This window comes from Ixodes scapularis, unplaced genomic scaffold (genome assembly GCF_016920785.2).
Source record: "Ixodes scapularis isolate PalLabHiFi unplaced genomic scaffold, ASM1692078v2 PGA_scaffold4__175_contigs__length_147842914, whole genome shotgun sequence".
Classification (NCBI taxonomy): Eukaryota; Metazoa; Arthropoda; class Arachnida; order Ixodida; family Ixodidae; genus Ixodes; species Ixodes scapularis.
This window is the reverse complement of record NW_024609879.1, coordinates 128,203,097-128,491,454: the sequence shown is the minus strand read 5'-3', so window position 1 is coordinate 128,491,454 and position 288,358 is coordinate 128,203,097. Positions and strand designations below refer to the sequence as shown.

The 288,358-nt window shown below is 46.6% G+C and overlaps 5 protein-coding genes and 2 long non-coding RNA genes across 9 annotated transcripts; 3 read left to right on the top strand and 4 right to left on the bottom strand.

Annotated features, from left to right (window-relative positions):
• Positions 1-89,890: 89,890 nt before the first annotated feature.
• Positions 89,891-95,398, bottom strand: LOC121832868 (tectonic-1-like). Its single transcript, XM_042293442.1, has 2 exons — positions 94,708-95,398; positions 89,891-91,358 (listed from the first exon to the last, which is right to left on the bottom strand). Exons 1-2 carry the CDS (start codon positions 95,381-95,383, stop codon positions 90,127-90,129), a joined length of 1,908 nt encoding a protein of 635 aa, XP_042149376.1. The 5' UTR covers positions 95,384-95,398; the 3' UTR covers positions 89,891-90,126.
• Positions 95,399-95,995: 597 nt separating this feature from the next.
• On the bottom strand, positions 95,996-188,057 carry LOC8033806 (B9 domain-containing protein 2). 2 transcript variants are annotated; one of them, XM_042293443.1, is made up of 5 exons: positions 188,016-188,057; positions 140,853-140,980; positions 110,166-110,280; positions 107,287-107,415; positions 95,996-96,312 (listed from the first exon to the last, which is right to left on the bottom strand). In XM_042293443.1, the coding sequence occupies exons 3-5, from the start codon at positions 110,251-110,253 to the stop codon at positions 95,996-95,998; spliced, it is 534 nt and encodes a 177-aa protein (XP_042149377.1). In that variant the 5' UTR covers positions 110,254-110,280; positions 140,853-140,980; positions 188,016-188,057. The 2 variants fall into 2 exon arrangements, with proteins under 2 accessions (XP_042149377.1, XP_029831398.4); XM_029975538.4 differs by lacking the exons at positions 140,853-140,980; positions 188,016-188,057 and adding an exon at positions 110,330-110,539.
• Positions 140,332-208,519, top strand: LOC8023406 (amino acid transporter AVT1A). The gene is made up of 8 exons (XM_029990371.3): positions 140,332-140,537; positions 180,063-180,203; positions 192,156-192,324; positions 194,616-194,813; positions 201,867-202,114; positions 202,653-202,859; positions 203,782-203,974; positions 208,122-208,519. Exons 2-8 carry the CDS (start codon positions 180,080-180,082, stop codon positions 208,273-208,275), a joined length of 1,293 nt encoding a protein of 430 aa, XP_029846231.2. The 5' UTR covers positions 140,332-140,537; positions 180,063-180,079; the 3' UTR covers positions 208,276-208,519.
• Positions 208,520-214,801: 6,282 nt separating this feature from the next.
• On the bottom strand, positions 214,802-217,173 carry LOC115323464. The gene has a single exon (XM_040205427.2). It carries the CDS (start codon positions 217,171-217,173, stop codon positions 215,041-215,043), a length of 2,133 nt encoding a protein of 710 aa, XP_040061361.2. The 3' UTR covers positions 214,802-215,040.
• Positions 217,174-229,431: 12,258 nt separating this feature from the next.
• On the bottom strand, positions 229,432-288,074 carry LOC8023407 (tubby-related protein 3). Its single transcript, XM_040205421.3, has 11 exons — positions 288,064-288,074; positions 287,311-287,404; positions 242,345-242,519; positions 240,503-240,649; positions 238,743-238,879; positions 237,984-238,229; positions 234,585-234,797; positions 233,100-233,198; positions 232,891-232,978; positions 232,336-232,419; positions 229,432-230,056 (listed from the first exon to the last, which is right to left on the bottom strand). Exons 1-11 carry the CDS (start codon positions 288,072-288,074, stop codon positions 229,923-229,925), a joined length of 1,428 nt encoding a protein of 475 aa, XP_040061355.1. The 3' UTR covers positions 229,432-229,922.
• Positions 261,919-264,846, top strand: LOC120836490. 2 transcript variants are annotated; one of them, XR_006078296.1, is made up of 4 exons: positions 261,919-262,022; positions 263,138-263,238; positions 263,798-263,994; positions 264,804-264,846. It is a non-coding gene; the product is annotated as an uncharacterized LOC120836490 (long non-coding RNA). The 2 variants fall into 2 exon arrangements; XR_006078295.1 differs by lacking the exon at positions 264,804-264,846 and having other exon boundaries at positions 263,798-264,131.
• LOC121837691 lies at positions 264,956-265,307 on the top strand. The gene is made up of 3 exons (XR_006078294.1): positions 264,956-265,012; positions 265,069-265,146; positions 265,203-265,307. It is a non-coding gene; the product is annotated as an uncharacterized LOC121837691 (long non-coding RNA).
• Positions 288,075-288,358: the final 284 nt, after the last annotated feature.

Genomic DNA, 288,358 nt, shown 5'->3' with positions numbered 1-288,358 from the left:
TTTGTAAGCAAATTGGCTTGGAAGAGCGAAGAGAGGAATCGTACCTTTGGTTTTTATTTTCTAGGCTAGGTGGCGCACGCTACCACCCGGTCTAAAGGGTACAGCCGTTAGCATCCACCATCCAGCCCAGGATCTCGGCGCATTCACCGTGCGTGATTGGTTTAAGCCGGCGATAGCAAATGCTGCAGAGAGGACGAAGGCCGTTACGATGCACTTTTTGGCGCATTTTGATTGGCGGTGTCGGATCGTAGCACCATTCAATATGCGAGTTTAGATACTCGTGGAAACTAAAAGCTTCGAATATAGGTAGCGCAAGCCGCCGCCCAATTAAGAGGCTCCATCCGAGTTCATATCTTCTTCCCTCCTTCACATTGTGGCCGCCAGGCCGCGTCAGTCTTCACCCTGCGCAATTGGATAAGCTGTGGCTTTCCCACTTCTGCCCATCGGGTCTTTTCTGCTTGGTGACGTCGCCTCCGCTGGAGCTGCGAACGCGCCCGACCCCAGACCTTTTGGGACCGCGTCTTCCTGGCGGACGGACTTTCCCCCCCGGGCCGACCTTCACCTTACGTCGCCGCAGGGGCGCGAAGAGTGTTTCCAGGACGACGATGCCGCGGCGACGCAACAGTCCCGAATCCATGCGAGGCACGTAGCGCACCGGCCCTACATACTCCATTCCCCACCGAGCCGACCGTGCGGCGGAAGCTATACCGGCCCGTTTGGACCAATCGCAAATCTACCTTTTCTCCACGTGACCACGCTCTCGTTCAGACACGTACACGCGGAGATCGGAAGGTCGGGTGACGAAAAGGAGGCGCTTCATTGGTCCGGCGATCGCGTGGCTTCCTCCGCGCTGTCAGCTTACGGGTGAACCCGCGTGCCCTTCTCCCCAGCATTCCGTAGGCATCCAATCGCCGGAATGAACGCCGGCTCCGGCCGGACACGACCGCTGCGGCGGCGGATCCGCTTCGCTGCACGGCCGCGGAGGTCGCCGAATGCGCAGTCCCGGGCAGTGTGCCTAGATTCGAGAGTGTTCCCAACTGCTCCATCGGAGTCAGACGAGAAGACGAAAGCGTCGACCATCAACTGCAAGTGTCTTCAGGACTTTACTCGGTTCTTCCCTCTATTCTCCTTACACGTTGCGACGTTTACGCACGCGCACGAGCAGTCTTGTAGAAGTTACTCTAGAAAAAAATAATAATAATCGATTACAAGTAATTCGATTGCCTGTAATGAGTTCCGTTCAAGTCTGCACGTCACGAGGGACCAACCTGCGGAGCAGACGCCGCTCTCCGTGATTTTAGTTGCACCCTCTCTTTAATCTAGGCTCTCTGTACTCCCTTGTATATTGCGATGGACCCCAGGAGGACGCCACGAGCCATCGAAGCAAATCCAACGCCGTTTGAATGTCACGCGACCTTCCGAACGGGCACGGCGAAGGGCGCGGGATGCGTGGTCACGTGACTTATCACAGCGCTGGAAAAGGCTGGGACGGAATCGTTTAGCGTCCACTGCGCAGGTTCGTCGTAAGATGCTGGTGGTGACACGCATCGTAATGCAGCGCCCCTTGCGGTTCATCCGAGCAGCTCTTCCGAGCGTGGGTTCGCGAGGCTACGGCTACGCATCGTCGGGCGGATGAGAAAGTGGTCGGGTGGGGCGCTCGGCCAAAAAACGTGCCTTTCCCCCATCATGAAAATGTGCACTCGTCGATGAGATACATGCAAGTATTCAACGGCACTTCCGGGTGTTCCGGGGATATCCGCCGCCGTGGGACACACGATCGAAAATTTAAAACAACGATAAAAAAATGTTAGTTACTGGATTGGGAAAATAGAGTCTTTTTTTCAAAAGTGCTTCGAGCGCAACGATGGCGGTCGCCATTGTTTGGCCACGTAGCCTGTGATTGGATCCCGAGTCGTCGTCGAACACTGACGGGGCTCTCCAGTCCAATACAAGCTCAGAGTACGTGATCCAAGCAATGGCGGACAAGCGATGGCACGGATTTTTGAAAAGGGTCGGTTAGGAAACCCGCAAGGTCGTCTCATCGCGGTTTGAGAGTCGAGATGAGTCGGAATTCCTCGGTTCCGGTCTCAAAACCAGTCTCAGTTTCGTTTCGAACGGGTGACTTGGTCTCGGCGAGACCGCGCCGCTATCGGCTGAGACTGTCTACCAAGAGGCCCCAAAAGCTTGAACCTTTACTGAAAGCACAGTCGCGCACTCCCCGTAAATCATAATAAAAACAATAATAGAGTGTTGGGAAGTACTTTAAGTACGTTGTACTCGAGGTACTACCTGAAGGTTTAGAACACTTAAACTTTATTTAAACATATTCTCTGAGATAGCACTCGTACTTCACTTGAAGTGCATTTTCAGAGTGTGTACTTGTACTTTGCTTAAAGTATTTTGTTTCTGGTACTTTCCGAGGAACGTACAACTCCCGACTTCAAAGCACGTTTCCCAAAGTTGATCTCGTTAAATTTGTACCACAAAAGAATGCTCTGCTGTCAACTGTGAAGCCACCCGACTTTGTCCAGTATTTGCCGTCATTTCCCCAAAATAACTGACACACTCCCCATTTACTCCCGGAGCAATGCGTACAAGTTAAAAAAAGAAAAGAACAAACACACTGCATAGGGCAATGAGAGCACCATAAAAGATTGGCTTCAGAAAACAAACCAAAAAAAACTTGTACTTTACTTTGACAGCACATAGTATTTATAGTACTTCGCTTCAAGTACATTGCACCCGGTGTACACTTACTACTTTACTTGAAGTATGTAACCTCTCGCTTACTTAGTACTTTACTTCAAGTACTGCTAAAATGTGCTTTACCCAATACAAAAAAAGACACTAAAACAAAAAACACGGTGTTTCCACACACAACAAGCATATATAAAGCAATCAGGCTACGAACATGATTGAGGCGTGTGCTCAGATATTTCTGTTATCATCTGTGTGCGAACACCGTGTTTTTGTTTCTGAGTTTTTTTTTTTTTTTGTTTAGAGACAGTAGGAAGTTTTAGGGAACCGTTCTGCACACCCCATACGGTATCGATAAAGCCTCCGGTACGCACTGCGCATGCGCAGTTCGTAACGTATCGGACGTGCAAGAAAGGTTCCCCAAAACTCTCTGCTGCATGAAGACTGTCTTTTGTGCAATGTATTCGCTGTGTGATCGAGCGTTTCGATCAATGTGCACGGTTCATCCTCCCGCATTTTTTTCGATTGTGATCTTTACCGATAGAGTCAGAAAAAAAAAAAAAAAAAAATAAATAAGCAGCTCGTTTTTTTTTTTTTTTTTTTTTTTTTTTTTTTTTTTTTTTTTTTAGTTTTATAGGTGCGCTGGGTGTTTTATCTTTGTGAGGATTTCCGAGCTCGGGAGTCGCGCTACGTTCGGCTACATATAGCGGAATTTTTTTTAGGTTTCAAGCTAAATTCAGCGGGGAAGCTCTTCTATGCAAGTTCATTTCGCACTCCCACTTGTTACTTGCAACAAAAAAGATCCCGTTACCGCCTCACGTTACTTAAATATAGGAGAGAGTGGTTGGCGTTACCGTTAGAGAGGAAAAAAGTAATGCACGTAAGCCTGTCGTAACTTTATTATTCGAGAGAAAGAAAGAAAAAAAGATAAGGTACGATTTTGACATTATATGGATTGTTCCTATTGCATTATGTGTCATTTTTATCGCTCGTTTCTTGTTTACAGGGATTTAAAAGTGCATGAAACGACTTGTAATGGCCAGCAGATCGGTCTATAGAAAACTACAACTTTTACGTCCCGAAATACCAAAAAAAAAAAAAAAAAAGAGAGGGGAAAAAATAACTGCAATATCATTTTTATTTTTATTCTTTGCGTAGGTTCCAGCAAGGAAACGTAACTGTGGCAGCCGTCACAAACGAGAAGAGAGCGGCAGGGAGGAGAGAGTCAGCGGTCGCGCCATCTAGCGCGAGCATATATATCCCACCTTCGACCATGCTTCGGTGCCTCGTAAGCATCGAGCTTACGTGAGAAGCACGACCGAGGGCAAAAAAAAAAAAAAATCAATAACCGGACACAAAAATAAAAAAAAAGACCGTCATTTTTTTTTTTCGGTGACCGCGGCAACGTAATCGCATTACGTCATGTAAACATACGTTACTACGTTATCGGCGGAAGGAGTGTTTTACGGGTAACAACCTAGTACAACGCGTTACCTTCCAGAACATACTAGAAGACCGTCACTCGACGGAACGAAGAGCGGACCTCGCCGTAACGCGTTCCACCGTTACTCGCACCTCGTTACCGCAGACGTGGATAGAAGAAAGCTACAGCCGGCGAACCGAAGAAAAGTCCTCGTCGGAGCCAGAAATGTCCCAAGAGATCCACGGCAGAAACTGCGCGTTTCCTCCACGGTATATATGCCAGGGTAACAAACCAACCACGCTGCTTTTTCCGTCTTCGAAATGAAATACTCCCGAATATATACATCTATTAATGTTTTTCTTCCTCTCTCTCTCTACACTCGTCGGGCGGAGGGTAGGAGTAGTGGTGCGAACGTACAGTATACCGCCTGACAGGTGCCCAAAGGAGGAAAAAAAAAATCGCAGAAACAAAAGAAAAAAAAAACGTATACGTCGGCGGCAGCAGCAGCAGAGAAGAAAACTGGGGCGCGACCAATAAAAGCTCGAACAATCGACATAGGCACGTCGAGCACGCCGGTCGGCCCGCATAACAACAGAGGCAAAACAGGGCGGCCAACCGGTTACAGTTGCGCCAGACGGTTTTCTCCGCTATTTTCTTTCATCTCCGTTAGACATCTCGGTTTTTTTTTTTTTATTCCTTCTTTCAGGAGGAGGAGAAGGCCAATAGCACCTAGACGACAGGCTTGACGCCTTTCCCCTTTTAAACGTCATCGATGGTGGCCATCAAGCAGCGCTGTGTCTATCAACTTGCGCCAGCATCGCCGCTCTGCCGCCATTGTGACGGCTCTCGTCGCAATTTGGCGTGTTGGCCGCTTGGGGAAGGGTCGGGGGGTCCACCGACGATGACGTCACGCGCAGGCCTTTGTCTCCTAGGTGGTACTGAGGAGGCGCGGGAAGGAAGCTGGCCTTGAGCAGGCGGCGGCGGCGACTTGGAGACCGGACCGGAGGAGGGGGGGAGGGGGTGTCCGCTGCTCCAAATACCGGCCGATGGGGGTCTCGCTTCATCCACCAGAATCCCCCGGTGGTAATAATGACCCCTTTCTCGCGGCGGGAAGGGGGGGGGGGGCGAAGATCAAAGTCCCCGTTTCGCACGCGAACCGGCGGAGTGCACGCGCGCGGCCTGTAGTACGGGTCGCGCGTGCAGGCAGGACTCGCGGCGCGTGCATTCCCCACTCTCGCTCATTGTAAGGGAGTGTCCTGGTACCCTAACATATGAGCCGCGGGTACAAGTAAACGTTTTGCTTGGAGGCTAGCCTGGCAATCGCGTGGGCAGACCAGCAAGACCATGGGTCGTGGTCTACGTACGCCAGCAGTCAGATGACGGCAACCAGAGACCGCACATGTAAACGTCTATGCGTACATGGCTTGCACGTGACGCCATCTCACCATGCTAGTCGCCACACCTACTCGTTTTGGCCGCGGAAAACAACTTTACCATTCTGGAACGTTCGCTGCATGAGGTGGATGCTCAACAACGAGTCCAACACAATGGCAGCTGACATGACGTTAATGCAAGCCATGTACAGGGAGTGTTCACTGGCGGCCATTGCTGAGTGCTCGACTGCTGAGCACATGCTGATGGCGTGCTTCCACCGTTACTTTGCGAAGTGCATTCCACATCGTCAAGACTGCCAGTCATAGCAGCCTATTAACGTGAGCTCATTCTGAGCATACGCTCCAAACAGCGCCTCAAAAATATGGCGTCCAGTGCATACCCCCTGGTGTCTTCACCTGTCGTCAATCCGCCATTTTGTTGCTAGAATGAGGGAATGAGCTAAACAATGTTTTATTTACCAGACGAAAGAAAAAAAAAAAAAGGCGCGTTCAGCTCTCGTGCATTCCTCATTTGAGTGTAGTGCCACGTGAATCTTCGGAATCCTCGCTTCCAGCACGCACCAGCTAGAGCTCGTAACAACAAAATGGCGGACGGAATCACGTCGGCAAAAACAACCTATAGTAGTGGAAGCGTCGGAGCACGCGCAATATCGACAGCAGCGCCGTCGCAGTGGTGTGACTTCATCACAGAGTAAAATGGAGCATCAAACACCGCCCGTAAAGTATAAGAGCGGGAGACGGCGAGAAAATAGTACAACGCGACAGTGACAGACAGACAGGCAACGCACACTCGTCAGCAATCGCGCTTCGACGTACAAAAAGAGACTCTTGGAAAGCCGCCGGCGCTCGCGTCAGGCCAGCAGCAGCACGCACAGCTCCGGCGAAGTCCGTCGCATGAGAAGCGTCGATTCAGCTGGCAGGTGCGCAGCCGCCTCCGTCCGAGCGCCATATACACGACGTTGTATATATCTCTCGCGCGCATGCAGCCAAGCGCGGTCCAACGTTACCTATAGATACGCGGAAGTCCATCTCGCCTCTTTGTCCCGGTCGGGTGTTGTGACGTCACGGTACACCTCCGATGGAGCGTCGACCGCATGTAATATGCCAGGCGGCTGATTTCTCCAAACAACCTTCTCAGATGCAGCCGTATTAAATTAGCTCAAACCGCCCTATTATGCCCCGTATGAGAAGGTTACGTAATAAAGAAGGTGATGTAATATTACTTCGTGGACTCCCTGTCTTCACACACGTAGGCACGAGAGTGCTTTCGTGACACAGAATGCGCCGTATACGGTTAGTTGGGGAAAAGCCCGCAATAAACTTATTATTTGTATCGTTCATGGATAGACGAAGTGCACGCTGTTGGCACTGGTTGACTCTACAGAGCCCCCTGGTGCAGTGACTCTAGAGTCAACCAGTGCCAAACGCGTGATGAGTGCGAATAATCTATTCTATACACTTCTGATTGTCTCGTGAGCGCCGCCATTACGTTGACCAATGAAAAGGGGGCGCCATGGACACCTTTCAAGTCTGATCACCATCTAGTAGAGCATGTATTGGACACGAAAGTTGCAACATCGTTTCGCTAGTCGAATTTCAGTGGAACCCTCGATCGAATTTTGCGAAAGAAGTTCGCACAAGCCGCAAACATGGTAGAAGCGACCGCTTCTTTCAAAGTGTTTTGCGGGAAAGTAGACCAGTGTTGTACTCCTACTCCACCAGGCGACGTCGGGTCGCTTTCAATTGCCGCGCATGCGCCGTTCAGTCCAACTTTTTTTTTTTTTTTTCGAACTTTGCGATGCAAGTTGGCGAAAGTCGAACCGCGGTTCGGCAACGACTGGCTCCCCCAAAGCGCTTTGCGGGTCGGTAGAGAGTGGACGATCAAGATTTCTCAGGGAGCGGTCGAACCCGAACCTTCGCAGGTTCGCGACATCCCTCCCTCCTATGGTCACGACGCTTCACGCGGCGGCGTCGTCCCGCTCGCTCTCCGAAGCCGAAACGCGCGGCGGCGGCAAAAGAGCCGCGTTCTCTTGTGCGTCGTCGCGGGCCGCGTCCATTGTCTCCCGGCGCGAGGGGCCGGCGAGAGTCGTTCAACCCGGCCGCGAGCAGAGCAGCGTGGAAGGATCATCATGACAAAGGCGGGTACATCACAGGCAGCGTCTGAACGCGCATGCGTGGCGCCGAAGGCGGCAAAATAAAAGAGATGCGCCCCGAGGAACGGTTAATGGCCGAACGGGGCACGGACACCGAATTGTGTCACCGCGGTGGTGGTGGTCGGCCCCGCGCTCTGCTCATCTCCGACCCGGCTCCCACAGGCGACGCGCGATACGACGCGTATATACCGTTCGACGTTTTTTCTTTCCCGTGTGTATGCGGAGAGCAGGTCGTCTGCTTCTTGGCGGTGACGTCAGAAACACGACGATCTCTGATTGGCTCCGATGAAAGGATAGTGGGTCGACCTATAAGCGAGCTGCTTCGAGGTCTATATGCTTCATTCGGAACCAATCAGAGCTCAGCGTTCTGACGTCACCACAACCCCTGCAAAGGAAGCAGACGACCTGCTCTCCGCGTATACCGTCTGGCGGGCACGAGCGCTCAATCCAACCGCGAGAGCTGCCCGAAATACCTCGTTTGTTGCACGAGTGCTAGCAATCATGCACCGCAGATTTTCACGTAACACGTTTCTGAAGCGTTACCTGCCTGCTTACTTTGATAGCGAAGTAAAGAACAGGTACAAGTAACGCACCTGCTTAGTTTCTTTGATCGGGGTGACAGGTTAAGGGTGAAGTGGATGATCCTCCCAACTGTCTCCACTTTAGACGACCTCCTCTCCAGCGATCAGCTGAAGTGGAAAGAGCTGGGAGAAGCTTCCCCTGAGCTTTTATCCTGCCACATGCTACAGTTACTTTTTAAGAAAATGAACCAGTATTGTGTCCTCGTTACATTGGGATGAAGTAACGAGCAAGGTGTGCTGTCCTTGTTCTGTCCTTTATGTGCAATTATTCCGTAAAACAGCATTTCGTATACTTGCGAAGGACAACGAGAACAAAACAAGTTCACAATCCAGAACGAGCGAAGGTATACAGACAAGCTGGTCAGGAAACATCATAATCTACACCCTGAGACAAGGGGAGATCTTCTCGTCCGTTATTTAATTTCACCTCTTCGGGTTTAGATTGTGATGTTGCCCAACCCACAATTCGCACTCCACCCTCCACCAGTAATTTGCACGATCAGAAAACTCTATAGATAAGCTATATATATATATATATATATAAAAAAAAAAGAAGCGCACGAGATACGCCAGTATAGCCACGTTGATCCCTCGATGAACACGTTCAAAGCGAGGCATTACTTACGACGATAAACATTGCGGCTCACTGCTTCACGAAAACGACAAACACTCTCAGAGTAGCCCCTCCCCCCCCCCCCCCCCCCCCAAAAAAAAAAAAAAAAAAAAGAATACCGTGTTACTTTTAAGCTGATGTAACGCGTTCGAATCTCAGTAACGAGAACGTTCCTAGTTACTTTTGGAGTGAGGTACGAGTAAGGGTATTTAGGGGTCAACAGGAAAATATCGGCACTGTTATGGGTGCGTTTACGTGGACGTTACATCGCCTGACCGTGCTTAGGTAAACACGGCTCAGTGATTCATGCTTTAGATTTGCTTTCTCGATAAGCGCAAGCAAATCTAGGAGTTGGCTAAAGACGCTAGTGTGTGAACCCCCCCCCCCCCCCCCCCCATCCCCTCCCCTCTCTGTTTCCCCGTAAACCATGGGGGTTTATAAAAACGCGCCAAAACCAAAGAGAGAAAAAAAAGTCATGATTTTTTTATTACATTGAACATTTATTTTATTTCAGTGAGATTTATTTCATTGAAAAAAGACTTATTCGATTTAAACCAGTATTATTGCAAAATAGTGGCTCTTAATCGCTATAGATCAGGGGTGGCCAGGCTGACCCGGCCTAAGAGCCGCAAACAAAGTCACAAACTTTTCAAGAGCCGCCCGGGGGGGGGGGGGGGGGGGGGGGGGGGGGCATTAATTTCAAGAGCAATCAACGAAACTCGAACTAATTTTGGTCTATCTGAGTCAAAAGCAGTCCAATTGTGCTCAAGGTAGCAGTAGCACAACACTACCAAACCGCAACCTGTCTTTCGATTTAAAATGCGTTTCATTTCTCTTTTAGGGGAAGTGCTTCGGGGGCGGGGAGAGAGAGAGAGAGAGAGAGAGGAGGGATAAGGGAGGGAGCGGCGAGCCCCACTTTAACACGCAGAGAGCCGCAGCTTGGCCACCCCTGCTATAGATGAATCCTTAAACACGACAGATTAATTGATTGATTCATCCGTCCGATCATTGAACACAATGCGGAAGAAAGACTCATTGTAAATTTAAAGCAGTTCAATTAACTTTTTATTGAATTAACCTCGCCATAATAGAACAAAAACATTGCAATATTCTTTTTTTCTTGCTGGTGAAAAAGCTTAACTTACGCGTTCTGATTTTCCTGCAAGAAGACGCTACTTTTCTAATGATATACGTAGTTTCTTTATTTCGCGTTCTCATTTACTTGCAAAGTACGTTAGGTGACCGGCAAACTAAGTGGAGGGTAGAAAACAATCTACAGCGTTCCGATTTTCCCAGAAGAACAGCGCTTTGTGCTCGAGTTCAGCCCGATAGAAATATTTCTTGATCGATGATCCCTCGATGTAAATACCAAACTAATTCACGTATAAAGCATCACATGGCAGACAAACAGCAAATAGAACATTTATCTGGATCATTTTGCGCGGAAAAGGTTCGAATCTAATCCTGTCTGATCTACACCAAAACTTTTAAATCACGATTTAAATCCCAATTTACGTACATCTTTATTTTTTTTTTTCAATCTAGCCGAAATGGTCCTGTTAAATTACTCCATAAGCTTTATTTTTTCTTTTTTTCTTTTTCCTTTTTTTAATGAGTACGCGTTTTGACTTTCTGAAGGCCTAAGAAGCGGCCATGTTGAAAGGCGATAACCTAAGCGAGCTCGATACCGAAGAAGAACCTTTCCTTTCTTTGCTTGTCATCAACACAAGAGACAAAGAGAGCAGCAGAGCTCCCGCGCATTTCGGGAATTGTAAAAACAACGCAAAACTCGTTACTGCTAAAAAAAAAAAAAAAAAAAAGCTTTGTTACGTGGTGTTTTACGCGGTGTAATGTTTTTTTTTCTTGCGAAGCCTATAGACCCCCCACTTACTGTTTCCTTCGTTCTCAATCACGTGGGTTGCGGGACGAAAAACTAATAAAACATTTTGACCTGGAATATACGAGAAACTATAGGTGAGGCAAAACAGGAATGCACGACAACAATCACACATTTTTCGTACACACTTTCCAGCGGCGCGGAGAGATCAAAACGATGTTTTACCGCACACCGGAAGTGACGACATTCGAGATGGCTGCGCCCTCGTGAAAAAAGATGTATACTCATCTCTGTAGATGTATACAAAGGCGCGCGGGCACGACCCCGTGTTTCTATAAAGTGCCCCGAGCAAGTTCTCATGCAAACAGTCGTCTGCTGCGGTCTAGGCTCGCACATTGACCTTTGTCTGCACATAAGACCTTCGTGAGATGGAGTGTAGGTGTGTTTGACAGAAAAAAATACTTCTTTTTCGAAAACAGATTTTGTTATACACATGTGCATGCATGCACGTACGCACGCACCCCCCCCCCCCCCCCCCACACACACACACTCATACACAGACACGAACAAATAAATGCTGCTGGGGCCCCTAGTGTGAATGATCTAGTCTGCGAGTTTACTTCCCCCGTAGAACACAAAGACAGCCAATCACAGCGAAGAATAGAACGATTCCAGCCAACGATGAAGCTCGGAATGGTATTAGACCAAAAACAAAAAGCGATGCGAGTAGAATAAGTTTTTTTCCCCTCTTTGATATCGTATTTCGAGTTGCATTATTTGATGAAATCCTTCTATTCTACTCTGCCCTGTTTTTGTCAAAAGTCCGTCAAGCAACATTGACGGTCGCCATTTCTAGACTTAAGCTAGGTGGCGCAAGCTACCGCCCGTTACAAAGGGTATAGCGATTAACAACCATCCATCCGTCCATCGGGCACGTACGAAGCGTGTGATTGGATGTCCGAGTCCTCGCCGAACGCCGGCGCAGCAGTCGTCTTCGACGCGAGCCGAACCGAGTTCGCGCCGAACGCTGGCAGAGCTCCCTGAGTACAGTGTTTTGCTCAAAGCACTGTACTCAGAGCACTGTACTCAGGGAACTCCTGCCCACACAATGGCGGATCCAGATAATTTGCGCAGCAGCTAACTAGATATGGCGCCGACCTTTGAAAAGAGTGTCTAGTGGAGCTGTCTTCGTGTACTGTAAAAAAGTGAACTAAACCTGTTTTTTTTTTACTTTTTATTTTCGTTTATACATTGTGCATGCGCAGGGTCGACAGTAGCGCCACCGCAGATGCATGACGTCAGAGGGCCCCTTGGCGGGTGCCGAGCTCCTCTTTATCGCTCCGCACTAGACTGCGGCGTTTGCTGATTCAAAACCACCAAAAAAACAAAATCCTGAATTTATTGAAAAATAAAATTTAGCCTCATATGTACCTATATACCACCCATTTCTCACAATACCATAAGTAAAAAAAAAAATCCATATTATATGGGCATTTTTCACGACGAAGAACGCGCCGGTAAATTTTATGTTTGGCCATAAAGGCCCGTTCACACTCTTGCAACCGAGTACGACCGAGAGAGACCAGACCGGTTTTTAAGCCTCTTGCGATCTCTTAGGACCAGCTCCGCTGCATCGCATCCGGTCCTAAGGAGTCGCAAAAGGCTTAAAAACCGGTCTGGTCTCTCTCGGTCGAAGTCGGTCGCAAGAGTGTGAACGGGCCTTTACTGTCTATAGACTCTATACCATATACTTTCCCCGTCAGGTTGGCACACAAAAAGCATTCTAGAGTTAGGCCTCGTCAAGCTGCACTTGTTGCAGCTTTTTGCCCCAGCTGCTAACATTCTTGTGAAAAAAAAAGTATTGATTGATTGATTGGTTATCGAAAGTACAGCCAGTGTGCAGGCGAGCTGGTGGGAAGTTTGCCATAATTAATTTAATCTGAAATTGAAGCCAAGGGGAAGAAAAAAAAAAGTTTGACAGCGGTATAGAAAATCGATAGAAACGTTGTCTGTCCTTGTTTAAATTTGTCAAACACTGTAAAAAAATCCTTCTTTTACATTAGTTTTAAGTTACATGTCATCACGGCAAATGACACGATTTCATTCCACTTATAATTTGTACTAGTTTTCGATTACAGATATTTTAATTAAATAGACACACCACCGAAAACATTTCGTGTATCATGTGTAAACAGAACGTGCGTAAGGTATACGGGTTCGTAAATCCTCTGATGAAGTATACCTAAGTTTCCAATTATTTTCATATGGGTCTCACATGCTTTATAATAAGCTAATTGTATACAAATGCATATAATTTTCTTTTTTTACTTTACGATTGTCTTGATGTCAGGGCCCGTATCGCCAGCATGGCGATGCGGGCCAGCATGGCGATGCGGGCCAGCATGGCGATGCGGGCCATATGTTGGCGATACCGTATCTCCAACGTGGCCGCCCCGGAGTCCGAGCAGCCGGCGCGAGCACGCCGGTCAACGCGGTCGTTTCCGCGCCGGTGTCGTCTGCGTACTCAAAACAGGTGCGAAGGCAGACAATGCGGTCCCACAGCAGCTGCCAGCGTCTCCGAACGGCCTCGCCAAACGCAGACGCGCGCGTTCTCAGCGCGACGACGACGAAAAACAATTCCTGAAAACAGCGATGCAGCCGTTTTTGGATACTTCCAGTAAATACCGGTCAGAGTCATTAGAGAGTTTTAGTAGATCGTTCCCATGACTCCGATAACGATACCCGATACTCCGCCACCGCCTCCCTTGCGCTTGCATAGTATCGTTATCGGGGCTATCGGAGGTATCGGAACGATCTACTAAAACTCTCTATTCTTTCGAATTCGTAACGTATTAAAGCATGCTTAATTTTTTTTCTTCTATTTTTAGGCAATGGGTGTTAAAGAAGAAGAAGAAAAAAAAATCGTGGGAAAAACGAGCAGCGTTTATCTCCGTCAACTCGCAGCCAGAAAGAGCGTTGACCAGAACAGGCGATCACGTGAACCGCAGCCAATGATATGCCGTCAATGGCTACGTTCACACGAATGCGATCGTATACAGTGCATCGAATCGAGCAGGGACCAATCGCACGCGCAGCCTGTCATATCGTACTCGTTCCTCTTCTACCCAACTGCTACCAATCATAATAAGTCACGTCTCGATTCGATGGATGTCACCGCGTATACGGTCACATCCATGGAAATGCAGTCCATGTTTATCAGAGTCACGCGCTGCAGTCATGCATGGCAAGGCACATGGCACACGCGCCGAGCCCGACATGATCGCATCGACTGAGCCACTACTGGCAGCGAGATGTCTCGGTGGCACCCTCCCACGGCTTCCCCTCCCAGCGTCATTATACCCTACGAAGAACAACTTCGATGGGATATCTAATTAGCGCGGTAGAAGATCGAAATTACTGCGCACCGAGAGCAACGCCACCAACAACGTCAAAATGTAGGTTCTTCCATTGCTCTTATTTCAGTCGCATTCTCGACAACGCCAACACATGCGATCCTAACAAACTTCGGTGATAGGAGACGGTGTATAGTTCCGCTCTATCTGGCAGCCAGGTTGTCTCGTGGTCAGCGCTGCTTTACACGTGTCCACAGTCGGTTGCGAGAATCGTGAGGCTGTTGACAGCGACTTGGAAGACGACGCGCGTGTGCTTTCTGTCGGTAACTATATCCGTGTTTCCTCGCCAGCGGCACGACAATGAGTCTTCTACAGCGGAGCTGTAAGGGGCCAGGTTCCCCAGGATCGTGTCCACCAGCAGAGAAATGATGACACCGAATTCTACACAGCTACCGCCATCTATGAGGGACGGCGGCAACTAGACAACTGGTTGCCGCCATCGCTCATAGATGGCGGCAACCTTTCTTCGGAGGAAGAAGAGCGGGAGCGGAACGAGAGGCGACGTGCGCAGCAGAGCGAATGGTTCCGCAACCACCGCGAGGCCGCTATCGCCTAAAGTTCGCATTGCGTCGAACGCTTCAGAGTCCCTTGCGAAAGAGCAGATCGCTCGCCTGGAAAGCCACCCCTGAGAACAGATGTTACAGCTCTGTTGCTCTTCCTTCTTCAGCAAAATAAAAAGGCTGAACGTTTTTGTTTTTTTTAATATCAAATAAGATAATCGACCCACTCTGCTTTGATTGCAGTACGTTGCAAATAAATTTAAAAACCGAACACTCGACGTGTTCCAATTAATTTCTATAAAAACGAGTTCGCTGTACGCATCGCAACTCAACAGGGGCGAGAAGCAACAGTTTCTCGCCGTTGCCTTCGAAGAACGTCGCGCTGGAATCCACGTGTAAAGTCACAACGCCCATCTGGCACGTACGCTACTAATTAGAAGAAATCAAATTACCTGAAATCGATTACTTTTTAGAGAAATTTTGTAATGATTGGATTACCCTTATTAAGTAGGAATACCAAGTGTAAATCTGATTACTCTTGAAAGTAATAAGATTCCACGTAATCGTTGCTATGCTTCCCTCCCCTTCCTAAATAGTGGCGTTCTTGGTTTCCACAACGTTCTATATACCAAGAAATCCTCGAACCAAGGCCCTTAGACGGGGACGGTCCATCGAAAAGTGGTGGATTGAGAAGACGGGTATAGTTTGTAATTGGGCGATTCGAATCCAATACCCGACAGCAAAAAGGGCCCGCTTTTAAAAACGGCAGATTACTTCGGATGTTGTAAAATCTGAAGTTCCGTAATTTCCGGGCTATTGTCCGCCCCCGCTGCAAAGTCCGCAAAAGCAAATTTGGGGTTAAAATAAAGGTTTTTGGGTTAGATAGTCCACACCTATAGTGGACACAAAAATCTTCTCATGCACGGCACACTTTGACAAATGTACGCTTTCTCAGCTTACAGAGAAGCTTTTATTACACATATAAATCATCACTAACATACTCTTTGATTCACGAAAACCGTCACGTCTCGTCATAGTGAACCATCTTGAAAAACGAAATTCCCTGTATCAGTCCGCACATCCCACAATTTCAACTTTTAAACATGCACAGTCCGCGGACTATATCCCGGAAAATACGGTAATCTGAAAAGTAACGATCACTTTTTTTCAATTAGCGGGCCTTTACTTTTGTTTTTCTCGAGTAAGCAAGTAATCTAATCGAATACCTTTTAACTGAGGGTAACATTAATTCTTAATTAGTTTAATTAATTAACAGACTGCAACATGGGCGTACCAACCGTGGGGGCAGGAGGCGCTTGCCCCCCCCCCCCCCCCCCCCCCAGTTCTCAGAGTGGGGTGCAAGGCATGTGTTTTGACCCCCCCCCCCCCCCCCCCCCCCCCTTCCTGAAACAGCCACCACTGGGCAGGGCAAACACTGGCCGGCGGCGCCCAAGGGATACCAAGGGCACCGCCCCCGGCCCTGAAGGGGGTTAAGGGGGGAGGGGGGGGGGGTCTGGTTTGCCCCCCTTACTCAGAAACAAGTTGGTACACTACTGGACTGCAACTCTGAAACTTCGGACGCTCGCCTGCGCATCAAACGCGGCGGCGTCATATGCACTCAATGCGCGGCCCACTGCGTTGCCGACTGACAAGAGAGGAAAGCGCGCGCACTTCCGGTGCAAACAAACCTGCAGTTCTGTTGTTAGTCCAGCTATGTCCAGCCTTCTTCCGTCCACGCAGACGAAGAGCATCGCGTGCCGGCGGCACACTCGCAGACAGCCCTGCCAGTCGCGGTTTTCGTACTGTACCGCCGTCCTTCATCGGATGCGAAGACGGATGGATATACATACATATATACGGCTGAACCCTTTAAATCGGGCGGCAGCTTGCGCCACCTGGCCAGTGCTGCCTGACGTGAGAACGATGCCGAGGTGATATTATACACTTCGTTTCACATCATACGTCCTAGCGTAGCGGCGAAGGCACCGACACACACACTAAAGGCGCGAGTCATTGGGCCTTCTCTGCACATGATTGGTCTAGAACACGTACAGAAACATGATGGAAACCATGACGTCCCGCTTTGACTGTTTTTTGTATTTTTTTGCCCCCTCACTTTATTGCGTCGGCTCCGAAAGCGAAACAAATATAGAATTACGTTATCACACATCTTAGGGGATGAATGCCAATCCTGTGTCTCGAAAAATCAAATCATCAATGCATTTGTTGTTTTTGCGGAAGCATTTAACTGAGACACAGCCGCCACTTTGTCCAAAGTAAATGGTCTAACCTCCAGTTTTGAGAGTGTCGCCTCAAGGGCTATATTTCTCAGTGGTGTAAAGAGTATACATACGTTGAGGAGTTGTTTTATGGTTTACGAAGCATTGCTTGTGAAACGGGGGGTTGTGTGTGTGTGTGTGGGGGGGGGGGGGGGGGGTAGCGAGAGATCTCGGTCAGAAGGACCACCCTCGCCAGGAGATAAGCTCGCGATTCTCTGGTAGCTGGAGTGCAAACTACACTCTAAGAAAAAAGGGAGCGTGACTTTCTCCCTCAAGGGAGAAAATACGCGTACACAACCATTTCTCCCATAGAGGAGCAACGGTAACGGAAGTAACATTTTCTCCCATACCGTTGGTCCCTCAAAGTTGAACCCCCAGGACTAACTTTTGTGTCCTTGGATTTAGGCCACTGGGACTAACTGTTGCGCCCTTACCTCATTTATTACTAAATTGCGCCCTAACACACCTAGGTGTGTTAGGGCGCACGTCAAACGAAAAATTCAAAATTGGTAAAAAAATATGTTATCGCTGGTTGAGATCTTTTCCACACTCATTAATTCACATACGCACAACGCTTATTTCACATTTGCCCACGTATATATTTATATATTTCAGCATAGACAAGGAATGAGAACGGATTAGAACACAGATGACACATGCACCACACACACCCGATGACACACTAATTCAATTATTTATCCTTAATGTCACACGTAAATTCAGTCGCCAACTACAAAAGCTACCCATCCGTCTTTTATAGTGATCACTTGAAAGGAGTCGTTTGGTCAGTGACCAGCTCAACCGTGAGCGATGTTACAAATATGGTGCTGCTTTCGCACCAATATTGTTTTCCAATATTGTCGCTAAACCTTCCCAGGAGTGTATCTCTTACAAAGAAGTAACGGTACACGCAACAATTATTCGTGACAGCCTGTAAAACAGCGTCCCAATAGGCTCCCAGCAGGCATGTTCTCGCTTCCCCCCATAGACTGCCCCACTTTGCTCATGCGCGTCTCCACTTTGCGCATGCGCGTCTCCATGGCAATCGCATCGTCTCTTGCAAAAAAAACAACAAAAAAAAACAGTTTTTATAGAATACAAGAAAAGAAAACAGAGTGAACTTTTTTTTTTGTCTTTGGAAACGTTTTTAAAACGTTCTACGCTGCTATTTTCATCCCACTTAAACCAAAAAGAAAATATAAACGCTTTCAAAGCACGTTTCGAAGCATGCAAGGGAGAAGGACGCCAGGACAACAGTCAAAAGCCGCATGGCCATGGCCAGTGCATCAACAATGGCGGCGCTGGAGTCAGCGCTGGCTTCCACGACGTGCTGGAAAAGAGGCTGCGATCGTTATAAAGTAAGCACCCCTTAAACATGGCCCCTCCTGCAATTTTTCAAGCTACGATTGTCTGTGGATACCTCCCCCTGCGTTCCGAAACAGTAAGCGCGTCGCTAACGCTGGCCATCGGCGATGCAGCAGACGACGCCATCTTGTCCGCGCGTCTTTTGCTCCCGCGGTCTTGCACCCGCGCGCCTTTCGCTGCTTTTGCACCCGCGCTTTTGCACCCGCGCTTTTGCTCCCGCGCTTTTGCTCCCGCGGCTGCTTTTGCTCCCCCGCGCCCCTCTGTTAGTCCCGGTCGAGTGCAGTTAGTCCTCAGCATTTGCGCGCAGTACCTAGCTCGAACCAGATGGACTCTTCGGGGAGCAAATGGGAGTTCAGAGGAGCAAATGCTGCTGTTGGTCCTTTGAGACCATCTTTTTTCTTAGAGTGCAAGTTCTACAGCTACTACCTATCTACGAAAACACAACAAACAAACAAAAATATGACGCGAGACTGAACAAATGCACGAGACAGAAGTTTTACACTAACTCGCCTGGTAGGCTGGAAAACGCACGCTGCAAACCACGTGGTTTTTATTTGTATCTATTTTCCCGCTACTACGGTCACAACTGGAACGCCGCCTCTTCAATCGTCAGGAGTATATGGCAACCTTCAACCCCAGCGATTTCCACCGCACAAGATATGCGTTGGCGGAGACCGCCTCCTTCCCGCGCACGCTTGACCCCGTCAAGTCTTCTCATTGGTCATTCATCTCACGAACGAACGACGGAGCTTTCAAAAGTATACGGCGACATGCGGACGACACGTGACGGAGACCGATCCGGCTCCAAGCGACATACCACCTATATTCAAGGCCTGCGAGTACACTCCTCTTCCTCCTTGATGGAACGTCGTCACAGTTCGACGGCGCCGACTCAGCCATTGGACCCGATCCCGATGACAAGAGTCCTTCGACGCATTGATTGGACACCGAGGCCCAGCCGAACCGTGACGTAGCACTCGGTGTCCAATCAGCGTCTTCGCTCGATCCCACTGTGGTGACGTTAGAGTTACGCCGAATAAAGCTGCGCACGCGCGCCCCTTCTCTCGTCGACGGCTGTGGAACTCCTGCACAATGGCGGACTAAAATCGCAACTTCACGACAGATTTCGCATTAAAAAAAAACACCCACAAAAAAGGAAGGGGATGAGCGCAGTGACGTTTCACTTACGACGCTGTTCGATGGGGTAGTCGGCCCACACTCCGACCACTCCGACGTTCGATATATGTTATGGAATGACTTTCACAGTGGTTCCGATCTTCTAGTAATCGGCACGCGACTTTAGAAAGGGGCATATAAGTGGCGCTAAAGTCACCGTATCCTAGGAGGGTACACTCTAAAAAAAGTCAGTGTGTCTGCTTTCACGCACAACACTCGGAGAACCAATCAGCGCAACTTACGGAGGCAGCTCAGCGAATGACGATGCCGAAACATCTGTTTAGACCAAAAAACGCAGACTGAGTTGTGACATTAAGCAATGCAAGCGTGACGTTTTGCATTGCTTAATGTCACAACTCAGACTGCGTTTTTTGGTCTAAACAGATGTTTCGGCATCGTCATTCGCTGAGCTGCCTCCGTAAGTTGCGCTGATGGGCTCTCCGAGCGTTGTGCGGGAAAGCAGATTCAAGCTTTTTTTAGAGTGATAGCGCCAAGCTCCCTGTATGGTCGCCATGTCGATTCGTGCAACGAGCGGTTTCCCCCTTGAAACTTTCCATTCTCGGTAAACCGATCCCAATTCCCGGTTGCATTTTGAAGACATTTCTCGAACACCGAGATTGGGTTATCCACACATCGGCGAAATGAGTGCACATCTTCGCACCGTCAACAGACGCAGCTTTCCCGACTTTACGCAATAACAATAATACCTCTGTAAGAGATCTCTGGAGATGATGCATGATTGATGAGTGGATTGCATTGCACGGTGCCACATACGTTTATATGGGCGAGGAACGCTTTCAGCCCGACGATGAATTCTAGCGGTCTTGGTGCCACTCGTTCAGGACGACCCTCTAGAAGCTTCGGAGATTTTAATGGACCGAAATGGCGACTGCCATGGCAACTCGCACCGATCAGCCAGTTACTTTGGGAGGTTTGGTTGTCTGTATGTTAATATATCCGTGTGTTCGGCAAGAAGGCAATGGCGCTACTTTTCCATGACCCAGGGACTTTCTATGGTGCCTGGCAGAGAGAGAGAGCACGTGAGCAAGGCGCAAAACAGAGATGGCTTCCCTCGGCAAAAAGCACCAGAGAGAAAAAGAAAAGAAGAAAGTTAAATCGCAAGTAGTGAAAAATAAAACGATGCGGAAAACAAAATCACGCGGCAGCAATCCGGCAATGCAGAGCGCACCTCGAGCTGGTCTAGATCCTCCTGGACCTTGAAGACCAATGTCAAGGTGAGACGAACCGGAATAACTCGCCCTTACTCTCCGGCGACACCATCTCGCGGCTAGCTCGCCCGCTTATGCCGACGAGATTTTGATTCTCTGCAGGTCCCGCGATTTCGGCTTGGCTACATACTGGGGAAAGCTGTCGCTCCACGATGTCCCTCTCTCTCTTTCGAACGAGGAACCGGTGAGAGCAGGTCCGCGACGCTCAGCCTTCCGCGCTCAAGGTCTTCGCTGCGTCTTCCCTGGGGAGAGTGGACGCCTCGACGTCATCGCCTCAATCGTAGATTCATAACGAGTTCCTCGACTCAGCACTACTCTCCAAGGTGACTCACGCGCGTACAACATCGGTCAGTGTTAGTTCTTATCGCATTCTGTCAAGCGCGGTGGTCGTATACAGTCAGTGCATCACAACGAGTTTCCACAGTTCAACGTGCACTTGCTATAAGTTGGCTCATGGGCTTAAGTACATCAGTTACAGATACTCCGTTTCACATTTTTAGTCCGACCGTGGCCAACGTTACGATCCCAATAAAGCCAACAAAGTAGCGCCAAAAGCCCATCGTCATGGCGATCGTCGCGTATACACTGTGTTTGCTATCGCCGACAATCACGCGTACTCAACGCGCCGTGATTCTGCGCATTTGTTTTTATGCGGGATTGGTTCAGCCGGTAATATCAAACGCATGACCATGCGTGATTGGTTTAGCCGGTACATCCGATGGATCTTGAGTGGCTCCACCGGATTGTATCCGGAGCGCAAGTTCTTCTGCTTCTTTTGCAGGGGGTTGTGGTGACGTCAGAAAAACGCCGAGCTCTGATTGGCTCTGACTGGAGCATAGTGAAGCTAGACCTCAAGGCCAGCTGCCTCGAAGTCTACCCTGATTGGCTCTGACTGGTGCATAGTGAAGGTAGACCTCAAGGCCAGCTGCCTCGAAGTCTACCCTGATTGGCTCTGACTGGAGCATAGTGAAGGTAGACCTCAAGGCCAGCCGCCTCGAAGTCTACCCTGATTGGCTCTGACTGGAGCATAGTGAAGGTACACCTCAAGGCCAGCTGCCTCGAAGTCTACCCTGATTGGCTCTGACTGGAGCATAGTGAAGGTAGACCTCAAGGCCAGCTGCCTCGAAGTCTACCCTGATTGGCTCTGACTGGAGCATAGTGAAGGTAGACCTCAAGGCCAGCTGCCTCGAAGTCTACCCTGATTGGCTCTGACTGAAGGATAGTGAAGGTATAGACCTCAAGGCCAGCTGCCTCGAAGTCTACCCTGATTGGCTCTGACTGGAGCATAGTGAAGGTAGACCTCAAGGCCAGCTGCCTCGAAGTCTACCCTGATTGGCTCTGACTGGAGCATAGTGAAGGTAGACCTCAAGGCCAGCTGCCTCGAAGTCTACCCACTATCCTACCAATCAGAGCCAATCAGAGCTTAGCGTCTCTCTAACGTCACCGCAACCCCTGCAAAAAAAAAAAAAAAAGAAGCAGACGAAGTTGCGTTTTGCATACCTTCGGCAGTCTTGCAGTCTCTCCGTGCTCGTGAAGTATTGGCGACGGACGAGCTTGATCAAAAGCGTCGCCGTGGTCGGCCTTCCACAATTCGGCGAATGCTGACTTTGACGTCAGCAAAGGATTTTTATTCGTCAGAAGTAAGAGTAATCCATGAACTTCAATTTCGACGGTGTTTGCAGTGTAGGTTTTAGAGCGCAACAATTTCGAGCTTCCACCATGCTCATTACAAGCACCATCGAACTTGTTCGCGAGGTAATGACGTCACGAGATGGAACCATAGGAGAGCACCACTAAACCATCTCGCAGTTAATATAGGCACAAGGTGGTTTCGAGCCTGCCAAAAAAATACCTTCGCCTGCTGTAGGGGCTTGTCGGTGCCGGTTGTTTCTGTCTGGACTCGGGCACAGAATACACATCATATCTCTCTGCAGAAATGTTCGAAGCACACGTATGTACGAAGGAAACGTGCCCGAGGCGCGTTCGCAGATAATTCTGTCATAATGTCCGCAGCCATGTCGGTGTCCTTGGTATGATGTACACGAGCAGAGTGACTGCGCGGCTTAAAAGATGAAAATCGAGTCTCATCCTCTGTCCGGATGCCCGCGTTTCAGACCATTGCCGTCTAAAACGCGAGCGCGAAACTTACAAAAAAATAAAAAATAAAATAAAGATGGGCCCGAAGCGTGAAATGTTCGCACGCTTTCATTCGAAGGCGATCGTGCCGAGCACGTTGGCGCTTCTGTTCGGCTATTTCCTCTTTCATCCGCCCCTTCTCGAGATTCGTCGTGAAGCAGACTGCGCCACACCCAGAGAGCGCCAATCGTCTCGCGCATGCGCGCGATAGAAGAAGAGGACGCCACATTATAATCATCGCTTCACAAGTCTCCTCCTTGATATAATAAGGTGGCTGAGCGTAGGTCTGAAAATCTCGGAGTACCTGGGATCGATTCTTTCTAGGGGACCGTGTGGAATGTTGCCCTTTTTTTTCTCAAAGTATTCCCTTATCATTCTCCCGCCCACGCGCATGCGTTCGTGTTGCAGATAACGAATTTCCTTGATCACGTGGACAGAGACTGGTAAGCACAGCATGTGTTATAGACCTTCCAGGGAAGAAGACACGGACGTCTATTCGCTCTCATTTCTCACACACGCCGTGAGATGACGCAGAACTACAGGAGATGCCTCGAAGCGCGACGATAATGAGTTCGCTTTGGCGTGCATCAATCACCCACCCTAAACAACTTTGGTTAAAAAAAAAAAAATAATAACATGGAGAGTTTAGTTGGTAAAGCAATTTGCACACAATCTTAAGGTGGTGGGTTCAAATCCTTCCAGGGGACTGAAGTATTTTTTACATGGTTCCTTATTGACGCCGTAACGCTTTTCGTTGTCAATTTTTCGTTACCGACTGTTGCGTATGTACGTACAGCTAAACGTTACAGAACTCCGTGAAAATCGGCCAATAAAGCACATTCTGTGCTAAAATTAGTTCTTATCGCATCCTGAGTCGTGCCAAAAGAGCCGACGCCGTCTCGTCGTTTCTGGAAGCTGAAATGCGCACGGCTCTCGCCGATGAGCTAACCGCGCTTTTTTGTTATCGCCGGAAAGCCAGCGAAAAAGAGGCCCACTCCGCATCTGGAGCTGCGACGCTTGCCTTTTCCGTTTTGGGAACGTCAGGTGCTTGGACAACTTGATATCTAAAACACACCAATCTTCTTTTTTTTTTTTTTTCCTTTGCGAGATATAAGATGGCAGGGGCTTTCTAAGACGAGAGACAACGCCACATGTAATCAACTAATCATCGTCCATATTCCTTTTCTCATCTCTTCTAAAGTTGGAACTCTCTTCGAACCATACACTACGTTTGACTTCTCTGCCTTTCAATCATATACTCTCACTTTCTCTTGTTTACACTGTAGCCACACGACCCTGCAGGGTGTTTCTCGAAACGCGAGCCAAATCTTTTTACAAAAAATACGCAACGCCTCAAAAAAAAGAAAAAAAGAAAAAAAGAAAGAGTTGATGCCGTAGTGGTTTCTGGCGAAATGCCCATCAAGAAAACTTCGTAGCGTTTAGCATAGTTAGGTAAGCACTTACATTTCAGTAATTACATCTTTAATTAATCCTTTTAGGGGTATGGGTTTTATTAGAAACTTGATGGGAATCATCAAAAACTGTTAAATGCAGCCACATTACAAGGATACGCGCAGCAATTTACGACGTAAAGAGAGAAACTTAATTTCGGAGCGTTTCTATATAGGTTTCGGTTTCTTATCGGAGCGCCATCTCCGTGCCAGCAATCCCACCTGCTGCCCATGGCCAAGACACGCGACGTGTCGCCAACCACGCATAGCCACGTGGAGGTTCGTCTTCACACATGACACCGACATCAGAAAGGAAAACACGTCTTCTAAGTGCGATGCGTGGTGGCGCACGCATTGACGTTTGCGCGTTTCGGCCACGCGGAGAACGGAACTGCTGGCGCGGAGATTCGCTTCGATATGAAGAACGAAACTCTCAAAAAGATAGCCCGTCGCTCGAAATTCGAACAAAAGTTTGCGCTTTCCTCCGTCTCCTGCCCGTGGCTTCCGCAGTACTGCGCGCAACTCATGATATAGTAGGCCGTAAGACTGTTCGCACAGAGAGCGTTTCGTCAAAGGGGAAATCGTCGCGGTGACAGTTCGTCAGACAATTGAAGGAACTTTGTTACTCCGTGCCATTTTTTTTCTAATGTCAAGCACAATCCCCCCCCCCCCCTTTTCCTTAAAAAAAAAAAAGAAAAAAAAAACTTGGGTGAGGTTTTATTGACACAAATGTTAGGCGAAGTATTGTCTGCTTTCCCGGGACTCCAACGCAATCCGTGTATACGAGTCGTCCCGGATTCCCAGGACGGTAAGAATGGGCTTGACGGTTAAGAACATCAGTCGAACACGCGTTCTATAGGCGTTGTAGCTGCACGCTCATGTCGAGTACTACTAACCCCTGGGGAACGAAGTTTGGTTCGACGGGTGGCGCCACCTTACGCGGGATTTTCGCAACTCTGAGACGTCCCGCGGCCGCAATCGTTGGACCCGATCTCGAGCTATAACGAACGTCCGAGTGCCGTGCCGGGCCAAACTCCGACGCAGAGCTCGCGTCTAATCGTTTGGTGGTTAGGCCTCCCCAAAGTTGCCCTTTTCAGCCACCAACAACCAACTAACAGCTTAAAAAAAAAAGAAAAACGCAGAGACGTTGGCGCGTCTCTCAATTACGTGACCCATATAGTGGAGGGAAGGCGAGCGTCTTCAGGGGCGACCCCGATCCAACTCAGAAGGCGAGACGAACCGAGTCCACTCCTCTCTCTTGTCCCGTTATCACCCCCCGCTCGACCCTTCGCGCGGGTTTGGCCTCAAAATGGCCACCGCGTTCCGACCGGTATATAGCAGACAGGCGACGTCCCCTCCGTCCAGCGACGCATAAAGCCACGGTTACACTCTTACTACGCCACACAAAATGCAGTCTGCATACACCGTCTGAAGCGTGTTTCTTTCTCTCGTACAACAATCCCGTCCCATTGGTCATAAAAGAAAACTGTTTGCAGACGTGGATGGATGGATGTTAATGGCTATAAAATTTGGAACGGGCGGTAGCTCGCGCCACCTAGCCAAGCATACTTAAATAAGTACGAAGCGGTTCGAACATATACTTTGGGAGGTGTGTACGCAGGTATATTATCTCCTTCATCGCGTCTGCGCCAGCGAATACCGCCTGTCTGTTTTGTGTATGATGTATGGGAAGTGGGGGTGCGGCTTTTTTAGACGCGGGGGTACAACCCCCGATTCCGGCTGTGTCCTCTACGACCCCGAAACGAGGCTCTTCGCGTGGGATAGGAACACCGACGCGACGGATGAGTCACGCCTCCCAAGCGCGCACTCACCGCGAGTGCCGGTGCGCAACTCCCCTATCGGCGTCGGTGGAAGAAAGCACTCATTCAGACAAGAATCGGCCGCTCTTTCGCCTCCGAGAGTAATAGAAACCTACGTAATACGGTGAACATTACAAGCGTTGCTTTTTCTAAAAAGGGAAAGAGTACTTTGTACAAGCATATACGTATGTGCGCGTAATAAATTTCGAGTTCGAAGCGAATAGCTCTATTCGACTCGAATGCTTTTCTAATAAAATATCAAATTCGTCGTTGCGCTTTTTCTTTTTCTCTTTTCTTTTTTTTTTTTTTTTTTTAAGTCTTGCTTTATTGTTTTACCAAGCTTACACGAACACTGAGATTCCATTTGTTCCCGTCTAAGCTCCGTTAATCGAAAAATTCAATTAAAATACTTTTTAACCAACAGTAATTGTAATCGTAATCAATTACCTTTTTCGAGTAACATATACAAGACTCGTCTAAACTAGATAACAGCATCCACCAAGTTCCCCTTTCTTTTTTTTCTTCGTTTTCCCTTAAAACCCCCCCGCGCGGGTTGCAGCATTCTCCCTCGGAAGGTAGGCTTTCCCTCTCAACCGCGGCTGCACTGCGGCGAAGCGAGACTCGCAGGATCGCAGCGTCCGCTCTGCGGGTATCGCTTCTCCGCGGTGCACCGCTGCCCACCAAGAAGCGCACTCAATGGGGCCGAGTGTTGCGTCTGCCCGTACTACGAAGCGATAGGCGACTTTTAGTAGATCGTTTTTACTTTCGGCTCCGTTCCGAACACTTTCCCAACCGCGCGGCATGCGCAGCCGAATATACGCTCAAACTCAAGATCGGCCGTGCGGCTGCGATTGTACCGCTTCGTAGAAGGGAGTGGACGCGCGAAGGCGGTCTACAAAAACTCGCTATTATAACGATTCCACTCGAAGCGAACATCCAAAAGCGCATACTATTTGAAAAGGAAGAATATTAGAGCAACCCTATTCATTACTTTTTATGATACAACTTTTTGTAAAACAGTTTAATCGCCCTCTTGAAACACGGTGCATGTATATACAAGGGCACTCTTCGGTAACGTAAAGAGAGAAATTCCAGCACAAACACCCATAGGTGTGCTGTGAGTATGGTTAGACAGCGGGAACTCAAGTCAGCCTCCATGGCCGTCTCGTGTCTCAGCTGTAGGTGAGAAATGTAGCCAATGTAGCACCAACGCTAGCCCGTGATCTTTAACGTGTTATCACGCAGAAGTGTTGCCACTAACACACACCGCGGCAAGATATTTGTGTCCGGATCAAAACGGGCACGGGTGCGGATTGAGCCCAGAATTGCCGGGTCCTGCTGCGCACGAGCTTTCGCTCCACGTTCTCCGAGCTGTGGTAGATTAACACGCTCGGCCACCAACCCCCCCCCCCCCCCCGCATTCTCCCCTCCCTCAACTTATATGCGCGAAAGATGACGAAAAAATCGACTAAATTCTAATCTCGTTCCACTGAGGGATCCTCAATCTCAGCCGCCAGTCGGCGTTGTAATTCGTCGGCTGAGGAATCCAAACCGGCCGGACTACAATAGCATCCCCCCCCCCCCCCCCAACCCTCTCCTAAAAAAAACCTTTTTGCGTTTGTTTTATTGCCGCCAATGTTCGCCGTCAGAATAAGTGTAATGGGGTGTAACCGAGAAAAAATAGCAAAAACTAGACGGTGTGACATACAAAAAAAAGCCCCATAAAGACTTTAACTTCGACACGACGGTAGACAAGACAAGAACAAGCACACAACTCCACTAAAGAAGAGCGTCAAAAAGAAAGGAGGACGTGTAAAAACAGTTACGGTTAACGAAAGACTTGAGTTTTTTTGGGGTTTGTTTTTAGCGCGTGCCAGAGAAGAGAACAAAAAGCGCGAGACGAATAAAAAACAAAACCGGCACGACGATTCGCGGAGGAACCAAGAAAACGCAGCCAGGACTAAATCGCGCGGAACCAACCGCGTCGGCGATAATTGACGGAGAAAAGAGGAGAGACGAACGATGCAAAAACCGGGCAGACAGGAATAAGGCCGCGAGCGAAGGAGCGAGACTTCGCGCATAAAAAATAATAAAAAGAAGAGGAAAAAAGAGGGTTACACGAAACATTTTATACTCCGTTCACCCCCAAGCTGGCAGCGAGGGGGACGCTAGAGGAGCTCATCTAACCAGTCACATGCCCTTCTTTGACCACGTGATCGCGCTTTTCAAGTCCAGGTGGGATCAGGTGATGGAAGAGAGGCGGTGAATTGGTCCCGGCGATTGCCTAGCTTTCACGCAGCTATCAGATTAGAAATAAACTTAATAAAGAAAAAAAAAAACGTTGATAGCGCAGACACAGAAAAATAACAAAATAAAAATAAACACAAAGATATTTATATCTATTGCCGACTCGGTCGGACGAACAAAAACGAAAACAAATAAAAAATGGAGACGAAGAGAGAAGACAGACTCGGAGAATGTAGACCGTACTCGGCGACGCGGGGCTATATAGCTCTTGCAGCGCGTGCCACCGTGGAACGGATGATGCGAAGAGCTGCAGTCTCTCTTGGGCACATACATACGTTCGCCGCTGAGCCGCCGCTTCCAGGTTAATGGTCACCGAGAAAAAAAAAAAAAAAAAAGAAAAAAAAAAAAACGTGGGGGAGCCAACCACGACGCAAGTTCACGGACGACTTGCCGCCACTTTTTGTTGTTCTCGCCGCGTTTTTTAGTGTTTTTTTTTGTGTGTTTTTTTACGAACACCTTGGTTTTTCGCCGCAACAGCACGTTCACAGAGAAGTAACACGTGATTACGCGAGGTCCATATTCTCTATCCGAGACTGAAACGGGGCCAAAGCCAGAACGTAGCCAACTTCGATCTGGGGGAGGGGGAGAAAAAAAGGAGTCGAGTGCAGGTAAAGCGTAGTTTTTTTTAATCGCCTCTCAAGCGTGTACCTGCTTCGTACAAATGTATAGCTTCGAACATGACCATCTTTTTTGTATAACCAATGGACAGGATTGTCATACGAGGAAGAAAAATACGGGCCTCAGACGGTGTCTCCAGGCTTCCCTTTTTGTATATACGATGTATTAAAAACATCCGGCGCCGCCTCAACTCGAGTCAGCGTCGCCACCAAGCGCGTCTTACAGCGTTCCACAGCCGAACGCTTACTAGAGATATACTCGTTGCGCCCATGTCTCGTATCTCGGGGATCTCGAACGATCGCGACCCGCGCAGTCCACGATACGGATCTATTTCCCCTTGTGGTGGCTTATAATATTGATCAATGTTCTCGTCATATTCGTTTTGATATCTCAAAAGCCGCAATAATCCTCAGCGATTGCGCCATGAGGCTCTGTATTGTCACAAATGAGGAGGTAACGAAACAAAGAATAACCGAGGAAACTGAAACGTTTCATGGAGCGAACTTTTGCCCAAAACGAAAAGGAAACAGAAGATAACAACAGTGTCGCGGGCGACGAAGTCGGCGTATAACAGCAGGATCGAACGCTGAGGCGAGACTGCCTCCGGGCTTTGCCACGCGGAGCACTTTTTGTAGACGCACGTGGGTTTCTGGAACATTCGGCCCAGAACGTTCGGCGCGTAGAACACCAACTCGATGAGGCGAGAAGGTTCTCGAACTTCCGAGAACGCCTAGCTGACAGAATCAACAAAAGAACATTCCGCACACTGGAATCGAACTTGGATCCTCCGCGCGACAGCCAACCACGGTAACCATTAGGCCACGCATGGCAATATGCATATGGATGGTCGTGCGGTGAGTTGTCGCGTCCAGTGTCTCGATCGAGTGGACGCGACATATAACCCCCGCTGTCCGAGCGTGACGAAATCGCGGGCAGGAAACCACCAATGATCCTGCCGTCGGCAAAAGCGCGGCTCGCCATTCACTCGAGGGACCCCAAGCGCGCTTGTCGAGGACCCCATCACGGTATTGGACTAGTTTTCCCATATCCAGCTATATAACACCACCCAGAAAACTATACTCGAAGCCCGCGTGTATACTATAGTTAACAGAGATTGGACGCGATTGCGGCGTTAAGCCGGGGTCATACGGCTTATATACATTATGTACAAAAGACAGTCTGTGTACAGATTCGAACGCGAGTCATCCGATGAGATCCGTGCTTCGAATGCCACATAGCTACGAGTTCAAGGAGGAAACCTTGACAGGTGGCATTCGAACCATAGATATCGCGATTACTCGCGTTTACGGACTGCCTTTTATAGGACGTGTGAGCAATTTAATGTGTCTAAAAACAACAACCAGCGGTCTTCACTTTTATACACAAAATAAAAAAAGGAAAAACCGAGTGAACAAACATAGCCGATCAACAATGCGTATCAGCGACTGCGTCCGAGATAACGAATTCCAAATAACTGAACCGAATTCGAGCCTACATCGTACTAACAAACAAAATAAACGAATGAAACATGCAGGGTTTCTGAACTGCTTAGTCATCCGGGAAATCATGTCTAACATTTTCGTTGCGTTTCCGACATTCAAAGGAAAATGAGCATCGAATGAAAGTACGCTATCAACATGTACACCGAGATCCTTAACAGCAGTCGAGCGTTTGATGTGCGTTCCCCTGAACGCTGACCACCAGCGCAGTATGTTAGTCACCTCGCTTTCAAGTAGTACATTGCAATCAACAAGAGAATTGACACTCATATAAATCTTAATGTAATCTGCGTACAGTAGTATTTCAGACTTTTTTGACATATCATGTTACATCGCTAAGAAACATCAAGAACAGAAGCGGCCCAAGTATAGACCCCTGGGGGACACCTGGAGTTGAACGAAACATTTTCGAGTGGGTGCCAGAACGGCGAACACTATTCGTACGATATGAGAAATAACTCTTAAACCAGAAACATAATACCGAACCACAACCATATTAAAGAAAAGCTTGTTGAATAGTAGCCCATGCTCAACGTCATCGAATGACTAGGACATGTCGAAGTAAATAGCATCAACCTGCCCCTTGTTCACAACAACAGCTAGGGACAGAGTAATTTAAAAAGGAACACAAGTTGGTCTCAACCGACTGACCTTCCATGAACCCATGCAGCACGGCCGTTAATTTCTGAAGAAAATAAAACAGTACGTTTATGCATCAGCTTTTAAAACACCTTCGAAAACCTGCACAATAACGAAACTGGGCGATAATTACAGACAACTCACAACGGACAACAATATAGAAGAGGTGATTCATATGCTTTCATTATACTGAGTTTGAAACAACAATTAACCCTACTTCTTTACTTTTTTTTTTTTTTTTTGCCGTACGTTATTTGAACGCGCACACCACCAATAATAAAAAAAAAAAAAAAATCGAAGGGAAGGCTGAGGATGCGGTACTTTATTGGAGATGGCATTACCTCTCAGTCCTAATGCATTAAATGACCTCGACATATAACAATGGGCGAGTCGGACGATATGAACAATCAAGGCGACTCAAGGTGGCAAACATTAAAAGCTGTTCTTTCTTCACTTGGAGGGTCTTGCTTCCCGTGTGTTCAGCTATGATCGAATTAGTTCTAGATTGTATTTAAATCACATTAATAATTACTTACCTTCAACTTCTCAATATTATTTAAATTAGAGTACAAATTTACACCGATAAAACGAAAGGCATTTATATAACTTTGATAAGTTCGACATTGGTTTAAATTTTGAAAGTATTACTAATGTCAGGAGGGCATATGTGGGGGAAGGTAAATTCCTTAATAAAATTTAAAAAAAAAATTGCACAACGTTTTCTTTTCTTTTTTTTTTTTTTTTTTGGGGGGGGGGTAATTTTTTTTATCAATTGCGTACATAAATCCACCTTTCCATGTAATTATCTTTGACATAAATGCATTTTCTGCAAGGTGGTACAGCGGTTGGGTTCTTCCTTCTTAGAAACCTGCCGCCTGAGCGTCGAGCCAGCTTCTTTTGCATCCATGCGTGGAGATAATTTGAGCTACTAAAATCTTCTGTAACGAATATGTGAAGTAACTTCAGGGACATATGTGTTGCAAGATCAGGAGTTGTAAAGCGTTCGTTCTCCAGAATGTTTAATTTACTTCCTCCACCAAATCTTCCGTGACCGATCGAACGCTTCTGTATAGTATTCCGCGATGCATCACAAACGCTGCGTCGTACTTCGGGAAATATTAAAGCTGGATTTCGAAACATTCCTTCGCGCGTTGCGTTTAGTCTAGAAATTTTGCAAACAGGTGGATGAATATTTCATGGTCTGCAGAGTCTGACAATTTTCGTGTAAAAAAAAGTTTTACAAAAAGACCAGAATTTATAGTCGGCGGGTATTTTTCTATTGACTTACATAAGCGTAGTGCAAGGCACAAACCGGAAAAAGATTGAGCTTCACAAAATGGCGTCAGGGTGCGACTAACAGATGAAGGAAGACAAGTGCGCATGCGCAACGCAGAGGTTAATGCCCCCACAGCACTCGTTTGCTGACAATGTTTGTTGCCTGGTCCCGCACTAATCGTAAAAAAACAAGAAAAATTTATAAATATAAAATAAAGCATTTAACGGAACATTACTCTTTAACAATGAGGGCCATCAAGCAAACAGTATCTCATACCAAACTTTTTTTTTTCTTTAAGGTAATAGGACAGCGGTAAATTTTGAACTTATAGCTAAAAGGGTGGAGATAAGCTCAAAAAGCATACGAGTGAAGACAAACAAAAACATTTAGCAAATGTTAAAAAAAGGAGAAAAAATCATATTTTAAACCTACGAAAAAAAAAAAAAAAAGATTTATTTACATTCCGAGCAGCCCGGAGGTAAAACTAAAATGGAAACACTACAGCGCGTACCACCTGAACTTCAGCTAAGCCAGTCCTTGACAGTTTAGTGTTATGTACATTGTTATGAAAAAAACAACGGCTCGGCCGTGTTAACCTGCGATATGATGTCAAAGTATAATTTCAAGGTAACGTCACAAATTTCGAAAGAGAAACGCAATTGCAATTGCAGCATTTTTAGATCGTGAGATTTTGTAATGTAACCAGGGTGTTTTAGCAAGTCGTTTTGGAGCACACGGTTTCGAAATCATGAATGGTGCGACTGCTCCGTTCCGTGAAACCGTATGTAAAATTTAGCGCGTTTTAGCGAATCATAAAACTCGCGCAACCGTTTAAACGATGACGATGAAGATGATTATGTTGGAAACGTTGTTCATTTACATGAAAAAAATGGATACACTCCGGTTCTTTTAACCAGGGTTGGACAAAATACTGGACAAAAGTGTTTAAGTTACTAAATACCTGCTTCATAAAGTATTTAAAATACTACTCAAGTTACTTTCACTGTAAAGTATCTTGAGTAGAGTACAAATACTTAGAAATGTAATTCAATTACTTTCCAAGATATACTTCATCATTGCTTAATTTGTATCGATGTCATTGACAACGACAATTATACAGCTGCGCAAATCTGGTTTACCAGAATGGTTTATTAGCACGCAACAACACAAAATGGCAAAAAAAAAAAAAGCATCGTACGGTTATTTTATGCAGTCATATTATAAGGAACAAGATATTGTCACGAATGAAAAATGATGAGGCGGCGAATAACTGAAGAAACTAAACGTTTAGTGGGGCGAACTTGTGCCGAAAACAAGATAGAGAAAGACTAGCGTCGCAGGCTTCGATGTCGGCGAAACAGCAGGATTGAGCGCTGGGGCGAGACTGACTCCGGACCGCTACACGGAGCACCTTTTGTACCCGCGTGGATTTCTGGAACATTCGGCGTAGAACGTTCGGCGCTTAGAACATTCGTAACTCGATCAAACGGCAATGTTTTCAACTTGCAAGAATGTCAAGTTGAAAGAATAAATAAAAAGGGGGAGCCCGCTCCCTGAAATCAAACCCGGAGTCTCCGCGCGATGGCCAAGCGCGGCAACCATTCGGACACACATTCGCTCGGCAACGTGCATGGCAATATCACTGATAGTGTCACAAAACATCTCTGGGACAAAAAGAAAGGTCGCTTTGGGGAGGAGATCAGACCGTGGCGCCCCAAGCGGTTAACTTTAGAACTACACGGATGGGGACAACAAAAACAATGACTCGGCGCTCGGCTAACATGACCGAATGCGGCGTCACCGTTCGGCTGGAGTTCGTGTTCTCCGCTGAGGGGGAGGAGGGGCTCTTTTGTTATTACTCCGGCTTGCATGAACAATGCAGCATGCATGGTCCTCAGCTCAACACAAAAGCCGAAGTGGGTAAAGCTCGCATCCTCTGACGACTGTTTTCGGGAGAGATCCGGCACTTAACGTCACTTCGTTTGTTGTTTGTATTTTTCCATTACACTGTGTCCCGCGCTCTTTTGAAGAAAATGCCATGGGCATTCTTACAAGACCTGTGAGCGTGTGCACAGGCCTTTTGTTGGGTAAACAAAGAGGTGTGGGGGTGGCAAACGGGACAAAGCGCCTCGCCAATAGTGACATCGCTGAATATCACGCCCTGCGGCTCACCTTAGACGCATCGTTTAACTCCAATCCATATTCCCTATGTGGGAAGTTCACTATAAACGAACTTGGGATACGGATACGAGTGAATGGATAACATAAAGAACCTACATAATAGCCACGGCAGCGGTCGCACCTTCAAGTAAATTGCGTTCGGAAAGGCACTCAATGTTGGGGGACGCCCTGTTGGCATTTCGAGTGGTCATCCAGCTCGTAGTTCATTTCCTGTCTTCTTCTCTGCTTAACAATGATCGTTTACAGACAGTGTTCGCGAGAGCAATAGGTGCCGGGTTGACGACAGAAAAAAAAAAGAAAATAAAAAAAGTTCGACATCTTTGATGTAGCGTTATCGAATGAATTTACAAGCAAAAAAAAAAAAAAACAGGTTTTCATTTTTGTGTCCACTACTCATTTTCTTCTATTCGTTATTTTTTAGAAGCTCAAGTCTTCATTGTTGTAGGTTGCTTCCTGGTCCGCGTTGAGCCTCAGTGTGTCAATCTTTACTTCCGTCAAACCACCCTTTTTGTTTGAGGATTTTTTGGGGGAAACTCTAGGAAACAAAAGGCGCCTTTGAGAAGGTGATGCATGGAACAATCTTCATTGTACGAACTTTGGGCTGAAATATGATATATGAATCAAAATCGGCAAAAAAACGATGTTTTCACAGGCTCAATCAAAGTCACCGTAAGTAATCGGAGCTAGCACCATAATTTGGTTGCTGGAAAGAATGTTCACCTTTGCTCCTGCCACGCCCACGCCACTTCATTCCGAAAAACTCGAAAGATGGCGGGAGGCCAAAATGTATTGGAGATAATGAGTACAAGATACTGAGAAATGTAATTGAGATACAGTATCAAATACTCAAGTATTTAAAGTACAGCATCTTGAGTGGAGTATTTGAGACAGGCACAAGTCTGCTTTTAACCAAGGTCATCCGAGGCGGAGGGTAAATTAGGGTGGCGATGTGGGGTAGTCGGTTCATGCTTATAATGCCCCGGGATGTGTTCGGTATTACCGATTTTGTTTTTCATTAAAGTTCAGTTGAGAGTCAGCGCTTGTCCTGTTTGCCCCTGTTTTTTGCGCGCTGTTTTCCCTTTTGCAGGAGGGTAGATAATGATGATGATTGCGTTTGACCGGCAGCGCCATCTCGTAATAAACATCTGACACGTTCTGCAGCGTGCCAATCTGTACCTCGCGTTCCACGTAGCACACTGTTGTAAACAAGACGGCCGAGGTAACATGTACCGGTCGGAATTTCAAGAGAAAGGTAGGTGATGTGTCTCTGTCCTCTTGAAGTTGAACGATCGTTCACGCCGTGTGCCGATCCAACTAATTTGGCCTGCTAGCGATTGCCGCGGTGGCTCGTCAGCCCGAACCACGAAAATGTTTTTTGGGGTCCGGGCTTACGATTTCTTAGACGAAGCAGAAAGTATCAGGATGGCAAATCTCCTTCCGCTGTGGTAAGCCTAACGCTCGGCTGCGCCGGCGGAGGCGACCGCCATCTTGCGTTGTCCCCGAGTCGTCAACGGTGTTTTGGCTGCGTTGCGGTGACGACTCCAGCGGCCGGAGTGGGAAAAACAACGAGAAGTGCATTGAAAAGCTCACAACGACTCGCCCGCATGCGCAGTGGCGTCGGCGGCGCGTTCGAGGACGAACCGTTCGTGTGGAAACGACTCGCAAAAACTCCCTATTAGAACGAATTTCAACGAGGTATCAAATGTAGGCATCGCAGAGGTTCCATCTGCATGGTTCGGAGTGACTTTACCTTTCTTTTTTTGATTTAACAAAAAAAAAATAAAGTGGAATTTCTTTTTTTTTTTTTTGTTTTGTAAAATTTAGCATTTAGTCACGCTTCAAAAGGTCAGTTTGGACGCCGTGGACGGTAAAGGCTTTGTTTCGAAGCCAGTCGGACAATCACAGACACGAGCGTTTATCGGATTCTTGTGATGAATTAAAAACCTTGGTATAACTTGGAATAACTGATACCAAACCCGCTAAGACAAACCTTTTTTTTTTCAAAATAAATATTTGGACATGTTTGCCATGCGCCGGAAAGGTCGTGAGCGGAAATTTAGCGAGCGGAGAAGTGAAGGCTTTGATTGGTTTAATTTTCGTTCGCAACGCAACAAACGAGAATGTAAAACTAAATATGAAAATAGACAGTGGCTTATTTAATCTAAACTATTAACTAATATTGCAGATACTACCGTCGCGTCGATTGCCCGTGACTGCAGAGCTTAGCCAATGTCTGATCGGCGATTTAATAACGGCAAAGTTACACACGCGAAACTCTCTTTAATAAAAAGAAAGTCAGGTCTCTATTACAGCTCTTATTGTGATGAATTCCTGCGCTCGAATAGTTAAGTTCATTTCCTTTTTGCCTCTGTTCATTCCTGAGGAATGAATTACATTGCTCATCACTACAACAGAATAAAAAAAAATCTAAATTACAGTGTTTTCATTACAGCGATGTCATTACTGCCACCTCTGGTGGCTCCGGAAATTTCGGAGTGAAGGTAAACAGAGGTCCCACTCTCTTTCTCTTGGATTCTGACGTGCAAGTTGTAAGTTGTAACAGACACAGTTTAATTAAAGGGGCACTAGACCACTTTCTCCGATGATCTGTTTATTGTCATAACTCAATCCACGCGCTCTAAGCATCGTAAAATACCAAACAATACATTCATGCGTGGCTAATTTCTCTATTAAAATTGGTATCAGAGATCGATTACGATGGATGAATGGACGGATGTAGGCTGAACCCTTTGAATCGGGCGGCGCCTTGCGTCACCTAGCCCTCTGGCCGATTGTTCCGAGGTAATCAATCCTTACTACCATCCTTTCTTTTTTAGCACGTTGAGTACCCGTAGAATAAGTTATAACAATAAATAGACTATCGCAGAAAGTGGCTTAACGCGCCTTCAAAAACTCTACTCGAGTTACTCTATCTTAAATTCTTTGGGGAGTAATTTGGTACCTCACAGATACTTTCAGAAGTCGGTATCTAGTACTCTAAACTTAAATGCATTTTTCTGTTACTCTTGCTAAGTTACTTTCTTTTTATTTTTTTTTATGGGGGGAATTATACGGTCTGAAAAACAAGGAACTCCAATCGTTTCGGCTAGGTGCTTTGTGCTTGCATGCATTTCTTCTGTGATATTCCGCAGGGTGTATGTATCCCCTGCTTGTGTGGAAAGGTCCAAGCCGTCAAACACAAATGTTGGGGAACAGCTGTTATGCGAGCGAATATGGCTTTCGGAAGACGACCGTTTCATATATGCTTCTTTTGTAGTTATAGTTCGACTGAATTATAGAAAAAGAAATGTTTAACTTTTAAAGTATCTTAAACGTAACGAGTTACTTTTTTGTATTTAGTACACTACTCAGATACTTTTCAGAGTCGAGCCTTTAGTAGTCTACTCAGTTACTATGTTATGTGCGCTCCAGATAACTTAAGTAGTTACTTGATACACGGCTGCAAGTGCTTAAGAGCATGAACGCGCCGAACAAACGTAAAAAAAATAGCAGTGTTAACGGTTAAACGTTGCGAATAAAGTGCAAAAAAATATATAAAAGGCAATATATATAAAAGGCGGCATACGATGTCGCCATTTTTTGCGCACAACCCCGATTCCAAGCAGACGACAAACAGCAGCGGCCAGTCAATGGCCACGTCAACAGTGGCTCGTGTCGCAACGGCTAACGAGAGTATATTGAGCCCCAAGACAGAGCCCGGACGGCCAATCCCCTAGACAAATCCGAATCCAGACGATGCAATGATAAAGAAGCCACGAAACTGGTGGGAGGGCTCCGCGTCTCCCTTCGCCATTCACTTCCGCAGCGCTGTCACTTACAGCTAAGAGCTTGGTCGCTTGGCGCGATGCTTTCTCAGGGCCGGGTAAAAAAAAAAAACGCGAACAACAACGAGTGGGCTCGCTAAGATTGAAAGGGCGTCTGCAAAGCCGTGGTATAGTTAGTTCTGTCACCAGGCAAGGACAACCAAAATTAAAAGAAAAATGTTTTTTCATTGAGGCGCGTCGGGAGAAGAAAAAGTTGATTCGTCCATTTTTAACCTTTCCTGGCTTTTCTTACCCTAAAAACATGCTACTTCCGAAGTGTTTTAACAAAGTACCGCATCATCATTTTGCGATTTACGTTTAAGAACGTGTTGCAGGAGCATGTAAACTCGGGAACGTGTTGGTTTTTTGGACAAAGACGGCAGAAAGAATAACACACTTGAGACCAAGGGACGACGGATACTTCTTTCAGGAGCAGCGCGATGATGAAAACCAAGATGTTACAGAGCAACTGCGAGCAGAAAAAAAAAAAAAAAAAAGCCATCCTGATAATAAAGATTTCTCGAAATAAACTAATAAAAACAAATAGCCACTGCGTCCGACCAGACTTTGTAGGACGACGGTGTGTGGCCGCTCGCACGATTTCCATCCACTTCACGTTCGACGACGCCTGTGGTCTCGGACGTGACGTTTCAAACGGGTAGCAGGTATGACACCCTTTCCGACCCGTTAAAATAAAAACAAAAACTGGAATCTGATCCTTTCCTCGAACGCACGAAAAGACACCTTACCGAGTTGCAGCGTCTGAATCTTCTAGCTGTAAGTCACTCGCAGCATAATGTAAAAAAAAAGCATCGCCTCGGGGTTTCTTAAATTTTGAAATCGTGCTTCCAAAAAAACTTTCGATCGTCGTGGTCATGTTTACACGCTGCAATGGAACGCGTGCGCTTCGCCAGCTTCGCGCCATATTGTTCCCTCGTACGTCGCAAACTTAATGACAACACTTTTTTTTTCTAGATTCATGCTCATGGTATACTTTTCGCCTGGGAAGGACAACCGTTTACGCTCGGTGGTTGCTGCGAATCCGTGCAAGGGTATAGTATTGGCATCGATCGGCATTGCCGGCGACACGCATGCCGCGAGCGTTATATAAAGGTTGGATTGATCGTGTTTGTGTGTACACGCATCTGGTTTGTACACATCGCTGTCGAAGAGACGGAGCTCGAAACGTATGTGCACGACGATCTATGCGTGGGAGAAAGCGGTATAATAATACGCGCACAGCTGTTGCTGTTGCAGCTACCGGGTTGTCTCGGCGTCACCGACGACGACGAAGCTGCCAATGACGTCCGCGTCTTCATATATGGCAAGAGCGCAGCGGAGTAGCGATGCTTTGCTCCGGGTAGGAAGAAATACGACTTGGCAATAACGGCGTCTTTTAATAGCGGGGCTCACGCGGTCGGTAAGCTACGAAGAGCTCAAGTGCGTCTGCTTCTTGCTCAGGAGTGGCGGTGACGTCAGAGTGACGCCGTGCTCTGATTGGCTGTGATTGAAAGGATAGTGGGTACAGACCTCAATGCTAGATGCCTGCACGTCTACCCACTATTTCTTTTTTTTTTTTTTTTCAATCAGCCAATAAGTACGTCTGCTTCATACATAGTATGTACGCTTCGATCCCATGTCTGCAGACAGCTTTTGTACGATGTACATTGGTCAGTGTGAGCGCGACTTTACAATGGACCTTCTTTCCAGTAAGGAGCGCCTCATGACGGTTTCGCCGCCTACTACAAATGGAGGGCAACCGGACTCGCCTTCTCCCATAGGAACAGATTAGTGTCGGAAGAAAACAGTGCCCCCCAAGAATGGCGAAAGGGCGGTCAAGGTCAAGGGAAAAGGGTGTGCGCGTGCGCAGACGCTTACTGGAAAAAGGTCTATTGAATATAGGAAACTTGCGCGATATAAGAGGCGAGAAACACGGAGTCAAGAAGGCACGATATATAGGTTGCCGATAGAGAGCATATACTCGGTATAAGCTATACGCCTAGACAAACATCGTCAGTACCATTCTTCGAGTTTATTGTGGACGCCGCCATTTTGAGAACTTGGGGCGATCGTTAAGAGCAACACGCGGCGCTGACGTCGCGCCGCTGCGGGTGGCGCGGTGCTATCGGCAGGGCGCAAGCGCAGACGGTCCACTTGGTGCGAATCTGGTTTCTGCGCAGGTACAGTGCCCACACCTCGTGCAGGACTTGTAGGAAACAGCGCGTTGGCCTACATTGATTCGAAAATGCAACTCTCTCGGGAAGCTATCAGATACGATGACCTTATAAGGACCAGGCTGGGCTTGAAAAGCGAAGGAAGGGAACATACGTTTGGTTCTTTTTCGTTTCTGGGTATAGGTGGCGCAAGCTACCGCCCGTTCTAAAGGGCAAAGCCGTTAGCATCCATCTATCCGTGGCTGAGGTGTCGTTACAGTCGCCGCCTACATTGAATGATCTCGTATACCTTCGCCATGAACTGTGCCATAATGCTTATAAGAAAGGAAACTAAAGTGAATGTACAAATCTACTCTAGATGATCGGTTAGACATCAACTACTGATACAGTTTTGTGTCCGAGATGAAGTACACGGCATTAGAAGACAACGAAACAGGCTCAATCGGTGGCGACATGTCCACTGCAATCACTGGCGACTTAAAGGGGCACTAAACCACTTTCTTCGATGGTCTATTTATGGTCATTCCTCAATCTGTAATGTTTGCAATCTGTAATAAATGTAATGTTTTTCCTTATTCTTTTTTTTTAGGATGCTGAGAGTTTTCAGATTGAGTTACGATCGTAAACAGACTATCGCAAAAAGTGGTTTAGTGCCACTTTTTACTATTCTTTAGTAGTGCCCCTTATTATCAGTCCTAAGCCAAAGGGATTCTGGCGTTAGACGACGTCCAAGAACGAATCGCGAAACAGAAAGCGTGCGCAATAAAGGGCACGCCCGCGCATCTGGGCGGCCAATGACTATAACAGTGGAAAGGGGATGATGGAAACTTCCGTGGCGACCGTCGACTACGACAGCATACGCACGAAGCTGCAGTTTTTAGATGCCTTTGACCTTCTACAAACAATCACTCGACTACGTCGTCACAGGCTAGCTATTGTTGTGGAACAAGTGAAGGCACGTTGTAAACAGGTAAAAGAAAAAGAGGTTTGTCTCTATTGAGCAGTTTGGTTTTCCGGAGCACATTGTTGACAGGATACGTCTAAAAGTATATATATATATTTAAAAAGAAAACTTGATTTTTTAATTTTATTTTTTAGCTTTCTCGCAATCACGAAACAAGTGAATCGGAGCGTTTGAACACGTCTTCGGTGTACGTTTGAGAAAGTAAACAAAAGTAAAGGGGGATTGAAACTCGTTCGCTAAAACAAACATCAGAAGAAGAAGGAATAGGCGGAGAGGGCAATTTTCAGGAGTCGAACTCGCGGCTGCTAATAAAAACGCCGGGAGGCGTCTTCGGAAATTCTCGCGAAGAAAGAGAGCAGGATATCCGTTTGACCCGCCGGTGGCACGGTTCGCCGAAGGCGCTCTTGGTATACAGAACAGTTTTGAAACCGAACGGCAGCATGGCGTCTGCTAATGCCGCGGAAGAGCTGGTTGCCTGCTTAAAAAGAGGCCAATCAGAGACCGGCCAGAATTTCCACATAACTTATACTTCACAATTTTTTTTTTTGCAAGGTACATTTTACGAGGTTAGGTACGTCTACTTTCTTACAAAGCACTTGGGACAACCAATCGCTGCAATCTACGGAAGAAACTCGGCGAATGGCGAGGCTGAAGATATATCTTTAAGACTTAGATAACATTACGCTCTGTGATAGCGAGCATGACGTTTCATGCAATGCGTACAGCCTTCAGATTTTTTTTTTTAACGATATAGAGCTTTAGGGAATTGTTTTTGCACATCGCATACGGTGCGATGGACACTCCGGGACGCACTGCGTATACGGCGGACTTTTGTGCATGGTGGCGCGTGCGCAGTTGGTACCGGAGGGACCACCGTACGGTATCGAATGGGCAGAAACCAGGTTCCCTAAAACTCTCTGATATCCCGCGAACGCCGACCGGCCGGGAGATCAGCACCACTGATCTTTATATTGTAGTAGGCTGGGGCTGGAGTCTCGCCACCGGTGGCCGTTGATTGACACCAGGCAATGCAAGGGAGTCTATGGGAGAAACGAAAAAAAGTGCCGTTTTCGCCGTTTCTAAGCTGATGTGGCACTGAAACTTTTTAGATGCTTTTCGATAAGCCCGTCAAACAGCTCGCGTACAAACGTTAAAACTGACAGACCTCGCAGTTCTTATGAATAAATATTTTGTGGTCGAGAGTGACTCCGCTGCAGTGCAGCTCAATGAGGTGAGTTACCTAGAGTTAACGCGGAGTCGGTGGCGGTTTCGTCGAGTTGGGTTTAGCAGACGACAAGATCGAAGGCTTTGTCACGCGGAATTCGCTCACTCCCGGAGAGCCGCTGTCGAGATGGAACTTCTTTGTCTTTCATCAACTTCACGGCTTCCTCGAGAACGGTCTCATCGACGGCAAGTTTTTTTGTTTACTCCACTACGAGAGCAAGCTTGCCAGCTCAGCCGTGGGTGCTCCGGTACGTTCGATTTTTTTTAATCTGCGTTTGAACGTTTGACAAATACCGATTCGATCTCCAAACACCTGACATAAGGATCGTAGTACATCATAAAATACTCGCCTCTAAGCACATGCTTCAGTATTCTTACTTTTGTGCCTTTCTTCCATAGACTTCCGTGTATTGCCTGGTGTAAAGCAATGGCCGCCGGTGGCGACACCGACGGGCTCCCGATCCGCGATCCAGCCTACTACAATAGAGATCAGTGACCAGCACCTTATCACGGCGTGAAAAGGCAGGTCAGCGATACTGTATACCCGCGTGTGTCGCAGAAGGCACACGGCTAGCCTCGCTGATTTGCCTTTTCACGCCGCAATAAGGCCCTGATCTAGCGGGCGGCCAATTTTCCCGGGATATTGTTAAAACAAAAATCTAAAGGCTGTACGTGAAACATTTAAAGGGATGCGACAGCAGCGCATAAAATTAAAAGAGAACCCCGCTTCTCCGAACCCCCCCCCCCCCCCCCCCCCCCCGATCTCTCCACTCTTTTCCACTCAACCATCGTCGTCATCAAATCTTGAGTCGACACACTACAGTGGCATCCACGTAAACCTCTAATCACAAATTAGTGCCATTTGATCCGCCTACCCGGTTCACTCCACCCACAAAAACAAACGTGCACCTGAATTCGGATTAAGAACCCGCGCATCGACGTCGAGTCTCCGAGGGAGAGCTCGCTCCGGCCGGCGCTTTTTGTACCACAGTGCATTCCAACAGGCCTTGCGTGGAACGCTCAAACAAATGGCTCCAAACGAGCGGCAAGGTCGACCTGTCTCGAATCCGGTCCAGTCGCTCGCCCCGTGACCGCACGGGGAAACCCGTCCAAGAAAGAGAATGCAAGTGAAGGCGGCAGGACATGCTTTACCAAAGGCCAAATCTGTTTGCCCGCAGCCACCGCAATAGCGAGAAGCAAAGAAAGCGGCGCGCATCTATCGGCGGGTCAATCGGGGTGCACGCGCACGATGCACGTCTTAAGCCTGGTTCAGACAGTTGCGTTTGACTGCGTCTGACAGCGTTGCGTCGAGAACCGAAAGCGAGTCACCGGCACATATGTGCTTCGTATGAAGCGTGGAACCCAATTCAAGGAATCGTCTTGGCACGCGATATAAGCAGCAGGGATGTCCTGGTTTCTCGCTGCCGCAACGCAGTCAGACGCAGTCAAACGCAACTGTCTGAACCAGGCTTTACTCTCTAACGTCACGCGGTCCACTGCGTAGTTCAAGTTAAACCATACATCTATGAGCGACTCCAGCGTTCTGAGACTCGAAAACCTTTAAATTTAGGTAACAAATCGAACCTTTTTTTTATTATTATTATTTTGTATATGGGGGCCGTGCGCATTTATTTTCTTTCCAGTTTGCATACTGTTTGGCATGCGAATGTAGTATGTTTGGGTTGGAATAGCTCGTTTGTAGATACTGTGTCCATAGTAGTGCATGTACACATGTCATCCGCAAATTAACCTTCGGCAGCAGTATAGCTCTAAAGCATACCTCGTTCACTGATCAGAGAAAGCACCCTCTCTGCTGACGCATCCTTTCGTTTAACTGCGTCTTCTCATCTATTCGGGAAACCCGAAGCGGGACAAAACACAGTCCCACAAGCCACGCTGGCGGGACAGCGGGACCACGGCCTGCCCCGCCTAAATCAGAACACCAGGTAGGTCGTATTTCAAGGCGCTGTTTTAGAGCGCATGCTCAGAACGAGCTCACATTAACAGGTCGATAAACCCGGCAATCTGAAATGGTGTGGAATACACGTTCCAAAATAAACGTGGAAGCTCGACATCAGCATGCGCTCACCATTCACGCACACAGCTATGCCCGCCCAGTGAATGCTCCCTCTACTTTACCTCACAAACATCTAAAGTCCTAACAAAGACACACGCGCGAGCGCCAATCGAAGCGGACTACGGGCAGTTACAGCGGAACCCGCCCACGAGTCCACTTCCTCAACGTGTCACGGGAGCCTCTTTCAACGACCCCGCCTGTCCGGCGTTGGCTCAAGGCCATCGAAGCAAGCACTTGAGGCTAGACAAGCTTAGTAGGCGGTACACTGCGACGCCATCGATTCAACCTAAAAGACGATAAACAACTCTCCAGACATGGGACTTCCTCAAAGTGCCACTCGCACGTGGCCCGGTTTTCGCATGGTGTCGGTAGCCCTCTTCTTGAGATGCTATAATAATCCGTCCTCAGATTGGGTTCATCTCGCGGCGCAATAAAATGCCTTCAGATCGTCAAGTCCCCGATGACAAGAGGGGCCTATAATCTCGTCTCATCGAACCGGGAGATGGCCCGTAATCTAGGAGACAGCTCAGGGCGCCTCCAAGGAAGTCTTCGTCCACTCCACTATCTATAGGCCCGCCGGCAACGGGTGCCGAAAAATGCTGAAAACGGTTTTCTTCAGGCACCTTTCGTGCCATTGTCGTAAGCGGCGACTGAGTTTAACGGAAACTGTTCCTTCTTCCGGGAAGCACGTCCTTAAAGGGGCCCTGCAATCATATTTAAGCGTCTACCTTTTTTGCGCTTTCCACGTACCTTGAAGTTCGGGCAAGCCAGCCGGCACGGAGAGAGTAACTAAATATTAGTGCGTCATATTTTAATCGCATGACGCGGAAACCTCCTCCACCGACAAGGGCGACCTGCGGTACCGAAAGTGCGCAAAATGTGACGTCTTTGGTCCTGGGCTTACTACTGGTCAGAGCCGCTAAAAGCTTCTTTTTAGTCGAAATACCGAATATAAGTGGCGCGAGCCGTTTCAGTTATTTATAAAAGTAGTTTTTGTTCAGCATTTTAGACCAGAAAAGAAACGAATGCAGTTTATAAAGTATGGTAACAAGAAATGATCCGTCGACATACCCGCCACCAAGCGGTGGAAAAGGCGGCGCATACTAGAAAGGAGTAGTGGGATCAGGCGCCGACACGGAAAGGTCCCAGATGTACGCGGCGGCGCTGCGGTCGTATAGACAGGAGGATCCGACCGGCTCCGAGCGTTCCGAAGGCCTTCGGCGAGAAGCTTTGTCTTGCGGTTTGGCCGTTTCGCGATATGGCAGCGCGAAGTGGCTCCTGATCTGAACTGATCTTTACCCCGTGTTTGCTGTCGTTTGTGGCCAATGAAGTGTCATGCCGAATTAGTGCTTAATCGCGCAGCAAATGCAGTGAGAGCCGCTCTGGCTGCCCGCTGCATACAGCTACATGCTTTAGTGGCGCCCTCTCGCGCCGTCGGCACGGAGTGCGGCAGCCGTGAGCGCTCGCGATGAGCCCACTACCCCTCCTTTACTTCACGGCCACGAAAGCAACCAAGGACGTCACGAGGGAGGTTGTTTTTTGCTTGTTTGTGTAATTTTAATTTGCCTATGACTTCTAAAATAAAGCGAATTTCGAGAAAAGAAAAGTTTCACGAAGTTACTATGTTCAGTGCGCTCAGGTTCGGTGCAAATTAAAAATTAGTAAAAAAGTCATTGCAGGGCCCCTTTAAGATAAGTTTATTATATTACAGAAAACACTCTCATACACTCCTGCCCGCTTAAGCGCGGTTGTATGCGGGGCATGGCAGTACAGACATTTTTATCATATAGGAACAAATAATGGTTAAATGTAATGTAAGTAAAACATGAAAGAAACATAAAAACACAGTCAACAACGAAATTCACACCCAAGTAGAAAATTCACTTGTTAAGTAACACCCCATTCGACAAAAACAATCATTCAATGGTTACAAAAGAAACAATGCGAATTTAAACACATAATGGCAAGAATCTACACGTATATAACGAGAAAAACTCGATCGAAAACACTAAGCTCTTACGCAATACCTCATTGTTCAAATCAAATCAAATTGGACGTTTAGTGTTTATACAGTGTAAGGTTGGTCTGCCAGGATGAGGCGACACTGGTTTACACTGTAGATGAGCAATTTTGCCAGTGCAGTACGACTGCTAACCTGGGGTCTTTAACGTGCACCACGCAGTAGTGATACACGACCGCACGCCGGTACGATGCTCATCCAGATCGAAACGGGCAGGGGTGGGGCTCGAACCCAGGATCCCTGGGTTCTGCAGCGCGAGCTTTCGCTCCACGCGCGTCGAGCTGGGTGTGCGCTTCAGCCCACTCGGCCACCGATCCCCCACCTCATTGTTCAGCATCTCAATTCGACAAAAACAAACACTCATTTATATTTTTATACATCGGCCTCTTAGATGACAGGTTTAGGATGTCTTTAAGCAAGCTATTAAAAATTGCAGGAATATAATAGTTTCTCTGTTGTTGTTGTTGTTGTTGTTTTTTTTTTTCGTAGTTTGTATATATTTTTGGAATTGCATAGGTTTCTGTGAGTCGGAGTGTTTTTATCCTGCTGGGTATTTCTTTGAATTGCTTCGAAAAAAAAAAAGTGGCTTGTTAAAACGAGAGATAAAAAAAAAAAAAAAACATTGTCATACGATAATAATCCGACTGCATTCTTCTTTTCCTTGGTTTTATTCAGTTCATGTTTTGATCCATATACTACATTGTTAACACATATATTAAAGATACTATAAATTTTTGTTGTTAATATTTAAGACACGTTTCATATTAGTAATTCCATAACGTATTACAGATTCCCCCAATGATAGGTACACTTCACACCCCAGATTGACGTCACACCCACTTTTAAGTCTATATAAATATGCAGAAACAACGCGAAGCTCTTGTGTGACATGATCAACGTGATTACTCCATAAAACATTTCCGTCGAAATGTAGTGTGTTGTTTTAACGGTATCCATTTTTAGGCAGTCGCATTGATCACAATGGTGATCATGAAGGAATCTGGGAGCATCAAACGGAACTTGTTTGTGAAGGTTTCGGAAACACACGAGTTTAGTTTTGTTGCGATTGACAAAAATGCAATTGTCCGTGAATCAGCTCATTTATTGTACTATATCGTTTTGAAATATAGGAGCGGCTAGACTGTGTTGTTCGCTGTGGTAATATTAATGCAGTCTGCGTATTGAAATAAATTTGATTCGAGCTTCAGGTGACCTATGTCAATAATATATATGTCAAAGAGTAAAGGAACCAGTGTAGATACTTGTGGAACACCAAACTTCATTTTAATTTGATCACTCGTTCGACCGTTAAGTTTCACCCATTTGAAATCTGTTCGTAAAGTAACTCTTGAAAACGGTATGAAATGGCCCTCGAAAACCCATTCTGTACAGCTTTGCTATCATGACTGAATGATCTATGGTATCAAAGGCTCGAAATAGGTCAAGAAGCAGTGCGATAGCGATGCGAGATTTGTCTAAAGCTTAATAAATGATATCCGAAAAATTTTTCATAAGCAAAGTCGTGTGTTTTTTTTTTGTTTTTTTTTTTCCTTTTGAAGGATTTAGACTGCTTCGAGAATGCTTCGTGTCTCGAAACCACCATTTTGTGACGAAACTTTTAACAAGACATATTTGAGGACAGTGTGCTTGAATGTTCAAGTACCGTTCTGTGGTTACACGCGAGCCGTCTGGACCGGACGCCTCATGTGTCTCTGTGTGCCCAGATTTGAGAGTGTTTCCAAGATCACAATCGAAGTTCACGTGGTTTCTGAACAGAGTTTGCAATACAAGCTCCAAGAAGAAGGCGAACGCGTCGATCGCCTGCAAGCGTCTATGACCATTTTCCTCCTCGCCACTTGACAACGTGCGCATGCGCGCGGGCAATTAACCTATCTATACGCAAGAGGTGTCAGTCCTAAAAAGACCCTTTTCGAAATCCAGTCTGGCAACTTTGATCACTATCATCATCTCAGCGTGTGGCCTATCTAATGGCGGCCTTCTTGAGGCTGATGAAGGAAGAAGGTGTTACAAAGAGAAGGATATATGGGGCCTGTACGTTCGTGTACGCCAACTCGACAAGACGAACGAATTCGATAGCACGGCTTCCTAAGAGCTCTTGGCGCAGGCTTGGCTCTAAAGACTTTTGACGGCGCTTTAATGGGCCGCCGCTTTGTACTGGTCAGATTTTACGTTCACACCATCGAAACTGAAAGGAATCCAGAAAGAATTTCCGACACTTTGGAATCCAGAAAATTTCTGACACTTTCGTCATGCACTTTCATGCGCAAAGGCGCCGTTAGAGTACCCAGTATCGTTATCAGAGTTGTCGGAACGATATGCTAGTCTCAAACTAGACGTGTGAAAGTGACGGTGCCCGATGCAATAGTTTCACGAACGCCATGAGTTTGTCGAAAGTGAAACTGCTTTTTGAGCCACCAGACGGCACCGTATTCGGAAAAAAGGTCTATTGCAAAAGCTCTTCTTCATAGCTGCGTGTCCAAGGAGCGCGCAGCGCGTGCGCTTCGGCTGCCCGCGCCGGCGCCGAGGCCTGCCCGGCGCGAGGCTCCGACGCGAAGGGCTCGGAGAAGGTCGCCGGTCCGGCCGTCTCCGACATGTCTGCCCTTGAGCGCGGCAAGAAGACAGATGATGACTCTCGCCCGGACCGGTTCAGAGGTCGCCCTGTCGGTGAAGCCGGTGAAGCGCCGTCGCCCGACTGCCTGACCTCACGCGCGCACCCGGATCGGGTCACGTGACCCAACGGGAGAGACAATCACCGTAACTTGGCAGACGAGCCAATCGGTGCGTCGGATGGACACACGTGGGGGATCGTTGGCCGGGCCTGTTGGTGCACCGCAGCTCGTAGCACCTGGAGCGGGAACCTCGCTCTCGCAGCACCTAGGGATCCTGCGGGTTCGATCCTGCCCCTGCCCGTTTCGATGTGAACGAGCATCGTGCCGGCGTGCATGAAACACGTTAAAGCCCCCGGGCTAGCAGTCGTACTGCACTGGCTAAAATGCTTTTCTACAGCATAAACCAGCGTCGCCACTTTGTTTTGTTTTGGTTTTTGAGGAACGCACGTGGCTATACACGTTTGCAAGTACGGTCTCTGGGGCGCCGCCATCTTGCTGGTGGGGCACCAAGCTAGTCCGATTACGACGAATTAGAATGGTGTCGTAATCGGATTATGACCGCGTCCAAGCGCACCCCAAGCGATCAAGATGGCGGCGCAATGAGGCCGCGCTTGCGAACTTGTATACACGTTTGCGAGTACGGGGCGCCGCCATCTTGTTCACTGGGGTGCGCTTGGCCGCGTCATAATCCGCTTACGTTGTAATCGGATTATGGCCGCGCCTAAGCGCACCCCAAGCGAACAAGATGGCGGCGCAATGAGGCCAAGTGTTGTCGAAGCCATGGCGGGAGAAAGCGGAAAGCCGCGTTTGTACGAATTTTGAGTGACGGGCTAATCATCCGACAGGGACAAAAGTGACATCTGGGGCACACAAAAGAAGATAAGAGGGTGGGTTCCTCCTTCCCATCCTCTCCAATTGCCTGGCTCACGCAGTCGCCCCTGCACCTTTGGTAAGGGCTGTCACGTGCTTCGCCCCCGTTGCTCTGATTGGCTCGAGAGTGGCCGTAGCCTTCGCTCTTTGCCATGTTACGGTGGAACGAAGTACAGCACAGGACGCCGCTGCTCTATCCAAGGGGTGTATCGAAGCTCGTCGTCCCACTAGTCGCTGCTGTGCGCGAGTCGACTGCGAGCTCCGACCACGTCCATCCGACACCGTCAAAGCAGACAGGAGACGATAAGCATTGTGACACGTGTCCCCCTCCCCCCCCCCCCCTCTCTCTCCTGTACCCTAGTCACGCTGTCACATTTCCTCCACGTTGCGACAGGGGGGTTCGCGTCAACGTTTACGGACATTCCGCTCCTTTCTGTGCGAGATGCAAATAGGCAAGGCTTCATTTCCGCGAAGCGAAGGCAACCGCATGTCGAAACATCGCCCAGATGCGATGTTACTTCGTTAGTTCATTTCAAATAGCGACTTCATAGACTAGATCACACTCTTATTCCGCTTTGCAAAACTTCAGTGGCACTTTATTGATGTCATGACTTTTTACAGGGTCATCTGGTTGCCAATAACGGAAGAGTATGTGGCAACATAGAGTACGTGTAACCTTGTCCACGAATCCCAGGTGCTTAACACAAGCAGCACGTTACAAACAAACCGCAAAAAAAAAAAGGATGAAAACACGCCACACGGTTGTTTAATTTGGCTGGCGAGATATCGCCCGCTTAATGTAGCGAACTCCAAAGCCCAGAAAAGCGAGAAAACAAGACACACAAACACACGCGCGCACGCACGCACACACGAACGCACACAGAGTCGCTAAAAACACGCTGCTGCCCATTCTGTGCCTCCCTAAGATTAAGGTACACATTTAAATTATTTTCACAGTCCGTATACCCCAAATGTTCCCCCGTTCCGAGTGTTGTGCCCAATTGCCAGGATCCACGTGGTGCAGCAAGCACAGCCACGAGTGCGGCGCTGCGAAGAACGTAAACACTCTCGACTGGAAAGAAGAGCGTGACACGAGCATCGCTGAGAGCTTGGTTATTTAAAACGAATCGAAGCTTCCACGAAAACCTCCGTAGAAGGAAGGCATAATACAGCCAGAGGTTTCGCGATGGGTTTTCCCCCCACCGCGACCGACGCGTCGCTGCCAAAAAGCTTGCCCTCGGGAGTGAAAGCGCGACTTGTTTGTCGCCACGGCATGTATGCGTATCTTTCTCGGAGCACTTGCATAGCTGTCCGACGCAATTCAATTGCACGTATATCCCAGACCGCGGATTACCCGCGGAATCGTCCGGAGAGGTGTGCGCGGGAGTCTCAGAGACACTGCCGGGGCACCAAGTTGTGTCTTAGTTTCGAGTCTCCATCGCGAGTAAAGTGTATGTATTAATAATATTTCGCCAATGTATATATATATATATATATATAAAAGTCACGGTGTTTACTGGAGACGTTCTGACAGAGTTATCTGCGACAGGCTATATTTTGTATGATGTATAAGCAGTTTGACTGATATGCTCGCGTATGCTCTTTAGATTTGCTTGGGGGGCTTTTCATCGTGAGTAAAGATCAATATTTCCTTGAAGCAGTCCGCGAGCATTTCGTGCTTAAAATAAAAATGAAAAAAAAAAAAAAAACGAAGAAACGCCGGGTAGGTTAATGTTGATTGTCACATTCCATGACGCCGTTGTGCCTCAAATGAAAAAAAAAAAAAAGAACGGTGGAATTTCCTCGCCTGTCGTAATTTCTTATCGCTGACGTATTCGTCGAAGCCGAGTCTGTCCCTGTCACCCCCTGGAAGTTCCCGAAGCAGGGTCGGAGTTCATAAGACATCCGCAAAGCTAAAACAGTTTTTTTTTGTTTGTTTGTCCGGCACCGATGCGACATGCCCCTTTGATCGTAGAAGAATTTAAATTGCAGCTCCAACACGAAGATTTTGAGAATGCTTCAGTCGCGAAATTTTAGGAAAACAGAAGGGGCGAAAGGCCGATTTAACAACGCCTAAGCCAATCATTCACGTCAACTACGCACCTGGTACAGCGATACTTCGTTAATATTGACGCCGTTAATATATGTATCGTAGATACACTATTTTATAGGAAACCGTTTTGGGGACCAACACATAAGTAAATATGTAATTTTTTTTTTTGGTTATTAAGGACGACTCTTTTTATGTGCTGTTCTTTCGGAGAACGGATCTGTTCACATAAGCAAAACTTTTTTTTTTTTTAAGTATGATTTTAATTTTAATTTTATAACACAGATGAGCCCGCACTCGAGACAGCAGAGTGGCTTGGCTTCAACCGTTCATTGCTCGTTCTCGAGTTCAATTCTGCTCTTCCATCAGACTGCGCCGGGAACAGCGCTACTGTGTCGGAGGCTTGCCCGACTCGGAGCTATCTCGGCGGGAAATTATCACCGTGTCGGGTGAGCTCGGCGCTGCCTCCCCCTTCTCCACCCTGCAGGGCAGCAACACCTCCCACCTCGACCCCAAGGCCGCAACATTGAATTGGTGACGTCACCTACAAAAGGCCAGGTCGGTCGGGACACAGTGGAGTGCTGATTCGGGTTCTCAACGTCACCGAATACAAGAGCTTGACCCAAACGCTCACGCGGACCACTCAGTGTGCCACACGTTGGCCTCTTGAAGTCGACGTAGCAAGTCTAGCGATTAGGCCTCGCTGTCAATATCCCGTTTCATCTTTACGTCCAACCGCCAGCCAATCAAGAAGCTTCAAAAGGGCATCGTCAAGGCGCTCGTGTGTCGAACGGGTAACGTGATACATGGGTCTCGCTCCGGCCCCCGTTTCATGACGTAGGAAACCCCAGTACTAAGGCCTTGTTCTCTAGGACGTGTCGATAAATCCCTCCAACTTCCTGCTTGTTATCACGCGAATCGCGTGGCGAGGTGTTTCCATAGGGCAGCTTGTCCGTCGAGGCTGCAGGGGCCTTTCTCTACGCATCTCGCTTGCATTGCATGGCTCGTAGGCAAACGTATATAGAGAAGTCGCGCGGTAAGTCAACACCACCGTAGATGGAAAAAAAGCCGTACTGCTACATTTCATACGTCATCCAATGAAGGCCGGCGTGACCATTCAGCGTTCGGCTGAAACTCGGGTAAAATCGGTCGGAACACGAGCACCCCTGCCGAACGATCGCGTACATCAGTCACGTCGATCGAGGTTTTCAGATTGGGCCGACAAATGGAAGTCGAAAAACCAAAATATCGGTCTCGGAGAGGAACACAAAAGAGAAAACCATATGAGAGCCATTTCACGCGCCCTCGACCTTTTCTCGGTGCCTTATATACGACGTTCCGATTTGAAGTATATTAACCCGGGAATGCTACATAGGACGAAGTCGATGTTGGTTTCAGAACGCAAAGAAGGCCGGACGATAGGAACACCGAGCATACGTATACACTGAATTTGTTTTGCGATCGTTCTATTTTCTTTGTGAGTCCCGAGCTCGCAAGAATAAGAGGGAAAATAAGATCGTGCTGCTTCCAGGCTGGCTTATACGAAGCGCCCGAATCGGTCTCAGCGTATATACCGGGTGTCTACAATAGCGGCCAGGCTCTTTAAATCGACAGCAAAAATCGGTTTCTTAACCTATGGCGCTACGATTTTGTGCAGCGCTGTCCACAGGTAGTGCATTTTTTAAAAATAAAATTTGCAAAGATAAAATTCACTTGAGCAAAAAGTAAAAAAAAAAAAAAAAGGCTAAACTCCTATGAACACGCAGCGAAGCCACCGGTGCATACAAACAATAGGGCGCCCTATGGTTTGAAGACTGGTGGCTTCGTTGCGCTTTCATAGGAGTTAAATCCTTTTTCTTACTTTTTCCTCGGGTAAATACAATCATTGCAAAATTTATAACCGATTTTTGCTCTCGATTTAAAGGGCCCATGGCTGCTACAACATTCCCGCGTCTGGCGTTCCAATCCGGGACTGCCGAGAGGCCTTGTGGGATTTTACGGGAAAAGGTCCGTCGCTTCTCTCGCACTATATAAAGCGAAACGGAGGATGGGAGGTACATATATATTGCGCGAGCCCCTGCAGCTATAGGCGTTGCAGAAGCGAAGGCATCGGCGCCGCGTTTGGTGGCTCCAACGCTTTTAAGCGACCCGCCTGCTGGCGTTCATTGAAATGCGCGCATCCGACACGCGTTCTCGTAAATACGCCTCGTCTTTTAAACACGAGCCGCGGCTAAAAGGACGCGCTTCGCGAGAGCCAACGCATCATAATCGGAGTTGTGCGCGCCACGAAATGTTCCAGAGCTGAAGAAGCACCCATTCCGACACCCGTTACGTATATGTATGTCCTTCCACTCGACCGGGGGGGTCTCCCAACTTTATGACTCAGGGGCTGAATTTGGGATCTGTCGCAGTCTAGAAGGACAGGAAAATAAATAGGGTAAACCAAAATATCTAAGTGGTTTAATAAATACTACTTTGAAATTCAATATTTAGTTAAATATGACATTATACAATAATTGTGAACTAGAAAACTCGCCGGGCATGAATAAAAGTGTAGAGAATGTTAACATATTCACGCAGAAGGCTTAACTAACGGGACTGGTAGAACTTGCGATGACACTATGCAATAAAACACGAGAGCTCAAAGGAATTTCAACATAGGTATACAGACATGAGACCACTGGCTAATAATGGAAATGCTGGTGATGACAACCGTGTACTATATGTGCTAGTTTATATGGCACATTAACTATTAGCTATATAGGAATCAGAATGAATGCGATGAGTTTGCTGAGCGTCGAGGAGCCCTTACTTTCTAGGCGCGCTTATTTGTGCCGGTATAGACATTTTCCACAGGAGTGCCGCCATCTTGAATTGTCGTCACTTCCAGTATGGGCGACGACAAAATAGTAACACGTTTCAAAATGTAACTAGCAAAAAAATAGAGGGGAGCCAAAACGAGAATGTGTGACGGTTAGGCTTGTATCCTAAATGTCTTCTATTGGCGTGGTGACGGCAAAGTAATGTTTTCGCCCATACTGGAAGTGACGACAATTCAAGATGGCGGCGCCCCTGTGGAAAAGGTCTATACCAGCGATGGAAACAAGCAACGGGCCGGGCGTCATTGAGAGGACCACGGGCGGTCGCGGGACGGTCGAAAGGCCCCCACGGGCCGGGGTTTGGACACCCCTCCACTCGACTGTAGTGTAGATTGCCCGTGGATAAAGCTCACGGGGCTATCCCGCGGTTTCGTACATATACATATGAAAATTTAAAAAAAAGAAAAGATTGCCTACTTCTGGCATTTTGTCAAATGCAGCGAAAGTGCCTAATGGCGAATCCGCGTGGTTCTTTCTGCGCGCGATCCTCCCGAGCACTCTTTCCAGAGCGCGTGAGATCGAGTGGTGGAAAGAGAGTGCCGTGGCCCGATCGCTGGTTCTTTCTGATGGCGCCTCTCCCTCTCGGAGCACCACTCCCAGGCAGTGAAATTAGGGGGGGGGGGGGGGGGGGTACACCGTGCCCCACCCTTTTTCTGAAGGTACTCCCTTAATTCGTAACGACTCCTCTATTCTCAATGCCCCCCCCCCCCCTCTCATAATTTAGACCGCCCCCCCCCCCCCCCCTAATTTCAATGGACCTTTTCCGAGAAGCGTTCTGCGCACGCGCGAGCGCCCGATGCCAAGCGGTGGAAGTCGGCACGAAAAAATCGAGGAAATTCGGAATGAGGCTGTAAATCGACGAGTAGAACACGTAATTGCAGCATATATATAATTGTGTTACACAAAAAAAGAAAGTGGACGGAAAGAAAAACACGACGTTTGGGTGGACGCTACGGATTTCCCTCTTTAAAGTCGCGCTAGGCCTACCTCGTTGCGTTGGGCACGCGACGCTGCTCAGAGAGCGAAGCAACTGGTAACGTAGCTCCCATTATCGATGGTAGCGCAGGTAGGTCACTTCCTTGATTTTTAGTACGTGCAGCCACCGCCTGGTGCCGTCGGTATTTGGAAAAGGTCCATTCCTGGGAAAATTCCTGCTCCCAGGCGTCGCGTGAACGGGTACCACGTGGTTTTGTTGGCTATGGCCGGCAGTGCTCTGCGGTATCTTGTTCTACAAAGTGCTTGTGCGATCGACGGTGCGAGGATTACACAGCGGACGGGACGACGATCGCTTGTGATCATGAGGGGAAAACTCGACGTGGGAAGTGTTCCCCGTGCTTTTGAGAGATCGTTATTTATCCGCTGGTTCGTCGTACGACGGTGAACTCGCTAAGCCTAACCGATAAAAAAAAAAACGGCTCACAGGGTTCGCCACTATACGTTTTGCCCGCGGTTTCGTAAACGTTTCGAGCAATTTTCAGGTTTGGTAAAAGTGCGTTCGAAGGTTTGTGTCGTAAAATACAGGGAGAGCCAACTATGATGCGCTGTAATTTGCGTCACATGGCGATACGTACTACATGTCCTGTGGGAGATGCTTGCGCGCTATTCCGCCGCGAGAAAAATGCGGTAGTATTTGCTGTTCTGTCGTATACGCATGACTGCTATCGCAACGAGTTCACTATTCGAAAATCAATTCGCATGCTACTGACTTTCTCTTTATTTTTCTTTTTTAAGACATTCCGATGCGTCGTTATTGCATGAGCGTAAATTTTGCTTAATCGTCCATCCTACGCTGTAAAATCTTTTTTTTATACATCACCAATGTCAAGAAGTTTTACTTCCGCGACTGGTCTGAGAATGTCAGAGCGCTCTGAACCCAGCAGTTGTGATCGGCTGATAAAGGATCTCGAGTAGCTCTGCGGCGAGGAGGGTCGGGCGCTCTGCTCAATCAAGGTCAGAAGAGAGAAGCAAGCGTCCACCAGAATTCACCATTAGTTTGATTAAGTTTTTAACGAGCGCAACTTTCTATCAGAATATAGCGGAGATATTGCCCACTAAATTTATGCGGGAAGCTTCTGAAGTCACCGTGACGTCAAGTAACATTGCGACGTCATACAGACAGATCGACGCAAGCACGAAAGTTCCGCGGAGGGTTATTCCCACATAAATTTGCCGTATCGCTTCAAAAGGATTCGCGTCGGGCATTTTCTGTAACGGAAAACGCGCGTCCAATTCTACGGAGTATATATATATACATGAAATGGAATTGTCGGCAAAAGGCCGCTCGCTTCCCTTTAAAAAAAACAGATAACGACGTGCAAATGCAATCGGCGCCAGCGTTGCACCAGCTGCCCGCGTTTCCACGAATCCCACACGTTCAACAGCACGCCTTCAAGGCGGACTGCGTGGTCTCGAGATGAAAGTGAGCAACATCTGCACGGACTAGCGAACGCGAGTTATCCGCCCGAGAAATTCTATAGCGCCGTCCAGGTCACGGAGAAAGGGGAAGCGCTGAATAGACGCTTTTCAAGTAACATCGAGTAACATTGGCGGTCGGCATTTCTTGCTTGTCTTTTTCCTATAGTGCGGTTGTCTTTCCAGACTTAGGCTAGGTGGCGCAAGCTCCCGCCCCATTACCATTCATCCATCCATCGGGCACAAAAAGCGTGCGACTGATCCTCGTCGAACGCTGCATGCGCAACGGTCGTTCTCGTTGCACGAGCTTAGCCGAATTCACGCCGAACCCTGACGCAGCAAAAGACTATATATTGCGTTGAATTGAATGGAAAGCGCCGAATAAACAAGGACCAAGAAGGGGACAGAGACGAAGCGCACTCACAACTGAAGGTTTATTGTTTATTCGGCGCTTTCCATTCAATGATGTACCAACTAGCCCATTTATCTATTTTACTATTGCGTTGAATGCGCGACAGCATCCGATAGCGCGTCGTCCGGAATCAGAGATACTAGGGAGTTTTAGGGAACCGTTTCGCACGTCCGATACGGAACGATGGGCCCTACGGTTCAAACTGCGCATGCGCAGAAGACTCGCATATGCGCACTTCGTACCGAAGGGCCCATCGTATACCGTATCGGATGTGCAAACACGGTTCCCTAAAACTCCCTACTGTCGAGACCGGGTACAACGAAGTCAACGGGAATCGGAAATCACTTCGATATACCCGCTATTTCGTTATAAGCGAGTTCAGTTATAACAAAGTGCAAAAGGGAATGGGAAGTCGTGATCGCTTCGATGCAGCCGCTATTTCGCTATAACCGACTTCGTTATAACCGGTCTCCATATATACGTGTCGTCAGGTTCCCGTGTGTCGCGGCGGGCCGTATATATACTATTACGAACCAAAGCAGCCAGACCAGCGCGTTGAGAGATCACGTGACTTCACTCATTTAAAAGGTCAACTGACGTTCACGAGGCACTGGACATGCTCCAAAGCGTCCAAAATCCGAGACCCCAGCGATAAAAAGAAAATTGGAAAATAATGATCTCAAACGCCGGCTTTTGTGAAGAAATGGGCTGCGCATAAAACACGAATTTTTTTTTTTTTTTTTGCTCTTTCCAACACTCTCGGCATCGATTTTGTTCTTGAAGTTTCGTGAATATGCATTTCTGACGTTTTCGCATTAAAATATGTGTAAACTTCCTAAAAAAATGAATAAAAAACAGAGTTTTGAAAAAAGCGCAGCTTTCTCTACTATGTCAAGGCGTCGGCATAAGCAAACATGGCGGCGCACATGGAACAGAGCAGACTGCACTGAAACGGTGTTATGGCTGGGGCTAGTGCCACTAAATAAGCTACGCTTCAGAGTAACGACACTTGGCCATGTTGTGTCTTAAAATCATGGTTGCCAGTTATCTGAAGCTTTATCTGAAATCACAGGAAACGCCTTTCCGCCCTCCACAAATGTTTAAACAGTTCGTAACAGAGCAAAGCAATATTGTGTGACCTTCTTAACAACGAGTCTAAATCTGAGGAAGTCGCACTTTTGAATCATGACGATCGACAGTTGCGTCTGCTCTGCATACGAGCCAAAATGGCGGCGCCCACAACAATGCCGGGGAACGGAGTGCCGATACTCTAAGCGCAGCTCATTTAGTGACTCTAGCTGGGGCAAGGCTCCACGGCAGAGCGCCCGGTCTTCCTTCGTACCGTGGTCCGAGCGTCCAGTAGAGGCTCGGCGGAATTCGGGGGAATTATCATCGCGTTCCTCTTTCGTCGCACACCTCACGTTCGATCTTGTCTGCGTAGCGGGGAGATAGAGAGAGATAGAGAGAGAAAAACGGGGCGTCGTTGCGGGCATGTCACCAGAGATTAGATAGATACGACGTACTGCACTCTGCGCGACATTTCATTCTTTATCGACTCGCGCGTGACGATTTCTGAACTTTAACGACGCTTTCAAAAAAACGTTTTAACGTGACGAAAAAAAAATTGGTGGAGAGGAGGAGACGTGAGAACGCCGTGCTCCGATTGGAAGGATTAGGGGGTAGACCTGAAGCTAGCTGCCTCTGCCTCCACTGCACTCGTCCAAGGCGTTCGAATGCCAGAGCCAAACGTCGGACGCTGCAGCGGCGTTCCGCGTTCGCGTTCGACGAGGGCACAGAGGAGACAAAGGCAGCAGGTATGTATACCATCGCTGCTATCCTGGGTAATTAACGCCGTTGCCTTCCCTGCAACTTGCTAGCCGAACAAACAGACGACCTAACTTCGCAAGGTCGTCGACTGATCGGTCACAGTTGACATGGCGATCGCCATTTCGGTCCATTCGCAACTCCGAAGCTTCGAGAGGGTCGTTCTGAGCCAGTCGCGCCAAGATCACTATAAAGCGCATCATCGTATGCGGAAAGCGTTCCCGACAATTTAAGTGCCATTAGGTGCTGTGCCTGCAATCCACTTTATTAATCGTGGAATCCATTATAATGATATTGTTGTTCTTGCGTATCTAAAGACATAAAAGAAAATATTTTTCAATGCCGCCAAGCATTGGCGCCGCACGTGGTGGCTTGGCGAAGAAGTCCGCTTGTTTGGCTGCCGTGTGGGTAGCAAAATCTCGGTATACAAGAAATGCCTTTAGGAACCTTTCACTGTGAATTTTAATCGACTCACCCATAGAATGGAGAGGTAAAGGAGAAACTGATCATTCCGCGAACCAAAATGGCGACCGTACGAGAAGCTTGGCACTGGGCCTCGCAGGACCCAGTGACTTTGCTGGGACATTAGGTTAGTACTGGAACTGAGCGCTTTCCACCACTATAGTAGTTTTGATGACAGTCCTTCAATACTGAGAGCAAAAAAAAAAAAAAACAGAGAAAACTGGCGATGGCTCGTTCGAGCCCACCGTGTCTTGGCGCGTACCGGCGTTGCGTCTGGCACAGCACTCCCGAAGCAGACGAGACACATTCCTCGTTAGTCACGTGCGCACACCTTCTGCGCGCCGCTCGGCAACTCTAGATATCCTTGGTCTCACCTGCTCTTGGAAGCGTCAAGAAGAAAAATAAACCCACGCTTTTATATACGCGTAACTTTTCCTTTAACTCGGGAGGCTCTCGTATTCCTGATCTATTTACACGCCACGGATACGATTTGTCACCCGAGCCTATACGTAACACTCGCGACGTAAATGCGCTACAGCCACGCTCAGTGTTAACAAATGTACGCACCTCGGAGGTTTTTCACGAGTCACAAGAGCGGCGGCACATTTACTAGAGCACTAGACACCGTGAAACGTCAAGAAACCAAGAACCCCCCCTTCGCCTCCGGCAACGCCTGACACGAGAACGGCGGCCGAACGCGTGCTTTCGTGAAGCGGCCACCAATGGCTATCTAGGAGCCGTTTTGATCAGCCAATGGGAAAATGCGCATTTCTTTCGCGTTTTTTTTTTTTTTTTTTGGCGGTTACAAACGCCACCGGCTCCGCTTTATGGGATAGTTAATGTTTTCGCATTAAAATGTGCAGAGCGGAACTGGGCCAGGGCTGTCTAGTCTAGTGTACTATTGGCGACGTGAGCGACCGAAAGCGTCGCATTGGTCGGCCTGCCACAATTGGCCGAATGCTGACTATGACGTCAGCAAAAGACTTCTCATCGACGGAAATAAGAGTAATGGAAGGACAAACTTTTGAACGATGTTGGCAGTGTTGGTTTCAGGGCGCAATGATTTCAAACTTCCAATATGCTCATTACAAACACCATCCAACTTGTTGTTGTTCGCAAGGTAATGACGTCACGAGAGGGAACCATAGTAGGGCGTCACCGAAACATCTCACCGCCAATAGCTAACGCCAGTGTGTGATATCTTCGTGAGCCGTTATAGACCTTTTCCGCAAGGGCGCCACCATCTTGAATGGTCGTCACTTCCAGTATGGGCAAAAACATTGTTTTGATGCCGTCGCCACGCCAATAGAAGGCATTTAGGACATAAGCGTAACCATTCTCGTTTTGTCTCCCCTCTATTTTTTTTTTTACTATTTACAGGTTGAAACGTGTTATTATTTTTTCGTCGCCCGTGCCGGATACGCCTACTAGGTGGCTGGGGACGAGAGTACACAGAAAAGGTCTATAGACATTTTCCACAGGAGTGCCGCCATCTTGAATTGTCGTCACTTCCAGTATGGGCGACGACAAAATAGTAAAACGTTTCAACCTGTAACTAGTAAAAAATAGAGGGGAGCCAAAACGAGAATGTGTGACGGTTATGCTTATATCCTAAATGTCTTCTCTTTGCGTGGTGACGGCAAAGTAATGTTTTCGCCCATACTGGAAGTGACGACAATTCAAGATGGCGGCGCCCTTGTGGAAAAGGTCTATAGACATTTTCCACAGGGGCGCCGCCATCTTGAATTGTCGTCACTTCCAGTACGGGCGACGACAAAATAATTAAACGTTTCAACCTGTAAATAGTAAAAAAAATAGAGGGGAGCCAAAACGAGAATGTTTGACGGTTAGGCTTATATCCTAAATGTCTTCTATTGGCGTGGCGACGGCAAAACAATGTTTTCGCCCATACTGGAAGTGACGAAAATTCAAGATGGCGGCGCACTTCCAGAAAAGGTCTATAAGCGGTCGCGAAGCAGTCGGTGGATGTGGGAACGCCTTGAGCATCGTCCTCGGACGGAGTGTGCGCTCGACGAAACGGAGAGTGGCGACCGACAGAGCCGCGACGAGGGGACAGCCAGAGGCGGCCGGGGGTCATCGGATCAGTGCGCCCCCTCCTCTCCCGCCTTCCAATTAGCCGCTAATTGGCTGCCCCGCAGAGGAGCCGCCGCGCTCTTATCGAGGGTCGACCGATTTCCGCCGGAAGGAATGCCCGTCCTCGTCGCCAGGCCGCTGGATCCCCGCCGCCAAGGACGCAACCGTCGTAGCCGCAGTAGACAGCCCTCCGGAACCATAAAGGTTTTCTTCTTTTTCCCTTGTTTTTTTTTTTTTTTTGTTGTTAATGTCACATCAAGAAGAAAAATTAAGTTTTGCGCACCATTCATACGCGATGCCAAGTTCTTACAATATTTAATTAACCAGAAAAGACAGAATGCCTTTTTTTTTTTGCGTTTGAAACGTTTTCGTTTTGATAAAATAACATAAAGCTAATCTAAGATGCACCTACGGGTATATTAATTCGACGCATGAAAGGAAAAATTGGTAAAATTTCGCAAAGAAAAAAAAAACGGTCATTCTTTTTTGTTAAGGTTTTTTTGGGTGCGTTACGGAATATGTAGCGGTGTATTATTATTAATATTACTATAATTATTATTAACTCAAGATTTATTTTGCAATTTTCCCGCGTTTTGTAGGTTGTTCAGGTGCACTTTATGCAGGGAATCCGGGGTGTAAAATCAATATCAGAAGGTATGCGGAAGGTGCGCGAAAACTCCCTTCGGGAGAGACACCCCAACCGCTCATTCACACAGGAAGCGGATCCGCGTTCGCAAAGCGGTTGCGAACGCGGTTGTATAAAGATCCAGTACAATTACACGCGCACTTGATGTCATCGAGTGCGCGTGCAATTGTACTGGGTCTTTATACAACCGCGTTCGCAACCGCTTTGCGAACGCGGATCCAGTAGGAATATGAGCGGTAAGGAAGATATCAACAACACCTTTAACTTTTTTGTTTGTTTTTGTTTTGAGATTACGTTGGGAAGCGGCAGCGGCTTCCGTTGCGGTAGGCTTTCCACGCGTGCGTGACCTTAGAGTCCACAAGAGGCAGGCGCCAGTCCATGCACGGGTTACCTCGTGCAATCTCGTGCTCAGCTCGCGCAAACCCGGCGCAGCGGGGGCTGTAGTGCCGCGTGCAGAAAGACTACAGTTCCCACGATGCACAGCGGCAGGGATGTCGCTAACGAAACAGTGAGATTTGCCTATTGTCTTACTATCCATACGCACGACGCGTATACAGACACTGGAGAGATTATCAACAAAGAGCCGACATATACGTGTAGACATAACCAGGTTTCGTCCCCCATGCTTTGGCATGAGCGGTGAAAGAAGAGATGTTTGCCGCCTGTCAGATAAGCGATGCCAGTCTCGCGTTCTCCCTTTGGGTTCGCCTCTTTTCTGAATGAGTAGTCGACGGTGCGGAACAAAGCGCTCTCGCAATGTCGCCCCCGCCAGCTGTGTCCCCCACCCTTTGGCCGGGAAAAGGTCAGAGCTCCAACACACGGCAGCGAATCCCGTAAAAAGCGTGAAACGAAAACAGATACGAGTCGTGTCGGGGCCAAAAATATGCCTCCGAAATGATGCCGCTGAACCAAGTCGCGACCAGGCTGCTAATACTGTAATACATCAAACAAAAGACCGTCTGTATACACTTGAGGCAAATCTGTCGTGCTTATAAAAAAAAAAAAGAAAAAAGAACGCTTGTACGGGAGTTTGTTGTGTTCTAGCAATTTGCCATACCTTCTACCGTCACGTGACATCAGGCCAAGTGACGTCAATTTTCCGCTAAAATTTAGCGGGGAAATTGAATTGGTATGGGTAGGTCGTCCCGTGGAAGTTAATTTTCCCGCGAAATTTAGCGGGGAAACTGAATTGATGTGTAGGCCGGGGGACGTTAATTTTCGCGCTGAATTTAGGACGAAATTGACGTCACGTGACCCAATATGTCACGTGACCTATGCAACAATTGAACTCCCCCGCTGAATTTATCGGAAAACAACTGAATCGGCGTGCCGGTCTGTGACGTCCCATGATGCAACACAGCGCGCGTTGCATCATGGGACGTCACAAACCTATACACCGATTGAACTCCCCCGCTAAATTTAGCGGAAAACAACTGAATAGGCATGTGTAGGTATGATGCAACACTGCGCGCGTTGCATTATGGAACGTCACAGACCATGGCTTCATAATATCCCGAGCAACTAGCCAAAGAAAACGTTTCACGTTAAAGACTGTCTGCTGCCAAGTAAAAATGCAAGCATACGTACGAAGCAGACTATATTCTTCGAACAAAAAGTTTGATGCGTGGCCGCAGGCAATTCTGTCATCGCGTCTAAAGGGAACAACGTGTGATTTGTATCAGTTACGCAACGGCGGCTTTACGTTTTAGAGTGTGACTAACTGCGCAGCAATCGCTTTGTGATTGCTCACGACGAAAGAGAACAAACTATAGCGCCACCTATCGGGCTGCCACCCCGCGGGTTCATTTCGATCCACGTACGTAACTATACTGAAGGTTTCGCAACACTTGCGAGATAAAGTCTACGCATAATATACGAGAAACGGACGCGCTTATAACATCGTCGTCGCCATTACTTTAAGCCCATTGTGAGAAAATGACGCGCAAAAAAAAAAACAAGAACCGAGAAAACGTATGCGCAGTTCGGAAGTGATCCGGGCTCTACACGATACAATAAAACTTTGGTTGGGGCTAGTTGGTTCATATCGATTAAAAGGTTAAAAGGCGCGAACAAAACAGGACGACGAAAGACACACGCACGACAAAAAAGAAGAGCCCTGCGCGCCAGATCATGGACATTTCCAATGCCGACCAGTCAAACAAAATGTACCCGTTTACTGGGCTCTGAATATTTCACAGTAAAGAGCTACTTCTCATGCCCACGCCAGCCCGCCCCCCCCCCCCCCCCCCCCCCCTTCCTATTCCCAGCAGCCAAACGCGCAGGAGGCCATTAATGTAAAGCGTTAGACGAATTCTCTCGATATTTGAACAGGTCCACCCTCGTGCAGCGTTCGTGGTACCGCCGGGGAGACTCGTGGAAGCAACTCAAGATGTCTTCGTGTGATCTCTGCGGACTACGTGGATAGGTGGCGCAAGCTGCCGCCAGATTAGAACTGTGCATCCCTATCCATTCGTCTATCCAATGGAGAGCTCTACTTTTTTAAACGAACCGTCGTTCCAAAGAGGGACGGAGGCCCGGACAAATTACGACGCCGAGTTTCCACCTTTGCGCTCGTTTTTCTTCGTGCGGCTTCGGGGTGTCAGCGTGTCAATGCCACGATCCGCAAGCGCGAACACAGCAGGTACCACCGATGATCGGGGTCACAGGTGCAGGTTCTAGGGAAGTCACGTGTCGGGTACACGGTACCTCGTTTGCGCGAGGCGGACAATGCAGCCGCGAATGTACGAGCCGAGTTAACGGACAAAGGGCGCGCGCCATGAGCACTGGCAGAGTCGTCCGCGCGAGTGGAAGGTCGACGCGGGACGTAGCGCCTGTTGTGCACTTGCGGCGCTTGCAGAAAAAAAACAACAACCAATAAACAGAAAAAAGACCAAAGCCATTGTTCCGGAAAGTTGGCTTAGCACGGTTCCGATCACCAACACAGAGACCCGTCTCGGCCTGCCGACACCAGCTGTGTTGCAGCCGCGCGGGGCGCGGGCTCCGAGGTCGAGGCACGGAACTTGGATGAATGCATGGATGCATACGACTGAACATAATAAATTGGGCGGTGGCGTGCGCCACCTGGCCAGCGTTTTTACTAACAGCAGTTAGGCCACAGTCACGCTGCTGACAGGATGCGGTAGCGGCTCAAGCGCGTTCAAAGCACGTTTGCTTTGAATATATGTCTACAGACAGTTTTACAACGGGCGTCTCGACGGGTAATTAAGGTACATTCCAGTATCTCTGAGGTCACTGGGGTCCCTCCGTGTACACCTGAATAGAGCTGTCGCAAAACGTGCGGCGTCCTGCGCGGCGCCGCCAAGGATTCTGGGAACTGGCTGTACAATGCAGAACCGGCAGAGGCAGACGACGGAGGCAACGTGTGCGAGTGCAGGCAAGCATCTGCGGTACCCTCTCCCTCTCTTCACTGGCGGTACGTGAGCACGACGTGCTCTTCGGTCGCTTCTCCCAACGCTGCGAAAAAGCTCGTCCGGATTTCGGAGGTTTCTCCGTCTCTTCAGGGCGCATTCGTTTTCTGAACAAAACAAAAAAAGCAAAACTGGTACTACGGCGGAGGCAAAGTGAGCGGTCCGAGTAACGTCGTGACTCGGGTCCTCCGGAGAGCAGCCAATGCTCGGCTGATCGCCCGTTAAGGCGACGGTGGAGCCCGAGGGGTGAACAACCCCAAGGCGCACGACCAGCGGCATGCACGTGCACGAGGAATGCCGGCTCTAGCGACGGCAGCGACCGCCTAGGGCACCCTCCCGTCCAGCAAACTCTAAGAGACGCCGACAACGCGGGAGGGCCAGTCGGTTGCGGCTAGAGTTCGGTTTGATCCGGGTCGTACCATCGGATCCATATGCCTTCGACGATGTGAAGACCCACGCAGTCAAACTTCCCGGACTATATCACCTCCTCGCGGAGTAATGAATTGTGTTGTGTGTTTGTGTAGACAGCGGCAACTTAGCACCCAGTGAGCGTCTGGTGTATCTTTAACGGTAAATGAGCAATTTAGCCAGTGCGATACAACCGCTATAGACTGGGGTCTTTAACGTGCATCACACAGTAGTGATACACGACCGCACGCCGGTACGATGCTCATCCAGATCGAAACGGGCAGGGGTGGGGATTGAGCCCAGGATCCCTGGGTTATTCTGCAGCGCGAGCTTCCGCTCCACGTGCTTGAGGCTGCGCTGCGTTAACACCGATTCGTACCGAGCAAACCGGAGTAACAAATAATAACGATTTCTTTTCGTAGGAATTCGTAAAAATCTTATTTTATTTAAACTAGCAAGTCGATTTAAATCAGTGAAGATAGAAAATTGTGATTCTCTGTAACTATATAGATGTATTTTCGAATGTAGCAGATTGATTGATCGATCCGTCCGATCACAAATATAAGAATGCGGAAGAAAGAATTACCGCCAAAGAAAATTTTATTTATGTAATCCCCGTCATGTGACAGAACAAGAAAAACTTGATGTTTTTATGTTGTTTTTTCTTTTGCGTTCCGATTTGATTGCAATATGACGTAACTGACAAACAAAGTCGAAGGTAGAAATGAAGTTCGACGCTCTGATTGGCTCAGAAAATCATCGTATTATTAATACACTTCATTTTTTCACACAGGAAATAAAATGTTGGCAAAACCAACGAAAAAACACACTGTTAAAAAAAACAAAAAACAGCAGTCACGTTTATACTTTTTTCAAAGCATCGAATACCTTGTCTCTTGTATGATCTACGATGCCCGAGTCTCACTAGAGCGACAAACAAAAACAAACGGCAGCGCAAGCCTCCAACCTACGCAGCGTGTTCGCCATAATCCCGGTTCAGACAGTTGCGTTTGACTGCGTTTGACTGCGTTGCGGCAGCGAGACACCAGGACATCCCTGCTGCTTATATCGCGTGCCAAGATGATTCCTTGAATAAGATTCCACGCTTCATACGAAGCACAGATGTGCCGGTGACTCGCTTTCGGTTCTCGACGCAACGCTGTCAAACGCACTGAAACGCAAGTGTCCGAACCGGCCTATAGTAATACCTTTGGCAGTCGTTTACTAGTCGTTCCGCGCTCGTGAAGTAAGCACGAGTGATTGCGAGCCTGTCGTTTGTTTCCGATTGCCCCTCTAGTGGGACTCGGGCGTGCAGGGCGACAGCGGCTTGAATGGAAACTGCCCAGGGCGAGGCGAACGTGTCCACTTGCTGGTCGACGCTCGTCAACCCACCGCTCTCCCTCGACAGTGTTATCAGGACAGCCAGCCCTCGGGCGGGAGAGAGTGTTGCGTGCACTTGACCGCTCGGGGGGGCACCTTCGGGATTACTTCAGATCGGTCACTGATCGAAGCGCCGCATTGCAACGCAGGAGAGAGGACCGAGTGTTCGTGATAACGGGGCTGCGCACTGCACGCTTTCCTTACGGGCTCACGGAGGGAACAATAGCGTTCTCCCCAGAAGTAAATGCACGGGTTTGAGTACATAAATGACTGTACAAGGATTTACCTGGCTAAAGACGTATCCTACGGGTGCCGATTTTGTCAGGTAGGTATGACCAAAATACTGCTGCAATTTTTTTTTTTTTTTTTTAATTTACGCTGAGGAGTCGTCGTCGAGCTCCATGCACTCATTCCTCAGGGTGAAAGTATAGCCTCGGGGTAGTAAAGCGGGGGCGCTTCGGTCGGCTGGTAGCCAGCGCGACTGGTGAGCAAAGAGGGCAGCTTTGGCCAGTACATGCTGCCAAACGGATTGGAGATGAGCGCTGTCAACGGAGACAGGGAGATTACAGTTTTTCCTCGGCCAATCGAAAAGAAAAACAAAAACAAACAAAAAAACTTTTAAAGCGATTTATCGGCAAATCAGACGGTATTTCTCAGCCCCAGAGCACCCCCCCCCCCCCCCCCCCCCCCCAGAGGCACACTGCTCACGCATTATTCAAAAAGGCACGACGCTCGCAGCAGATATGGTGAATTATATATAATTTGATCAGTCCTGCACTGATCAAATTATGTATAATGCCCAATGTTGGTCAATGGATCAAGGCTGATTCAGGGCAGCAGGTTATTGTACCATTCGTGTCACGACAAAAGTCACTCTTTTGGTTTCCAGTTTGGGCGATGCGATTTGTAATTTAGAGAAAGGAGAGGGTACGTTTTTGTAACTGAAAGCCATGGACCATAAAGATTGGATAAAATAGGGAAGAGGGGCAGTTGGAACTTCTCTATTACATCCTTTGCCACCTCACTTCGCGCGGCCGCGAGCTAGATTCATGGAATTAGATGGGAAGACTACGAGCTTCCTAGCGACTACCTTTGCGAGTTTATTGATTTTAAGGTATCGACGTTTATCGAAGCAACACTTGCCTGCGACTTTTGTCGTGGGACAAACTAGTATTGCCAGGAACACCAACGCCAAATTCAACCGAAGAAATTTTAATTGATACAAGCTCGTTTTAGTTTTTATCTGGCATACGTTTACATCCGGTTATTATTTATATATTTATGTTAATAAGAAACACTGAGAAATTAAACTTCGAATTTCGGAAAATTGAGAATCAAACAAATATAAACTCAGATACACTCCGAATCTTCGGCAAAAGAAAACAAAAACCAAAAAACACCCTTCGAATTTGACAAAAAATAAACTCCGAAAACACGGAACCCTAGGTATAGCCATTAACATCCAGCCATCCACCAATATGGCAGGACCGTCGTTTTATTTCTTTATGGCAGCATGTTGTTGGTGTTGTTGGAGCGTTGCTGACGTACCGCGTATTTTAACTAGCATTGATGATCGTTGTTTTTATCGAAATACGATAGTGGTCAACCACTATAGTGGGGCAATAAGTGGAGCAGGGTGTATTTATGATCACGCATTTATGACGTTAAAGAAGAAGGCAACTATGGTCAACGCGAGGAGTACTCACTATGCGCGTTTCTTATAAAAACATCGCGCTCTGCCTTCATAACAAATCCAAAACAGTGGCTTTTGATTATATGGGGAATCATATTTGCGGTATAAACATTCGCTTAATCTGTTCATTTATGAAATAAAAAAAAAAAAAAAAAACTATACATTTTTTTCGGTCTCATGTCTGCAGTCATAAATGTTTTTTTTTTTTTTTTTTTTTTAACGATATCCAATTAAATTAGTGTATTTGGACACAAAGCGTTGATTCCCCGGGTGAAAAACGTGTCAAAGACAGCTTGGGAGTGTCTGACAAAAGCACATCTGTCAAAAGCACATCTGAGGCACACAATTTGTGACGCAAAAAACAGCAACAAAGAAATAAAAATCCGTATGCATGGAAATCAATCACACGAGTGCACCGCTGTCGATGCCGGATTTACTTTCGACGCCGCCGGAAGTAAAAAGCGCATCTGTTCAAAACAAATAAAGATCTGTCTACAAAAATCTATAAAGGCGTGCCTGGCATTTGACTTGAGCCAAGTTGGCTAAAGGTCAATTCTCTCGCGCCATTTAATTTTATTTCGCAAATTAGACGTCAGACTTTAGTTGACGGGTTGGTCCCTTTTCTCATATTCGAAACACGTTGTAAGGAAATTTTCGTATCACAAATGGTTTCATAAGGTCAACATTGCGAAATACTACCGATGTATAATTTAGCAGGGCTGATAGGATGAAAACATTTCCTACTCGGCCTAGGATGGACCATAAAAACATCTCTCGAGTACTTAATTGCTTCAAAGAAACAGATGGAGACAATATCGCTTCTCTTTTGCATTTCATGCGCCGTTACAGGGGAGTAATTTAGGATTGTAACTACGTCCTAGTTCTCAAGGTGGTCCGTTACCACCGTAATATTGGTCCTGTACCACGAAACTGAGTGAAAACGACATGACACACCAACACAGCCGCAAGCCCGCCGAAACCGAAACCAACCAAATTGAAGCCACCTCATAGCGATGCGTATGTCAGCGACCTCTGTCTAGCGGTCACATAACTACTGAAATGAAAAGGTCTATATAGTATTGCTGAAACGGCTGAAACCTAATGGGCCGCGATCGGCCGAGCCGCGCAATTGGTACGAGGAAGTTTGTCGACATTCCGGAATCGCGGAGAAGCGCATCGTCCATTTTTTTTTCTCTCTTAAAGAGCCGGCGGCGGATTAGACGTTTTCCGGTTCTCTTTTATTTTTTTTATCGCTTTGCATTTTTTTTACCCCTCACTCTCAGTCTCGGCGGCGCTGAACGAAGCAGCGAGACCACACGGTAGCTCGAAACCGAGATTACCGCAACCGTTATTTATTATTTTTTGTTTTTCTCTCTAAAACTCTTCACTGAGCGTGCGACCGCACAAACGCCCGAGAGAAACCACAGCCTCAGCCGGATCCGTATAAGCGCGGAGTTTGCGTCGAGCAACAAAAATAAAAAAGCGGACGACAAGCGCAAAACCGTACTCGACAACGAAGTGAAAACTCAACTGCCCCCACGGACGAGTCCCAGCCAGTAGTCAGTCAGCAGCCATGATGCCTACAAGGTTAAATAAAAAAATAAAAAAATAAAAATAAAAAAAAGAGGCTGGAGAAGATGGCCTTCTCCTCGCTGAAGGGGAAACGATAAGGGGACGAGCATTCGTCATGCAACCCGATGACACGACAGCCTTTTTTTTTTTTTTCTTTTATCGTTTTGGTATCTTTTTTTCCTTTAGCGAGGCCAACTTGGGCTACCCGTAATCAGCAGCTATTTCTATCTTGCCCCAGAAGCGCCGAGTCGCAACGCTCCGATACGCCAGATGGTACGAATCCGGGAAGGCCCCCACAGGAGCCGCTCGGCAAGAAGACATCCGTAGGCAAGATTCTGTCGGTCACTCCGTGAAGTCCAGAACAGGGCGAGGAGGCCTCACAGTCACAGCGGACCATAAGGACCTTGCTAGATCTCGAACCGCTTCTGTAGCACTTAAAGGGACACTGACACCCCCCCAAAACCGGACCTTGACTTTAAAACCGGCGTGGCTATGAGGTGCGTTGCTTGCGAGCAGTCCGTGTACCGGTTGTCTCTGTCATGCAACCTCTGCCTCTAACCAACAAGGCTGTTTTGGAACGCTTGTTATAAAAGCCCCTTTTACTGCCATTTCGCACTCACTTTTCTCGCAAGATGCCAACGGCCACCGAAACTCCGTTACCATGGCCCGGTCTAAGTGCTATGTTTGAACTGACGGAAAGAAGTCGGACAATTTGCTGTTTAAATGTCTACTCTGTATGCCGAAACTCAAGCTGCTGAACACACCCGGGACGTCCAACTCTAATTTGAGAAAGAACATTAAGATTTAGTTATTTTTCCATGTCACTTACTTTTTTCCCGTTAAAATGTCGTGGTTAAGTTTTGTTACCCAAAAAAACGCCCCCTTTTTTTAGATCGTTTTGCTAGTCGCCTAGTTTTTCAGCTACATACATAGCTCATTAATGTAAGCTAGCGAAAACACTTCGAAAACGGCTTAATTCAGTTTACTTGTATATTCAAGAAGGAGATTAAATCAATCGTTGCAGTTATATATAAACACGCCTATTTGATATTTGTTGAAGTTTGGGCTTTATTTAGACCGTTTTTTCTCTGCTAATTCGTGATGCAGTTTATATTGTTCATATTTCGTTGTGCCACACCACTGATAACTAGAAATTAAGAGCGGTGCCGCCAGTTTTTTCATTCGCAGAAGCTATTAGAGTTTGAGGTGCTTTCAAAGCAACGAAAAGCAGAAACTCCAACACACTGTCCCGATGCGTTTTCTTGCTGAAGCAGATGAAGATCGACAATATGCATCAAGTCCCCATTTCTCAAGAACAACTCGAGGATCTTGTGGAGGCGTTTCTGGTTGAGGAGTTATAACTAACAGTCATACACTAACAGTGAAACACAAAGTAACGACAAACTAACGTCAAAGTAACATCCGTTAGACATATGACATGTAACGACACCGGTATTTCGTTACATTTGCAAAACGGTAACGGAGCTCCGTAACGCGTTAGCTCTCTTTCAAAGCGAACGAGTAACACTATTTCGTTACTTATTTTCGGTAACGGGTACAACACTGCTTCCGGTACAGCGAATGGTGTGAACTGCAGAACACGTGCCCTCGTTTGGACAGCCCTTTTAGGCGTCCTAGAATTCCTTCTGTCATGTTTGCAAACATGAAAAAAGATCTACAGGGTCACCAACAGTCGGAAATACAGTTAGCCCCATTGTAATTTCTGCGAGCTCGTAGGGCTTTGAAAGTGCCAAGTCTGCGCCAGGGCGCCGATGTGGACGCACAGCTGAGCAGCTGTCTCAAAGTTACAACATCTGCCCAGAAGATGACCCACATAAAGCGAGACTGCCTTACATTGTCTGGATAAAAAGAAAGAATGTAAAAAATAAAAAAAAAATGAAGTGATCTTGATGTGTTTTACCGTGGTGTGCATTGTATCTTATCACCGACCCATGCCGTCCATTTCCCCGGCAATGAAAGGTTTCGAGCCTCCGTCAGATTATTTCTGTGCCTACACGAACACTGATAGACGACTTTTACTTTGAGGTATACTGTAATAAATAGGACGCTACGAGCTTAATAGTGTCGGATATTTAAAAAAAAAAAAGCTGATTTATGATTGCGAAAACAATTCCGTTTCCGTATAACGCCATTAAAAAGGAGGTAAAATTAATTGTGTTGCATGTATAGACCGCCTCAGCGGTCGTGTGGCGTCTTGGCTGTAGATGAGCTGCTATACTTCCTTATGACCGACCGGAGCGGGTTTGAAAGAATACTGAACCGAAATTTCGAGCTCACAAAACAAGGCTGGATCGACGGATAGGTGGGACGCTGCAAAACTTTTAAAAACACCAATTATATACAGCGATATCTCTAACGGATCGCCGTGTTTTTGGAAACGACATGCGCGATTGAACACGGCCGATTCTCCATTCCCTCTTCTCCTCGCTTGGCCCCATCGAGCTGGTGAACCGAAGCGAGGAGGAAAGAAGCGAGGCAGCTTCCCCTCATTCTCAAATGTTCCAGGAGGACAATGACGTCATAGATTTCACTTGATCACGCCCTTCTTTTCCGAATGTACGGCTATCCGTTTGAGGTACCGGTGTACGAATGACCTTTTGGAGTTCGTAGCGTCCCGTTCAACGCTTCTGCGGCCTTATTTTGCGGGATCCAAATTTCAGTTCAGTATCCCTTTAACGAGCCATCGGAGCCCAATCCAAGGCCATACGAGGGTTACGTGACCTGGAACAGGAGGCACAGTGACGGGCGGAGAGCGTATCACGTGCTACGCTCACACAGAGCTGGGTTGGCTGAGATTAAATGAAATATAGCGTGGGGTCTTTAGCGTGCAGTGTGCAGTTGTAGAGATAACAAATCGATCATTCAGATCGAAACGGGCAGGCGTGGGAATAGATTTCCTCAGTAACGAGGTGAAACACTAACCATATTCCTGTGAATGGTCCTTCTAAAGCATACATGTGGCACTATCGAATTTGTTTTTTCTCGGCAAGCCGTGCCGGGAAAAACAAATTCGATTAGACCACATGTACATGCTACAGAAGGTACGGGCACAGAAGCATGGTGCGGAGCAATGGCGGCTGATGTGACATCAACGGAAGCCGTGTATAGATGCTTTTTTTTTCGTGTTTTCTCGTCCTCAGCCACCTGGTAGGCATATCCGGTATAAGCAACGACAAAGTAATAAAACATAATAAAACATTTCAGCCCATTAGCTAAAAAAAAAACAAAAAAAACATAAAGGGGAGACAAGACGGGAATGGGTGACGGTTACGCTTGTATCCTAGTTGTATTCAATTGGGGTGGCGACGGAAAAACAATGTTTTCGCCCGTACTGGAAGTGACGCTACTTCGACATGGCGGCGCCCTCGCGAAATTGGTCTATATACGAGCTGTGAGGAGTGGCCAAAAGCGTTGATCGTCCGCAAGCGTCTCTATACCTCCGCCGGCTTTCAACCTCGCACCACCAAAAACGCAACGCATGCGCACTAGCGACCCATCTGTGTAGTAGTAGCTCGGTCGCCATTCCATTGCAAACGCTCTCCACGGTTCTTCGAGTTGCTCTCACTCTTCAATCGAGGCTCTCTAATCGGCAGCCGCAAGGAGCAGAGCGCCTCCCACGTGTCCGCCTTATCGAAAGGTCAAAGGAGGGAGTTCCAAAGGAGTAAATTGTACGCGCGCCGACGCTGGATTCCCGCCGATAAATCTTTCGCCGGCTAAGAATAGCCGCGGCAGACGGATTTGTTGCATTTCGCTCCTTTTTTCTTCCTCGGGGCTATTCATAGGCGTCGCGGCTGCGCGAGACCTCGGAGGGGGGGCGGACGTTTGCGAAGCTGTTTTGACCGACCGGACTGACCCCAGAAGTTGGCCAAAGCTGTAAATTACCATACTGCGCGCTTACGCTGCTAAAGAAAAAAAAAAAAAAAAAATGTTGGTTTTAATGTGGCAGTTGGATGGTGCAGCACGGGTAGCGTTGTTCCGCTATTCGCTTCTGCAGACTGCAGATTTTCAATTGGAACCGAGTAAGTTAGCAACAAAATACGCTACTCGGTACTCGCGTCGAGTAACGTTTTACTCGATGAAATGAAACAAGTACACGGCCAACTTTCTGGGACATTCTGTGGAATAAAGAAGGTTTACGAGGAAATATCGAATTTCTTTTTGATTGGCGTTCTATGATACTACATAGGACATTACAGTCTCCGGGAACATTACGATCTTTTGTCAAGAAAAGCAGCAATTGATAACTTTAGAAATACCCAATAAAATTAAACGCAAAGAAAAAAGTAGAGCCGTGGCATAAAAGCTATACGTGCCCAAACGTTCCATTACTGCTGATCGCTATTTCATGCTTAATAATCCCGGCAAACATTGCGATGTTTGTTGTTGTTGTTGCGTTGAACCTCTAATTTTAGTGCTTGCGCCGAGGCGTTGATGTCCCATAAAGATCGGGACGACGCGTCACAGGCAACCTGTTTACTCAGATACCCGTTACGGTCAACGATGTACGTCCTATCATCTGCCGCCTCCCTGCCACCGATTCGGGGCAACCCTCGGCTTCTGCCAACTTGACTTTTCCCCGGGGTGCGTGTGAAAGGCTGCGCAGCTGTGTAGGCCGACCGTGCGCGGGGCGTAGCACAGTCGGTGCGCACTTCCCTTCATGCGCAGTTGGCGCGTTAGTGTTTCAAGATGAACGAGGTTCATCTGTTCGGAACGCCAGGGGAGGCAGGCGCCACCCTCTTTGATCCGCGAGTGTGCGCGGCGAAAACTGACGCGGCCTGGCGACCGAAATGCGAAACGAAGATAAAGGGATTACATGGTACGGCCGTTGGAGAGACGAACGGGGCTATATGGCTCTTATGTGACATCGTTCGGCAATTTTTTTTTCCTTTCTATATTTTTGAGTAAAGGCAATGTCTGATATCCAGCAAAACGAACTTAGGCAATCAATAGTTCGTATTGTTGACTCATGTCCGAGTCCCACTAGAGAGACAAACAAAGACAATCGACACTGAACGACCTCAAGCACGTACAGCAGGGACGCGACGATATATTTGGCAGTGGTCGTGAAGCAAGCGCGAGTGAAGCAAGCGCGAGTGCAGGCTGCACGTGCTTGGGGCTTGTCGGTGTTGGTCGTTTCTGTTCGTCGCTCTAGTGGGACTAGGACATCAAGGTTCCAGAAATTAAGACGGCGTTCCTAACTGGCATAACGAACCGCCTGATACAAATAGACACAACAATGCCATCTATCTATATCCATCCGTCCAGGCTTGACTATCAGACGACCCAAACCAAGGAGCACCAAGATGGCGGCGCCCAACGGCTCCGAAGTCACGCCGTGGCCCTACCGCGGCAAGGCGAACCCTCGCAACCAGCGCGTTGGCGTTAGTGAACAGGGGGAAGGCGAGGCGACTTGTCGCATTTGACGGTCAAAACATCTAACAAAACAAAACATAAAAAAGTCCACCGAGTCAAAATGTTCAACGGGTCACGTGAGATGCATGCCAAAACGGTCACCGAGACAACGGGTCCAGAGAGGTCAAAATGGCCAAAGAGGTCAAAACGTCCACAGATCCAAAACGTCCAACGAGAGAAGATGTCCATCGAGTCAAAATGTCCAACAATGTACATTTTGGCCCGTTGGAGATTTTAGAGACGTGTTTCCCCCTCCGCTACGAAGAAACCGCCACTGCGCCTGCGTACCGATGGCCTTGGCTGTAGAGTTCCGGGTAGCGGAGGGGCATAGCGGAGCGGGAAACACGGTCTACTAAAACTCGATAGTATCTCGTTAAACATTTTCAGGCGCAATCCTCACGAGCGGAATGCATGCCGCGTTCCGCTGTGTGAAAGCATCAAGGACCGCCCGGACTGACACTATGGCTTCGACCCCAATCAACTGCACCAAACATCTATCTACGAACAAAAAAGAAAGTAGAAAGAAGACAAAAATAAGTAAAAGGATGGCGGTGCCCAATTAGGCTGTCAGAGATATCGGCCGTCAACCCGCTCGGGCGTCGTGGCACACATCCACTCAACTATCGGAGCCTTTGCAAGCGGCCCCAAGAAAGATCGAGGCGCCTTAATTTGCCCTACTTATCAAAACTGGACCCGCCACTCGCGCGCCACTTCTAATATTAGCCGCCGGTCGACAACGCCGCTTCGGGCCCGTTCCGATTGGCGCTTCTCCGCGTAACGTTTCGTAATTGTGTCGTGTGTTTGTTCAGACAGCAGGAAGTCAGTCAGCCCGAGCGGTGAGCGTCTCTCGTCTCCGCCGAAGACGAGAACGTTAGCTGCAGCGCAGTATACGGCTGCTAGCCCGTGGACGTGCATCACGCGGTAGTGATACACGACCGCACGCCGGCTAACGATGCTCGTCCAGATTAAAACGGGCAGGGGTGGGGACTGAGCCCAGGATTTCTGGGTTCTGCAGAGCGAGGTTTCGCTCCACGGGCTCTGAGCTACTGTGCCCAAGCAGCACACTCGGCCACCCATCCGTCTATAGCTTTCTTAAGAACTCTGCTAAGAAGGAGAAAGAATATATGACGAAAAGGAGGTGGGGTTGTGAACAACTAGACAGATGGGTGAGAACCGAGAGGACGCAGCTTGCTTGTCTCACTCAACATAAATAAATAAAAAAAAATCTGGCACCTGAAAAACCGAACAACTTTTAATGCTTAGCATTAAAACGCTCGTTTTGACGAAAACCCGGCGGTGTGTTTCGTTTGTCAGCGCCGGAGAGAGGGGGAGAAGGAGGGAGAGAGGGTGACGCGCGAGACGCTCCCATTGGTCCGAAGCGCTCACGTCGGCACGCGTTGCCTTCTCCTTCTCCCCGGCGCTGACAAACTGACAGACACCAACGGGGTTTCGCGCCGAGGTGAGGCGGACCTACTCGTCAGTCAGGAAGTTCGCCGCTTGCCGTACAATGTTGCTAAGCGTCTCTTGCTGAAGCATACACCACTGAGCGCAGAGAGACTAAAAATGGTTTTTAAAACATACAGGTGTTGTTTTCGACCGCGAAAGAGCACATGCAATGAAATAAAAACGCGAAACCAGTAATAAATAAAAACAATTCTGATATCTCAAGGCGCGATCATCAGAACGCACCAGAAGCCGCATGGTCATCGCGCCAATGATGGCTGCGCTCGCGGCAGCTCTGGCTTCCACGACGCGCTGGAGCAGAGGCTGCAATCGTTATAAATTCAGCTCCAACCCTTAAACATGCCCCCTCCTACAATATTTGATGCTACGATTCCGTGTGGATACCTCCTCCTGCGTTCCGAAACAGTACACGAGAGTCGCTATCGCTGGCCGTCGGCGATGCAGCCGGACGCTGCCATCTTGTCCTCGCCCAACTCAATAACGTGCCCCTAGCCCACCTCAACATGGCGGAAACGTTACGCGGCGCCAGCATCGCTCACAAGGGCAGCGCACAAGAGCCTGTCTTGCAGACGTGTACCATAGGGCGTTGGAGTTGCGAATTTGCCCAAAATCTGACGTGCCGGAAAATATGGACAAAGAAATATGTCTCCAAGCCTTCTTTTTGTGTCGCTAGGCCAATGCCTAATGCAGTGGTTCTCTAAAGCGGGTCCGCGGACCCTCTGATGTTTCTGAAGTTCTAAAACGTCAATAAAACCGAGCAACTAAAAAAAAAATGATGGCTGTTTTACAAAATTAAATAAACAAAATCATGTGTGCCGAGTGAGTAGGTACGGTGAATAGAAGAGCGCACAAAAAGACCAGGACAGACAAAAGGAACATGCAGGACACACAAGCGCTGTGTTCCTCTTCTCTGCCCTCATCTTTTTGTGCGCTGTTCTGTTCACCATGTCATCATACAACTCGCCCAAATTACAACACTTCTGCGAGTGAGTAGCAGGGTTGATTCTTCTCCATTTCAAAACCTGAAAATTGGTTTGCTTTCATTTTTTTTTTACTTTTTTTTTAAAACTTATTATTTAATAATCCCCTTTCCACGGGGTGTATGGGGTCCCCTTTCACTTTTGCTGACCAAGGGAGGGATCCCCGGAACATCGGTGGTTGAGAGAACCACTGGCCTAAAGTATCGCATAATCGAGAGAAGGCGGGCAATCGTCATGCACTGAAATTGGATCCAAGCCCTCGCCGAACGGGTGCGTCAGCGCTCGGCGAGGACTCGGGATCCAATCAGCACACGCGTCGTGCCCAAGATATGGCGGCCGCCAATGTTGCTTGACGGGGTTTTTGCGGAAGGGGCCTATTTGCGCACCGGATATCCGGGGCCTATGTACCGTCGCGTGTTCGTACGAGCATATGGGACGTTTCATCGTGCATGTGCGTCAAAAGTAGAGCGCGCTCCAAAGGTCGCCGCGTGGATACAACCACTGGCACGGAGGGCACACTGCATGCGGAGCAAGTGACGTTGGTTGAACTAACTCTACACACGGAAACTGAGTAATGCCACTGGTGACTCGGCTGCTCCGAAAATACGAATAAACGAAAAAAAAAAAAAAAAAAAGGAAAGCAGGCAGAAGTTGATGCGCCTGCTGCGATTTATCGGTACATCCGGATGGAGGTTTGAACCGTATATGGGGAATTGTGCGTACGCATGCAGCCGTACAGAACAGCCTCGGGATCCATATACGCAGCGCAGACAGAGAGGAAGCGAGGCAAGGCGTTCAAAAGGTCCCCCGACGCTCCTTGCTTACGACGCGAGGCACCTCGGTGGACGATTTCAAAGCTCGAACTATAACTGGAAGAATAACAAGTGCGTCGCGAGTGATTCTCGGTGGCTGAAAGTATGGTGCACGTGACGTTTCGGTCATCGCCACGCAAAATCCACGGTGGAATATATATATATATATATAAAGATAAAAAATATATAAAGAGCGTGCACGACTAGCAGAACGATCGACTCCGCGGATACGCCAGGCGCCGAGGGCTGAGAATCTGCCGTCCGAGCAAGACAGAACATTCGTTTCTTACATATTTTTACATGATCATGATCAAAATATCACGTGCGCCATTATTTCAGCCATGAAGAGTTACTACATCTAACTCTTACGCACTTATTCAAACTGTTTCTCACTACCTTTCGGTTTCTGTGGTTGGTGAACGCCCTGGCTCTGCCCCGCTCCTCCCATTGACCAAACTCTCTCTATACACGGTTCAGGTTAGCACCGTTACCATCAAACTACCTTGGGCGCCACACACTGCGCGAAGAGTGTCATTGAATCCTAGCTCACGCCGGGCGCTGATTAGGCACCTGTGCACAATTGCGTTAACGGTTTAGCGTTCCCCCGCCAAACGGTTTATATCACCTCAAATCTAACACTGAAAAATAACCGTTAGAATGTTAGTACTCGCGCAACAATCAATTAAGCTCGTTAAAACAATAAAAAGCGACACTGTTCCTCCGAGTATGTTGTACACTCGAAAGCTAACGGCTTTTGTGGACTAGAAAGTGCAAGCGCGCGCTCCATGTAAAACTGATAAGCCATACACGCACCCATCCCCTTCAATGCATCAGCTCGAGTGGATTAAACTCAATTTAAATAAATTGTAAAACACGGTCTTGATGTAAGGGCTTCTGCGAACGTGCGGCTGTGTCACTCGTTTCCCCAAAGATGTTCAAGATAAAACCTGCCTCGGTTAACAGTTATATACATGTAAACCGAAAATACAGATACGTCGAACCGCTGTGGCATTTTGTTTAGCTGTAGCTAAAAAGGAAAGAAAAAAAATATATATAGAACTTGTTGTTTTTGTAACGCCCCGGTGGCACGATGACCTTTGTCGTTTCGAAATGAAACTGCCGTAACAATAGGGCGTATTCACTGGCGTCCATAGCCGAGTCCGTGGCTGCTGAGCACAGGCTGACGGCGAGCTTCCGCATTGCTTTCGCAGCGTGCATTTCACACCATCAAGAATACCGGTCTTAGGCTCACACCATAAGTACACGCTCGTCGTGAGCGTGCGCACTGAACAGAGCACTCAAATATGGAGTCCGACGAATTTCCCTTACAGGAAAAAGCTCCTTTTTGTTAGTATAATTGTAGTGAGGCGAGATCGTCTTCAGATATGTTCACAGCGCATGCTGCCCCAAGCAGCATTTTTGGGGTTACATTACAGTACCGTATCGCATGAGACCGAATTCTGCGGACGATACTTAATTCGGTTCACTTGACCCACGCGGCGAGATGTTCGGAAGTTAAACGCATATCTTCCTATCGCGATCAACCACACACATAGAAGAAAGAAGAAAACTCTAGTGTATGCCAAGCGTAAGTTCTTCTGCTTCTTGGACAGGGGCTGCGATCGATGTCAACGCCGAGCTCTTATTAGCCCATTAAAAAAAAATAGTGGGTAGACCCCAAGGCACGTAGCGTTGAGGTCTACCCACTATCTTTCCAATCTAAGCCAATCAGAGCTCGGCCTCGTTCTGACGTCACCGCAACCCCCGAGCAAGAAGCAGACGACTTAATTGCTCTCCGGATTGCTTCCAGACTGTGACAATTGAGCGCACCCAAAAGACTAGCCCGAAAGAAAAGAACACGCACACAGCACTGACTTCTAACTCAAGTATGCACTTGAGGTATAGAAGTCGGATGAAAAGACTGCCGTAGCAGCAAGCATCGGAAGCAGAGAAAAAAGCAGAAGCTATCTGCCACACCTCATCTGATATTATTTACGGGCTGTACCTAGGGATGTCGCGAACCACCCTAGGTTCGATTTCGAAAGGTTTCGAAATTTGCGAAGCGAACTGAGGTTCGATTTCGAACAATTTCGATATTTTCGTACCGACCGAGGTTCGATTTCGAAAAATTCGCAACTTTTGTCCACAGCGGAGTTTCGAATTCGAAAATTTCGAAGCTTTCACGGTTTCTAAAATTTCGAATTCGAATATTTCGAATATTTTTTGACTTCAGGTTCGATAAATTCGAAGATTTCAAAATTCTTTGTAAAAAAAGTTCGAAAATTTCGAACGCTTCGAATTTTTATAGACATAAAGTTCGAACAATTCGAAGATTTCGAATTTCTTTTGGCATAAAGTTCGAAAAGTTCGAAAGTTTCGATTCTCTTTTAACGCTAAATTCAAAAAAAAAAAAAAAAAAACCTTCGAAGATTTTGAATTTTTTTCTAATCCAAGTTTTCAAAGTTTGAAGTCCGATTTTCAAGTTTTTCTACAGTTTCAGTTTCAAATAACGTTTTCACGACTCACTGGTTTTCACAAAATCAAGTTTAGAAAAGTTAGGGTGTGATATCTAGATTCTGCGAAGTTGGTCAGGCAATTAAATGAGACACGAGTGTCCCGGACGTGCTAGAATATTTGCCAGTGCAGAATTGTGACCGCCAGCCCCGGGGGGGGGGGGGGGGGGGGGGGGGGGGGTCTTTAACCTGCATTACGCAGTAGTGATTGCACGAACACACTGTTTTACGAGACTCATCCAGTTCGAAACGGCCAGGGGCGAGCAGGAGGTTGAGGCTCAGAAAAACCTGGAAGCGACCTGGCAAACTACCTCGCCACCCCTTGCACGCTGGTAGTAATCCGATCCGGTGAAGTTTATAATTGTCCTGGAGGTTTATTTTCTGGGACGGAGGAATCGCCTCGCAAAAAGCACAAAAGCCGACACAACTCGAGGTCGAGGAGCGTTCTATCATACAAGTGGCGTCGGAAGAGGAAAAACGGGGGGAAAGAGGGTAGCGGGAGGGCTTCAGTTTCTTCTTCCCCCTTGCAGGTATTTCGGACTGTTAAAGAAAACAATACGGGGAAAGAGAGCGTGGTCGAGCTTATTTTAATCTGAAATTATTTATGCATATGTATAGCTACTGTCGCTCTTCACTGCATAAAAGGTTGCGTAGATGGTCACTGTTAGAAACTCGTTGTCAGAAGGCACTGCTCGTCACATGCTTAGTGGTTCGGAAGTTCAAAGCTATGTCTTTTCGACCTAAACACCTGTGCCGATAGTAACAAAAAAAAAAAAAAAAGAATAAATGCGGGAATAAAAAGCAGGAGAAAAAAAAAACTATCAAGAATTCGTCGGAAGTGTTCTATTCTTGCATATTCAGAGGTTCAGAACTTCGAAACAAGTTTCTTTTATTAAAATGTGTACAGGCTAAAAGAAACACGTCCCAGGAACGTGAAGCGAAAAAAAAAAAAAACGTTTTCTTTTAATGACGTGCTGAACTTGAACACTATTAGAAATCTTCTGCAATGAGTTAATTTATTCCTTAACGTGAAAAAACAATAAATATATTATTTTGTATTCTGCAGATGGCAATGATATGTACTGTCTGTGGTGTTAATTTAAATGCGATACCTCAAACAACTTAGACGAAAATAAATATCAAGTTTAGGTCATAATTGCATGCAGATACATGTTTGGACATTTCTTCGAAACTCACGTTGAATAACAATAATCACATCTTAAGACGGCACTTACCTAGGCTATACATAGATCATTCTTAAAAAAGTATAACATATCTGCCATAAATAGCTCCGGCTGCAGCGTGCTTCAAATCTGGCACAAACGATAATCGTCAAAAACCCGTCGTCCGTCCTCGCCCCTTCGGGGATTTATTTCTTTAAACCTAAGCATGCCAGAACATTGAAATAAATGACATTGTCTTTCGTAAGAAACGCAGCACCGCGTTCGAGAAAAAAAAATTACGAATGTACCCCACTACTTGAAATCAAATGAAACCGTCCGCCGGTCTTTCGAAGTTCGACGAACGTCGAACTTTTACCCTAAAAGTTCGAAGTTCGTCGAACTTTGACTTTTCAGAATTCGAAAGTTCGAAACTTTTCGAATTTTCTTGATAAATAAGTTCGAAAGTTCGAAATTAATCGAATTTTTTGGTCAGTCAAGTTCAAAAGTTCGACAAGCATCGAACCTTGCAGCGCAATAAGTTCGAAAGTTCGAAAAAGATCGAATTTTTTAGCGTAATAAGTTCGACGGTTCGAAAAGCGTCGAACTTCTTAGCTTAACAAGTTCGAAAATTCGACCTCCGTCGAATTTTACGATAAAGACAATTCGAAAAATTGAAATCTTTCGAACCTTTCGAACCGCTTGATTCGATCATCGAAACTTCGATTCGAAAAAAGTTCGCGGCATCCCTAGCTGTACCAGTGCTTGAGCGTTGAACGGCGCAACAAAGCTGCGTGTCTGTCGTCATCAGAGAGTTTTCGTAGATCGTTTCTAGTCCGTCCCGCAACGCTTTCCGCAACCCGCTACGATATCCTTAACTCTGCAGACGAGGCCAGCGACGCACATGGCCCCTTTCCCACTCCCCTCTAACTACGCCACTGCACAGGGCGGGCGCGATGTACTTGAAGTAAAGTACAATAAACACACTTTATTTTGAAAGTAAAGTACTTTTACCGCGGTCTTTCATGATGCCCTTTCGTTCCCCCTATACAGTTTTTTTTATGCTGTTTTTTGCATTGCCTCAAAGGTAATCTGTATGCATTGCCCCCGGGGGTAATCCGGGGTGCATCAGTTATTTTCGAAAATCGAGGCGAATATTGGATAAAGTCAGGTGGCCACAAAGTAGTAGTTTTACTCTCACTGACGAACTATCTGATACAATCAACTAATAAGGCACTTGTTTGTTGACAAAGCATCATTTTGTGATACAAAAATAACGAGACCCAATTGGGGGAATCTACAATTGGAAGTCGAACGCTAAACTTTCCTCGAAAAGTAAAAAAACAAAAAAAAAAAAAAACTTTACTACTTTTGTTGTTTCTTTCGAACGTCCATGCCTTTCGTGCAAAGGGAGAATGAAGACAGGCTTTTCATCCCCACAAGTGAAAGGTACGTGCTTGTTAGACCAATTAATCGCCTACCTTTTACACCCGAGCCGACTGTGCAGATGAAAAGCCTGTCTTCATCTTCCTCTTCCACGGAACCCACACATTTCACCGTCATCTTAAGCGTGAACGGGGGACATGACGTCAATTTTGTTGCGTGTGCTCGCGCACGCCGGCGGCTGCTGGCTCGTGGAAAGATCGTACGGCACTTATTATGGACACTGAAATGCTTGGTTCAGCATACCTTTAATACAGATTGGCTTCCATTGCAAGTGGGGTGGGCGCTTGCCCGGTATTTTTACGGTATATAGATGGGACCTAACTTATATAGGATTTCGTGTTTTCGGAGTTCATTTCTCGTGAAATTCGAGGGGTCCTTTTAGCAGTTTATTTATTTGCCGAATATTCGGAGTTTATTTCTGTTAGATTCGCGATTCTCCGAAGTAGGAAGTTTATTTTTGTCATTTTTCCATATTTTCAAAATTGAAAATAAATAAATAAATATATAAACATATTAATTGGTGAGCCTTGTATTTATAAGAACGCACGTGCACGACATTGATGCCCTTGCCATTAGTAATACTAACTGTCCCATGACAAAACTAAAAAAAAAAAAAAAAAAGACGCATTAAAATCATCCAATTCCTCGACGTAGTTGTTGGAGAGCTTGTTTTCTTTTCATCCTATTCTACTACTCCCTCCGGCTGCACGGGGTGGACTGGTGAGGGTAGAAGCCTCAGCTGTGTTATAGCTCCTGTGAAATCTAAGAGTTCATATCTTTCACGGCTATCAAATCACAACCCTATACCTGCCTTAAAGCAATTCATTCTGGAAACCCCAAAATTACAATACCCCTTTCTCCTGTACGAACCCTGACGGGATAAAACGGTGAACCGTTTCTCGTCAGTACTACAAGGTTTTAAAGAAATCTGGGGAGGCCTCTCCCGATGACCTCTGAACCTGAGCTCCGACCAAACTTATTTAAAGAAAACTGTTTTTTCCCCCTTTTGCGATTGTGACTTTTAAATTTTGGGTCTTTCGGATAAATCCGAGCTAAAGAAAATTTTTCCGGCGATTGTTTTTTTCCCCCAGATTTTGTCGGATTTATTCGAAAACACGGAACCCCTAGATATAACCAACCCTCCTGCAACAACAAATCCGACCGACACGAACCCCGGACTATTATATCCATTTTGGCCTCCTACAAGTTGGCACTGGAAACGTAATCCCATCGGCGCTGTGAAACGTAAGAACAAAACACGTAGAACGCGCAGTCAGCGATGTTTAAAAGATTCCCCCTGACACGTGGTAGAAGGCCCCACACATCGGTCAAACAGGCCGACGTGTGCATGACAGGATATGCGTGAGCATGGACAACTGTATACGCCTCCATTGTGTAGATCGCGGGTGTCATCCTAACTTCGAACAAGTCACGATGATTGGAACAGTCAAGGGTCAAATGGCAAGGAAGTATACTACTACACGCACTAGAGTGTCACGATAATGGCCAGAGGGAGATTATTGTATTAGCCAAACTTCGGTCAATCGGCATCGCAGAGATAGCACTCCTGGACATTGGCCACGAATGAGTTGATTGGTGTTACGGTACGTTTCTTCTTCATTAAATGTTTAGTAGAGAGTATAGCGCTTGTCCCATTCAGTTCCTTATTCTGTATTCGTTATTTTGCGCACTGTTTACCCTTTTTAATATAATATGTAATCGCGGGGAAAAGAAAAAGGCCAATTTAACCAGTAAAGCGATTTCATAGGTCGAGCACACGGGCAATAGGAACGGGCATGTCGCGAATAACACGCCATGCATGCGCTGTTGACTCATATTGCCAATAATAAATGGGATGACAGTCACTATACTACCAGCATGAAACAATCCCAAAGCGTCCAGCTGTCGAGAAAAACACGACCCAAAACAGGTGCAGGTATAGGCAAAAAAACACGACAGACGCCAAGTTTGGAAGAACAAAAAATCGTTTTAGCGCGGTACTTCACTCGCTCTGCCTGCCCGATGACAAAAAAAAAAAAAAAAACAAACAAGAAAAACCACGAAAAACCACGAACAAAAACACATACGAAAATGGCCAAGCGAGCAGGCAACAATGGAGCCGAAAAGGCACTTGTTCCTGCGAACAGGAAATAGACAAATAATATTCCGCGCGCACAAGCCAGTTCATTCACCGGCAGGACATTTTGTTTTGCATCGCTTGTTTTTTTGTTTTTCTGTTCTTCCGATGTTTTGCAGGAAAGAGCGGTCCGGCGGAGAGGGAGGAGGGTTGGTGGAGAAGGATCCTCATCACGAACGGGAAAGGGTATGGGAGTTCTTATTACGGCTGCAGTTGGTAGTTCACGTCAGTGTTTTTTTGTTTTGTTTTGTTGATAGTTTAGTTTTTTCGTGCCGCCTACGCTTGCTCCCCTATCCATCCGTCGAGCCATATGTTCCGACCGAAAAAAAGAAAGATACAAGTAAAATTATAATACAGGTGCGCGAAACTATACGAATAACACATAAAAAGTATAATAGAAGCCGCCAAGAATTCTTAACACAATAAGCAGCTGTGACATTGCGAGGTTAACCGCGGCGTTGCATCGAAATCGCTCCAAAACCGCGCAGTGAAGTCATTTTTTTCTAATTTGGAACACCGATATATTTCCTTCTCCAAATGTTCATCAACCGGAACGAAAAGAAAAAAAAGAGAAAACCCTCAGAGCAGGGGAAAAAAAAAAAAGAAGAAAACAATACAAATTGAGGGGAAACATTTGCGCCTTTTCGCGAGCAACTAACCGGTTGTTTATCGGGGAGAAGCGGCTAGACGGAAACGTCTCTTTTATTTTTCGTTCCTTTTTTTTTTTTAAATTGAGATTCGAAATATTTCTTTCTATGGATCAGCATGCTTAATACATCCATTAAAGAAAAAAAAAAAAAAAAAAAAAAAAAGAAAACCGCCGGTTTTTCTACGTTAAAACGTACGCCGGTTGCAAAAGAAAAACAAGAAGCAGACGACATCACGGAAGGCGGCTAAAATGGCAGCAGACGAATTCTGCGGAACACCGATCATTTCCTTTTCTCGAAGTGCGAGGAAAAAGCCCGTAGCTCCGAGCCGTCGGTAGAGCAGCAGTGGCTAGCGTCGCGAGTGTGCGACTGCATTCCCCTCAAAATTTCGTGAACGCGACAAGCCGTGCTTAGGGCTGGAATTTCTCACCGATTCGAACGAATCCGCAGCCCATAGTTCCTTGAGATCCGAGTCTCCGATGTCGTAGAGCGAACGGTCAACCTCCAGGCCTTCCATTCCAGAAGCGGCGTCCTGCTGTCGGTTCGTCGATGCGGTAAAGTTCCTTCGGGCGGGCACTGAAGAGATGCTTTTTGCCTTTTTTTTTTTTTTTTTCAGCCGAGAGTGGCCCCAAGGGCTTTGGGTACCACAAGCGAAGCCACCACGGCGTCACCGGGGCGCACTCCTTGCACGGAGATATTCGCAACTGCAACAAGTTGCTCGGCAGCGGCAAACCCCCGTCAACGGAGCCGGCCGAAAGCGGAACCGGAACTGAAACCAACCTCCGTGACGTCGCTTTGTATCCCTCCGCGCGAGCGCCGCCGTGCACAGGTTGCATCCGCGCTAAAAACATAATCCCATATCGGCTCAATTTTATTCGAAATTGCGCTCACACGCCACGTCCTCTTTCATTCCAGCTCTAGATCGTTAGAAAGGTCGCAAGTTAGACAAGGTGCGCTTATAATTTGACCAAAATTACGTTCGGACTTCTCAAAATGGCTCGTTCTTTCGAGATGCCACGCAACGTCTTCAGATTGGTCAAGAGGGGGCGAGCTCAGTGTGCACACTGCGCACGCGTGAAAGAGCGCGCGCGCTTGACGGAAACTTGAAGTAAAAAAACAGACGGCATTCACGTTTTACTACGAGTGCGCTTGTAGGAAATTTACTCGTAGCATAAGCAGCACACGTATGACACGTACAGCCCGCGACAGCTGACGACAGCTTCTGATCCACGTGATCCATTTCTCATATAGCCGGAAAACGCGTAAAGTTAATCATGCAAGACGTGCGCTTGCCGTTCGAGCCGCTCGCTCCGCGCAGATGTCTAGCATATGCCACTGCAGGAGCCAGGGAAAACAGACTACCAAATAGAAGATAATAATAATAATAATGACACTCCTAGATAAATTACGAAGGGTTTGAGAAGTTTTAGCTTCTCAAGCAGATTTCTCCTTCAGATGAAACAAGATGAGCTGCATTCTCTTATTTGAGACTTTCAAAAGTACCATTATTGCCTTAAGTTTCTCAGTTCAAACCTCAGTTCTCAGTTCAACTGCATGCTGTTTATGACATGACAATTATAAATCCAAATGGTTTCCACGCACTGTAAATACAATATGGAGGAATAACTGTTTAGACGTTTACCTGGACTCTTAGTAAACAGACGTTTGTGTGTTTACATAATCATAATCTTTATTTCCGGGGGCGGTCACTGGTGTTCAAACAAGCATCAGGCAATTTGAAAATCAAGAGCATGCACACAACAAGAAAATAAATTGAACAAATAAATGCAACATAAAGCAGACACCACAGCTGCTATACAATGACGTCGGCCTGGACCTGTGACATTCAGAGCGTAAATTGGTGACCCTAGAACACACAATTGGACAAAAAAGATGCTTTGCTTTCACATCTGCGGCAGTGTCTTGAAAGCAAGCAGCGGAAAGGTAACGGCAGTAAAGACCAACACATACCAGCTGCATTGGTTATGGCATATGTAGCATTTCCCACCGCTAGACTCTAAAAAGAAAGGATAGAAGAAGTCTTCTGGCAGATGGGCTTCGAGTGTGGGCGGCGGTGCAAAGATCTGAACTGCCTTCCGGGAGACGTCTACAAACGTCGCCTCGAACGACACCTCCAGCCGCTGGCTCGAGGGAAGATGGAAGAGCCCGACTTCTGTCATCCCGCCGTAGCGGTACAACACAGACACAATCTTGTTTTGTGGATTGTCCGCATGCTCCGTCCTTGCGTACAGGACAAAGATGTGAACACCGGTGGCTTCGACTTTGCAGGTCCTGATGTTGTCTGCCGAAGCCGCCCGTTCAGCAGGATTCGAGGGCACGTTCTCGCGCAGGACTGGGACGTGCTCTCCGACTTTTGAACGGCTCGAGTTGCCAAACATGGCGACGTGCGTGAGCGACAGACTTTCCCCCACCAGGTAGTCAAACACCGCTTTCTGCAGAAGAGTGCAGTTCTTAAAGACAGCCGACCTCACCAGGCAACCTGTCCTCGGGTTGGAACCGAACTTGAGGGCCTCGCCTGTAAGAAGAGTCGTGCAGTCCCCATTTCTGGCGTTAGGAACTGTCAACCACGTCCTTTCCTCCGACTGGTTGCACCTGGTGCCGTTTGTCTTAAAACATTCCGCAGGAATGGGAAGCCCCGGCAGGTAACCAGGGTTGCCGCTGCGCTCGGCAGCAGGCGATATACCGTCCGACAACCACACGTAAAACGTTCTAAACCTCTGCAGAAACTCGGTGGCACCGCTCTGTAAGGTCGTAGTCTCGTACCTGGCAGTAATGTTAATGATACCGTGAACACCGTTATGAACGATCCTGTAGGTAACCTGCGAGACAACATTTCTGCACTCTCCGTCGTCTGTGTAGCGGGCAACGTGAGCAGACGGCGGGAAGTCAGAGCAGACGTCGCCGGAGCAAAGAGCCGGAAGGACTTGAACCCGGTCGTCTGCTGAAGAGGAGATTGCAAAACCTCGATAGTACGTCTGGGCACTCAGCGCGGGGTCGGATGTGCACCAATTGTCGAGAACCCCGACGCCGCGTGTGCATTCGAATACCTGGTCCCGAAGGTAGGTCACGGCTTCCGTGGCTTCACAGGCCGTGCTGAACAGCTGTACCGGTAGTCCTTGCAGAAGAGAAAAAAAGAGTGAAAATCAGGTACATTGCACCCGCAGCTTACGAATGAGACATTTCCTAGGTTTTGATGAGCAGCTGGAGAAACAAAACCAGTGATGGTCTGGGAAACTTGAGGGTGAATCGCTCCCTTCACAAAGTCAAACTCACCACCCCTCAATGGTCAACACTGGTTTTCTCCGCGACCAAATGAAATCGGTGAACTTTCGGCCGCTGGCTCAGGAGAATACAACAGTGGTACCAGACGGCAGCCTCTTGAAATGTGATCCCCGAAATGACCGTTGTCCAAGTGCCACATACTTATCACTGCTAAAACTAGAATTCCACTTTGCAGACGTTCAGTTCTTAATTTTTAGGGCATGATACAAGATGTTGAAAGGTGGCAAACCTGGTGGATACAGGTGACTTACATGATTTGTTCAAAGATGGAAGTTTCAGATACTCTATCTGCGGCACTGCGTAAAAGCATCTTGAGAACCAGAATGCCCGAAGAGCAACCGTTGAATCATTGAGAATTTTTGTCATGCACGACAAACAACAAAAAGGATATCTCTTAATTTTCCCAGATCCCTTTTCATCTTCTAAATTTCACGCACTGCAGCCCTTTAACTTGCAAAGCCTGTAAAATGTTCCTTGCATGTGCACTTGCTACGCTCAGGATGCTCAGTGTGCAAGCGAGCCCACCAGCCAACAATGGTCAATTTCACTAATCCAAATTTATATGGAAATAATTAGTAAGTGCTGTCACTCCACCGATTACCGTATTTTCCGGTCTACAAGACACACTTTTTTTCCAAAATTTTCGGCGATGCGTCTTGTACAACAGTGCGTCTTATATGTAAATTTTTTTTCTTTAAGTGGCAAACTCTGAAGGAACTCCTGTTGATGCTGATTAGTGTTTTTTTAACTATTATGACAGCTCAATGCAAATGATGCATCATGAATGAAAGTCAACCTCCCACAACTAGAGTTCCATAACAAAAAAATAAAAAAGGAAAGTAAAAAAATAAAAACGAAAGTAAAAAAAGAAAACACGTCGCTTTGACCTCAAGCGAGTTAACTCCAGGATTCGAGCTCAAGCGAGTTAACTCCAGGGATTTTTTAGACATGCAGTGCACCAAATGGCATGGTTACCACAATCTTGTACGGGAACTTTCTGGATCTTACTCGTACAGTTCGGTTTCGAATGCCAAATTTCTCCACCTCGACTGGCACCATATATTCCGGAACACTACAGGCAAATACCTTTGAGACTAATATTGGAAACTCCAGCGGTTTTGCTGTTAACATTGCTGTTTTCTATTCACGTTTTTCTCTTAACCGTCTCGTCAATTAGGCAAACTTGCCAATTCCACTAACACCGTTGCCAATTGAGGGAATAAAAGGCACCGGGAAACCTATTTCAAACTAATATTGCTATCAATATGTTATACTCCGTTTCACCTTATGTTGTACCGCAGAGAAGGCTAGAAGCGCGAGCTCATAGCGTTGGGAGCTGCCCCTAATGCACGAGAGCTTGTGCCGCCGAGATGTGCCTTAGAGCAAGGAGCTCGCGCTTGTAGCCTTTCCTGCGGTACATCATAAGGTGAAACAGAGTATAGTATGCTGCTGGGGAGACGCTTGTGCGTATAAAATTTAAGGTAATTACCGAAATGAATGTACATGTTTACTAAATTGGGAAAAAAAAGCTTCGAAGAAGATTTCTCACTTCTCACGCAAACACAAAAATATAGCATTGTAAGATGAGAAAGGCGACGCTCACTTGCATTGAATACAATGCAAAAATTCCGATCAAAGGATGGCTAACTTTATTTGCGGTTTTCTTTCAACAATAAATTCCCGCACACGGCAGATGGTCTTGCTACTGATTCCATACTTTTAATTTTTTTTTAAAGTTCTAGATGCTGCTATACCTTTTCTTCCACCTGCTTCTTTGTCTTTTTTCTTTTTTTTTTTTTGACTCAAGTCTACAGCCCTCCCCCATATTGATTCCATTAAATTTCCGAAGTGTCTGGGAGGGCAATCACACTCCCCACCCTCCGTTCCGACGCTACTCATTGCATTACTTTTACGATTGTGTTGTCATGTATGTTTTATACTTTTTTTGTTTGTTTTGGCACCTACAAAGACCACCTTGTCTGCTGGGCTATGCCCGCACGTTTTGATGTCTCGTTCAAATACGGAGACATTTGTGTCATCTGCACACTCCTGTGTTTTGGTTGGGGTTGCTTTTTATTTTCGTCTGGAAGAGAAACCTCCAAATGCCTCTTCCGCTTTCGGTTGCACTTCGCAATGTTACAATGTCTTTCAAGTGTTGGCACAACCATTTTTCTTGTTACTTTTGTTATGTTGTGGAAGTTTGTGTGTCTTTGTAGGCACATCTGCTGCTAGCAGCCTCTGCTAGCTGGCAATGTCCACTGAGCCGACAGATTCGCTTCTTGAGAATAGCAGGACAAGCCCCGCCCACAGAGGCCTTCACTCTTTCCACTTTAGCAGACGGAAAGCTGGAGAGGAGGAAACAACCAATCATGGTGAGCAGAGAGCTCAATGGGAGGGGCTTGCCCTCATATTCTAAACTTGCAACACACTACAGCTGACAATATGAATTTGTAGTTTGTGCATCTTTAAGCGATCAACCATTCAGGTAAGAAGTTTTGAGAACATTACTGCTCTGTGCCTAGCACATGAAGAGAAAGTTTTTACAATATAGTTAAAATGGCTAAGAGTTCTTTCCACTCCCCAGAGGCAGACCAAATATGTGCAATCATCCAAATGGCGTTAACGTTGCCTACCGACATAATGAATGTCTGTTTTTGTGTGCACTATAGATTGGGTGTCGTCGCGGTCGGGATAAGTGGATTCCGCCGTGCAAACAATACTGAGCGTAATGAATTGTTCAATTTTGGAGTAACAAAATGGGGCTCGCAGAGACTGAGAATACTGCAAAGCATACACTTTTCCATTGCGTCATCTGCTTGTGAAGACTTCAGGTCCACTGGAGTCTTCACAAGAGAAGGAGCTTCCAGTATTAGCGAGGCTAAACTTATTGGCTGCTATACCCGCCATCAACCATTTCGTGCTACCTCGTCAATATTAGTGTAGCTTCCGTAATGCTCCTACGCCGTCAAAGCTCCTTGGCACGAGAGCGCAAGCGAGTAAGACAAATGACGAAGCCACGTGCTCTTACAGCAGGACGCGACTGCTGCACGGGGGAAGCCTCGCTAGCCTCGACAATGTAGCAACGACAACGAGTGCACATAGGAAAACGGGGATGTGAAAAAAACGCTCCGCCGTTCTCATCCTGCCTGCGACTACAGACAAACTTGCTCCAACACACTCACTCCATTCACCAACGCCGCCGTTGTCTTCCAGCCGGAGCAGCGCGTCCCCGGCTTTAAACTGCACTTTCGTCGTCTGCTCGGCACCATCTGCCATCCAGCCGTGCCTCGATTCCTCGACAAGCTTGTGCACGTCCGCCGGCGACGAAACGGAGGGTGGTTCGCCGAAGACGTCTTTCTTCCGCACGTTGTCGACCACGACGCAGAGGAGATCTCCCACAGGCCGCTTCTCGAAGAGGGTTCGGCTCGCAAAGATGGCGTCCCGCTTGGTACAATAGCGCAGGTCAGGGGCCTCCGGCACCCTGTCGACGCAGAACGAAAACGACTTTGCATCATCCTCCGTGCAGTCCGAGTCGCAGCAGCATTCGACGTCGCACGAGTTCCTTTTGAGGTCGCAGAAACAGCGTTCGGTGGGCCTCAGCTGCGTCAGTGTTTTTGAATGTGGCTTCTTGGTCGGGGCGAGTGTTCCCGTCGTCGTAGCCGCGGTGGTTGCGACCGTTGTCATCACCGTTTGCGGGGAAGTCTGCACCACGATTGTCTCGGCCGTTACGGCCGTTGCACCAAGTGAAGTTTCTGCCGGCACTTCCGTGGTGTCGGTCCTCGCTGCTCTAAAAGAACACTGCAGCACTAGGCAAACACAAAGGACTCTGGAAGCGAGATTAAACCAGAGGCACATCATTTTGTTTCCGAACGTCGACCTGAACTAAAAAGGTCACGCAGGTGCACGCCGTTACGGCCTACTCTCTTCATTATGGCGTTGGATTCCGTGAAAACTCGCGGGAACTTCATACGATCGTTGATTTCTGGTTTGATTTGTTGCTTTTATTTTCTAACGCTATTTGTTCTAGCAGCAAAAACCTTAAAGTCGGGTTGTAGGTAGACATTCTTCAACTGCTTCAAAATAGATAAAGGTATCCCAAATGCAGCAGTCAAAAGAACTATGGCTGCATTTGAAAACGCTCGACTAAACGGAAAGTATCAAAAGCTGCTGCTTCTGCTATTGTGCTAGCGACGGCAGAAACAGCGCGGCGACTTTACTGCAGCGCGCCAACGATTCTTGTACAACTTTCGGCAGCTAAAGGCGGGGGGTAGGGGGATATGCACAAACGAGCTGCGTCCATTGCAGACCACGTTTCGGGGCCGTCCCGGCGCCCAAGCACGGTTGCGTGGTATGAGACCCGCTCTTGCCAAACATGTCACTCCTGGCACATGTCCGGACAACCTAGAAAAACTCCCGACCACCGCTTCGCGGCGGGAGCCTCAAAGAGCGACGAAAGGCTCTTCTGTCCCGCTACGTCTCGATGCCGTACTTGTCGAAGTCCCGCTGCACGACGTATACGTCCAGGTGCACCGTCCCGCACGATCGAGCTCGCAGGCGGAACCGGTCGCACGGCCGCCCGCACGCGCCGTCCGGGTCGGCCAGGCGCAGGCTGCCTCCAAGGAAGTGTCGGGACGTCTCCTCGGACAGGGAGCCCAGGGGGCGCCACGTGGCGCACTGGAGCAGGTGGCGCCCCGCGGAGCTTGGCAGGTGGCAGCTGGCGTAGCCGGACAGGTCGCTCCGTCCGTATGCGTCTTGGCGCCACACCTCCAGCACCAGTCGGGGCCAGTCTGCACGGACAGAAGCAACGCCCCTGACCACAAAGCATGCAGCAACTCGCCGGCTTCGACGTCGCTCAGTGTTCGGAACGTGTTGCCGACCGACGTGTTTACTGCGTCCTCAAATGCGGTCCCTTGATTCTTGCTGGACGTTGTCGTAAAAGTGCCACGCTGTTGCCTTCCGGCAAAGTAACGGAGGTAGACTGGGCAGATGCCCTTCTGCTGCAAGTAACACTGAATCCAGACAAACCTACGAAACGCGAAGCAGACGCGAGATGGAACACCGCGACGACAGTGACCCTCGCATCCGCTTGCCCCTTTTGCTCGCATTTCCAGGACCGACCGCTAGGTCTGTGACATTCGACAGCACATGACATCTCCCGTGACGCAGTTTGTTGCCGCTTTGCGACCACTTTCGACACGTGGGCAGGATTGGATGGCAATCACACCGGCTAAAGGCACGCTCCGAACGCCGTGGCGTCGCCGAGCGCTTGTGGGCTACTGGAACTTGTGAACCTCCGGTCGCTCGGTGCTGGGCGCAGAGCGACACCTCCTCACCTCCTCGCCCACGAGGCGGTTTCAAGTGACGTAGCTCCGGCTAGGAATCTCGTCGGACGCCACGCCGAAACGGTTAGCCTTGTGGGAGCCTATGCAAGAAGGCAGCGTTTTCTGGCTCGCACGAGTTTGCTCGCATTTGGCGATCGAGAATGCTGTTGCCAGAGTAGTCAGCGCCATAAAGAAGCACAGATCAATAAATTATGATGCTTAAACCCTGAGAATTAGAATGCGCGTCTCAGGGTTCAAACATCACGATCAATACGCACCAGCTCGCCTGCGCATTGACCATTTATTAATAGATCGATACTTAACTTTTATACGAGGCATTACTCATTCAAAGTTTCGCAAGAAGTCGACTCGTCGGCAGCCCGACCGGTGCCGCTGGGGCCGTTCAACGCGAGCCTTGCTCGTGATCCAAAGATATCCCCCATCATGCTTTTCGAGTTCCGCCGTTGGTGGAACCACATGCCGCAGTTCTGAGATTTACCAAAGCCAAGCATTATGTCACGGAATGCGTGTCCAGCCGGTGCATTTAGCGTTCCACCCAAGCGCCGCAAGCATTCCCGAAGTGGCAAATAATGACGTCGCGAAAGCCAGAGTGTAGTGCCGTCGGTTGGCACAATCCTGGAGGTTCGACACAGAAGTTCAAACAACAAAAAAAAAAAAAAAAAAAAAAAAGAATGAAAGACGTTTACAATTCCCTGTAATGCAGAATTAGAGCAGAGCTCTTGAGGAGGAGGGGAGGGTATGGAGAGGAGGCTATGCCCCACCTCCTCCCTTCCTCTCCTCCCCCTTGATTTCTTGCTCTATTTTGGTGTACTAGGAAAACTAGTGCGGGCCCAGGAACCCCCAGCCTTTCTCGTACACCTGAACCCTCCTGGGTTGAAATAAAGATTATGATTACTATTATAAAGCGGCAACTCTGGTCAATATTTTTTAATTTGGGACTACGACTGTTTTCAGCTAAGGCAGTGCGCCTGAATTACAAGGTATAATTTTCTTTCTCGATATTGCGTGCAGTTTTATAAATATCACGACTCAAAATTTGTTTTGGGGCGTCTACGGCAAAATCGACACTATCTGCTAGAAGGATGGCAACACTGCTCGTCAGCCGTACGGTCGCGACGTGACGTCATCGTGGCGCTGCGGTACGCGGTACAACCAATCAATGAACCGTGACGTGACGTGACGTGACGTCCCGGGGGTTCTGCGTGCCAGTGTTCCTTGACTAAACGCCAACCTGCTTGCCGCCCGCTAAATAGCACCTGGTCGCACATTTAAAATTGGTTTTAGTGGAGTATGTGGCTTCACTCTGACGTAATATTTTGGCCGTGATCCCAATTTGTGCCGCTTAAGCAATACTCGTTATTTATTTTGGTTTGGTTTTCCACTGGAGTTGCTCTTTAAAGGAAAGAAACCGAAGACTAAGCGAGAGTCCAGCGGCGCGGAACGTACGAAACATGTGTAGTCGTGACCGATTGAAATAAACAACTTGGGATTGTGCAAATGGGACTGACGCATGTGCCACATTGTGCTGAATGAAAAAAGTGTGAACCCGTGGTATATGAGCCCCGGATGGGAAGATGCCAGCCGTCGACGTACGACTTCTTAACCCTCGTCTCGTCTCCAGTGACAGCATTCGTGATTGGGGCCATCCTTTCGAGATAGTATGTGAACAACAAGCACGCTTTACACAGCCCACTGCAGGGTATAAAAAATTCGGAGGAAGGTCTACCGTCATTATGGAGGTGTAAAATTAATCGGTCAAAAGACGAAATCTAGAAATTCTATAGCCATGCCACAGCACCTCACGAGCTGCAATATCTCTGCCAGATCATATCCAGGGCAGAGTGCAACAATCGTGATTTTCATGTTCACGATAACTATGAGACAATGGTTCTCTTTTAGCCAGGGCCACCCTGGCCAAGAGAAAAGATAGTGGGATCTTGCGCAGATGCGGAAAGTTGGGATGTGTTTGCAATCCAAAAAAAAACAAAAATATGAAAGAAAAAAAAAAGTAATACCCTACTTTTTGCAATGGAGAGACAAAATCAATACAAAAGTTTAAAACTTTGTGACCCTCCGAATACAAAACAAAACATGGAGACAACAAAACTATCGCCATCTGGGGACACTGCACTGAAGCAGGTTTGAAAAGCTACTTGATGCCACTGCACAGAGGTGGCGCCACTAAACTGGGCAGTTGTCTTGCAAAGTGCGTTGGAAAGGAGGTTCAGCAGGTGTGTGTCGAGTGCAAGGGGACAGATTGAGTACAAAGTGTTCTCAAGTGCTATTCAGTCATGAAAGAAAGGTTTTATAAAAGTCAATGAATGAAGTGTGTGCAATTAAGCTTTTCAGAAAGTGTGTGGGGTGCTATTTGTGAGTATCCGCACCAACAAGGTACTTTGTTCCAGTTCTTCTCCCCGTGCATAGCAATAAAACATTTTTCCGCTGTTGCATTTTTGTCCATGACCTACACTCATCAAATTTGAGTGTGATAATTGCACACCCAAAGATACCTTTGTGCAAAGTGCTATGGCACAAAGGTGTCTTTACAATGAAAGGTTTTCAAAGACAGAGTAAAGGAGTGGTATGTCTATCAGCATGAATGTGGATGCTGTATAAAAAAAGTGTAGCCTCTTCTTACCTATATTTTTTTGGTTCGAGTATTTTGTATAAGCTGTGATTCGCTGAAACCCGTATGGGGTGTGGGACCTTCACCGGGTGTTTCCATCCACCTTTTATCCCTACCAGCCCTTTTAAATGGATAATAAATACAATAAAACACAGCGCACAAAAAATGCCCCATGTGGCTGGGGCTAGAGGGCTAACGAAAGAGGTCTACAGGACATTTTCGAGTGCTATTCGAGAGTAAAAATTTGTGTCAATAAACCAATGAACAGAGGGAATTTAAAATTTTTTTTTATAAAGGTGTATTTAGGTGTTGCATTTATCACAAACAAATATTGTGAGTGTTGTTCTATAAAAAAAAAATTGAAGCCTAAAATATATATATCTTTTTCTATGCACAAGGAGGAAAACGGTAAAAACTGTCTAGTTGACGTAGCTACTGGCCGCGTGATAAGTAGAGGCCGGATTTTTAGGCACTAAAAAAGCATGTTTTAGGCGCCAAAAATACGCGGCAAAAACAGCGTTTTAGGCACTAAAAAGAATAAAATAGGCGCAATAAATTTTTAGATAAATGCTAATAATTTCAAGTGAAGACGCGACCGAACTGTTAGCACGATGGGAAATCCAAAAATGTCATTGCTATGAGGCCACAATGGCAGTAACAGTTCAATTCAATTCAATTCAATTCAATTCTTTATTTTTCTCTCATAACAAGTTCTATACATTGACATTAGACGTGGAATTGCCCCGTAATACCTCTGGGCTAATGGCGATCAATTGGCTTAATTTCACAAGCGCATTGCTTACATACATGTTCAGATGCGAAAGTCACTCAAGCGTCGCATATTGTGAAACAGGCAGGAGAAACAATATTTGAAATATGGTAATACTGATTTATAAAAGCGCAAAGTTATGTCTGCCTGACGCAATTAAATTACAATAAAGCAAGAAAATAATAAATGCAAGATAGACAAGGTTTGTTAAGAAATTAACATGTTACGTGAGAACTTACGTACAAACTTTAGCATTTTTCTACAGGTACCTTAATTATACAGGCAAGACCTTTCAACGCTGCCAAATACACATAGGCTCATTCGAAATATAAATATTAAGAATTGTGTTTGGACAGAACGCGGAACCTAGTTCAAGAATCACTATGAAAATTATAGAAACAATAGGTAACTACCAGCATCCGTGCTCCGTTTGCACTCTCTCGCAGTACTCGACGATTGCTTGATGCGACGGTTCCTTTAGAGAATCAACCTAATGGAAACACCGATGGAACCACCCAGATGCGTTGCATCACACCAGGGTTCCCGCGAGGGGAGGTGGGCGTAATTTTTCCCCATCACTTTCTTTGTCCCTGACAGTATCATATTTCCCCTGGGGAGTATATAGAGTTGTGCGTCCACAGCCATGTCCTGCGGGAAAGCCACCCGTAAAGCATGCAGAAGCCGCCGCTCCGGTTGCACCGGCGCAAAGGGAGTGGGGGGGGGGGGGGGGGGGGAGTGTTAAAAGAGGACCAGGTTCAAACCCATCGAATTTAGAACAGTAAATATTTCCAGGTATAATGAATAAAGGTATCAAATTGCACTTGAAAGCGAAACTTGACGCTACATAGTGCTGATTTAGGCGCCAATTTGAGAAAAAAGGCATTTATAGGCATTTATCGGAGTTTAGGCACCAACACCCAAAATAGGCATTTATAGGCATTATAAAACCACCATTAAACCCATCCTTGACCTCCAATTCGTGCTCATATATCGAAATGGGGCGATAAGAACGCAAGGAAAAAAATAGGCATTTGCCTAAAATCCGGTCTCTAGTGATAAGATACGTTCGTCGGCTTAGGCTGAGTCAACAGTTAGAGCACCGCTTCAGCGCCATCGGCGGGGCCTATAAAAGCCGCTCTTTCCTGATGATAAACCTTCTTGTCGTTTGTTGAAGTTCCCAAACGCACGTCTCTTTCTATTGCTTGGAACATAGCGAACATATGGTGTCAGAAGTGGCGCTGAGGCACCACGGCTACCGAATGTCGCACAAATCCTGAAACAAGGACATCGCACTCCCAGTCGGCAGAGCCAACCGTCGTACAAGTCTTCAGGTACGTCACCGAGAACTACCTCAAGTGCGATGGCTTCATTCCACATTATGCCACCCCAACCACTCAGCTTTGCAACGCCCAACGACTGGCCCTCATGGAAGAAACAATTTCTTTGGCTCCGAACAGCATCTGGGCTGGACGCGAAGCCGGAAGCGAGTCAAGCCTGCGCATTGGTCTTCCTAATGGTGTTGCAAGCAGAGAAGATCTTTAACACCCTCAAGCTTGAACTGGCTGAATAAGAGGAGTTTGAGGTCGTACTAGGCAATACAACGCCTACTTTACTCCCCGGCGGAACAGAATTTACGAACGGGTGATGTTTAACTCAAGAACGCAACAAGATGGTGAATCTGTCGAGAATCTTGTTACCGCCGTTGCATGCCCTCTCTACTACTAGTGACTACGGGGACCTGCGTGAAGATTTAATCCGAGGTTGTCTTGTGGTTGGCCTTCAGGACTGCAAGATTTCCAGAGCCCTGTAGCTTGATCCGGACCTTAACCTGCAGAAAGCGCTCCTGGTGGCACGACGACATGAGACCGTCAATCAGCAGCAGGTAGAGGTCCATGGCGTGCGAGACGAGCAAGTCAGCCATGCACAGTCCAAGAGAAGTGCGGGAGACTTCAAAAAGAAAGCCCCTTTGGGTGGAAGCGGAGGCAACTCTTCCTAACCGTGCGGCTGGTGCAGAAAAGCGCAACACAAGTGAGCATCTTGTCCGGCGAAAGAAGCGGTCTGCAAAAAGTGTGACAAAAGAGGACACTTTGAGGCCGTGTGTCGATCAACGAAAGGGGTCAGATATGTGGACAATGTCGCCAAAGAAGCAGGCCTTTTTGGAGTTGCATTCCATTCATCTGCCTCAAGGTGGAAGGTTCCAGTTCTCATCGAGTCCTCGAACATGGTTTTCAAGATGACCACTGGGGCAGACGAAACAGTCATCTCAGAAGAGCTCTTCGCTCAGGTCTTTCTTATGACAAAACTTCAGCCCCCAAGGCGCCGGCTTCAAAGACCAGACAGCAAACATTTTGCTATATCAGGGATGGCATCCATGAACGTGACAGTTGCAGGAAACATCAGTCGTGAAGAAATGTTCGGGGCCTTCGAACCCCTCTACTGGGAAGACCAACAATTGAAAAGCTCTCCGTACTCTTACAAATCAAAAGCATCAAAAACCTGATCCCCCAGTCCAACACTTCACAAATGTTCCAGGGGTTTGGAACATTCAAAGAGGAATACAACCTCAAGTTGAAGCCAGAAGCAAAACCATTCGCTTTGACGTCCCCTCTTAGGATTCCTCTGCTCTTGTTTCAGAAGACCAGGCAAGAACTGGAACGGATGCAAGCACAAGGCATTATCTCTCCTGTCACCGAGCCAAGAACATGGTGCGTGCCAATGGTAGACGTCCTAAAACCTTCAGTGGCAGTTAGAATTTGTGTAGACTTCAAGGAACTCAATAGATACATACAACGGGAATGGCACCTCATTCCAGCAGTAAAATACACCATCGGCATGCTGCGCAGAGCCAGGACATTCTCGAAACTGGATGCAAACTCTGGTTTCTGGCAAATACCTTTGAGTGAGGAGAGCAAAGAATTCACAACATGTATCACGCCGCTTGGAAGATTCTATTTTAAACAGACTGCCCTTTGGCATTTCATCGGCCCCAGAGCATTTTCAAAGACGGATGGGGCAAGTCCTGTCAGAATTGGAAAGAGTCGTCTGCCACATGGATGGCGTGTTTATCTGGGGAGCGACACAAGCGCAGCATGATGAGCGGCTTCGAGCTGCACTAAAACCCGTCCAGACAGCTCGAATCACTCTAAACAGCGACAAGTGCGAGTTCAGTGTCACCCATTTCTCCTTCTTGGAACACAGAATCGGAAGCAATGAAGTACGTCCCAATAAACAAAAGCTCGGCGCCATGACAGAGATGCGTCACCCAACTTCAAAGACGGAATTATGCTGCATGGGCTACTTACCTAGCCTGCTTTGTGACCTGTATGGACAAAGTTCTTCAACCTCTGTCTTCTATGATACATTCAAGACAGGAGTGTGTTTAGGGCCTTGCACAAGAGGAAGCCTTCAAGAAGTGGAAGACATTTCTTTCATCAGATCCCATTCTAGGAATCTACGACCCCAACAGGGAGACTGGTATCGGCCGACGCCTCCACGTATGGTCTTAAAGGAACACTGACACCCCCCCAAAATTTTTTTTTATTTTTTGCCAGGCGATTTATTATGGTGTCGGAGGACTACCCAATGAATATTTTGCAACAGAGTAGCGTATTTTTTAAATAAAGCCAAAAGATGCAACTGCTCGAAACCGAAACTGAAACCCAACGGAGGTCGGAAAAGTGGAGAGAAGAAAGTGAGTGGCGGAAGTCACGTGGCTACACCCGACCGTGCGTTTTTTTTTCTCCTCTCCGTAGCAGACGACACAACATGCGGCGTGCGATGCGGCGTGCGGGAACTGCTCGCCGTGCGATTCTTTTGCAGTTATGTTTGCTCCGCTTGTTGTTCTGTACTCCAAGATTAGTTATTTTGTACATTGAGGAGTTGGAGATGAGTATTGAGTGCCCGTGGTGAATTTCCATGATCAGCTCCGAAAAGAATACACCCAAGATGTTGCGTGAAGAGCTGGCTCACATTTCCTGCATCCGAAAAAAAGTGGCACTGTGCGACAAAGTTTCCGAAAGATCAACGGGATCGGGACCAATGGCTGGCTGCAATTCCTGTAGAACGTATACGGGCTCCTCGGAAAGCTGACGCTACCTGATTTATATGCTCCTTGCATTTTGTGGAAAGTGATTACATTGAGTTCGCAGGTGTCAGAAAGGAAATCCCATACCATTTAATTCAGTGAAGTATCGTCCACAACATTTGTTTGTTATTTTTTTGTTTGTTTCTTCAGTGATGATTGTAAAAAAAAAAAAAAGATATGTAAACATCAGAAAATGTTTGAAAAAAAAAAAAAAAAAATTTCACGGGGGATTGAATTTGGTTTTACCACGTGTGAACCAGACGTCTTTCCCACTGAGCTACTAAGGCATCTCTTTTCTGGTGGATCTCTTTCCTTAGTAATAATTCAGCCGGTAAACTGTAAGTTGGAAAGTTTGCTGTCGATTTTTCTCTGGCAAAAGCACTCCCGGGTCGAAGTCGGGAAGCACCACGCTTTGGGGACATTCGCACCTAGTAAAGAAATCGTACGCATGCATATTGAACTCGAAGTAGACACGTCGTGCTTGACGTTTGCGCGAGCGATGTCTTCAGCCACGAGAAGGGAGCGACGGCTCGGCGACGACTTCGTGCAAATCGGCTTGGTGGCCGGGCGTGTCGTACGGGATGAATACCAATTCTTTTGATCAGTCCCAAATTTCTCTTTTAACGGTAGACAGAATTCGCCGGTACTGCGAATGACAGTTCTGAAATAGTGGTCCCACGATACGCGAAACGACGAACGCACAAAATGCTTCCGGTTGTCTGTGGAACTTTTTTTTTCAATCAACGTATTTACAGCTTTTTAGAAGCCACAAAAAATGGGTTTCATATTTTTTCTATTTTTAATATTGAGTGTGTGCCTTCAGTGACCCACGACTTTGAGTAAATTTGGTGGTTGCATCGATACCTTAGAAAATGGCCCGTGACCGCGGAAAAGAGAGTGAGCGAGACTCGAACCGGCCAGTTCTTGATCGGCGGTTTTCGGGCGGAAAGAAACCGAATTTCGAGCCGCAAATTCTGTTCTGGGTAGTTGAGCTGTCATATGTCACGTACAACTAAAAACCTCGGCGAGCATAAATACCCTGTCAGTGTCCCTTTAAGGCCGTCCTTCACCAAAAACAAGATAAAGGTCAGTTCAAAGTGATCTGGGAGGTGCTACGCTCAAATTGAAAAAGAAGGCCTCTAAACGAGTGACAAGTTTTGTGACTACCTTGTAGGCACGCACTTCTTCCTGGAGTCAGATCATAAGCCATTGGTGTCTTCATTTGAATCTAAAAGGATTGATGCTTTAACACCAAGATTGCAATGAAGGCACATCCGTCTGATGCACTACACGTATGACATTGTGTATGTTCCAAGCCTGACTTGACGGTGGCTGACACACTTTCCCGATCACACCTTCAAAATTCGGAGTCCACTGAATTAAAGGATGACGTCCTGGGCTATCTCCTCTGGGTGGCATCATCAATCACGATGACAGTGTCCACCTTGAAACTGATCACTGAAGCACAACTACAAGACCCGGTATGTCAAGCCCTGTCAACCTGTCTGCAAAAGGATGGCCAAGCCGCCGAGATACTGGATTAGCCTTACTTGGAGGAGAGGCAAAGTATTGCCATAAATAAAAACGTGCTGATGCGCGGATCTAGAATAGTGATCCCAGCGACACTAAGGCAATCAGTCCTTGGAATAGTCCATGAGAAGCCCTTCAGAATTGAAAAGTGTCAAGCATGGGCCAAGAGCTCGATGTAGCGGCCGAGTGTTGAAGCGGACATTGAATGTCTTGTTAAGAACTGTCACAGTTGCCTGAAACAGAGCACCAACAGAAAGATGCCTCAGCAAGAGACCGAGTTCCCAGATAGGCCATGGCAGCGAATCGCGATGGACCTGTTCTTTCTCGGGCGCAAATGGTGGTTGGTCATGACAAACAATTTTTCACGCCACCCAAAGCTCGTCGCGTTAAAGGGACAATGAAGGCGATTTTATTTAATTTTTTTAAATGGTGTTTTTAGGCTTCTTGGGAACCTAGCATGCTGCCCAATTTTTTGTAGTCATTTGTGACGCATATTTCTGCGCCTACAAAAGAACTAAAGAAACCGAAGCTGAACTATCTCCATTCTCATCTCTGTGCCTTTGGAAACGGAGGTGACGTAGGGAGTGACGACAAGTGTGAATAGTCGGTATCGGTAGCATTTAGGAGATCGAAACTGGTTACCGCGGCGGGTTATAGCACCGCGGTGGTGCGATCGTTTTGTCGGATCTGTCAACATGAACGGCAATGCCGCTCTCGTGAGCGAGTTCGGGTCAAGCTTCCGTTCAGTGACCTAACACCAACGGAACAGGAGTACGTCTGTGGCGTTCTTTGCTAACACCCGAGGCCGACGGCGACCGCCCAGCGGCAACGAGCGGCCCGCTGGCTCCAAGCAGCAAAGCTGTGAGCAACATTCGCACGGGCGAAACGAGAGCGGCGTGTTGCCGAAGGACAAGCCCTGTCCCTGTCCGATAGGGACGCGGGGGGAATGCCGAGGGGAAAGCGGCAGCGACCCGGGGAGTTTTCCTCCCTCATCATCATAGGGAGTTTTGCTCCCTATGATGATCGTACAATTAATGCAAAGGTGCAAGTGAGCTGGACAAGAATGACGATAATAATCCCTGGAGAAGGGATTATTATCGTCCTTCCTCCCTATGCATAAAAAGCAGAAAACAGGCTTTTTAGGCTTACCATTTTTTTCTTCAAACCCACAATCAAGTATGCTAAATACACTACCTAAAGGCATATTAATGAAAAGTTTCAGTGTGCTCTGTTCCTTGGTTAATTTATGCGAATTTCTTAAGCCCAAATAGTGCTTGGGAACACACTGTACATGAGCACGATACGAGCAAGTGATAACAACCCATTTGAACTCCCACACTGTCGTAAAAGATGACTGCGATGGTGTGCTCGGAATAATGACCGGCGACCCAGGTGCCCATGTTCTCTCACCTTGTATCCCGCGGGTGGTGAGGTGTACGTCGATGGGGTGGCTCCAGACCGCCCTGTCCTCCTCCCAGCGGTGCCGATCCACCTGGGTCTGCCCTTCCTTGCAACCTTCAACCAAGGTCCACCCGTCACCTGGAAAGAAGCCATGGTGGCCCCAAAACTCGAGTCTAGCTTCGAGGCGCTCGCACGTTCGAGTTTGAAAGTGATTGACTGCATTCTTACGATGAGAAAACCCACTGGCACGATCTACCACACGGCCCTAGGACGCTACAGATCTGTATATGTACATTTTTTACTTTCTCGAAAATGTGCAGGTGACCGACCGACCTATAGAATGGAACAAAAGTTACGAAGCCGCCGAGAGACAAAATCATTGGCGGCGCTGGGATTCAAACTCAACACCTCCCAATATTACGCATCACGCTTTCAACGTGGGCTCGAAATATTTCTGACAGTGCTATGCCACCATTCATCATAGTATAAACCATTCCATTTAGCGCTCTGTGGGCAGCACCATTTTGTTCGGCCGCAGCGCCCTCTCCACACATCCGGGAAGTTCAGCGGGTTCGGCGGGGTAAAACGAGAGAGAGGGCACGTGCCCGACTCCGCTAGCAGACGACAAACCGGGAGGTTGCCGTTCTCCATCTTTGGGCTGTATCGGCGGGCTCTACCGAACATCGAACTCTCGCTCGTGGCTGCCGTTGTGAAGTGGTTCGTGTTCTTAGAATAGTTGTGGCTGCTCTAAAATCAGCCTATAGCTCTCTGTTGTTCTATTTTGCTAAATGATCGACTAGCATATCTTTTTCCCGTTACTTAAATAGCAGCTGAGTCAGCCGGCAGTACTACCCTCAACTACTGCCTGTATTGCGGCAGGAGAGCACGTTTTTTTTATTATTTCAGACTTCCACTGATGGTCGCTAAACGCCTACCCCAGTACAAACTTTTGTATAGTAAAAAAGGTACAGCAACCGGATTTACTTTTTGCTAAAGAGACCGGCCAATCTGACACAGTTTTCCCTATTTTTGTTTTTCATTTGCACGCAGGTAACAGCGCAATTGGACCCTGTGAGTCTTTTTATCTAGCATAGTAATACACGACATCTGGCATACCAAAATCTGCGCATCTGCGCTTGAAAGTTCCAAAATGACGCGATTTTAAACAGAGTTTGCACGCCAGCCGGACGCTAGCTACAGCCCACTCGGCGGAGTGGACGACGTGCGGGGTGAGAGGGGGAGTGCATTTTTTTCTCTTTTACCCTCTCTGCTATGACCCTAATGGAACGGTCTATACTGCATGGATTGCCATTTTGTGCTACATCAAGCTGGTGTAGCTTCCGCAGTGCTCCGCCTTCAAAGCTTTTGTGACGGCATTTGCTGCTGCTTCAGAGCCAAAGTTGCATTTGAGGCAGCGCACTTTCACCGCGGCTCTACTGCACGAACCTGTTCCAAACAGAGATGGGCGTTGACTACAGCGTCAAAGCACGCAAAAAGTCCACAGGCCGCCGACACCCCCAAGTTTGAATCGAGGGTGAAAGATGGTGGGGGTGGGGGGGGGGGGGGGGGGGAAGCCGGATGTCTTGACATCCTTCTTGAATTCTGCATGTGTAAAAATTTAAGGCATGGAAACAAGGGGTTTCTTAAACATGATACACGGACCAATACCTGACCCCTCCCTCCCCCCTTTCTGAAAATTTCTGCGTCCGCCCCTGGTTCCGACGGAGGGCAAGCACTGCTTTCCCATCGACAGGAATTCATGAGCACAAAAAACAACATGGAATGAAAACAGTTAAAAAAAAGCGTGGTTTGAGAGAGAAAAACTGGTTTATTGGAAGACGAAGAGGTTAACTTAGCTTAGTGATTCTGGCTTGCTACTTTGTGAGCGTGATTTAATTTAGTCCTATGTCTCATCGTCCAACTGCTAGATGTAAAATAAATCTAAGGCTACTGCTCACTGTAGTGTTGGGAAAAGGAGGCCAGATTAGAGTAGGGACAAAAGAATTATGGTCTGAATTCATTTCGACTCATTCAACAGCATTTCTGAGTGCTAACGATTAAGGGAAGTAGTGTGGGAAGAGTACCAGTGGGTAGAATACGCAAGTCATATTGGGTTTCTGGAGAGCTCGTTTCTTTTTGAGGGTCAAAATATCCCTTCCCAAATTCTGCCAAAAAAAAAATATTGTGATAAAAAACAGCAAATATGATCAATGATAGCGGGAAAAGTGGGGAAAAAGAAAAGCGAATATATACTCAATTGTCTTAAAAACCAAAAAAAATCAGCTTTCTGCCAAATCAACGTCTTCAGAAATGTATGATCGCTTCTCATCAGGCGACATACTTGTTACCAAAATGTTTCTCCGCATATTGCGTTGCTAGGAGGAACAGAGATTGAGGTTTGTGCCCCCGTTAAAAAGTTGCACCTAGGGTTTGTTTTACTTTATGTGTGTCCTAAGCCGAAGCTACAAGCACGAGCCTGTTGCCCTGGACGCTGGACAGCCCGAGAACACGTACTTGGCAGGGATGTTGAATGTCCGGAGCTATACTCCGTTTCACCTTATGTTGTACCGCAGACACAAGGCTAGAAGCGCGAGCTCATAGCGTTGGGAGCTCCGAGATGTGCCCTAGAGCAAGGAGCTCGCGCTTGTAGCCTTTCCTGCGGTGCATCATAAGGTAAAACGTCATTCGCTCATGTAATATGGACCCAAAACAGAGTATAGATCTTGCAGCTTGTGCTAAGCTCGCACGTACAGTGAAACAGATTCAGCAGTGTTTGTGAGTGTCGCCGTATTGCCGAGACTTAACCAGACACGCCCTCTAGTCTAAAACGAGATCGTTCGTAAGAACCAGGAAAAGCCAGGCAATAGCCAGAAATGATAATATTTCACCGAAGATTAGCTTCCACTTGCAGAAGAGGTTGGAACCGTCGAAGCCTCTCGCTCCTAATATCTGGCCGAAAACGTGCAGTTCGGCCATTCGCCTCCCGCATGACAGCAATCGTACCTGCAAGAAACGCCAGTTAGGGTCTTTGTATAAACGTGCATCGACGCACCTTTCAACCGATCCTTGAAACTTCTGAAACGAAGCGTCCGAAAACGCGGCAAAACTTCAACAACATACGCGGTCGCCATGGCAATTGGCGCGTTCCGTAGTGCGGCGATGTGGCGTGGACGCGTGGACGTGTTCCCGTGTGGCACGGCTCTTGACTACAAGCGAGGCACGACGTGTTTCCGGACAAGTTGGAGCTTCCGGTTTTGCCTGCTTTGTCGTCCAATGAGAAAAACGTTGACGTATCGAGCTAAGATTTTGTTTAGACGACCAAAAATTATGTATTTTTGTAAAAAAAAAAAGAAAGACAAAAATTAATTAAATTTAATAGCCCCTTGAGGGCCAGTGGGGCGCTTGCCGAGCGGCTCCAACAGAGCCGTTCGGCAAGCTCTGGGTTCCAACTGCTCCGTGGAAAAGTGGCGGAGCGCGTCGAGCGGACCGGAGTAGTTCTCCGCGCAGCCTTTTTTGGAGGAGTACGATCTGTAGCCGTCTCTCGCAGCGTTTCAGTTTCGTTATCGACATTCCCGCGGGGGAACGAAGGAGTTTCGCGGCTTTTTTGTTTCGATATCTGGGTGGACTCTCGCTTGTTTTCGTTCCCCTCGTCATGACCGACTCGCCCGAGCATACTGCGACGATGACATATCGTTGTAGTTAATTTCAGGAGGTCTAATAAAACGCAGTGACAGCGACGAAGATACAAGCTTAGCTCCAGCTCGAGTGACAACGAGGCAGCCGTTCTCGGCGGAGTGTTTTCCGAGTCGTTTGGCTGGCTAGCGAAGAGGCCCAAGATACCGCGTTACGTCGATGGCGTTGTGCGCACCAATTCGGATGAAGAGCTAGATATATGTCGTTTGTTCGTTTTGTGGTCTCTGTACTGTAATTAGAATAATTAGAAGACAACACGCCAAATACTCCGCAGATGGAAGTCGCCTTCGGAGATGACGATCGCTTTATGGCATATGTGTTTGATATTGCTTAATATCATCCTACGGCTCGTACAAGTACTTCTAGTTGTCTTCGATCATCGGGCTTATATAACTGTAAGGAAAAATAAATGGTGTCTTAACGTCGGGGTCACCGTTAATCAAGTTGTAAACAATCAATTTTTTGTCAAAGCATAAAGTCCCGATCAGAACTTCATGCTTTCAGCAAGATAGCAATGGGAACCGCAACTGTTCAAAAGGGAGAGCAGACGCTCTGGAAGCGGTGGCACTGGGATGGACCACGTGACCGATCGCTCACGGAGGCCAACCGCTCGACGACCGCTAGCGCGGAGCACTCGGCATTTGCCAGGGGAATTGCAAAGCTTGAAAGAGCTGGTGGCGCCTTCTCGCAGTTTCATTTCGCAGTAGACATATAACATATTAAATCATGGCTATGGTGGACTAGATATCATGGCCTCCGAGATCCGGAAGCGCGCGAACGCTTCTGCGGCCAACACCTCCTAGAAGACAAGGCTGTAGCGCTCTACTCGTGACGTCGCGAGGGAAGGCCATCGGGGGCGCGCGGCGAAGCGAAGGCAACGCGCGTGGATCGATCGTCGTAACGTGCTTTTAGTCACATAAGCGTGTCTTATTAGCTAGATTGAAAGCTGCACATAGCAACGGGTCCCGAAAACATTTCATTACACGGGCAAAATATTACACCGCTAAGTGATCGGTATGACATGGTACGAGGAAGGCGTGAGCGAGTTCGTTTCACACCGACTGGCACCGTTCAATTTCTCTCCCAGAATGCATCGCACTCGCAGAGTGTTGCACGGAGAACTGGATTCAAAGTTCAAACGAACACGCCAGATTCACCGAGTGCAGAAAACTGATGCTGCCGCCATCTATGTTGTAGAAAAGGCACCAACCTCAAACAGAAACTAGCGCTTTTCCGTTCAGAGTGATGGGTGAGAATGCGAGAGTGCAGTCGCTACCAACGTTTATCCACAAACGTTGGTCGCTGCAACCTGTAGTTTATATTTGCGATGCCTTCAAGCTACTCGGTTGTCGTAGAGATAGTTACAGACAGCGTAAATTTCCGCAACCAACTGTCTACAAAGCAGCTGGTTTCGATATCTTACATTGAAGAAAACTGATGTTGCTGTCCAAGCAGAAGCTTGATCCGTTTGAGCATGGTATTATGCGTGAAAGGGTACGGCTTAAAACTAGTCTGTTGGAATATCCAGCAAAACTTTTCGTGGGACTTTCAATTTCGATCGTCATGAGGTGGATCAGATATCAGCCTTGGTGAGGGCGTCGAGAACGAGCTTTCTCGAACGAAATACGACGGGGCAAGTTAGCTGACGTAGGTAAATGTTAAACATGATGATGTTGCTTAAGCCTCGGGCAAAGTCACTATGTTTAGCTTTCTCTGATGCTTATTGTGCAGTCACAGGTTTCTGCTGGAAGAGTTTTGTCGACAAATGTTAAATTTTTCACCCGCACACGTATGGTGAAAAACATCTCGGGGGCCGCTGATGCGTCTGTTCTGAGCATTTCTTTACACACTGGCATATTTCAGCGTCTGTACGGCAACAGAGCGACTTAAAACCTGCAAATAAGGCACGGTTTGTCGATTGCTTCCTTCATGAAATAGCAGACGCTCACAATTCAAGCTCGCATTTGATTCCGTCGCCCGCGGGACGCGATTTCTATAAGAAAATCCGGTCTAGGACTTTTCGGTGTAGGGCGTTTCGGCGTAGGACGTTTCGGTGCGGACTTTTCGGTGCACGGACGTTTCGGTGCACGGACTTTTCGGTGTACTGACTTTTCGGTGTACAGACTTTTCGGTGCACAAGAAATCAAAATCGAGAGTTTTTTGGTTTTTTTTTTTCTTCTAAACGTAATAAGCACTATTTTAGCTAGAAATTTATTCCTTCGCACTTTATAATTTTGTAGACTTGGTCATCCATTTACGGCCACTAGCTGATAAACCACCTAAATGACTTTGTTAGGCGCAGTACCATCCTGCGTGAGGATTGGAGACGTTGGGCGTTATGGTTCGTTTACTGGTGTCTCTTTTACAATGTACGCACTAGTCGCATCACATGTCTCGGGTAATTTTCAACAATCTCAGGCGTCTTGCTGTTGGGGCGTTTTCTACACAGATTACCAATAATAAAGCCCACACCTGTACAGAAGTTGCCGAGAACGCCTGTATCGATCCAACGCGCAAACACGATGCGATGCGTCTAGTGCGTACGTTGGAAAAGAGACACCGGCAAATTAAACATAACGTCCAACGTATCCAGTACTCCCACAGGATGGTGCTACGCCTAACAAAGCCACTTATGTCGTATATGGGTAAGTGACTGTTAATTAGGGTGACCAGACGTCCCGTTTTGGCCAGGACAGTCCCGTTTTTTAGGTCCGCTTTTGCCGTCCCGTCTGTTTGTCCCAATAAAGAATCATGACCCGTTTTCGCAGGGGTGCATAGCTTGGAAATTGGCACCAAGCGAGTTGAAGCGAACCGAAACTATGCGCTCTCGTGACAAGTATATTTTACAAAAATAACCGTAGGTGCTTTAAAATATGAGTTAAGCTATGCGCACGAGCTCCTGCACCTCGACCGGAAATGTTTACAACGCGTTTCAGTTTACAATAAAAAAAAAAAAAAAAAAAGTAGCGCAGCTTAGGAAAGGTACCTGCTGCATACGCAGCGGACCCAGTTTCGATCCACAGAGAATAAATCGAACAGAGAATAAAAGACTAATGTTGTCGACGAAACTTTGGTAAAACTAAATGGTATGGGACTCCCTTTCTGGACGCCTGGGTTAGCTTGGGTTGCCGGCTGGACGCCGCGAAGCGGCGTGTACGGTGGGGCCAAGTGGGTTAACAGTTTTGTAATGAGCAGCCGCATACGGTCGCCGAGAAGCGGTGTGAACGTAGGCGGGGGATGTTTACCCAGAGAGTAAACTTTAGTACAATATGGTGACGTTTTGGAATAACAGCAGTTATCTTACGAAATATTTTTCTCCCAATCTGAATCTTTCTCCAATTTCAATCCGAATCTCAATCAATCCCTTCTGAAATGTCTCAGCGTACCTTTGCATGCAGTCAGCAGCTCACGCGCAACGCGAATTTACTAGAATCAGAGCCCCTACGAGGGAAGACGTCGCATCGGAAATTCGGAGCCGGTTATAGAGCACTATATAGCTCCCACGGAGCAGAGTAGCGCAATCCTTTGATCCGCGTGTTTCGCCGACAACATGGCCGACAGAGCAGCGCGGCGCGAGTCACGTGGTACTCAGGGTTCCAGGAGGCGGCCCGCCCTATGGGAGAATACATGGAGATCGTCTCAGCACGGCTGATTAAAAAATAAACGCCAAGTTCACACTTTTCAAAACTAGTCTGTCGTGAAGTTGGTAAAGCAATGAACACCTTATCATAGTTTTAATAATATTGGATGCGTGTGAAAATTTTGCGAAGGCAATTTTCAAAGCAATGGCGTTTGAAGCAGACGATTGTTTTACGCAGCGGAGATGGACTTTATGGATTGGCCGGAGCGGGTCACGTGAACGGTGTGACGTCGCCGCGTCGTCTGCTGCATGATGCTGCTCAGGCAATTTTTTTTAAAAACAATTAAGTTATTTCATGGCGCACATCTTAGCGCAAAATATTGTAAACTATTCCCTTATCGTGTCAAAAACTATTGTCGTTCCATAGATCCCCAAAATAATCAGGAAGCAGCGATTTTCTCCCATTCCCCATGCATTTGCGGCCGGAGTTGGAACCCCCGGGCGTTCTCCGCTAATCGCCGAGAGACGGCGTTCTAGATTGCGGTACTCTGCTCTGAAGGAGCTATACAGTGCTCTAGCCGGTTCATTCGAAAAGTGTGAGGAGCTGCGGGACTGCGCTTAGTCCCGCGGTTACGGGGATAATCAAAAATATAAATTTGATACTTTCAACCTTGGTAGCGCGTTGTATATTACGTTTATATTATATATATATAATAAATTATACAAGACTGCGCTTTTAAAACGTGTATTAATGTCGGATAAACGCGCACGAACATTAATGCGCCGATACGCGTCGACAGTGCATTTTCTCACGCAGTTGCGCCATGGCCTTCCTTCCTCCGCCATTGTGACGTGCCGCTCGGAGCGCTATGGCCTTCTCTTCCGTCCCGTTCTTGCGGAGAGGCCGTAATCGGAAAAAAAGAAGGAGGCGGCGTCTATCCGCGGGGAGGCGCTCCCAACCGAATCATCCTAGAGTTCCTGTATGTGCTCCTGTATAGGCTCCCGTAGGGAGCCTATACAGGAACTCTAAATCATCCTAAAGAGTCATCCACCCATGGCGCGAGGCAGATGAGTTCAAGAAAAGGACTTGTTACGTCGAGTTACTGCAACTTCTACTTACAAATGTTTGTGTAGTGTGGTAGAGCGGTGAAACAGCTGCTCTGGGGATGGAGATCGACAGGTTGTGATGCTTATTTAATTATTTAATTCGAAATATTCATCTGAACATGTTGCGACTAGCGCTACAAGCGCGCCTTTTGATATGTTTGACTGCAATCTGTAGCGCGTATAAAACTCCAGCAAAAAATCAGCTCCGTACATAAAAAAATTTAGATTTCCTTAAAAAAAAAAAAAAGAAATTCTCCAATTTTTTTTTTTTTAGTTTTTGCGCGTTGTTTGGCGTAACTTTTCGAGCCTGAGTGAGTCCGTGTTGTCCTTTTATATTTTTAATAGTTACTACGCAATTTTTGCGGGCCGTACTGCGGTGTTTGCTTCTACCAGAAGTATACTTTAAGCCAACGTTACACTGCTCATACATTATAGAAAAGACAGTCTGCAGATATCAGTCACCACGATATCCGTGATTCAAATGCCGCATGCCTGCCAAGTGTCTCCTTGAACTCGTTGCCGTGCCGCATTCGAAACTCAGATCTCGTGGTGACTCGCGTTAGAATCTGTTTGCAGACTGTGACCCCGGCTTTAGGGGGGAAAACAAATTATGGTGGTGAGATACGACCACCTCGCAATGATTTCGCCATTTTTATTTTCTTTATGAACTTCGTGATAATTGTAGGTACTGATTCAATAAGTGGGGCGTTATCTTGTAAAAGTCTAGTTTTAGGCACATGTAGTACAGATCACCGTATCCCGTTATGCACCTCGTGATGCAACTTAATTGATATGTAAACAGACAATTATGGGATCTCAAGAAAAAGAATTCTGGTTTGACAAAAATAATCCCTGGAGAAGGGGTTATGTTAGGTTAGGTGAATGGTCCTGGTATCGAACCAGGGAACACTCCAATTCCAGTGGATAGCTCTACAAACTGAGCTAACCAGGAGTTAGACGTCAATAGAGCAAACGGGTTTTATCAGCTGCAACATAACAACCGCGTCTACCCTGGTCTTGTCCAAAGCAGGCTTTGCGTCCACATCTCTGTGGGTGTTACCAGGGCCGTACCCAGAAAAAAAATTTCGGGGGGGGGGGGGGGGGGGGGGGGGGGGGGTTTCGGGGACAACGGCGGCCATTTTGAAAATGTCTATGGTCTTATTTTCGCCTATGAATCATGTGCATCGGTGGCATATAATGGAGAGTTATAGCAAACCGGAGAACCGGTCCTGGTTTGCTACCCGGTAGCCGTCCGGTGCTACTGCGCGTGCGCAGAGGTGGGGATTAAAATCGGCTGGCTGCAAGTGCACCGACCAGGGCCGTACCCAGAAAAGAATTTCGGGGGGGGGGGGGGGGGGGTCAGAATAGAGTGCCTTCATACACACGCCATGTAGGCACCCTAGGTCAGAACCCCCTAACCCCCCTCCCCCCCCCCCCCCCCCCCCCCCCTGGTTACGGCCCTGGGTGTTACTCTTTACACCGTAAAGTGGTTATATATGATATCAATGTAACCTTCCATCTTGTGAAATGTGTGTTCATTTGGCTAAAAAGAACATCGTTCTACCCAATATGTATTTATAATTTCCGTGTCCATAGAAAGTGTAAATTAGCTCACTTCTTTCCACTTTCCACTTTACAGATAAAGTTAAGTTATCTTGCTCTATAGACCACTGATGTTGATAAAAAGTATATTAGAATGAGGAATAAACCATTAATTGAAATTTGACACTTATTAGAACAAGTGCAGTGAAGAGGCTTTTGTCTCAACAAAGGCTATACAAGGTCTCAACACTACCACTAATAGAAAGTATATAAAAAGTGGGTTATAGAGATGAATCCAATCTCAATACACATTGTAACAACTGCAGTGTATAGGCTTTCGTCTCAACAATGGCCATATAAATTCTAAACACTACCATTGATAAAAAGTATATAAAAAGCGAGCGATAAAAATGTATTCAATTTGATACACATTGTAACAACCTGCAGTGTTACAGGCTTTCACCTCAACAAAGTCTATACGTAGTCTGAACCAGTGTTGCGGAGTTGCCACTCCGGAGTTGGAATGATTCCGGAATCATTCCGCATTTTCGCGACCCCGGAATGGGATGGGAATGGAATGGCGGCAACGTTGAGGGGAATGGAATGGGAATGGAATTAGATGCATTTTGCCCGGAATGGAATGGGAATGGAATGGGCCAGCTTCTTTATTTATTTATTTATTTTTTACGTTCAGCTATACCGAGCCAGTCAGGGAGTTGGTTGTTTAGAAATAAAATGAGCGGGAAACTGCGAACCCACGTAAGGCCCTAGCAGACTTATGCGCAAAAGAAAAAAATGCAATACAAAAAACAAGCGTCAAAGCAACGAACAGAGGGGGGAGGGGGGGGGGGGGCGGTGACGCCTTTCAGCAGTGAAGTTCAACACATATCCGAATGCGTCTGCGCCTGTAATATTGCACGGCTGGTACGTCATCAGCCGACGGGAACGTGTCCTGCTGCTCTGGTGATCCGATACCCAGGAAGGAGGCCAGAGGTGGCCTCGCTGTGCGGACCCAGACTTCGTACACTTTCGACTCGTCTCGAGCGCGCTGCTTCTCGAAGAGCTCGCACCTGCGCCGGCCATCTCAGGTCGCAATCCACAAGGTCCCTGTTTGAATTATGCTAGGCGAAACTTGGAGACTGCCATTCAAGCGTTGGAGGCGGAGAGTCGGCAGGAAGGACCGTCACAACAGGGATGCCACCGTATCGATTTTTCAACCGTAACAGAAGATAATACATGCGCTTCAGGATGCTTCAGGTGGTCCAGTTTTCTCGAAAATTCCAAATGCAACTGCCTGCATGGTCTTCAACGAGGTCAGCTACAACGAAAGTACGTATTGTCCTTTCATACAGCAGCGTGGGTTCATGTTCAAGGCAACACCTACATATTCAAGAATACTGGTTCATCCCACCGTGACGTGATGCAGTGCTGACAGGGGCGCCCTTATTGGACAGGGAAGTGGTGATTTTTTGATGGAATTTATTTTAGAGGTCGGTCTTTTCACATCACTGGTCAGTGAGACAGGATGCCAGGGAAGGGACCGCGGTCAATCCTTGATGGAACGTTTTTTAAACCCATTTAGGACTCTGCGTCCGGAACCACTACCTTCAAGGCGAAGTGCCAAGCTTGCGGAAAAGTAATTTCGGGACCAAAAAAAAAAAAAGAAACTTCCACTTCAAACTTAAAGCCTCATCTCAGTTGGCGTCTCAAAGAAATTTGAAAGAATGTAAATTGTATTATCAGTATTTATATTTCTGCCCTCCCTAAAATGTATTCTTGTATTTGTATTTCCAAAGACTTTTTGCCTCTTTTTAAAAAGTATTTCCGACACGTATCACGATACATTTTTATGGATATATTTGAGACTTGAGTATCAGTATCTCAGCAACTATTTTCATCTATCCCAATATTTGTATTTCCAAATACATTTTTGAATATTTCTGCCGAACCCTGCATTGTAATGCAGCTGTCAAGTGACACTTTTAAAGTTTAGGAATCGGAGGAATGGAATGGAACAATTCAGCCATTCCGGGAGTGGGAATGGGCCCAGTGTCCCCATTCCTAGGAGTTGAAAGGAATGGAATTATCGAAAACTCTAATTCCCCGGAATGGAATTGGAATGGAATGGGGGTACCCATTCCGCAACACTGGTCTGAACAATACCACTGATAAAAAAGTATATACAAGGCGGGCGATAATAATGAATCCAATTTCGATACAAATTTTAACCACTGCAGTGTATAAACCCGTGTCTGAAAAAGGTGTATACACAATGTGTACAAATACGTTGCTAGAAAGTGGGTAGGGAAAAAAGTCGCAAGTATCGTTAAGAAGTAGCAAAGATTTCAATAGACTGGGCAACGCTTTTTTTGTAAGGGCAGTCTAACACAAACGAGGGTGAACGTACGGCTTGCGATTTAAGGTTATGATTATAATGCAATTGAATGCAAAGGTGCAAGAGCTGAACAAGAATGACGAAAATAATCCCTGGAGAAGGGGAACAAGGGGGACAAATTACAAATACAAATCTCCAAACACAGCTGGGTGACTGGTGCCTTTGCAAGCGCGTCCTTTATGTGCAGATGAAGTCGCTCACGCAAACGCCGCCTTAGCATCATGTAATAGCTTTGGCGGCGTTCAACGCTCGTTTGTCGCATAGGATTTTGTTTTCCGACGAATAAGCGTCGGCGTGTTGTAATAGAGTTTTGCAGCGCTAATTTTGCTGTTAATCATTGCTTCACTGAATTCAGCCTTTAGATTTCAGCCTGTAATGACTAGCGTCCGATTATGCACGAGTCAAGGTCGTAGTTAGAAAAGAGCTTCTTACCGTGGTGCCATTTTCAGCGCTTGTACATACGGCGCGTGCTTGGCTCGCTTTCGGAATCGATGAACACGTGCGTGCTAAGCTGTGAAGATCGCACGCTAAGCATTGCGATCTTTAGAGCCCAGCATTTTCTAAACAAAAGTTTCTGGCCGGCGCGATCCTCAGCGTTCGTGCGTACGGCGGGTGCTTTGCTTACTTTTCGAAACGACGAAAAATCATAGCAGTCTGGGTTGTGAATTTGTAAGCATAGAAACGATTGAGACGTATTTTTCAGCATCTGCTCATCATTCTAGGAGTGTGTGTCCTCCGGAGGGCTCCCAGCAAGGTCCAAGCGGAGCTTTTCCCTCCGAGCAATCTGCCGCAGTGACCGCAGCTGTTGGTGAGTTTGGCAGTCCGATACTTTTTCCAGGCCAACTGAGGCTGACCTATCACTAGTGCCGTCTTTGTCGATTCTAAGTGAGTGTGTCCTCCTGAGGCCCCCCAAGAAGTTCCAAGCGGTGCTGTAAAGAACCAAACTTTTCCAGCTTCCCTAGAGCAGCCTGGTTCGGCAACCTCCCCAGCTGCTGGTGAGTTTAACACAATGATACTGTTTCCAGGTCGACCGAGGCACACCTACAAGGACTGTCGTCTCTATTCATTTATTCATTCTCGAAGTGTGTGCCGTCCCATGGATGCCCGAGCAAGGTCTGAGCAGCACCCTACAGGCCCTTGCTTCTCCAGCTTGTCCTGGACAGATTGCCGCAACAACAGCTGATGAGTTTTTATTTTCGACTGCTGTTTATTTTCTGGCAGAGCGCAGACAGTTACACACTGTTACTTACATTCGATCTTATTTTTTCACTGTTTGCCACTTGACAAGACTAAACAATATCTTTTTTTCTTTTCTAGGTACACTGTTTACACTTGGCATCAGGCCGTATCGTCAGAATGCCAGTCTTTCTGGTGTATTGATGAATAACAAAGAGATACAAAGACAACTATATTGAATGCAGATAAAACTGATATTGGCAAACTGACAGGAGTATCAGTTGCAGCGTGAAGGGAACAATTTAAAATTTGGACCTAAGCGGCTTCTCGTGGCAGATCTACTTAAGTGTCTCGAAAAGTCCACTATGAAGAGGACTGCATGAAGTAAAGGCATCATCAGGAAAGTTTTTAGGACTCCTCTTTCTTGTGGTTCCCATGGTTTCAATGTGGTATTGGGGGATTGGGGTAGCTTTTGCCTGTGGAACGCACACTTCATTGGCGTCTCCAGAGGCCGGATTCTCAAAGCGAACTTACGACGAAAAAAATGCGTACGACAAATTTGAGAGAAAATCCGTATTCTCGAAACGAAATTGTCGTAACTTTTGCGCAGGTTACGACAGAATCCTACGACAGCTCCGAAGCTGTCTTACGCACTTTCTACGATCAAATTAACATGGCCGACAACGTCACTCAGTTGCTCGGTCGCGACCGACCAACGGACATTTATTTTCTACCTGCTCTTCTTGCGCGTCCCGACTTCAAGCAGCAAGAAAAAAATGAAGAAGTACTTGAAACCGACCAAGACGAACATGAACGCTGGATCCACAGACACCCGGAAAAGGCAACGATCCCACCGACCAAGCGAGCTCGGGAGAATATATAGGCCTAGCAGGCACTCCGACCCGTTCCGGCGCAGCATTGCTCAGACGGTCCTTGGCCAAGACCGTCTGCCCACCACGACCGGCTGGCTTGCTGAATGGAATATGCCCGCGCGACCCTTGTGGACCCTCCCCGTATGAATAGTTTGATAGCTGAACCAAATTTCAGAGGTCAACCGATTCCCCTTATCATCTCGATCACCTTGTTTTCCGAGGCAGCGGTGACGAACGCTGTCGTCGAAAAGGGACCCTTCGATTCTATCTCCTTGTTTTGTGTGCTTTAGAGCTCAAATAAACGCCGTATGGATTACCTTCGCAACACGGTATGTACACTTTGTTATTAGTATGCCATTTTTAACTGTCGAGCTATATCAATTTGTGGGAGCTACGTGATGCCGGTCCAACCTTTCTTTGCCGAGTGTCACGTCAGTATCGAGTTGCAATCGTAGAAGATCGGTCCCGAAGCGCTTACCGAAACGCAGTCTAAATCCACTACTTCGATCAAACGCACGCGTCCGCTCCGAGTGTGAACAGGTATTTGCGTGACTCTTGCTGACACTCTAGTAGTTCAAACGTATCTTTTTTTAACGTCGGCTCACTCCTGCATTTCCGAGGCCGCGAGAAACGCCGCGGCGGTTTGTTTCCATCTACGTCGCTTTGCAAACGACTGGCACGGGGCTTTTACCAACGATGACAGTTGTGTTGACTTCGTAGCGATCGAGTTTGTAGCAGTCAACGAAGCGTTGAAATCGTGTTAGCGTCGATATACCACTGCACGGACACGAACCCCAGACAAGCGGTGGTGGAAAGAAAGGCTTAGGACGCCCGTGTTTATGAGAATCAGCTTGAACACTGAACATTTACACACAAACAGGACAGGACATACGCAGAGCTGTCTATCAACGAGTGGTTAGCCTGTGTTTGTTATTAAAAATACACGTGCTCCGAACTATGCCTAGCTCTCTAATTGGTTGCTCGTTTTGCCGAAGACGCCGTTGCCATAGCAACAGCACCGGAAGTCATCGTTTCTCCGTAAGAGGTCGTAACTTTCCTCCTCTCACTTAAGAACGCGTTTGTGAATACCGTTCTCACCTCATCTTACGATGATCGTAACTTTACGAACTTCGTAGCTAAGTTGTCGTAGGTAAGAGGTTTTTTATGAATCTGGCCTCAGGACTTCAAGTTCGTGTCAGACATAATGGACGAGCTCATGGATTCTTTAGCATACAAGGTGAGTCAAACTTGCAGCATATAACACACTCGTGCATCCTTTGGGTACCTTGGCGGCACCGCAGCCCAGTTGCCCGACTGCGAGGCAAAAGTGCCGAACTTTTCCCGCGTGGTGGCGACGTCACGCCAGCCACGCGCACATCGCGTGCGCCGCCTTGATAAGGCGCATCAGAGGCCAGATTCATAAAAAACCTCTTACCTACGACAACTTAGCTACGAAGTTCGTAAACTTACGATCATCGTAAGATGAGGCGAGAACGGTATTCACAAACGCGTTCTTAAGTGAGAGGAGGAAAGTTACGACCTTTTACGGAGAAACGATGACTTCCGGTGCTGTTGCTATGGCAACGGCGTCTTCGGCAAAACGAACAACCAATTAGAGAGCTAGGCATAGTTCGGAGCACGTGGATTTTTAATAACAAACACAGGCTAACCACTCGTTGATAGACAGCTCCGTGTATGTCCTGTCCTGTCTGTGTGTAAATGTGTAGTGTTCAAGCTGGTTCTCATAAACGCGGGCGACCTTTCCACCACCGCTTGTCTGGGGTTCGTGTCCGTGCAGTGGTATATCGACGCTAACAGTATTTAAACGCTTCGTTGACTGCTACAAACTCGATCGCTACGAAGTCAACACAACTGTCATCGTCGGTAAAAGCCCCGTGCCAGTCGTTAGCAAAGCAACGTAGAAGGAAACAAACCGCCGCGGCGTTTCTCGCGGGCACGGAAATGCAGGAGTGAGCCGACGTTAAAAAAGATACGTTTGAACAACGAGAGTGTCAGCAAGAGTCACGTAAATACCTGTTCACACTCGGAGCGGACGCGTGCGTTTGATCGAAGTGCTGGATTCAGACTGCGTTTCGGTAAGCGCTTCGGGACCGATCTTCTACGATTGCAACTCGATACTGACGTGACACTCGGCAAAGAAAGGTTGGACCGGCATCGCGTAGCTCCCACAAACTGATACAGCTCGACAGTTAAAAAAGGCATACTAATAACAAAGTGTACATACCGTGTTGCGAAGGTAATCCATACGGCGTTTATTTGAGCTCTATATCACACAAAACAAGGAGATAGAATCGAGGAGTCCCTTTTCGACGACAGCGTTCGTCACCGTCGGAAAACAAGGTGATCGAGATGATAAGGGGAATCGGTTGACCTCTGAAATTTAGTTCAGCTACCAAACTATTCATACGGGGAGGGTCCACAAGGGTCGCGCGGGCATATTCTATTCAGCAAGCCAGCCGGTCGTGAGCAGACGGTCTTGGCCAAGGACCGTCTGAGCAATGCTGCGCCGGAACGGGCCGGAGTGCCTGCTAGATATTCTGCCGAGCTCGCTTGGTCGGTGGGATCGTCGCCTTTGTTGCCTTTTCCGGGTGTCTGGATCCAGCGTTCATGTTCGTCGTGGTCGGTTTCAAGTACTTCTTCATTTTTTCTTGCTGCTTGAAGTCGGGACGCGCAAGAAGAGCAGGTAGAAAAATAAATGTCCGTTGGGTCGTCGCGACCGAGCAACTGAGCGACGTTGTCGGCCATGTTAATTTGATCGTAGAAAGTGCGTAAGACAGCTTCGGAGCTGTCGTAGGATTTTGTCGTAACCTGCGCAAAAGTTACGACAATTTCGTTTCGAGAATACGGATTTTCTCTCAAATTTGTCGTACGCATTTTTTTCGTCGTAAGTTCGCTTTGAGAATCCGGCCTCAGAGGCGGCGCACATGGGAGTCGCTGCCTGGACTCAGGCGCCGTTGGTAACAATGTTAATCCTCTTGTCCATGTCCCATTAAATGTAGTTTGTTGTTGTTGAAACCGTTGGCTCCGTGTTATTCCTCCGGGTCGGGTATGCAGTAGGGCAAACCGACCGCAATGCGGAGGGCAAGTTCGTCTGCTCCTTGCGCAGGGGGTAGCGGTGACGTCAGAACGCCGAGCCCTGATTGGCTGATCGAGCCCCCCTATCTGAGCGTCGTCTGCTTCTTTGCAACGTCGTCTGCTCGCAACGTCGTCTGCGTCTGTCTTACGTTTCCTGCGACTTTCGGGAGTGCAGAGGCCAGATTCACGAAACGATCTTACGCCAAAAATGTGCGTAAGACAAAACTCAAGAACAAATTCGTATTCACGAAACGAAATTTTCGTAAGTTTTGCGCAGGTTACGGCGAAATCCTACGACAGCTCCGAAGCTGTTACGAACTTCTTACGATCAAGTCAGCATGGCCGACAGCGTCGCGGTCGCGACGACCCACGGACGTTTATTTTTCTACGTGAGCTTCTCACGCGTCCTGACTTCAAGCAGCAAAAAAAAAGTAAAAATTACTTGAAACAGAGCACGACGAACAAGAACGCTGGATCCACAGACACCGGGGAAAAGCTCCAACGGCGACGATTCCACCGAACGCGACCAAACGAGCTGGGCAGTTAGGCCTAGCAGGCACTCCGCGACTCGGCGACCGTCTGCCCACGACCGGCAGACGTGCTGAATGGAATATGCCCGCGCGACCCTTGTGAACCCTTCCCGTGTTATACTTTGATCGCTGACCTCAATTTTAGATCAAGAGGTCAATTTCTTCCTCTTGTTATCTCCTTGTTTCCCGAGGCAACGGTGACTCTCGCCGGTGAAAAAGCGGCGAATCTCCGACAGACGCAGGAAAGGTAAAGCAGTCATCGCTTTGACTAGCAGACGTAAAGCAGACGACGTTAACTGCGCCAACCCGCCGGCGCCGTTAAAGAGTGAGGGGTCTCGCCGCACACGAATGGAGGTAAAAAGTATTTGGGAGGGAACTTGCGGACACTAAGCAAACAAACCTCGGCGCCCCGGGACACCTCGCCAGTGAGTCCTTTGACTTCCCTCCTTGATGCGCGTCTGCTAGTTAGACGAAAACAACGTACCGCTCGAGTTATTTCGTCTTTTGGCTTTATTAAAAAAATACGCTACTCTGTTGCAAAATATTAATTGGGTAGTCCTCCAACACCATAATAAAGCGCCTGGCAAAAAATAAAAAAATTTTTTTGGGGGGTGTCAGTGTCCCTTTAAAGGCCAAGTCGAGTTCGCTCCGAAAGTCGCAGGAAAGGTAAGACAGACGCAGACGATGTTGCGAGCAGACGACGTTGCAAAGGAGCAGACGACGCTCAATAGGGGGTCGCGATCAGCCAGTCAGGACTCGGCGTTCTGACGTCACCGCTACTTCCTTTCTCATGCGCAGAAGACGAAAATGAGCCCACTTGCGAGGCGTATAGCGCCCAAGCGTGGTATGCTACCCACTCGCAGGAATTGACCTTTTTCAGAGATCGCTGGGCGCATGCGCCGACTCTGAGAAAGGAGAGGAAAGGGAAAGGCGCCATTTTTGGTGGCTCTCTCGCCCGCTCGGTCGCTCAGGCAGTGCTGGTTATGCTTGATTCTTCCGGTATTCTCGCGGCTTGGCTTCATAGTCGTCATGCCTCACCACCACGCAGCAGAAGGTTGCACAAATAGACGCAAACATTGTTAAAATCCCAAATTTTCTAAAGTTCTTGTAGCCTTTGGCGGGTGGTGCACGAAAGCACCCGATGTCAAACGCCCCGCCGCTTTTGCCCTGCTTTCAAAAGCCTATGACGAGAGTCCCCCGCGTCAAGTGGCTGGAACATCAATGTGACGGCGGAACATTCTGCTTTTAACTAAAATACAGTAAATGTGAACAGGATGATATACCTGAAATCGGGGTAGGAAAAAGGAAAACGCAAAAAGGACAAGGAAAAAGGACAGGCAACGTCTCCTGAGACGTTGCCCGTTTTTCCTTTGCGTTTTCCTTTTCCTACCTCAGTCTCAGGTTTAATAATATAAAATGAACGTGTTGCTGAATAGATACGAATACATGAAAGGATAAAACATCAAGGACGGGGACGGATACAGGACTTCTTGAAAGAGGTACTCTTTCCGTCCCTCTCCTCGATGTTCCATCAAGCTCTCATGTATTCAACTTACACCAGCTCGCCTGCACTCTGACCATTTTTTTTTCATAGTAAACGTGCAAACGAGGTTGTGTGACGTAATCGTGCCATACCCGGTACTGAATTAAAAAATAACAGCATAAAGCTTTCCGTTCTTCAGGCGTGCGCTATACACATTCGCGTCTTGCCACGTCAAAAAAAAAAAAAAGACAAAACATTTAAAGCGAGCGAAACGAATTTATGCCTTACGGAGACAGAACCTTGATGAAATTTCTTGGCAACCAACCGTGAACTTGTGGCTGTTTGCTGTTTGCCCTGTTTGCTGGGCCCACTTTGTCGAAGGTTCGTAAACGTGCCGAATTCAAAGATGGATTGTTTCTAACATACCGTTCCTTACTTTTTGACGCTGCAGGCCATCCTTCGCGATATCAAGACGGCCCGGATTTCGCACCGTCCGAGTTTGTTTACACATACCCGAATACGGCCATGTCCCGTGCCCTCGCGCGGTACGCAGGACGGCGAAGTGACGGGCGCGATAAGCTTGAATAACTTAAGCGATCAAGGAGAGTAAAATCAGCTGTTTGTAGTGGCCGGGCCTCACAAAACGGAGCTCACAAGCTCCGCACAAGGTGGATGGTTGGGTCGGTATCCAAGCTGGTCACCATTACTTTCCTTACATAACACTCTGCGACTCTGCTTTGAAAGCAGACCCCTTTTTTAGTTGCTTGCAAGACGCGACACGGAAGTGACGATGAAGTGACTCCGAGTCGATGGTAAGAACCGATGCGGCGTCGGCGGTCTATCCATCCCTGAAGGTATAAAAACGAACGAGGTCCTCTGTATCCTAGACATTAACTTTTGTTAATCCTCCAGGTCGTTCTCAGCCATTTCGAAGAAAATATGCACGCGAAGCGACGACAGAAAGACACGTTCGGATTGGTGAAGGATGGAACAACGCCACCAGAGAACACACGCAAACACATGGACCGGGAGACAAGCCACGCCTGGCGCGGACGACGGAGAGACGTTCCCGGAGCCACCAAAAGTGTTTCGCGGGATTTCCGCGAGGGCGCGCCACGATCGTGGCCAAACTCTGAAAAAGGTCAATTTCACGGGGCTCGGTTTCTTCTTTCGGTAAGCTTTTCTCCCACACCCCGTGTTTCCTATCGTCGTTCCGTGCTTCTGGCACGTCCGCGTTTGTTGTATTTGTGTGTTTCTGATTGTTTTTGTGACCGCGGCAATCCTTATTGCGCGCTTGTGTTGGTTTCTGGGGGGCGTTTCCTTTTTTTTTTTTTGCGCTTGTGTTGGGTTTTCGAGGGCGTTTCTTTTTTCTTTTTTTTTCTTTTTGTGTTTGCAGGCATGCTCACACGGGAGCAGGAAGCCGCGATGGCCGCAGCGGCACAAATGAACCTGCTCACGAAGGTCACGGAGATGTGCGACTCCGTGATGCAGCGCCTGGCCCACACGCCTGGCCAGCAGGTAACCCCACCGCTAGAGCTCCGACCACACTTGACTGTTCCAGTCTACATGGGGTACGACGACGTCAAGTCCGTGGCAGACCTCCTGGGCGAGCTGCAGACGTACCGCTGGGCGGACTTCCAGACAAGGCTTCGAGAAGAGTTCCTGCCTACAGGCTACGCAACGCAGATTCTCCGAGAAATCGAGGCAAGGACGCAGCACCCGGATGAAAGTCTGGTCCGGTACGTTCGTGGCATGCAAGAGCTCTTCAAGAGGGCGGACCCGAAGTCGCCGGAATCGGACAGAGTAGCTCGGGTCAGAAGACAGTGTCACCCAAGGTACCACGTCTACCTGATCAACCGCGCCTTTGTGGGCACCCTGGCGGCTCCTCAGCCCAGTTGCGGGACTGCGAGGCAAAGGTGCCGAACTTTTCCCGCGTGGCGGCGACGTCACGCCAGCCACGCGCACATCGGATGCGCCGCCTTGATAAGGCAGGTCAGAGAGTCGCTGCTTGGACTCGGGCGCCGCTGGTAAACATGTTGATCGTCTTGTCCATGTCCAATTAAATGCAGTTTCTTGTTGTTGAAACAGTTGACTCCGTGTTATTCCTCCGGGTAGGGTATGCAGCAAGGCAAACCGACCACAATCCTTATCTTGAGTATGCATCTGAAGTCGGATACCTGCAGACCCGTCTCATCAAGCAGCTCGATGTTTAACCCCATGTGGTTTGTACAATTTCTTGTCTTCAGGTGTACCGTACCAGTGACAGCATTAGAAGGCGTAAGAGCTTAGAAGTATTTTATGATATGTAAAAGTAACTGCACCTGTCAGTACAGCTACCTGTACATTTGTGAAGTGTTAAAACATTTTGATGGTGTATGGTGTGTCTCCGTGTTCTTTATCTTTTTTTTTTTTCATTCTGTGATCTATTTTGTTACGTGCTCGGCATCTGTTCTGCTTGTAGTGCATACTCCTGCCGTGGCCTTTTACTTGGCTAGCAGTTGTGGAATAAATAAAATTGTGACTGATTTTGTTCTTTACGTCATCTGTGCTTGTGTATTTTCATGGAGATTTTGATCTCTCATTCGCTTGTTTTGCATTCTTCTCTGGATGAGATTTGAATTATTTTTTGCTTCACTCTCTTTTACTGAAATAACCTGAAATTGCTCGACTCCTTTCTTAGATTTGATGTAGACTCCAGAGGCCTTATATGCATCTACAAGAATTAATATGTATGAATATTGACATATTGAATAGAGAACTTGCAGGTCTACACTAAAATTGTATGAAAGTAAAATTTGTAAGCCCTCGATTAGGTGTTGAACCCGAGCGCTGGTTTCCAAGTCTGCACCAGGTTTCTAGCCCTAGGACGCTGGTCCAGGGGTCTAAAAGCAGCGTTAATCATTATTAAACTTGGATTTTTTTAGTATGAACGAATAGCAAGAAAGATACAGACACTGGTAAAATTACGGAGTAAAAACGTTTCATCAAATGAAATAACGAAAAGAGTATTTATTACGCTCGGAAGAGTACTGGCACCGCGTAGCCCGTACCGAGAGGCACGCGGTGTCGCAAAGTTTTACAGCATGCATAGAATACTCACGCACAGAAATACGTAGCGATTTTTATCATTACTAGTACTGCAGTCAGCTTAAAAATGCTAGCTTTGAGTTATCCACATCAACGCTTCACCGATGGAAAAAAAAAAAAAATAGTATCGCTTTCTAGGCCGCCAAATTGTTTTTAGCGCCTGAAGGCCAAACCCTCCCGAAAGCTCGCCAAGGACACATAATAAAAATTAGTGAATCATTTGAAATCGCGGAGAATGTAATCGCAATTCGGCAGTTCGATATGGTGATTTAAAGAGACTTGCAATTCCTGTGAAGCCGAACACTCACGCACTCACGAGACACTGACCTAACAAAACTCGGTAGGGACGATTGGGGCGATTATCCAAATCACTTTCGGGATCCACGGTTGGACGAACCGATCTAAAGCGGCTTCAGGACGGTCGAATGCGGATGCGGACTCTAAATTGAGGTCACTGCCACACAACACTTATATGACGAGAAAAGTTTACACGATCTGCAATTTCCCTGCTCCAGCTGACCGAGACGTCGAGACGCTTGGGAAATTCCAGAGGGCGCCTCCGTCGCAAACCGGAAGTTAGAGGTGGGCAACGTTACTAAAACACTCAGTTGGGAAACTCCCATAGAGACAGCCCTAAAAATATGGCCCCAATCTGTCTCCGAGCACGGAACTAATGACGAACACAATGCCACCATTTCTCCCGCAGCGGCCACTCGAGAAACTGCACGTGACTTCTATTTTTGGCTTTGGTGAAACCCCGTCTCCCCGGCGGACGCGCCGCGCCGAACTACCGAAGTTAAAATGCACCTAGGTCGGGACACGCTACCTGAAAGGCCCGCTGAGGCATGGTTTTATAAAAACAATATTAATTGTTCCGCAAAACCTTGCGAACTAAAGATGATAAAAATCATCACGCGCCCATCATTTGGTACTAAACTCCAATAAATTTCATACAAAAAGAGTCTTTTCCGTTTGTTTTTACGCAAAAACAGGCTTTCAAAAAGCTCAAGGGGACCACAGTACAGACAAACGATAAAGAGTGGCGCTGTTGTCGCATTTAGCTCGGTCTCGGTGGACGCCAGCGGCCCAGGTTTTGACGGCCAGTTTCCCAACTGAGTGTTTTAGTAACGTTGGAGGTGGGGTAAGGAGGGATTTTTTGCGCCTGGCAAAAAATAAAAAAAATTTTTTGGGGGGTGTCAGTGTCGCGACGAGCTTCGGCCACAGCGCGCTTCAAATCTGGCACAAACGATAATCGTCAAAAACGCGTCGTCCTTCCTCGCCCCTTCGGGAATTTATTTCTTTAAAACTAAGCATGCCAGAACATTGAAACAAACGGCATTGTCTTTCGTAAGGAACGCAGCACCGCGTGCAAAAGTTGGAGAAAAAAAGATTACGAATGTACCTCACTACTTGAATGCAAATGAAACCGTCCGCCGGTCTTTCGAAGTTCGACGAACGTCGAACTTTTACCCTAAAAGTTCGAAGTTCGTCGAACTTCTGACTTTTCAGGATCGAAAGTTCGAAACTTTTCGAATTCTCTTGATAAATAAGTTCGAAAGTTCGAAATTAATCGAATTTTTTGGTCAGTTAAGTTCGGAAGTTCGACAAGCATCGAACTTTGCAGCGCAATAACTTCGAAAGTTCGAAAAAGATCGAATTTTCTAGCGTAATAAGTTCGACGGTTCGAAAAGCGTCAAACTTCTTAGCTTAACAAGTTCGAAAATTCGACTTCCGTCGAATTTTACGATGTAGACAATTCGAAAAATCGAAATCTTTCGAACCTTTCGAACCGTTTGATTCGATCATCGAAACTTCGATTCGAAAAAAGTTCGCGGCATCCCTATTTGTGATTGCGCCTTTGTAGATAATCTTATTCTTTTTTCTGGAGACGCAAACGACGGGCATAACAAGATCGTTTGCATATTCCGCATACCTCGCAAAAGCGCTTCCCCATTCACCTTGCGAAAAATGCGAAACACGGAGTCCGCACTGCCCTGACTTCCCAGTCTTTCACCTGTTTTAGAGCAGTTTGTACCTGCTAGTAGGTATGTCTACTGAAATTGAAACTTGAAAGTAGGGGCAGTGCCAGAGAGAAAGTGTGGAAAGCTTGCTCGCTCTCCCCAATTTCTGAACTCTCAAGTGATTGTACCATAATAAATGCACCAACGCCTCTTCCCAAAATAAAGAAAAATCACCTTGTTCATTACGTAAAAGATGGTCTCAATTCATGCATCTGTGGGCATGGTAGGAAATATTCTCTAAATTTATTCACACCGCATGATGAGCGCGACAAGCTCACACTAGCTTTACAGGTAAATATCGGTGGGGACTTAAGTTTCCCTGAAATCCTGTATAAAACGCAAACCGCATGGAGCGTTTTTCTGCACGTGAAAACGTGACGCGCTATGAACGCTCGCGCGGAAGCTGACGCGGGGGCGCCCGCATGCAGACAAAGCCAAGCACCGCCGGCCGCGCGTTGACTTCTCAACACGCAATGTAAATGTTGACGCAAATACTACAAAATGAGAATGAAAGGAACAAATAAGTAAATAAAACGGGTCTGTGTGTCAAAAGGAACACCTTTTCAATTTTTATATGGAAAATAAAAAATGCTTTTGAACATTTTGAGATGTGCTGAATACGAAACAGCGTACTGTGCAGGATCGCGTGATAGTTCGACCGACCCTCATTGGGCGAGAGCCGCTTCGACGCCTCGACGCGCGCGTCTTGTTCAGAAAAGAACGCTTCCGCGAAAACGCGCGCCCGCGCGCAGGAAATGACGTCAGTTTGACGCCGACGTGCCTGAATCGCGAGCAAAAACGCGCCATGCGGTCTGCGCTTAACCGGTTATTTGCACGACCGAATCATCTACTCGAGCGATGTGCGTCGCTGTGCAAACACTTCGCTGTGCAAACGCAGTCCAACAACACGCATCAAAACGGCAGGTTTCGTACAACAATCCGGAGTCCAGTGTTTAATTAAAACGACGTCATTTTGTTGAAAACGCCCGCAGCTTTTCACTCATGGTATGCGTCGGGAATCTTCCACATTTTGAAACGGAACGAACGAAGATTTAGCTTTAAAGACGCTCACTGTGTCCCTTCGGACCAGATGGACCGGATCAGCAGACGACGACGGGACTGCACTCGTTGAACCTGAACCCCCCCCACGACAACCAATTTGCGCTCCGCGTTAGTATGGGTTTCTAGTTCCAAGCCCCACACCACACACCACAAACGTTTCAGCCCTTGTCGCATCGCCGTGTTGCATCAAACAGAACGAGATCGTCGAAGTCAACGCAGCGCTGTCGTGAGCCTGGCTTGTAATTGCGCACTTCTGGACCGTGTAACTCCCTTCGCTTTCAAAGCACACACTACGATTACGAATGTTACTTTCCGCCTTACGGTAACTGCACGGGGACACTTCTTCGGTTACGTCTTCACTACATGTACTCGCGAACCGCGGAGCTTCTCGCGTCCCGTCGAACCAAAACAATACCGGCGCCATCGTGCGTTGTTGCCAAATTTTCTCTGACCAAAAAGAAAAAAAAAAAAAAAAGACGAAAGCAAATTGGCGCTAGCTTCCAGCGTACGTCGGCATTGCGCCGTGGACAAATTTTCTCTATCAGCTCTAGCTTAAACGTGACCTACAGATGCAGCAACACTGGTAACAAGTTTTCTCATGGCGGCCAGCATGGAGAGCCGCAAATTTTGATGAGGTTGCATGGGAAGCAGCGGCACCTCACCCCTGCTAATTAAAATTAACCTTCTCGATTAAAATAGGTTCAATGGGTAGCTCTCCAGCGTGAGAGTTTCTCGCTTGTGCACAACTTTGTGGTCACTTTTTGCTCTTATTTTACTATTCGAAGAGCCTGAAACTATCTGATAAGCGCGGAATATTGCCGCGCGCGCGTACACTAAGTTTTTGGAGTTCAGTGAATGCATGCTATCTTCGCCTTTCGATAATAGCCTTGATTCACGACTAACCATCGAATTTTTGTTTTTTTAGTTGAGTTCTTTTTGTGTCTGTGTAAAAATAATCGTTGATGGCGAATCTTGAGCAGTATGTTTTCGAGACGATACTGGCAAATGCAACATCGCGACTTATCTCGTAGTCTATTTGTAATATACTTCATGGTCTTATCGCACAGCTCAACTGTTTGACGAAATGACATGACCTTGTCCCTCCTTGATTAGTACTTACATTGCTCCCTTCGTGCAAGGTCGAAACATTAAAAGAAATAAAGCGCAGTTTAAGGTAACATTTAAAAAATATATTCAGGGTTGTTTGGACGTGAGTTATTATGACAGATATTTTCTTTAATTTTTGTTTACACTCACGTCTGTGCCTTCCAAGCAGCACACAAATATCAATCTCATTTCTTGTTTATCACAGCGTCACTTTGAAGAAGACCAGTACCAGATGAACCGACAAAATGGGCGGGGACTCCTCAAGCGGACAGCAGTATAGCTACGTTGTTTTATCTCAGACGTATTACTACATCTATATCTCACTTGTTTGCGTGCAATATTATTTGGTGTTTAGATCTGTGCTGAGTGACTCTCCCTTCCCTGCGCAGCGAAGCCGAAGCGAAGAAAGCCTCCCGCAACTCGAGCCAGTCCGGCTGATCTTGGAGGTGTCGCCACTGCAGGCCTTTCGTTAATTTCTGCGGCAGGAGCCTCGGACCATGAAGACTCTGGCAGGGAGGACACTGAGGCAAACTCTATTTCAGAAGAAAGTGTGCACGACCGCCTGGATGATACAATTGATGTCGTGACACTGCATACAAATGAATTAAAAAAAAAAAAAACAACTTTGCAAGACACAAAAAGGAAAAAAACTGCGAGTTGGAAGAAAGCTTGTCAACCGCGAAGAAGTTAAAGAGAGCTTCAACAAAAACAAGGCAGCTAGAAACAAAACTTTCCACGTGAACCAGAAATTTGACATTCCTAAGCGAGTACCAAAAACGTGTTTTGGAAAAACTGAACAGAAGAGGCTGTGCTTGGAGTGCTGACACCGTACGGAAGGAACTCAAGTTCGCCTATGGCTCCACAGGGTATGACCTTCTACTTGAGCAGGGAAATTTTTTGCGACGAGAAGGACGCTGTGCAGGAGACTGCAACACCTGTCATTTCAGCCCGGTGTGCTGACTGAAATATTGCGTGTGATGGAAACAAAATTCGCTGCGGTGTCAGACATTGAAAATGATTCCGTCCTTTTTCTTGGCAAAACGGAAATTCGAAAAGGCGTTGTGTTGGACAGTGGCAAGGACACTTTGCTTGGCAAAACGACGCTGCCCAAGAGTTTTTATGGTGGGATGAATCAACTCACGCTGAAAGCAAGTCATAGCGTACCACCATATGGGCGCATATACCAACGGAGACCAGTCAAAGAAGTTTGTTTTTGACTTAATCAAGCTCTGCGCGGACATTTCACTGCGTGTGCCCTGAGTGACGTGTGATATTGGCAGTTCTAACCGTGTCGCGTGGAGATCCCTAAACTTCTCCAGTTCCCGCAGTTCTGTGACCGTACGCTGTGCGTGTGCCGCATCCCTATAATGATGGTAAGCCATTATTCTTCATGCCAGACCCCGAACATGTGTCGAAACATCTGAGAGGGCACCTTGTACGAAAATATGTAGAGCATCTAAGCGGCGAGGTAGTCTCCAAGTTCAATTTACCAAGCAGTGAAGTCCCAATAGAGCGTATGGAGATGGAGCTTAAGTTGGACACTGAGCAGCTGCGAGTGGCATCAAAATTAAACAGTACTCATGTGTCAAATGGCCATTTCACGAATTGAAAGTCGGAATAGTGGTGCAGCTATTCAGGGAAGGTGCCTCGGCTATTCGGTATTTTATCCAACAGAACACACTGCCGGTTGAGGCTGAAGCAACTACCTGGTTTTTCGAACTGGTGTTTCAATGGTATACCCTAATGACTTCTCTCCATCCTGTCGTTGTTTTGAGTTTTGCAAACGAGAGCAAGTATGAGGAAGCCATTTCAACTCTGAAGCTCAGTGAAGAAAGAATGGAAGCCACGCCAGGCAGGGGTACTAATGTCGACAACTGTAGTGTTGTAATTGCACGGTGTTTTTTTCAAAAGGGTGTGGCTACATTTTTTGCTGACAGCTCAAGACTGTCCTGAGAACCTGTTTTCGGTGTCAGGATGATTTCTCCAGAGCCAAACGCATATGACGTAAAAAATGCACTCAAAATTTTAACAGTGAGTCAGTTCATCAAAGTCCCCAAAAATTCAGGCTACAACATTGACGACAGCACATACCTGGTGGATTCCTTCTCCGCAGAAATCCAAGAAGTGCAGCAGGAAGTTGAAGAGCTTCCAAGGGATGATAAGATTATGGAAATGGAACCACTCTCTAGTGCCAAGTCCGACATTCTAGCTCATTTGGCAGGGTTTTTGGTTAAACCTCTGCTCTGCGCTGTACAGTCGTGCCGTGTCTGCACACGAGGGCTCACTGCAGAAGAGGCTTCCGAGGAGCATGTTCTTGTGCTTATGAAGAAATAGGTTCAAGGTGGAAAACACCTCACTTACGTCAGCCTGGAGGTCTTCAACTTGGTTTCTTGTTGTGAGGGAGTATTTAAAGCCTTCTCAGAAGAAGAGGGCATTTGTCTTTTGAAGAGCTTAATGAAGACCGTAAGACGAATTATTGAGCAATCTGTTCCCGTTCATCCTGTTGAGAGCAGCGAACACCCACATCTAATGCGCAGGTTGTTGGAGCGTTTTGTCGTAATGCGCCTGAGCATTTACTTGCATTGACCAAGTCAGCCGGAGGAGTCGGATGATGGTTATGGTAACAAAACGGTCGCCGGTACCAACCTGCAGTGAGATGCAGCTTTTCGCTTTTTCAGAAATAAATCTTGTTGTATACGGTGTTGAGGTATTTGTGTCTTTTTCCTGTAACATTTCATGTGCTAGTAAACGTACTATTTAATTTAATAAATTACTGAACAGGTGCTTTGTATACAAACCGAGCTCTGCAATAAGTGTCTCCTAATGGTAGAACAGCTGCTCCATTTAACAACGCGTCGCAAAGTCGCTAAAATGTATAATATTTTTCCATTATGTGCTACTTTATATCTCGAATAGTACGCATAGGGGTTGCCAATGTAAACTGCTGCACTCGCTTTAACAAAAAAAAAAAAAAAAAAAAAGAAAGTGTGGCAAAAAGAAATAACAACAACAACGAACAAACAACAGACGTGAGAACCCAAAACCAGTGCGCTCGCTTGTCATAATGTTCGTGTCGCGTCCGCTCTTTTATTTTTTATTTATATGAGTAAAAAGACTCTCTGAGACGTGCGTCTGAGTTGAAAAATACAACGCGTAATGGAAGTTGCACGCCTTAAGCGTACGTAAGCGCATTCTAGGCTAGATGTAGCCCACACGAAATAGCGCATCTGCACGCGATTGAACCAAGATGGCGGCGCCGACGGAGATCTCTCCACCCTGGACGGAGGCGCGTTTATCGAGGCACCCTAGTGTGAGCGGGAAAGAAAAAAAAGACACGCACATCACCTGCACGAGAGGGAGAAAAGGCACCCTTTGTGGTTTTTTTTAAGGGCTTCGAAGGGGAAAATACAACAAACGCAAGTAGTTTTTTGTAGGGTTTCCAAGAAGCGACCAAACGCACCCCCCCTATCCCCTCATTGAGGAGCGCGAGGGGGGGTGGACCGCCTCCCCTGATTGGCCGAGGGGCTGTCCGGGGCCGGAAAAAAGTTCAAGGTTTTCAACCTTGTCCCGCAAAGCGGGAGCTGCAAAACGTCACGCTCACGTTCTCGTTGACGTCACTCCTCCCTTCCGGATTTGTCCGGGCCCGTTTTCGCCAGTTTTGCAGGTTGATTTGGACCGCACTTTACGTATCGGCTAAGCAAATTTTTGGCCTGGCTAAAGGCTAGCGCGGGAATTACTAAGTTGCGTTTACCTCCGCGCCCGTCTACCGCTCCGTCCTATTTTAATCTCCCTAAACCAGGCTATGTGACATCCATGAAAACGCGCCAACCAGAGCGGCTTACTCCGCAAGCTTTTCCAAAAAAGGCGTCTCGGTTCGAAACCGCGGGATTCCGCCGCTGAACCAACTGCGCTAATAGCGCTCGCAGCCGGGATCAGAGCGAGCTTGAAATGTCACAAGCCAGCGAGCGACCCCGCTCTCACGTAAAAGGTGAGATAGTGTGCAGGAGGCTAGAGGAAAGGAAGGACACATGTGCCTTGGAGGAAACGGAGAGTCGAGAAATACCGGGGTCAAACCTGGCACGTATGTCATTCCGCGATTCCGTTGTTCAATGTCAGCGTAATGACATTTAAATATCAGGGTTTCATGTAAATATGACACCCTGATATTTAAATATGTGGTGTCATATGGTAAATATCAGGGTCAGCGTGACGACATTTAAATATGTCGCGGTGCCATGTAAACATTTGGAATGATCGGCATCAGTAGCGCCAGGCAGCTTTTCTTTAAGTTGGAATGTACTAGAAGGATTTGATGTCTCCATTTCGTGCGTGTTCTCTTTTGTTGTGTAACTTCCGCTGTTTGGTGTCGTGCAAGACCAATAGTATTTCAAATAAATGAATAAATAACAACAACATGATGGGCCCCATTGCTGGCTGTTTCTAAACGGCTATTTTAAAGCCTAGCACAGTGTTAAAACAATGCAAGACGTTAACAAATCTCTTTAATGCGAGAGTATAGTCCATTCCAACTCGAGAAGGAAGGGCGAGGGAATTGAACGGCCAGGGAGGAGGAAGCAGACGGAACACTGAAGAGGAGAGCGAGAAATATCCTCCCCTCTCTAGCGTTCCGTCTGCCTCCTGTTCCCCGTCCCTGCTTTCCCTCGCCCTACATTCTCGCCCTACTTTCTTGAGCGCAGCTCTTGAGGTAGAGAGGGGAGGGTACGGAGGGGAGGTACGCCCCTCCTCCTCTCCTCCTGCCTACCACTGAATTTGTTCATGGGTGACGTGACACGAAGCCGTCACGTCATTTTCCCCGCTAAATTTAGCGGGGAAACTGAATTGGTGCTGAGGTCACGTGACATCAATTTTCCCGCTAAATATAGCGGGTAAATCTTTATGCTAGATTTAGCGGGGAAAGTTTTCTGCTAAACTTAGCGGGAAACTTTCCCCCTAAATTTAGTCGGGAAGTTTTTCCGCTAAATTTGACAGAAATTTCCCCCTAAATTTAGTGAGAAAATTTTCCGGCCATATTTAGCGAAAAAGTTTACCCGCTAAATTTTGCTGGAAAGTTTCTCCGCTAAATTTAGCGGGAACGTTTCCCCGCTAACTTCAGCGGTAAAATTTCCAGCTAAATTTAGTGGAAACATTTCCGGAACTCTACAGCCAAGGCCGTCGGCGCGCAGGCGCAGTGGCGGTTTCTTCGTAGCAGAGGGTTAGCGGAGGGGGAAACACGGTCTACTAAAACTCCCCAATGCAACGCTCGCGGTTACGCCGACGTCGACGTTGCTCAACACGGAAACAAGCGCCTAAAGGCCCGTTCACACTCCTGCAACCGAGTACGACCGAGAGAGACGAGATCTATTAAAACCTCTTAAAATTTCGTAAGACGAGAGAACACACTGGCATTTTGGCGCCATCCATGCGGTGACCCTGGAAGTGCATATCAGAAGAGCGAAGGTTTTGCGGGATATCCAAGGTCAAATGTGCGTAATACCTATAAGAAAGGCTCGTTTATAACGTTGACAAAAGGTTTTCCAGCCAAGAAAGAAAGGATAATGCGCGAGAGAAAAGAGAAATTATGCCGGACCGCCAAGTTTGCACTGCTACCCAATAGATGGCGCCAGTGTGTCTCTCGTTGTAAGAGGTTTCAAGGCACCCAGTTCTAAGAGGTCGCAAGAGTGTGAACGGGCCTTTAGAGCTATGCTCTAAAACATATTAGCGTTTGTCCACAGCAGGGGGGGGGGGGGGGGGGGGGGGGGGGGAGGCGGTGAGTGGGTTGAAACCAGATATTGCACCGTGGCTACAGCAGGGCCACCCCAGCGGTATGACGTCAGGTAGCTGAGTTGGTGTATAACGACGTTTGCAAGCAGCCACGCTTCAAGATGTGGTCTGGGCGCGCCATGAACACAGAAAATGCTCTGCTGGCGCTCCAGTCTGTCAACCTTGGGCACGCCTTCGCAAGGCTTGATTACAAGAAGGTCTATCCACACCGGATGCAATATGGCGGCGCCCAGGGGCCTCGCAAAATACACACATATGCTCCGGCAGACTCGTGTAAAGTAAAAGACGTCTGCGCATGCGTCGTGCCGACTGCGGTACCACCGGGGCCATCGCGGTGCCAGTGCCGTGCGTGGGCGCAGCTGTTTAGACCGGAAACCGACAAGATTTTGATTTTGTTTTTTTAATTGCCAATCCCGCAGTTCCGGTGACAAAAACGTGCGGCTCCCTCTCCCAAGCGGGCGGCCGCTGGAGGCAGATAATGTCACAGCCCAGAGATGATAACTCGCGATGCATCGTTTAGAAAAAATGAAAGAGCAACGGTCGGAAGAGTCGTCAGGAGGCGCGTGTAGCGAGATAATCGCAGCTGGGCTCGCCTCGGATTCCGTTTACGGCCCTATTGTCAGGGATGCCTGACAGCTGGGGAGCCGAGTCGACGACGGACACACCGGCAGACCCGGGTCCCGACGGCGCAGGCTGAACGGGTTGAGCCAGTTGAACCACTCCGAACGGTAGGCACTTGTTCCTTTTTCCGTTCCTTGTTTTTGTTACAGTCTTCCCTGTGGAGCCGCGTTCACACTGCCCATACCCATCATACAAAAAGCAGTCTGCAGACACTATTTGACGAACAAAAAGTTTTGGGCGCAAACTAGCTGGTGATGATTGAACACAAATGACCCCGTAAGTGGGACGTCACCGCTGCAAACAAACCGTTGCTAGGGGCGCTGTAATGGATGAATACATGGGACTGGATTCCGCTCAAAAATTGGACGTGGAATTTAAACGCCTAAAATGATAAAGACAGGAGGCTTAAATTTCACACTTACCACGGCAGATGTTTGGAGAGAATCGGCTGTTTTTGAGATATTTGCGACGGCAACTTCCGGTCCTGGAGACGTCTCAAGATGCCTTTGGCAGACGACGAACGCGTAAAGAACGCACACAGAATGGCCATCTGCAACAGTTTGAATAGATTACAGTTGAAAACGAGCGTGTTGGTTATTAGATACAAAACTTGAAAGTATAAAACAGAGAGGACGAGGACGGGAACAGGACATCTTTCATAGGACATCTTTCACAGGACATCATAAAGATGTCCTGTTCCCGTCCTCGTCCTCTCTGTTTTATACTTTCAAGTTTTGTAGTTTGAATAGCTTTCTATTTATTTGGAAGTAATGGCCCTAAGACAACTAATCAGGTTTATAAAAACAAATTGCATTTGCGTGCGATACGGGGTACTGTCTGACGGAAATCATCACACGCATGGACATCCGATAAAAATACAGTGAGAACGGTATCTGTTTGGAACATGATATCAAAGCAGCGTCGGGCCATCTTTCTGATTTTCTACTTAACGTGCATTGTAATCAAAGAGAAATCGACCTTTTTCGAGAAGCGTTCTGCGCACGCGCGAGCGCCCGATGCCAAGCGGCGGAAGTCGGCGCGAAAAATCGAGGAAATTCGGGAGGAGGCTGTGGATCGATCAGCGAGTAGAACACGTAATTGCAGCAGATATATAATTGTGTTACACAAAAGAAAAAAGCGGACGGAAAGAAAAACACGACGTTTGGGTGGACGCCACGGATGTCCCTCTTTAAAATACCGTTGGGAACGCGCCGCAGCCCAGAGAGCGAAGAAACTGGTAGCGTAGCTCCCATTATCGATTGGTAGCGAGGGTAGCTTATTTACTCGATTTTTAGTTCGTGCGGCCACCGCCTGGTGCCGTCGGTATGTGGAAAAGGTCCATTATTTTAAATAACATGAGCGTTTCGATCGAGACCTTAAACTTAGTTCTTCAGGCTCGTAATATGGGTGTGTGTTTCGTACCCGCCTTGAAATCACCAAACTGAGAAAACAGCGCCTGTTCAATCACTGACTAGCGACGTCATCGACTAGAATGATGACGTAGCGAGCGATAGTCACCACTCAGTGAACGCTTGGTATTCACCGGGCCTTGTCGCCCTACGCGACTAAGAAGTCGACTAACAAATCTTCGTCGTGGGGTATGTTTAGTTTAGGCGGCGTTTAGCGGGTGACTAGGAGCTCAGCGGCATGGCCGACTCGTACCACCCATAGAGTTATGATAATTATAATAACTCTATGGTATCACCGCTGACCGCCAGCGCTAACGAAGCACTGTCTCGGAACCGCGGAACGCTGGGAGACACATCTATAGAAAGAATTGGAGGAGCAATGTATTGTGTAAATAGCCATGTTCAACGGTCAGAGATACCGCTAAAGACTTCTCAGCATGTTCCTGGACGACGAGAAAAAACGCATTTACGGGCGCTTCCATATTTGTTTATGTCGCTGGCAATGCGACTTCCGTGTTTCTCCCTCGCGTTTTTTTTTATTTTTCTTGTAAAACTTTGTTTTGGACAATTAGTCTCTCATTGTAACTTTTTTTTCCCTGATAAACATTTAAATATTAGCGTTTATACAATAGAATACCCATTTACGCAGCGGCATTAAGTACGCGAATGCGTGACCTATCTTTTTATGTCACTAGGGCAAGCACCAGGAGGGCTGAAGAGGGAGGGAGAAACCTCCTCTCCTCTCCAACATGCTCTTCCTTTCTCTCCTCGCCCTCCATTGACCTCCTCTCCCGTCCCGCCTCCCTCGTGTTCGCCATTTCTCTCTTCGGCTAACGTCACCTTTGCCTGCACTGCACACAACTGGTGACACGGGGTATAGGTCGAATGTTCGAGATGACGTACGGAGCCGATCGCAACCTTGTCGACTCCCAGCCATCTGTCGCGCCGACGCATCGTCGCCCGCCGCTGCCGCCGTCGACAATAACCCTTTCTTTTGTTTTTAGGCACAGATGGGCGGACTTAATCTTTATTTTCTGTTTTACGCTTGCCGATCAGTTTCCATCTGCGACATGATATATCTGCTACGGACAGTTCGTTTGGTCACACAGATGTGCACTGAAGCAAGTGTGCTGTCAGAAATTCTTGAATCAAGTGTTGGCCTGCACTTCGACCTTAAGACATCTCACATCGTCGTCGTCTTCGCGCATATTCGGCTTCCCAATGTTTTCATCTTCTCGAATATTGCGGAGGCGGGCTCTACGGGAAGGCGCTCGCGCACCTCAAGCGTCGATCAAAGCCACGGTGTGATCAAAGCTCTGTACGGGCACTCTTTGCTTCCCAAGTCCCGCAGAGAGATGACCCCGAGAACAGAAGTTTCGTCGATCGTCACCAACCTTATTCAACGCGGTCGTGTAGCCCCTCCCCCCCCCCCCCCCCCCCCCCTCCAAAAAAAAAAAAAAAAAAATTCTGAATTTTTGAAGCCGTTGTGTTGTCTGCTAGCAAGGCAAAGCCAGTTGCGAAACTTTATTACCTGCTTTTGTCATCGCCTTCTGGTACTGAGACGAAGTCTTCATGATTAGATATTGAGAAAACACAATGCTTACAAAAATTATTCACTTTTTTGTCAGACAGTTTCTAACCTCACGCCGAGGCCCTGTGCATTTGCCCCTAACAACGGCCCTAGCAACGGTTTGATTGGAGAGGAGTGCCATGTTGTGGCGTCATCACTTTCTGGGTCAATTCAAGACAAACCCCCGAGACTGGGGAAAAACGAAGGACCGAAACAACGCACAAAGTCTAAAAGACAAACAGGGTCAAGCGACTTAGTTTATTTTAGGGAGTTTTAGCCAAACCGTTTCCGTGTTTTAGCAAACCTCGTGCGTTTTAAAAGCAGTCTTCAAGGGCTTCATAGTGCGTTACGCGCAACGCGGCAACAGTTTCCTAAAAGTTCCTATTTTGTAAACACTGTTTCCGATACCTTAATGGTTGCCAACTGTTTTGAGATGAAGGGGAGATCCGATGGAAAAATGGGAGAGCTACCTGCTTGGTTGGCTTGGGCACCCTTCTTCTGGCACCTCTTTTTTGAAGAAAGCAAGACACAATGATTGTTGGAAAATATAATCCTACGGATAGCCAGCTGCACCTAAACGATCAAAAAGGCGTTGAAGCGATACCCGAATAGAGTGCGCGTATGACTTCTTGAGAACACTGCGTACGAGATTCCGGACAATGCCGGCCTTTACACTTTTTGAATGACAGCTATTAAAGGGCAGAAGAGGTTTTGATGTTCTTTTGCCGTACTGCCAACACAAACGAGATGGAGTTTCAAACTGAATATCCAAAAACTGTAGGCGAACGTTTTCCGGTCTTTCCACTGAAATTGTTTTTATTATCTGGCGCACCTTCATAGACAGTGTTTTCTATGAACGCTGCCGAAGGTTCCGTGCCTTTAAGGTGCGGCCCCCTGGCGACGAATCCCTATCGTGCCCATAGTTTTAAGCGAGGTGGAGGCGAGAGGGGATTGTCGGCAGGATTGAGGGCAGTCGGGGGCCAGGTCCCCAACCCAGCTTTTTTTTATCCAACAACCTACTTTACAAAGGTCGACCAATTGTACAAACCAGGATGTCGTCCACATAACACCTTATGATAACGACACCTGGAGGCAAGATCTGTATAAAAACACGCATTTGAAGATAAAAAAAAAAAAAAAAAATCCAGGTAAACCTTTTAAAGAACAGCTACGCCCGAACCAGTAGATACACCTTGTTTCTAAATCAGAATTTTGATCACCGTACTTTACCACTGTAGTCTGTAGTTATACATAATTTAATAATTATAAAATTGCGAAAAATTTAGACACTGCGCGATTCCCGACGGTGACGGAAATCTAACCAGATTGTTTTCCAAAAATTGATTAGCGAGATAGAGTAAAATCTTAGGCTTAAGATAATAATACAGGTCAAGATCTCCCGTGAAAAGATTGTAACTCTGCAATCACATCGTCCCAGCAGCGCAGAGATAACCGACTTTTGACTTCCAAAACTGAAAATGCACCCTGAAGGAAACAAGATGCCACTTTTTGTTACGTACCAATTTCATTGGCCACTACACAAAGAGGAAGACCAACCTTGTGGTCTTTCAAGAAAAACTTAGTTCCAAACATATCACCAGAGACACCATTTAGCTTGGAGACCAGCGATGCAAATTCACATTCCTTAGGCAAGGCGTAACCTTTATTTTTGATTTGTTTCAAGTTTCCGTCGAACTGTTTGAACACTCCCCATAACGGCCAAGTCAGACGTCCAAAACTCATTCATCGGCAACGCAGCAAATTTCCCAGTATTGTCAGTTTCATGGCGCATATATTTTTCTTTTTACTATTTTTTCACAGAAGTGACCTTTAAACGTAAACATTTTTGACAGAGGTCTGTCTGGTTAGGGAGAAATTGACATAGTTTTTGCGGACTCTAACCAAAGTTTTATTTAAAAACACATAAACCCGAAGTGACCTTTCGGAAATCTTTCTGGTAAACCCTAAACGATAATAATAATAATAATAATAATAATAATAATAACACTACTACTACTACTACTACTACTACTACTACTACTACTACTACTACTAATAATAATAATAATAATGTCGTGTGAATGTTTATACAGCCGGGAGTTAGGGAGCATCAATGGACGTCTGGTGTCTCAGCTGTAGATGAGAAATTTAGCCGATGCAGTACAACTGCTAGCCTGGGGCCTTTAACGTGCACCACGCAATAGTGATACACGACCGCACGCCAGTACGATGCTCATCCATATCGAAACCGGCAGAGGTGGGGATTTCCACTGGGTTCTGCAGCGCGAGCTTTCGCTCCATGTGCTCTGAGCTGGTGTACGCTAGCCCACTTGGCCACCGGTTCCCACTATAAAGGATGACTTCACCATGGATGGCATCCTTTTCAACGGCGATGAAAGAAGAACAGCTTTTCTACGGGATCTGGTACTGAATAGGATAAACTGGGGTTAGCCGAAACTATATAACCCTAAAAACTTTTCGCATAAAAAAAAGTAGGACCGTTAGCTAAGCGCATTTTAGTACGCTTTGTCAATTCAATATCCAACGTACCGACTACTAGACTGGCCCCTTGCGACATGGTCCCAGTGTCGGGGTTTCGTCAAACTGTTGGAGGCGTCACTGCTTTTTGCTTGTATGACGGTTCTCTCGCATTGTTCATACAAGAACTATCTGCAGACGTGTTCGAAGCATACATGCACATAAATCAAACATGCTTCCAACATCCCAGATAGCACATGAAGGGGAGAAAGTGGGCTGGGGCAGCCCCTGCACGTCGTTGTGGCTTGGGCATGCCTATACCGGGCTGCCCGTGCAATAATAACCCTGTGGGTCCCACCTCGGTTGTGCGAGGGCAAAGTTAGTGCAGCTGTGGGCAAAGTGAAGGAACGCCCACTAGGGCTGCCGACAGAGTATACCACCGTGAATCCCACTTCGGCTACGTGTGGGCATGCCCAACTTGGGCTGCCCCTAGAATGTCACCAAGGGCCCCACCACGGCTATGCGGGTTCAGAGCTAGAAGAGAGGTGGGCTCTACTTGGACAACGCGTGGGTATGCTCAACTTGGGCTGTCCATCCAATCCCCCCTGGGTCCCACCTTGGCTTTACGCGGGCAGAGGTAGTACAGAGACGGAGTTCCACGCGGGTCCATGTGGGCTGTCCACTTAGGCCCCGAGAATCTATACCATAGCTCTACAGTCGATGGGATTGCGGCGTTAGCCGATTAGAAAGCCGAAGAACCAATCACGAGGCTGGACGCGTGAGCATAATTAAAGCCACGTCCAGCGTTTCTTAAACTGTCTGAGACTATACTGCGTGCAATTCTTTTAATATCCCACTTCGGTGCATCGAAACGAACGCAGGAGCACGCCGATCAAGGAGCAACACAGAGAACGCCCAGGGGAACGCGCGCTGACGAGGCAGCCAGAGTCGTGTATAGAGAGAGTTTTGGTTAATGGGAGGAGCGGGCAGTGCCAGGCATGCACCGGACGCAGAAAGAGACCTTAGCATTCTCTCTTGGCCAACCGGAAACCGAAAAGAATGTCCTAGTGGTGGTAGCGAGAAACAGTTTTAATAATATCGTGATGGTTAAATATACTAACTCCTGCAGGGTTGAAAATATGGTGCGCGTGATGTTTCGATTATGAGAGGGATCAAACTGATGTCAGCAAGCCAAGTTTCGAGGTAAAGGATTGTCAGGCCGAGTTTGACTTAAATGCCATCGAGGCTCACGTCAAAAAGTTGGAGAAGCTTCTCCGAATGCAAGCGGAGCGTCTCAAAACTTACTTTACTCCAAACACCAGCCAACAACATCCGAACAAAGCTAAAAAAAACTACGAAGGCAACATTCTCGTTCAGTGTGCCATAGAGGTTGAACAAGAAGCGCAGGACGACAGGAACGCGGCGTTTTTGAAGCAACAACTTTTGAATTTTGAGAAGAAGCGTCCATCCTGGACTGAGCCTATACTGAGAGATTATATCTCGCGAAAAGCTTTCTGGAGCGAAGGATACAATCACGCAAGAGAAATCAACTTGTTCAAGCTGCCCTGCTGTACTACATTCCAGAAGTATGTTGGATCATCTGACGGCGAGATTGGTATATCACAAGCCTTATTTTGGAGCGCTTGAAAATAGAGCGAGCTTGTCTACAATATCAAAAGAAAATGTATTACTCTCTCATCACTGACGAACTGTCAATTCAAGAACAAGCCCTTCGGTTGTCTCGTAAATGAGGCACGCAATTGCTCGACTACGTCTACTAAAGCTAAAGCAGCTCTGCTTACGGCTAATCAAAACGAATGAAAAGCATGAACAACAGGGTATTCTGGAAGCGCAAAGAAGAAAGAAATTAGTTACGCTTTGATTTGTCTTTTTGATCCCCTCGAACACCCGCTTGAGTCTGGGTGATGGTGGCAATCCTACCATCTGTACGTATGCTCAGCTCAAGGGCGGTTGTAGGAATTTGTATGCAGCGCACAGGTCCGTCTGCGTTGAATTGTATGCTCCGTTGCACTTGCAGTCGTATAAAAACACACACAATAAAGCGAGCACCCAAGCAGGAAAGCCGACAGTCCATCTGACCGTCCGTACGCCCCTCGAATCGCCGGCGGATATATCTTTAACAACTTTCGTTCTCACCGAGAGGGAGAGCGACGCGACAGGTCGAACGGGCAGAGAGCGACGGAGCGAATCGGATCGACAGTCCGGAAACCAAATGGGACGACATTCGCGTGTGTTTTTCGTTCCTCTTATTATCAGATTGCTCTTCGCTCACTGGCGGATCAAGTGGACGCACTGGGACTGAAATGATCGCAACTGTGTTTTGCCAGCACATGGAGGGGATCCGCGTTGTCTGTTCTAACGGTTCTCGCGCACCTACACCATGGTCTCGTGTAAACGACGTTAGCGCCAACCGAAAGTTTTGCATTTGCAGCTGAATTTCCACCGCTCGCCCTCTCACGGAAGAAGTAGGAACCAGAGGAGTGGGGACATCGGCGGAGACGGGGGCAGAGACTGTCGGCCTTGATGTTGTTGTTACCGCGTGCTTCTGGTCGGCGTGTTCGTACATTTTATATGGAAACGAGGGAATGGGATAAAATAGGAATCGTTATGTTCCGATCCGCCACTTTTAAGTCGATAGCGTTTCGGACCTCGTGTCGCAGAAAATCCGCCGTCGGTGGGGCCAAAACGTCCCATAATGCAACGCGCGCAACCACGTGTGACGACATACGTTGCTGTGACACCATGTCCCTATCTACCAGCTAAATTCGGCGCGAAAATTTTCTGCTAAATTTAGTGGAAAATTTTGCCGCTTAATTTAAAGGAAAATTTCCCGCCAGGTTTAGCGGAAAATTTTCCGTTAAATTTCGCAGGTCGATAGGGTCATGACGTCACAGCCATGTATGACGTCACGTGTCAGGTAACATGACGTCACGCGTGACGTAATATGACCACACGCTTGCACGGCTCGGGACCAAGCGCGGGTTTATACGAGAAGGCTGTGGGAACGGGTCCTGATAACGCTATTGCGTCCCACTCTTAAAGGCGAAGCTTTAGTGCCCCCCCCCCCCCCCCCCCCCCCAATTTTTATAAATCAAAATGAAGGTTTTCTTAACGTATGTCAACATCTCCATCACCTGTGATATGTTCATTGCCGGACGACCTTGTATATATGTAGCCAAATAACCTAATGTTAGCACACTGACCACCGAATTCAGAAACCTCACTCAAACTACACTCAAACTGAAGGGCTCCTCCAATTCCTCGAGGAAGGCGCGAGGGCCGGCGCTGGCCAATCGCGAGGACGGATCCGCCGTCGCGATTGGCCAGCGCCGGCCCTCGCGCCTTCCTCGAGGAAGTGGAGGGGCCCTTCAGTTTGAGTGTAGTTTGAGTGAGGTTTCTGAATTCGGCGGTGAGTCACTGACCAGGGTCCGTGAGCAAGAGCATGAGAAATCTCGGATATCAACCCCCGTCTCTTCCGCCATCTTAGAGCTACCGCACCGGCATTTACTGGCGATGATATGTTTTAGTGGTGCCACCTCGAGGGCGCTGTCTTGTGATAAAGCATGTAGGATCCTAGCAGACGACGCGCTATGTAATAACACGGACTTGCTATGTTAGTTAGCATCTATTCCAATTAAAAACGGCTTATTTATTAAGGAAACGTGTATGACGTTTTTGCGAGTGATCTTTCTAATTAATAACAACTCCTTGAAGTTGAATTTGATTTAAAAAAAACTTTGAAATCTTCAAAAACAGGCCTAGAGCTTCACATTACAGCTTGCGCGGGGGGCGTCAGGGCTATTCACACAGTCAATTACAACTTGTTGTTGGCCTAGTTAATTCATGATGCAGTCTAGAGGCTGTCCTTGTCCGTGTCTACTCGCTTGTACTTGTCCCCTGTGTCGCGCAAAAAACCTCTAGACTGTATTCACAGTCTCTCTGATTCTTGCCATTTAGGATCTGTGCGTACTCCTGTAGAAAAAGGTCTTGCACTCATCAGAGTAAATGACGTGCTGTCATTTTAGAAATGCTTGCGCACAGTTGTGTTACAATGATGACGAGAAAATGCTCATCAGCAACTGACGCTTAGCTCCTTCCGCATCGAAGACGTGGCAAAGACGTTTGTCACGTAGCGGCTTCTGCTCGAAAGAGAAGCAGAATCTTTCATGACTTCTAAAATTGTCGGCCATGGCCCGGAAAATTCAGCTGTTTGAATAATTTGTTCTATCGATATTTCACAAAGAATTGCTTACAAATATAAGTCGCTGGGTGAGATGCGCGTCACACATTATGCGCATTTCTTTGGGTCCGCGATATTAAACATACAAACAATAGTAATTCATAGCAGGCGTATACCTCATTTTTCCGGACGCTAAAGTGTCACCAACTTGCTAGATTTAACAGACCTCGATCGCGAGGGGTGCCTCGCACGTTTCGTTTCCGACCGGGAAATAGGCAGGGATTTAGTTGAAACGACCCCGGACGTCAGCCGCCGCTTCTTCCTGCCAGTTATTTTGAGGAAATGATTTCTTGCTGGTTCACAAAATTCAAAAATCGAATCAACTTGGAACTCATAAGAGACCAGCACTTATAGAACACATTGTAACCAACAGGATACACGGAGTCGCTTTCACTGAAGTGTTTGCTACACACGCGAGAGGTTCTAGAGTTTCGCATTCCTATTTTCAATTAGATGAGACATTAATTTCTCAGTTTTATTTTGTCCGAATCATAATAAACTAAAAGGCACCCTATTCGCCGGGGTAGATGTTGTAGTGGGGTGAAGCGCTGAATATTATATTTTTATTATCCAGCTTTTCGTACAGGGGGAGAGAACAGCACATCACAATTTCAACGCTTCGACACCTCAGCGCCAAAAAATGTTTATTAGAACGACTACACGTGCCACGTTTTCAAGCTCTGGTAAAATGTCCAAGTACAAATATCACTTCAACAAATAAAGACAACACGTGAAACAGACTTTGCCTCGCGCAGGGATGTGCAGTATTTCAAATACTTTGTGTATTTTGCATTTGTATTTAATTACAAATTGGGTAATGTATTTGACGTGTGTATTTAAGTACTAAAACGTGGGTATTTCAAATACAATAGTAATTAAATACAATTTTGTCGGCGAAAATACATCCCTCAAATTTATTGCCACGACAATTCTTGTTTTTATCCATGTGGTAGTAAGCTATAATCTCCATCCTTTATTCGGCCATGGGGCTTTTTTCCTTTTCTCCTCCGGCGTTATTTTAAAGGCACTGTCCAGAGCAGGAAGAAAACTACGTTCTGCACCGAATGCAGTGTCTCTCAATCAAGCACAAGCGCTTAGTGACTTTGTGATTACGGTGCTAGTCCAGGGCAAGAATTGTGACGAAATCGACGCTCACAGGCAGACTGGCTAAATAAGTGCCTGTGACAACTTGTGATGCTTTCCCAGCCTGATTTCCATTCATATTTTTGCCTGGAACATTCTAAGTGCGCGGTTCGTCCAGATTTTCGTAAAAAATTCTCTAGCTAGTGATGCGCGTCTTGGTCGTCTCGGTTCATTGTTGGTCTATACCAAAATGTAATCGACAAAAAAGCTGGTTGAAGCTCTGTACTTTTTTTACCTATTACGTCCAAGCTGATTACATTGTTTTGTGATTATATTTCTATTACGTTACTAGAGCCTCGCACACTAACCCCCGAGTGTGCGATGCAAAATTAAAATGAGATACCCAGAAACCCGTTGCAGGTGCCCTGATGTCGCTGACGCAAATTTTGAGGAATATATTTGGAAAACTATTTGGAGGAGACCAAATACAGTTGGTTGTATTTGTATCTTGTATTTAAATGCTTTTTTGGAAATGTAATTCGATTTGTAATTAAATACATTTGAGACGAAGTATTTTGTATTTCTATTTCGATACATATTTGCGTGTATTTTGCCCATCCCTGGCCTCGCGTTACCCAAACAGCGCATGAAGCGAGCTGACGAGTCGAGGGTTCCAACTTCCAACATGTGCGCGGACTGTCCAGGGGTCCTAAGCTGGACACTTGGCGAAAACGTCGGCGAGAAATTTGGCGGCCGCGATTGGCCAACGCCACATTTGACCTTGGTCAATCACAGCCGCCGAATTTCTCGCCGTCTCTTTCGCCAAGTGTTCAGATTAGGGCCCCTGGTCTGTCCTACCCGCGACGTCACAAATAATGATGATGATAGCTAGAGAAGCGCGCCCTGTAGTCGCGCACGACGCCAATAGGGCGTTGGAGCTGCGAACAGGGCGCATTGACTGGCGGCCATAGCTGTGTTCACGGTTGTTGAGCGCGTGCGGACGGCGAGAGTCAACAGTTCTTTTAAAAACATGCATTCCCCAACACCAAGACTGCCGGTTTTCGCAATCTGTCCATGCGAGCTGGTTCTGAGCATAAACAGTGAACAGCGGACTCAAATATGGCGTACAGTAAGTTCGTCTGTTTCTTTTTAGAGCGCAGCTCTTAGGGGCCCGTTCCCGGCTTGAGCGGCGTCGGCGTCGGCGTCGGCGTAACCAAGGTCACCCCAAGGTCACGCGACCCCCCAAGGTCATCCCAAGGTCACGTGGCCCCCAAGGTCACCCAAGGTCACGTGACCACAGAGGTCACGTGACCCCTCCCCCAGGGTCACGTGACCCCCAAGGTCACGTGACACCCAAAGTCACGTGACCCCCCGAAGTCACGTGACCACCCCCCAGGGTCACGCGACCTCCCCGATGACGTAATCGATGACGTCACCGGCATCCACATCGTCATCGTCATCATCACTGATGACGTCATGAGTGACGTCACTGATGACCTCACCGGCATCCGCATCGTCATCGTCATCACTGATGACGTCATCAGTTACGCCACTGATGACGTCACCGGCATCCGCATCGTCATCGTCATCATCACGGATTACGTCATCGAAGTCCGCATCGTCATCGTCACTGATGACGTCATTAGTGACGTCACTGATGACCTCACCGGCATCCGCATCGTCATCGTCATCATCACTGATGACGTCATCCGTGACGTCACTGATGACGTCACCGGCATCCGCATCGTCATCATCACGGATGACGTCAACAGTGACGTCACTGATGACATCATCGGCATCGTCACGTGACCCCCCAAGGTCACGTGACCCCAAGGTCACGTGACCCCCCTCCCCACGTCGCTTCACCCCCCAGTACCCTTCCGTCCTCCTCCTCAAGAGCTGCGCTCTAATTCGGTGTTACAGGGAGTGGTAAACGGCTTTCACTCTTTTTTGCAGGGGTTGTGATGACGTCAGAACGCCGAGCTCTGACTGGCTCTGATTGGAAGAATAGTGGACATACCTTAATGCTAGCTGCCTTGAGGTCTACCCGCTATCCTTCCAATCAGAGCCAATCAGAGCTCGGCGTTCTGACGTCATCACAACCCCTGCAAAATAATAAAAAAAGCAGACGGACTTGCGTTTTGAGTAGGAAATGCTTCTTCCTTCCGCGTGACTGGAGGCGAAGTATAACTTTTGTTATGAAATTTGTTAGCGTCTTAATGCTTTCGAATTCGAGAGCTCTTCGTAGTTCATACTTATACATGCTATTTCAAGGTACACATAAACAAGCAATGACCGAACTCCCAGCGGCCTAGGATACTTCCGGTTGACAAGCTCTTTGTTTATGCTTCAATTAACAAGAATGAGCAGCGAATTCTTTTAGGATTTTTCTTGTCAGAAAATCAGAAAAGATGTGTCGAAAAGGGGACGTAAGATAAATCGATGTGTTTCTGGACCTAGTGCCAAGAAAAAGCACCGCATCTCGTTTTATTCGGCCTCCGTGGCAAAAGTCACATGTCCTTACCTGACGGCCCAATGGAAACTCTTGTACTCGTGAGACATTCCACGAAGTTAGACGCCCATAAATCGACCTAGGCACGTAACTGTTTCGTGTTTTTCGTGCACGGAAGATTGTGTGCGAGCACAACATCGCTTCGTCAACTGCGCGTCGTCGCCGTGAGTGTTCGAGCTGGCCAAAGCGAAACTACGCTACTCATGTCAGACGTAGTTGAAATGGGAGAGGAGGAAAGGGGGGGGGGGGGGGGATTGTGCGACTTGTGCAGGGCTGCCAGCACGGAAAGTCAGAATTTCCCTAGCGAACGCCTGAAATTTTCCTATTTCTGTCAAAATTCCCCTCCCTTGCCCAAAGAATAACGTGATACTAAAGATTCATTTTTTTTGTTTCATCACGTGCATTTTTACGATGAGAAATATACTGTGTAGCCTTGACGCCTCGCGTACGCTTCACGAAAATGAGTTCATCGGGCCAAAACCGCTGCCAAAGCAAATCTGTCGAAGGGAAGTGTTAACGGGAGATTCAACCTTACGAATGAAACTCTATCTTCACCTTAGATGTTATGCACGCCACCGGAACATGGCACTGCTTAAGGGGGAACATTACCCAAGAGGGTAAACTTATGAGCCTTTAGCTTAATACGAATGAAGATTATACAGTATATGGTGGCAGTTGCAAGGCAGAATGCAGTGCTAAGTTTCATCTGTGTACATAAATTGTAAAATAAATTATAGTCATTTTTATCAGAAACACACCTACTTTGTTTAGGAAAACTATTGTTATTGACCTAATGTAATTCTTGACATTTTCCTACTCTAGATCTGCAGCAGAATGCCTAGAGCGTGCAACTTAAAAAAAAAAAACTTTCCAAAGGAATTTGTTTGTGCAAACAAGGCAGTAAAAAATCAAGTAAATTTTTTTGCCTTTTATGTCGTTGACAAAATATTAACATATTTTATAAAAACATATACAAAGTAAACAAACAATTCCGCCGTTGAATTGCCCATAAAATTCCAGTTAGGAAAAACAATGAGTGAGTTTTTCTTTTTGTCCCGTTAGCAAACGATAGTTTTCCTAAAGTCAAATTCATGCCAAAACCTGGAACGGAGAAAAATTCATTCAAAGTGTTCGAACCTCTACCTTTTCTTTAGCATTGGTGCACCGACAATAATTTATACAAAAATTAACTATGCAGTCTAAACTAATGAAACCTTTTGGGAATACTGTCTAGATGCTCCTCGTAGATCACATTGCTACAAATTCCTTCGCAATTACGCGAGATCAGACTACGCATCTATGAACTCGAAGCTCGAAGATTTTTATCACACTTTCTCAGTTAACTTTTTGGGAAAGAACGGTTAATGAAAGCTGGACTCTCGTTAAAGATAAACTGATCTACATAATCGAATGTTTCATTCCACTGACCCGTATTTTATCTGATAACACGGACCCTTGGTACAAAAAACAATTTATAGTCAATCCAACAGCAAAAGAAATATCTAAAAGCGGTCAAAGGCTGTCAACACTACGGCTTCTTGGAGCACCCACCACGAATGCGCTAGAGCTTATAAATCCGCCATTAATCACGATTAAACCAATTTCTATAGTTAAAACCTCCCCAACATACTAACCACCAAACCAAAAACGTCTTGGAAAATAATCACTTCGGCACTATCACTTCCATTGCAATTTGTAGATGACGACGGGCTTCCGCTTTTAAATAAACACGGCGTTCTTGTTATTAATTTTTTTTTTCTGCTCCATCTTTACTAACGAGGACTTGCTAAATATTCCAGACTCGTGCACATCCATTCACCCTGTTATGAATCCTATTTTAATTGATCGCACTGGAGTACTTAAGGCGACTGATCAACTGAAGGCGTTCTCTAGCTCTGGAGATGACCAAATTAACTCTAAGGTATTAATAAACACAAAACACATTTCTTCCACTTTCCTCTGCGACATATTCTCTAAATTTCTTGAACTCCCAGAAGTTTAAGCTGCTGATTAGTTGGCGGTCGCCAACTAATCAGTATCTATCGTCCCATTTTGCTCACCAGCGTTTCATGTAAACACTTGGAACATATTTTCTATTTAAGCATAATAAACTTTCTAGACTCTCATAACTTTCTTTTCAAGCACAAGCACGGATTTTGCAAGTTATACTCATGTGAGACTCAGCTAATAGCATTTCTAACTGATGTTTACTCAAATTTGATTCCAATGTTTAAACTGACGCCATCTTCATTGACTTCTCCAAAGCATTTGACAAGGTCCCTCATGAACGTTTTTTGATGAAACTAAAGGATATTAATCTTCAACCTTCTGTAGTCAAATCTATTTGAGAATTCCTCACTAATCGAACTCAGTACACTTCTGCTAACAATGGAAAATCTACCACAAGTACAGTAACGTCTGGCGTCCGTCAGAGAACCGTTCTTGGTCCTTTCCTTTTTAATCTACATTAATATGATCCACATTATGGCATCTCTTCTGCAGTGCGTTTGTTCGCCGATGACTGTGTCATCTGTGGACCGATTCATTCACGCCGCGATCAACTAATTTTGCAAAACAACCTCCAACTTATAATTCAGTGGTGTCAAAAATGGCAAATGGCTTTAAACTATTATAGATGTAAATCGCTATCGTTTTCTTGCAGTTCACATGCTCTATCCTCCTCTTACCACCTTTTTAGCATCCCAGTAACTGCTTGTTCATCGAATAAATACCTAGGAATTCATCTGACATCTGACCATGCACCACTCACATAACATCTGTCATGGCCGATGCTAGCCGCACTCTTGGATTTCTTCGCCGTAACCTCAGACAAGCTACATCCCCAGTAAAACAACTAGCTTATACTACCTTTGTTAGAATTAAACTAGAATTCGTTTCTTCCATATGATCAGTGTGGAAAGCATACATAACTAACAATCTGGAATCCGTTGAAAGCAGTGCCCTCCGTTTTATTTATTCCTACGATTCCCCTTATGCAAGCATATCAGGACTTCGCAAATCAATGAACCTTGACACACTTTCTCACCGCCGCAGGGTGTCTCGTCTTTCTCTTCTTCACCGGATCTACTATTACAACGATCATCTAAGACAAAGTTTGCTATCGCCTCCTTAAGGTGTATCCACACGACGGACCGGGCCGCGGACCGATTGATCACGTGATGCGCGGCCCGCGGGCCGCCCGGCTGCAATGAGCATCCACACGGCGGACCAAAAGAGCAGACGACAGAGCGAACGGGCCGGTCTAACCCTCGACCTCACAGCTCGGCCAAACGCATGCAGCGAGCTGCTTTGAGGCTATTTGTAAGGAGCCAAGATGGAGGTTGAACGAAAGAGACGTTTGGCTGCGGTGGTCCTGGCGTTGAATATTGAGGACGAAGAGGATTTAAGTGAACCGAAAAAGCCATGGGGACATCTTTAGATGATTATTTGAGTAGTCGTCGTGACTATTGTCCCACAGAGCGGGGAATTGCTCCGCGAGCGCGATGAAGTAAAAAGTTGCATCGTTGCACAACAAAAGGTTCGTCTTCTTCGTCTTCAACAGTTGGCGCCAAAAGAGAACGACTTTGGCTTTGGATTCCAATCCAAACAACAAAAGTCAGCTTGTTGCCAGACTTAGCGCTTCAATTATACTAAAAACGCCGCGGTCCGCCGCCAAGGTCCGGGCGAGAAAGTCGCTTGGCATTTCTCAGAAGCGCGGGCCGCGGACCGCCGGCGGACCTCGAAAACCGGTGACGTAAGATCACGTGATGCGCGGCCCGCGGACCAAAACAGCAATTTGGTCCGTCGTGTGGATACACCTTTACCGGACTTTCCCTCGTCTGGACCATTCTTGTGAACTCCGTCTGATTTCATCGTCAACCGTCACTCACCAAATGTCGACTTGACCATTGGGCATTGACGACTAGAACGCACTGCCTGAAGTAATTCTTTTCAGACCTGACACTAAGAAATTTGCTGTAGCCATTACCTCATTTTTTCTAACCTATAACTAGATTACAGCGTGTTTTTGTTGTTAAATAATTGTGCTGTTTGATTGTTTTTTTAAGCGTTCGGTCCCTTGTATAATGCCTCCTGTGCCTTCAAGGAAAAATAAATTAAGCATGATGATGATGATGTTGGTGGATGTAAATATGACATTCTTCAAAATCAATATTTTTTAGAGAAATACGTTTTTTTTCTGGGTAGTATCCCCAACCCCTTAATAGACAGTTTTAGTATAGCGTTGCCGGGCCTTACGTACGCAATACGCAATAGTATAGCGTACGCTAAAAATGACCTGCTCGGACCGAATTCAGTTGTGCGTTAAGTTTTCGAGTGAGCACCGCGCACGATCTTGGTTAAATTTGCTAGAACTGTAGGATTCCGCGTGCTTATAGCGCAACCATGCTCCTGGAAAGAAATATTGAAGAAGAAAAAGTGTCCAATCATTTTGTTTCAGATTAAACCAAGCCACAGCTGCCTCGTCAAGCGCAGTTTTCTGCGGGGTACAGAGGCTACGAGTACGAGTGCGTAGCCAAATTCGATCACGGAGCCTCCGTCAGTCGTCCCGTGGAAACGGCACCTTTTATCAATGCTATCGTGGAATGAAATTCATGACCCTGATGTCCAGTGCATAGCGAGAACTTCGGCGATTTCTTTTAGAGTCGTTCGTTCTTCGGCGATGAACTGTGGGAATAGGCTTAGTGTTGAGAAGATCGCAGCGTCGACGCACACTGCGAGCGGTGAACATTTCCACTGTGCACTCCTTCAGCTGCAGGGCGATCTGATTCGACCGCGGTAGGTCCCAGAAAGAATCGCCGAGCTGAACACCACGCAATTTCACGTAACACAGAACTTCGAAAACACCATGTCGCCCTTGCTGTGCCAGTCGAGGCAACCGCCATCTTGAAACTGGCGCTCTCGTTGGGTCCGAGATCTCTTGAGACCGTACCGCAAGGCCCGCTAGCCAGCAACGCAAAATCCCCAGCGTTGCGTGCGTACGCAATACGCTAGCCCTTCTATTGTGTTCTGCGCATGCGCACTCACGACCCGCAATCTCCTTGCGTACGCAAAGCTATAGCGTACGTTTCACTAAAACTGTCTAATAACTTAAATAGCGCTTTTTATATTAGTCAGTCCACAACAAAAGATGTAACAAAAGCGAGAGTTCTCGAACTCGAACACAGGAAACACGACGACACAAAGTGACTACCCTTTCGTGCACGGCACTTCACGAAATATTATTAGTTATGGTAAACGTGGAGTCTCCGTGACAATGCAGTATTTCTTCCTGTACTCAGGCTTTCTTTTTCGAGAAGGCACAGCGGTGCTCTCAGAAGCTTCCACTTGGCTCATCCCTTCCTCCATAGCTTTCACGCAGGCCATGAAAACGAATCAAAATTGATTTTTCCCGAAAGCATTTGTTTGAGAACTTCTCAGTGTTTCCAGATGGTCGCACAACAAACCGTCAACCGCTTGGAGGGAATAGCCTAAATGTAGACAAAGCCGCAAAAATGGAATGTTATCTCGAAATCAAATCATAATTGACTTATAAATTTCTAGATATATACAGTGCCCAAACTTTCCCTCAAACTAGCAAGATTTCCCTTATTACCACTGATACCTGAATGTTACTCTAATTTGAGAAATTTCTCTCGGGTTGGCATCCCTGCACACGTGCTCGATCGTGCCCGGGAAAAGGTGAGCATTGCGTTTTCGACGACGAGCAGAGGTATCATTTTTGGGACAAGGCCGTTGGAGTGTGTACAATTGCTCGGGTCGTTCTTTGCAAAAAACAAAAACAAAATCAAAACAATTACAACAACAAACAAACAAAAGAAAACACGATTGGATACATCGTGATTGTTGGAACGTCGACCTACCACGGCGATCCCATGGATGATATTCACGTGGATAAGGTCGCAGACGTACTCCAAAAGCCTATTTTAGATTCTAGAGCCCAGGCGATAAGGTAAGACATCTATAGTTTCGCGTCCGACTTGTTACGATCACGCGACACTCCTGGCGACATAGCCCATTTTTTCGAACTGTTCTGTTTGGGCAGACAGACACACAAGCGCTGTTATGTTTGACGCAGTCTTGTACACGTTACTAAGAAAAAGTAATCGATTACAATTACTATTACTCTTGGCTAAAAAGTATTTGATTAGATTACTTGATTACTTGACGGCAAAAGTAACTGGACATTACTTAAAGAAGTAATCGTTACTTTTCCGATTACTTTATTGTGTGAAGACACATCTTTAGCGCTCATAACAATGAGCTACTTCCAACCTATATTTCACATTTGCACAAGTATTGAAGAAGAAAAACTGGCTCCCTCTTCGTGGTCGTTGCAACTTCACAATGCGGACACAAGCATAGAATTCGTTTGAAGAAGTTTAATGATTTGGGCGTTCGCCAGTGTGTGTGTGTGTGTGTGGGGGGGGGGGGGGGGGGCGGAGGAGGTTTTAGATCTTGTTAAGCTTGAGCAAGTGTTGTCGCTCATAGTTTCCGTCGCTTATTTTATTATTCACATGTGGATGAGCTCGCATGTTATACAAAAGAGCAGCAGCTCCAGGATTTGTGAAACATCATGTGTAGTATGCATTAGCGGAAGAGATCGCCCCGACCACTTCTCAACTCGAAACATTGCTTGTCACAAAGACCACGTGGGGGAAATGGGGAAATATATCAACTGCCTTTGTTATATTTTGCATCCGCTTTAGGCATTTTTCGGTTCTGGTTCTCCTACGGGCTGCGAGTAGATACCCTAAGCAGGATTTATTTTATTTTTTTATTTCTGTGTGTGTGCGTGAGAGGTTTAGTTTGAAGGAAGGACTCACAAAGCTACATTCTGCTTCCTCAAACTTCGCACTGAGTGGCCTTTGTCACGCACTGTGGCTTCCCTGCGGCTTCCCACTCCCAGTCCCAGTTCGAAAAAAAAAACAAAAAAACAACAACGGACATTCCACAAAAACTGTACATAGAAAGAGATTGACCTAGTTTCCTTCAGCTCCGCTAAAAGTTTTCTTTTTTTCGTTCGAAAAAAAAGCAAATTTCATTTTCGTCATTTCATAAAAAAAGGCGTGTGCCGGAGGGACGGGGGGGGGGGGGGGGGGCGTGGACAAATTGTAACGGTTACAAGTAATTTTATTACTTCAAAAAGTAATCAGATTACTCTTGTGATTACTGCCTAGTAAAAGTAATCAACTGATTACAAAATTACTCCAAAAAGTAATCGATTACAAGTAATTTGATTACTTGTAATGCGTACGGCACAAGTCTGGTTTGACGACGTGGAAATGTAATTAAATCGAAAGGAAGATGCCTGTGGTTTCATAGCCTATATGTATCACGTCTCACTTTAATCGTGTCACGAACAGCATTGCATGCTGAAAAGACAAATCTGGCTCTCGTCGACCCTCGAAATCGACGTGGAATGGTTCCACGTGTAAAGATCCCTCCCATTCTGAAGTCCTCCGCTGACACGAACTGTCAAAATGTTTTTTTTTTTGTTAGTTCGTCCATGGGTTTCTGCTGTAGTTTGTTCAGAACTATCCGTTCACAAGCTCACATGCACCCGAAACTTTACGTCAGCAAAGATTTTTGCTCTGAACAACAACAACAACAACAGCAAAAACAAAAAAGCAACAACAACAACAACCACAACAAAAGCAACAACAACAACAACAACAACAACAACAACAACAACAACAAGAGCAACAAGAGCAAAAGCAACAAGAAGAAGAAGAAGAAGAAGAAGAAAAACAAGAACAAGAAAACCAAGAACAGGAACAACAAGACGTACAACAAGAACAAGCACAACAAAAACAAGGACAAGACCAAGAAAGAGAACAAGAACAACAAGCACAATAACAAGACGAACAAGGACAAAAACAACAGGAACAACAATAACAAAAACAGCAAGAATAAAAACAAGAAGAAGAAGAAGAAGAACAACAACAACAACAAGACCGAAGAAAACAGGAATAAAATCTCTTATTTTAATGATTAAATATTATATGTAGAACCGAGTCGGCCTGTGCTATGAAAACGTGGGTTCAGATAAAACTATGGTTATATCGTTTGATGTCCGAATGTTCGAAAATCAAGACTATAAATTAACCTTTCAATCAATCTTTATTTCCATAAGAACTCGTGTGATTCGTTTGATCAAGTTTCTTAGCTTCCCGGAACAGTCGGATGTGGGCATCTTTGATTTCAAAATGAAGCCTCAGGGTGAAATCAGAGCGCGTGTCAAAGGGACTGTCCGTGCTCGACGGTCGCCGTATCCTTTGTTTCGCGGAGATCTGCCACAGTAAAGTTACCACGTCAATTGCAAAGCTTACGGCACTTCAAAAAGCTAGTGGACGCGCGAAATTCGGCAAAAGACCGGCTTAATTTCGCAGCACGAAACACCGGTAAGGTTGCTCTTTAAAAACATGAAAACCAAAACAAAGAATCGCATTTATTTGATTTCAATCAGATTTATTTGATTAAAATTACATGATTTACATCACTTCAACAAGAAAATAGTGACTTTTTTATCACTAGATGCGTGTTTTTGAAACACTCTCTGATATAAATCTTTCCTGCTTGATAATTTCTTGCTTCAAATATATTTAATGCAAAAAAAAAAAAAAAACAATAATTAAACAGGAAATATTTATACCCGGCCGCCATGGGAAGCGAACACAAGGAGTCAATTTGCATATGTAAAATATTTTCAGCATCTATTTAGGGAAAATAGTCTTTGATATGAAACATTAGGCTTAATTTGTGCTACATAAATTACGATTTAAGTCACGAATTTCATTCGACGTAAATCACCGGAATGCGTTTCTTGCACTGATCTCTATGTCTATTTGCTGGATCGCGTTTGACCAGCTCCTCCCATGGACCGAAATGCGGTCACTGGCGGCCATCTTTAGGTAGAGTTATATCATCTCTAGCCATCATAGTAACATGGCGGACAGCGCAATGGCGGCCGGGTGCCATAAAATAGCCGTGGATCTAGTACACTGTACCGTGGGAGATATTTCGTGCTTGATTCAAGTTGTTCGACGACGCAGATTCTTGAAACCCGGCGTGAACGGTAGCCTCATCTTTGAGGACCCGGAGAAAGTTCTACGAAAGCGCAGCACCGGGGGAAAGCAGCGCAGCTCGCATCGAAAGCAGACTCCGTAACGGCGTCTGCTTTTGATGCTAATTTTGATGCGACTTTCGATGCGAGCCGTGGTGCTTTTCCCCCGGTGCTGCGATTTCGTGAAACTTTCATCGGGTCCTCAAAGATCGCGCTGCCGTCACGCTCTGTTTCAAAAACATGTTTCGTCAAACAATTTCAATCAAGCACGAAATATCATCCACCCTATTTTTACGGCAGCCTGCCACCACACCTGCCAAAACGCTGTCTGCCATGGATGGATTACAGTGGCTGCAGGAGCTGTACCTTGGCTAGAGGTAATATAACTCTACCTAAAGATGGCCGCCAGTGACCGCATTCGCAGAGCGGGCAAACGCGATCCAGCAATGGACTTCTTCCAAAACCGACGCGCCCCACCGCGGCGAAATACCACGCAGTGCACTCTGGGAACTAGTCGGCCACTCAGTTTCGGTTTCGACTGAGCAGCTTCATCTCATGCTATCACGTGGCGACCGAACGCGCTGCTTGCGTTTTCGATTATCTGACTTTTCACGAACGTACAATACACTCACTCTCGAGCGATGCGAAACGATCGAAGACCGGGGCACTTTCCTTGGTTCCCGAAACACCGGATATTGTGCGTGCGTATGCGAACGTAGTAAGTCGTGGCTTAGTCACCTCACCCCACGAGTGTATCTTTGAGCTCAATGTCAGTAATCCCGTCTAGTACCAGTGAACTACAACTGAAATGTGTTCGTCTGGAACCTTACACGCCTTTTGTTTGCCAAACGTTCGCTTCTTGTTACTTCATTGGGCAAAAAGCAAGCCGCATCCTCACAGGGTATCAAAGTTGAGGCCAGCGTTTACGCATGAACTTTTAAGGAAACGCAATAAATTCGACCTCACTACTGCACAAAAGTGACTATAATGTCTTCCTCGTGTTATCATATATCTCCCAGTCAAATTTTATGCTGATAGAAGATTAACTTTTCGCAAACGCTGAGATCGGCTAGCTACGATGGAGGCCCTAAAACGCGTCCCCTACTCCTCGCTAAGCCTTTTTGGACGAGTTTTTACAGACGCCCGAGATCTGTGTCGGGAACGGTGTCTCTGAAATTATCTCGGCATACTCAGGCAGGAAGAAAGCAAACACATAACAAATATTATGGCCATTAGCAACCGTCAAATGCGCTTTGAATTCGTTCGAGCACTTGTGTGAAGAATGTCGCACCGTGCGCCGGACGGGCATGAACCCCAATGCGGTGCGCATAGGGGTTCATGCCCGGCTGACGCACTTCCGGCGAACGGTGCGACATTCTTCACACAAGTGCTCTACTTTTGCATTCTTAAAACGGTCTGTATGCTCGAATTTGCCTAAATGATTGCAGGATAACTTTATGCGCATACGCGATGTTGAATATTAGTGGAATGCAAGCGGGTGGGGGGCAAAAAGTAATATTTCGTCTATGGACGCACGAAGCAAACAAACTTCCTGATCAACAACACTAATGTAAAGGCGCGAGCTCGATGTATGCATACTTATTGTTTGCTACAGCTTGTTGATTCGTACACAAGCAACATCCCCGAGCACCCGAGCTTCGCAGCGTCGAGACTCCCAGCACTGGCTCGTCCACGTACCTCGATTGGAACGCTAACAGGAAGGCTCAAGTACAAAAATACAACAAGCATGTGTTAAGACAAGTTATACGTCTCGGGATTGTGCTAAAGCTTCGAGGTATGACCATTTAGGTTAGTTTAGAGACCACAAATGACGCTCTCGGAACCAGAAAACAATCTCTTGTCGACGTGTCGATCGAAACCGAAACCATGCCACCCTCCTCCCTGGCCAACTAGTTCCCAGAGTGCAACGCGCGCCGTGTTGCATGCAGGGCTTTATGGAAGTAGTCTATTGTCATTGAGATCAGTGGCTTCTTGCTCCCCGTCATGGCGGCCGGAAGTGGCCGCCCCGCCATGTCCTCAGTTTCCCATTCACGCACTGTTAGCGTCCTTGACGACCGCGGACGCCTGTTGGAACAATTCGAGGAATGTCCAAGCTTTGTCTGTTTCGAAGAGAGCCGAAAGCCACGTGCGTTGCCGTGCGTTAACCCCCACGTTCGTAAAACCTTATCCCCAACTGTCAAAAAAAAAAAAAAAGTGCCACAGCCGTCGCGTTGGAAGGAAGCTCGCGTGCGCACCATCGACATACACTCCGCAAGTAGTGCCGCGCTGGAGAGCGCAATGTACAAAACACCTGCTACGCTTCGTGCAATGAGCAAACGGAGGAAATTAAAAAAATGACCATGAAGAAAGAGAAAAAAAAAAAAAAAACAATGCGAGCGTACGTTTTTTGTGTTTTTTGTTTTTTACCTGGGGTAACTCTTTTGTCCGCGCTGCTTTAGCGTCGTTAGTTAAGCGGGAGGAAGTCGACCGACGTAGGGTTCGTTTTATTTCTCGTTTCTTCTCTGCTACTGAAGCCGTTCGGTAAGCGATCCTCGATCAGCTAACCCTAGCGCAGTAACACTAACGTTGATACTTGCGCATGGAGGTTTTTTTTTTTACTTTTTTTATTTTTTAACTGAAAATAATCCTTTTTAAAAGAAAAGAGCGCGCGCGAGACGAAGAACGTTTCGTTCGAAATTACGCTTTTCTGGCCTTGGCTGACATTTAGATGACTCATTAGGGAGTTTTAGTAAGTCGTTTCGACCCCTCCGATAACGCTTTCGGATACTTTGTTCGGACGCCTTTGCGCATGCGGCTGATCCTTAATGGGCGTCTTTATTGGGAACGATCCACTAAAATTCCCTGTTCGGGAGTTTTAGTAGATCGTTCCTATGACCCATAGGAACGATCTAGTAAAACTCCCGTATAGGGAGTTTTAGTGGATTGTTCCGATAACTCCGATAATGAGGGTCGATAGTACGCGCGAAGCCTTTGCGTATTCTATTCATCTTATCTTTACGGGGTATCGTTATCGGAGTTTAAGGAACGACCTATGAAATCTCCCTATTGACTCAAAAATTGAAAATGAGCTTTCTTGATTTTTTAAAATTTGAGCTGGAAAAGCTCGATTGAATATGGTAGCTGGTCGCTAAAAATGAACCGGAAGTGCCCTGCACCGGAAGAGACGTCAATGTGCGACGCGCGTTCGCTGTGAGCACGTCATCTAGACAACTCGCGCTTTCAGTATCGGCGACCCGTGGCACTCTAAATTTACCATTGAAAGTGCGCGAAACAGATTGTCGGTTTCCGAAATTGGCTATGATCTATTTTTGTTTACGCTGGGATGCATGAACCTGGGACTGAAAGATGGGAGCGAAACAAAATGCACGAGAGATTGCTCGGTTTATTTGCATCCTAGGATGCATGGAGTCGGTGAGCGTTTCCGCGGCAATATAGTTTGTGGCGGACACTTAAGTTTGTTTTTGTTGTTAAAGCATTGTTTTATATTGTTCCAAACCACGCTATTTTTCATGTGATGGTTGGAACGTCTTAGATTTCTTTTTTCTTCTCATAAACAGCTCTAACGCGAACGCCGCAGCAGCGACCGCCGTAACGGCGAACGCTGGCGTCCAGCGTCCAAACAATTGGTATGGATACCACCGTGACAAACGACAGCTACCTCTTCGTCTACCCAGTAATTAGTGTCAACAGCAAAGAAAAAAAAAAGAAAAAAAAAGTGGTATATGCCGAGATTCCCGTAGAGACGCGTTTAGGTTTTCGTTCTTCAATTGTGTGTTCCAATTTGTACAGATTGTCATCTGAAGTACGTGTCACACATTTGGTAACGGTTTCCATGGCGTTTCGACGTTTCGTCGAAACTCCATGGAAACGCGTTTCGACGTAAACGTCGAAGATTAAATCGTCCGTTGCTGCTGTTTTCACTAAGGGTTCTTTATTCTCAGTTATATATATATATATATCCGATGGCGAATGTACAGGCCGACTGGTGTGTGCTGTCACGTTTACAGATGAACATCCGAGTGACTGAGGAAAAAACACGAACAAACTTTTCACAACATGTCGAAACGCTGCCAACGCTACGACACAGTGAAAACGAATGAAGCGGCGCAAAAAATTCCATCGTCACCAACGAGGTAGAGGGGCTTAGAGCGATAAACTGGCATCTGAAAGTGAATCTCCACCCGGGTGCCGCCATGTTGCACATTTTTGACCACTAGGCACTTGACCTTAGTCTTACGTCTAGATGTAAACAAAATACCGCGCACAGATAATTGCTTATTGATCTTTAATAACGGTGCCGACGAGATAAGTAATGTTTCGTTCGTTTCAAGTCTAAGAGGTGCTTTTACGACAAACAGCTCGGGCAGCTTCGCAGTGGCTCCGCTAGTTGCCGTCAGCCGCGGTGCTGTATTCTGGTTTTTATCGGAGCTAGACACGGATCTCTGGGGCTAACAGTATTGGGAAAATAGTTTAAGGTGTTTTTTTTGTTTTTTTTTTTTGCAGCGATCGCAATACAAATATCGACTCAGTTTCGCGTGAAAGCCACGTGAATTGCCACGGTCACGTGTCTGATGGTCAAAATTGTACAACATGGCGGCATCCAAGTGGGGGGAGTAAGTTTTGCCTGGATCATCGCTCTATCTTCGTTCGTCACGGTCCTCGTCTTCTCCGTGCGTTTGGTATTACCAGCTAAACCACCGATCCCTATTGTATAGTAGGCTGAATCGCGGATCGAGCCTGTCTTGCTGGGGTCGAGGGTATACCAGCGGCAACCATCGAGGGAACGACAGTTCCCTCGATGATTCTTTATTTCGAAAAAATAAAGAATCTGAATTTATTTATAAATTTAATACTTTAGAACCGAAGGGCCTTAACAGTTCGAAAGGATCATTGCCGTCTTTTTCATGGACATTTATTTGAGATTTTCTAATCGGTGCCGCACTGTTTTTGTTTTCTCGCTTCATCGTTTAATGCGAGACGAGCAAACGCTTAACATTGGGCCTCTCATTGGCTTCACATGACACCAGGTATAGTTGGCTTATGTCCAACCACATGCCCCAAAGACTAGTTTTATGAAAAGAATGGCAGTAATAATATTATATTTAAATATTTTCATAGTATTTGCTGCTTTGGTATCGGGATATATTAAACTTTTAAGCGAGAATTTAGTTGAGTAGATACCCACTAAACGGTAAGCATTTTTCGAATTAACTTCTTTTTTTTGGCCGTTTTTTCTTTGATGAAAGAAAAGGAGAACGAAGTGTTCTTACTTTGACTGACGAAGAGCCTACCAGGCCCGAAACGTTTCAAGCTCACTTTTTTGGCGACCTCCTCGACCAACTCCTCTAAGGGCCAAATATTTCTGTAAACATATTTCTCTCGAGTGCCGTCTTTTGTTCTCAGGTGCTGTTCCGTATATATATATATATATATATATATATATATATATATATATATATATATATATATATATATATATATATATATATATATATATATATATATATAAAGCATTAGAATACCTGCATTTTTTTCCAATTAATGTTTTGTGGTTAGAGGGTCGAGGGTTGCGACTTTGTCGGGCGTAAAACGCTGATGCGGTTCAATGAGGCAAAGGTTGCCGAGAGTCAGAGTGGAGTCGTTCGCGAATCTCGGAAGTAATCGCTGTGCTTGATTAGTTTAACCGGAGACGGCGAACGTGCAGAGACGACGAGCGTGGTGACGTTGCACTTTTGACGGCTTCTCGACTGGGCTCCATCGCGGTTCGTTGCGTTGACTACGGTCGGACTTGGGAAGGAAAAATGAGGCGGTTCCGCCATTCGTGCCTACAGAGCGCAGCACAATCCGTATGTGAGAAAACAAAACAAAACACACACACACACACACGCACGCGCGCGTACACACACACACACACACACACAAAGAAACACTACCTTGCAGTCCAAGTCCATGCACCAATGCGGTGATTACAAACAAAGCCCGCTTTGCCCACACCAAGTGTGCGCACTGCGCGTGCGCAGAAACCAAATTCGGGAGGAGTGAAGCATCTGCGCATGAGCAGTACCGACAGCAGTGCCGCCGCACTTGCATGACATCAGTAAGTTGAGTTGGTCTATACACCAACTTAACTCTGTGACGTCACGGCGCGGTGGTGGCGCGTCGGTCGCACTTCCGGTCTGGGGCTGTGGGCAAAAGTCCCCATGCCAGGCGTGTATTCCTGCGTTGTTTTGAAAGGAACCTGACAAAAACCTGCATTCTCGTCAAAACGCCGGGACTGCCGTACAAGAAGAGTCGGGAAAGGTTTGAAGATCAGTTTTCACGTGCTCGGTTTGTCCGAGAATCGGGATATGTGCCGTGAAAAGGGAAAACCAGACGCCGTCGGACAACGATTGCTTGGGCGGGAAGCACTTTGGTTTGAATTCACGGATACTTGTGGTCATCAGATTTATTTGTTTTGTTCCAACATGAACGCAACAAAACCATCAAGTTGTGCGGACCACCTGCGGACAACGTTCAGTGCGACTTCAAGTTCAAACGGCCACCTGATCGTTCGAACTGTCGTCTGCTCTTTCAAACGTTTCTGCTTGTCGTCTGCTCTCTTAGACGACGCCGGCCCGTAGACCGAATGTTGGCCCGGTACTTGCTATAAGAAGTAAGTGCAGGCCTCAAAAGACTTAAGTTTGAATGTTAGTAAGCTGGCTCGATGTAAACAGCAGATACAAGGAAATGTTGATCATTGTTACCATCACTGACTTGCTACGCCTAATTGACTTGTTCCGATTCTGCTTGCGATTTTCACTATCGACGTCGGCCATCTCAGCTACGGTACACGCTTTTGCAGCCCGGGCGGCGTCGGGACTGAAAATTGCGAGCGAAATCTTATCATGCGAATCAGGCTTTAGCGTACATTCTGCGGCGTCCACGCGGAGTGAATCGCCGCATGTCACATTATTCACGCGAAGTTTCGCGGTGTAACGAGCCTCGGTAATTTCGCTGACGCCGCTCAAGTAGTCAGACATCGCCAGGAAGACGTAGAATCAACAATTCGAACACAAAAAAAGAGCAGGGGGACTCACACCGACGCCAACAACATCGCATTTTAATGGTTTGTTCATGGGCGACGGCGAGCTTCTTGCCCACACCCCCATCGCGCATACGCGGCGCCAGTGGCGTCAGCTGGGGGCGCTCCGGTTTGTTTGTAAACATGAGTTGGTCTATAGACCCTATCGCCCAGGCGAAAAATGCCGAGTCACTGGGGTGTGGACGCTTCCGCGGAGTCTGGTATTTCCTGTGAGGGAGCTACTGCGCACGCTCGAAACGCCTTCCACAGCCCAGGAGACAAGGACGGCAGCGCACAGAAGGCGATTATTGTACAAAAGTCTGTAGAAGAGAAGGCTCGATCAGTAATGAGCGATTAAGCATTTTATTACAATCTGTACAGGTATTGTTCAGACTTAAATAAAAACACGACCTTTTCGTTTAAAAATATTTTTTCTTGTCTACTCCGTTTCATGTAGAAGTCAATTTCTAAAGACTGAACTGATATCTGCTGTCATGGAGCTGCCGTCCGCTTACGAAAGTGCTACATCTCCATTTCACTTTAAGCGCGAGCGAATCCAAAGCTACAAGCGCGAGCACGTGGCCCCCAGAACGGTGCTTGCACTGCACGAGCGCGCGTGCTTGGCAGGGACGCTGAAAGTCCGGAGCTCGTTCTTGTATTTTGTGCCACGCTCACACCTAAAGGCCGGTTCTCACATGCAGCGAAGCGCTGATGTACCGCTGCTCACGTGTCGTCAGCTACTTATCGTCTGCTATGAGCAATAGTTTTGACGGTGGGATTCGAAGCTTGTTAACGCTCCCGTCGGCCCGTACTTAGCGCGAGGTCTGCGCTATGCTTGTAGCGCACCGCTGCATGTGTGAACAGGCCTTAAAGTGGATGGCGGTATATAGTGTGACATGAGATGCACGTGAAGCGCTAGACCGCTCGGGCCGTTGAGAGAAACGAGCGATCGTCACACGTCCTCTCGTAGCCCCGCATAGCACGGCGAAGTCTCTAACGAAGCGATCAGTTCACTGCGGAGAGTAAACCTGTACCATGCCTGTACCCACTCATAAAGCACGCGCTCACCTCGAGCGACAGCGCTACCGACACACTGTGGGCCACAGCGGCCTCGCACGACGTCCTGTTGTTCGCGCGGCGGGGAAAGAGGCCTTCCTTTGCCGCTTACGCACGTGCGATAGGAACCCTTTTACGAGGGTATACGAGCCGGTGATTGTATAGTCCTCGCTGAAGTTTCAGCTCCATATGGCCTAAAGCCCTCGAGCTTATTTCGAAAGATCACACGCAATGGGCGAACGGCGAGCGCACACGTGCGCGGAATTTTGATTGAGAGCGTTTATCGCGGTGCAGTCGTCGGTCCTCTACGCGGGTAGAGGTTGAGGGAGAGGAGGACATCAGAGCGTGCGGCGGGGACACCAGACAGCCAAGTTCCGACTGGAATGATTAGTGACTCAAAGCTACGCGGAGAGCCAGTCGTCTGCTTTCTTGCGCAGGAGTTGCGGTGACGTCAGAATGAAGCCAAACTCTTATTGGCTGATAGAAAAAAAAAAAAAGAAAGCCGTTTACGATTCCCTGTGACGCCGGATTAGAGCGCAGCTCTTGAGGAGGAGGATGAAAGTGTAAAGAGGGATAGGTGACTCCTTGAGGTCACGTGATTTCAGGGGTCGTGTGACGTCAGGGGGGTCACGTGACCTCGGGGGGAATGGGTCCCGTGACTTCGGAAGGGGGGGTCCCTGTGACCTTAGGGGGTAACGTGACCTCAGGAGGGTCACGTGACCTCAGGGGCGGGGGCTACCGTGACCGCGTGACCTCAGGGAGTCACGTGACCTCGCGGTTACGCCGACGCCTACAGCGCCGCCGGCGCCTCTTAAGCCGGAAACGGGCCCCTAAGAGCTGGGCTCTAAAAAAAAATAGGTGCTAGATATCAATGCTAGGGCTACTCGCTAATCATTCCAGTCGAAGCTCTATCGGCCCTCTGGTGCCCCCCGCGGCCGCTCTGATCTCCTCCTCTCCCTCAATGTCTACCCGCATAGTCACGGACAGGATGCAAACGGCAGGGTGTCTCTTTCTGAAGGCCGGCGTTCAGCACGTGTTCGCTGCCTTCCACCGTGCTTTGGCTGCACGTGCAAGCATCAGTGCACACGAGGCACTGAAAAGTTAGTGTTATGAAGTTCGCTCATCTAGAGCACCACCAGCTTAGACTCTTTGAAAAAACTTGAAATCCTCAATTTATTGTGTAAATGAAGCGCGCGAGAAGCATACGCTGCGTAAAAACCGTATTTTCCGGGCTCCAGTCCGCAGAAAACGATTTAGACCGAAAAAAAAAGTTTTGCTTAGAAAGGCTGCACCGGGTGCATAGTCCACACCTGGTGCTTATTCGACACGAAAATCTTCTCATACACGGCACACCTTGACAAATGTCCGATTTGTTTTAGCTCACCAAGAAATTTGTATTATACATTAAGCATCATTAACGTACTCTTTCCTTTACAAAATCTGTGACGTCTATTCATCATGAGCGATCTTGGAAAAACAATAGTCCGCACAGGCCTAGACTTTCAACTTTATAAACATGTGTAGCCCGCGAACTATAGAGCCCGGAAAATACTGTAATCTTTGGTTTTGTTTTGTCATACCTTACAAAGTCCTGGTACATCTTCGGATGATTTCGGGAGCAGTATGTACAGTGCGCCGCAATATGAAAGACCCACTGGGAGTGAGTGGCCGAGGCGGTGACTGGCGGGGGCGCTGCGAGCGCTCCGGGCAATTCCATTCTCCTTCGAGGGGAGGACGCTCACCCGGGGCTCAGCACAAACTGATAAGCGCGTTGCGCCTTAGCTGAGCCTCGAGAGAGCGTTCTCCCCTCGAAGCAGAATGGAACTGCCCGGAACGTTCGCAGCGCCCCCACCAGCCACCGCCTCGGCCCAGAAGGCCTCCGCATGGTTTCCTCTTCTTCTATGAAACGTCATCACAGTCGGATCGCGCTCGGTCGGCTATTGGACCCGAGCCCGACCTTCGACGCGCTGATTGGCCACGAGCCGCAGCCGAACACTGACGCAGCACTCGTGCCCAATCTCTCGCCTCGATCGATCTGACTATGATGACGCGTTTGAAGGCCTTCTGTCTAAATGGTGTTGCTCGGCCACGCGCTCCTAGTGGGTCTTTCATATTGCGGCGCACTCTACTACGTGCCAAGATACATACCGCGACTTAAGACGAAAATGGCATTGGTTGTTGCTAGTCACTACATAGGGCACGCTTATAAATCGGCCAATTTGGCTGCATAGTGCTTGGGCGGGCGCCATTGGCAATGGTTACGATTTGAAAGCACGACTTTCTGAGCTTGAGACACAGTTCAGGAGCTCGGTCAATTTCACATTGCTCTGTCGCGCACTGTTTCAACATTTCTGTAGGACAGAACACCTTGTCCCACGATTTCAGGTGAAGCGTCAGATGACTGGCAACAATAATTTCGAAGGGTAACTCCGGTAAAAAGTTGAACCAAGATGAAATACTGGTATCGATCCACGGCAACTAAATAGAAGCACTGCCAAAATATTATACCAATGGGAAACAGCAATCAACTCTACTACTGATATATATATATATATATGTATCAGTAGTAGAGTTGATTGCTGTTTCCCACTGTTTCCCATTAGCGCGGTGTGACGGGTGGTCGGACAAAAATTTGGCCAACATGGTTGCCGGGTGGCGGCAACGTATTGCCCGACTGTTGCTTTTTTGCCGCGATGTGACAGGGTCGCCACCAAGATGATTTCTTCGTGTTGCCAAATGGAGTTGTCCAACTGTTGCCTCAGTGTGACAGGGCCTTTAGCGATAACGCACGAACATTAATAGCGAATTCTAGCAGAGGATTTTCAAAGGCCCGCTATACCGCTACGTTCGCGCGCTTCAGAACATGGACCAAAGTGACAGCGCATTTCCCGCAACTTACGTGCCCTGAAAACACGATCTACTCTCTTTATTCACTGCCCGCTCGCTCAAGCGCTGAAGTGCGAGCAGCGCAAGGGACTAACACCGTGTTGCACAATGCCCAGTATACGCCTCGCTGTGCCGTAAATTGCGGAAAGAACTTTGCAAACAGCCTTGCAAACTTTGCATCCCACGATATATGGCCGTGCAGCTGATCCTTAGTGTTGCCAGCATTCTCGAGCCGGTTGTTTCAGTATCGCGGTACCCCCCCCCCCCTCCCCCCCCCCCCCCCGAAACAAAATTTGAGATGTTCACAAAACTGCGCAAAACTTCGCAAAAAAAAAAAAAAAAAAGAAGAGACATTTTTTAATTTAGGGAGACTCTCTGCACCATAAAAACAGAAGTAATCCTAAAATGAAGCTTCAGAATGACCGAAAAAGGTGTCGTTATTCTGAAGCGCATATAGCTTGTTCAGCGGCCATACAGTTGTCCCTGCGGTCGCACGATCGCTCGCGTCAGCCAATATGGAAGTGAGGCGTCACCCGCGCTCTTAAGACTTTTCGCGTGAGGCCCCAGCGTCTAACATTTCCTCAAATTTACCGTCGCCAACGTCGTTTTATTCTTATGCGCCGTTAAAGGGACCATGAAAGGATCTTTTTACTTTTGCCGAAACCTTTTACAATAAACTTTCACCGTTCACTGAACGCCGAACAGGCATCCATTTTTGTTTCGGTTTATTAACTTCTACACGAAAAATTATTGAAATATAGAGTTTTTCTTCTTTTCCAACTCGCCGCAAAACAAGCCGCGGCGTAATTTTGACAGCCGTGACGTGCTATGGCACCGGGCAGTAGAAGAATGGGAGCGTTAGCGTCGAGCTTGCGGTGTGCCGGTAGGTTTTACCACACGATTTTACTGCGCTGATGGGGCCGATGTCAACGACTTATTTTCTGAATCGGCGCCTCTCATCACCGCGATAGCCATGGACACATCGCAGCTGGGCGAAATTCAATTAGACATGTTGCGCTACAGAAGCAGCATAGGACTGGTCCCATACGCCGGTACCAAGGGCAGCAGGTCGTCAGCACGACCGCCGTTTCTCCGCCGCCGTCAGCCGTTTCCTTGGTATCTTTAAGAAGAAGAGAACGCGCGGCCACTCACTGGAGTAGCAGAAAGTACAGAGAGTTTTCTATGGCCTCAAGCTTTATTAACCTTTATTATGTCCAGATAGGCTCGAAGGGCAGAGTGGGTGAGAAAAGAAAAGAAAAAGATGCAGTACTCTGTCTTGGACCATCACGACTTGATAACAGGACCTTACCGATAATACAAATCTCGCCACACGCCTTTTCGACGATTGTAAAAGACGATGTAATCTTAGCAGCGACATAGAAACATAGAAATTGATTTCGTGATCACATAGATGTTGTGGGAGTTCAGGATGCTAACACTAATCACTTTTCTCGGGTGATGAAAACACATCAAAATTTGAATCCTTCATACACGCCTTTGAATACACAACACACCAGTAATATCTTGAACTTGAGCACACGCATTTGATGCGAAAAATAAGAAATTCGGGCCATGTTCGAGGACAAAAAAGAAAGCACCACTGTAGTCTAAGTACACAAAGATCACGACACAAGCGTTTCTGTTGTCTTGAGGGTGTCGCCACAACATCTCCGCACGAGTAGATGGATCTTCCCTTCAAGGACGTGCTGGGTTATCACCGCGACACGCGACGAGAATTCAGTCAAAGATAGCGCTCTACGCGGAACGATGAGCTTCCACCATGCCAACCATGCATGTCCTTCAGCAGAGAGCTGGAGAATCACTAAACAGCGCAGGCGCAGTCTTATCTTTCTCTTCTTCGTTTACTACACGATATATGGCGCACAGCTCGGAGCATTATAAAATTTGGCAATTTCCTTCACATCGCTAATCACTCAAGAAATGTGGATCAGAATATTCTTCAACAAAGCTTTTAAGAAACACTTGCCGGCTTTTCACTAAAAATTCTATAGCGAAAATCTTTTTTTTTTTTTGGCTGTCTATTTTTTGTGTTTTGGTTTTCTTTTCAAACCTTTTATGACGTGTGGTGGATAAAATTCGATTTCAAAATTGTTTCATGCTCCCTTTAATTTCAAGTCGCACCGCAGTCCACGGAAGAATCCGGTTGAACCAATCAAGCAGCTTCAAAAATGCGTCGTCATGGCGCTCGTTTTTTTTGTGTGTTTCCTATCACCGGCCAAGCCAATCAAGCAGATGAAAACAGCGCTGTATATGTAGGAGTGAACTCAATGTGCGTGATTTGTTTAGTCGGCGATAACAAACACTCTATAAAAAGTCTGTGCGTCTACTTTCACGCACAACACTCGGAGAACGAACCAGCGCAACGTAAAGAGGCAGCTCAATGAATGCCGATGCCACAGCATCTGTTTAGACCAAAAAAAACGCAGACTGAGTTGTGACATTAAAAAATGCAAGCGTGACGTTTTGCATTGCTCAATGTCACAACTCAGACTGCGTTTTTTGGTCTAAACATATGTTTCGGCATCGTCATTCGCTGAGCTGCACGTCATTCGCTGAGCTGCTTCCGTAAGTTGCGCTGATTGGATCTCCGAGTGTTGTGCGTGAAAGTAGACGCACAGACGTTTTATAGAGTGAACGCACAAAATGATCAGCGCCGATGGGCGCACTCTTGGAGCTGATTGATTGGATCCATCGGATCATAGCTTCGGCCACACCCGCGTCTGCTTAGGGCCGAGCTCTTGTGATCTCTCGTGACAAAGGGAACACGCTGGAACGCTGGCGTCATCTAAAAGGTGACTCTGGAACTGCATTTCACTAGAGCGGAGGTTTTTGCAGTTTTTGCGAGATCCCATCTATGGGAAATAGCCGTTTGTATCATATTAAAAAAAAAAAAAAAGAAGTAACTTTTCCGAGGAAAAACAAATGAACAATGCTCGAAAAATGAGGGAACACGCGGAAATACCGAGTGTTCAGTAATAAGTACCAAGACCTCTTAGCATGAAAACAAACGCTCCCAAAAAAACGTCGCTAGCGCGTTAAAATAAAAAAAAAACAAAAAAAAAAAAAACATATAGTCGATATAACTTGGATGTGAGGTGGGCGTCAGTGTGTTTTTTCGTCGGGAGATATTTAATAGCTTTAAAGGCACGCGTTCGTAAGCAGCTACAAGTGTGCGAACCAGACTTTAAAAAATGTTAAACATAATATAGAAGTACCGATGTCGTGTTTTGTGATACGCGTGTCGCGTTGCCCACGTATAGTTTGCATTACTCGTCGGGGAAGGTCATCCTCGCGCTATCGTTTAATGACAGGGTGCCGTATATCTGCAGCACGAGGATGATACGGTGTCGTGCGGTTGCACGCTGTCCGTATACTATAGAGCGGTCGCTTATCTTGACGCTCACGCGGACACGTGTGCCATCGTCGGAACGAGTGCCGGGCGCTTCTGTGCGGAGATTTTAACGACGGGCACGGCTCGGATCACCTTCTTCCAAGGAATCCTCTCAAGGAAAACGGCCTTTGACTAGAAGGACGCGCGTCTAACAGCGTGAATGTTTTTGGGATCTGTACACCGGTACCCCAGTTTACGATTACGTATGGTGTAAGGGTGAAGCCAGGGGTGCGTATCTAGAACACATCTATACACCCTTCAGGGTGTAAAACTTCATATTGAGTGTTAGAAAAATTTCAGGCTTCTACTGTAAACTTCTGTCCTATCTTTTTTTCTAACCGTCCTCTGTTTCCCCATTCCTAGCCGGACAGCGCATTGGTTGGGAGACGCACCTCTTCCGGCTATTGAATTTTTCTCCCCTCTAATATACTACAGAACAAAGGAACTGAATTTGCAGCACCTCAGCGTCACCGGTAATCGACGACCTGTCATGGTACGCTTAACGAGTCGTGAGATGGAATCCAACGGCGTCTCGTTTATCAAGTTGCAAGCATTGACCGACGACCCTCACTGGGAGGCCAATCCCGACGTAGCACGTGGTGGGTGGCGCTCTGTTTTGTAACCTGCTTGACCGGGTCAGGTACACGGCGGGAGTTATTTGCTTTTGGATGTCTATGCCTAGTCTTGTCACGGTGCTGACTGCTGAACTGTCCAGTACTGAATGGCAACATTGATGGGAAGATATTTAACAGAAATTTGACACGTAGCTTCTACTCTATACGGCATTCGAGACAGAAAACAAAACCTGGTTTTTCGTTCCGCATAAATAAAGTACGCATCACAGGAAGCTGGAAATTCGTGTGAATGTGACACTAGTGATGGTGATAAAATGCAAAAGTTTGACAACAGGACGCTAATTGAATAAAGCAGTAAAGCTATACTTCGTTTACTTAAGCCGTTAGTGTAGCAGCTTGAGCGAGTTGGTTGCTCACATTTACAAACACTACTGCGCACTAATGAAAAAGTACACTCACCCCGTCCACTGCTCCTAAGGAGTAAGTGTACCTTTGCAGTAGTGCGCTGTAGTGTGTGTTACTTAAGCCGTCATACAAAGAAATGACATTGGACATGACCCGCGGCATTTATTTCAACGAAACGCATTTGCCAGCAAAGAAATAAAACAGGAATAAATGTCTCGCTGTTTTTTTTTGTACTGAAATAAATGTTTAAGGCGGACACAATGCCATTTCCTAGATTGATGGACATTGAACTGAAGTTGACGTCGGCTTATATAGACATTTTGCTTTTCTGCGTCATATTCTGATCCAGGTAACGTCATGTCCTAAATCGTTCACATAATATAAGCACCGCTAGACTCATATTCAGAAAAAAAGTTTCATATTTCTGGAAAGCCTTTTTTTTTTTCCTTCAATACCCATGTTGAAAACTGGGTTCTTTTTCCTCTCTTGAACCCTGTACAACGTACGCTAGGAAAAAAAAAAAAAAAAAAAAACAACAACTCAAGAAAGCATGTATTAATAAGAAAGAAACCAGTTAAAAATGTAATAAAACAAGATATCTGAGGTCCTAAGTCTCCCGTCATGCCGCAAGAATGTCGGCCCGATTTTTGGCCGCCGCGAATGGCTAGCGCCACGCTTGACCTTGCCGCTGGCCAATTGCGACCGTCAGAAAATTTCGCCGGCGTCTTCGCCGAGTGTCCAGCTCGGAGCCCCTGCATTGAACACCCTCTAAAATGTACGTACCAAAGCAGGCACGCGTAAAATCCTTCTAAACCGTAATACTATCGATTGCTATTATTGTAAAAACACCGGTAGGTAAAAAACAAACAAAAAAAAAAAAATGAACGAGGTACCGATATTATTGATTCTGTCATATTAGTTTTTATTTTGTCTTACCACCTGTCCATTATTCGTTGGGGAGTTTAGAATCGTTTGGATTGCAACGCTATGCTTCCTTATTTTATAGACAGCGAGGCAATGAAAAAAACGCTGAAGTTAGCAGGCATTTAGATTTTAACATGTTTGCCTTTTTATTTATTACTTCCATTCGTATTTAACGAAGTATCGACCTTGACCTTTTCATTCCTCTTCTCCGAGACAGCGTGGCCAACCGGGACAATAGACCCTTTACAAAACCTCCTCAAGCAACATTGGCCTTCGCCATTTCTGGAGCACAAAGCGTGGGATTGGATCTGAGTCGTCGCCGAACGCTGATACAGACCTCCTGTCCAATACCTGCTGAGAGTACGTGCCCAATTAATGCCGGACTGGCATAATTGGCACAGCAGCCACTGGGGCCTCTAAACTCGTCAAAGACATAGTGGGGGCCGAAGTTGACGGAGCGCACTGATTGGTCTGTCACGACGATGACTTCGCGCTTTTTTCGCCGACGACCAATCGGCGCGCTCCGCGATCTTCCGGCTCCAACTTTGTGTTTGACGATTTAATGGCCCTAGGTGGCGCGCGATTTCGAAAAAGGTTTTATTACCCCAGGTTAACTTCTCTGTCTCCTTTTTCTGTCCCTCCTACATTCATTACTTCCCTTTTTGGATTGTAAGAGTGTATCAGTGCGAAGTCCACCATACGGAGCCCCATCCTTGTTCTGGCCATTATCAGCAGCGAATCTTCGTTTTCCGGTTGTGGAGGACCACAGGGAAGCGTTTGAACCCACATTTTTCTGGTGTGTGCCATAACGGGACGGCACGTCCTCTTCGCGGTGTATGGGGGATTCCCTTGTCACCCGAAGGCCGGAGGCTCAGGACGCTCCCTTGCCTCGCAGAGGAGCGGCCGGAGGCCATGGGAGAAGCGGCGCAGTGCCCGAGCGCCCAGGGCTTGTCCCAGTTGCTGGCGGTCATCTTCGTCATCGGGGCCGTGGCCGGCATAGGTGTCCTCGCCCTGCCGCACGCCATGAACGAGACCGGTGAGTGGCGAACAGACGGGCTCGGGGCCACTGAGTAGACTTCGGCTGGGCATTCCTGCTTGCAGAGCTGACGCACTTCGAAAAGAGATGTTAAAAACGTAAAAAGTGCCACAGAAAGAAAAAAACAAAAAAAAAAAACAGAGAAAAATAAATTTCCCGATTTTTTAGTATTTATCAAATGCGCTTACAGGCTGTATTCCCTGGCGGCCATAGCTGAGCTCGCTGCTGCTGAGCCCGTACTGACGGCAGGCTTCCACAACGCTTCTAACACGCACGTTGCACACCATCAGGATTCTCTTCTCTGGGAGATCATAAATAATAACTCATCCCGAGCATGCGCTGTGAGCATTCATCTAAAATAAGGCGTTCTGTTAATGCCACCAATAGGTCCTGTATAAGGGTTATTCACACGGGTGATGCTTTTCAGGGAGGGACGTGCGTGCTGTCAGTGATCGGCGGAACCAGCGGAACTCCCTCCACGACTCACGCATTCCCATAAGTTTACACAAACGGCGGTTAACCTAGAGGGACGTCAGTGTTTTCCGACGAATTAAGCGGTCGCACTCTTGACAACAGATCTCGGCGCGCTGACGAGGGTAGAAAAATGAAGGCGCATACATGAAACGGCAATACGCGATTATGGCAGCAGCGTTGATGCAGATGACAAGGAACTGCTTTCTGCTAAAAGAAAGATGCTTCTTACATAAAGTATTGCAACACAAATTTAAAAAAAAGTGGAGTTTAAAATTAGCTTAATGAGGAGCGGCTTGGAGATTATCGAAAACTCCTTCGGGTGCCCCGGATGATATACGCAGCAACGCAAACCACAACAAGTAAGCCGAACCCGACGCCACCGCCGGTATCTCGCCGAGCAACATCTGTAAAGTTGCCAGATACACGAATAAAATGCCGCCCATTGCGAAAAGATTCCGCGTCAAGGCGGTGGAGTGTTTGTGCCAGTGTTGGACAAAATACTCGATAAAAGTATTTATGTTACTAAATACCTGCTTCAGAAAGTATTAAAAAAAAACTACTCAAGTTACTTCCATTGTAACGTATCTTGAGTACAGCACAAATACTTAGAAATGTAATTAAATTACTTTTGAAGATACTTCCGCATTGTGTAATTTTTATCGGCGTCAGTGACAACGACAATTTTACAGCTGTGCAAATGTGGGTTACCAGAATGGTTTATTAGCACGCAACAACACCAAACGGGAAAAAAGTATCGTAGGGCTATTTTACGCAGTGCAACTATAAGGAGCAGGATATTGTCACGAATGATAAATGATGAGTCGGCAAATATCTGAAGAAACAAACATTTAATGGGGCGAACTTGTTCCCAAAACAAAATAAAGAAAGGCTAGCGTCGCAGGCGTCGATGTCGGCGCAACAGCAGGATCGAGCGCTAAGGCGAGACTGACTCCGGACCGCCACTAGGAGCACATTTTGCACCCGCGTGGGTTTCTGGAACATTCGGCGTAGGACATTCAGCGCGTAGAACATTCGGAACGCAATCAGACGACAAGGTTCTGGAACTTACGAAGAGGAGTCCGCTCCCTGGTGTCGAACCCGGAGCCTCCTCGCGAGAGTTAAGCGCGGTAACCATTCGGCCTCGCGCTCGCTCGGCAACGCGCGTGGCAATATCACTGATACATGTTACAAAACATTCCTGGAACAACAAGGAAAAGGTCGCTTTAACTCTTGGGAAGGTGATCAGATCGTGGCGCCCCAAGCGGTTAGCTTTAGAGCTACAGGAATGGAGACAACGAATAACAATCACTCAGCGCTCGGCTGACATAACCGAACGCGGAGTCAGAGTTTGGCTGGAGTTCGCGTTCTCCGGTGAGGGGGAGGGGGGCTTTTTTGTTTCCACTCCAGCCTGCATGAACAATGCAGCATGCATGGTACCCAGCTCAGCACAGAAGCCCAAGTTGGTCAAGCTCACATCCTTTGACGACTGCTTTCGGGAGAGATACGGCACTTGACGTCACTTCGCTAATTGTTAGTATTTTTACATTACACTCTGCCCCCGATCTATTAAAAAAAGATAACATGAACATGCCGACAAGGCCTGTGGGCATGCGCACAGGCCTTGCGTTGGTTAAACACCGAGGTGTGGGACAACAAACGGGTCAGAGCGCCTCGCCAATAGTGACATCACTGAATATCACGTCCTGCGGCGCACCTTAGACGCATCGTTTAACTACAATTCATAATTCCTATACGAGGATTCCAGTATAAACGAACTTGGGATACGAATATGAGTGAATGGATAACAAAGAAACCCACATATTAGGCACGGCAGAGGTTGCACCTTCTTCAAGTAGGCTGCGTTCAGAAAGGCACTCAAAGCTGGGGGACGCTTTGTTTGCATTTTGAGATATCATCCAGCTTGTAGTTCGTTTCCTATCCTGTTCTCTGCTTATCAATGTTCGCTTACAGACAGTGTTCGCGGAAGCAATAAGTGACGGACTTACAAAAAAAATTAAATAAAAACACCAAAGCAAACCTTGGCCTTTTGCTGTAGCGGGGTCTAATACACAAAAATCAAAACAAAAATGTATTTTTTAGTGAGTGTCCACGTCTAATTTTTTTCTATTTGTTATTTTCTGGACACTTAAATCTACATTGTTGTCATACGTCGTTACTCGGTCTGCGTTGCGCCTCAGTTTGGCAATCTTTGCTTCCATAAAACCACCCCTTTTGTTTGAGAATTTTTTGGGGGGAAGCTTTAGGAAACAAAAGGCGCCTTTGGGAAGGCGAGGGGAAAACCTTTACTATACGAACTTTGGGCTGAAATATGAGTCACAAGCGTCAAGAAAACCATCGTTTCACGAGCTTAATTAAAGTCACCTTAGCTAATCGGAGCTAGAAACAGGATTTGGTTGCTCGAAAGAATGCTCACGTTTGGTCGTGCCACGGGCACGTCACTTCGTACCGGAAAACTCGAAAAATGGCGGAAATTAAAAAAATGTTTTTGTGATAATGAGTACAGGATACTCAGAAATTTTATTAAAGTAGAGTATCAAATACTCTCGCTCAAAGATATTTGCAGGATACCAAGATACTTAAAAAGTATTTAAAATACAGTATCCTGAATAGAGTATTTGAGATAGGCACAAGTCTGGTTGTGCAGCCCGGGAGAAGACACGCCCCTCTCCCTGGGATGTCTACGTCAGCGCGGCTCCGCTCAAAACCATGACGTTGTTACCATGTGTTGCGCATCGTGGAAAGCAAAGGGAGAGATTTTGCCCCCGTCATGGTGTCGCATTATGTCACATCACTGACGTTACAGAGTGACGCGTCGGCATGGCGTCACGGTCACGTGATGTCATTGCGTCGCATGACGGAAAGCGTCACGCGGCCAAAGGAAAACACGTGGTCACGTCAACTAAGGTCACGGGACAACGTAGCATGACGTCACAATCTCATATGACGTTAGTGTGTCACAGTACTACATGATGTCACGTGACAGTCAGGTCAGGTCATGACACGAAGTAAGCGCGACTGCGCCGTCGGCCACTTTCGAGGCTACACCTCAGGCATGGACACGAAAGCACTAAGAAGTAGCCCTAAAAAGGCTCTATACATTTAAACCAGAGAAGGCTACTGCCCTTCCGGCAACTACATTTGTCTTATGAAAGTAATACCTATTTCGGAGACGTCTCATTCGTTGTCCAAACAGGAGATTTCAGAACACGTGAAGGCACACAACTTTTTCCATGTCTTTTTTCTTTGCCGGGGGGGGGGGGGGGGGGTGTTCTTTTCTTCAACGTCCGCTTCTGTCCTCCACGGAGGCCTAGAGCATACTCGTCACTTGGGTTCGGACAGCTACTTCCACGCTATGTTCGCTGTCAGTCAATTGTTCAAGGCCTCCGCTACTCTTCATATCCCGAAAACGGGAAACAAAATGATAACCGAGGGCGCGGCAGAACATATGGACAGGCAACAGGCACACCACTGGCGGGTCACGCTCAGCTCGGCTGAAGAAAAGGTTCTATAAACATGCAGGGAGGTAGAAAGAGAATTGAGGAGTTTCAGCGATTATAGGGGGCGCTCCGATCGATCCAACATGGCGGAAAAGAGGGGGATAGATTTGCGACGCCCGTAGACCAGTAGCGTATAAATGAAACAAACCATATCGTTCTCTGTTTGTTGCCGTGTGCGAGATGATCATCGCTTCAAGCAAGACCTACCGCGATGCTACAAATGAAGTGTTCAAGCCAGTCGAAGGCAAGAAATCTTGCCACAGCCAAGATATGTGTGCAAGCGTTCGACGTGAGCTTTCACGCTGGTGCACCTGTCATCAAGTTGAACCGAGTGTACGCGGGTCCAAAGAAAGGTACATATCAACAATGTTCGCGCGTTGAAACTATGACGTGTACTTTATCTAAACCTTAACTTATCGGTTTGTGGCTACAGACATTTTCGTTGACGTTGCATAGATGATGTAATCATTCAGGCGTCGTATTAAACGGTGTTGAGAACTTTCGGTTGTTCTTGTTAATTGTGCTAAAAAGCGGTTGGATGGAAAGTATGACAGCTACAGCATACAATGGACGATCAAGGTCTTTATCCTGCGTTTTATGTATCGAAACATCGGTATCCTTGGTGTTATATTGCGATGTCGCGTATCGTCCTGTTTTTACGCGTAATGTAAACAAGCCCCGGAAGTGCCAATCTCATTTTGATGTGCTTGTGCACTCCTACAAGCCTTCTTTTGGCTCTCGCGGGCAGCTTTATTGTAATGGCAATAGTCTCATCGGTCGTTCGAGTTGTATGTGCCACTGTGAGATCCGGTGTGTGAGGTCTGCTGACAAAAAAAGTCTGTATTAAATGCCAGAAGGAGAACAAAGTTAGTTTTCTAACTTTTTTCATTTTACAAAACAGGCCAAAGCTTTTAAAACAAGAGCAACCTAAGCTGATATTTGATTGAGCTCAAGAATGAATGGCAGAAGGCGCTTATGCTAGGTGGTAGATGTACACAGTTGATTTACTTTTCGCCTCTGCATTGTAAATTGGAAGATATATGCATCAGCAGAAGACACAGTAGGTTTTTATACACAAACACATACACTGAGTATTAGAAATATGGCAGATAGTATTGGTCTAAGGTTTTAGGTCTTTGTTATTCAAATGTATGCTGTTTACAGACCGGATACACATCTAGTTATAGGAACGTTAAATATAACTTCTAGACAAGTTTGACGGAGTCGCGGGGTAAGGGAAGTTTACCGCAGCATTTGTACCGGGGTTATCCCTTTACTGCCTGGCGTTTTTATTTTGACAAAAAGTTGCTTTGTATAGGTTGTAAATAATAAACATCCCTTTCTCTGAATTCGCAGACGCGCTGCTACGCTCACCCATTTGTAAGGGCAAATTGCAGTTTTCCTTTATGTTGGTCATTTTGGATTTCATAAAGACCGCATGAAGCTCCATTCTTCCTCTGGCAAATTGGGTGAGACTGAAGTGGGGCAAGTCTTCCGAAGGAAGTTTCTCAGCGGGGCAGCCGAGTTGCGGTCACAGAGCGGGATGCCGAAGTAACGCTTACCTGCTGCAACTGTCATTACGTCATCCAAAACAGGCACCAGTGTCCATGCACACAGAACGCAGGATAAAGACCTCAATCGTCCCTTGTGTGCTGTAGCTTTCATACTTTCCACTCAACCACTTTTTAGCACAATTAACTAGAACAACCGAAGAGTTCGCAACACCATTTACTGCGAGGCCTGAATGGTTACATCATCTAAGCAACGTCAACGAAAATGCTTGTAGCCGCAGACCGATAAATTTAGATTTAGATAAAGTATGCGTCATAGTTTCATCCTCAAACGCGCAAATATTGTTGATATGTACCTTTCTTGGTGACAGCTGCACCAGCGTGAGAGAGCCCACGTCGAACACTTCCAGACATATTTTGACTATGGCAAGATTTCTTGCCTTCGATTGGCTCGAACACTTCATTTGTAGCATCACGGTAGGTCTTGCTTGAAGTGATGATCATCTCGCTATGACTAGCTATGACCACCCGACGCTGCTTGTTTGGTATTCAGGGCTTTCCGCTCAGGCTATTTGTTTGTACTTGGCACCGAGTGTAATTTCCTGCGCTTGTATGTGTGCTCAGTGTCTGGATATGGCCCTGATAGAGCAGTTCTTCAGGCTCAACCGCGTTCGCCGAAGAACGTCTGAAGAAAATGCCACCCAGGAAAAAAAAAGCACGAAGACACAATGCACCAGCTTGGCGGACTATCCACTGGGTGCGGAAATCAGGCTCTGCGGATTATACACCAAATGCAAACTATAAAAAAAAAAAAAAAAAATTAGGCTCAAATTGGTTTTTGCGGACAATACGCCTGGACGTTAGGGCCTGTTATTATCCATTGTACATTCACTGCTGTTAGTTGTGGCTTTAGGGTACCTTCCTGTAATGATGCAGAGGGGTCAACTGATTCTTGAAATAAATATATTTAAGCACATCTAGATGCGATGTCCCTTGAAGCCAGATGGTCAGGGAAAAGGTGTGCCATTACCTAATTTGCCAACAGCACACGAATGGTCACGATCAAAACTCACCGAGTCAATGGTCAGTTTCCCAGAACAATATTTATTGCCGTGTAATCACCAATTTGGCCCATTAACAACCTCTAGGCTGTAGCCTATAGCTCACCCATTCTGGATCTGCGAAGTTTATGCTGTAGATATGCATCATCACATGGACATGTTTCTGATTAATCTTAAACGTAAAAGGTATAGTTATGCAACGAAATTCCCATATCGTCACATTTTTAGCAAACTGAATGGTTCCACCTGTTACACTCTTAGCTTTGGAAGCAAACCAATTCACAATACCGCCAGTGGAATACATCGTGCAAGCATTAGTGCCGCATGAGGCAGCAAAATGGCTTAAACCTAATCGATCCTGTTGAATAAAGCACCTAGATACGGGCGAAATTATCAATGAAAAAAAGGTCACTCGAAAGAGAAGATTTTTCGCTAAACAAACACGACTTTTTATTGGACGTTATGCAATGTAAGGTTGAAGACATGCACTCCGTGATCGGTACAAAAGCATATGCTTAGTAGTTGGTTGTGCGTGAAAAAGAACAACAGCAGCAAAAACAAAGGTGGATTTGAAACGCGACAGATTCGCCTTTGTGCGGAGTACTTACACTTGAAATCGTGTGAACAAAAAGCGACTACGGCCCACCTTGCTAGCAGCAATCTTAAATTTTATCCCTGTAGTCGTCACACCCATTAACCGAAAGCGTTGCTCCAAGTCCCTCCGCTGTCTACTATGAGTCGCTGTTAAGCCTAAAGAACTGCCTGCTCTATGAGGCCCATATCCAGCCACTGTGCACACACACAAGCACAGGAAATAACACTCGGTTCCAAGTACAAACGAAGAACCTGGGACGGAATGCCCGGAATGCCAACGAGCAGCGACTGACTGCGTAGTACACAGGTTGCGCTCCTTCGATGCCTGCATCGCTGCGGTGGGTGGTCGTGGCTAGTCGTAGCAGATCGTGTCATCTCTGTTGCTCGTACCGGAACACCGGAACCGCGTACTATTCTTGCTGGCGAAGGTTATAATCCTAAGCTCGCGCCCAACTCACTTTACACAAAGCCAACGCCCAGCAAGCCTATCCCCCTCTTTCCCTTTCGGCGACCGGCCGCCAGAGTGGTGACACCGTCGCTGAAACTCCTCAATAAAGTGGGAGGAGATCTGTGAACAATTAGAGGCTGAAGATTTCACAGCGTATCGGGCAGCGGAAACCCACCTTAGAGAGTAGGAGGAACCACCGTACATACCAGGCTATACTCCAGGATGGTATGCAACCGGGGGGAGATGAGCACGAAGGCGGAGGTCTAGACATGTAAAGGCCCGTTCACAGTTTTACGACCTCTTGAAACTGTTTTTTGTAAACCTCTTACAACGAGAAGACACACTGGTGCCATCTATTGGGTAACAGTATAAACTTGGCGGTCCGGAAGATTTTCTATTTCTCTCGCGCATTATTCTTTCTTTCTTGGCTCGAAAACCTTTTGTCAACGTTATAAGCGAGTCTTTCTCATAGGTATTACGCAGATTCGACCTCGGAAATCCCGCAAAACCTTCGCTCTTGTAAAATGCAGTTCCAGGGTCACCACATAGATGGCGCCAGAATGCCAGTGTGTTCCCTCATCCTAATAAATTTTCAGAGGTTTCAACAAGTCTCGTCTATCTCTGTTGCTCTCGGTTGCAAGAGTGTGAACGGGCCTTTATTTAAATGACACGACTGGGAAACAGAGAAGGAAAGCTGCAGGGAACATTTATGGCTGAAAGGTAGGGTACCAGGTCTGAGCACGCTTCTGGCGTTTGCTTACCTGAAAACAAAAAATTAATCAAGAGAGGAAAATAGAGAATACTTTACATGTGTATCGAGGGACATCAAAGAGATTGAGCTTAGGCAGGAAATAATTATCATAGGAGACATGAATGCCCACAATGGAAGAGTTTGACGGGTTCACACATACAACCGGAAAGTTGCTAGACGATTTCTGTGATACCCTGAACCCAGTGTTAGTTAATGCACAGGTGAAATGCGACGGGAAAATAACGGGGGAACGAAACAACTTACACTCAACAATAAACTACGGCTTCATGCCCCCAAAACTGTATGACAGGTTAGAAAGTATGGAAATAGACGAGGGAGGCACAAAAAGCTTTGGGAGTACCACAAAAGAATTAAGGCCAAATGTGGCGCATCCGTGCCACAAAAGAATTAAGGCCAAATGTGGCGCATGGGAACCAGAACAAGCACAGGAACGAGCGGGTAGCCAAATCTAAGTTAAGCTCAAATACAAAAAGTATCTAAAAGTATTCAAAATATAGCATCGAAACAACCAGAAAGAGAATCGACCTATGAAAATTTAATATGTATTTTTAAAATAGAATTAGAGAAGTATCAAATTAAACAAAGAAGAAAGCAAAAACGAAGACACATACTAAAAAGTTGGTGGGATATGGAAGTCAAAGCAGCCATATTGCGGCGCCAGCAGGCATCTAGATAGCATAGGTGGGCAAAGAAAAAGGCAGCCTTGCAAGCTGAACTAGCGTCAAAATACAAGAACTTCCAAGAGCAAGAAAGGGAGGCAACAGCTTTAATACAGGCCGAAATTTGGAGCAAAGGAGTACCGTGAATGATGGAAATAAATAAAGAGAGATAGAAATGCGACAAAAAGGCTTTGGGAGCACATTAAAGCGCCAGGGAGAAAGACAGAGATATTCCAACACTTACTGACCACACAGGAACGGAGAAGAGGCACGGGAGTGTATTAGGCAGACAATCGAAGAGGCTTTCTCCCAGCTTGAGCAGTGGGGGACAGTGGATAGCACTGGCAGCAGCAGTGTAGAAGAGCAGCAGAATTATGCAAGAAAGGCAAGGACCACAAGCGAATAGGACGAGGCAAAAAGTAAGGTTCCAGCAGGCACATCGACAGGCCCAGACGATATACGCATGGAACTCATAAAGACACCGTAGAAAAACAAGTAAATTGAAGTTATGGCATGTGATTAATTAAATAATTATGGGAGGAGAGGTACCCAATGATTGGACACTAAGTAAATGAGACAAATATATAAAGGCAAAGGAAACAAAAACAACATTACGTCATAGCCGAATAGTGGTAACTTCAGTTCCATACAGATTAGCTATGTAGATAGTAAAGCGGAGAATGGAGGAATGGGCAGAAGATATGCAAATAACTGAGTGAGCTCCAAAATGGATTCCGAAGAGATAAACGATTTCAAGATGACTTATTCGTCACCAGACAGTGCATAAAAATAGCAACGAAGAACCAAACTCCTTCAAAGTTAGCTTATTTGGACATCAAGGGAGCGTACGACAATGTGAGCCAAGAAAAACTCGGGTCAGTTGAAGGAGCCCAATTTAGAAGCAAATTTGGTTAGGTTTCATCAGCAGGTGTACACAGACAATAAGGTAGTTAAACATGGGACGCAGAAACTACACAACCCGCAGCAACAAAAAGCGGGCTCAAGCAGGACTCTCCAGTGCCACCTCTATTCTCCATGATACATCTCAGTGAAATGGAGAATAAATTAGAGCAGATCAACTTAGGTTTTCTAGGTGAGTTATATGAAAGGAGGGAGAAATGTAATACAGGTAATACCAGGACTGATGTATGCGGACGACATAGTACTTATGGAAGATAATCAGGACCCATTACAGGAACTAGCTGGAATATGTGGAGAAAAAGGGATCACCTTGGGCATGAGTTTTAGTAGTGACAAGTCTTGAGTAATGGCGTTTAATGACGAAACAAGTTAACGCTGAGAATACAAGACAACGTAATAGATCTCCATGTAGGAAAATGCAAATATTTGGGAGTCTGGCTAAATGAGGGAACGAGGTTTCCAGAGGAACATATGGAGAATATATTTAGAAAAGGGAAGAGAAATGCATCTGTTATGAAGCTTAAGGCACTATAGAACTTTAATAGATATAAAGTGGTCAGAGGTATATGAAAAGGAGTGATGGTACCAGGACTATTTTTGGGCAATGGCGTACAGTGCATACAATCAAAGGCTCAATCAGGATTCGAAATTCGACAAAGAAGCGTAGGTAGATTGACACCGGGAGCACATGGAAAGACACCAAATGAGGGAGTACAGGAGGTCGTCTTTTGAGAGCAGGGAGGCATTTAGTAAGTTGAAATTTGAACAAAGCTTGGACCGAAATGGATGATACGCGTTGAGCACGGTAGGTACTGAAGTATTTATACACGAAAAGTGTAACTACGAAATGGACAAAGCAAACCCGAAAGTTTACATTTAAATACCTACACATTAGTGATGGGGCTCAGCAGACTACTTCAGTGGAAAAGGGAGGAAAAGAGGCAGAAAGAAAAATGTGGGAGGTAAGAATGCAGGAATAATCAGCTCTAACAGGTCACAAAAACAGGACATAAGAAAAGGAAAACGTGTTTGACAATTCACTGGGAATTTCTTTACTGTTTGAGGTGAGAATGGGAGTTTTGAGGACGAGGGCGTGTGGGGTTGAATATCAGGAGACAGACACATTATATACTGCCGGCCATAATGAGAGCGAGACAATAAAACACTTGGTTTTGAAGTGCACGGGACTTCGCCCTGCCCTCCCTGAAGGGTTAACGGATTTGGCTGGGGCCCTTGGTTTTGCTGGGGACGATGGAAGGACGAAAGAGGAAATGACTGCAGTCGCCAAGAGGCGATTAAAATATTAATGGAAATTATCTAGGGAAAATTGAATGATGCACAACTGACTATCACAGCTGGGGACAGGCGGGACACAAGGAAATTGGGACTCCCTCCTCCGTGGCTACAGCCCAAAGTCTCAACTTTGTCTCCCAGTAGCTCCGGTGCTAATGTAATGCAGACAAGGTTTGTCCAGAGGAAAATTGGCGACTCCCTTTCCGGGGGGAAGAGGCGGGGTGATGTTTTTAGCTTTTTTGCGCTATCCCCCAAATGTCATCCTGGTAATACCTCACACTGCCTGGTGATAGTTAGGGGGAGAAAATTAGCTTAGAAGGGCGGGAGGAATCATATGTTTGTCTCTTTCGACTTAGGCTAGGTGGCGCAAGCTATCGCCGCTACATCCATTTATCCATCCGCGTGTGACGTCGTCTGTCAAGCACCGACTCACTCAGAACCATAGGAGGCGAGGAGAAAACCCCCAATATTTGCCTGATGGATGTCCAAATAGAAAACAAACTGCCGGACTTCTACTTTCACTTCATATGGCCCTGAAGTGTCGCTTCAGGCTTTCTGAAGTGTCCTGTTTGAACACCCCTTGACCTGAGCAGGCGATCCCCTGCACAGAATGTGCTCCGTCGGGACGAATGCAATGTATGTTAGGTCTGGTACATGTGTGGCGTTTCTGACGTGACGCACGTGTGGTACGGCACCTGCAGGCTGGTCCGGCACCGCCATTATTGTGGTGTGCGCCCTGGCTTCCGGCTACTGCGGCTCAAGGTTAGGCCTGTGCTGGATCATCTTGGAGGAGCGCTGGCTCGAGTACCGGGATGCCAACAGGAACCCGTACCCGTGCATCGCCTTCCGGGCCTACGGCAAGCCCATGAAGTGAGGCTCTCCATTTGTCTGAGAAATCGTCGCGTATTCAGTGGTGGAGGTCAGCATGAACCCGCGCATATAGGTCACGAACAAAATAATTCCGGTCAATATGGTCTCGCGTGTACAATCGTCTCGCACAATATGGTCTCGGACATACCGTCCCAGGCAAAATGAGCCCGGTGAATATCATTCGCGCCAACAATTGTCTCATACAGCATAGTCCCGGATATATGGTCTAAGATAAAATGGGCCCAGTCAATATGGTCTCGCGCCTATAATCGTATCCACTATATCGTCCCGGACGTATATCGTCCCGGACGGACAATGTGGTCTCACCTCTACAGTGGGCTCGCACAGTATGGTCCCGGACAAAATGGACCCGGTGATTGTGGCTTCGCGTTTACATTTGTCTCACACAATAAGGCCCTGTACATATATTTGAGGACACAGATGGTCTCGAACACAATTGACCCTGTCAACATGGTTTCGCGTCTACAATCATCTGAAACAATAGGGCCCGGACATATGATGCAGGGCACTTATGGTAACGAACAAAATAAATCTGGCCAATGTGGTGCCGTACGCAATTGTCTGAACAATTTGGTCCTGGATATATGGTTCCGTTGACGGAGATGGCCCCGAACAAAATGAACCCTGTCAATATTTTCTCGCGTCTAAAATGGTCTCCCAAAATATGGTCCCAAACGTATGATTCAGGACACACATGGTCCCAGGCAAAATAAGTCCGGCCAATAGGTGCCGTACCCAATGTCTTTACATTATGATCGTGGGTATATGGTTCCGTGGAAACAGATATTACCCGGAACAAAATGGACCCTGTCAATATGGTCTTGCGCCTAGAATTGTATCACACAATATCACCAGAATATATTAACCAGGACACATATGATCCCGGACAAAATAACCCCGGTCAACATTGTGCCATGCCAAATTGTATGTACATTATGGCCGTGAATATATGGTTCTGTGTACACAGATGGCCCCGAACCAAACGGACCCTGTCAATATGGTCTCGCCTTTACAATTGTCTCACATAGTATGGTACCGAACACATCATGCAAAACATACATGGTCCCGGATAAAAGACACGCAATCAATATGGTGGCTAAGCCCCCCCCCCCCCCCCTCTTTTTTTCTTCCTTTTTTTACTCTGGCCAGGGGAATAAAAACAGAAGCATTGAAATAGTAAGCGCCGACATCGGTGATTGGTCCCGAAAGAAATTATGAGAAAAAAAAACACGAAACCACAGCGAAAAAAAAAGTAGACGAAAGGTTAGGCGCGCTCGTTCTGCTGAGACAAGTTAAAGTTCTTGTGTTTCTTTGTTTGTTTTTTAGCCAGAGCAAGCTAAGAAAAATATGAATACAGTATGAAAAACAAACCGGGAATCTGAAAAACGGTTTGAATATACCAATAAATATACCGCATTAAAAAAAAAGAAAACGGCTTTAACAGAATGGGTTTATACCGGGAAATATACCGGGAAAGAAAAGAAACGATTTGCAGAAACTGATAAACGTACTGTATTTAAAAAAAAAAAAAAAAAAAACGATTTACTAATCTGGGTCTATACCGGGAAATAAACCGGGAAAGACAAGAGACGATTTGCCGAAACCAGGACATGTACCGTATTAAAAAAAAAAAAAAAGCGATTTAACAATCTGGGTCTATACCGGGAAATATACCAGGAGAGACAAGACACGGTTTGCATAAACCAGTAAACCATACCGTATTTAAAAAACAAAAATAAATAAATAAAACGTTTTAACAAACTGCGCCTATACCGGGAAATGTACCAAGACAGAAAATAAATGGTTTGCAAAAACCAGGAAACATACCATATTTAAAAGAAAAACGGTTGAGGAGTCCAAGTCTATACCGGGAAATATACCAGGATAAAAAAAAATATGGTTTGCATAAACCAGTAAACATACTGATCTTGAAAAAAAAAAACGGTTTAACAGTCTGGGTCTTACCGGAAAATATACCAGGACAGAAAAGAAAGTTTGCACAAGCTGCATTTTGACTCGAAATCGTACCCAGAGCATAAGACCCAGATTGCATGCAAACACGAATCAAACTGTGAAACAAACACACTATACAATTTGAGTAAGTCGGGCTTAATCTTATACAGTATATATTAAAGTGTCGCCAGTACTAAGGGCCCATTGGGACCACCGATGTCCACCTCTTTGCCCGGCTGTCTGAAGCGGCTGAAATACATGAGAGGGTGGTGGACCCTTCTGGATTATTATACGAACTCTATAGTTTTGTTGCGCAGGATAGCTATGTCGCTGATCCAGCTGGTCGGCCTATTCGGCTACGGCGCTGTGTTCCTGCTGCTGGCGGGTGAGCTGATCAGCGACGTGACCCGGCAGCTGTCCCACGATGCCCTTGACTGGTCCATCTGCTACTGGCTCATCATCATTGCCGTCGTCCTCGCGGGCCTCATGTGGCTTGGTACGCCTAAAGACTTCGGGTGAGTTTGACTAATGAATGAATAAAAAACGTTTATTGAAACAAAAAAAAAAATCCAAAAGAGCTCCGATGACCGAAGTCATCACAGCGCGCTGACCTTGTAACCTGGCGTTGTCTTCTGGCGAATTAGGGAACTGGGTTTGAATGCAGGATGTCAGGCCGCCTGAAGAGATATACTCTAACAGCGATCTGAGCACCCGAGTCGTTCACTGGGAATCACCCGCCGGGTGCGTCCAGTCCCGGAGATTGCTCGGCCGGTCAGTTTGTGCCATCTTGCTGAAGATGACGAGCCTGTACGTTTTTAGACCTTCGCTGTTCCCGAATATGTGGTGTAAATTGGAGCGAGAGTTTCCCTCCCTGCAACGTTTGCACCGGGGGTCAGGTGGTACCGCGTAGCGGTAATCTTTCTTGAGAGCATAAAATTGTAATTTGTATTGGAAGCTGAGAGTCACCGCTCGGCTGGTGCGAAGGCGCCGTAGCAGCAGCATTTCTTTCATCCGAAATGTTTCTTTACGCTGCGTTCCTCTTGTCCCCTGCTACTACAGGTTTTCCCGCTCATTTTAATCCAAGCGACGACCAATTTAATCCCGGGGTCACTCAATTTAATCCAAGCGCCATACAATTTAATCCAAGCGCCACACAATTTAATCCAGGGATCAGCCAATTTAATCCACAATATATATATGCACTTATCATGTTCAGTGGTCGTGTTTTGCTTACACATTTGGTAACTTAGAATAATTGTTTATACAATTTGAATTTTTGGGGGAGCAATTGATAATTTGTTCACTATGTGATTACTTTGATTTACTAGTGCCACTATTGACAAGGCTTAATTGATATGTTGGTTACTCTTTTTACAGAGCAGCTCTTAGGCACCCGTTTCCGGCTTAAGCGGCTTCGGCGTAACCACGCGGTGCATGATGGGCAAACTCCCCCGCCTAATTTAGCGGAAAATTTCCCCGCTAAATCTAGCAGAAAATTTTCCCTGCTAAATCTAGCGGAACATTTTTACTGTTAAATCTAGCGGCACATTTTCCCCGCTAAATTTAGCGAAAAATTTTCCCGCTAAATTTAGCGGAAATATTTTCCCGCTATATTTAACGGAAAATTTCCCCCGATAAATTTATCGGAAAATCTTCCCAGCTGGATTTAGCGGAAAATTTGCCCGCTAAGTCTCGCGGAAAATTTTCCCCCTAAATCTAGCGGAAAATGTTCACCGCTATATTCAGCAGAAAATTTTCCCCGCTAAATCTATCGGAAAATTTTCCCAGCTAGATTTATCGGAAAATTTGCCCCGCAAAGTCTAGCGGAAAAGCTTCCCCGCTAAATCTAGAGCAAAAGTTTTCCCGCTAAATCTAGCGGAAAATTTTCCCCGCTATATTTAACGGAAAATTTCCCCCGCTAAATTTAGCGGAAAATATTTCCAGCTGGATTTAGCGGAAAATTTGTCCCGCTAAGTCTAGCGGAAAATTTTCTCCCTAAATCTAGCGGAAAATGTTCACCGCTATATTCAGCGGAAAATTTTCCCCGCTAAATCTATCGGAAAATTTTCCCAGCTAGATTTATCGGACAATTTGCCCCGCAAAGCCTAGCGGAAAAGCTTCCCCGCTAAATCTAGCGGCAAATTTTTCCCGCTAAATCTAGCGGAATATTTTCCCCGCTATATTTAACAGAAAATTTCCCCCGCTAAATTTAGCGTAAAATCTTCCCAGCTGGATTTAGCGGAAAATTTGTCCCGCTAAATCTAGCGGAAAATTTTCTCCCTAAATCTAGCGGGAAATGTTCACCGCTATATTCAGCGGAAAAGTTTCCCCGCTAAATCTATCGGAAAATTTTCCCAGCTAGATTTATCGGAAAATTTGCCCCGCAAAGTCTAGAGGAAAAGCTTCCCCGCTAAATATAGCGGAAAATTTTTCCCGCTAAATTTAGCGGAAAATTTTTCCTGCTCAATCTAGCGGAACATTTTCCCCGCTAAATTTAGTGGAAAAATGTTCCCCACTCTATCTAGCGGAAAATATTCCCCACTATATTTAGCGGAAAATTTCCCCCGCTAAATCTGGCGGAAAATTTTCCCAGCTAGATTTATCGGAAAATTTGCACCGCAAAGCCTAGCGGAAAAGCTTCCCCGCTAAATCTAGCGGAAAAATTTCACGCTGGATTTATCGGAGAAAATTTGTAGTGCCAAACATACCTCGGCAAACCTCACTCATGAGGGCCCTCACTCACCCTCACTCACCCTCATCTTCACAGGTGAGGTGAGGGTGAGTGAGTTTCTGAACCAGGAAAATTCATGAGTGTGAGGGTGAGTGAGGGCCGTGAGGGCCGTGAGGGCTGTGAGGGCGGTGAGGGCCGTGAGGGCCGTGAGGGCGGTGAGGGCCGTGAGGGCCGTGAGGGCGGTGAGGGCCGTGAGTGCGTGAGGGGCGTGAGGGCGGTGAGTGGCGTGAGGGCCATGAGTGCGTGAGTGGTGTGAGGGCGGTGAGTGCGTGAGGGGTGTGAGGGCCATGAGTGCGTGAGGGCCGTGAGGGCGGTGAGGGCGGTGAGGGCGGTGAGGGCCGTGAGGGCGGTTAGTGGCGTGAGGGCGGTGAGTGGCGTGAGGGCCATGAGTGAGTGAGGGGCGTGAGGGCCGTGAGGGCGGTGAGGGGCATGAGGGCCATGAGTGCGTGAGGGCCGTGAGGGCGGTGAGGGCAGTGAGGGCGGTGAGGGCCGTGAGGGCGGTGAGTGGCGTGAGAGCGGTGAGTGGCGTGAGGGCCATGAGTGAGTGAGGGGCGTGAGGGCCGTGAGGGCGGTGAGGGGCGTGAGGTTCAGTGAGGGTGAGTGAAGGGCTGAAGGTGAGTGTGACTGTGAGGGTGAGGGTGAGTGAGGGGCTGAAGGTGAGTGTAGCTGTGAGGGTGAGGGTGAGTGAGGGGCTTAGGTGAGTGTGGCTGTGAGGGTGAGGGTGAGTGAGGGCGACCTAAAATGCCGACCTCTGGTGCCAACGCGCGACACTTATTGTGGTGGCTCACGCAACGTCTGGAGCTAATAGGGTATTTTCGTAGATCGTTTCTGCTGTCCCGCAACGCTCTCCGCAACCAGCTACGCTAGCCGGAACTCTACAGTCAAGGCCATCGGCGCGCCGGCGCAGTAGCGGCTCTTTCGTTGCGGAGGGCTTAGCGGAGGGGGAAACGCGGCCTACGAAATCTCCCTATTGACGTTTTAAGCGTGCGGCACGAGCAGCACCGATGGGACCGAGCTCCGGGCTCGAACAGAACAACACGAGACTGGCAGCGTTCGACGGTGCAGCAGGGAGGTCTCAGCGGAGCCCGCTTTTGATGATCTTTTTCACTTTTATTGCGGTTTTAAAGATCAGTTTGTTAATTTGCATCGACGGGCGTCTTTCCTGAACCCCACAATTTTTCCGCTAAATTTAGCGGGGAAAATATTCCTCTAGATTTAGTGGTGAACATTTTAAGCTATATTTTGTGGGGAAAATTTTCCGCTAAATTTAGCGGGGAGAATTTTTCGCTAAATTTAGCGGGGAAACTTTTCCGCTAAACTTAGCGGGGAAACTTTTCCGGTAGATTTAGCGTGGAAAATTTTCCACTAGATTTACCCGGAAAATTTTTTCGCTAAATTTAGCGAGGAAAATTTTCCGCTAAATTTAACGGGGTAAACTTTCCGCTAGATTTAGCGGGAAAAACGTTCCAACCAAAATTTAGCGTGGGAAATTTCCTGCTAGATTAAGCGGGGAAAATGTTTCACTAGACTTAGCGGAAAAAAGTTTCTGCTAGATTTAGCAGGGAAAATATTCTGCTAAATTTAGCGGGAAAAATTTTCCGCTAGATGTAGCGGGGAAAATTTTCCGCTAGATTTAGCGGGGAAAATTTTACGCTAAATCTAGCTGAAAATATTTTCCGCTAGATTTAGCGGGGAAAATTTTCCGCTAAATATAGGGGGAACATTTTCCGCTAAATTTAGCGGGGAAAATTTTGCACTAGATTAAGCGGAAAAACTTTTCCGCTAGACTTTACGGGGCAAATTTCCCGCTAAATCTAGCTGGGAAATTTTCCCCGCTGAATCTAGCGGGATATTTTCCCGCTAGACTTAGCGGGGAAAATTTTCCGCTAGATTTAGCGGGAAAATTTTCCACTAGATTTTGCGGGGAAACTTTTCCGCTAGACTTTGCGGGGCATTTTCGCTAAATCTAGCTGGGAAAATTTTCCGCTAGATTTAGCGGGGAAAACTTTCCGCTAAATGTAGTGGAAAATTTTTACACTATATTTAGCGGGGAAAATTTTCCGCTAGACTTAGCGGGGAAAATTGTCCGTTAAATCTAGCTGGGAAATTTTTCCGCTAGATTTAGCGGGGAAAATTTTCCGCTAGGCTTAGTGGGAAAACTTTCCACTACAATTAGCGGGAAACTTTTCCGCTAGACTTTGCGGGGCAAATTTCTCGCTAAATCAAGCTGGAAATCTTTTCCGCTAGATTTAGCGGGGAAAACTTTACACTAGATGTAGCGGGAAAAAATTTTCCGCTAAATTTAGTGGGAAACATTTTACTTTAGATTTAGCGGGAAAAATTTTCCGCAAGACTTAGCGGAGAAAAGTTTCCGCTAAATCTAGCTGGTAAATTGTTCCGCTAGATTCAGCGGGGAAAATTTTCCGCTAGATTTAGCAGAAAAAATGTTCCACTAGATTTAGCAGGGAAACGTTTCCGCTAGGCTTTGCGGGGCAAATTTTTCGCTAAATCTAGCTGGGAAAATATTCCGCTAGATTTAGCGGGAAAACTTTCCGCTAGGTTTAGCGGGAAAAGATTTCCGCTAAATATAGCGGGAAAAATTTACACTAGATTTAGCGGGGAAAATTTCCCGCTAGACAGCGGGGGAAATGTTCCACTAGACTCTGCGGGGCAAATTTTTCGCTAAATCTAGCTGAAAAAGAAAACTTTCCCTGCTAGATTTAGCAGGGAAAGTTTTCCGCTAGATTTAGCTGGGAAATTTTTCCGCTAAATTTAGCGGGGGAATTCACTCATAATTCACCACGTGGTTACGCCGACGGCGACGCCGACGCCGCTTAAGCCGGAAACGGGTGGCTAAGAGCTGCGCTCTAAAAAGAGTAACCAACATATCAATTAAGCCTCGTCAATAGTGGGACTAGTAACTCAAGGTAATCACATTAGTGATCAAATTCTCATTTGGCCCCCAAAATTTCAAATTGTATAAACAATTGTTCTAAGTTACCAAATGTGTAAGCGAAACACGACCACTGAACACAATAAGTGCATATATATATATTGTGGATTAAATTAACTGACCCCGGGATTAAATTGTGTGGCGCTTGGATTAAATTGTATGGCGCTTGGATTAAATTGAGTGACCCCGGGATTAAATTGGTCGTCGCTTGGATTAAAATGAGCGGGAAAACCTGTAGAACGAGCGCGGTCAAGGACCGCTTTTGCCATGGGCCAACTTTATGTGGCATTGAAGACAAAACTATGAGTGCCCCTGAGTTCTCGGACCCGGAACACCGATAGAAGTTGCGCGCGAGCACTACTGAATTCTTTAACGCGCCACTTCCTCGTACTGACTTTGTATAGCCGTGGTTCTCAACCACTGATGTGGATCGGCGGATATTATGGAGGACCCCGGTCATGGTGGGAAAAAGGGACAGGTATAGCTGAATTATGATAATGATTTAATGAATCGATATGAATGTGTGAAGTAGGCTTATCTCATTGACATACATACGAGAAAACTCACCCGAAAATTGAAACGTTTCTCTTCAATCTTAAAAAAAAGACTTTTATTGCAGTACATATACCGGCCCGCAAAAGCATGGGCACGCTTGTCTGCTGGACCTGGCGTCCAACAGGCTGCCTGCATAGGTATAACAAAGCATGCAGTATTTGCATGCAACTAAACAAATCCAAACAATGAGAATTATTCCTGACAAGAGAACAAGCGAAAAACGTGGTAATTTTCAGTCATTTATCGACTGGCAGCACCATTCTCTCAAGTCTTGTTTTAGTCTTTTAGAGTATCCAGGTTATGAAGTGCTTCAGTGTCCTGTTTCTTGAGCCTATTGGTCTGTCCGTCTTCAGAAGTTTGTCCAACAAGCGAGAAAGACGCCACAGACGCCACCGCGACGGCACCAAGACGAAACCGTGACCCTGCTCAGGATTTCATAAAGGACGGGATGTTGGTTTCTTGCTTGTGGTTTGGATAAACGTGTCACAGTGTGTGTGTGTGCGTGTTTGTTTGCGCGCGCACGCGCGTGCGTGTGTGTGTGTGGGGGGGGGTGCACCCGCTCGGTTTCTAAGGGTTGAACTACCATACATACATGATGAAAACAGCTCAAAGGACGCAGAAGAAGTGAAGAAACAAATACGACAGGACGAAAATGCACTCACAACTAATGTTTTATTAGTGAGAAAAACAGAATATACATTTTTGATGCTATCTGCTTTGGATACGTTGTTATCTTTCTGTCTTTTTCAGAAATAAAAGTTTAGTTGTGAGTACAGCTTTGTCTTGTTGTGTTTGTTTCTTCACTTCGCCTTTGTCCTTTAAACTGTTTTCATCATTTGTAACGTTTGCCAACTCCCACTCCCACAAACGCTACTTTACTACCGCACATCTCAGGAATTTTCACAGCGTCATTGTGAATATCTTAAATTATGTTTTTGGCGACAAAGGACTCGGTTGACGCTATTTGGTCTACTGGCTTCTGTCTAGAGCTGTTTGCGCCCGGGCTTGAGTTCAAGCTGGGTTTTGTCGTCTTTCTGAGTTTTAACATGCATGTAAAACTCAATGTCTAAAATAAACTTCGAATGACGCTTTAATCAACTGCATTTTTGGTCTATGGCTCACAGTCATTTGACGTCTAAAGGATTGAAAGACTGGGGGTGTCTGAAAGGCTAAAAAGATTTAAGGACTGATGTGCCTAAAGGGTCTGAAGGGGTTTGAAGGGCTGAGCGCTTTTGAAGGGCTGAGAGGGTCCATAACGCGTCAGGGCAGAAGGGTTGTTTTCGAAAGGGAACAGCTGGTCCTGACTTAGGCCGAACTGTCCCACCGCAGGTTCGCCGCGTTCGGAGCCTTGGGCGCCACCCTGTTGGCGTCCTTTATGGTGGTGGGCGTCTGCTGCTCCCGGGTGCTTGCCGGCACGGCGGCGGGGCCTCGCCGCAGCGAGCTGAGTGTAGAAGGCTTCTTTCGAGGATTCGGCACCATCATGTTTTCGTACGGCGGCGCGGCCATGTTCCCCACGGTCCAGAACGACATGAAGGACAGGTCACGGTTCTCAGGGGCCGTCGTCTACGCCACCATCGGTGAGGAAGGACTAGGTATTTTATCCGAATCGAAAGGCTGTAGTAAAACTGAAGCATCCAACCACATTTGAGATTCTATAGCCATGCTGGCCATTTAGCTGAATTGGAGCGTTCTAGCCGAATTTGAGATTCCAGTGAAATGGGCTATTTATCCAAATGGGAGCATCTATTCGAATTGGTCTTTTCAGCCAAGTTAAGCTATCAGCCAAGTCCCAGTCGAATGCTGACGAGTGCCGACTGCTGACGCAGGCATTTTTCTGTCTTTTCTCGAGCTTCAGCCTGTGCGCCGCTTGGAGCGAGTGACGGAGTCACTACCAATGACATCACTAGCAGGCATTGCCTTCTAGATGGTATTGCGCAAACAGATGCACAGCGCTGCATATTTAGTGCTTTGTTTATTTGTGTGGATGCGTGTTGTTACTGATGAGTCCCGAAAGGGTCCATCATTGCATGACCTAAGTCTTCAAATATACAAACGGCGCTCATCCGAGATTCTCAAGCGCTGTGCCTGACCAGTCCCGGCGTGCTCTCATTGTAGCGCTGGTGCTCTTGTATCTGCTGATGAGCCTGATGGGGTTCCTGACTTTCGGTAGTGACGTCAAGGCCAACATCCTGCTGTCCATCGGAGATGGCGTGACCAGCATTGTTGTTCAATGCCTGTTTATTGTGCACCTCCTTTGCGCCTTCCTCATCGTCATCAACCCCATGTGCCAGGAGCTCGAGGAGCATATTGGCGTCCCACCTGGTAAGGACACCCTGCTGAATACCCCTATTTGTCTCGCACCTCTGATAAAACCTGAGAAAGAAAAAGATGAGGGGGTACAAGATGCATGGTAAGCCGAACTGTTTGGCTGCAAGACGTGTGGCATTTGCAGCTGGGCATGACCCCAGAATCAGATCTACGGAACAGGCATCCTTGCAGCCGAAAGATTCACACCCGGTCAGAAAACGGGCAGACATAAAGGAGTTTTTTTAGATCGTTTCCGCTGTCCCGCAACGTTCTCCGCAATACGCTACGAGATCCGGGTCTGTGTAGACAAGGCTAGCACCGCGCATGTGCAGTAGTGGCGTCTTCGTTCCAGAAAGCGCAGCGGAGGTGGGAAAACGGTCTACGAAAACTCACTATTGGGGACTTCTCGTAGATCGTAAGCTGCGTATTGCAGGTACTGGCGGGCGCGTGGTCAATCTGTGCCCACCGTGAAGATGTCTCTCTGGCTATGCAAAGCTATTGCGGGAGGAATACGAAAGGTTACTGTTATCTCGAACACTACAACAGTTTGACCACGGTGTGTATTTGAAGCGAGAAGCTGCTGGCGTATGATGTGTTGCCTCACGAACGCGTGGATGGGCCCAGGTTCAGACATCTGCGTACTGAGTGCAACCGACTGCGTTGTGACCACTGAAGACTATTCACGACGAGTCTTGCCATAGCAACGTGCAGAAGCCTTTCGTCTGAATCAGTCATAAGTGATCGTAACGCAGTCTATTCCACTCAAAAAGCACATGTCTGAACCAGCCATCAGCATGCGGCAGGAGCGACACTCCTATCTAAGTAACAGCTATGCTTTCAATGCAGTCCTCCTGTGCGTCGGAGATGACCTGTCTGCGACCCTTGGACGACAATTCCCCGCATAAAACAGGACTCGGCGTTTGCTTCGTCTTCGCAGAGTTCACGTGGAAGCGGGTGGCGTTGCGGTCATTCTTGATGCTTGCCGTGCTGGTGGTGGCTGAGTCGGTGCCGCACTTCGGCAAGGTACTTCCGCTGGTCGGCTCGCTCCTGGTGGGACTGACCACCTTTATCCTGCCCTGCGTCTTCTACTACAAGCTGTGCAGCGACACAAAACGGGAGTGGCCAGAGAGGTGAGGTGATTTGACCTGCGTGGCGTGGCACCTCGTTAAATGGCCTCGTGAGAGCACGCTCAGCGATGAGTTGCCTACAGTTCATCTTAGCATCGTAAAACGAGCCGGAAAAATTCGCGGCAGCGCATAAAAATCTCAAGCATTAACCGAATATGCGTTTATGCCGTGCATTCCACGTGGTGAAAAGTAAAAATGTAGCCTAATTTTGAAAAAACAAAGGGTATGACAAACAAATTTACCACGAGTCAACGGCCAGCATGTTCGCAGATGATCAAGTGAAAAACCTCGATTTAAAAGAGGCGTAAACTGAAACAACGGAGAGCGTTTGCAATTTAATGTCAGACGTCTCCTGGGCGGACAGATGGCTAGTGAGTATAAGTTATGTTGTCGCGAGTAGAGAAAGAAATCGGGCGGAAAGGCAGAGACGACTGCAGACGACCAACGCTTTCGTCCCTTCCTCGTAGCTCGTGTTGCACAAGTAGGCAAGTGCCAAAAAAGACAGGGACATCGACGTAAACAGAGGCGTACTCGCAACTAACTTTTATTTAAAAAAAAAAATAACACTCGTATATATATAGTCGTGGAAAAACAGTCATGAATATTTCCGGCATAACCCCTGTAACAAAAAAGAGTACTGATTTGCCGATAAGGACAGTGAAGTGCCACTTATACATTTGTCGCCCTTCGCTTTGATTTCAAAAGCCTCATGTAGCTTTCTAGAAACCCGATCTAGGTACCTAGCCAGAAACCTGATGTCGCTAAATGATGGAGCACATGGGCAACGTCTGCAGTGAGTGGCAGAGTGTCCCGGCGGGGTAGCTTTTGTGTCCGCGGCAGGCTCGCACGCACGCTCATTGAAGCACCTGCCTGTCCAATATACGAAGATCCGAATGACAAGGGTATTCGTACGCTACTCCTTTAGTGCACTCTGTGTATTTGGCGCGGGGCCTGGTTCTGCAAGGGCCTGTAGAATAATCACTGGGATTGTTGATTCTACGGCACAATCGCCAGAGCTTATGGGGTGGAGTGAAAACCACGGGTACGTCGTACCGAGCGGCCAACTTCTTAATGTTAGGCGTGATGGTGTGCCTATAGGGAAGTAAAACCGGCCTCGGCGTATTCCTGTCATGGGGTTGCTTCTGTATCCCTTTAATTGTCTTTACCAAGCTTTCTGCCACCTCAACCAGAGTGTACTAAGGGAAACCCGCTCTCTCCAGCCACGCTACCTGCTTGTCGAAACTTTCTTGGGCACTGTGCCTGCAAGACTTCTTGAGAGCCGCCTCTATACACATCGAAGCAATGCTTCTTTTTACTATTTTTACAAGGGCGGGGTTAAACGGAAGTATACCTTTCTTTGAACGTGGCACATACATTCAGCAAATATGGTCCTTCTGTAGACTTAACCTGAGACCCAGGAACTGCAATCGTCCATCTCTTGGCTCCTCATGAATGAATTTTAAGGCACTACAACATGATTCAAATACCTTCAACAGTTCTGTCACGTCACTAGTTTTTGTGTCTACCTGTTTTCTCAAAATGAGGAAATCATCCACAATCTGAAGACTTTGAGCATGGTAAACTCCCGATATTTTTTCTGAGATGGCTCTACCGCAAACACTTAAAAAAATTTGCAAAAAAGAGGCATCACATAAGAGCCAATGCAGATGCCCCTCTTTCGTACAAAGAAATCCCCTTCAAAAGAAACAAACGTGTGCTTCGAGTAAAACATCAAAAACTCCAGAAACTGTTCTATGCTAATACCGCAAGAGCCCTGGAACGGAAGAATACCGTTATGTTCATTGCACTCTCTGACAGACAAAAGAAGGGGTTTGTGAGGCACCGAATAAAAAAGGTCTTCAACGTCAACGGAGAATGCACCTCGCATTCACTGCGCACCCTTTCTAAAAAAAAGATCGATAATGCATTCAGAGTGTTGCACAATGAACGGATCGCGCAACTCAAAAGGATCTAATGTTTACACAGGAAGCTAGCCACATAAAACTGCATGAATTCCTTTCGGTAACAACAACCCTAAAGAGGATATTATACCTCTTTGCGGTGAAAAAAAATGTGCAGTTGTAGTTTCATGCGGGCTTGACACTTTTTAGCAGTCCAGGTAGTTCCGTCACACCGCCCATCTCCATGGCACTGCACATCTCTCTCTCTCTCTCTCTCTATATATATATATATATACAGTCATGTCCCGTTAATATGAATTCCCCTTATCTGGAGACCATTTTCGGGGACAAACTTAGAAAATACATGCATTTTTGTCTCGTTATTACGGACTACTCATATTATGGATGATTTTTTGGGGGAACGGAGGTGTCTATATTCACGAGACATCACTGTATATATATATATATATATATGTGTGTGTGTGTGTGTGTGTCTGTGTGTGTGCGTGCGTGTCTGTGTGTTTTCAAATAAAAGTTACTTCCGAGTGCCACGCTGGTTGTCTACTTTGTTGTCCTTTTGATTTTTGGCGCTTACCTACTTGACCATGAACCAACCGGCCCAAATCGCCACTTTAATACTCGTATTACAAATGCGGTTCATCAAACCACGTAACCCCAGTCAAACGGCTGGAAACACCCTGTAATCTATCCACACTAAGCAAGTTCAGTAGCTTGTGGCGCCCCCTCACGATAGGTGCATGCCAGCAGACAAAAGAGCGCGTCGTCTGCTCGTTGCATACATCGCAGAGCTGACTTAAACTTAACTAATACCAATGATGCGGCGCTGTATCAAGGTTGTACCACTGATATGTAGCGCGAAGTCGGCGCCGAATCAACGAAGTCTGCGCTATTTCGAGTGCATTATTATAACAGCGCTGAGGTAGCATTGTGGTGTATACGTGTAGGCAGTCTTTGACGCCCCTGAAAATTTTTCAGACCAGGATAAATCTCAAGTCGCAGCCACACGGCTGATACCCTTTCAAAAAGAATTCAGGGAGTCTACAGAAATCATTTCAACGACTCTTCAAAGTTTCTATCCACTCACGTTGTATCGGCAATTTCATTTCCACATAAGTTTATAGAGCACAGACGATAGAAATGCTATATAAAATTTCCATCACCACGTCTCAATAAACTATTTGTCATTATATTTCTATAGAATTTATATAGACTAGAATCGATAGGATAATAAGATGCAGTGCGGAGAAGCGACATCACACCCAGCTGGAACCTTTTTGTGGAGGCTGTCTTTTTTGTCGTCAAATAATTATTTTTTTCTGTGATGCAGTTCATCAACCTTGATGAAGCACACTGCGTATGAGTTGTGTGCAAAAAGTAATCAGCATGCTTGTAATCTTTTTTTATTTTCTGGAATGGTTTTCATTCAAGCGATTGCCTTTCAATTGTAGGGTATATATAGCGGTGGAGCAGTCAACACTATTAACTTACCAATGTTATAAGTGGAACATGGCAATACAAAAAAAAAAAAAAAGAGTGCTTCGTTGCGTGTGTGTTTATGATATCTGCGTATGTGCACACAACGAGTCAGGAGCGCATGTTTCCACGTATGTATCGTGACAAACCTAAAATCAATATTGAGAATTACATTCTTTTGCGGTAAACCTATCGCTGTTACAAAGGGGATAGAAACGTTGCTAAAATTGTTTTTCGTTGCAATTTTTATAAAATCACTTTACACTAAGTTTTAAAGAAAGTATACAAAAAATAAAACGGCCAAAAGGTGTATACAGCCGATAGAAAAGTTGATAGGTTGCCCTTATATAGAGCCTCTGTACACTATATTCTATATATATTTTCTAGAAAGTGGATACATATTTTTTGTAAAATAACATTGAAAAAAAAAGGAAAAAGAAAAAGAAAAACGTGATGTTCGTAGCAGACATGATGTCAGAATAGCCTCGAACATGCTTCACCCATGTTCGAAGCTGATGTGATAGGATGCAACACGCATCTGAATGATGTATTCACAGTGCGAGCTCGGTTTAAACATGCCCCTTACACTTGCATTCGAAGGATGAAAGTGTAAGGGGTATGTAAGGGGTATGTGTAAGGAGTATGTGTAAGGGGCATCTGTAAGGGGTATGAATGTGTAAGGTGTATGTGTAAGGTTTATGAAAGTTCCCCTTTCATTCGATGGATGGTCCGTCCTCGTGTCGTTCGTCTTGCAGGAAGATACCGCTCTGGGAGAAGTCGGTGCTCGTGGAGATTGTGATCGTTGGAGTGATCGGGACCGTTGCTGGCACGGTGTCCTCGGTCAAGGACTTGCTGGCTCCCGGCTCGTTCGCCCTGCCATGCTTCATTAGCACGGATGTGGTCCTCTGATGTCTTCGGAGCTCGGACGTAGCGCACTGGAGTGACCACGGATCATTCTCGGACGCCCGATGCCCAAAGAACTGCTCGAGAGCCGCTCGGGCCACAAACGGCTACTGTACTTCGTTTCACAAGACCATAGCAAACGCTTCGACGAGACCGACCGAGCGGCGCTAAAAAAGCACGACGTCACAACAATCGTCGTTCATTTTGTGCGTTTCTTCTCACAAACACGACCACTAAAGAGCAGAGACTACATCGGGACTTTGTGTTTTTAGTCTTCACACTTCTCTTTGTGTGTCATCCAACCTTTGAATGCGTTCTGACCTAATGTGAAACAAAGCATACAGGGTGTTTTATTGATAACTTTACAGATGTGTTAAAGAAAAAAAAAACAAACAAACAAACGTGAAAGCTACATTAATGCGGTTTGTGTAGGTGCGTTATACTACTACAACCAGGAAGACATAATAGAGAATGCTAATTATCGCGATAATTTGGTCAATTACTGAGTTAGCGGTCTCCGATGACGCTCAGCTAGTTACTCGTTGGAACCGTACGTTTATTCTCACTAAAAATAAGTAAATGAAGACATTTGTGTTAGTCATTGTACTAATTGTGACGATCTGCCCCACATTGACCTCCAGATCGACCTAGAGATGGCGCTACTGTCGCGCTATCATCATCATCAAAGCGGGAATGGAAGCAGGGCCGCACCATGGCCTCTCCACATTCGCGCGAGAGACGGTGGAGATTCTAGAGTTTATTTTGTGGCATAGTATCGGTCGGGGAAAACAATTTTAGCGAAACATGGTGATGTACTGTTCGGTTCTTTAGTGAAGATCGAATCGCGTTACCAGTGTACGGCCTAAATTTAAGTAACCGCTCATGTGGATGCGTCGCCCGCGCTAGACAGACGTTAGGAAGCATCACGACGACGGATGCCTGTCTTCGGATGAACTGCACTATTTATGTTAAATATTTGTTTTGTTTAAAAGAAATGTATCGGCTTACCACCGTGTGAATTATACAAAACAATGAATTCCAGTCCGGATAACATAATACGCGTACTGTGGGCTATGAAAGCTCAGGTTCGATGCTTTTTTTTTTGGGCTTTTAGCTTTTGAAGTAATATAAATATTTAGCATAAAAAGAAGTTTGTGCTGTATTGCAAATTACCGTGCTATTGAGTTCCACTGCAGCCAATGTTTCCCTTTACCGTGCCATGGTGTGGGTACATTTTTCGGAGTCGGAACAATTCTACTGCGGTGCGATAAAGAGAGAGTGGCTCGTCTAGGTTGCGATCCGGAAACTGTTCGTTGGCAGGACGACTGAAACAAGTAAAACAAACAATTCTAATATGTCTGCCGCGAGTGGAACAAACGAGTGTAACCGAGCAACGCACTAGCGTGCGTGTTATTAGATGCCTTTCTCGGTAGTGCGGGTTCACCCGCTTTAATTTTCTCAGTGAGGGCCGCGGATGTCAAAATGATAATATTATAAAAATGATGGGTAAATAATCTTCTATTCCAGACACAGACGCTGCAACTCTTAAAACCGACCCGCACCACGACACAGACAGCATATCGGCCACAGCGACACTCTTTTTCTGATGAGGGCTAGCGACTCTCACGAAACTTTCCGATCACCCTCCGCCCTCACCTAACGCATATCGGGACTGGGCAGTTCATCGATTAATTTCAAATTATTCGAGTGATGCTTTCAGTGCGATATATATATATATTTTGCCGTTTAATTAGAATTTTGTGCTGGAGAAAGTCAGGAACAAGTAAAACAAAATGCCTGGTTTAATATTTCTGACGCGTTTCTTTTGTTTTAGGACACAGGTAAACCATTTCAGCATGCTTGTGATTGTCATCAAGGGGGATTATACTGTTTAAATAATAACTGAAGAAGGAGTTTAATTTAAAAGGCTTTCCGTGTTCATTTTTCTGCAGACGTCACAACGTGAAGTTTAAAATGGGAATGCAATATGCCATTTATGACATAGTAAAATTAGTAAAAAAATGTTAATTTTAACGTCTTTCATGCAATGTGAGCGGTGAAAAATGAACTAACGGATTTATCGAGTGATTAGTGTGATTAGTGATTAGGGCATCGATCAGTCGGGTTAAATTTGTAATAAAATTATAGCTCAATTAACATTCAATGTGTTATAAAAGTTATGACTTGTGGGAGAAAACAAAAATATGTTGGACCAGCGGTTCTATACAGACCACAACACTACGATTATGGAAACTGCCGACTTAATAATAATCGCTTTGCTGAATTTTCACGCACGTGAAACGATACAACACAACCTTTAGTAGAAAAATACGTAAAAAAACAAACAAACAAACAAGAGTTTAATGAGGAGGAGGGCTCAGCTGAGCTGCAAACCGGATTTCATCGTCGAGATCCACGCTTCTGTACGAGCGCCCGTAGCAGACGACGCACGGCGGTATATATCCCCGCTTTCGCATGTTTCCACTTTCGGACGCAAGCACGGTGGCGACACGGTTCGATCTCGAGGCGGCGAATATTATGCGCCCCTGGCCGTACAACTCACCTGCACAGACCGTATTGGTGTAGCTTTCATGGCTTTTTAAAACACAAATAAGTAAAGCCAGAAAACAAACAAACACACACACACACACACACACACACACACACACACATACACACACACACGCACACACACACCTTAGGTGACATGTTAAGAATTCGGGGGAAGCCCCTCACCCCTTTCCACTTAAGCAGAGCGAACGTTGGAGAGGAGGTCGCCTCCTTTCCAGCGTTCCCTCTGCTGGAGTGGAAAGAAGTGGGAAAAGCTTCCCTCGAATTCTTAACGCTGGATTACATACGTCACGAACCGGAGGCCAGGGCCGCGAAAGATTGGACACGAGTGCCAGCCGAACGCTCGCGGCGCCTCACTCGCCGTGTCCGCTCAGTGTCCCGCGTGGCCTCCGGTGCGTGACGTGGCACATCCCGTACCGCGGCCTAAAGTAACTGGATCGCGGGAAAGATAGCGCCGAGCTCCTCGTATGGTCGCCATTTTGGACCTTGATAGGAACAATTTCTCCTTAACGTCTCCATTCTTGAGGAGCCGATCTAAATTCGCTGGTGACGGGAAGCTTTACAGATACGTTTCTTGTATACCGAGATTTTGCTATCAACACACCGGCAAAACAAGCGTACATCTTCGTACCACCACCACACGCGGTGTCGGTGGTTAGAAGCAGTGAAAAATAATTTTCCTGTTTTTAAATACGCAAGAAGGACAGTATAATTGTAAGAGATCCGTGGAAATGAGCATGATAGATAAGTTGACTGCATACACTGTGCCAAAGACGCTTATATTGGCGAGGAACACGGTCAGTACGACGATGCTCCATTGTGATCTTGGTGCGACTGGATTAGAACGACTCTTTCGAAGCTTCGAAGATTTCAAGGGGCCGAAACGGCGATTGCCATGGCAACGGATAGTGATTAGCGAATCGCCTTGCGTGGTTTTGTTTGTCTGCATGTAAGCATTCGTTTGTGTTCGGCTAGCAGGCAGGGAAGGCAATGGCCCTACTTTCCCAAGATCCAGTGACTTTTTAGCACTGCCTTGCGATTTAAAGAGGTGTTCCTTCTTTTGCCGGGTGCCATTTCACGGTGCTTTGACGACACGCGCGAACACAGTCGCTGACTTCGCGGTATAGCTAGCTCTACATGTGGAGGATCCTTTTAATACCCCATTCACACGGTCAGCATAGAGGTACCTTTAACATAGGTCCCTTTGCTACCGGCGAATGAGCCCGTGCTTTTGGGTCGCGAGCACGCGCCACGCGCGAAAGATCGTTAATTGATTGGCCGCAGAGAATAAAGGTCCCTTAGCTAAACGTACCTTTACAGTCGTGCGAATGGGGTATAAGACGGGTTCGCACTGCTCGTACATCATACAAAAGACCCGGCGTTCGCTGAAGGCAAGATGGAAGAACTGTCTGTGTACACGCCTGACATACGCTCGAAGTACGTTTGCTTGATACGTATGTATGCTTCGAACATATGTCTGCACTGAGAGCCTTCCGATATGACACGTGTGGCAGGACCCGTCACACAAGAAAGGGGCATGCCTCACTCAGACGGCGTCTGCCGACGGTCTTTTGCACGATGCACTGGCGGCGTGAGCGCGGCTTTGGTCCCCGCAGGGATTTCCCGGGCCGCGACTTCGGGACCTCCAACTGGAACCACCGCCTGAATCGTCAAATAAACATCTCACATCGAGACTAGTGAGCGAAAGTGACGCGGGGATTTGTGTAATAAGCTCACGCTCCAGTTCGTTGGTGTCCTCCCCGATCTACCGAAGGGAAAATGAAGCCTCTGTACGTGTTTTACTTGCAGCCGTCGAGCGTCGACTGACCGTACCGGAACGAGTGTCAAGCGCGAGCGTACAACTTTTCAGAAAAAAACAAAACAAGACAGCAACAACAAATAAACAAACAAACGCTGCACTGAAAACACAGCGATTCCGTAGTCACCCAGGACGAGAACAACAGAGAGGTCTTTTAATTTTCCCCGCCTCCAGAGCGTGCTTTCCGTTTTCGATAATACTTTGGCGTCTCGTAAAGGTTGAGAGTTCAAGGTGACGTAGAAAGCTAAGGCTTCGAAACACTTCCCTTGTTTTCTCTTCTGCAATACTCTGACCGAACATCGAGGGTTCACGCGCGTGCTAAAACACCAGGTGAGGTGACAGGTGCTCGCACGAGGCCCGGCATCGGAAAGAGACGCCCTCCTGTCCTCATCTAAATGTAATTGTGTTGTTTGTATGTTTAGACAGGCTGGAGAGGCCTCAATGTGCGGCGACTGGAGTCGGAGACACTCCAGCGCGCGCTGGCTGATTTTTGTCGCGCTTTGCCATAGCCTCCTATATACTACAGAGCCTGGCAGTTCGCCACGAGAAGCGGCCGCCGAAATGGAAAAGGTGGAGTGGCAGACAACGGAGGCGAGGAGAGCCTAGGGAGCCTACATACTCGCCGACTCCGTCTTTTAGGGTGGTGACAACTCCAACCATTGTTGCCAAACGCCCGCTCAGACGGCCGCCAAACCTGACGAGCCGCCATCTTGGTCCCCAGCTTTTGCGCGGAAAACGGTGCAGGGGTAGCAATTTGCACAGATTTCGTTGGTACAGTGACTTTTTACGTCATTTAGCAACAGAAAAACTGTTTTGTAGTGATGGATGGTGGTACTTAGCTTAAAAGGCGAGTTTTTTGGGCTCATTCATACGATAAATAAATTAATGTTTTCACCCAAAAATGTCGTATGCAACTAAAATTGCTCATAAAAAAGGCAGCAACTCTCCTAAAATAACCTTTATGTCCACATTTTCCCATTACGGTTTACAGTTGCAAATTGGAGTAAAAAATGAAAACGCATTTTTCTTAGTTTTTTTTTCATTAGACTTGAAATTTTAATAAAAAGATTTGACTAATATGACATATTTGGAGGAAAGTTGCCAATGAATTCTTCAAGTCCCTGAATTTTGCGACCTGTTCTGGTGAAGAGCTAATTGACTAGGACAAAAACGTTAAAGGGGCTTTTCAGTCACGATCATTCCCAGTGTTGTAGCAAAGGTGGGGGGGTCAAGGGGGACGGTTATTGGGGGAGGGGGAGGGGGTGCCACCTCTGCAAGCGCGTAGCCAAGGGGGGTGTTCAGGTGCCAGAACCCCCCCCCCCCCCCCCAATTTTATTTCGTTATATATATATATATATATATATTGTTTGTGGGATTTGACCAACTCCTTGAAACACCCTCCGAAAATATTTTGTGGCTACGCCACTGCACCTCTGGCAGCACCCAGCACCCCCAGCCCCGCCCCGCTTTACCGGTAGGTCAATAGGGAAGGGGGGGGGGGGAAGTGGAGGGTAAGGACAAAAGACATAAGGGCCCCGGGCGCCGGATGGCGTAGCTACACCACTGATCATTCCTCTAGCATGAGATTCCCGACCTTCGATAACTCTTCGCATCTCCTGAAGTTTGAGCGTGAACACGTGCAGCCAGAACAGGACAGAAGGCAATGAGCACGTGCTGGATGCTGGTCATCAGAAAAGATGACTAGGGGCCGGTTCTTGTCCTGTCATTGACCTTACCATTATCATTTTGCTCAGCAGTAGGAAAAAGATTCCCTTTGTGCCGGTGAATGAGTCAGTATGAGAGGGAACTAAGAAAGCTAGAAAAGCTGATAAACATTCGCAAATCTGGCTTCATGAAATCTAGAACTAGCCAAAGAATGTGTCACGTTAAAAAAGACAATGTCCACAGCATGACATTGTTAGCGTAAAGAAGCAATACCCGGTTTTCACTGTTCAACTTTTACAAAAAAATGATATCACCAAAGCTACTTATGTAGTGGAAAGGGCTCATTCGGGCATCAACTTATGCGACAAAAATTTGCATCTCTTAATCCACTATTCGAGCAAAATGAGAAAAAGCGCTGGTGGCGTGTTCGTGCTAAAAGTGTAGTGCAGTGTAAATGAATGCAGCCTGCTACATTGATGAAACTTACTGAACATTTAATACTTAGGAAGACGTGCAGGGCACAAATCACGTGACACACATGTTCTGAAGTAGGACAGCAGACAATAATAAGAGCATAATATAAGAGTATAGGCAAAAGACCAAATAATATTTACAAGAAAGCAAATTCATCACTCACTGGTGACAACATGTGCCAATAAATCACAATATCACTGAATTGAGAAGTACTCTTCGTGATAAAACACACCATTCAGCGGTTAATTCAAGTTTGCCGCAGCACATGTCTTGCTCGACGCTCCGTTTACTTCCTGTGCGTACTGCTGTCGCAGGTGAATCCTGATTCTTGTTCTGACATACTTTTCAAGAAGAATCTTCTCCACACAAGCTTTGTGTATGTCACAGCACCCTAACTCTAATGTTACAGATTTGCGCAGGAACTCCAGAATAGTGGCAAATGGAGCCTTGAGCGTCAAGATGGCGTCTAGTTGGGTAAAAGCCTTGATGTTCTCTTCGCACTCTATCAGGACACTCATCACAGCTTGGCTGGGGTAGACAAGGTTCCCAGCACCCTTGACATACTCTTTCAAATGAATCAAACTGCTGTGCGTATCATTACCATCCGACACTAGGACACCTTCGCAGTCCTCACAGTTGCCAATAAACTTCTTGAGAAACCTAAGAATAAAACCTCCCAGGTCGCACTCGACTGCAGTTAGTTCACACACGAACAGGTTCTCCAGCTCTTCAGACTCTTGGTTGACATCTTGCACCTGCTTCTTGAGGGCTGGATCAAGGAGGTCAGCCAGGTGCATGCTGTCATCAACATTGTAGCTGGAAGATGTCGGGGTGAAGAGAAACTGACTGACACAGATCAACTTCAAAGCACACTTAATGTCATATGCACTTGGCACGGGTTTTCTGAGTCGCAGCACAGAGAAAATATTCTCAAGGCAGTCCTGGCTCAACCTGCCCGTGAGAAGGTACTTGTAGTTGTGCCTGTTCAGAAGTTCGTCAGACAGGCGCAGAATGACAGTGGTTGAAACAAGAAGCCCGGCCTGCGACGGTTTCCAATGAGCTGTTGCTCCCATGTCCATCCGACAGAAGGTGGTGATTGCCAGGTCCAAAGTCCCGAGTGCTTCCGTGTGCTTTACAGCATCAAAATGACTCAGAGCGACCATTGGGTGACGTGACGACATCAAGGTGTACCACCTAGTCACTAAATCAAAGAACCAGGCTGTTGCCTCAGCTTCAGGCGGCAAGACTTTTTGCTGAATTAGGTAGCGGATTGCGGAAGGAGCCTCACGGAACAATTGCACAGCAATGCTCACTTTCATTTTTGTGAAATGTCCATTGCTGACGTGAATGCCAGAAAGCCTGTTGGCGATTTTGAGTTCATTGTGTGCATCGTATGCAAGAACAGCTTCAACATGGTGGATGTCCACGGTCCCTCCTGGGAGGTTGTGCTCTCTCAGAGTCTCTTCTCCTAAAGTAAAGGTCTCTGAACGAAGCAGTTGGGCACGAATATTTTTTAAAACATGCGCTGGATCAGCCATGAAATAGAGCTGTCTCCCGTCGAGGTGGGGGTGTGGGACAGAACACACGGTCTCAGAGTGCCTGTGATTTGAAAAGTTGAGCAGACGCCACACAGCACGGTTTGCTGATCCCATGTCACTTGTAACTATGAGCACCTTGAGAGAGATGTTGAAACATAGTTCAATGAGATGAAAGACAAGCTCCTTCAAAGCACTTTCGTCAGTTGATCGTCCAGTGAAGTGGTATGCAATCACTTGCTTCCACCGCGTGTTTAATCCCCCAACCATAAACACAAGGGCATGGTTCGCAACATTCACACGGGATTTTGGGAGTGTGGTGCTTCCAAAAATACGATCCAGCGAACTGTCGTGGTCAAATCCCTGACTAATCTCCATCTCATCCATAAAGAGAACACATTCTTTCTCTATGTCTTCCATAGTCTGCACTTTCCGCTTTAGCACTTCAAAAACTTCGTCAAGAGCCCCAGGCAGAAACTTAATGTGTTGGAGTCTCCGAATCAACGTTCTGTTCGAGGGTAGCGGATATGACAGGGACCTCAGCAGTTCATACCCTGATGTACCGCATGCGTGCTTGATTTGAAGGGCAACTCGAATAGTCTTCTCTGACCACTTATTTCCCTTCATTGATTTCACAGTCAAAGCCTTTGTTTGGTCTGTGTTCAGAAATCTTGAACTTTTCAAAGCACTTATTTCTTTCTGAGCTGATGTCAGTTTTTTTGTGAGACTTCGCAGTCTTGATTTGGCTTCATCATGGAGCCTTTGCAAGGTTCGGTACTTCCGGGCTAGATCGGAGTTTTTCTTTCGAAGCTCGGAGCTTTGGCGATGCATCAGTAACATACTTTGGGTGGTACTACTTCCAAACGTGAAAACAGCGGACGAGCTTGTTAGTTTTTCTGAAGACCCGACTTCAGGCTGCAATTTTTCCTTCAGCTCCTGAACAATTGGAACTGGAAAACCACCGGGTTGTTCCAATGCAGTAGAACAAACAAGCTCAGACCTGGGCTCTGGGGTAATGAAAAGGGGAGATCGAGCATGGTGGTCCGGGTCACATTCTCCATTGTCGAGAGGTGGTTGTTGCCGTGGGACGGTTGTCACTGTGCAAGTATGCTTTGACCGAGGAGCATTGTCTGTGGTACTTGCACTGTCGTTTGGGGCTAAGGGCAGTGAAACGACTGTCGCTGTACAATCCTGCATGAATAAAGCATTTTCTGTGTTGCTTGCAGAGATATAAAAAGCTAGTGGCTGACGGACGGCTGTCACTGCAGAAGCATACTCGGACTGAGCAGCATTGTCCATGTCGCTTGCACTGTTGTCGAGAACTGGTTGCCGTAAAAAGGCTGCCGATGAGCAGCAAGTATCGGACCCACTGTTCGTAGTGGTTGCGCTCTCGTCGGGGCTGATGGCATTGAAACAATCGTCACTGCACAGGCACGCTTGGCTGGGGCGTTGTCTGTGCTGCTTGCAGAGATGTCGAGAGCTAGTGGCATAGAAATGGCTGTTGCTGCACAAGCATACCTGAATTGAGCGGCGTTGTTTATGTTGCTTGTAATGTCGGCGAGAGCAAGTTGCAGTGGAATGTCTGCCGCTGCACAAATACGCTTTGATCGAGGAGCATTGTCCTTGGTGGTTACACTGTCGTCAAAGGTTAACGGCAATGGAACGGCTGTTGCTGCACTCGCACGCTTGGACTGAGCAGTGTCTGTGGCAGTGACGTCGAGAGCTTCTGGCAGTGGGGTAGCCATCACTGTACAAGCACGCATAGGTGAAGCAGCACGGTTCGCGTCGCTTGTGCTGCCATGTAGAGTTGGTGGTGATGGAATGGCTGTTGATCCCTGAGCACACTTTTTGGGGGCCTTTCTGTGTTTTGGGATGGCTGTAAAAAGTCAATAAACATATATACATTAGTATTAATGCATATGCATTTTTAAGAGACTGAAAAAACACAATATTAAAAATATACAGGTTTTCTTTATCAGTCCTTAGGTACTAGATAAAATGCTATGAAATAAATAATAGAGTGTTGCCAGGCGGCATTCAAACGCTTTAGAGGTTGCGGACCCAAACTGTTTGCGCATCACGTCTAGTTGTTCAAACTGTTTAACAATTAACAATCTTGGTACTGTGAGAACTAGTCTGTCTATATTTCTTTTTACGAAGTATACAAAAGACGAGAATATAAGACTGTAGTTCAGAGAGAATGTTACATTAAGCATGCATTGTGTAACAAGAAAATGCTGGGAAAGAATAGTTTTAAAATATTACACAAAAATAAACCCTTGGAAGTTCAGAAGTCCACTGAAATAGACCTATGAACATGCTTACACAATATTAAAACTTACCACGATAAGGAAAAAGTGTTGGAACAGCATCTGGCCTCAGTTTTTTCAACCCGTCTTGCCGGTTTTGTTCGAAACTGCTGTCCTCAAAATGAGCCTAAAAAAAAGTGAATTTTAAATTAGTTAGCAAATACTCCAACGACAGCACTGTGCCTGCTTGTTTAGTTGACTAACACTATAAACAGAATTAGGAGTGAACTCCATCACCAACTAAATTTTTTTAACACACTCACAGTTGTTATGTGAGGTCTGCTGTTGCTTCGCTAGTCAAGCGTTAGCCAAACGAAAAAACAGAAGAGGCATTACTGGATCAATGTATCCAATACACACCTGCATACGGGACTTAATCAAATTACTGAAAACTACCTAATTTTAGCGATGTTTTAATTTCTCGATTTGAAATCAATCCCAAAAATTTAATCCTGTGAACGAACCACTACGTGGTGAAGAGGCTTGCGAAGAATGTGTTCAAGAAATATTTTTGGAAGCTGAACAAGTCGAGAAAAATCGAGTAAGCAAAAACTAGGTCCTTATCAAAATGTTTTCAAAACCCTTGTTTTTTAATATAAATCCTGAGCCAAACCGTTGTTTGCAGCAGCTTGGTAAACGAAGCTTGTATTTTTGTTTCCCGAACAAACTTGATAGTACTCATCGGTGTGGGTCCGGATATTTCTTTGAACGCCATTTCATAAAACACCGTTTTATCGAAGCAGTTTTATCAAGCGCAGTTTTATCTAACGCCGTTTCAGCGAACGCCGTTTCATCGAACGCCACCTGCTTGAGCAGTAGGAATTCTACATCTAGGAAATATTTTTCTTTCTTTTAGCGCCGGGAGGATAGCAGTGTTTTAATCTTTACTATAATTTTGTAAACTTATACATATATAAAAAGAAGAAATCTTTTTTGTCACCTTCTATTTTTTTTAATAAATGATGACCTCCGTTAATGAGGCCAATAAGAAACGGGAGCACTAACGAACATTTTTAAAGCTGTGATCATCAGGTGCAGTTATGGATTTTGCTTCAAGACGAAGCCGTCCTTGAAGCAGCTTGTCTCCGTGTCCCATGATACGGGGGAAATAAAGATGTGTCAAAGATCGGACAAGTCCACAATTCTGTCGGTTACAATAAATTAACGAAAAGGGGAGACTCGTCGTTTTTAAGAACATATATGTTCTTAAAAAGAAAGCAATTCTCCTAGGATAAAATGAAAACACAGGTAAATCGACAAATACAAAATAAAAAAGGTGCTGCAGAGAATAGCTGTTTCCCTCTTAAGAAAGTGCGTTTCACGCAGGGAAAGGCACTTTCACTGCGGTGAAAGGCAATAAATAGACAGATGAAGTGGGAAAAAGTGTGTGGCCGAGAAACTCCGCCTACCTCGCCAGAAAAGCACAAGTCGCGTATCCACTCAAGTTCTGATATGATAGCTACCTTCTATGATTCAGTAGTCAACGTTTAGGTGGACAAAAAATTGACCGGGTAGTAATTCTATTCCCGGTGAATTTTGACCGGCGCCAAAACTATTTCAGAGACGAGAGTAGATTACGTAAAAAGTATTGTATTACTCCGAAATTCAGTAAAGGGAAATTCGATGAAACAGCGTCAAGTGATTCGATGAAACGGCGTGCGATGAATCGGCGTTCGATGAAATGTCCCGGTACCCTCATCGGCGCATTCAAAACGCGTGCGCAACGCGCGCGTCCTGAGATCGACGTGCGGCGAGCAAACCCTGATACGGAGAAGGCAGGCTCCGTCTCAACCTGTGATATTGCAATGCCGCTAAGGCTCGAATTCGGAACTCGCGACGTTGTTTATGTGCTCCCGACGCGCAACCGGAGACGCTCGCTTTTTGCAGAGTGACGCTAAACATCCCACTTACACTTGCGATCAAGGTGCAAGAAAACTTGCACTCACGGCGCAAACACGAGCAGCTGCAGTGGGTTCCCAGCGGTCTCGTTTGACTTGAGCGAGCCAACGTTTCTTTCGAGTAGGACTACTCGGGAAGCGGAACATACGTGTGCCCCGTCTGCAGTGGTTCGTGCACTGCGGAACAGAACAGCCAGGCATTTCTGCTTCTCACGCCTCTCTTGTTACCACACTTCTTCGCTGCGAACGACTCCGCAAAACACACCAGCACCAGCCGGAGAATGAACACGGTGCGACGCCGTCGCGAGTATCGAAGCTAGGCCTGGCCAGCCTGGCTGGACGAGCGCCGAGCGGGCAGCGGGCGGTCTGGGGACCAAGATGGCGCGGCGCCTTCTGGTGGCCATGGCAACCGATGCTGGCAACACTGGTGGGCGGCGGGCAGCGGCGAGTGGTGTGTCAAAGGATGACACCACCCTACAGACGGAGTCGGCGAGTATGTAGGCTCCCTAGGAGAGCCACGTGACTGGCGCCCCGCTGCGGCGAGACGCCGAAACACACTTCTCCCGAGTGAACAAGTGTGTTTCGGATCTTCGCCGCAGCAAAAGCTGTGCGCTGACGTCCACGGTTCCCCGACAAATGGCGTTTTGATGTTCAGTGCTAACAGATCCTCGCGTTCCAAATCTGCTACCGGGCACTCTGTGGCACTGTTGTCGACCTGCCAGGCTTTGTGAGAGTAGAGGAGGCTATGGTCGTACTTTGGCCGCATGTGTTCACGAGACGTCCGCGCGTTATTGAGGATAGAGAGCTCGCGCAGCAGGCGGTGCTTCTACGAGGAGCATGTTCATCTTCTGATGCAAGTAACGTAATGTTTTGAAACTTTAACAATTCCCTACCACCGCGAGTTGCAGCTTTCTGTGATTTGCGTAATTGATGTTTCCGGGTAAAATCGCTCGACAAGGATAAGAAAAGATAACGAAAAAATTGTTTTGTTTTGTATCGAAATTCTTTAAAAAAAGAACTATGTTTTTAGTTATTTATGCAATCGTGAACTTACTTTAGTCATAGAAATTAAAAATTGACTTACTGGCTTCGAAAGCAGACATCTAAATTCAGCTGCGCGAGATGGGGTTTCTTTCTTCCAGGGAAGGGGGGGGAGGGGAGGTTAATAGCTTCCCTATACTTCTCACATTCCCATCTCCGACGGCTAACACTTCCAACTGTACTGCATAGAATATTACCAGGCCGTCACGTGGCCGATGACTTCCACATAGATTCCACAAGATAAATCAGTAGCGGCCTCCAATCATTCACGCCAATAGCTGATTGTTTAGAACTCGGATCAGCAGTGCAGAAAAAAAAAAAACTGGATTTTCGTGTTTTTTTTAATTAACTGTGGCGGCAGCCGGGGCGTTACACACAGACTACACCCCACGACACCTCACACTAACCGTCACGTGACACGGGGATGTTTAGCGGAAGAATTTCTCAGCCAAGACGACCATGCAAGAAACCGTGTCACTGTAATTACCTCCCAAAAAAGAAGAAGCTTCTTTTGACGTTATTATTTAGTGGCAGGGTGTACACGAATGCGATTATAGCGCATCGAATCGAAAACGGACCAATCACACGCACCCTGTCCCATACTTCTTCCTCATCTACGCGTCCTCTACCAATCAGAATAGTCAAATCTCGATTCGATGCGCTACGGTCGCATCCACGTGAACGCAGCCGGTAGAAGGCTTTCTAATCGATGCCTTTTGCAGCGTTCCTGCGTATGACGCGTGCGTTGCTCGCTTTCCAACGCAGCCAACGCATTCCACAGGACTCTGGATTCGTAAACACGGAACTGGTCTATAAAGGTGGTTTCGACGTCCCTTTTTCTCATCCAGAACATATTCACGGAAAATTTTATACGACCTGCGTCGCGGATATAAAGAAAGGGCAAGGTTTCCTTGCCTTGTACTAGTTTCCTCCAACCACCGCAGTGTACAATGCCGGCCATAGATAGTGTCGACTCGGCCGAGACGCACACGGATGCTGGGTGGACAGAGTCGGACGCGTCAGTGTCATATTAGTTTTATTGAATCAAAGGTTCGATTACGTGTTGAATGATATCGAGACAGAACGGAAGGAACCCAAACATCGTTACGGCCCATTGTAGACCGGACCACTCCGTGCACCACGAACCTGAAAGGGCAGTGGAAACTAGGTACACGTGATTACGTGATGCAAGGCCGACGGTTGACTGTTCCAACGAGTACAGATTAATGGGATGGAATGGGCACCGATGGAGTGAAGAAGTAGCTAGGAAGCTGCTTCCGCCGAATCACGAAAAACTCCACCGGCATATATTCAATCCCATTTCTTCAATTCGGCCCCTAGGCCATGCCAGTTTTCGCTGGATACACCTGGATGGACGTTTAAAAGGATGCTGAACCGAGATCTGGATTCCCCAAAACACGCGGCAAAAGCGTGCAACGGGATGCTACAAACACCAAAACATCACTCATACAGCGATATCTCGGACGGGTGACCGTATTTTTCAAAAAAAAAAAAAAGAGGCGCATTTGGCAGGAATGTTGACGTCATGTTTTTCTGAGAAGGAGAGGGAACGGCCTCGCGTCTTCTCCGCCTCGCAGGCTTTAGGAAGCGAAGCGAAGAGAGGAGGAAACTAGGTATCTTGACGGTCACGCGCCTCGTCGGCCTGGTTCAATCTCGACTTCTTTTTCCGAAAATACGGCCGTCCATTTGAGATATCAGACAGTTTTTGGTGGACCGTACGCTATAGCTTTGTGTACGCAAGGAGATTGCGGGTCGTGAGTGCGCATGCGCAGAACGCAATAGAAGGGCTAGCGTATTGCGTACGCACGCAACGCTGGGAATTTGAGTTTCTGGCTAGCGGGCCTTGCGTGACGCTTTCGAGATATCTCGGAGCCAACGAGAGCGCCAGTTTCAAGATGGCGGTTGCCTCGACTGGCGCAGCAAGGGCGACGTGGTGTTTTCGAAGTTCTGTGTTACGTGAAATTGCGTGATGTTCAGCTCGGCGATTCTTTCTGGGACCTACCGCGGTCGAATCAGATCGCCCTGCACAGTGGAAATGTTCGCCGCTCGGAATGTGCGTCGACGCTGCGATCTGCTCAACGCTAAGCCTCTTCCCACAGTTCATCGCCGAAGGACGAACGACTCTAAAAAAAATCGCCGAAGTTCTCGCTATGCACTGGACATCAGGGTCATGAATTTCATTCCATGATAGCATTGATAAAAGGTGCCGTTTCCACGGGACGACTGACGGAGGCTCCGTGATCGAATTTGGCTACGCACTCGTACTCGTAGCCTCTGTACCCCGCAGAAAAGCGCGCTTGACGAGGCAGCTGTGGCTTGGTTTAATCTGAAATAAAATGTTTGGACACTTTTTCTTTTTCAATATTTCTTTCCAGGAGAATGGTTGCGCTATAAGCACGCGGAATTCTACGGCTCTAGCAAATTTAACCAAGATCATGCGCGGTGTTCACTTGAAAACGTAACGCACAACTAAATTCTGTCCGAGCAGGTCGTTTTTAGCGTACGCCATACTATTGCGTATTGCGTACGTAAAGGGCCATACGCACATTTGCGTTTGAACGCGTTTGAGTGCGTTGCGGAGTCCTTGCGGCCAGGCACGGTCGCTTGCAGAGCGACGCGCGCCTTCCCGCAACGCTCGGTAGCGCGACGCAAGCGAGTAGAGACTCGCTCAACTTTCCGAAGCGTTGCGGTGCGTTCGACCAATCAGAAACCGAAAGAGGAGAGGGGATGACGTGTTCGCTCGCCCCACCCGGCCGACTCGGCGAGACGTATCCGGTTCGCGGGTCGCAGTGCTTGCTTTTTCGTTTTGGGGAGCGGTGGGGACTGTATTTTCCAAGGCTGCGATGGTTCAAGCTTGACAGAACGTTGGGGAAGCCGGCGAGATTGTCCCAAGATCGAACACCGACGCTGTCGCCGTGCGCCGCCATGTTGCCTTGGATTTCGCTTACTATTGGTGAGCCACTAGCGACGATAGCGCGTTCTTATTGGCTCTTGACTGCGGTTGACTGCGTGTCAACGCAACTGTGCGTACAAGCTTGGCGCAAGCGGTCTTCGCAACGCAACGCGCCCCTTGCCACTACGGAACGCACCGCGCTCAAACGCGAATGTGCGTATGGGCCTTAAGATCCAGCAACGCTATACTAAAACTGTCTATCGCCTTACTAGTAGTGTTGTAGGGATTGTAGCGTCCCGCCTACATCTCTAGCATTGTTTTCTTGAAATCCAAATTTCGGGTCACCATCCCTTTAGCTAACCCGTTTTTCTTTCTTCAAGTCTTTCCCGCTGGGTGGCGTCGCCTCCTCTGGAGTTGGGAACATACCCTTTCTTCCCGCGTACCAGCCGCCCATAACTGACCTTCTGTTTCCCCACCGAGACGATGGACACTGAAATGGGTAAAGAACCGATCCATACAAAGACTGCGTTTCGGGTCAACAACACTGAGGTGTCAAAACGATCGCACGGAGCGAAAGGAACAAAAACGAAACAAAAAGTGAAAGTCGGTTACGGCTGCAGCTATGCAAAGCTTCTGAAAACCGTTTATAAATGGCACGAACAGTTTCACTCTCTCAATGAACAATTGCGCAACGTGAACACATGCGTGGCGTGCACCGAGAGTCCTGGAATGATGACACAAATCTCTCGCATATCCGGGAGGACCAAATGGGCTGCCAAGAATCGAACTAATTAATGAGTGTACAAATAAAGGATTCTTAAGAATTGCGAAATGTCTTTAAAAAATCATTGGGCAAAAAAAAGAAAGAAAAATACTTTTAAGGAATGTATCTAGTTGCTAATAATAAACTTGGTAAAAAAAATTGGCTTCAAACTGAATAATAACTTCTCAGCTTACGACTCAATTTATTAAAAAAAAAGTGGACGCAGTAAATGAGCTGCACGATACGGTTTCGAAGCGGTCAGCATCATTATTTAATGCTTCTATGTCCGAAAACCGGTTATGTTTTCGTTTAGCCAGTCCACATAAAATATGCGAATGCCAGATGCCCGAAAACAAACAAGACACTGCGCCGTTTCAGTATTTGTATTGCAAAACAAAGTCTAGGCGATTTTAAATAAAGACAATGGCGGCACATTTTTACATCCCAATAATACCTAAGCAGCTCGCCTTCCTTGCAAATAAATAAAGAAATAAATGAATATATATACATATATATATATATATATATATATTACAATTACTACAATTGCTCTACACGTAGTGTGCAAAACGACTATTTTCGTATCACGCACAAGCAAGTTCCCTACCTGCCAGCGGGCGGCGAGCCACCCTGGTACTGAGCTTTAGCAAACCTTTAGCGTGTTCCGCGTACCGCACTTCCGGAGCCTTTGAAGCATGCTTTTAAGCGTGCGCTTGGGTGGTACAGTGACCGCGGGGCGCGCGCTTAAAAGCCTGCTTAAAAGGCTCCGGTACTACGGTACGCGGAACACGGTAACGGTTTGCTAAAAATATCCAATACCCGAGCGAGGGTTTATATACAGTACAGCGGTACGACTCGAGTACGGTTCCTGGAACGCGTCTTTGACCGGACTGTTTAGCCTCGATCCTGTTCTGCATATATCGAAAGTAGTCCTAATATGGCAACAAATGACATCACAAAAGCTGGAGTGTCACGCTGTCGGATGTCGCGATCCTGGCGGTTGGGTGAAAAAGTTCCGGAAAAGAAGCAAGTGTCGTTGCCGTCGTGGCGTACCAAGAATTGGCAGCTGAAGCTTCCGCGGACTGTCGAGCTGTCAGAAGGCCTCAGCCACATTCACCTTCAGTACTGTGACATGACATAGCCTAATGAAAAATACACCAGGCAATCCTGGTGTGACACCAGAGAATCCAGGTTTGACACCAAAGATCCTGACTGCCCACCAGAAATGCTGGTGTACCCGCACACCAGCCTGGTGGGCACAACAAGAGAGTCTGGTGGCACACCACACAAGCTGATGTACCCACCAGGCAGCCTGGTGTGCACACCACGCAGTTTAGTGTGACACCAGTGTCGTATTTTTGTTGACTTTTCTCCCCATCCGTGAGCGTGTTTTTGATCAGTTTGTGAGACGCCCCTTCCCCCGACGTGGTGCCTCATTTCCTCTCGTTTTGGTGGTCACCAAGTGCCCCCTCGTCCCCAGCACTTTTCCGGGCGGCCTTGAACAGCTTGGAGCGCTCGCCTCTTCGGGGATTTCCCTTTTCCTTTCCGCCAGTATTATTCTTGAATTTTGAGAAAATAAAGTAGTCTTCTGTGTGAGTCGAAGCCAAAAAGATGTGTGTTGGTGCGCTTTCCTGACGCCCGACGAGCTAAAGATAGTTAGACATGGTCTGGTAGTGAAATAACAAAGATGCTAGTAATAATACAGTTTTGGTGCCAAAAACCCGGGAATTAACGGCCAGATCATGCCTACTACGAGCCAGGAGGGCGTCGACTGCCTCAAGCGAAAGAGGACTACCCTGCGAGCTGCCACAACAAAGATCAAGGAGATTGGCGTCCTGCTGGCCACGGATCCAACCGACGTCGGTGAGCTCGAAGAAAGAGCTTATATTCTTTTATTTAAAGGGGCGACGCAAAAATTTTTGTACTTTGCGCAAATACCGCTTAGAACGGGTCCCTGACGTCAATAACTTATAAAACACGCGTTCGTTTTTCACCCTCCGCAATAGAAGTCCCAGAAAAAATTAAAGAAAAACGAGCAGCGTTCACCCCCTCAACTCGCAGTCAGAACAAGCGGCCACGTGATCTGGAGCCGATTATATGTCGCCAATGTTGATCATAGCCGCGCGCTGGGGTTGGCAAAGCACAGGACACGCGCTGACTTCCAGACATTGTTATGGCTCGGCTATTGTCGTCGTTGTAGCGATTGGACACAGGCCACTACCCGAATGCTTCTCGAGCTAGTAATTATCACGAGCCCAAATCGAGTGCCCACGCAATGCTCGGGTCCAATCTATGAACCGCATTCAAATATCGTCATTGGGGTGTGCTGCGATCCCCACGTTACGTCATCAAATTTCGCAAAGGAAAGATTGAATGAAAATGATCGCTTTTGTCCTTGAAATGACACCGCAACAAAGAAGTTTCTTGGCCAGTGGTGTTGCGTGCGAGTATCCTTGAGTCCTATTAGTGCCAGTAAGCTCGCGTAAAGTGAAAAACATTCCTGCTGAATATTGTTGCACCACTCCCTTAAGGAGGCTTCCCCGAAAAAGCTGGACAAGGAAATCGAGCCATCTGTCGAATACGATGCCTTAGAAGAGGAGATAACTGGCGGGGAGGGGTACGCGAAACGGATTAGCGTAACTAAGACACGAGTCAACCGCAAGCTGAAAGGCCGACAATTGCGGAACTACAAGGCGTCCAGTTCTTCGACGCTTTATGTGTCGAAGTGGTTCCGGACATGCTCCCGTGGCGACGGTCAAGCTCCCGTCGATCACGGCCAACTCCCTACAACAGTAAGGCTTCCAACGCTTTATTGTTTTGCTTTTTGGTTTTTTGAATAAAGCATTGACGACATCGGCGTTATTGTCAAATCTATCATTGTACCTTTTTGCGAGGAAAGCAACACCCAGTCAACAGGTGCTCTGGTATCACACCACAACGAAACCTGATGTCACACCAGAACACCAGATTGCTGGTGTCACATCAGAACACCAAATTGCTGGTGTCACACCAGTACACCAGATTTCTGCTTTCAGACCAGAAAACCAGATTGTTGGTGTGAAAATGTCCTAAATCACACCTGTGAAAAAGTCTGGTGTCACATCAAGTCACACCAGCCCTCGGCCTGGTGTATTTTTCACTAGGGTAGGATCACGTCCAGTGACAACATGGCACTTTTATAACGTCATCAGGCGGAAATCGAGGAACTCCCTTCATTTGAACCCGATAAACGCACCGATAGAAAAAGCGTTCCTGGCACCATCCCAAGCAGCAAAGATTTGGCCAATCATTGGCAAATGGCCGGAAATGGTCCTTTGGCCAGTGGCCAGACAGTGGCAAGCTATTGGCTGATGAATGGCCTTTCTCTGGCCATTGGCCATTGGCCACCAACCATCTCCCAAGCATTGGCCGATGAATGGCCACTGTCTGGCCACTGGCTAAAGGACCATTTCCAGCCATTGGCCAATGATTGGTCAAATCTGTGCTGCTTACGATAGTATGGGCACAACGGGTCCAAAAGAAGAGTTACGTGCGCGGACAGAAATTCGTATTTACAGCCAACTTTGGCGAAAAGAGAACTCTCGAGAGTCACAGAGAGGGAGTAAAAGTTAGTCTTAATAGACATCTGCAAGCAGGTACGTATCAGAAACTAGTCTGGCCACTGTGGATGGAAAATGCTTGGTTTGGGCGCCAGCCTGGCAACTGTGAATACTCCTCGGCGAGGCTCAACCTTGCCAGAGTCTGTCGCAGGTTCAGAAAAGCGGCACAAGCTTCTCCCACAAAGCCCTTCACTCTTCCCACTTTAGCAGAGCGAGCGCTGGAGACGAGGTGAGTGGAAAGTAGTATACCACGAATCATGACGATCAGAGAGCTTTGTTGGAGAGACTTGTTCTGCTATTATAAACCTTTAAGAGTTTAGAGATCAACTCAGTTATGGAACTGATCATAGACGTGTGCTTGTGCGCGCAGTACCCGCCTCCCCACCTTCTTTTCTAAAGGTCTGCGTCCTGTCGTCAAAAGCGTCACGGCTTTGGAGACGGCTGGTATGGTAACCCTACAGAATACACTGGTTTTGAAGCACAGCGTCTAGATGGCGATTTACCATGGCCGCCCCAAAGAAGACAGTTTTGAAGTTGGTCATCTAGACGGCGCTTTGAACGACGGATGGCGGCCTTGGGAGGGAGAGAAGTGGATTTGTGCCTCCGCGGAATTTCCGCAACTGAGTTGATCTATATCGGTTGACAGGTTAGAAGTTCAGGGTAAGCTCCTTAAAGCTTTCTTCACTTTAGCAGAGCGAATACTCGAGAAGAGGTCGCCCCCTCCTCAGTGTCCGCTCTGCTAAAGTGTAAAGAGGCGGGAAGAGCTTGCCCTGAGCTCTTAAAAGTAACGTTGGCAAGACTTAACCTGGCCTCGCTATCAGACGATCTACAGACGCCAGCAGCAGGATGGCGGCGCCCAGAAGGTCGTGTTTGCAAACATCTATAGTATTTTTTCGCCTGTGGTCACGAAGACACGACGAAGGACACCGTCCAACTTGAGGCGCTAGTGCACGTAGTCTTTCTGGTACTGGTGGAGCTCCGGGCCTCCGATGGTTTTCGCTCGAAGGTTCAGAGTCCGGGATCCCAACACGTCGTCGGCCGGTCACGGCAGCAGTGGGAACAGGCTCACTCGCAGGCCAGCTTGCTGTCGAAGCTCGAGAGCGCTATCGCGAACGCTTGCAGGGCGCACAGCGGGTAGCAGAAGTCCATGCTGAAGCACTCCTCGGTCACTCGGCCGAACTGCATCACGATGTAGTCCGCTGGGCGACAACAGGACACGCGACGTCAAATTGCATCCTTGCCTACTATACAAAGAGAAACTAAAGAAGAGGAGATGAGAGCTTGCGGTGACGTCAGAGATTCAAGTGCTGATTCGAAGGATAGTGGGCAGACGCAAAGGTTAGTAGCCTTTATCCCTACCCGCTGTCCCTCTCCAGTCAGGGGTAACAAAAGTGTTGTCTGCTTTTTTTGAAGAGTGCGGCGTTTGAACACCAGATTCCGCGCGAGGAACAGACGGCGCTTCTGTTCGCTCTTGTTAGAGGAAGACAGTGTGTCGAAAAAAAAAAGCCGTAGCAAATCGCTAGCCAATTTTATTGCACGTGAAACGTGTGGCGTCTACGCCCTCTGCGCTTTTCATCGGTTAGCTTAGAGACTGGCTTAACGCGTGGCTACCGGCACTAACCCGGGTTAAAAAAACACAAAGAAAAACACCCGTGACAGGGTGGCAAGACCACTACACACAGTTGCGCTTGAGTCTGTTTGACTGCGTTGCGGTTGCGAGAAACCAGGACATCCCTGCTTCTTATGTCGCGTGCCAAGTTATTCCTTGAATTGGATTCCACGCTTCATACGAAGCACAAAGGTGCCGGTGGCTTTCTTTCGTTTCTCGACGGAACGCACTCAAACACACTCAAACGCAAACATGGGTAGGCGACATCAAATTTCTCTCTGCCGGACGCAGATGGCATGCCCCACAGGGTTTTCCCGCCAAATGACACCTCAATTCACGGCGATGTGTCCTGGCATGCTGGAAAGATACTCGCGCTTAAAAGTATGGGCTCGATTACCGCCTTGCGAAACCGCTTTTTTTTGCTGTGATGGTCTCTTCCCTTCCTCCCTTCACTCAAGACCGATCAGTGTCAAGCCTCGCGGCCACCCTTTTATCCGGGATTCACGAAACGCAGAACACCTAGCCAAAGAACGTTTCACGTTGAAAGGCAGCTCGCGCCACTACCCTTCTATTCCTAGATGGCCACTCTGACTTCACCGCAATCTTATCTTCTATGTTTCAGTTTGTTCCCGTATTGTCACTGGCAGAAATATAACGGCAGGGAGCTTCTTTCGAACGCTCGGCTTCCAGCATGCCTGTTTTGCCTTCCGCCGTGCTACATCACGAATTAAGAAGCTCGTGCTGGAGGCCGGGCAACTATAAAAAAAGCCTCCCTACCTTTATTATCCGTACAGTGACTCCAGGGATATGCCGCCAGCCTTCGGCGAACCTCAAGGTTTGACTGGCTCGGCGAACCTTCGAACTTTTGGCCAAATTCTAAAAAGTTTGACTTCCAAAACAGTGTTGCCCGATTTCTACGCAAAATAGTTCAAAGTGTGCGGGAAAAAAAAGTTATTTATACAATAATTGGGTTTAAACTTTAGATACTGATTTGTTATTGCTTACATACAAAAAAACAAAAACAAAACAACTTTATAAACTTTAAAAACATTGAATTAGTTTATTCAAACGCTGCACTCCTACTCCGCACGGCGGCGCCAGCTCGTTTGCAACTTCCGAACTTGGTCGAACTCGAACTATGGTAGGTTCGGGAGACCTCTAGTCTCAAGAAAGATTAAGTTCCATAGCAAAACAAACAAATCATTAGCATTTCGTCTTTCATGTGGGAGGCATCATCAGTAACACCGGATGATGCTTCCCGCTTGGGAGACGAAACGTTTCATGAGTTTACTTTGTCTGTTATATAAAGTCGGCGTACTTAGTTTAGTTATGACGCCTTTCGGCTTCTGGACTATTCTAGCACCCCTAGTTTGGACTGCGAGGGCCCAGTCACCGGAATATATTTGAAATGAACTCGGGTAAGGTTGCAAAACCTGGGTTACTTGCAGGAATAGCAAATGCAGAGGAGCTAAACTCGAACTTCAATTTTGTTGCGGAAAAATATTACAAAGTAAACGAGCAAAACACAATAGAAGAGAAAACGAAGACGCACGAGTTGATTGAGTATTTCAAAGAGGAGATGAAACACCTCCAAATGAAACGTCCAGAGGTTCCATTTGTCTTTGCGCCGAGGAGATGAAGATCCTAGAGATTTTATTCGCTCACGCACGCCTACAATCCTGACTGATGGTTTTTTAATCTTTCCAAAAAAAAAAAAACACTCTTGAATGTGGGTGCTCAAATACAGGTACGTCGGGTCTCTCCCGCTCGTTTTATTTAATTTTTTTTTTTTGCCTACGAATTTAAAAGACAAAGAAAAATAATATAGTAACGTATTCAACTATGCGTAGGTGGGAAAGTCTAACTCACCATCATTCTCGTGAACGATCTGGAAGTTCTTTACAGACGCTTGGGTCACTCGGCCGTGGAAGTTGAGCACGTACGACTGCGTATCTGAAAGAAAACGTCACGCTTTATCAGTTCGTTTGTTTCGCTTGTTTCTCGTGCAAGCTAATGCAAATCGCTCAGATAACAAAGAAAAAAAAAAACGCTCAATTGCAATTTCAAGAACTGGAGGTCAATGTGACATTTTAAAGCACCAGAGAGGACATGCTGATCCCTCGCAGGGCCATGCAGCGCTCTATTCAAAAGTCAGGCGTGAACCAAGATGATAGGAGTGAACCCGTTGCCTGAGACGCGAGACCTGAGGCAATGAAGCTTTTTCCCCATAAAGACGACAGCAAACGAAAGTTTGAATGCGATTGGCGTCCGAAAGGAGAGCTGCGCTACCATTCCTGTCTTTTCCGTGACTCATCCGAGTCGCGAAAGAGGCAAGGAAGGTAGCGCAGCTCCCTTCCCGGACGTCGGTCGTACTTAGAGCTTTCGCCGCTACGTGAAGAGGGCCTGCGCGCTTGCATAACTTACCCTCGTTCCAGACGGGTGTCTTGTTCCTCAGTTCCAGGAGGTTGTCTAGGTTGCGATTCTTCCAGCGCTCGATCAGAGTATCGTGCTCCTGTTCACAGACAATGGGGGAAAAAAGCCGTCAAACTCTCCGAGCCTGCCCGGTTTCTATGTGGCTCCTTAGTCCGAGTTCGACAGCCCCTCTTCGTCACAAAAAAAGTGCGAGGACGTACATAGCCGGGCTTAAGCTCTGCCCTCTTGTGGTCCTCGGTCATGGCGGGCAGCACCACGGTCATCTTGCGGGGGCCTTTGAAGCCAAGGACGTTGGTTTCCTGAGGCACACAGGTTGGAGCTCGCACGGTCAGCAGTTTGGTTAAGGGTCGGAATCCGCTTAACCGAACATCCTGACACTCTTGGCGACTTCCGCGAAATCGCCGGCATCTGGCGACTAGAACACAAAGCTCTGGTGGCAGCTACGCTTGCCAGGTTTATTGAGCGAATAAGCCATTCAGAGCTCCTGGTGGTCTAAAGACGAAGCCGCGGAAGTAGCTGTTCAAAAGGACCCGATGCAAATAGCCAACACATATGGCTTTCACTGGCGTCGCATCAGCAGCCATTGTGGTTTCCTTGCTGCTGAGCGTGCAGCTTCAGCGCATGCATTTCACACCTACGAATTCATTTTTTTTCGGCAAAGAATGGTAGGAATGACTCGAGATGACCACCAGCACGGTGCAATGACGTCAGGTGCAAGTCATGTATGTCTTGTTACTGGCAACGCGATCGTTTCGATCTTGTTTCCACATCCCCGAGAAAATGCACGCGTGCACACAACACGTCTTCTCAACTGACAGTGCACCAAAAAGAAGTAGGTGCAAAGTCTGCAGTGGGATCATTTGTCACGTTCAACAACATACCGACCGGGCAATGAAGTTTGGTTCGACATGTAACGACCTCTTACGCGGAAGGCTCGGAATTGTGAGACGGCCCATAATTAGACCAGGTCTCGAGCTCGAACGTTTGAGTGCCCGGCCAAACTCTGACGCAGAGTTCGCGTCTAACCGCTTTGTAGCATGGCCTTCTAAGAGTCTCTCTTTTTGACCACCAGTCACGCTAACAGCCGACCGAAGCTCTTCCTGTTCACTTCCCTTGGGCTGTACACTCTTCCAGCGCTTATCACTCAGGTGAAAAATGGCGAGTCACTGAACTGTGGTGGAAGCATGCGCGACGTCTGCTATTCCGCTCAACAGAGCCACTGCGTGTGCTCAGAACGCTTTTATAGTCCAGTAGAAAAGGATGGCTGTACGCAGAAGGCGATTATAGGAATTGTCTAAGGAGAAGTAATAGAGGTCAACGGAAGACCCATAGTGGGTTGCAAAAGCGCGATCATAATTCCCAAAGGATATCCCCTTTTCAGAACTCTATAGACGCTTACAACTATTTTCTCTGGGCGCCGCCATCTTGCGGCTGGCATGCGTAGATCGTCTGGTAATCAAGCCTGGACATTACCGGCTGTACCATTTATTACGGGTGGTAGCTTGCGCCACCTAGCTTTGGTAAGGCGTGACTCATGACTGCCAGTCTGACGAAAAACTAAATAATTTTCGACCCACGGTTACCACACTAACTTTTGAAGGGTAGCTTTTTGTAGATGTCTTTAGAATCTTCCTCACGAAGAATATGTTAAAAGAATGCGACGTTTAGTGGGGAATCAGACTCACGTAGATAATGGCGGCCACCTCGGACCTCGCCGACCCGGGGTTCTTCTTGGGGTTCTCGCCGGCGTCGTAGACGGTGAAGGCGGTGCCCAATAGGTTTGAGCGGAGCTTTCCCACGAAGGACTGTCCCGCCCGGGACAGGTCTGTCGGGTCCACCGAAATGAGGTAATTGGAGGTGGCGCTCTTCTTCCGCTTTCGCGCCGCCAGCAAGAACACCTGGGCAGAGTTCCAAAATTTACTCGACCTAACTCCAGAATAAATGTTTCATACCTTGGCATTCGAAAAGCTAGTCGCGTCCAGCGCTACCCTGTTTGGGTTGTCACGTCATATGCCCCGCCGGAGTAATTCCCTGACTCTCCAGGGTAAGTTTTGAAAGAGACCTTTAGAAGCCCTGTGGAAGAGAGTCGGGTTGGGTTGCGTTGCAACTGCTCGGAATTGCTTACGACGAGGTAGTGAACTGGCGCTATCTACGAGGTAGGCCCGGATCACTTCCGACCTGCGCACATTGGCTTATTTTTTACAGACCATTCTTTCACCACTGATTTTTAATAATTGTGACGACATCATAAGCGACAATTCCTCTTAAATGGTGTGTAGATTTGTTTGTTTTGTTTGACCGACTATGGAATGTGAAACAAAGGCATGTCCTAGACAGTATCAAACACTTGAAGTCTCATGTTAACGGGAGTCCGAAATCGTGGTTTCGATCTGCTGTATGGTGTGAGCCCCGGCAGTGTGTTGTCAATCCATGTAACGAAGCATTATCACCTAGGACGGAGGAAGTTTTAGCTAAGGGACCGAAGTGTTGTCTGAATTTGAAGCCTTCGAGGATTGACGTGTTGTCTTCCATTCATGCAGTAGCCAGGATGGTTAACCCAGAAGAAAAGGCCGCTTTCATAGATCATGCAATCAGTAGGATGGAAAAAGTAATGAACCCAAAGGACAAAAAAAAAATTTCAGAGAAGTCAATGTGGTCAAGAGTTGTTAGAAACAGATAAGTCCGGACGGTTTGCAGTCTTACTTATGTCAGTATTCAAGAAAAAAACAGAAACGGCAATGGATACCTTGTTTTCGGAATGGGCAGGGAACATTGTAAAGTTGAAAAGGAACATGTGTGCAATACTAAATGAGGATGAATTGAAGGGTGTAGCAAAATGTATCACAAGTGCAATGAAACATTGGGCATCAAGTTTTTCCTAAAAGACCATAAGCCTGAAATGCCCCTTCGTGCGGTCATCAATGAGAGTGGGACATGGCAGAAAGTGGTATCAAAGTCTCTACAAAAGGAGTTGGGTTACGCATGCTTACAAAATTTATTATCACTTAGAAATTCATATGCATTGATTGATAGTTTGGAGACTCATCATGGAAGGCGTTGTTCGGTGTTATCGATGGGTATTAAGGACTTATATTATTCCCTAGAAAATATTCGGTTAATGCAGAGAGTGAGGGAGGCATTGGAGCAGAATCTCGTTAAGTTCCAATCGGGATCAGGTATATCGGTAGGTAGTTTCTTAACAATTTTGGAGTTTTATCTGAGGTCAATGGTAGTGGAGTACGAAGGAAGAAAGTATATATACAAAAAGAACGTGTGTGTATAGGGTCATCGGTCGCACCGATTTAAAAAAGAAGTTTACTTAAACTCTTTGGATCGTGCAGTGCACGATAATCTACAGGGATTTTCCTCGGGTACGGCAGTAGTAAGAAGATATGTAGATGATATCTTAATATGCACGTTTACGGAAGATCTAACAGAAACCACAGAAAGTGTGATAAGGTCAACGGCTCCAGAGTTTAAGTTTACAGTGGAAAAACCGGAAGATGATGTTCTGCAGTTTTTCGATTTACGTATTCACGTGAATCGAGGGTTATGTTGGGAATATGGTAAAAAAAAACTCGAAACCGATTTTGCCAAGAATGAGTTGTCATTCGAAGACCGTAAAGGCGGGGATTGTAAAGTCAATGGTTAGGAACGCGTTAGAAAGGTCTTGTGTCGATCATATCACTGAATCAGTAGAAAGACAGTGGAAAAGGTTGATTCGTGTAGGTTATGATGATAGTTTTATAAAAAGGCAATTAGAATTATTTATTAAAGGCAGGAGAGAAACTGAAGAGAAATCGAGGAACCGCTTTGCAGTAATCCCACACTATCATGACATCTCTCACAACCTGAAGGCATGTGCGAGGCAGTTGGGAGTAGACACGGTGTTTAGTTCAGATTTTAGATTAAGTAAACTGACGCAATTTCAAACAGGTGTGAATGAGTGCAAAAAGGCTCATCGGGAAAAGTCGGTATGCTACGAAACAGGTGCTGTGTATGAGATACCATTGGAGTGTGGATTTAAGTATGTAGGACAGACGTCACGCTGCATAAATGATAGATTAAATGAACATAAAAGAAATGTGAAGAGCAATGCACAAAACTCGGAAATAGCTAAACATATTCATGAATGTAACAACTGCACGGCGCTCTGGTTGGAGACGGAAATAATATACACAAAGAGAGGAACGATGTAAAGAGAGTAATAAGGGAGACAGTGCGGATAAAGTCTCTAAGCAACTGCATAAGTCAGGCTTCGCTACAGTTTGGAAGCAATTCGAAAAGCTTTCTAAAAATGTAATATTTTTATTTTATTTTTATTTGGGTTGCTTGAAGTGCGACCTGCTTGTGATTTTTTTTTTTTGCAGTGTGTGGTTCTTACGTGTATTGGCCCAACAAGCGTGCCAGTGTGGGCGTTTCTTTTTTAGATGTGGAGAGGGCGAGTTATGATTCAGAAGTAGGAACTGTCCTTTTGTTCAAGTTTGAAGGTCAAGGGATGTTGCCTTATCACGTCGACACGTAAAGGTTGTCAACGTTCTTGCATTGTGTGGTGAAAACTGTGGCGCTTGAACTGTATAGACTTCGTCCTTTTGTGTTTTCTGTTGGTAGAGATGACCTTGAGTTTGAGACTATATAAGGAAGTGGACTAAATAAACCAGATAGCTGAGTTTGAGACGTCGTCCTCTCTATTTTCTGTCTCTTCTACGTTTTGATGTTTCCTCTCAACCCCAGTCTCAGCTTAATTCAACATGGTAGACTTGATCTCGCGAAAAAGGCGAAACCTTCAGTCTAGTTATACGCAGATGTGGTGTAATTGCAGGTCTACCCAACATACGGCGCGAGCGTGCCAGTGGGCGCACGTGCTAAAGATGCTACTTAGTTAGGTGGAGCAAGCCATCACTCGATTAAAAAAAAAACAGTCGCCAACTATGCATTCGCTCGCTCATCTGTTCTCTCGTCGTAAATAGCCAGAAGTGGCTTAATTGCGCTTGGTCACACTCAAACGCCAGTGAGTAAACCAGACGTCTGGCGAAAGCAAGACGCCCTTGAGGTAGGGTCTCAAGAACAAAGCGAGCCCCAACCTTCCTGTTGTCCTCCTTCTCAAGGTGCAGGAAGTAGGTCGGGTAGAGTCCTCGGTCCACGCCCTTCTTGTCTCGGGTGATCCTGCAGCGGACCGTTGTTCCTCGCGGACACGGCGTGGTGGCGAACTCCTCCATGCTGCCCTTGTCTAGCAGCTGGGCAAGCGGTCCGAGGTCCATGATGGGCACCGCGATGGGCTGCGGCGTCTGCTTGGATGTCGAGTGGTCCAGGCCGCTCAGGTCCTCCACCTGCCAGCAAGAAACGTGGGACCTGTAAGGGCACTCCCCATGCCGCCCGAAACCCACGCGCGTCAAGACCTCATGGCTGCTGTAAGCCCGCGCTCTCTGAGTCGAAGCGGAGGGCCACAGGCAACGAGCGTAGGTTGCAGGCCGGGCAGCGTATTCGGAAAAGCTTCTGGACTATGACAACATGCCAATTTCAGCCCTCTGAACAATGCGTTTTCATGAACGTTACATCATACGCCTTACGGGGAGAGAGGAATGAGGGCCGGCTCTTGGATTTGCTCACCCGATAAGCGTACGAAAATCTGGGAGACGGTTAAAGGCTACCGCGTGGATCACTGAGGCGTGTTTGCCTAAGCCTCGGGCCCTCCTCGACTTCTATAAACCAGTCGATGTGACGCCCAGAAAAGCGATGCAATCAGATTATCCAGATCCCCTGTTGCCTTACTCCACAAGCTTTTCCGAATGCGAGGCCGGGCATCCGAGAAAACGCCCTGCCGTTCTCAAAAAGGTGCGCACCCTGGCGTCCCTGTCTCCGGGGTCTGAGGGAGTGTCCAGCACCGGTGAGGTGACTGGCGTGCTCTCCAGGTCCTCGTCTCCGTCGAGGCTCGTCACCTCTTCGCTCAGCTCCATCTTACTCATCTTGGCACGCACCTCTGTGGAAGAGAGACAAAGAGAGAGAGGGTATCCTTATTGTCAAACAAACACCTTGTCCGGCGCTTGAGGAGCAGATCTACCACTCTTCCACAAACGCGAACGTGTTGGACGAGGGACACGTGTCTGCTTTGCCCATCTACCGATGCCATCCCTACACCTTTGCACTGATTATCGCTGAGGCGGAAAATGCCGAGTCGCTGGGCTGAAAAATGACGCGTGACGTCTAATAATTCTCAGAAGAGAGCCACTGCGCATGTTCAGAACGCATCCAGCAGCCCAGTATAGAAAAAGATGGCAGCACGCAGAAGGCGGTTATCAGAAGGCTCTATGGTCGGACACGAGTCAAGAGTGCACCGAATAATCACCACCACGTACGAGCCACGGCGTGGAATCACTCCGCGGACCAAGAAGGAAAAGCAGTAACCACGATGAGTTACTTGACGTCAACCTGATGTTTTCAAAATTGCAACACCGCCAAGACTATGGTGTCTGGAGCGCGTCTCCGACTAGCGTGTTTACCATGTCCTTGAAAGTGGTCCCTCGATTTCCGCCTGATGGCGTCACAGAAGTGTCCCGTTGTTGCCAGCCTCAATCCTGGTTCTGGGTGACTCCTCATAAAGTCCAGCAGTAGGGCAATGAACAAGCTCGGAAAAAATACGATGTGCCTTTCGTGGGGTTTGTGGCTGTGCTAGTGGTGCAAAACTATCGATAGTATAGTATCGATAGTCGCCAGAAATCTGACTATCGAAAACACTATCGATAGCCGACTATCGAAAAACTATCGGTAGTACTATCGATAGTCGACTATCGAAAGACTACCGAAAAACTATCGATAGTACCATCGATAGTGGACTATCGAAAAACAATCGATAATACTATCGATATTCGACTATCAAAACAGTATCAATAGTACTATCGATAGTCGACTATCGAAAAACTATTGATAGTACTATTGATAGTCGACTATCGATAGTTCCGCGACATTATCGATAGTTTTGGGAAAACTACCGATAGTATCGACAGTCGAATTATCAATAGTTTTGCATCATTAGAATGCGCCTGTTATGACAGCGCAGCCCCTCGCGCTTGACTCGGACGACTTAAAGTGTTCGCCGCCAGACGCCATGAAGTGTAGTAGCAGAAAAAAAACGAACGCTATTGACTGATATCAGGTCTGTCAAAATGAGCTAGTCAGATTGAAAGAAAAATAATCGTGACAACATCAACGTTACCATACTCCTTATTGCACTGTTTTGTGTCTGTTCTTTATGTACCTTAAATAAGGGAGTTCGTGTCTTCAATATTTCTTGTTCGAAAAGCCTGACAACTGTAGTCTAATTGATGGCTATATCCAAAACGCTTCGCTATATCGATTTGCAAATTTTGCCTTACATTTTGCGCCGCAAAAGACCGCGCACACATGCAATTTGTGCGCACTTCAATGTGCGCGCAAGTGTGTTAGGTCGTACATTTTTGTTTTTGTCTATTTTACAATTACATGCGAAAAGGACGACTTCCGTTTACTGTGGTATATATTGAGCGACGGCAATTTTAGAGCTTGAAAAAGATTTCAGTGTTTTTTGAAGTGGCCAAAGCTTCCAGGAGCTCAGCGCATCGCATACCAGGAGACGGGGGCACGGGGCTGTTGTTGCGAGCGATGGCCATAGGGTTTCCTCCGTCCATGTCCTCGTCGATCACCTGGGTGACAACGTCGTCGCCAGGCGCGTCAGGATTGTCCGAGCTGCTGAACAGCATCGGGCCGTCGTAGCCTGCGAGTAGAGGTCGGAAGTGCGGTCTTCAGCTAAGGTCCACGATGCACCAGCACGCGTGGAAGAAACACAAGTCCCTTATTAGTGTCGGCCGTGGGACTTCAAGTTAGCTGCCGGTTTGCCTTTTGGCCAAGATCAACCGGGCAGATGCTGATTGCGGCGTTGGCAACGTGTTTTCGGTTGTAAGTTCAAGACTAAAAACTCCACGACTGAACAATTGAGGAATGAATACTCCCAAACTGGAGACTTCAGCACAGACGACGTCAGCACTGAACATTACAGGACTGAACTATTCAACACTCTAAACTTCAGTACTGGAGACTCCAAGACAGAATTCCAGGACTGAAGACTCCAGGACTGGAGATTCAGGGAATTGAAATTTTCCGTGTAGAAGTCTTCGGTCCCTTCGATAGGCGGTTCCGACTCCCACGCGCCCTTCCTTGGTTTGGAATGTAGGTACCAAAATTTTCGCTCTCTTATTTCAAGGTAGCTGATTTGTTCTTGCTCTTTCACCATTAAGCGTCAGCAAGCTCTGACACCGAGCCACTGGTTGGAGGCCAACGTCAAACAAAACACAGCGTTCGCATAAAGCAGACTTGTTTGCAATGTTGAGTTGAAAAGTACCAAAAGTCTCCTGTTTAGAAGGGGGTGCCACAAGTGCTTCATGAGTACTCGAACGTTACACCAATTACATTATAAGAGCACATACTTTTTTTCTAATAGAGTAGAGTTTTCACGTACTTTACGGCCGATCTCGCAGAACTTCGGCAACTTTTTGTTCATAATAAATAGTTGATGTTAATAACAGGATCGCGGGGATGTTCATTATTGACAAGCCCTTCATTCTGAAATCAGATGTCCGGTTTTTGTTAAAAAAACTTCAGTGTTTATTGTTTGGTGGAAAGATATATATAGTACCCATATAAAATATTCTTGTTTGAAAAGTACCCGGGATCGATTCGGTCAGCTGCAGTTCCCTACGAGTTTGACACGCTGCATTTTTTTACTATACTTTAAATACAATATATACTACGAGTACGGTTACATGAATTTCGCCAAACAGTGCCCATCACTGTTAAACCGGCATGTCTGAAAGAACTTCATGACGACTCCGTTTAAGACCATCTCCAAGAGCCTACGCTCACCTGCTCGCGTTTGATTTAACTGCCAGCTACCCCACTTTACCACCTATCCCTCGCGTGTACCTCATACTTCAACGGCCAACTTTTTGTTGTTCTTCTAGTGGTCATTTCAAGGCTTTGCACGCTCTTAGCTTACAACTAAACAAACATAATAAAACTCGCCCACTACACCCTCGTCTTTGAAATGTACTTTCCTTCTAATTTGGGGTTCCTTTCAAGCATGGCCAAGTAACTAAGTGATTATACCATGGTTTTCTTTCCATTAGGTGCACTATCAAAACCGACCACTTGATAGTATTACATGTCAAAGAAAAAAGCTAAGTGACAGTGAAGTTTCGTGAACAAGACCCGCTGGATATAAACAGAGTTTTTTTTTAGCTAAGACTGTGTATGTAAGAAAGCACTACCAAAGCTAGTGCACGAGCGGAGTGGCACATGAAGTCCAGTCTCAAGCGCTCACACGCCCCATAACTCACAGGCTTTCTTACACACAGACTGTGCTAAGAACTGGCTTCTAGCAAGCCGGCCCTAAGGTCAAACCGGGTTCGCTCACAGGTGACCACGTCCTGGACGGGCCTCTCGATGCTGAGTCCAGCCATGAGGGGCCTGGCCTCGTCCCTACGTGGCTTCCGGTTGCGGACGTGGCTGGACGCCGGTCGGGCGTCCGACGCCAGCAGAAGTCCCTGCGACTGACGCTTGTGGCGCTGCTTCTCCTCCAGAAGCTGGCGCTGAAACGGCAGTGGCGCTCTTAGCCACACCTCTTCCCACACCGCCTCGTTGGACATTGGATACGCGAGTGCTGTTATGTCTTGGATACCTAAAAACTTACCGTCGTTAGCACCAAAACGGTGGCATTAGATAAAACGGGCTGTACCGTGTGTCGAACTAACAAAACCGCGAGGGTCACACAAAACTAAAAAAAAAGAAAAGAAGAAAAAAAGCAAAACAAAACAAAAACACGGCTTTTTGTTTATTTTTGTTTTATCTACCCAGATCTTCAAGGTGGCGGATAAAACTCGCACCATAAGCAGCGTAGGCAGGCGTTGAATAGGTCTGTTGTAGCTCATTGGCACGGGCGTACGCACACCCGAGGTGGACTGGGCCGTCGGTTACCGTCACACATACGGGCTTACTTTATGCCTTGAGAAAACACAAACTTGTACGTTTAGCATGAAACACGTGGTCGGGATGGGCAACGATGAAAAGCTAAAAAATTTGACAAGATGACAACAAAATGGATTGCCGGGAGTCCCCTACAACGCGTGGAAAACAAGCTCACTGAACTCCTTGAGCCATGCCATTCAAACTACCTCTTAATTAGAAGTTTCACCCGAAAACGTTGGATATTCGCACATATACAACCATACGAGTTTGCGTATTACGAATGGGTTGGCCTCCTCGAAAGGGCAGTGTCGAAGACGATTTGACACGAGGAATGAGTTCTTGAAGTCGGGCGGCGGAGAAAAGCTCACCGGAGAAAAGCTCACCGGAGATAAGCTCACCGGAGAAAAGATCACCGGAGAAAAGCTCACCGCAAAACCGGCAGATGCGGAGAAAAGCTCATCGGCCTTTGAGCGGATGCGGAGAAGAGCTCACCGATATTTTTTTTTTAGCTTAGCTTGATTCTGCGCCAAACGTGGCAATTTAACACAATTCGTATTCGTCACTTCAATAAAAATGTCCTTTTCTTTTGTAATATTCTTGAAGTTCATTGAGCATATTTACAAATTCCTCAGAAATTAGTAATCACCCATTCTATACATAATGAAGCTGCAAGCATAAAATCAAAACATCGTACACCGATAAAAAGGCAACAAATTATTGACAGCTGACAGCGCGCCGTCGCTAGCTCTGTCAGATAAAGAGGTTTCTTCCTTGCGAGCTATAATGAATAGCGGCGTGTGAAACGGTTCAGCTCCAAATATTGTGTAGTGCCTAATAGATAAGAAGGTGTTTGTTGATGTAATCAGTGTCGGCTACGCTGTTTCGTTTCTGTTAATTTCACTAACAAAACTTTAGTTGCGAGAACAGCTTCGCTTGTCGTGTTTGCTTTCTTCACACCGTCGTCGTCGTTTGAGCGGTTTTCATCATGTATAACGTTTACCAATTCGCCCTATTCGCTGCATAACAGAAGACTACTTCTTCTATAGGTTAAGAGTAACAACGGTGCCGATGCGCAGCTCCGAAGGTCATGGGTGGCTCACCGTAGAAGGGCACTCAGTATCACACAAAGGGAACGTGTGAAAACACCAGCACGAACGGCTAGAAAGAGTGCATGTCCGTGGAAGAAAGAAGCCTCGATATCCTATTGATTGTTTTATCTTGTTTTCAAAGGTTAACAAAAGCTTCAAAGAGAATTTCAGGCACCGCGTTGTTGCGCATGCACTTTTGAATTTTCGGCAGTTACAGCTTTGATTTTTTAGGTTTTAGGCAGACATCATTAAGTTTTTTAACTTTTTTCTGTTCTTCAAGTTCATAAAATTCTCAGTTAGGCTTTCGTTGCCTTGAGAGTAAGCCACAGAGCAATATACAAAAAGGACATTTTTTTACAAAGCTGACGAATTTTAATGACAGCCTCCATATAAAAAGAAGAAAAAATATAGGTGAGCTTTTCTCCGCATACGCTCAATGGCCGGTGAGCTTTTCTCCACATCCGCCGCTTTTGCGGTGAGCTTTTCTCCGGTGAGTTTTTCTCCGGTGAGTTTTTTTCCGGTGAGTTTTTCTCCGGTGAGCTTTTCTCCGGGATTCCTTGAAGTCGGCTTCTGGTTAGCCTCCGGTGCTTTAAAAAAAAGCCAGCTTTGCAGGCACCCCGAGTCGAAAGGGTTCCTCCCAGAGAGTCCGGAGACAGCAAATGGCGTCTTCGTATCTCCCTCAATGCTCGAAGACAAATAAAATATAGAAAAGCGGTCCCGGCGCCGGGACGTGATGGTTTCGGACGCCCGCACCGGAAATGTTTTGTTTCCTTCCCCACGCCGTCATTCATAGACGCCCCGCTGCCCACCAAGAAAGCGGAAGCGCTCGAATAACCGATCTCCTGCGGCAATCCTGCCTAAAAGACAAGGCCTGGCCTGCGCCCCTTTCCCCTCCTCCCAGGCGTCATCGCAAGTGAATCCACGTAGCGACGCCTTAGCATCAACGCCAGCGCGCACGTGTAACAACGAGCGCGATGCAAGCAGGCATCGACGCCAATCGCGTCTGTAAGCCGCTTTGTGACGTACTACGATGACGTCAGAAGCAGGCCTTGTCATTCTGCCCGGGGCCTGCCTCGACCCGAGAAGTGCCGAACAAGGCACATGACGTTCCCGTGGTCACGACAGCGGACACAGGTGTTCGTGACCTCCTGCAGCTTGTTGTTTCGACCGCCGCGCGCGCTTTCTGTCGTGGAAGCTCCCCGGCGAATTCGGACGGATGACTCAACGGGTGATCCGACACCACCTACAGAAATCGTGGACAGACAATTACGAGGTGCTGACGCTGCGCTTGGTGCTGCTTTTATGTCAGAGCTTCTTCAAGCGTCCGTGAGTCTTTAGGGCTGATCGGTGACCGAGTGTCACATCGCACCGCGCGCTTCGGAGCGTGTGCAAGTGAAAGGTCGCGCTGCAGGATCCATCCTTGGCTCGATCCCCATCCCCTGCCCGTTTCGATCTGGATAAGCATCGTACCGGGGTGCGGTCGTGAGTCCCTATGGCGTGGCGCACGTTAAAAACCCCAGGTCAGCAGCAGTCGTACTGCACTGAGTAAATATCTCGTCTACAGCGCGAACCAGCGTTTTCCCAACCCTAGCAGGGCCCCACTTCATGCTCCCTACATTTCTAAAGTGTATTATTCTTTTTCTTCATCTTAAGTTGTGCCATTTTCTGAAGGAGAAAAAGAAATTAAGTGCAAGTACTCAAAAAGGAAGCTAACGTTTTAATTGCAAGGCGACACAGAAACGCTCTTATGGGGCGGTCCTTCGAAATGTTTCTCCCCGCAATATAATCTTATTCGTTTATTTTTTTTTCTCGAACCTCATTAAGAATTGTGCGACAGTGAGTGTAGGTGGCGTCTCACCGCGTCGCCTGCTTTGAGACTAGGCGGGGCGGTTTTCCTAATTAATCTGGAGAGGGATCCCATTACGGGATTTGCATTCCCGTTAAAGTTGGGAACCCACTCAAAGAAGAGCACGTAGGGATGTAGGGCACTGCCAATTAGACGACCGGCGCTCGGCTTTTTACTCGCCAAGCTAAATTTAGTCTGCCCTTAGGTAAATACGTGATAATTTCTTTGTGGGCTTGTTTGAATCAAATTTGTAAATGATACTCCTCTTGGTAAAAAAAAAAAGTAATACACTACAGGTGTACTAATCTTGTACTTATATGAAACACTTTGCAAAGATTACAGTGCACTTAAAGTGCTTCTTTAGTTTACTAATAGTATATATTAAACGTACGCTTTTAAAAAGATCGGGTGGACGCGCAGACCGCATCACTAAACCAAAACTATGTAAACTGAAAGTATATTGCAGGTCTGTGCTTAAGATATTGAGAGTGCGGGGTGTTTCGAAAAAAGAGAAATGTTTTCTTCGGCCTAGGGTGTTATGCAGTGCATAAATCTTAACTCTGCGAGAACGTCACGCTATCGGTTGGAATAGAGCGCAAAAGCTTGAGAGCAGGACGTTACCTGGATCAAAAGATAATTGAAAAACATGTAATCTTTTTTTTTTTTTTCTTTGTGAGGCGAAGTCCACCGAAGCATAATATCGTGAAAGCAAGAAGTGAGAATCTGGGTGTCTGTAGCACCTAATAAAAAAAAAATGATTGTAAGAAAGGAAAATATAACAATAATCTCTTCCTTCCTGACAAGTGTATTTCGCTGATATAAATTCCACAAGCGTCCACAACGTCATTTCTTGTTAGGACGATATGAGACTTAGGTGAACGTCGGCTCATAAATAAATTTCATTCTTTCTCAGTTTTCTTTTAATCCAGGACACGTAATGTTCTCAAACTTTCGAGTTTTATCCCACCCGCTAGCGTCACAATCTCCCGGAGTTTGAGTTTTCTGCGATGCGGTTTATTTACCAGGGCTGAAATTCACGGTTCTCTTCTCACAGAAAGTGCCGGTAAATAAAAAAAAACAAAAAAAAAAAACTTTAGGCATACTTTTTGTTTACTAAGAGTAAAAAAATTAGTTTACGTTTAGTGCATAGCTTTTTCATTAAAGGTCATGCAAGTAATTCAACGTTTTCACAATTTTTGCGTTTACTTCCATAGCGATGTACATCACTTACATTAGTTTTAAATAATATATAGTTCAGTTCATGGTTCTATTTACGAGATACTGGAGGCCGCAATTCGGCTCAAGCATTAGTGGAATGTAGTGTTAATTCCCACGTTCAAATACCAGATATATGATATAGCAATCAAAACAAAAGTTACACGTCAGGAAAGCATTGAATCGATTGTAGTTTTTACAACGGGTCAAGTATACAGTACACTAACGATGATAGAGTGGGTAACATTAGGCTCCATAGTTTAAAATCAAAGCGGGCCAACTATTGTTACTGTCCCGAGCGTACACGCTAATAGTAAACAAATGAATGAAACAACAAAAAAAGTTATTTACAAAGGAGTGTAGTCCTGGCAAGGTGCCCAGACTAAGTCCCGCGCGCAGCCCCATTGTGTTGGCTAAGACGTTTTTTTTTTTTTTTTTTTCTTACGAGAAGCAATTTTCATTCGTTTCTGGCGGTTCTTTAAAGCTGCCAGCCTGCTCGTTAATGCACTTTTGGTCCCGGCAATCTTTCAAAAACGTGATTTAATATATTTTATTTTTTATTTTTAAGTCTTTACCGACTCAAGCAATCTGACGGAGTTCAGAATTCATATCTAAACCCAGCGGCTTGCTTTTGGCACCTGCTTTGTTTTATATCGCCAACGATGCCCAGCACTGCTGTGCACGTCATCCCCCTAACAAAAGTCACTTGACGCCTTAAAAAAAAAAAAAAATAATAAACGCAGGGCGCGGCCATGTTTAGGCTTCTTGCTTTGTGATTGGCTCTTCTGTCTGCTAATTGATTAATGCTGCAATCTGATTGGCTGCATTGCGATAATAAGGTGTTCGCCGTACCCTGCGTCTCTTAAGCCGTGTGTGACTGTAGTTGCCTTTGTTTGTTGGACCTTGCACGGATGTCCAGACTTCTGTCAGACATTTCTAACATTTTTTCATGCACAATAAAAAAGCTTCTCCAAAAGAAATTACTTTTTTTTCATCAGTTGTCAACTAAGACTATTGTTGTTATTTTTAGGTTTTTCTTCGTATAGCTAGAACTTTTTTGTATGTTTAATGTGCACTGGTCACAAAGTAATGCCAAGCAAAAATATTATGATACAAAAAAAATTGTCTTTAAAAGATGAAGAACGTTTATGTGATTAAAAAAAAAAACACAAAATAATGAAACAGGTAGGGACGAAGAAGAGAGACAGTATGCGGTTCTTTCAAGCTAGCAACCTAGATTTAATGATGTCACCCTCAATGCGTCAGCCCTTCCTTTCCCTGGCCTGAAAAATCCCTGGTCAATATTAAATGTCGGTTGCTAGTTGAAATAACTGTACTGTCTGTCTTCGGCCCTACATGTTTTATTTTATTATTTCGTGCTCGTTTTTTTTTTGTTTTTTTTTGTAAACCATATTTACCGACCCACTCTAAGTTCATTTTCCTATCCTCATGAGTTTCCTCGTTAATTTATTCTCAAATTTTTATTTAGCTACTCTTTTTTTTTTTTGTATTCCTTAACACAGCTTTAACATTTTTTATGCCTACCGCTTCTTTCAGTTCTCCAGACGCAAATCACGGGAAAAAAGCAAAATGCTCCAACGGTGATTTTTTTTTTTTTTTTTTTGTACCTTTTTTTGCTGCCCACCTTCCCACAGATCTCCGAGATTTGCATGTAAAAATTGAGTTTTTAAAGTGTCTGACTCAAAAAAAGCAAACAATAACAAACAAATAAACAAACAAACAGATTCTTTCGCTTCCTATTCATATGATATAATGCCACATTCCTAAAAAAAATATTTGAAACATAGCGACAAAAAGAAATTGCTCGCGGAACTTTGTACACCCTTCACCAAGTTGCCCCCCCCCCCCCTTTTTTTTTCTCAAAAAAAAAAAAAAAAAAGAAGAAAAAGCCACGCGCAAGGTTTTTGTTCGTTTTACTCCTCTCCATCATCGAAATTGAATCGGGGGAAGTCGTAATACACCACGCCGAATGTTCTTTCTGTGCGCGACACAAGTTTGTATCATGCTGTTCAATAAACAAAACAAAGAAAAATATACACCCAACCGATATAACGGCTTCCGGGCACATTTGGGACACCTGGCAGTTTCGCCGATAAGAATAAGCTATATATATATATATATATATAGAGAGAGAGAGAAAATTACGGATTGCGTCGAGCCAATGCTACCTAGAAGACAGAGGCCTGCTCATGACGTCATTTTCGACGGACGCCCGACCCGCTCCAAGCGGCAAACGCGTGACGCTCGACGAGATATACGCGGGAAAAGCGGGAAACAGGTGCGTCTTGCGTCGCCTGCATCACGCTCGGTGTGAGCCACTGCGAGACGCGTTTGCGGCGACGCTGACGCAAGCTAGGCGGCTCTGCGTGTATGCCCACTACAGTGTGATGACGCTTGGGGGGAAGGGGGGGGGGGGGGGGGGGGGGGCTTTGTTTTTTATGCGGTATTAATCGATCGGAGGAAAGGGATGGCTTCGACATTTTCGAACTTCTATCGGAAAGTTCGACACAAATAGAATTCGACGGAAGCGCGACCAACTTTCAAACGCATGCGCCAAATAAAACAACAACAATAACAAAAAACGAGTTTACGCCACCTGGTGCGGGAGAAGTGCAGTAATGGTTGGGGTACCTTTTGATTTATCGATTCGTATTATTAAACTAATTAAAGGGTTAAGAAAAGGACATGTCTTGACTTCTAATGTGGCGCATAAACATTGATAAAATACTTTTTTTTATAAAATATAAAATGAACTCTATGGCTCCGTTTCACTTTTTAATCAAGCAGCGCCAAGAAATGCACCGTCATGGCTCTCGTCGTCTGCGTGCGTTTCCTATTGTTGCGTCACAGAGTCATGTGACGTCGCAATCCTTCGTGACGGTTGTCCGTTACGTTTCTTCGTGACGGTTTTTATCGCAAGAATTCGACTGATAAAACGCAATGAGTTTTCTCTCCCGCCCCTCGGCACTTGTCCGTCGAAAACTATGGAACCCCCCCCCCCCCCCCCCCCTTCCCCCCTCCGGCGGCAGAGGAAAAGAGTACGAAAGATGGCGCGCTTTTGGCGGACATGCGATAGGTTCCCCTTAACGCTCGCTTCCGCTCGAGTGCTTGTCTCGAACAGCAAAGCAAATAAAGGCTCGTGTAGAGCGCCGACTTGTCCTTCGGATTGGGTGAAACGGTGCTCCGAGTCGCGCACCGCGTCCGCGAGGGAACAACTGCTTGGAAACGGGTGTACAAGCAGCCGGGCCGGAAACTAATCTCCTTCTCGAGGGGAAGGACAACAAGCTCTAAGCAGACGCCTCTTTGTTCCAAAATCACAAAATAATAAAAAATAAAAAAAGACACGACGGGTGCAAGTACGCAGGCGCAAGCGCAACAAAGGTATATACAACTCGCTCGGACAAACAGGAAGGTGTGTGCATGAAACGCATGTCAATACACGTATCGCACTGAGGCCACTTCAGCTGCCTTCGTGACAGCCTTGCTGCCGAACGCTTACCTTCTAGTGAATACATGCGGAAAAAGGGCCCAGCGGGCGTGTGCTCAATCCATGCTTTCAAAGTGACGGCACCAGCTCCCGCTAGCAAAGCGTACCTCTAGAATACGGTTTACTCAAAGTTCCCAATGACCACCAGCGAAATACCATGTCGCCACGTGCGCGCTGTATTCGCGGCGAAACGCTCACTAGGGGTGCTTCTTGTTTTTCACAACTAGGGGTCATAGTGCACGTGCTGCCCACTCGGTTATGTTTTCATTTTAATAGTGCATAGAAGCTCGGCATGGCACGTGCTTGCACCAGCAGAGGAAATTAAAGTATCTTCACTCTGGGTTGGGAAAAAAAAAATTCCACCAGGCGGCGGACCCAAACTTCTCGTCACGAATAGTATACGAGACTTGCACGGATGTAACATCAGCTGCCCTTGTTGTGTTCTTACGGGCTGAGCGCGTACCTTCTGCAGCCTGTATTTCGCGTCACCGGATTCATTGTTTTGTCGGCGTGAAGAAGTATAGAATGACTAGCAGCACGGAGAAACGACGTCATGTGTAAGCCATGTATGAATGGCTCGCAGTGACATCGCATGATCTGCCCTTGTGGTGACCTTTCGACTGAACATGAACCATCTGCAGCATGCGTATCGCACCACCGAATTTCTTTTTTGCAGAATGGACAAGTACGGATGACTGTGTCACCAGCATAGTGCGGTGACGTCACGTGTAAGCCATGTATTCGTGGCGTGCACCGACGTCACATCAGCAGTCATTGTGGTGGCCAAGACGTCTACGCCTCCCGCAGCACCACCGATGTTGTTTGACTTTGAATGGAGAAATACCCTTGTTACACGGGCAATCTGAAAGGGGCGGTGTGTGACAAGCATGTAGCGCCCTCTCCCGTCCACCCGTCGATGGCCGCCAGCATCGGCGGGCAACATTGGTCACCGCACCAATAAACGCCGGTAAGCGTACGCCGCCCCGGTCAGACATCGTTCACCCTCACAACCAGGCTGCGTGTCGTCTCTTCTCGGCGGGTACTTCGGCCCTCTTCGTCCACGTTCTAGAGAGATCGTGACACTGGCGACGTGGATGTTGATCAAGAAACCTCGTTGTTTCAGTGTAATTTAAAGACGCGTTTTCTTTCAATCTCTTTTTCGCAAAACTTGACGACGTAGCTTGAAGGTCGCAGTGTTGGCAAGGTCCGCCAGTGACGATATTTGAATGCAGCTCATAGATTGGACCTGCGCATTGCGTCATCAATCGATTTGAGCTAGTGATAGAGATCGAAAAGTATTCGGGTAGTGGCCCGTGACCAATTGCTGCAATGACGACAATAGCCGAACCATAACAACGCCTGGAACTCAGCGCATGTCCTGTGCTTGGCCAACCCCAGCGCGTGACTAAGATCAACAGTGGCGACATATATAGATCGGCTTCAGAAAAACAAACAAACGAATTAGTCGTTAGATGTTAACACAGCAGGAGTTTAGTCTGCCGGAACATGGCGACATTGTTACCCACTGTAGATGAGCAATTTAGCCAGTGTAGTACGCAGGACTGCTAGCCTGGGGTCTTGAATGTGCATTACGCAGTAGTGATACACGACCGGACGCCGGTACGATGCTCATCCAGATCGAAACGGGCAAAGGTGGGTGGGAATCGAACCTATGATCCCAGGTTTCTGCAGCGCGAGCTTTCGCTCCCAATCAGCTTCAGATCATGATGCGGCCGCTTCTTCTGGCTGCCAGTATAGACTTCCATAAATCATTCACCGCGCGCGTTACATTCTGGGAACCTGTGGTCCAGAAGCGGAGCGCGTATGGATTTCGCTTCCCACTGATTCCCACAATGCATTAAGTGGCGTTACGCCTAGATGAGGCGCTTCGAGTTTTGGAAAAAGACTCTTGAGGAGAAGAACGCTGCTCGTTTTTATTTCGTTTTTTTTTTCTTGCAAATATCATTGCGCGAGGAAAGCTAACGCGTGTTTTAGAGATTATAAAGGTCAGGTATTCATATAAAATAACACTTACGCAAATTAAAAAAAAGAAAATTGTCGCATTACTTTTTTAGTTGCAGTTAAGTCAACCCTAACTGGAGTTATGCTTCACCACAGTTACCGCACTATACTCTTGGATCGCTATTTCACAAGTGAAGAGTGCGCGTGCACAGCTTTGATTAGCTCTCAAGGTGCGCAGGCGCACGTGCGCTCATAGCTTTGACTACATGCCCACAGAACGTTGCCTAAAAGTGTAGTGCGGTCACTGTGGCTTAGCGTACCTGCACTTAAGTGTGTCCGTCTAACAAGTGCTCAAGAGTGACCACCGCTAGCACGATGCGACGACGTAAAGTGCAAAGCATGTACTATCGCGGACAATATGAGCTGAAACAGCGCTCCGGCCGGCGCACGGTACTACCTGCGCCGCCTGTCGCCTTGCTCCGCAGACATGGAGCACCCTGAGTCCGAGATATTTTCTCACTTGCGCTCGCTGCGCCACTGCGCTCTTCCGGCTGTCTGCAAGCGAGACGGTGGGTGCGACAGCGGGCATGTGTGGTAGGGCGGCGGGGGGAACAAAAGATTACACTTGTCGTCCCTCCTTTGGAATTGATTTACTTTACTCTATCGCGCAAAATCCCGTAGAAAAAACGCTGACTGGTAAAGAAAAAATATTGAAGTGTCTTAAATTTCAACTGCGATTACCGTTTTTGAAAGTCATATCAAAAGACGTTGCAGGTTGTTTTTGCTTGATTATAGGTGCATGCACAAAGTGGGACATCGTAAAATATAGGCCGAAATCTGTATGCCGGATTTAGTCCGGCTCCAAGGTATTTTTGTTTTCTGTTTCACTGATCACAGATGTTCAAAATACGGTAAGCATACATGTTACTGAGAAGGTTTTGTAACCTTGATTAGTATGAAAAGGTTCAAAAATATAATTTTTTTTATTCCTGGGCCCACGTTCAAGCAAAACAAGTTGCTAACAAGACACCAGTTCTTTGTTTACGAATTCTTAGTCTAATAAGGTGGGACAAACAGTCACATATTTGCCAGGAGAAGGAGATTGAAATTTAATCGAAAGAATATTTGCAGAGGACAATCTCAGACACAAACGATTAATAGTCGGCGTGGAAGTTCAACCGCACTATACGAGAAGATCGGGATGAAGGAGGCACACCTCAAAAGTATGCGCTGGTTAAAGGCGTCAAGCAGTGTGTCGCAACCGTAGCATCAAGCTTTGTTCCAATCGGCAGAAGTCCAGTTCAGGGGGTCCTGAGGCGCAGTAAAACTTGCAAAATAATTTAATACCGCGTCCTTCTCCCCCGACCCGAAACCACGGCTCTCATCCTGTCTGGTAAGAGATCATAGAGCGCGGCCACGAAGTCTGGCTCAGCCCCGAAGCCACTCCCATTCACCTCCCATTGCTTTCCACAATTTGTAGGCAGTGGCGCGGTGGAGGGGTCGCCGTGGCATGGCTATCTTGATGCGCCTCTAAATGTTTTCGATGATATTCAGATCGGCTCCTTTTAGGGGCCAAGGCAGCTTCGTCAGGCAGCGCACCTAGAGGAGATACGAGCGTGACAGCGCATTTTCCACTTCGGTGCTTTCTTGAAATGCACTGAAATGCATGTTAGCTGAAAACGTAAACATTGGGCTACACGGCACACGCATCGTGATGGTGGTTCCGTCGACCAATATTATCGCTAGCAGACGGCCGGAAGAGCGCAGCGGCGCAATGAGCGCAAGTGAGAATTTATCTCGGCCTCAGGGTGCGCCGTGTTTACGGGGCGATGCGACAGGCGGCACAGGTAGTACCGTGCACAGGCCGGAGCGCTGTTTCAGCTCATATTGTCCGCGATAGTACAGACGAAGGCTCAAGACCGAGAGTGTATGGCACAACGGTACCGGCCACGCGTTACGTTTCTTCAGACGCGAACTCTATGCCGAGCGCAGGTTCGTCTGCTTCTTTTGCAGGGGTTGCGGTGACGTCAAAACGACGCCAAGCTTCGATTGGCTCTGATTGAAGGATAGAGGGTAGGCCTCACGGCAGCTTGCTTTGAACTCTACTCACTATTCTTCAATCGTAGCCAATCAGAACCTGGCGTCGTTCTGACGTCACCGCAACCCTGGCAGAAGAAGGAGACGACTTGCTCTCCACGTCGGAGTCGCAAGCAATCATATTACTCGTGATGATTTGACTTTTGATACGTAGTTTTCTATTTATTCAAAATAGCGGCAATCATATGAGTTTTTGTTTTATTGCCTGCCAAGTCAACGAAGTTTCTAGTAGCAACTAAGTCACCATGGGATATTACTTTCTTCTGCCGTCGTTGCATAGTTATATTCGACGACAGTTCCGCATGTACAGGAAACTAGGTTTACATCTTTGCTAGCCTTTTACACCGTTCTTATGCTTATAATCTAGGTAAAAAAAATGCTGAGTCATTGGGCTGTGATCACATGCGCAGTCGCAGAAGGCGTTCCACAGCCCAATAGACAGACATCAAGCCAGCACTGGACAAGGGACCCAACTTCAGCCAGGAGCCGAAGCTGCGACCTGTTGCCAAACCGGCACTCTTAAGAGGTATAGCGGAAAAAGCAAGCCCTGAAGAGAAGGAAAGGTGCTGCCGTTCCAGGATTTATTCTTATGCCATTCGGCACGAATGCTACCCAGATGACGTCAATGCTCTCTTTCTTGGTGCACAACCTTCCACCGGTCACGCCAAAAGAATCTGCCGAATCCTTAGCATGGAAGCAGGTAGACAGGTACAGACAGTGCCTTTGGGTCTGTTGCTATCAAAGGAGTGCAGCACGAGAACCGGCTGAGAGAGCCTTCAGGGATCACCTACGGACTGCCGCTCAACATAACTAATTCGTCTGGTATCAGACGAAGCTGACGCTTCCCAAGATTCAAAAACGAGGGGAACCACGGCAGCAACAGGTTGCTACACTCGGGGAAGTTGTACTTCCCCCTAAAATCAAGTCAGCACTGGACAAGGGACCCAAGTTCAGCCAGGAGCTTAAGCTGCGACCTGTTGCCAAACTGGCACTCTTAAGAGGAATAGCGGAAAAAGCAAGCCTAGAAGACAAGGAAAGGTGCGTGGCAGTGCTTACTTCGAGGCAAGCTGTGAGGCGCCGGAAAACGTCGCACATTGTAGACTACTTTAAAGACAAAGACTTAAAACTGCTTACGTCAGACAAGGAGGGTGGCTTTGTGGTGGCTCCGCGGGACTTGTACCATGAGAAGTCTCAACAGGCTGTTCTCAAGAATTTCAAGAAAGCGAGTCCGGGACCTTTGACCAAACTTAAGATATGCGCTAAGGAACTTTGCAGTGAAATTAACTTTCCAGGTCTTCTGAAATGCGTGCAATCTAGCAAGGGACTTCATATAGGCCTTTTTTCTGCTAAGACGCATAAGATAGGTATTCCTTTTAGAGCGATTGTTACCGAGGGGGGATTTTAGCGATCCCAGCTGTCCGGCTTACTTGCGAAACACCCGTCGTGCTTGGAACTACACGACCTTTCCTGGTTAGAAATTTGGAAACGATTATTGATTACTTAAAGGGAGACGCTCGTGGGATGCGTAGTGCTTTTTCTTTAGACGTGGAAGATCTTTTTTATTCTATACCGCACGACCATATTTTTTCGGCGGTTAGAAAATGCATAGAGCAGAACGGCGAAGTGTTACTTGCCAACTCGAGTGGCATCAGTGCGGAGAGTTTTTTGGAGCAGTTATCTTTCTATCTATCGCGCACGTATGTTTCACTTCAAGGTGATATGTACGTCAAAAAGAAGGACATTTGCATCGGGTCGTGTGTTGCGCCGGTGCTATAAAATATATTTTAGGTAATTGTGACAACACCATTGCCGAGAGGCTGGGGCACGACAACAGGATGGAGATTTATAGGTACGTTGATAATTACCTTGTGTTCAGCGAATCGGCAGAGCGATCACTGGATGGCGTTGTACCCCAGATGCTCGATGTGTTTTCCTCGTGTTCTGGAGGTCTGAGGTTTACTCACGAGTGACCTGTAGAAGGGACACTACAGTTCCTAGACCTTAAACTACGCTTTCTGGAGAGCCACATATGTTGGGCGTACGAACCAAGGTCTAAGAAAAGCATCCTGCCGTACGAGTCTGCTCATTCAAAATCAGTAAAAAGGGGCATTGCTTTGTTTATGTTTGGAGGCGGCCCTAAAACGATCTTGCGGACATTCTGTGCAAGACAGCTTTAATTTACAAATTTAGCACCTGCAGAAGGCAGGTTTCCCACAAAGATGCCTGACTGAGGTTGTAGAAGCATTGTTAAAAAAATTCAAAGGGGCAACAAATCGGGCAAAAAGAAGCCAAAAATAAGACCGGTAATTATGCCGTACTTGCTTGCCATGTCCCATAATTTAAAGAAAGTTGCCCAGCGGTTTAGAGTACCCGTAGTACCCCGGAAAATATGGCACGCTTGTGCCGCGAAATCAATAATCCCCAGCCTTGATATGGAGCATTGCAGCATAAAACACCGGAGCAAATATGCTGAGTGTGCCGTCGGAGTGGTGTACGAAATACCGCTGACTTGCGGCTCCATATACATCGGCCAGACTGCAATGATCGTGCACGGGAACATGCGGCAGCTATGAGAGCGAGCCCGTCTGGTAATCTCGCTGTTCATTGTAGTCGATGCCCGTGCTCGTCAGTTCTGCATGATGTAAAAGTTCAGGCGAAAAAACAAATATGGCGAAAAGTGCACGAGGCGTTTGAGATTAGGGCAAAGGGAGACAAATGCGTTAGTGAACCTTCCCTTGCCCTCTCAGGGAAAGAGTTTGAATTTATCGAGGGATCTTGTCGATTGATGTGATGAATAGGCGTTTCTAACTGCCTATATATTGTGTTTTTTCATAAATAAACTTTAGTTGCGAGTGCGCCTCGTCTTGCTTACTCACCTCTTTCTCCTCTCGTTTTTGGCACTTTATATTCTGAGACAGACAAAGATGGCTGCGTGCAGAAGGGCTTGATTAGAATAGTCTATGACTCTATCTATATAAACAACAGTAATTAGGTATATAGAACAAAAGACTACTCTAAGCTTAGCCTGAGCGAACAAGCCATCAGTCGCCCATCCTCGTGCAGCATAACGATCAAACCGTGGACCTTTCCTCCCGTTCGCTGTCCCCATTAGCCTTAGAAGCAACGTGGGATTGAAGCCCGAAGCTCTAACTTTCTTTTTCTTTTTTTTTTTTTGTTGCATTTCTCGCTTGTCAAAGCCGAGTCTGTTTCCAAATGCTCGCGGTCGTATTCCGATTTGTCTCTTAACCCGGATTTCTTTTCAAGTTTTGTATGCCGCCCAGGAAGGAGATTTGGGCACGTCTTTGGAGACGGAAGTGTCCCTAACGAACCGTCGCCGGAAGGAGAACGATCATCATTTCCAAACCCAGGATAGAAACCACGGAAAGGAAGGGGTAGAGGTAGCGGGAACGTTAAACGTAGATAGAGTGATGTCTCGTTAATCTACATGCCTCCTTTCCACACCCCATCCCCCCCCCCCCCCCCCAATATAAAAAAAGCGTCGATAATGTCGGTAGTCTAAAATAATAAAACAAAAGTAGCGTGTCCCCAAAAAGAACAAATGGTCTTTTTTTTATTGCATAAGTAAACTACGCATTACCGAACGCTCGTTCACCTCGCAAATGAAGCCCTAATGGTCCTAACCAGTTGCCAAAGTTTCAGAACCAACAGTCATCTTATTCAAAGGCTATAACCGATTTGCTGAAATTTTCAACGGGAAAATGGCGGCTGATGGACCTCTTATAATGCAGTGCAGCTCAGCGGCGCCAGTTACCGAAAACGGACGAAAATGGGCCTCGTTTTGCCTGAATTAAGACTTTGGATTGGGCAAATTGGTTCTTCGTGATGTTGGCGCCAGTCCGTGTTGTTGTGGGCGTCTCTTCGTCCTCAGTTTATTTTTTTTTTTTTTGGCGTTTTTGAGTTTTTTTAGATTCATTTTTCCATTGAAATCTTTAAGAAAATGACCAATAGCTTTTGACAGAGATAACGTTTAGTTTTGAAACTTTGGCATCTTGTTCGAACTGCTAGCACTATATCTGGGTGGAAACTGAGCTTTCAACGAAACGTAATTTACTTTTCGGCAAAAAAAAAGAGAGGTGTACAATTTTTTTTTTCTTGGGGGGGGGGGGGGGGGGGGGGGGGCATTTTACATTCACCTTTACCTAGTCTGTCCCCGAAAATGATGTATATATAATGTGTCCAGCGGACCTTTCACTGTATAATAAGCCGCAAAAATCAGGGCCTGCACACAGCAAGCTGAAACCTTCACCGAATGTGCACTGTGCAGGTCAGTTTTACCGTATCAAATTTCAAAACGCAATTCTCTTCATGTAAAAAAAAAAGAAAAATATGAGAGAAAAAAAGTTTGTTATAGTCAACGGCTGGCGCGTTCGCAGACGACTGAGTTAACGACACTATTTACTTGTGGCGCCATCTCTCAATAGGCTCAGCGAACAGACGACCCACTCTGTTCTCTGCTGGCTGCGCCTATCGGGAGATGGCGGCGCAAGTAAACAGCGTCGCTAACTCGGTCCTCTGCTAACGTGCCTAACCTCGATTTTAGCAAGTTATTTGCTCTAATTCTTTTACAGAAAGATAACTGCGCCTTCAAATTTCACACGGTAAAACTGACCTGCTCAGTGCATATTCGGCGAAAATTCGAGCTTTTTATGTGCACACGCCGATTTTTTCCGGCTCGTTTTACATCGGAAGGGTTCGATTGGGACACCCTGCATATAGTGGGGCGTCCATATTAACGGGATCCGTATTATCGAGAATTGACTCTCTGCACTCCCGCGTTTGAGGCAAACGAGCCGAAAAAAACGGCACAGATAAAGAAATAAAATTGAAATAAAATTGAAACAAGAAAAGAAATAAAGTTTTTAACACTCCTATTTGAGCCGAACGTACCTCGGAAATTATTCGATGGCGGGGTAATGACCCGATTGAAAAGCGGCCTAGCTGTAAGTCGGGCTTCTTGCGGATCCTGGTAATTGCGCGGTTAATGAGATGGAACGGTGGATGCTGCATAATCGGTTTTTGTCAGTCGTTATAATGTCGCAATCCTATAGCGCTTTACTTCCCTATAATATAAAAACAAAACGAATTCCTCACAATTAAATGCTTCAGGTAAAACGGGGCAGACACTTTTCAGTTTTTTTTTTCTCGTTTATGTCACATTTATAGACTCATTTCCAAAATCACTTGCCGATTGTTAAAAAGGTCGAAATCTCTGCACAATTCTGGAACACACTGTGGAACGTGCGAGTCATCACATTAGTGGGCGATGAAATGGAATTCGCAACATTCAGCGAGGTGGAAAAGGTAGACGCTTAAATAGGATTGCAGGGCCCCAAAGGGATCCTGCAATCATAATCAAGCGTCGACACTACCTTTTTTTGCGGCTTCCACATCTGTTGATCGGGCAACCCATCGGGCACGGAGAGAGTAACTCAATATCAGGGTGTCATATCTTAAGGAAACGTCCCCCTCCTACGGGGGCGCCCCGTGGTGCCGAACGCGCGCGGCATGTGACGAAATCGTGACGTTGTCGGTCCTGGTCAGCTTCTGCCTTCCGACTAGTCAAAGCCGCTAAAAGCTTTACTTTTTTTAGTCGAAATACAAAATATAAGTGGCGCAGACCGTTTCAATTAGTTATAAAATTGATTTTGTTCAGTATTTTAGATGAGAAAAGGAATAAATGCAGTTCATATAGTACGAAAACAAGAAATGACCCGTCGACAAAACCGCCACCAAGTGGCGGAAAATGCGGCGTATACCAGATAGGGGTAGCTCGATTAGGCACTGACAAGCGGCGAGCGTAGAAAGGTCCCGGATGTACGCGGCGGCGCTGCGATCGTTACGGGCTCGAGGATCCGACCGGTTCCGAGCGTTTCGAAAGCCTTGGGCGAGCAGCTTTGGCTTGCGTTTAGGCCGTTTGGCGGTATGGCAGCGCGAAGTGGGTCCCGTTCTGAACTGACCTTTACCCCGTGTCCGCTATCGTTTGTGGCCAATGAAGTGTCATGCCGAATTAGATGCCAAACCGACGACGACAACACCACTGCTTCGCTCCGGGTTGCCAGTCAGGCTATCAAAGGCGGAAAGGTGAGCAGACGCGTCGCAGTTCTCAGTAACAAGAAAAGTTTGGGGACAGAACTTGCATCGCAACGATAACTCATGGACGAAATATGTTCGATGTGAGAGCTTCATTTAGAGCCATCGTTTGTAACGCGAGACTTCGTTCACATTATAAACAGAGATGAGGTGCGCAGTCCCCGTGGAAAGCCGCAGCTATTTTCCGGGCGCTGTGCCGGCGCTGCTTCCGAATGCTCCGAGCTACTTGTCAAAGAAAGCGTCGCAGCCAAGGCCCCAGAGAAAGCGAAAGAACACCGATGCTTCCTCAGTTGACGCTAAAAAAAGGCCAAGCACTGCCTCTTCAACTGCCTGAACCAGCACCACACCGGCTGTAGCCGATACCGGGGCGTTTGATGAAACCTGTCTGCCCGAAGAACACTCCACGCTGTGCGTTCCCTCAGAGTACCGGAGCTGTCACCTAGCTCCGAAGCTCAGCTGAATTTTTCCAGGAGACAGCATGCCTGGTGTTGTATACACTGCATCTTTGTGACCGCATGGCTGACGGAACACGTATCGTTAGCTGCGACGACATCACCCTGTTTCCAGTGACAGACTCCCGGTAGGCACCCACCTGCCTTAAAATACTCGCGCTAAGTGCAAAAACACTCGGGCATCGAGACGCCGCCCAGGGAACTGGTCTGGCGGCTTTCGCCTTCCGCATCACGCATTTGTGCTTCGTACCACGCGCAAAGCGAACACAACCATACGAATTCCGTCACTCGTGGGTTGCGTATTTCGTTTCTGGGGTTCGGAGGTTCCGACCTAAAACCATAGAGTAATATAGTAAACGTAAAGAGAGGACACTGAAGCCGATTCGCGGCCCAGATAGTAGGATTCATACCCTCCGCTACGTGGCGCTTTTCCGTGATTTGGTTAATATTAATTACAGCTTTCTCTCTGAAAAGTATTTATTTTCTAAATTTTTATGCTTTAGAGTTTTTTAAAGTACTTAAAACGACTAAATAGTGTTAATCAAATACGTCACAAAAACCACGTGATGAATGGCGCCTGCCATGGCCTGTCTGCTTGCACGCCGTCACCTCTGCTCGTCCGTGCGGTCCGTGCTTCGTTCGTCCGTGCCGTACCGTCCGTGCCGTCCGTGCCGTTCTTCTCCGTTTTATGCTACAGCGTGTTCGGTCGACTTTGCTTGAAACAAAGTGACGAATGATCGCCGCGTGCTCTCATGCTCGGCGTGAGTTTGTAGAGCTGAGCGGCTTGATATGGCTTGAGCTTCTCGTGTTTCCGTCGGGCTGCCTGGACCTAGATTTTTAAACAAAAGGTAAGTCGTTTTGCTCATTTGTCTCTCGACTGTGTTGTAAAGCTGGCTTTTGAATTTGCTGAGTCTGGGTTGCCGTCCGACGCCCCTCGGGCAGAGCTTTGTTCATGCGTGTTCAAGTGCCATCAGACATCTGTGGATTGCTGTTGAGAGGACTTATGCCGTCATAGATTGAAGTTAATTCACTGACTAAAACTGGGTCGACAGTCGTTCGCAGTGCGACGAATTCGGGGCAAGGTGTCCATTGAGTCATATTGATATTTTGACATGCATTCTTTCAATGGCGCGTCGCTGCTTTGATTTATCACATAAAGTACGTGCAAAAGAAGCGAACCAGCGAACGTCGCTCAAGCGAGCTACATGACTTGTGTGTACCGCCATACGAGCTGCAGTATGCTGCAGTTACGACGACAAACACATGCATAGAATTTCGGGGGAAAAAACTGCGAGACGCGGTATCAAATTTAGATATTTAATAAAGTTCCCAAGCAGCATATATATCCTATGGACGTCCACGGGACATCCAGGATAGGACATCCATGGAACTTTCGGACACTCTGAGAATGTACGGAGGACTATTCAAACATGGTTCCCACTACATCGCTACATCACCAAATGGAGCTCGAAATTTAGGTCTATGGTTCGCTGACATTATTTTCTATGTAAGAAAGCAAAATTCAAAATATTGACGGCCAATTTACCAGAAACAGTAGAGGTAGATTAGTCTTACTTATTTTGGCCGTACCGCTGTACTATGCTTAAATTCCTGTTTTACTCTTAAGGATGACATTCGAACGTTGGGTAAAACCAGTCAGACGTCACTTGAACACTTGGTTGGAGTGCTGTGGCATGGCACTCTAGACACTGCGTTCGATTATGATGCATGAAGATTGCGTAAACTTCACAAACTTCACAATATTTCTTTCACCCGCCTGTGTTAATACGTGTCATGGGTTTATTGTAACATTGCGTCATGGCAATATCTTGTGACATTGTTTAAATCTCCATCAGTTTATTTTTTCACCAGCCGCTATTGTGCTACCTTCCGTTGAACTAAAGGAACGCGCCATTGGCTAGGCTTCAGTAGATGTTAAACTCTCCCTCCCCCGCTGGCCCAGATTATGTCCTACGGAAGTTACTGCTGCGTGGTCTGGTGTGCCAACAATGGGAAAACAAAGAAGCCACATGTCAAGTTTTTTCGAATTCCACGTGACCCAAGGTACGTATAGATTCTAAGGCAGTCCTTACAACATTTGATTGAAGCATAACATTTTGAAATGAGAACTATGGTCCGTTGCAACCTAAGAACGAAGGGCGAGGGTAAGACGGGCCGGGGAGGAGGAAGCAGACGGAACACGAAACGCTAAGGAGAGAAGGAGGTTTCCCCTTTCTTCTCCAGCGTTCCGTCTGCTCCCTCCTCCCCGGCCCGTCTTACCCTCGCCCTTCGGTCTTAGGTTGCAACAAACTATAGCAAAAACGATTTCTTCCATGTCACTTTGGTTTATGGACACCAATATCTTTCAGCATTTTAAGGTTATCTTGCCTCGGGCCTAAATTGATTGCATACCCTGGTGGGTATGCAATCTGTTTGTTTAGCTGTATTGCACTGTACAGTAGCATGAAGAAGAAAAACAAACTCTTCAGAACGTGAACACTTTGCTGAGAGGTGCCATACCAAACGGCAGTGAAACATTAAAAACAATTGAGGCTCATATATTTGGAGTTTATTTGACCCTTACAGTATGTGTAACCTTGGTGGTATATACAATGTTCTGCAGGTCAAAAGCATGGCTACAGTACGCCAGACGTCCTGAGCTCCTAGGAAAGACAGCCAAGGAGCTCTATGAGGGGTATCGCCTGTGTAGTGAGCATTTCACAGCCAAGGACTTTTTGGATCCTGGGAAGACAAGGCTGACCAAAACGGCTATCCCTACGGTTCGGCCGCAAATGCTTAGGCCATCTGTAACAGCCCAAGGTAACATAATCTTTATTTGCAGTCTGTACGGAGTTCTGTTATATTTTGCTTTTAGGCAGCACCAACTCTACGTCACTGATGCCAGCTGCCAGCATGCTGTCAACGATGCTTGACAGTCTCAAAAGTTTTAATCTGATTTAATTAGTTTTTATCATTAGTTTGTGCTTAAATATTTTATCTAATTCATTTAGCATTTTTGTACATTATCCCTGTAATGTCCCTGCGCATACTGTTGCCCATAACCAATATCCGTCCCAGTTTGTTGGAAAATTGTTTTAAAGCACAAGGTCAGCTGCATTGAAATACAGTAATTTGTGTCCTGCAATCAAGAAGGGCAGTTCTGCCAGTGCAGTATGACTTCTTACAGGGCATCCTAGGTTTGTAGCATACAATAGTGATATAAATGAAAGATAAGGCAGGTCAACGTTCCCCTGTTCATATCCAATTCGACAAGAATACTCATGCCGTCTGAGTCATCTTCCTGACACTCATGTTTACAAGGTTAGCTTTAGTTGCCCATGCTGTTATGTTCTCATACATTAGCATACCGGGCCGTTAAAATTTAAGATATTCCGAGATTCCTAAGTGCCTTTTCAAGACCCGCCGGATCCTGTGTTTCGCCATTGATTAATATTGCTCAACATTAATTTTCATCACTAAGGGATTTCAATGCCCTTTCAGAGTGCTGAATATTTTCTGTTCCTTTGAAAGGTAACACTACTAACCTATCATTCGCCTGTAGCAGGAATTCTCCATCAGAAGCTTTATAAGCAGGTATTCATATCTGAGAAGCCAAAATTTTTCAGAAGAACCGGTGGCAACAACATGCCCCTGTGACGTTCCATTGGAGGGAAACAGAATGTCGCATACCACAGCAGCTTATGGTGAGATTATTTATTTTTAATTGGCGGCTCATATCTGACAAGGAAGCCCTTTTCAGAAAAGCCAATAGCGGAACCAAGCCCCGGGGTTGTTCGATTGGAGGGCAGCAGAACGTCGCCTTCAACAGCTGCTCATGGTGAGATCATTTATTTTAAAACAGGGGCTCATACCTGACAAGCAAACATCTTTCAGAAGGACCGATGGTGGCACCAAGCCCCGGGAATGTTCCATTGGAGGGTAGTGGAACGTCACCTTTGGCAGCTGCTCATAGTGAGATCATTTCTTTTAAAACTGCTGCTCATATCTGACAAGCAACCGTTTTTCAGAACAACCGCTGGCGGCACCAAGCCCCGGTAATGTTCCCTTGGAGGGCAGTGGAATGTCACCTTCAACAGCTGCTCGTGGTGAGATCATTTATTTTAAAACAGGGGCTCATACCTGACAAGCAAATGTCGTTCAGAAGGACCGATGGCGGCACCAAGCCCAGGGAATGTTCCAATGGAAAGCAGCGGAACGTCACCCTTGGCAGCTGTTCATGGTGAGATCATTTCTTTTAAAACAGCTGCTCATAGCTGACAACCAAACATTTGTCAGAAGAACCGGTGGCGACATGTCCCTGTGACGTTCCATTGGAGGGAAGCAGAACGTCGCATCCCACAGCAGCTCCTGGTGAGATTATTTATTTTAAATGAGCGGCTCATATCTGACAAGGAAGCCCTTTTAAGAAAAGCCGATGGCGGAACCAAGCCCCGGGGATGTTCGAATGGAAGGCAGTGGAACGTCACCTTCGGCAGCTGCTCGTGGTGAGATCATTTCTTTTAAAACAGCTGCTGATATCTGACAAGCAACCGTTTTTCAGAACAACTGATGGCGACAAGCCCCTGTGGTATTTCACTGGAGGGTACCAGCGCGTCACATTCCATAGCGGCCTGTGGTAAAATAAATCTCCTGCACAAATTGGGTTTATGCAAACATTCGTATTTAACAGTGACACATTTTCTAGGGCAAATGGGGATGGCCAGCTCTCCTGGCCAGCTTTTGGACCACAGCACTCCATCTTCGTCTGTTGGCTATTCTGAATCATCTGGAACCTGTGAGTATAAATTGACTTCTCTACAGATTTAAGCACTGCAAAATTGTGTTAAGTACCTCTGCATTTAGTATGCACATTGCTTCAAATTAGGTGACATTATTTGTCACTTCATTTTTGTGCTGGCCTTAATAACTTGGAACATCACTACAGGGCTCTAGGTGACGGGGAACATAAGCTTTGAAGTGTGGCACCGTGAAATGCTCTGAAAAGGGGTGGTTTCCTAGTAATCTGTGCTTACTGTAGTAATTTGCCAATCCTGTTACATACAGTTCTCATTTTGGATGACCCTGTTGAATGTAGTGATTGACTACGCGATTATTCAATATTTGAAAGATTCATCAATTTATGTTAATACAGTTTTTGTGGTGAAATTATTGCAGCTGAAAGACTAAAAGCTAGTTTAATTTTTTTTTTCTGATAGCAGCCATTTGTGTATAAACAGTGGTAACAGAACATGCGGAGCAAATGCCCACTCACAATTTGGAGATAATCATGAAAAACGCAGAGATGTATGCTTCTTATGCCCGAAAGCAAAATTGCAGAACAGCCAAAGGTTGGGGGGAAGGGGGGTCACCACTTTGGAGGCCCGTGCACGTGTCGAGCTTCACCTTTTACATTGGTGTGCTTGGAGAAGCAGCTGAAGCGGATGAGCATTTATGTTAGGTGGGTGGGTTTTTAAGTCTGGAGTTGGACATTCATACGTGCTTTGTTTACTTCGCAAACGTTTCGAAAGTGGCGGGGGGGGGGGGGGGGGGGGGGGGAAGGGGGCACATATTGCAGCATGGGTAAGTGGTCGGTATTTGGCGGTATCGTTTCTGTCGGGTTCTACTTTTATCATTTTTGTGTAGCCTGACTTATGTGCTTTCGGTATTGTTTTGGCAGGCTCTGGTCGTTCAACACCTGCTTCCGCCAAGCTCTCAAGGAGGCCCAGGGACGTCATAAAACGCCTACAAGCAAAGGTTTCCAGTTACAGAAAGACAATATCAAGACTGCGCAAGCAACAGAAGCAAATGCCTCAAACAGCTGCCGAAGCACTTGAAATGGTGCGTCCGTTTGTGACAGACGAGGTTTTCGGACTTATCTCGTCACATGTAAAATTAGGGCGCAAGGGACGAGGAAAACGGTTTTCACTGTGGCTCAAGAAGTTTGCTTTGCATCTGAACTTTCATGGCCCACAGGCATACCGTTTTCTATCGTTACATTTAATGCTTCCCACTCAGCGTTCACTGCGTAGGTGGCTGTCGAACGTAAAAATGACTCCTGGTATTATACCTGGTGTCATGTCCTCCATCGAATCTCAAACGCGGTCTTGGAATGCACGTGATCGTGTCTGCACCTTGATTTTTGATGAGATTGTTTTGAAGAAGAACTTGACATACGACCCTGCACACGACATTATCCATGGATTTACAGATGACGGTGTTGAACGAACCTCGACCATTGCAGATAGAGCCCTGGTTGTTGTGCTCTCTGGAATTTCCAGGAGGTGGGTTCAGCCCCTCGCATACACTGTTGGGCACACTTCAACACCGCCTTCTGTTATCCGGAGCCTCCTGATTTTTCTCATTCGAGAGCTTAAGACTGTTGACTTCACTGTGAAGGCCGTGGTCTGTGATCAGGGGGCTTCAAACGTAAGCTTAGCCAACCAACTTGGTGTATCTGCTGATAAGCCATTTTTTGAAGTCGACAACGAACGTGTTTACTTTATCTTTGATGTTCCGCACCTCATCAAAACAACAAGAAACAATCTCCAAGCCCACAAACTTTGCATTGGGGATGAGGTCATTGAATGGTCCCATATTGTTGAACTTTATCGTTCTACTCATGAGATGAGGTTGCGATTGGCTCCAAAACTTACTGAGAGGCACATTTTTCAAAAACCTTTCAGTAACATGAAAGTAAAGCGTGCCACACAGGTCCTGAGTGCCTCAGTCTGTCTTGCCATTCTATCCCTTGTTTATGCCAAGGAGCTTCCTGAGGCAGCCATGGCTACAGCCTATTTTTGTGATAGAATGGACAGACTTTTTGATTGTTTAAATAGCTCGCAATTCAAGAAGACGGGGCAGAAGTTGCGTCATGCAATTTTGAAAGGAGAATCTGAGATACTCGATTTCCTTCACCAACAACTCGCATGGATTTCAACATGGAAGTTCCAAAGTAGGAGGCAGCCACAAACCACCATAGGGTGGCAAGTTACAATAAGGAGTGTCCTCATGCTCTGGGATAAGCTTTCAAACAGCTATGACTTTAAATTCTTACTTACTCGACGCCTGCAGCAAGACCCACTGGAGAACATTTTTGGGGCAATAAGACAAATGCTGGGCTGCAATACAAACCCAAATGTGAATCAGTTCACATCGGGACTGAAACACATCGGGATAAAAAAACTGTTCAGACTCTCTAACAATGGAAATGTAGAGGATGAAAAGGCTGACCTCCTCAAGGAGTTGCCAATATTTTCGCACCATGAAAGTTCCATTGCAGACAATGTGGAATGTTTTCCAGTTGATAACTTCCCGCCACTAGAAGATATTTCTGAGCTGGCATCAGACATCAGGTCTAATATAATTGACGACTCGTGCACTTACTACGTTGGAGGCTATTTGATCAAACTTTTCCTTGAACAGACAACCCGCAGCTGTGGCTGTTCCTGGCTGTTCTAAGCTGCTAAAGGATGAGTCTGACAACTTGACCAGGCCTCACCAGTATTTTCTTATGCTTAAAGCATACCACGTGCCTGGGAAACTCTTCGGAAACCTAGTAGTACCATCACAGGCTGCCTTTAACTTTATTCAGAAACTAGAAAATCACTTTCTTGCCGTAATAGAGAGTGTAGCGCATGTTCGAGGAGTGTGTGCTGCCTTGTATCACACACTCTCAGAGCTTGGTGGTTTCAGCCTTTGCTCAGAGGAGTGTCACAAAAGGTTTTTAAAAATGTTTTGCCGAATACGCTTGTGTTGGCATGTTCGGTTCCTTAACCGGAACTTGGACAAAGTCGGTTACACTCTTCGGTTGCTAGTAAGCAACTTGATAAGTTTAACTGTTAATAGCTTAATAGCGTATTAACAGAGGCGGTTGCCAAATCAAAAACAGAAATTGCTTATTAATTGGGCAGTGTAGCTTGCACTCCAAACATGTGTTTTCTTTATTTCCAGGAAATGTGTATCACGGCCCCCTTACACAAATATTTATCCACTTTCTGCAGAATTTCTATAGAAAATAGTTTATAGAGGCATAGATGTTTGGAAGAAAATGTGTCCACTTCTGTACCCGTCTATATTTTTTGGACGTTTTTTTTTTTTTTCTGAAGTAATACTCCTGTCCTGAACAAATGTATTTCGGGGAATGTTTAGGGACGTTGAATAAAGGCCCGTTCACACTCTTGCGACCGAGTACGACTGAGAGCGACTTCTTAGGACCGGACGCGAGGCAGCGGAGCTGGTCCGAAGAGATCGTAAGAGGCTTGAAAACCGGTCTGGTCTCTCTCGGTCGTACTCGGTTGCAAGAGTGTGAACGGGCCTTCATGGTTGAATATCTATGGTTGAATCTTGTCAGATTCCGAATAGAGTTCTCATTGTTTTTTTGTTTTTTTTTTGTAATGGCTCACCCGCAGCGAGTTTCAGGCTATGCCATTTCGTGTGTTTTATATTAGCCGGTAATTTGGAATTTGTACTATCCGGTGTGTGCTTCGCCTGGTAATGATAGCGATGTCTTGTTTATTTCTGCACTTACTTACCGTGCCCGAGTCGGCGTGAAGGTGAATGGATCATTCAGCATGTTCCCTGTGGAAAGCTTTTGTAAACTTGACTCCGCTAAAAATCTATTACGAAGTGTACGATATGCCGAACTCCTTCATACTCGTTTATTTTTGTGATTATCTATTTCTTATAAAACATACAGAGCTTCTGAAGTAAATAATGTACATATGAATGTGGTCCAATAAAATGTTTTCAAACCACTTACTGTTGTTGACCCCAAAACCTCCCAAAATGCTCCACCAGCCAGGAGTCAATGTGGCGATTATGTACTTCAATGTGTTCAATAAGTTGAACTTTTATTCGACACATTACACATTTTGCGAAACTTATATCGTATATTGCAAAACTTATAACATAAAAACAACAACAAAAAAACGAATCATCGGCTCCGGGGCCAAGGAGCTCCCGAGAGCCTAGCGAGGAGGGAGGCGAGAAGGAAAGAAAGAGAGAAAAAGAGAAGGAGAAGGGTACCAAAAAACCGAAACAAAAATGCCCAAACCGAAACCGAAACTAACTTGACCGGAACCGGAACCAGATTGTGTTTCATACCGTCCGCTAAGAGCGCTAGTTGTCACTGCTCTATCTGGGCCGCTGGGGCCTATGGCAGTGTCCGCTCTTTACCTTGTGTATATTACTCTATGCTAAAACGGCAAACATTTCGAGCCAGAAAGCTTAAAGAAAGTGTACGTCGGAGCATAGCCATTGGCCAAACGCTAGGAGCCCACGAGCCAATCATAGAGCGTATAGAAAGCGCAATGTCACTGCGTTCGTCACTTTTTCCGTGGGTGTGCTCGCGCCTTCCAATTCAATTCAAAACGCAGAAAGTGCACCGTGACGTTGCAGTTTTAGTTTGTACGCCCTTGCTTTTTGTCCGCCATGGAAATCCACAGCTTACAACGAACCATTAAAAAAAAAAAAAGACATTCCGTGCGCTGCCGGTTTCGTCTCCTGGGCCGTGAAACGTGTTTCGCGCAGGCGCAGTGGAAGTCTCCCACGGTAAACCAAATACTACGCATGCTCCCAAAAGCAAAAAAGTCCGATTTCTTTTTTTAACGTGAAATTTTTGTAGATAAATTTCTCAGGTTAGCTGAAGCTGCAATAAGCGTAGCTGCGAGTTAGTAGAGTTAGCACCACTAACTCTACTAACACTGACTCATCACTAACTCAGCTAGCTCCACGAAACAATTGGTTTAGCTATGTAGTACTTCGTTCCAGCTTAAGTCTAGACCAGGGTGTAAGATAGACAGGTGGGGAAACGGACCATAGAAGCCTACCGCAGCGCCGTGACCGGATTGTTTATCCGTCTGCCAGAGCCGCCGTCTAGCTTGCGGGTACCGCCGATTAGCGGCAGATGGCGCTGCAGCGAGAAGAAAAAAAATCGGAATCGGATTTGCATGAAACTCTATGGGAGAGTGCCCAAAATAAACCGAGAGCACGACAGTCCTCCATCGAAAATCCACGAGAAACCATCTCCGTCAGTTTAGCAGGTCGCCACCAGTCACCCACCCGGAGTGAGAGTTTGCGGTGCTCCACATAGATGGCGCCACAGAAAAAGAGAAAACCGAGGGGGACACAATGCGGTCGCTCATTTGGCTCTCGTTTCCCCACCTGTCTATCTTACACCCTGGTCTAGACGCAGCCGACACCACGACGTAATGGGACTTATCAGACAGCATCAAGAGCGCAAGTCACTGGGCCTTTTTTGTTTACGACTGGCTCAGCGATGATAGAACACGTACAGAAACAGTATGACTACCATGATGGTGCGCTCTTGACGTTCCATGATTGATCTCATCAGCTTGTAGCGCCGGTTACGTCTGCACTTTTAGGTGAAACCTGGTATAGTGGCTTAGCACCAGTACCGCTAAATCTACAACGTTTCCTGCAAGCAACACAATTGCAAAGCAATTTGGGATAGTTTTTGTTTTGCCTGGGTGATACGATTAACTACACTAAATTGTGTGATTTTTTTTTATTTTATTTCAGTTATTGCATTCTTGAACCAGGGGAAATAAACGTGAAAGTAAAAATCTTCGGTATTTTTTTTTTATTTGAGCTACCCAAATATAATTTTTTTCTTGGTGCCCAGACTTTACTCTTTCCGGCATGCTATAGTTATTATCCTTAAATTCGAAATAGCGCTTTCAAGAAAATGGCAAATGAAGGTTATGCCAGTCACATTTTCCCGCGCTCTCTATTGGAATAACATTGTACAACTTGTAAGTCGAGCAGGCAGTCTAAAAAAACACTGCAATAAGCTCGTCTTTTTGTCATTTTATTTTACTGGCGTAAGTTTTTGTCGTTTTTATTTCACTATATTAGACTTGTCCTAACCCGTTGAGAATAGGAGCTGTAACTTCCCCGTGTTACAACACGTGGCGTCAGGTTTTCAGTGTAGCCAGTAGAACCTCTAAAGCGGCTGAGACAATACTTGAAAAAAAAAAATTCAATAACTTCCTGAGAACAAATTATTGGGATTTTGTAATTTTGGGTTTCAGATTTGTCTGTTAATCTGTTGAACCAACTTTAAGGAGAATTGATGACTAAAATTTTCACCTTTAGAAAGAGGGACAAGTAAAACAAGATTTTAAAACAAACTGCTGTTTTTTTTGTTTTTTTTTTTTGCTGGCTTGAGTTTTGTAGTCTTTATTGCACATAAATTAAATTTGTTCTAACGCGTTGGAAGCAATAACTGTAACTTTCCCATGATAACCGAGTGACGTCACATTTCCAGTGTCGCCATTAACACCTTTCAAACAGCGCAGGCAGAAAAACAAAAAATCAAACAAAGATATATATATTTATAACTTTTCGATAAAAAAAAATTTGTGATTTTGTAATTTGGGGTTACTAGATCAGATGTGTTTATTAATCTGTCGAACCAATAAAAGTTTCACCTTTTAAAGGGGTCGTGTAACCACTTTTCGCTTGAGATGCTTTTCACTTTACTCGAGCTTACTGGCACTAGTGGGACCCAGTATACTCGCACTCAACGCCACTGGCCAAGAAACTCCTTTCTCGCGGTGTAATTTCAAGGGAAAAAAGCGAGCGTTTCCTTTCATTGTCTCGACAAAACTTGATGACATAACTGGAGGATTGCACTATCCCCCAGTGACGATATTCCAATGCGTCTCATAGATTGAACCCGTGTATTGCGTGAGCACTCTATTTGGGCTCGGTGATAATCAATAGCTCGGCGAGCATTCGTGTAGTGGCCTGTGTCCAATCGCTGCAATGACGACAATGGCCGTACCATAACAATGTCTGGATCCTGTGCATCGCCAATCCCTCCGCGTGGCTCTATAAACAACTTTGGTGGCATATAATTCTCTCCGGATCATGTGGACGCTTGTTCTGGCTCCAAATTGACGAAATGAATGCGGCTCGTTTTTTTTTTTTTTTTCGCGATTTATATTACATGTTGTGAAAAACGAAGGCGTGTCTTCGTTCTAACCAGCATTTGTGCAAAGTACAAAAATCGTTGCATCGCCGCTTCTTTGACAGGAGTGGCAAATAGTATGGGATTTAAAAACGAACTGCTGTTTCTTTTTCTGCTGGCTTGAGTTTTTGTAACATTTATTTTACATCATCAAACTTGTTCTAACCGGTAGGGAACAAGAGTTGTAACTTCCCATATTACAATGCGTGACGTCACGTTTCCGATATTGCCAATAGAGCCTCTCAACCGGCTATGACACAATTTGAAAAAAAAAAAAAACATTGAATAATTTCCTTAGAACAAAATGTTGTGATTTTGTAATTTTGGGTTACTAGTTCAGATCTGTTCATATAATCTGTCGAACCAATTTTGATGCAAATTGGTGACTAAAATTTTCACCTTTCGAAAGAGTGTCAAGTAGAACAAGATTTAAACACAAACTACTGGGTGTGCTTTTTTTCTGGCTTGAGTTTTGCATTGTTTATTGCACATAATCAAGTTTCTTCTAACCATTTGGGAACAAAAACTGCAACTCTTCAATATTACAACGCGTGACGTCACGTTTACAGTGACGCCAGTAGAAATTTTCAACCAGCTCAGGCAATATTTAAAAAAATTGTATAACTTCCTGAGAAGTAAATATTGTGATCTTGTAGTAATGGGTTTCTAGTACAGATCTGTCTGTTAATCTGTTGAACCAATTTTGAGGAAAATTGTGGACTATACATTTTTCAGCTTTAAAAATCGTGGCAAGTAGAACAGGATTTAAAAGTGAACTGCTGTTTTTTTTTTTTTGCTGACTTGAGTTTTTCTAGTTCTTTTCTTAAAATTTCAGTCAGTTCAAACAATACATTTTGTCTGCAGTTCCAGGGCAAAAGACCAGAAGGTCTGACGAGGCCTCGGTACCACTACATAAGCGAAACATTAAAAAGACGATGAAACTCGTCGACAGCAGAGCACACTAAACCAAAGAAGCGCTCCTAAATAAAATATAACGAATAACAAAATATACATATGAATGACATTTATATTGTAAACATTTTTGAGAATATAAAACTATACTATAATACTATAAAACAAGGAAGCATACAAAAAAAAACAAAAGCAGATATAGCAAGGAGGATAAAACCCGATATTTCAGATCAGTTTGTTGCATTTCTGGTCAACAGCTTCTTTTACTATGCTTTTGTATGCGTTTAGTGATATATTTGACGTAATAAGTGTATGAAGATAACAGTATGTATTAAGGAAGTTTAGAATTTGAAATGAGGGTGTTTGTCTGCCTATGCTCGTCCTGATTTTAGGGAGTGTATACTTGTCATTTCAAGTGTTGTAATGGTGGTCGGGTCTAGTGCATGCAGATGAATAGCTAGCTAGTGTATGGTCATGCAATATGTCGAGTGCAAGTTTATAAATGAAGAGTTGTTGAAAGCTCAAAAGTTTATACTTCTCAAAAAGCGGAGCAGTATGTGCATCATATGCAGAATTGTGCATTAGACGAACAGCTTTTTTTTTTTTTTGTAGTAAATGTAGTTGTGTGATATTTGTCCTTGTTGTCTGACCCCAGACAAGAAAGCAGTAGTAAACGTTGGAATATATCAGCGCATAACAGAGTTGGTACTGCAGCCATTCCGGTAAAAGATGCTTTGCAGATGAAACTAAGTCTATTGATTTTGATATTTCGTTTCGTATTTTATTTACAATCTGTGTCCAATTGACGCGTTCGTTAAATCACACTCCAAAAAGCTTATGATTATCGACACGCTCAATTAGATCTCTTTTGAACTGCAGTTCAGTATGTGTATTGTGGGCGCAATTCATCGAGAAACAAAAATATATATTGTGTCTTCTTTATATATAGAGATAAAAATGCATTTGTATCATCGGCATACACTATTAAGTCTTCGGTAAATGGTATGTTACGTATGTCATTAATAGAGACGAGGAACAGTAAAGCTCCCAGTATCGAGCCTTGCGCTATGCGCCATATTTTATTAACCTTAGAGGCGATTTCATGGCATTATAAAGCGTATACTCTGGGCGAGATATAAGGTAACTTGTAATAACCTTATGTGCAGTCCCACGTATACAATTTGCCTCGAGCTTTGAAAGGAGTATTTCATGCTTGATGGAATCAAAAACCTTTCTAAAATCGATAAATAAACCCGTTTTAAAACGTTGATCTTCAATATTACGTATCACCATTTTTTTATTTAATGTGCAAAAGCGCTAGTTCGATAGTTTTCCACTTTTGAAAACCATACTGTTGTTTGATTATGACATTGTATCTAGAAGAAAAAAACTTTTGAAGACTTGCATTAATTGCTTTTTCAATTACTTTTGAGAACAGCGGCAACACTAATATTGGTCTGTAGTTTCCTAAGTCATGTTTGGAGCCACCCTTACTGATTGTTGAAACTCTCGCTATTTCTAATAAATCAGAAAAAAAAAACACTTTCAATTATACAATTACATATATGAGTAAGAGGAATTGAAACAATGCTAGATACAAATGTAATAGGTGCTACTTTAAGCTCGTCCAGCCCGCAAGCTGAATTGGTTTTAAGGGACATTAAGAACAATTATTTAGTTCGCAGTTACTGGATAAAGAACGGTTGATTTTGAAATATTGTTTTTTAGGTACGTCCTGTGGTCACCAGGCAGACTTGATGACGTGGGTTCACCAGCTGATAGGAAATGAGTGTTAAATCGTGTCGCTAGTTCAGTCCTAGGTAGCGATTTTCCGTCTATTTTTAAATCGGGTAAGCAATTGAGACGCGACTTAAGTCTAATGATTTTGTCAACATTTTCCCATGTCTTTTTTAGATCATTACGCGCTTCTGCAAACTTACGTTGAAAAAAGCTTCTTTTGATTTTACCATATCGGAGTTCAGGCGATTTCTATACTTTCTGAATTCCGTTAAAATTGTGGCATCTCGAGTCTGTACAAAGCTATCGAACATTTTATGTTTTTCACCTATCTTACAGAAAAATTCCTGCATGATTCATGGCTTTCTATAGTCACCAAATTTGAGAAACATTTGTGACTAAAATAAATTTTCACATTCCACAATAAAGGCTACAAACCCTTAACCCAGTAAACGAAAAAAAAAATCAGCAGTTTGTTTTGAAATTTTGTTGGACTGGCCACAAGTAGAATAACACTTAAAAACGAACTCTTGTTTCGTTTCTCCCTTTTACTGGTTTGAGTTTTTGTAGTCATTATTTTACATCATCAAACTTCTTTTAACCCGTTGGGAAAGAAATCTGTTACTGTGTTACAACCCGTGACGTCACGTTTATAGTGTCGCCAGTAGAACTTCTATCCGCCTTAAAAAAAATAAAAAAAGAAAACAATAACTTTTTGAGAACAAAATAGTGTGATCTTGTAATATTGGGTTATTAGCTCAGATCTGTTTATTAATCTGTTGAACCAATTATGAGCAAACTTGGTGACTATAAAAGTTCCCCTTTAAAAAGCCTCTGACACGCAAAAACAAAATACATTGTTTCTTCATGTTAGGCGTAAAAATGGTGTATCAGGACATCACCAAAAAATTGTTTCACCTTTTAGTTGCGTGGCTTTTTATAAAAAAAATAGAAATACAAAGCTAAATTCAAAGGGCTTGCCACTGCCCTGTGACGTAACAATGTACCGCAAGGTGTCGGGGCGGTCAAAAAGGAGGCATCGACCTACGTCACTAAAAATGGGTTCGCCGGAAGTCACGTGAGTTTCACTCCTCGTGCTCTCCGCGACCGTGCCTAAGACTTTTTTTTAGTTTTTATTCTGGTTTTCTTTACCAGAGATCGCAGAAAACGAAGTTTCAGTTCCACTAGCTTTTTATCGCTGCACCATTGGTTAGTTTGCGTGCTGTAAAAGTTGGGGACAAAGAGTCAGTGAATCGACGTGATGGATGTCAATGATGAAAGCGTTGCGAGTACAACCCAGTGTACGAATGCATGTCATCAGTTCGATGGCACACAGCCATACAAAACAAGCTATCGAGTTTTGAAAAAAAAATGTTGAGAACGCGTGGAGAAATTTAGGACTGCTTGCATAGGACACGCCCGATCGCATTGCCGAAGGTTCAGACACTGAGGTCGTCGAATCATCGAATACTCTCCAGGCTGAAGATGCTTGCCGTCTAGAGAATATGAACTGGTGAGTGTTGTAAGTACAAGTAAACGTCGAGCATAAAGTACGTGTTTTGTCTAGAACATGAGTAGAACTTATTTACTAGGTTCACTGACTGCACTTTTTCTACCTTTACAGCAAATTTAGGTGATAAAAAGCAAATAAAAGAAACCTTGTCTGCTTAAATCGCTCGCGGAAGTGCAAAGAAAAAAAAAAAGTTCCACGTGGTTGCGGTAAGCACGAGGAGTGATACAACTCACGTGACTTCCGGCGACGCCTCCCTTCTGACCACTCCGACATCTCGCGGTACATTGCTACGTCACAGGGCACTGGCGGGCATTTTGAATTGGGCTTCGTATTTCAGTTTTTTTTTTTTATAAAACAAAAACTACCCAACTCTAAAGTGAAACAATTTTTTTAGTGATGCCCTGATACACCATTTTAACGCATAGCACTAAAAAGAAAAATTGTTGGCGCGTCGGAGGTTATTTTAACAAGAGTGGCAAGTAGAACAAGATTTAAAAGCAAACTGCTGTTTTTTTTTTCTCATGGGAAGTATGTTTTTAGTAAAGACAAGCTGAATGAAACTTGCTGAGAGTGCTCTATCCCAAATCAAACTGAGAGATAGGTAAAGAAACAATGGTCAGAGCTGAGTTCACTTCTCATTTCTGCTCACTTTTATTCCACGATTAGCGATGAGCAACACCACATCAGTTAAGTGGAAATGCTGGACAACTGACATTCAGCGGTAAAATGGTTGTCTAACGCCGAGGTAATACTGGTCATACATCATAAGGAACCTTCAAACGCTCTTTGCTTAGGGCGATGATATCTGGCCCTTTTATTTCAAACGCTTTTTTATTTATTCTTTTTTTTTTCTTGTACTGACGCGCGTGAAGGAGTGTTTCCCTGAACGCGCTGGTAGTGCTGACTCTGCTACGCGTCGACATTTAATTTTCGACAATTTATTTGTATTTTCCCCGTGAGCACGTGCTGTCGGAAGCGATTACGATACTCCATTCGCTATTAAGCTGAGACTGTACTCCATTTCACCTTGTGTTGTACCGCAGAGAAGGCTAGAAGCGCGAACTCATAGCGTTGAAAGCTGCTCTTAACGCACGAGATCTTGTGCAGCCGAGATGTGCCCTAGAGCAAGGAACTCGCGCTTGTAGCCTTTCCTGCAGTACATCATAAGGTGAAACAGAGTATAGAAGCTCCGTTTTCCGCGCTAGCTTTCTGCCCTTGCGAACACAAGTGTGAGAGCGCAGGCAAGCGCAACCAAAGCACTGCGGAAGCCAGCGAGCCCGCGCTGAAGGCGGAGCTTCTAGTCTGGGCTTAAAGGGTAACTGCAAAGAAAAAAAAGTTTTTTTTTTAAACAGCCTAATTGGGACAAGCATGTCACAAAACAAATGTTCCGCGAAAAAAATGATTTTTTTATCAATATTTACGCCACAGGACGTAATTTAGTAGAGTCAGAACCTCTCCACATTTGAAACTCCCGCTCTTTCGACCCCCGCGGAAGAGGAGTACGCCCCGCCCCTCACTCTCCTTGCGTTGCGGAGTTGAACCTGAACGACGCAGCGTCTCGACTTCCGGCAAGATCTGGCAACTACGCCAGGCCGCGGTATTGTGTATTGTTTTGGCTTGACGCGGTTTGCGAGCACATGTAGCGAAGACGTGACCGGAGAAGTGCCCCTGTGATGTTCCCGGAAGACGGAAAGTATCGTTCGTAATCGTCGTGCGCGCTTTGAAGGCGAAGGGAGTCACAGAATCCACGAGTGCGCAACCACAAGCCAAGGTTCACGACAGCGCTGCGTTGGTTTCGGCGATCTCGTTCTGTTTGGTGCAACACGGCGATGCGACAAAGAGCTGAACCGTTCGTGGTGTGTGTAATGCGGTGCTAACACGGAGCGCAAATTGGTTGTGGGGTTGACGTTCAACCAGTTAAGTCCCGTTGTCGTCAGCTCATCCAGTCAAACTGGTCCGGGAGGACGCTGGGAGCGTTTTTAAAAGTAAATCTGCCTCGTTCTGTTTCTAAATGTGGAAGTTTCCCGAAGCATACCGTGAGTAAAAAGCTGCGGGCGTTTTCAACAAAATTACGTCGTTTTAATTGAGCAATGGACTCCGAATTGTTGTCCTAAATCTGCCGTTTTTATGCTTCGTGTTGGACTGCGTTTGCACAGCGACGTGTTGCATCGTGCGGTGTGAATAAATTTGGGCACGATTTCGTACCTGCGTACAGATGCATGAACTGAGATTATTTTTACGCAGTGGACATAGTGCTTTTTTTATTTTCTGTCTAGTCGCGGACGTTAGGTGCACACGGGGCGAATCTCGACGGCCTCCAGAGCGATATGACGAGAACGTAACTAGACACGTTGGTCGCTACGCGAACGCCCGATTGCCTCCAGCCAAATAGCATTCCTTTCGGGGCGACATGGCTGCTGGAAGGCTCACTGTCGGGATCACGCATCTGACATCTCCAAAAGTCAGCATTTGCACGCGCAAAAAAAAAAAAAAAAAAAAAAAAAACACGCCAAGCAAACAAAGAGGAAAACGAAAGAACCGCGCTATGAAAGCCAAAACCCCGCGTCGCCTCCTATCACTAACACCTGCGACAGCAGCTAAACACACGCTACTTCACTTCAAGAAGTCTCACTCAAGCACCTGAGTCAGCACGAAACGACGAAACACTGATCACTTCGGCGAAACGATTAGTCGAGGTAGGCGAGACAGGCAGGAGCAGAGACTTCGGCCACTTCGGCGGCCATGAAAGAATGGCGAAGCTTTTGTTTGTATGAATCCAAACGGAAGTGCCCGTCTTGTAAACCTTTTGTAAAGAATAATAACTCTCATCACATGGGTTATTCTTTAAACGTAAAAATATGCGGCTCAAAAGGAAATTGCAACATATAACAAAGGTTTAACAACCAAGATCTAAGCTGTCAATCAAACTCTTAGCCAATGAGAACCTTTTGGGATTGACGTCACATAATCACAACTTCGTGGCGCGCGATTTAAAACGGACGAAATAGCCGCAAACTAAAATGAGTCTCACGCAATAAATATTGCTGTAAAAAATGTTTTTTCTCGCGTAAAAATTGTTTTTTGGACATGCTTGTCCCAATTAGGCTATTTAAAAAAAAACTTTTTTTTCTTTGCAGTTACCCTTTAAGGGGGCCATGAGACAATTTTTCAACTTCTTCCTCCTTAGCATTAATCCTCAGCTCAAAAGCGAATTGAGAAATCACGTCGTCGGGGTGGCATGCTTGGGCACCGGTGCAATGACTTCAAGCTTGCACCGTGCTTTTTGAGCGCACCATAAAACTTGTCATTCTCAAGTGATGATAAGTTCCGTCAGGGCACATATTGGCCACGAACGCGAATCCAAATTCTCGTCGACGGATTGATTGTTGACAAGCGCATACGTTTGAGTGACGCAGTTTTCGTTTTCAAAGCGTGAGCTGGGTTCGGCTGACGTGTTTTCGGGTCGGCTGACGCGTTTTGGATACCGCTGACGACGTATCATATTAAAAAAGGGCAGAGAGCTTTCGGAGGAAAACAGGTACAATATAGTCCGCTATATTTCCAAGTGTTCGTACCGAAATGCTAGCTTTTGACTTTCTACCCTCTTTTTTTTTTTTTGGCCCACTAAACGATATGTGATTAATGAAGTTCCAATCTAAGATCCTTTATCCCAGCTCAAATTTATTTCATGGCCCCTTCGATGGCATCACACTAAACAGAAGGACGAATATAGGCTCGCTATAGACGCTTTACAGACGCTCCAGATTATAGCCGCCCATTGCTGACCTTCTCTTCTCTCACGGAGGTAAACGAGCCACTGAAACGGGTCTTGACAAGGAAAGAAAAACTAAAATTTAGTTATGGAGGTGCTCACGCACAGCTGCTGCAAATCGTCTATACTCCGTTCACCTTTAAGCTGAGACTAAAGGCTCCGCCTTCATTGCGAACTCGCTGGCTTCCGCAATGCTTTGGTTGCGCGTACCTACGCGTTCACACTTGTCTTAGCAAGGGCAGGAAGCTCACGCTGAGTGCGTAGCCTCTAGTCTCGGTTTAAGGTTGAACCGGTTGAACGGAGTTTAATACATCATACAAAAGACAATCGGGAAGCACTATAGTCTGTTTTACATTGTGTTTTACCGCAAGGAAGGCTACAAGCGCGAGCTCTTTGATCTAGGGCACATCTCGGCGTCACAAGCTTTCGTGCACCAAGGGCAGCTGCCAACGCTATGAGCTCGCGCTTCTAGCCTTCGCTGCGGTACAACATAACCTGCAGCGGAGTAAGTTACCGCAATATCCGTGGTTTGAACTTTGAACGCCGCGTGGTAAGTTTTTTTTTTTTTTCCCTTGAACTTACTGTCATGCGGCACTCAAAGCACGGATGTCACGGCGACTCGCGCTCCAATCTGTACGCAGTCTCTCTTTTGTGCTTTATATAAACAGTGTTACCCCGGCTCTACTGTTCTGTGCGGTTTTCTGTTAGAAGAGTCTCGAGAAGTTGATGCGTCACGGTTTTGGAATAGCGCGAGCCCAAATAGGCACTTGCGGATAATAAATATTTCTGGTGCTGGCTGTCGTGTGAAATTTGGTCCGGCTTCGCAAGCCACCCGGTGATAACACGAACTGCTAAATAACTTTTTTCACCTCGATTCATGGTTCGAGAGTAAGCAGATTGCGTCTGGACCTCATTAGACGGTCGCATATGGTGATGGGCAGTTCACCCGCGATCAGAGAACTTACCTGGAGAGTGCAACACGAAGTTTTGAAAGGTATATTTCCTGTTTTTAATTTAGAATAGCACAATTACTGTCGAGACCGGTTATAACGAAATAGCGGCTACAGCGAAGCGATCACGATTTCCCATTCCTTTTTGCACTTCGTTAAACCGAAATCAGTTATAACGAAATTGCGGATATAGCGAAATGATTTCCGATTCCGGTCGACTTCGTTCTAACCGCTCTTGAGAGTATACCCTTTTCAAATCTCCAACAGCCAACATTGGCGGTAGCCATTTCTTGGGCACAAAGCGTCTGAATGGATTTAAGTCCTCGACAAACGCTGACTCATTCTTCGCGTCCAATATGCGATCAGGGTACGAGCCCGAACAATGGTGGAGTCGGTTAATAGGCACAGCGGCTACTGGAAGGAGCGCCCTTTTGTAAAGGGTCTATAGTATACAAACGGCATGCAGCTTAACTTGAGCTGTAAACGGCTGCATACCACAATTTGCATTTGACTCATAAGCCACGCTGACATCCAGTAATCCTAATGTTTTACCGGACGCATCGCAAAGGAAAGCAGTTTTGAAGCTTTCTCTAAGAACCTAAATGGTCTTGAACATACTGGCATAAACCCTTTGTTATATCTGCCAAAAAAGAACAAAAAAAGCGCGGTGTACAAAGTGGTTTCTACGAAGCTAGAACCTTATCACGGCGAAACACAGGGCGCCCAATCACCATCGTGTCGTGCACGCTGACTGCGTCATACGGTCGTTATGAGCTTAATGTCGTTGCGCTTTCACGATGATCGTTTCGTCCGACCATACGCACAACCGCAAGCGGGAGAGTTCTGCCCCGGTACTCTTTGGTGGCATCTAGAGCCACTAAAGAGGCCACATTCACGGATTCGCGCGAAGTAAACGGTCTGCGCATGCGCAGTGCCGAGAGGAACGCCGCCGGACTGGCACGGCGTCAGAGCCGAGCTTATCCAACAATATCCCCCCTCCCGAAAATTTTTTTTTTTTTTTGCGCACAGGTGGCGCGAAAAGGTAAGAGACTAAGAGGGAGGGGGTGATCACGCGTACGGCGAAACTCGGTGCTTGCTGCTGTTGTTTCTCTTTGCTGAGTAGCGAACACCTTTTCCGTGAGTTTGTTCGTTGTAGACATGTACGCGTCACAAGTAACGCTTTACTTATACCTGGTTGCTTCCTTCGGTAACGAGATAACGAATTAGTTACATTTTAAGAAAAGGAACGAGTAACCCATTTTCGTTACTTTCTGATGAAATCACGAGAAACTGTATTTACTTCTGGAGGGGAACGTGCACAACGCATGTAGCCGTCCTAGTTGTCACCCCAGCTCGCACCTATAGTAATTTACGCGACGAGAAAACGCTACATAGACCATAAAACGCTACATAAACCACAAAACGATGTGCACAATGGATGCAAGTATTGGCACAGTTATCACTGAAGTAGCGCCTTGAAAAACGAAGAATTATTGATGACGAAAAATATTGGAAGTGGCTACAACTTTACGATAACCAAAATATATTGGAAGTGGCTACAGCTTCACGATGATGACACGTTCAGTTACAAGGCAAATAACGCGTTACATTCAAGCCGAGGTAACGCGTTTTTTATAAACTGCGGAGGCGAGTGACGTACTTAGAGTCGGTGATAGGTTAGAAGTTCAGAGGAAGCTCCACCCACCTCTTTCCACTTTAGCAAAGCGGACGCTGGAGACGAGGCGACCTCCTCTCCAGTATTTGCTCTGTTAATGTGGAAAGATGGGAGGATCGAGCTTTCTCTGAACTCTGTAGGTACCAACTATGGTTACTTCTTCGGTGACTAATAAGTAGTGCTATTTAGTTACTCTATTTATGGGTAACGTGTACTTAGTATGGTTCGTTGTAGCGCGTCTGGTAGTTGTTAGTAGACAAAACCAACATATATACCCTTCGAGCTATTTCTGTATTTCTCAAATTCCGAGTCTTTGTTCGTAAGAAAAACCAGTGGATTTCCGACAGCCGTAGAAATGCTAAAACAGCCATAGTTACGACTAGCAGACAACGCCGAAGCAATAGGCCGCGCATTACGTCACCGCACCCTCTGCGCAAGACGCGGACGAACTTCCGCCTTTATGTCTACCCCCTATATCCTCCAATCAGAGCGCGGCGCCGACATATCGTTGTACCCTCTGCGCGGGAAGCAGACGAACTCACGCGCCCGTAGCCTGCAGCTCTGCTGGAAGTCACGCGCATGTACGCGATCGCAAGAGCCGAAGACGCCGTGTTAGATATCCCACGGATGATCTTTTACCGAACTCTTTCACGTATCATCAAAACGACCCAGTTCGATAATTTGTCAATAATATTCCCGAATTAATTTGAAACTGCGCAAAAAAGTAATGTCAGAGTAGTTTTAAGCCGAGATCACGCCGCCAATACATCGTATAGAAGACAGTCTGCAGAAACTGTTTCAGACGCGTTTATTGCTTGTATGTGTAACACTGGCCATACGAAAACGTCTGCATGCATGTTCCAAGTGCACATATGTAAATCAAAATCAAACATTCCTCGCGCATCCTTTAGGCGTACCCGCAAATGACATCATGTCTGCAGTGGAGTTAGGCTAGAGGAAGGGTTGAAACATCCGATCCCCGACAGACTGGAGAAACGGGACTTTTCGCTTCACCCACTTCACGTCTCTTAGGCTAAGCTCTGAGTTTGAGCCGAGTTTGGGACGATATCCTACTGTTACCTTTTTCCTTCGAGTCAAAAGTTTCTCAATTTTTCCGCGCCGCAGTCTCAAGTGTTACCTTATGATTGACTACAGCTGCTTTGATCTTTTTTACAGATAGCAATATAAAAGAGAAAAAAAAAAAAACAACAAGTTGTCTCACCATCAAGAAGAACATCAGTGGAACCATGATGCCGCGCACCAAACTCACAGTCTAAGCTTTCTTAAATACGGCGTCCCTCGCACTGGAAACTAAAACCTCCACCGACGCACACAGTGACAAAAGAAGAACGCGTGTCGGCGAGAAATCTCGGGAGCAACCTTCATATTTTTGGCGAGCCACAAAGACATCGTCTGCTACAGAAGTCCGACGTCCGCGCTGGGGGTGGGCTTCTATCGCGCATGCGCGAGAGCGTTCGATACCGCACCTTGCGCCATCTGGAAGGCATCAAGAGCAACCCTGTACGTTGTCTGAACCGGTGTTTTTGAAGTTGAACTACGCTTGCTCTTTTCTTTTTGCTCACTTCACGCGCCGCCAATATTTTTTTTTTTCCTTTTCTCTTGCTTATGACGACGCGATATGGAGAACAAAAGGACGAAAAGAGGAAAGAAAGATACCGGCTCCAATTTACGAGGGAGTGGTCAGCTCTTGTACGTTCTTCAAACTATATCCTAGTCAATAAAGCTCGCTCATTTTGATCTCGTTTAAAATTTATGAAGCGTTGATACCGCAGGGAATAGAAGACAAAAGGGCTTCGTGTCGTTCCCCCCCCCCCCCCTTCTTTTTTTAAATTTCTTACACGTATCGTTTATGAAAAGCGCGCAGCGTTGTTCACCGCTATTGACGACAGTCCGCCTTCGTGAAAAAGAGATCGCCCAGAGAGCCTTGATTTCAGAGAAGGGGCAACTCAAACCCTGTGAAGTGCGTTTGCCACTTAATGGCGGTCACCTCCTGAGCAGATCGGTCCCAAGTGCGCATGCGTTACGTTCTCACGTGACGAGGAAGAACGTAGTCGGAGACCCTTGCAGACGATCAACTCTTCCGCCACTTCCTCGAAAGGTCGTGTGGCAAAACGTGGTTCCGTGAACCGCGTGACCGCCATCGAGAAGTTGGCAACACTCTGAAATCTGGACGCACTGAGAGCGCCTCCGCGTTTATTAAAGGTTCATGCGATATCTTCTTTCCTCCTCCCCCCCTCCCCTTTCCACCCCCTATATATCGCGTAATGAAACCTGTCACGGGCAAATCTTGATTTCGTACGAGAAAAATGTTTCCACCACCCCGAGATCGACTCTTTCGAGGCCTGAGCTAAGGAATAATAGTAATAAGAATAATAATAAGAAGAATAGAATGAAATAATATCGAAGTACAAAATGGTCTTTGCCGGAAGAAATCAAATTGGATGCGAGTTTGGACTTTCTATCTTGTACGGGCGGTGCAACAGAAATGTTTTTTTTTTCTTTCTTTCTGCATAGCTTGATCGAAAATTTTCAAACCGAGCAACGAAACGAAAATGGGATCCCTCTTTAATTTTTGTTTCTGACGTGTCTTTTCTTGGTGTCCTATCTTTCCGGAGTTCGTTGTTTGATAGCTGTTATTTTTTTCTTCTCTTGTAACCCTTTCAGGGTTTTTACCATCGCGCCCTAGGAATTATGTCGAACCTTTCTCCGTTAGCGTTCTTATCATTTTGCACTCATAAATTTTACTTCATGAGAGCGCCGCCTTTCATAGCGAAATTATTTCCGTGTCTACTTCGTATAGGATAGAGTATAGGCTAATTGAATAGTTCTTATCTGGTGAGAGTCAGTACCTTAAGAAAAAAATAAGGGTATTCAAATTCAGCTGTCCCGGGGCAAATTTGACGAGAGTGCGATAGCACGAAGACGAATAGTATAGTGGCAAAATATTGCCCAATAAAACTGTCACACTTGAACAACCCTGAACCGTTTAGGAGATACATGTTGGTATGAACACTGACACCTTAGAGGACGCAGGACGTCGCTTGTTACGTTCATCGTTCTTTTGATCGTGATTCTATCTTTCTGCGTCCTTACTGGTTTGCGTCACAATCGAATTGGCCGTGCAGCGATGACAAGGTGCTGTCAGTAACTAAAAAAAAAGTCGGAAAAAAAATACAAAAAAAGACTTTCATATTAATTTTTGGAAACGCTAGGTGTTTCAAAAAAAAAAAAAAAAATCTTATGAAACTCAGCGTGTCTATTCTGTGCTTGTATTCTTCCTGGTACGACCACATGTTCCCTCGGAGTGTCATGTATACCCTTGGCCTCGTGTGCCCTCGCCTCGTGCTCATGCATACGGAGCATTCACTGGACGCCATATTTGAGGGCAATGTTTAGAGCGCATGCTCGGACCGAGCTCACGTTAATAGGCTGCTAAGGCCGGCAATCTTGGTGGTGCGGAATGCACGTGGCGAAAGAACTGCGGAAGCATGCCGCCAGCACGCGCTCAGCAGTCGCGCGCACAGCTATGGCCGCCCCTTCGAGCTCGTGCGCCCTCGTGCTCACCTGTCGTTCTAGCTTGCGTTGCCTGACGTCCGTCGGCGGGGACGGGGGTCTGGCGTCGTCCGCGCTCCCAGGGGGCGCTGCGGGCCATTCAGTGCTGCGAGAGACGGACACCTTTTGGTCAACGTGAGGATACTCCCTTCCTCTTCCGAGTGTTAAGGCCCGTTCACACTCTTGCGACCTCTTAAACCTGGGTTCCTTAAAACTTCTTAAACCGGAGAACACACTAACGCCATCTATTGGGAAGCAGTGTAAACTCGGCGGTCTGGCAGATCTTTTTTTTATTTCTCGCGCATTATCCTTTCTTTCTTGGCTCGAAAAACTTTTGTCAATGTTATAAACGAGCCTTTCTATGGGTATTACGCACATTTGACCTCGGAAATCCCGCAAAACCTTCGCTCTTGTGAAATGCAGTTCCAAGGTCACCGCATAGATGGCGCCACAATGCCAGTGTGTTCCCTCATTCTGAAAACATTTAAGAAGTTTTAAGAGATCTCGTCTCTCTCAGTCGTACTCGGTCGCAAGAGTGTGAACGGGCCTTCACGCGCAAGGATTGCGGCAACTTTTAGCGTGATGCACGCAAGTGCAAACATTCCGCCATGTTGGGCCGCCGCCGAGCGGCGTAACCACAGCAACCGCCGCTGGTGCTCTTCACGTGACCGAATGCAGCGCCGCCGCCACGCCACAGCGTCTGCGACTGTTGTCATGGTTACGCCGATCAGCAGCGCGACGTGATGGGACGCGGTTTTTGCTCACACGAGTTGCATGTTTTAGCTTTGAGCAAGCATTTGTACGAGTCACATGTTTTGGGTAGTAAGTTAGTCCCGGTAATTTAATTACTTTAGCCTAATGATTAACGGTAATTGATCCCTTCTGACTGCAAGCATTTGTTATTTAATGACCTTTCAGCAAAGAGAATCAGACAGACGGTAGATGTTTAGAGAGGGTGAATTTAATCTGTCGTATATTATTTGGAGAGGGTAGAGGGAGGACTTGGCAACGCTGTTTCCAGATGAAAACAAACAAACAAAAATCAAATTAGCCAGTGCAG

Bases quoted from the DNA above. Each gene is read 5' to 3' on its own strand.
- LOC121832868 (XM_042293442.1), bottom strand. From the start codon at position 95,383: ATGATGTGCCTCTGGTTTAATCTCGCTTCCAGAGTCCTTTGTGTTTGC. The intron at 91,359-94,707 runs GTGAGTGTGTTG...CTCTTCTGCAAG, and splicing joins CGGCGGCGTTGGTGAATGGA to GACTACCGGTACAGCTGTTC.
- LOC115323464 (XM_040205427.2), bottom strand. From the start codon at position 217,173: ATGTTACTGATGCATCGCCAAAGCTCCGAGCTTCGAAAGAAAAACTCC.
- LOC8033806 (XM_042293443.1), bottom strand. From the start codon at position 110,253: ATGGCCGAACTGCACGTTTTCGGCCAGATATTAGGAGCGAGAGGCTTC. The intron at 107,416-110,165 runs GTGAAATATTAT...GCTTCTTTCCAG, and splicing joins CAAGTGGAAGCTAATCTTCG to GTGACGGGTGGACCTTGGTT. The intron at 96,313-107,286 runs GTGAGAGAACAT...CTGTCCGTGCAG, and splicing joins CACCACCCGCGGGATACAAG to ACTGGCCCCGACTGGTGCTG.
- LOC8023406 (XM_029990371.3), top strand. From the start codon at position 180,080: ATGGGAGAAGCGGCGCAGTGCCCGAGCGCCCAGGGCTTGTCCCAGTTG. The intron at 202,115-202,652 runs GTGAGGAAGGAC...CTCTCATTGTAG, and splicing joins CGTCGTCTACGCCACCATCG to CGCTGGTGCTCTTGTATCTG. The intron at 202,860-203,781 runs GTAAGGACACCC...TCGTCTTCGCAG, and splicing joins GCATATTGGCGTCCCACCTG to AGTTCACGTGGAAGCGGGTG.
- LOC8023407 (XM_040205421.3), bottom strand. The intron at 234,798-237,983 runs GTTGGGGCTCGC...AACTCTGCCCAG, and splicing joins AGAAGGAGGACAACAGGAAG to GTGTTCTTGCTGGCGGCGCG. The intron at 232,979-233,099 runs GTACGTCCTCGC...GTCTGTGAACAG, and splicing joins CAGAGCTTAAGCCCGGCTAT to GAGCACGATACTCTGATCGA.